At 42.7% G+C, this 268,787-nt stretch overlaps 2 protein-coding genes and 1 long non-coding RNA gene across 8 annotated transcripts in view; 1 reads left to right on the top strand and 2 right to left on the bottom strand.

Annotated features, from left to right (window-relative positions):
* Positions 1 to 28,194: 28,194 nt before the first annotated feature.
* Positions 28,195 to 157,272, bottom strand: HMGA2 (high mobility group AT-hook 2). Of its 2 annotated transcripts, XM_083400153.1 has the most exons (6): positions 156,335 to 157,272; positions 153,850 to 153,936; positions 139,718 to 139,768; positions 92,477 to 92,621; positions 45,114 to 45,146; positions 28,195 to 31,552 (listed from the first exon to the last, which is right to left on the bottom strand). In XM_083400153.1, the coding sequence occupies exons 1-6, from the start codon at positions 156,461 to 156,463 to the stop codon at positions 31,542 to 31,544; spliced, it is 456 nt and encodes a 151-aa protein (XP_083256279.1). In that variant the 5' UTR covers positions 156,464 to 157,272; the 3' UTR covers positions 28,195 to 31,541. The 2 variants fall into 2 exon arrangements, with proteins under 2 accessions (XP_083256279.1, XP_083256280.1); XM_083400154.1 differs by lacking the exon at positions 92,477 to 92,621 and having other exon boundaries at positions 156,335 to 157,259.
* Positions 156,566 to 157,940, top strand: LOC310658327. The gene is made up of 2 exons (XR_014502236.1): positions 156,566 to 156,690; positions 157,736 to 157,940. It is a non-coding gene; the product is annotated as an uncharacterized lncRNA (long non-coding RNA).
* A 105,533-nt stretch (positions 157,941 to 263,473) lies between these two features.
* MSRB3 (methionine sulfoxide reductase B3) overlaps positions 263,474 to 268,787 on the bottom strand; it is a 57,093-nt gene continuing 51,779 nt past the window's right edge. For all 5 annotated transcript variants that reach the window (XM_083400107.1, XM_083400105.1, XM_083400109.1 and 2 more), the window contains one exon: positions 263,474 to 266,155. In XM_083400107.1, the coding sequence (XP_083256233.1) occupies positions 265,991 to 266,155 (165 nt within the window). In that variant the 3' untranslated portion in view covers positions 263,474 to 265,990. The remainder of the gene's footprint in view (positions 266,156 to 268,787) is intronic.

Here is a 268,787-nt window from a genome sequence, read left to right as displayed (position 1 = left end):
CTGCAGGAGCATTTTACCAGGTAGCTGTGGCAGATAGGTGATAGTGATTCTAGTGCTGCTGCTGGTGTGATCAGCTGTGATCAGATTGGGTCAACATGGGGGCCAGATCGGGTCAACATGCCCCAAGGGTGACATGCCATAGTGAGAGGCCAGGCAGTCAGGAGCCAACTGCCAATTGTAGACAGATCTGGTGGTGTGTGGGTCACGTTTGCAGCAAACACTGTGAGGGGTCTGCTGTCAACTCTCAGCATCCTTAACAAACCACAGCGTGTTGTGGGTGTGACTTTACACACACACACACACACACACACACAGAGAGAGCTTTCCAATATCAGCGTACAACACAAAATATGCACTTAATACAAATGCTATAAAATGTTATTAGCCATAAACTACTGTCAAGACCTCGTTAAGGATACTAAATGTGCAAATAATGAAACAGCAAGCAAAAAATGGTGTCAGACACAAAATGAATTTTTTTTTTTAAGGGTTTGGGAAACCGTTGTGTTTTTCAAAATGTCAATATTTTGAAATTTATTATATTGATCAAGCAGGTTTTAAAAAGCTGTAAAGTGTTGTTTCTCTGCCCAAGCCATTGTTTTTCAAGAAACCTCCGTGATGGTCAACGCAGGCCTAGCCTCACATTGCTCCTTGCTCTGCCTGCCTCCGTGTCAAAACCCTAAATACTAGCTAGTTTAATATGATTAAGGTTGTGTACAGTTACTTGAAATAAAGCAATTACACCTACACACAAACCCAACTGCATTTCGTTTTGAATTCATGGAATCCACATCCTGTGTATATTTTAGTTGGGGGTTCAATGTTATTTCTTCACCTTTTATTTATCGCGAGTTGTCCACTGGGTTTTAATGAAGAGTGGAAATTGAGCCCTCAGGTGGTTTCTGTGGTAAAAGCTTGTACTTTTTCTTTTTAAAAAGAGGGGGAAATACTTTGTTTCCTTTGGCATTATCGTAGATGAAGTTAATGGTGGGTGGAGGCTCCCAGGGAAGGAAATGTGTCGGGATTAAATAAAAAAAAAAAAGCAGTTGTGGTGGGACTACCACCCTGTAGAGCTGAACAATAGTCTCAATGTTTAGGCTCTGGTTCTGGGAAATCATGTGTTGCTGAAGATGGGTGCAGTTTTCACAACAGTAAAAGAATCCTGCCCATGTGGAAAAAAATGGAATAATACCTCATTTGCTATTGCTACGTGATTCAAATTTGCAAAATGGTAGCCATAATAGTCTTCTGTAGCAAAAACAACAAAGGGTTCTGTGATACTCCAGATGCTATTGAACTTCTCATCATCCTTGAACATTGACCATGCTGGCTAGGAATCCAACAATATCAAGATTGGCCAGCCCATTGGTTGTCAACCTGTGCGCCATGACACCTTGGGGAGACTTGAGGAATGTTCAGGGGAGCTGAACATTCCCTCTCTCTTTCTCTCAGGGGAGCTGGCAGCTTTAGCTTGCAGCCCAATATCTTCCTGCATATGCCTCTCTCTCCCTGGTGGTCGCCCTGAAAAGGGGCAGGGTGGAATGGGGATGGGGCAGAGTAGGATGGGGTGGGGGCATTCCTACTTCACTCATTCTGTAACAGAACCCCAGTGTAAGTGGCTCCCATAAGGGAGCGACAGAAAGAATATGATTTGTCAAGGGAGCCATGGACTCAAAAAGGTTGAAGATCATTGGGGCTAACCCACCTTCCTGGGGTTTACTGAAACAAGCCGGTTTCAAATGCTGATTTATGAAGCTGGCTCATTTCAATAAGTAGTAAGGTAAAGGTAAAGGTACCCCTGCCCGTACGGGCCAGTCTTGACAGACTCTAGGGTTGTGCGCCCATCTCACTCAAAGAGGCCAAGGGCCAGCGCTGTCTGAAGACATTTCCGGGTCACGTGGCCAGCGTGACATCGCTGCTCTGGCGAGCCAGAGCCGCACATGGAAACGCTGTTTACCTTCCCGCTAGTAAGCGGTCCCTATTTATCTACTTGCTCCCGGGGGTGCTTTCGAACTGCTAGGTTGGCAGGCGCTGGGACCGAACAACGGGAGCGCACCCCGCTGCGGGGATTCGAACCGCCGACCTTTCGATCGGCAAGCCCTAGGCGCTGAGGCTTTTACCCACAGCGCCACCCGCATCCCATGGACTCAAAAAGCCATGGACTCAAAAAGCCATGGACTCAAAAAGGTTGAAGATCATTGGGGCTAACCCACCTTCCTGGGGTTTACTGAAACAAGCCAGTTTCAAATGCTGATTTATGAAGCTGGCTCATTTCAATAAGTAGTAGTTAAGACTAAATCAGTTTAGGGTCCAAGTCTAACGAGGGTGGCACTGTGCGTTAAACCACAGAGCCTAGGATTTGCCAATCAGAAAGTTGGCGGTTCGAATCCCTGTGACGGGGTGAGCTCCTGTTGCTCGGTCCCTGCTCCTGCCAACCTAGCAGTTTGAAAGCACGTCAAAGTGCAAGTAGATAAATAGGTACCGCTCCGGCGGGAAGGTAAACGGTGTTTCCGTGTGCTGCTCTGGTTCGCCAGAAGCAGCTTAGTCATGCTGGCCACATGACCCGGAAGCTGTACGCTGGCTCCCTCGGCCAATAAAGCGAGATGAGCGCCGCAACCCCAGAGTCGGCCATGACTGGACCTAATGGTCAGGGGTCCCTTTACCTTTACCTAATGCTAAAATGTGGTTAATTGAAAATGAAAGAAAACACTTTCAATCTCTTCCTCACACAGCCGAGTGCGTAAGATGCAAGGTTAGGTTAGTCTTGCTTGCAGCTGCAACGACGATAACTGAACAACTCACAAAAGCAACTCAATTGTATATATTAAAAACAGAAAGTGGGGGGGGGGATTTGGGACAAATAGCCTATCTTGTTCTTTCTGTTGATATATTATTTAATTTGCTGATGTATATTTTCCATATCAATTCTAGCAGCTACTTGCTCACAGCACTGCACCATAAAATCTAAAAACCATCCTAATAACAAGTCATAATAAAAAACTAGTACAGCAGCAAATAAACTTAAGCCAGTATGCTCCACAGTCTCCGTAAGATCTAACTGCAGCAAATCTAACCCCAAAAAGCACACACCCCTCAAATCTAACCACAGTAATTGAGAGAATGTAGGGCAAAACCTCAGTAAGTGGTGTAGTAATTGGTAATGATAGAGTTATACATTGTCTCCAGTTATTTTGGGTTGGAGCTATGAGTCCACCCTTTAGCTTGTTCTCATGGTTACTTTCATTTTCATATCTAGTTGTGTGTTAACCGGTTCACCAGCTTCTTCTGGAACAGCCTACAAACACCCTGCCTTATCGATACATATAATAAAAATGTTTCATTTTCATCATGCTGCAGTTCATTTGGCCACAGATAGATGGCGATGTGAACTACAGTGTGATGACAGACTGGGCTTTCAGAGCTGGCGGGCCATAGCAGCATCAGCATACGAGGGCATGGAGGAAGGAACTAGAGGTGGGCAGGTAGGTAGGCAGCCCAAGCAAGCTGTGGAGGTTTGGTGAGGTCTACTAGGAGGAGACTTGCTCGGTCCCAGCTCCTGCCAACCTAGGAAGCTGTATGCCGGCTCCCTCGGCCAATAAAGCGAGACGAGCACCGCAACCCCAGAGTCGGTCACGACTGGACCTAATGGTCAGGGGTCCTTTTACCTTTACCTTTTACTAGGAGGTAGTGGTTTGAGCAAGCTCTAGGGAGAGGGAGTGGGTGGCTTTGGAGGGGGTGCAAAGTGAACAGAGATGCAGCGCCTAGTATTAAATAAGAATGTCACAAGTAGAAAGGTACATACTTGAAGAGTCTTAGATAATAAGGGCCATAGATATTGTATATCCCCCAGGCTGCCCATGAAGAGGGAGATTTGTGGACAGAGAAGGAGATCCATCCTCACAAGCCTTTCTAGTGTATGTGTGGAAATCTCTTGTGCTGTTCCTTTGTCTGTGCCCTTGATATCAGCAAAAAAGGAGTTTTACAGTACTGGAGAAGGAAAAGGAAAAATTTGGAGCCACCATAGCCAAAGACCTCCTATTCTCATGATACCCATTGCAACAATGAGTACAACAGCCCCTAGAGCTGAAATAATAATTCCCCCCCCCCAACTGGGTCTAAAAGGAAGGGAAATACATTGAAGAACAAAGGCTGATGGAATAGGTAAAATGTTCCCCCTACTTTTTACCCAGCTGGCATAGGGCTTTGGAATTAGTTACTAGCTCCGCCATCTTGAATTCTCCTTCTCCTGCCCAGGTGCCTTAAACAGGGCCTAGAAGCAAACCAGGCACCAATACAAGTGAGGTACCTGAACAAAACCCCAAGTAATTATTTCATTCACTTTTCGAGTTTCAGTCCCTGCTATATTCTTTTTATCCCTCCCTCGAATTACAGGATCTGCGTGGAGACTCTTGTACATTGGCCATTGGCACTGGTTCTCCAGATACTGCCTCAGATAACGCAGGAAGGGTAGCTGGCATCATGGCCTCTCGCAGCTGGAGGAAGTAGTAGCAAGGAAGATCTAAAGGCCAAGGCCAACGGTAGAAATGATGGGAACCACAGAAAGAGCAACGATGGCACTGGATTAGTCCAAAGGCATCTCCACACTTGAGAATCCTTACTGCACTGTTTTCTATTCCAGTTCTGGGCCCAACATAAAACACTGGCAATGCCTTTAAAGCCCTAATTGGCTGAGGACCAGGGTACTTGAAAGACTGTTCTCCAATATGAATGTGCTCACATTTTAAGAGATGGTGGAGGGAATCTCTCTCCCATTTCACTGACATGAACTGCCATTGGGAGGGGGGCATTTGCAGTAACTGTGTCCAGGCTCTGGAACTCACTGTCCAGGGAGATTTTTTGATTTGATTGCTACTACTACCGCAGCTACTACTATGCTATAAGATCCACTGTCCTGTAATATCACATATGAGCTTTAGCTACTGATGAAGCCCAGGATGGCGAAACAAGGCTAATATTCCAGAAATCCTTGCCTTAGACTCTGTGAAAGGATTTTGTGGAACTGTAACAACCTTTCATGTGGATGGTTTCGACTTTATGAACAGACAGGTGGAATAGACACCATTACATGGATGGACCTTATGCATGAACTGACTAAAGAATGATCTGATTCCCTGGGTCTTCTGATTTGTTCGTTTGTTGAACTTTATGAGTTACTTCTGTTGAAATTTACAATTTGATACAATGAATAGTATGCCTTATTTATCTAAGAACACAGCCGGTTATGTCTCATGTGTTCATTTAGTTTTTAGCCAGCTGGGTTTTTTAAATTAAAAAAAAGACCTGTTTTTGTGATTTTACAAAAAAAATAAAATTGTTAATGATGCGCCTACTTCTTATTAGCAACCTTCAACACATCATACCAAAAGGCGGGATATAAATTAACAAACGAATACACAAGAAAGTAAATATTTGCTACACAGTCGCAGGTGAAGTGATAATGATCCTCAATTTACAGCAGCCGCAAGCTCACTCATGAAGTGCTAATTAACCTCTGTCCATCTCACTGAGGGTGGAAATAGAAGATGCTAAACTGACGCTGCTTTGAAATGTATCACTGGGGGGTGTGGTGTGTGTGTCTGCAAAACACTGGGCAGGTTCACACAAACCCTCTGGCTCATTGAATGAACGTGTTAGAGGGTTCTAGGCAGGGTTTTTTTCCAGCCGGATCTTGCCAGAGCTCAGTGACAGTCCCTCTCAGGTGGTCACCATTGCCATTCTAAGAGAACGAGGGAGGTGTTCATGGTGAGTTCTGGCTCCTTTTTCGCCTAGAAGAAAAGCACTGGTCATTGGGTTGTGTGGGCTAGCTCTGCCCCAACAATGCTCTTTGCAGTGGCTAACCCCACCACCCAGTGGCGTAGCATGGGTTGTCAGCACCCGGGGCAAGGCAAGTAATTTGCGCCCCCCCCCCCGCTGCACTGTCCCTCCCCCAGATAGTCCCTCGCTCACTCTCCGCACCGCACCGCACGCCTGGCACCCTCCCCTCCACAGTGGGCGGCGACCCGGCGGCTCGGATCGGATTCGCACAGCCAGCACTGTAGTGAGAGAGAGTGAGTGAGCCAGGTAGGGGCAGAGAGCTGTGAGTGCGAGCGGCTCCCCCCCAGATGTTGCGCCCGGTGCGGCCGGCCCCCCCTGCACCCCCCACGCTACGCCACTGCCACCACCACCACCTCAGCCATTTGCCGCAGAAATGCTCCCCTCTGCTCTGTATTTGTTCTGTGTGTGGGAAAGGCTACTCACACATTTACTGGTGTGTCTTGGGCATGTTAGAGGTCTTTGCCATCCTAGTTCAATGCATGAACAGTGGGGACGCATTTCGACCTCGCACAGCTGTGGCGGGGTGTCGCTGTGATGCTCACCATCAGGAGCCAGCCAGTGTGGTCCTTCCTGTCATCTTTCAGTGTGTACCTATTAGCTCCAAAAACAGAACTACAGATTGTAGAGTTTGAAAGGGATCCGAGGGTGATCTAGTCCAACCCCCTGTAGCACATGAGTCCTACCCACAGCCACCCCTGGGTGGGCTGGAACCACCAACCTTCTGGTTAATAATCTCTCCACTGCTTCTCCAGAGCTTGGAGCAGTTTGGTGCAAACTGCAAGGCCAGAAACTAAACACGACCACTTATTTAAGCACCATTAGGGCATTTTAAAGCAGGCACTGTATGTTGAGCGGTCCAGTTTGGCATTGTTTTTGTCCAATCCAGCCGCCGGCTTCTTACTGCCATGCCAAATTGACTGGTTTTGTCTTGGTTCGTTGTTGGCTGTATATATTGCATCTAATTCCCTGGTATGCCACCAGTTCAACGACATGTTGAAATCGAAGCACCATACTACTTTTGAAACGTTGGATATCTGTGATCAGATCTCCCCTCCCCACTGTTCTCCCCCAAGCAGCCATGGAAAGGAGCAAAATGGACTGGAACCATGGCACTGTGGAAATGGGGGAATACCCATATATTTTCTCTAACAAAACAAACAGGGCTTTTTCAGGGCGGGGGCAGGATTTACACCAGAAAAATGGTGCACAACATCATGGTTACAATTCCTTCCTTCCCCCACCCACAGCTACATTTAAAAATAAGTTAAAGTGCCGCACCATTCCCCCACCCCCCATCTCTGCCTTGTTTCAACCAGTCTGTCTGCATACGTTTTGCTACAGCTCTTTATCAATAGAGCTATTCCAGTGTATCTGTCACATATTTGATATTACACCATTGTAGCTTCTGCATAACCCTAAAGCCCCTTCGCTGGCGTAGCCCCAGTAGAGGATTGTTCCCAGTGTGTGTTTCCCCATCCCTACCCTCTCTTGAGATTCAGTGTATGTTTTCCTTGAGATTAAAGCTATCTAGAAATCCATTATTTCATATTAGAAATAATAATAATAATTTGACAGGTTTTCTCTGGGTGATCTTAACCCACGCTCATTTGGAAGGCTCTGGGCGAGATTGCAGACCGTATGAATCTGTGAATATTATTTTTGGAATCAAATCACAGAGAATATGAAGCAATTAAGTTAGCGAACATTTGTGCAGCAGCATCATTAGAGCTAATGAGTTCATTACAGAGGATAGGGAGACTTTATCAGGCAGCAGTACAAGTCTGCATCTTGTTCAACTTGCTCATCCGTGAAGATACAAGTGTGCTACAAGCTGCAGGCATGTGTCTGCTCCATGAGCCCTTACTTCAAAGATAACAGATGGTGTTGGTGGGGCTTTATATAAATATCTTGGTCTAATATCACTATTAATTAGTCTGTATTTACATTATATCCTCAGTAATAAGTCACCGATGGAACTAAAGACAGTAAAGGATTGAGCTGGCTGGTGGCTCCTTCCAGATTGTCTGGCGAGTGGGTTTCAATCACATACCACAAATGTAAGGTTGTGCAATTAAAGGGGATTTGGAGCTCTTGCAGAACAAGCCGGCTTCTCTCAAAAAGCAGACTTACATTGCTATAAGGGAAGTGACATTGCAAAGTGTGGGTTAACAATTGCTTGGCATGCATAAGATGGCACCGTAAGAGTTAGAAACAGTCCATTTTGTTGTTGTTGTGGACCACAAGTAGGGTTGCAGAGTCAAAATGTCTTCAGATAAACAGTCAAATTGGAGCAGTCTTGGATATAATTTGCTAAAGCAGCTCCCAAAGCACCTCTGTATCATTAACTGGCAGGAAGATAGGGATGAGGAAGAGGATGCCTGCGAGGGGGACTGGGACACCAGGGCAAACAGGGGATGGGGAAGGAAGTACTCACAATGCAATGGAGGATGACGATGGGGGAACCAGAGCAGCAGGGCCCATCACCAGAGCCAGAGGGGCCTCTGTCTCCACGAGCATGGTGAGCTCTGAGGCATAGGGAGCAGTGGGAGGAAAGCTCTAGGAGACTGGGTCAGGCCAGGTGGGGCTCGCTAGCTCTGGGAGGAGGTGTGTGATTCCTCAGCTGGAGTAGACTCAGAACAGGTGAGGGTCATATGCCTCGTCAAGCCCAGATGCTGCAATCAGCAGGCAAAGTACAAAAGGGAAGCAGAGATGAGGTGCTGTGTCTGCTCAACGGCCGATATTGAGGGACCTTGACTTGGATAGGCCTCGATCTCTACAGGACTGTGCATCAGGTTTGACTCTGGACTGTAACCTGACTGCTAGTCTTTGGACTTGGGTACTTGGATTGACCCTGAACTGCATTTCCTGGCCTTTGGACTTTGCTTGTGTGGACTGATCTTCAGACCTTGAACTGTGGACTTGGGGTACTGACTTGCTGCCAGGTAAGCCAGGGGTTCAGGACTTTCGGCAAGCTTGGGTTTATCCTGGCTGCTGTTAACTGCTGAGCCCAGGTGGCTCATGCCTTTACTGCAGCTGCCGTTTCTGAACTGCCAGCGCTGTAAATATTCAAGGCTGCCAACATGTTTGCTTTCCAATGGGCTGCTAACATATATACATCTGCAGTTTTGGATGCTCCAATGTAGCAGTGACAGCAAGGTTAATAAACAAGGAGTGCCGTCCTCAGCAAGGTTTGGGTGTGGAGGAAGGATAAAGTGTTGGAGCCAGCAAGCTCCTTGCTTACCTGAGTACAGTGGTACCTCGGGTTACATACGCTTCAGGTTACATATGCTTCAGGTTACATACTCTGCTAACCCAGAAATAGTACCTCGGGTTAAGAACTTTGCTTCAGGATGAGAACAGAAATCATGCTCCGGCGGCGCGGCAGCAGCAGGAGGCCCCATTAGCTAAAGTGGTGCTTCAGGTTAAGAATAGTTTCAGGTTAAGAACAGACCTCCAGAACGAATTAAGTACTTAACCCGAGGTACCGCTGTATCTGCAACCTCATTCTCCATCCTCTGCGCATGACCTGACCTACCACCTTTCATGTAGTTATTTGGTAGATGATTATGATGATTTATATCATAATATTTAATGTTTCTCTAGCAGCTGCTTAATAAAAATAACTGTACATGACATTATGCAAACAGAGGGATCAAGCAGTAACCCACTACAACCAAGAACTACATATGGTTGGTTTTAAAGTGTCGCAAAGACCTGAAGTAAGAATTCAAAAGGGGAAACTACATGGGAATATTAGGGTTGTCAAGTGGTTAGTTTCTACAAATACATGAATCAGGGCTGTGATTATTCAAAGGTGAAAGACATAAAGAGTGGCATTCACCTAAGCTTTACTCAGGGTAGACTCATTGAAATTAATGGGCCTTTACTGATTTATTTCAACTATTTATACATCGCTTCTCATTAGAGAAAAGCACAGCTTACTCATGCTCATGAATTTCAGAGGGTCTGCTCTGGTAAAACTTAGGAGAATGCTGCTTATTATTACTATTATTCCATTTCATATGTTTCAGAGTTGAAGATTGTGCTGAAAATAGATTCCAGATTGGAGTTGACAACTTGTGGGGCTGAGCCCCCAAAGCCATGCAGATATAGGAGCATAATCTAAATATATGTTTTGATGAAAGCCACGCTTTTTAAGAAAGGGAAAGGAAAGCCTGACACGGTAGCAACAAGATGGCACAAAATCAATAATTGGCTTACTAAATGCTTGTCGTATTTTCCCATGAACTCTAGAAATAACTTTGAAAGCTTAAAATGTAGCAGACGCAGGAGCTTTTAATATGCTGAAAAATGCACCGTACCTAAAGCCCTTCCAAAATATCAGACTTAGATGTGATTGTATTGAGAGCTGCGAGTTATTTTAAAGCTTGAATAAGATTGTTATGTTTTTTCTTGTGGAAATTATTTGGCTAATTCCAACCATTAATTAGCAGCCCCTGGACTGAGGTATATTCCAGACACAGAGATGTTATTGGTATGAACTGAAAGCTGGGTGTGTTGCTCCATAAGAGATCAAAACAAATCTTGTCTGCTCCAACAGCATTATACCCTTCTGTGACTTGATGGAGGTTATGGTTTTTCGCTTGCAGAAGAAAAATTTAATTCACGATGTTGCCAGATGTTGTCCCCTAATTCCTCAGCCTCACTGCCTGCCCACAGAGTAGGTGGTCTCTTGAGGTAAAGCTAAGTATGTGTACACAGAGCTGTGAATATGCTTAGTTAAATAGTTTCAGAAATATTAAAATTACAGGAGTTTGTGGGGGCAGGGAGGTGAATAGTTGCTGGCTTTCATACGCTTAATGATCTTTTTGAGGTTCTCTGACTTAGATCCACCAAGATGCTTTCAGTTGCAGGATTAGAGAATCGGGGGTGGGGAGTGGGGGGGGGGGTAATGCTAGCAAAGTTTTCCTAGCTGCTGATTCTAAATCCTTATATTCAAAATTAGAAAGGAAACAGTAGTCCAACTCTTATGATTTCAGCCACACAGCTTCAACATATCAATACATTCCTGAGGGCAGGAGAGTTTATCAGATGTCTTTATTTGCTGTTCTTCATCAATGCACCACCTGGCACCTGTGAGGAGCATTTCCAAATGACTGTGATGGCCAATCATTCATACTTCACAGGCGTCGGAAGATAAAACCTCACAGTATGCTATAATTTATTTGCTTGGGTGTTGTTCTGTATTGTTTGATGTGCAAAATAGGGAGTGAAACTTGTGTGGATCTGGCCTAATCCTGCTGCTCTTGAGATGACCCAGTGTAAGAGAATGCTGTCCAAAACGTTGTACAAAAAAATTTGCAATTTTCTCTCTGGTGAATTACAGGATGGCATTTTGACCCTCTGTCTGTTGAATAGAGTTTTTTCCTACCAAATGCACAAAATGGCTTCAACTTTACAAAATGTGGCACTGGCAGGATCTCTTATCTTTTGAAATCTATTTTAAAACCAATTGAGGTAGATGTGGAATAGACTCAATACTACAAATGGGGCTGGGTGTGTGTGTGTGTGTGTGTGTGTGTTTGTGTGTGTACACATTATTCCCTATACTACATATTTTCCTGCTCTAAACTGTGTACCTCCCAAGCTATTCCTATCCCAAGTTCTACATTAGCCTCCCTCCCCCATCAGTTGGGGAAAATGGTGGAGCAGTGGCGTAGCATGGGGGGTGCAGGGGGGGCCGGCCGCACCGGGCACAACATCTGGGGGTTAGGGTTAGGGGGCGCAAATCCACAGGTTAGGGGGCGCAAATCCACAGGTTAAGGGGCGCAAATTACTTGCCTTGCCCCGGGTGCTGACAACCCACGCTACGCCACTGTGGTGGAGAGGGCAGGACCAATCCTGATCTAATTCACTGGCTACCCACCCTCAACATGGCTGCTTTTAAAATAAAATGAGAGATGGGAACATCTTTTTTTTTTGTTTGGCCAACTTATTGCAGTTGTGTCTTCAGACCTCCATTATCAGTTAAAGTGGCCAGCTAATACAGTTGTCCCTAAATTTCATGGCAGAAGCATCTTATTACTAGGCCACAGGCCTGCCACTTTGCAGTAAGTATTGCTGAATTTTCTTCTGGATTCCCATTTTCCTTTTGATTCTGATTGCTTTCGGTAAAGACACGCCCCCCCCCCCCCCGATTTTGTCATTAGCAAGTATGGTTTGGCGTTCAGTCCAGCATCATTCTGGACAGAAAGATAATCTCCAAGGATGTGTTCTATAGAACTCGGTTTATAAATAACCCCTTTGTGGCTTAATAGTTCACCTTTCAACACAGCCCTTTGTATTCCCCCCCCCCTCTCAAAAAAGCCTATTCCTTGTTCATTTAATAATTTTGGAACTAATCCCCATCTTTTCCAGATTAGCTAATAATCTCCCATGTAGCACTGTGCCAAATGCTGTAGTGAAATTTAAGCAGACCGGAGTATCACATTTCTATTGTCGCTAAATCAGTTAATTTATGAAAGGAAACTGGCATGATGTGCCTTTAATGAACAGATGTCGTTTCCCTTCTAGTTTTCCGTCCCCCTCCCCCCCCCCCCCAGTTTCTTTCTATATGTGTCTTTAAATCTCTCCTACAAGAATTGCGTGCCATGGCTTCAGATTCATGAGTGTTTGGAATCGCATTGAACTCCTTTTTTACCAAGAAAGATAAACGATGGGCATTGTTTTTCAGCCTACGTGTACAATTTGCACACTATCTGAGCAATAATGGCAATTTTAAAGGACTATCTTAATTAAAAATTAATTGGTTTTTGGTTCCAAGGGTAATGTAGAGGCTTAAGCCTGAATTGTCAGCAGATTCTTATGGTGTGCTTGTGTTACAGAAATCCTATCTGTCACAGTAGTCAGCCTAAGCATGTGACTGTCTTGAGTTCAGTGACACATTCTGTTAAAGACTATATCGAATGCAAACTGGGAGGCACTCCCTTGGACATTTCTACAAACAACAGACCCAGTTATCTTAATCTGGCTGTACATGTGCACACCTAGGTTTGAGCTCTAAATGACATGGTGGCAGGCATGGAAGTGGGAAAAACACTACGCATTGCGCATGAAGTCAGTCAGTCATCTAGGGCTGTCGTATGTCTGGGATTCAGATAATGGAAACAGTGCCTGGTCGGGAATTGTTTAAATGTCTGGGAAAATCCAGACATATGGCAACCCATGTCGGGAGTGTAGATTTTGGCAAATTTCCTTAAAAATGACCCAAAAACATTGGGGTTTTTTAAAAAAATAAAACCCTAAGTGATTTTATTTTATTTTAAGAACTTTTTTGGCTGAGTTTTCAAGCTTGTTAAATTCCACAACTGTTGTACCATTACTTCATTAAGGTTCAAGGTAGAAACACCAGATAAAAATGTAAAAGTTGTTAAATGAAAACCCCCAAAAGCCACTGTTAAAAATCATGTCAACCAGAAAGACTTGAAAGGCTGTATTGCTTTGCTTTCCTTTGGGCCACAACAGTGGAGTCGAGAAGAGGATCTTCTCAACTGGAAAGCCCAGGACCCCCATACACACTGCCTAAACTTGTACCCCCGGGGAAAGTTACTTCAGTGCTCCAATGAAACAGTTTAACTTCACCTCTGAAGGCACACTCCATTGTCTCTCAGGACAGATGGATGACAGCATAACAACGGTACGCCTTAACCTATTCTGATATCAGTTGAATTTCTTTAAAAGTTTCCCTTATATTCAGCTAGACCCTCATCAGCATAAGAAGTCCCATTGACTGAAAGTATGTTTCTTAAATGCTTGGGTGGGAAATTTTCTGTGCAGAATAAATCCTGTATTACCCCCCCCCCCACACACACATCTTCACTTCGTGTGCAACCACATAGCTCAGGAAAGAATGTTTACTCTCATCAGCACCAAGTGCAAAAGGTTTTGTTTAAGACCTCCACTGTTAATTTGTGTGTGTGTGAACAAAGCAATAAAAGTCTTGCAAGACTGACCTGAGCATTGTTTTGCATCTCAGGAAGAAATGTGAAATGCCTATGGAATTTTCACCTCCCCCCCCTTCTTTTTCTCTAGACATAACCCCAAAGAGTGCGACCATGTAGAATCTTAATCGCCTAGAACAATATCTGTGGGCTCTTTTTAATTGTGGCACACTGTTTCCCCCCTCCTCCTTTCTCATGTTTATAATTTTCATGAGCCTTACGTTTTATTAACCTCTTTAGACTCATAATTTTCAACCCCAGGACAACAACTGGCCAGCACAGGAAAGATTAAAAGCAAAAGCCAGAACGCAGTAGCATTTAATTCCAGGAGAATTCTGGCAGAGCAGCTAGTTATGTGCTGTTTTATTTCTTAATTATATTGCATGCTCCACCATTAAAGTAGGCAACACTGATCTACATTCAAGGAGGCAATTGCTTATAAATCCCAGAGAAATGATTAATCATTATGAAATTATGATGACAATCAAGTATCTTTTAAGGAATCCAGTCACTGCAAGCCTGCAAGCAAATGATGGTGTTCAGTCAGAGATGTTTGAATCTTATACTTCATTTCTCCCCTTTAATTTCCTCCTCAAGCCATATTTTTGTACTGATAAGTTGTAGATTCAATACAGGTGACTATTGCATAATATATTCTGGCCTAGTTCACAAATCACACTAAGCCAAACCATGGCTTAATGCAAATGTGTGTGCCTACAGATTGCTGGAGAGGAAATCACAGCCATTTTGCTTCTCCCTGGTTATTCTGCTGCTGTGTCCTGCTGACCTAAACTATGGTTTGGCTCAGTGTGATAACCCAAGGTGAGGAAAGCTCAAGCATTACCTCTCTGTCTGCAGTTTTGTGCACCTATACCTTTGCCTTCTTTCTGATTTCTGAAGGAAATCAGTCCTGAGTCCTCACTGGAAGGACAGATCATGAAGCTGAGGCTCCAATACTTTGGCCACCTCATGAGAAGACTCCCTGGAAAAGACCCTGATGTTGGGAAAGATTGAGGGCACAAGGAGAAGGGGACTACAGAGGACGAGATGACAGTGTTCTCGAAGCTACCAGCATGAGTTTGACCAAACTGCGGGAGGCAGTGGAAGACAGGAGTGCCTGGCGTGTTCTGGTCTATGGGGTCACGAAGAGTCGGGCACGACTAAATGACTAAACAACAACAACCACCACCTTTGCCTTCTCCATAACTGCGGGTTAGATATAGGCTTACACTGTGTGCACATTATGGTTTACTCATGCTCCCCCCCCCCCAATATTTTATTCAAGTTGGCACCCCTGATTGTTGTTATCACTGAATAGCATATTATTTGCCTCGTATCACTCCTGTGTTAACACAAGAAGAGTGACGACACAACACAACAGATATTCCCCTCTGCGTCTGGAAAGGTCATAGAATGGGGTAAATGCAGAAGCACATCATGTGTGTGTGTGTGTGGTTTAAATCAAAAGGAAGGTTCACCACATATAAACCATGAGGAAAAGATCACTGTGGCACTTTTGACACGATAAACATGGTGGTTCTAGCAAGGTGGGAACCAGGTCTGTGTTATCTGAGATTACTGTACACGTTGCTGTGCTTAGAATTGCTTCTTAAAATTATGAACTCTGGGTGCTCACTTTCCATCTGAGATCATAGAGCACAGAGCAATTAACACAATGAAATATTTATAGAAGCCAACTGCAGCTTTCCTTTATATATAGCACTGTACAGTTCATTCCTGTTTCCTAGACATAACCCTTTGGATCCAGTTTCACATTTGATAATGCTTTTGCAGGAAAGGTCTCATCGTCAGCTGGGACCCCTTGTCAAGTTCACAGGAGAGAGGTGGCACGTGCACTGTCAAAAGAGGATGTCTTGCATCCTGTTATTATAACAGCACTCACCAACTTCACCAAACGGAAGGCCGAGAAGCTATTAGGAACTCTTTCTTAGTAGAGTTCTAATCACATGGAACTCAATCCACTGGGATGCTCTCATGCGCAAGCCAAGTTGCCGTCAATGAGAACTTGCAGCAATGGCTTGCTTCTGCAGGGTGAAATTCCCCAGTCGATTGTGCCTTTTACAGTATCTGTATAAATCACTATATATGGATGCAAATAGCACTGAATACAGAGTTCTGAATGCACTGATGACGCTCCTGATTTTCCTTGGGCTTTGGGTTGTGGCCACCACTGGTCTACAATGGAGATGTATTATTTTGCAAGTATCCGTACGTTCAGAATTGGATAAAAATTAAAATACATACAAATAGAGACCTGTTTTTAAAAAGGAATCTCCACAGAAGCTATTGTGTAGAAGATGGCTCTGGTTCAGTAATCTTTTCTGGACGCAGAGTGTGGTCATGGAACTTCTCTCCTGAGAAGAGATTCTCCATTAATATAAATGAGGCACAGCGTTACAGAGGGGCCAGAAGGGGCTTCGGCCCCCCCTCTATTGATTGCAATGCCCCCCATTGGACTACTGCTTTTTGAAGGCTGTGGAATGGGGACATGAATAATAGTGGTAAAAAATGGGAATACTCGTGGGCTGGGTCTTGGGGGTTCATTGTTGTTGTTTAGTCGTTTAGTCGTGTCCGACTCTTCGTGACCCCATGGACCAGAGCACGCCAGGCCCTTCTGTCTTCCACTGCCTCCCACAGTTTAGTCAAACTCATGCTGGTAGCTTCGATAACACTATCCAACTATCTCTGTCATCCCCTTCTCCTTGTGCCCTCCATCTTTCCCAACATCAGGGTCTTTTCCAGGGAGTCTTCTCTTCTCATGAGGTGGCCAAAGTTGGGGATTCATTAAGAGTCTCCTATTTTTCTCCTTATAATTTGAACACTACTGTGGAAGAGAACACCTCAGCACACAGCAGATTGCCAGCATGGCTTGGATCATAGATTCTTCGTGGAATTTGGATCAAGACAGGCATCGATCGGGCAGGGTTATTCACTCTCAATCTGCATTGAATTCAAGCATGCTTATCCATGCTTAATAATAATTCTTTCACAGAGGCCCGCTCAGTTTACAGCCTGATCCCGCGCATGTTCACTTGGATGAAGGCCCCACTGACTGCAGTGGACTGGATTTAAATCTGTAATTACATTTCATTCACAAATTCATTTGGTGCTGGTTTTAATCCTAGAAGAAATTTAATGTAAAAAGGCACTTCTCATCCCACCCACCTCCCAAAAAAGGTATACCTGGATAATACACAACAGGAAATGTAATACAGGAGCCTAAGCAAAATATAAACAAAATGTATTGTAGAAACCATTTTAAAAATGTAAGTTATGCTCTGAGATAGGAAAGATAAGCATGAGATATAGATGTTCTTTATCCTGCCTGTCTCCTTAAAGATTTGCCATTTTTTATCCGAATGTAGGAAGGAATGGCCAAAAGCAGAGGTTTGTGGAATAAGAAGGTCAGAGAAAAATAATATCGTCTGAGACTACACAGCTGATTTTTCTTTCTCTCCAAGCCCCTTCCTCCCCCTTCAGTTTGGCTGCCAGCACTGATATTTACAGCTTTAACACATATGGCATTTCTTCGGCATGAGGTTATTTACGTTGTTGACATTATGATAAAACTGCCCATTGAAACTTCTCTCTGACATAATAGACAAAATGTTACGTTTCAGCCTATCGCTCCGGCATAGAAACATTGGAGGCTTTTTGCTTTTGAATGTAATCAAGACAACATGTTTGGGACTGGTTTGTCCTTAGAAAGCAAAGTAGAAGCAGATGAAGTGTATTTATAGACTCATCAGCCAATGAATGGATGAAAGGGGAAAAGAAATTAATGGGAAAATGTCAGCAGGATGGAGGAGGGAAGAACTGTGAAGTTCATGTCCAGACCAACTATTTGGAATTAATTCCAAAGACACCAGAGTTCTCTTGATTTACAGTAGGGGGGAAAGTGGCACTTTATATGCAATTAATTTGAAAAACAAAAGAGAAAAAGACCAAGCCCAGCTTAGTATGGATTTTTAAATTAGACTTGAATTTTCATGTAGGAAAGGGAGGTGGTGGCAATTCAGTCTGGCTGGTTAAACATATGTGGCTTTGATCTGGAGATTTAACAAAAGGGCATTTTTGTTGGTTCGCAACAAAATAGACTATAGTTTCTTTTCACAGTATTATATCAGTGAAAGTAGGGTTGATATTAATTTAGTCTCCTGTCAACTTGGCTTCTGCAGAGTATTTTTCTAATTCTTTAAAGCAGGCCCAAACTGATTTCACACATGCCACTAAAGCACTTTTGAGTCTCTCCTCTGCAGTTGGTCTGCATGTGTGAAAGACAGAAATGCAGTTTCAAAGGTGCGTGCTTGTATCGGGTTTTGAAATCAATTAAGCCCATGCTAGAAGGTGGGCTTACAATTACATCTCAACCTTCCTGCAGTTTTTTTGTGCCACCTGGGAACAGATGTGCTTTGTCTGAAATGCAGTTACAGTTTTCCATCCACTATTTTCTCCCCCATAGTATTGAACATATTGGGAATTACTTTTTCACATTTTAAGCTCCCCTCCACAACTAGAAGTGTTGGTTTGGTCACTTTTAACAGACCCTAGCATGACTCCTTTGCCCCATAATTTCTACCTGTTTCCATGATGATGGGCAAGCATCTTCCCCATGAATATTTGCATCACAATCCTCCTCTTAGGATTCCAGTGACACCGACAAGTTTAGGAGAAGGTTTCTCAGTTTGTTTTATTTCTTTTAAAAAAGGTATCCTATGCACCAGCAATGGTCTTTTTAGATCTGTCCTTTTGAAGAAGAAATAAACATGGTGGAAAGATGATTATGATTATGATGATGGCAGGCTTACGCATGGAATTAGAACAGTTTTAAACATTTTTATACAGTTGTAGACAACTGTATACAACAAAAAATAAGACTATATGTATTGAGAAAAAATTGGGGAAACAATACACAGGGTGAACAATATGGAAATAAAACAAAACGGGAGTATGAGGGAAGTCCAGGGGAGGAGGGTCAAAATATGAAAAATTGCTAAATATATATTGTTAGAAGAAGTATACATGGAAAAATCAATAATTTTTTTTTTAAAAAAACAAAACTTTTTTTAATGCTCTGACAATTTGCCTGTATAGCTCAATATTGTCTATTCTGGCAATAATTCTCTATGGTCTCAAGCACAGAAGCCTTTAACAGATGGCTTTTAGGTGGTTGTAAATGCATTTTTATTTACTCAGTGGCTGGAGGAGATGTTTTGTTGCTCTCATGGTATTTGTGGTATAATTTTGGTTTATTGTTTTGCGGTTAGAATTTTTTAAAAGATTGTTTTCTTTTATTATACATTATATATATATATATTGTTGTACTGTGCTCTGGGATTGATTCAAATAAAGGCAGGTTATAAAAGCCCGAAATAAATAAGTAAAAATCTCACTGCTTCTAATTGGAGATGACTGGGATTGAACCAGCAACCTTCTGTGGACAAAGATTGCACTTTGCTACTGAGTTGTTGAGACCCTTCTCAGTATAGTATGCTGGCAGCAAACAACAGGAGTTTGTAATCATATTCTCCAACTTTGTTTGTTATGGGTTTTGAGAGGCATCTGGCTAGCTGCTGTTGGATTCAGGCCACTGGGTTATATGGAACTTTGGTCTGAGCCAGCAAGGCAATCCATTTTTATTATTTTTGGAGTTGTCAAATCACATTCAGTTTATAACAACAAATACAAAAATGCATTAAAATTCAACAGAGGAAAAGAACATAAAACAAGATGAGGGATTATAAAGAGTGGCAGTAATAAGAAAGGAGATAGAGAATATAGTAGAACAAGTTGGTGCATAGCAAGGAGGCTATTCTTTGGATTTACTTCTGAGAGTGTGTGTGTTGGATTGCAGCGCATCATGCAGATACACTACGAAATTATGTCAAACCTGTGAAAGGGAACCAAATGTCCAGTTAAGTGTCTTTTGATCACCCTCTTGTAATTATTGTTGTTGTTATTATTACCCGCCATCTTGTATTTAGATTTTCATGTGTTGCTGGCAGAAATTAACACCCAACTCCCTTCTACCTAAGACTGGGTCTTAGGCGCTCCTTTTCACCATCAACCCCAGCTAGCAGGGCTGTTTGTTAGCGCTGATGGGCATTGTAGTCCAAAACATCTAGAAAGTAACTTGTGGGGGAAAGCTGCTCTAGGTTTTGGTTGTAAAGGTAAAGGGACTCCTGACCATTAGGTCCAGTCGTGGCCGACTCTGGGGTTGCGGCGCTCATCTCGCTTTATTGGCCGAGGGAGCCGGCGTACAACTTCCGGGTCATGGGGCCAGCATGACTAAGCCGCTTCTGGCAAACCAGAGCAGCGCACGGAAACACCGTTTACCTTCCTGCCAGAGCGGTACTTCTTTATCTACTTGCACTTTGAGGTGCTTTCGAACTGCTAGGCTGGCAGGAGCAGGGACCGAGCAACGGGAGCTCACCCCATCGCGGGGATTCATACTGCTGACCTTCTGATTGGCAAGTCCTAGGCTCTGTGGTTTAACCCACAGGGCCACCAATGCCCCTAGGTTTTGGTTGTAGGCAGTGCTATTTTCCTATAAAAAGAGGTGCTGGAACTCACCATGAGTTCTCTTAGAATGGCACCGGAGAGGTGCTGGAACTGAGCAATTGTATCATTTCTTCGCCAAGAGTCTCCCCATCAGTCCTGTCATACAGTTATTTCCTGGCTAAAATTAGGGTTGCCATATTTTGAAGAGAAAGAAAGTTGTCACATTTGCTGACTTCTGCTTTTAACTGTGGATTGCTGTGACAACTCTAATTTTAAATACCCCTACTATATGTAGGCTATAGAAGCTGTGATGTTTTGCTAGTAGCAATGTTATTTACTTTCAACAATAATAATAATAAGTGGACATATGGCAACCCTAGGGCCCAAAATAATATTTGACAGTTGGCGTCCATCTGCCTTGAGAGTCAATGGAAGAGTATGCTATTGGAAAATTAACAGCATCTGCTGTGGCTGTAGAAATGAATATAGGTTTGATAGTATAGTTTCACATTTCGTCAAGTTTCCCATGCAAGGAGCTGGTGTATCCTTTACAGGGGAAAACCCTGGTGATGCTAGGACAAATTTCTTAGGAACCTCACTAAATCAGCTTTAAGTTGCAAAGATACTGTAGACTGATAGCTTCTCTTCCCTCCATGTTTCTAATCTGTTGCGGGGTGCAATTAAAAATATAGATGTCAGTTCAGAGGCCACTAGAATTGGCAGGTCAGGAGCATCCTAGGTCCCATGATTTCAGGGTCCAAAGCTGAGACCTAAGGATGGTTCCTTGTGATGTCATGAGCAGGCCCTGGAGATGGAGGTTAATTGGAAGGGAGGAGCAGAAGGGGGCAGACTCCCCATGGCACGTTTGTGTTGTAACTTGTAGTCAGATCCTGCAGGGATGAAGCTTGCAAGATGCATGCACAGTCTTCTTAAAAAATAAATTAAAAGCAGCCACTCACTTGAAGATTCAGGCCCTTCACCTGCCCACTGGAAGGGCTCAGGCAAACCTGACTTCAGGGCAGACTGAGAGGTCTGGAAATCCCATAGGCAACTACCTAGTTTCTGTGTAAGGTCATGGTGATGCTTCTCTTTTAATGCTACCAGTTGCAACATGCAGTGGTACCTCAGGTTAAGTACTTAATTCGTTCTGGAGGTCCGTACTTAACCTGAAACTGTTCTTAACCTGAAGCACCACTTTAGCTAATGGGGCCTCCCGCTGCTGCCGCGTCGCCAGAGCACGATTTCTGTTCTCATCCTGAAGGAAAGTTCTTAACCTGAAGCACTATTTCTGGGTTAGCGGAGTATGTAACCTGAAGTGTATGTAACCTGAAGGGTATGTAACCTGAGGTACCACTATATACTCAGACACCTTTTTTATACTAATTCTGGAAAAGAAAATGAGGTTTTATTCTTAATTAGCTGTCGCTTTTGTGGAGGAGCCATATGGATCCTAGCAAGAGAAATTGCTAGACCAACATGAGGTGTAAAGAGGTCAGGCCTTTGGTAATTGTGGGCTCCTTTTCTGGTAAATTGGAGGGAAGTGGCAGAGCTTGACCTGGATTGGAAATGGGCAGCCCTTTTCTGAGGCGAGCTCTGTAGCAGTGGTCTGGGAGTAAGCCCGAAATTGTCACAGGGCTTTTGCTCTGGGAGATTTAAGAATGGACGCTAAGTGCCCTGAAACAAGATGGAGAAACATGTGAGGTGAAAGTGGGTCCAGAGAATTTCTATGGCAAAGTCCAGTAAGGAATAAGAACTTTTAGCATGTGGTAGTCAGAAGAACAGTCACCATATCTGAACTTTCTGAAGGTTGAGTGGAAATCCCCTCTCACAAAAAAGGCTTTATGAAAAGTGAGCCTTCATGCGAAATGACTAACGTTCACCTCAGTCGCTTGGAAACTTCTGGCAGCAGCAGTGGCCTTACGCATACTGAGGCGAGACAGACAGTTGGGCAAATTATTTTTTAAAAATGCTCTACATAAGCACAGAGGGCTCAAGAGAGATCACAAACACATGACTTTGTGTCTTAGGCTAGATTCAAACCATGATCCCCCTGGTGCACAATGGATACTTTATCACCTCAGCAACCCCACATTTTTAATGGCATAAATTTAATAAAATGTCTTCAGGATTTATAGCCAATTTGCTACTTAACAAGGGTGCACAGTATTAGAAGGATATATTGCATTGTTTACATAAAGGTTTTCATCTCATTTTCAGCAACCATTTAAATAGAAATGTTTAGTTTTCAGTAAATGCTACCATTATGTTCCATTGTATTCTCCTTCTGCACAAAAGCAAAGGTCATGAGTAGAATAATGAGTGTTTGAGGTTTCTAGGATTGCTTTGATGTAAATTCTATTTGCCACTGGTATTCTCCATTTACCACACATATCCCCTGAGAACAGCTTGCCTGCATAACGTATGAATTTGTTGTAAATAATAATACTTGGATTACATCATCTCCAAAATATCAGGGTAAAAAGAACAATATCGCTTCCCCCACCCCATGTGAAATTTCCAGTTTGGTGGCATTTTTGGTTCATAATAAATTCCAGACAGCCTTTCATGGTATATCTAAAGTCTGCTGTAAAGTGATCCTATGGGCTATAAAGACTGCTGGAATTTTGTCACTGACTGCAAGGGGAAGCTTTTAAAACATTTAACTTTTTCTTTGTTGAAATAGTACACTGTTTTGAAACTAGCTTTATGAAAATGTATTTAAAGGCACAGATGTCTTTATATGCTAGAAAGTTAATTTAGATGCCAGCTGTATGAATGACTTTTCCCAATCAAACTCTGTTTCTTTTTCTAGCTCAGCAACAAAAGCTATTTGTAGATCAGGTTTATCTTACACTATTATTATTATTATTTATTATTACTATTATTCTACATGAGTGTGCAGGGCATAGGGGAAATTATTTGTGTGACATAGTATGCACATCTGTTTGAGTGACGAAAGCACTTCATATATCTGGGCATCCTTGCCACAGTGTGTATATATATATATATATATATATACCTCCGGATGCTGCACCCCCCTGCAATCCCTACACAGATCTGGCTGGCACAGGCCACAAAACCACAGCTCGCCCCTATACACGAAGCCAAGCCAGAGCACAACCAAGTGCAGTACAGCCATCTTCTCAGAAAAACTCTTCACAAAGTTCAAGAGTTCAAGACACGAAGGCTTTAGCAACTAATCCACACCTAATGACCCACCTAAGTGGGATTCAGGAAATCACTCAAGAAATCACTCAAGATATCCCTCAAGTAATTAAGGAACAAAAGAAGAAAAGGCACACTAGCCTGGGAACCTCCTCTCTGCCCAGAACATTGGAGGCTATACACCACACCTCCTCAACAGTATTTATAGGAACTCAAACACTGAGATCCTGCTCTGTTCCAGTAACAAGAAGCCGAAAGCACCAGCCTGAAGATGACGAGTGAGACCTCGTCGAAACGTCGCCTAGACACCCCAACTTTTACACGGGAAGACACCCGAGGACACCAAAACCTGCATATATATATATATATATATATATATTTACATATTTATAATCTGCACTTTCATGGAAATTATATCAAGATGGTATGCAATATAAAAAGCCACACCATTAAAATAATCAATAAATACTGCAGACCCTCCAAGCGTCTCTATTTTCCAAGAATAGTACCGAATTCACAGAAGCCGTCCCTGTTTTTTATTTTATCCTCAGAATGTCCCGCTTATCCTTAGGACGCCCCTATTTTCAGCAGAGAAATGTTGGAAGGTATGGAATTATGTACCACTGAGCCAAAGAGGTAAGTAACTGTACAACCTTTAGAAGATATTGGGAAGTTTTTAAAAAAATGTTTTATTATGTTTTTATATATGTTGGAATCCTCCCAGAGCGGCTGGGGAAACCCAGTCAGATGGGTGGGATATAATAATAATGATGATGATGATGAAATAGGACATCCCTATTTTCATTGGGAACATGTTGGAGGGTATGAAACTGTTTGGTTAAAAAGAGAAGGTTCTGATTGCCTACCCAACCCCTAAAATTTCCAAAAGTCATCTGAAATAAGCGCTGGATAGTTCTTGCTCAACCTCATCTGGCAGAGTTCCACAGGGCAGGACCTGCCACTCTAAAGACTTGGTCCCTGGTGGAGGCCAACTAAACCTTAGGGACATGTGGAATTACCAGAAGTTCCCCATCAGATGACCCTTAAGGTACTTGGGGGCCCAGTTTGTGTAGAGCTTCATGAATCAACAGAAGTACCTATTAGCAAATTGGCAACCACATGTAAAATGTGTGACTGTATTTAATATGCAGCAGTTTTCCATTGTGAAACAAGGGAATGCATTTGGGGATCACAGTGCCTGACTCCATTACATAATAAAGGTGAATCTGAGAAATTCAGGGTATATATTTCATTTCCTTTTATTGAGAGCCTATCATCATGAAGCATCAAAGCAAAAGTATTAAGAAGCTTCATATTATCACTGGGATGAACTGTGTATTTAAGACAGTGGGTGGAATTCAGCATTGCTCTATTACAAAATGTTCCATCTACGCAAGCATATTAGATTGCCAGATGGAACAATTGCGCAGGACTTCCGCCGATGGGGTTCATTAGGTGAATCCTGCCCTTTATTACTTTGTTGATTTGGCATCTTCTGTTTCACTTGCTAGCAAAACAACTTCCCTGTGTTGTTGCATCAGATCAAGTGAATAAACAATAAATAATGTTATTAGCAATTAAAGCAAACATGATCCTGTGGTGTCTACAGTTTGCAACACTAAAGAGCTGAACTATCTAGCAGTGTCTCCGTAGGGCTTTTGTCTCTCAAGTTACAAAGGATCTTGGTCAAACTATTTACCAGCCCTTCCCAAGTTTTTCTTTAATTAAGCACCATGGCGATGTCTTTCAAAGTGCTATGCTTTATTTTAGCAAACTCATATACTGAAAACCTCCTCTTAATTACTAATAACATTTAGGAAACCTTCTTGAAGAGGAAGCTCTTCTGAACAAAGGCACATTTGGGAGATAGGATTTCAAAGCGGGAGAAAGATAGCTTTTAGAAAGATTCAAAACTGAGACACGCATTGTAACGTATATGGGTCTGAGAAGATTATGTGTCTTCTCAGCAATATAATAAGATGAAAGTTTTAGTTTATTGTACTCAATAAACTATCTTTCCTAAATTAAAATTGTATTTAAGTTATCTGGAGATGGAGAATGTGATGGTTTGTTTCTCCTTATTTGTGACCATGGATATTGTTTGCTCCTAATTAAAATCAATACAATGTTTACATTGATCTAAAAGTTGGTGCTTCCCCTTTCAAGTGTAAGAGACATGGCAATCTTTGTACTATCATCTTTGTGCCATTGTCATTTTCAAGATTTATTTTGTGTTCTGTGGGATTGTTCCAGACTAATTGAGCGGAAGAATCATTTCTATGTCACTTTAATGTTTTTGTTAGCAGGTGATTCTAAGTGATCAAAATGTCAGAACCAAAAGATAAATTGCAATGCATTACTTTGAATACTCCAGTGTGAGGGCATTGTATCTGCTTACTGCCTTGAAGCTGATCTTTAAAAGACTTTCACAGTAACCAGTCAATTAGCTACTTTTATGTTGGACATTTTCCACATATTTCCAAGGTCTATTAAGAAGTCTGCTATCAAGTAAGCCTTTGAAAATTATTTATTCTTTTATGACTGCAAAGTATGGAAACATGATACTTTTAATGGAAAACTATAAATGCTTAAAGCATCTATGAAAGGGCTTTATGTTGGGCTTGTTATGTCACAAGCTATGCGCACTTATGATCCCACTGAATGGAAACTTCACTGATAAAGTCTGAATGATGAGGTCAGGATTTATAATGTGGATCTTGCAGTATCTACGCTTCTGTCAGATACTATGGGTTGAGATATCCGGGAACATTTGCTTCTTCAAAATCTGTTTTCCGTCACCTCATTGCCCCTTTGGCTAATGAGAATATATCACAAGAATATATGCTTTCATTCCAATGAAAGACTGAAGAATCTCTGGGGCTACCTGATATATATTTGATTATGGCGCATTTTGTCAGATTTGTTCATTTTTAATTCCAACAACTAAATGAGCCTTTTGTTGGACCCATCTCTAACAAAACAAAAAAAGACTTGTCACTTTAGCCTCTTTGCTGTCCCTTTATGTATGCAGTAACAAAATGATTTGTGCGTTTGGCAATGCCGTTGATGGCCTTTGTTTATTCAAGACAAGACACTGTCAGGATTGCACATCCCTGAGGAGTATATAGAACCTTGAGCATATCCATAATTTAGAGCTTTGAGGATTGAAAGAGTAAAATTGATGTATGCAGATCCCCCTCCTTTTTTTCTTTTTTAGCATGAGGAAAATGGAGTGTTCAAGGTCAGTTTTTCCAGGTCAAGGATAATTACTAAAATGACTGGAAACAACTCTGAAGTTGTTAATGGAAAGCAGATAGAAAGAATATTGTGAATGCTTCCTGTGTTCCATAGAAAATGAAAAATTACTATATGTCTTTCTTAAACATATTTCCTTTGGAACACAAGAGATGCACCATATAACTTTATGTGTCTGCTAAGGAAAAATATTGGCTTCATATCAACTACTTTGTGTTACACCTATTTTCTAAGGGGAAAAAAATTTCTGGCTTCAGTTAAGCCCACCCAACTCAGTAGTTGCTTGAGGACCTTATTTTTAACACACCCTAAAACGAAACATATTTACTTGGAAGTAAAGTCCAGTGATTTCAATGAAATGTTAATCTGTGCTGGAGGTTGCCGGCTCACTGCAGTCTTTATGCAATAAATATAAATGGAGCTTTCTCTTAAAACATTTAATGTTTCATTTATGTATGAAAGGTTACTATAAGAATACTGGATTTATAGGGCGGGGGCCCCAACAAAGAGATGAAGAGTGCAAACGAAATAATCCCAGCTCACATTTGCCCTTTTATTGTGGAATTTTCCAGGTATCTTTCACTTTAGTTTTTTTCATTCATTGCAGGGTCTTGTGCCGTTATGTGTCCATGTAAACAAATAATGTGCTGTTACTAGGTTTGATCCTACAGAACCAACTTGAAACATTTTCCCTCTAACTTCCTCCCCTGCTCGTCTTTGAGGGAAAACAGGGGGGGGGGGGGTTGAAGGGAAGGCACACATTTTATGCACAAATGACTGTGCTTGTGGGATGGTGCATGTGTTTGCTTGTGTAAAATAAAAGGAAAGTGAGCTTCCAAACACCAAACACTTCCCACGCGATTACACCCAATTAGAGATGTGTGCTACCTAATAGTGTAATAGGGAAATATTATACAGTACATGTGCCTTAGGAAAAGTGTTCTTAAATAAGTGAGATAAGAGCGCGGTACTCCATATAATGTGGATCCTATGTGGCAATTCCATTTGCAAAGAATTCCAATAAAGTAATGCCTTGAGAATGAGAGTAGATTCAGTGCAATTTATCCACCATCTCCTTCAAAAACACGCTTCAACATGTAGCTACCATGATACAATGAAATGCATGGCGGCAGGGGCAATCTAGACCATGGTCTGATCTGTGGAGATATCAAAACTCTTGTTTGTTTGTGCGTGCTGGGTCAAAGCAGCTGTACATCCAAAGTTGCTGGAGATGTAAATAAATATACAGAAGTGTGTTATACTTTTTAAAGCTCACCATAGTATGGCTGGGAATATTTTGATATGAATCTTTCATGTATGACCCATGTTGCTTGAACAAAGATAACTGGCATGCATTCTTTTATCTTTTTTTTACAAACTTGGTTCACGGGGACCAAACTTTATTGCTTATTTCATGGATCTGTGACAAAACGCTAGGAATCAAACAACATGGGGATTACAGCGGCTATTATGTTTATTGTGCTGAACAGACGGTGATAATCCATTAAAAGAACATGTTCAACAAGCAAGCAATTCAAAGTACAGTCGTAGTCAGAAACTCTATATGAATAACAAAGCGAAGAGTTAGGAGACAGGCAAGGAAAAAGTAAACTGTAGTTATACATCTTGATACTTTTCTTCTGCAAGCACATCCCTCTTGCAGAAACGGCAGAAAGGTTAATGTCCAGTCTTATTTAGCTGTGACCAATGACAGCAAAGAACAGTCCTATAAAATTTATCTCCCACAAAAATAAACTATATATATATAAATTTTTATGATGATCTTTCTGTTTCAGTGGTCACAAGCAGTTTTTTTTTTCAGTCTGAAAAATGAGGTATTGAAGACCCTGAGAGGTAGTAATGTATTTTGATTGTTCTACAATATTACAGAAAATACAATATTTAATTTCATCAGAGCTGTAAAGTCCCTTGGAGTTGGATATCTGACCCACATATACTGATAGCATTTGTTTCGTCTCATGCTGTTACACCAATCCAGATGCCCCAGAACAGGGAATATACCACGCTGCCAAGGGCTACCTAATTCCCTTCAACGAGTCTCTCAAATGCATTTCTCCACGGGATTTCCCGTTTTTGTGTTCAGAACACTCTCTAAAACTGAAGAGAAATTCTCCCCTCCTGAATGGTATATGCGTGCACCTTGGACACTTACAAGAGTTTTGGAGTGTGGCCTGTGTGCATCTGAAAACTCCATGACAGAGGTAATATATAGCATGTTATCAAGTCCTGCCCCAGTGTCCCTATTAATTAGGTAATTTCTTCAAACAGTAACCCACTGTGCCTCATGGGGTGCTGCTCCAGAGCACCTTGCAATCTTTTTGGAAAAGGCGAAGGGCTTTTCAGGGGGCTAAAATGCCTCCATGCACAGTCACTGTGCTTTTGATCCCGGGCAACAGCTTGAATAGACATGACTAGGGCCCATAAGGCAGTTTGGTAACGCAAGGATGCCAATTCCACCCCTACCCTGCCGCTAATTCCATTCTTGGTGACCCACAGCAAGAAGTACTCTTGTTCCTTAGTGAGGCGCTTGTGTCTTAATGTTCTCTATGGTGAGGCAGCCAGGAAGTAGTTTTCCTTAGTTGCATTTGGCTAAGTACTTGAGTCATACTGAAGAAAGCCTTCCTGAGAAACTACCCCTGGCCCAAAAGTAAAACCATGTTAACAAGCAGACATATCGGCTGTGTGAGAGACGTAGAAAGGGATAAGGCGAAAGAGAAAGAAGTATTAAACAAACTCTACATAAGAAGCATTTAAAATAAATCTGGTTGACACATTATTTTTTTTAAAATCACATTTGTGAAAAATACATGGAAAATACTTGAAAAGTATTCGCATACAATCTACTAGTTTTTTAAAACACACGCACATATTCGTGATTGCATTATGCAAAAAGCTGAGCTTGTTGCCTCCCACCTACAAAGATTCAAGTTTCTTTGAAGGGTTGTTTTTAATAGGAAAGTAATTAATGCATTCATTTCCCACAAAGTTCATTTACAAAAAAATAGTTTTGATCAGGGATTTGTTGCAGTCCTAAATGTTTCAATCTTCCCAAAAACTAATGCTGAAAGAAACAACAAGTTCATTCCATTTATAGTCTGGAGGTAGGTCTTTGTCAATCAACTAGTCCATTTCCTTAAAAAAAATTATTTGAGGTACAAACTTGGACAGTAATATTTAAACATTGCGGTTAATTATTATTTTTTTCCTGTCATGTAGTGTTATCGAAGAAAATTATCCTTACAAACCTTATGAGCAATTCGGTACAAAAATATATTCAAGTTAATGGTACATTACATAGAAATTTAGCAGAGTAAAGGCATAAAAAGGGGGAAAATTACATGGTTATGCTGAAAAACACTAAAAGTATTGTCTCCTTGGCTGAAATTAGGTGACAAAAGTAGAAATAAGGGGGAAATGCAGAAATTAATGTTTACCTACCCAATAATAATAATCTGCATTGCATGATTATAGCAGCAAATGTTTATATGACTGTTGAGTTAATGGTACGTATCAGAGGTAGTATTGAAAAGTGGGGTAATATTGCATTTGTGGCTAAAAAGTGCTGCTTTGAGTGAAAAAGGTGGAGACATGTAACTGGGTTAAAGCTGCCCAGCAAACCATCCTATGTCAAGGTATATTGCTGAAAAGTAATAACAAGCTCACTTGAGGTACACGGTGTTGGCTCTTGCATTGAGATGTGTGATTTAAGAACAGAGATCCATTTGTTTAGAGACAATAGAATGGGACCGACAGTAGTGAGTTAAGTCAAACGAAGAATTTGACTCTTTGCCCTCGGTTCCAGTTTATGACCATGATTCAGAACAATTCTGAGGTATTGTTTTAAATTCAAATTTTAGCTGTTAAATGTCTGCTGTGAGAGAGGGTCTGCTGTCAACCGCCTGTAAGCAACAGAGGCTTCCCAGAAAGCATAGTCTACCTGAAGAGACGTCAATGTGTTCCCACAGAGGTGTGCTGTTGAGTTCTGTTTAGTACTATTTCTGCAGATATATGTGTATTAGTGAATATACAATGTATCTTTGTCGGGGGGGGGGTTTCCCTTTCGCAAAGTAAAAGTACCTTTTTTCTTGTGGCTTTCTTTCCTGAATATCAGCTGAATTAAGTGAAAAAAATATCAGCCATCAATGTATCTTGAAATACCAGTAATGTTAAAAAAAAAAAAAAAAATCAATCAAGCACAAATCTAGAACAAGGCTATAAAAAAGAGTAGTATCTAATCCTTATCTTTGGTGTTCTAAACAGGGAAATTACTAAGCTAGGGGAGTGGGTTGTCAGAGGTGTTGTAAGGACTGGTGTCAGACACCAAGGCCTTCTTATTTGAATGCCCATTATAATTAATATTTTACAAAAGTCTTATTTATATGCAGTGCAGTGAATGACTTAAAACCCGGTTCAGAGATTTACTGACCCATTCACCCTTTCTTAGCAGCTCAAACAAACTATTAGTAGGTTAAAGCAAAATAAAAGAGAAAACAGTAATTAAATGTTGCATCATTAATCTGTGTCCCCCTGTGTTACAGCAGTTTCACTAAAACCGGGGCAGTGAAGGGATTACAACAAAGGTGATTAATAAGTCCTTTTTAAGGTTATGTGATTTTCCCCCCTCCCCGTCCCCCCTCAGGCCAAAGTGGAAAGGTTGTGGCAACAGAAGCAAGTGGTCACGGCAGTGTCTTCTCCCTTCAAAAGACCCAACTGCTGATGAGGTAGAAATTGCAATGTGTGGTCTTCTAATCATCTTCTGCAGATTCTTGTGAGGATGTCTCTTCAGTCTGTTCCTGAAATGTGCAACCAAAATGGCGAATTAGTGATGCTTCTAGGTTCAAAACTAGTCAACAGAGTCCATTTACATGGGGGCATTCTCAGCAGGAGACCCATTGGTGGAATTCAATTCCAAACAAGGTGCAAATGGCTTAATCTCTGCAGGTCTTCAAACAGGCACCAAATATCTACTAATTCCAAGTTTCTTTCCATTCTAGAATATATATCATGGGTAGGCAAACTAAGGCCCGGGGGCCGGATGCAGCCCAATCGCCTTCTCAGTCCGGCCCGCAGACGGTCCGGGAATCAGCGTGTTTTTACATGAGTAGAATGTGTCCTTTTATTTAAAATGCATCTCTGGGTTATTTGTGGGGCATAGGAATTTGTTCATTCCCTGCCCCCCAAAAATATAGTCCGGCCCCCCACAAGGTCTGAGGGACAGTGGACTGCCCCCCTGCTGAAAAAGTTTGCTGACCCCTGATATATATCATAGTTCTGTTGTCTGAATTGATGCTGAATGGGATTCAATTATTTGACCTGATTTTAATATTATATTGGGTTGAGTGCTGTTCTTATTGTTCTTTCGTTGCTGTGGTGTACTACAAATGTCCTTACAGTTATTTGTGCTCGCATTTTAGATGTTTTGATGGTGTACATTGTATTTTTATATGTCGGAAGCCACCTTGTGATGGTTTGGGGCTAAAAAGGACCCTAAAAGTACCTTTCAGTGAATAAATATACACTGTTTATAAAACAACAGCCACATTCCATGCGAAACTATTGGTATACCCTGTAGAGATTTTTTTTTTTTAATTGTGGCAAATACTACAAGTAATACTGCAACTGTGGGAATCACACCAAAGTGTGCCAGGGAGACATACCTTTGTATGGTACTTTGTCTGTGATTGGAGGCATTGAATGTGCCTTTAAACAACTGCATGGAGGAAAACAGATGGCAAGAAATGCAAACTATTCCAGCTTTCAGATGGGGGAGAAGGCAAGCGCTTCTTCTAAAGGCTGTGAATCTAATGTGAATGGTTCTTTTGTTATCCGTCCTGTCTCCAGGACTTTTTAGTGCACAACCGTACTTTATAGTTGCTTATCTCATTTATCCACCCAGCCAACAATCCTGAGAAGCAGGTTAGGCTTCGAAATGGAAACCTGAGCAAGGCCACCCAACACGCTTTACAGCTGAGTGCGGAATTGAACTTTGGCCTCCCACATCCTAACCTATCACACTATACACTATACCACAATAGTCCCACTCAGCCATTATTGAGATTTTGTTAAACCAAGTGCCACTATGGCACTCCATCTGAAGCCTAAAATGAGTGTTAAAGACAACAGTGTTTTGAAAGTCAATGTCTAAAATCTGCGTTAACCACACACAACAAAAACCCGACACAGCTTCATTTTGCTTTCTTTCTCTTTCTCTCTCAGCAGCCCTCGGAGTCCTCCCCTTCCCTTTGGTCTTAAAATATGTAGGGGCCATCTCCTGACCCTGCTGTACTTCGCCATCCTTTTTACACTCCTTATTCAATTAATGTGCAGCAGTACCTTTCAGGATATGGGTGGTAAACTGGAGACAATAAACATTGCTGATAAAAGGGGGCCTGTGAGCGAGAAGTTGATTTTTATCAAATGCTGCACATCATCTTGTGAGACAGCATGTGAAAAAGATCTAGGGCGAATAGGTAAACATTTACCCGTACAGCAAACTGAGACCTTTTAAGAATGACCAGCTTATAACAGTCTTCATACTTTAATAGATTTGATTTTCCACATGGCTTCATTTTGTCTGGGTGGCTAACTGACACAATTTATAACTCTCTTCCTTTCCCAGGCCACTGCCGCACACCATTCAGCAAAGCATGCCTTACAGCTTGTCTGCATTATGTGACCAAACTTCCATTCATTAGTGTTTGAAACACTTCAGCTGTGAAGGGGATCCTAAATGCTACCATGTGTGACACTACTGCACAAGAGCAGCATGCAGGGGGAAAGAAACAACGCGAGGCTTTAATCATAGGCCACTGCTTACTGCAATCCTTTTTTCCCCTCCCTCTCTCTCAAAAGGTTTCAAACATCCAACCCCAAAAAAGGCTTGAAAAAGCTGTAAATCCAGGGAATAAACACAAGTACAAATGAATGGATGACAGCTTAAAAAATATAACCATAGCAGCATCAAGCCATGAGATTTCACACTGGTTTTGTTTAGTCTGCTCTGGGTTATGTGGGAAATGGGGAAAGCATGAAGGGGGGGGGGGGGAAAGAGCCCCCCCCTAAAACTGTGGGCCTCAAATATTTAAGCCAGTAGGTTTATACCTCTTGACTAGGAAACAGGCCATGACCCTGAGATAGTCTCTGGAGAACGAAGCACAAAGAAAGATGTAGCGTGATCAAAGCCACGGGCAGACGAAAGCCAAGTTTCGGCTAACCCCTGACCTTATCTTTTCAATTACAGTGGAACCTCGGGTTGCGAACGTGATCTGTGCGGGAGGCATGTTCGCAACCCGCAGCGCCGCGTCTGCACGATTCAGAGCTTCTGTGCAAAGTGTGATTTAGCGCTTCTACACGTGCACAAATGCCAAAACCCGGAAGTAACCCATTCTGGTACTTCCTGGTTTGGCGCGGCGCGCAACCCGAAAACACATAAGCTGAAGTGTCTGTAACCTGAGGCACCACTGTAATAGTTAAATCACAAAAAGGCAGTAACACATCACACAAATTCAGTTCCAGTTATCACAATCCAGCCACTGCACAACCATACGTAAGCTGCTGCTGCTGCTGAGGTAAACTTTACACAGCCCCTGCTAGTAATTATTTACTGTCAAAACTCCTTTCCCAACCTGTGCAGAATGGTGGAGACACGTTACAAATATTTCCTTGTCACGTTTTCTCTCTCTCGCATCAACCCTGTTTTATAGTTCAGGCTGAAAGACAATGACTTGTCCAAAATGGCGAGAGAGAGTGTGCCCCTTGTTTGGCCTTGCCCATAATCCCACCTAACACTATTCATATCTTAAAGCAAGTTACTATGATGCATCCCTTGTAGTCTTCACAAAGGAAGTTGCCAGGCAGCTCTATTGTATGATTCCGCCCCTGCTTTAGCAGCTGAGGTGTTTACAGTGGTTTCTGGCATTGTAAATAAAAATTGGCATCCTTTGCTTGCCAAATGACAGAGGGAAGTCACCCAGGTATGGCTCATTTGCTATTAAACACCTCTAAATAAAGGAAACATACGAAACAGACATTTATCTGCCATTCTAAGGAGGCTTGAGGGGTCCCAGTTGTGGTTGTTGCTGGCCCTTACTGCACCTTGTGTGCAGTACGTAAAATGCTGCAATGGATGGCAGGGATCTGCTGTGCCATTTCTGGGAGTAAGATCACAGTGTTGTCTGTCGTCTATCCTAGTTTGAGCACTGGGAATTTCAGGCTTCATCCTCTGATCTGTTGTGACAGTGCTAAAAGTCACTGGGCCATTAAAAGACTCGGTGACTCCATTCATCTAAACAGTGGTTTTTTTTGTGATGATACTCACTGGTACGGAGTACCATCGCCATCCTTTTTTTGCTGCTCATGGCAGCCATTTTGTCCCTACCCCCATGACACTTGTAACAAGATATGAGCAGTGTTAGAAACTGAGATATGAAAGCTAGGAGCTAAAAGGGCACCTTCAACCTAGGTTATGGATGCAAGAACTAGGCACACTTTTTTATAACAAGAATACATAGCTGAAGATGAATGAACTGCGCCTAAAATATGTTCATTTTTCACATGGTCTAGTCCTTTCCCTGCCCACCCCCCTTCTCCAGTCTTCAGAGAGTAGCTGGAAGTGAGGAAAGCAGAAAAAGGTCCTCCTCTCCTTTCACTCTGCAGTTTTAATCTGAAATTTTAGGCTCGGTACTGTGCCCAGAGCTCAGAAACTGCTCACACTAATGAAGTTCCCCATCGCAAAATGCACCTAGAATAATGGGAGTTTCGAACACTGGATGAGAGTACTGGCACCTCATTACTGGTGCTGCATCTAAGCAAAAGACCTCTGTGTTGCACAAGCATGAAAAGATATGTGAAACAGCCAGGTGGGAAACGTCAATAATTCACAGCTCATTGAGATCATAACTGTAGCTGCTTTTCCACAAAGATCCTAGAAACTGTTTTGCTGTAAACGATGACCCTAGATTTTATTTGATGCTACAGAATGTGTACAATTTCAAATCCAGCATGGGCAATCCATGTGTGGAAACTGGCATCTGCAGATAACTCTTCTGCCTTGGGTCCTACGTGCTCCAAGAGGTGCTGTGTATCTGGGAATAATTTATCTGTATTCCTCAGCAAAGCAGTGTGATTGTAGGTGGGTATGAAAATATTTACATGGTGCCTCTTCAAACAGGAGACATGATCCACTTACTTCAGTGACAAGCATCTGCCTACTGCAACATCAATAGCAACATAAAAGGCAAATAAATTTCATACCGATACCTCTGACTCCCAGGGTTTTCTGAACTATACAAAGATTTGCTTAGAAAACATTCTCAGTGGCTGTTTCATCCACTGAAATGGACCTGTCATCATGGCCAGATTATAGTGATGCCGTTGAAGCAACTGCACCTGAGCCCATGCCAGATGTATCCAAAATTAATGGACTTTAGTTAGTCATGGCCATTAATTTCAATGTTTTACTTTGTGTAGAACTAGTACTGGATACAATCCCCAGACTGAGCTTTCTTTACAAACAAAACAAAACAAACCCTAGTCCTCCTAGAAGGAAAGCTGCTAAGCAAAATGAGCAGGCAGTGTTTCAGTGATTCTGTGGGATGAGCCAGCCAGGCTGCACCCACATTTCCATGATTTTAACCAATGATTGAAGTCAGAGCTGTGACTGACAAGTGAGTTGCTTGGATACCAGGATATAGGAATCCCTGGGTTCCTAAGAGCTGCTGTTTCCCCCTCCCCTTTCATGCACTTTTATTTCCTGTTTCTCTCCATTTTTCTAGTCTTTAGAATCTCTGTAGTTTGCCCCTCTTGTTTCTTGGACAGCAAAGTCCAATTTGTTTACATATAGGTTAATCTGAGATCAGATGCTACTACATAATATGTACTTCTACCCAGAAGTACATATTTTATGTTTAATAGGGCTTACTCCAAGGTAAGCGGGTACAGTCTTACAGCCTTGGATATCTTTTAAGAGGCAGAAAGATTCATGGTCAGGGACTCAGCGTCAATGCAAATCAAGCAGAACTTACTTAAATATAGTTGGCCCACTATGTTTAAAAGTTATTTTATAAATGAGTGGTATAAAATACAACAATATTGGTAAGACAAATTCTTATTAATAAAATAAAAATTATTCTACAACATTAAAAATGTAAAGGAATTTATTCTACAACATCCTGTTAGTTATTTCAATGGTTTTGCTGTTGAGGCAGAAAGTGGGAGCAGTTATTTTTTTGAGGCGGGGGAATAGTGATTGACTCTATGCTTTTCCATACTCTTTTACGTGTAAAAACATTTTTTTTAAAAAAAAATAATCAGGAGTTTCCCAGGACAAGTGGCTATAGACCTAAGATAACTCATCTTTGGAATACATTCCCTGTGCAAACTATCTGGGAGTTAGCTGTACTAATTGAGGGGGTGCACAGAAAAAATGTGGTTCAGGAACTAAAATCTGATGCCTGTGGCACAAGAACAAAGTCCCTTTTTGCAGCTACTTTATACTTCCTCCAGTATCTTCACAGGTGGGCTATGCTGGGAATAGGTGACTGGCCTAAAGCAGGAAGTGAACAGAAACATTTCTAGGTAGAAATGTGCCAGAGACCCTAAAGGGATACTGCCTGTTGCCAGATGGACCAGAGGCTTAACTTGGTAGGAAGCAGATTCTTCTGTTCCTCTAAACAGGATATATGTCTTCCTGGCTAGAGGGAACTAGGAATGGGCAGTACAGTGGTACCTCAGGTTAAGTACTTAATTCGTTCCGGAGGTCCGTTCTTAACCTGAAACTGTTCTTAACCTGAAGCACCACTTTAGCTAATGAGGCCTCCTGCTGGCGCCGCACCGCCGGAGCACAATTTCTGTTCTCATCCTATGTACAATCCTATATACAATTCAACAAGAGTAAGAATGTTGAACTTCCAAGTACAGTGGTACCTCAGTTTACGAACAGTCCTATCATAAAACTATTCATTTTATGAACTCTGCAAAATAGGAAGTAGTGTTCCGATTTGCAAACTCTACCTCGTTCTATGAACGAAATCCGAAAGGTGGAAGGGCACCGGCGGTGGGAGGCCTCATTAGGGAAAGTGCGCCTCGGTTTAAGAATGGATTTGCTTTAAGAACGGACTTCAGGAACGGATTAAGTTTGTAAACCGAGGTACCGCTGTACACATGGCTACGATCAACTCTGCTGCGTTGCGTATGCGAGAGAGCAAAGAGACATGTATACCAGCCAAAACATTAGCTGTAGGCCTCTCGTCAAATGTGAAAACAGCAGCTTTGAAGTTACACGAAAGAGATTGAAAGTCGAAAGCCAAGAGCTGTGCACACCTCATTAAGACCTAGCTATGTGGGAAGGCCAAGCTGCTGCTTCCTGGTCAAGCGTGCTTACCCTTTGGAAAGGGGGCTTCAGGAAGGTAAGATAAAAGAGCCTTTCAAAGTGGAAGTGCATAGTGACATTTTTATGAGCGCCAGTCAAGGAGGGTTCCAAGCACTGAACAGCTCACAGCCATATACATCGCAGCCCACTTCACAAAGAAAAATGAAGTCCCAGCTATACAAGGGGTTTAACAAGCACATTCTTCAGTGGGCGCAATGTCTGAATTGGATACAGAGAGAGAGAGAGAGAGAGAGAGAGAGAGAGAGAGAGAGCGCAAATTTTCCTGGTTTTCCCTTGACCTCCCCTTTGATTACATGAACGAAGAGTTCAGCAAGTACGACTATAAATTCCTTGAGGAATGCTCAGAATTTTTTTTATCAGAGAAATAGGACTGGGGCTTGTGATATAGCTCAAAAGGGTTCAAATAAGGCACAGCTGATGGCAACGTCTGAGACGGCACATATCCTACAGAAAGCCTCACTAAGCAGGGTGCGCTGTATGTCACTACATGGTTTAAGTGAGCTTCAGTCAGTGTTTGCCTGATTATTTTCTTTGTCTACTGCTTGACTTTGCCGGAATTATTACTGTGGATTTTTGCTTTCATGATGTGACTTAATTGCACATTATTTCGATGGAAAGACAGGGATTTATTGTATCACAAGAACAACCTAGTTTCCTTGTAAGATTAAATAACAATTGGTCTAAAACACAGAAAATGTCTCTGGCCTGATCTTTGTAGAGGGCACAGTTGTGGCCCTACGCTAAGGAGAGTCAGCTGAACTGTATTCCGCCTTTATAATGAGAAATGGTAGCAGTAGGTTTTAAGGGATATAGATTGAAAATGGCTCCACTCATTGACCTGAAACTTAAGTGTAAGAGAGGGAGTGTAGGAGAGGAAGTTGTGAGGAGAGCGCATGTCAATTTAGTGTAGAAAGAATAAGCTATGGCTTTCTTTGAATAAGTTAAATATTTGATGAGAGACTCTGGCATATTGACAGGTATTGTGAGTTTTTCTGCCTTAGGCTTTGTTGGGGTGGTTTTTCTGGAAAGATTCCTCTTGTGTGTTTGGGGGAACAGGTTGTTTGTCTTAGGTCAGGGGTAATATTTAGTATGTGCTTTTTCACATGCATTGCTTAAAATATTTGTGGTGTTGTTGTTGAGATGCATTTTCCAAGCAATGTAAGTAAATATATGCTTATCCAGTTATTGCTAGGCAACAGTTTCTGGCTAATCATGGCTACTGATTATAGACCAGGCTTCCTCAACCTTGGCCCTCCAGATGTTTTGAGGCTACAATTCCCATCATCCCTGATCACTGGTCCTGCTAGCTAGGGATCATGGGAGTTGTAGGCCAAAAACATCTGGAGGGCCGAGGCTGAGGAAGCCTGGTATAGACACTTGCTGCTGTTAGGCAAGATTCCCACAGACCAGGCCTCAGCCTTGAAGAATTTAAGTAGGCCAGGAGATTAGCTATGAAATGAGAAAGGGAAAGGAATTATAGGAGATGAGTAAAAAGAGTTAATAAGTATGTGTGAGTTTGTATCTCTGAAGTCCACAGCAGTTGGGGTACTGACAGGTGGCTTTAGAGCCTTCAGAAAAAGGGGAGGAGATTTAGGGGGCAACTGTATGGCTATGTGTGCTTTATCTTGCAATATCACCATTATAAAAACCTTTGTTTTTGAAACCCCCTTTCACATAATTGGTCAAATGACAGATTTACACGCATATTGTTTTTATGCTTCAGAAGTGATAAAAATAAAGTATGTCCTTTTTTTTTTTAAAAAAAAGGTTCACTTTGATAATCTTCATGATGCGTCCCTAAAAATAACTATTTCCTTTGTATTATTTTACAATATAATCACCCATATGACACTCTGGCCAAGGATACAGCTGTTGCAAACTGCTTGCAAATTAGGAAACTGGCTTGTTTTTCCTCTATTACTTATTTAGCAATTTAAGCAAAAAAGTACAACAGATTTTACTAGAAATACCAATTTTGTGTTGTTGTTAAATTTATATATCCTTTAATCCTCAAACAAGCCTATCAAACGGCAGTAGCTGAAAGGGCACAATAAACATTCTGTCTTTAAACATAGCATACCTAACTTTTCTGCAAGATATGTTTAAACTTAACTGGTGGCTTGCATGTAGATCTGGTAACCTTTTCTAAAACAAGTTCACTGCAGGAGTTCTCTCTGTAGTTATAAATCATTTCACAGCTATCATGTGGACATACACATATCTTATGATTTAAGAGTCCGCATCAATACGGAGAGAATATCATTTCACAGTGTAACCTGCTCTTGCATTCTCCAGCTGCAAAATGGAAAATCCTCTGGGTTCTTTAACTGTCTGAAGATACCGTTGAATTTTACATAGTGTCTTCATGGCTCTAAGCTAGAAAGCATCTGTCCCTAAAGTAAGATTTAGTGAATGGATTTGCCCTGCAGTGTGTTTGAAAGCTGGAAGATAATGACATTTATAGAACTACAGTAAAAAGGCGGAGGAGACACTACCTTAGACTCTTCTGTGTTTTGCACAATATTCTAAAGAAAACTGGTGGTATTATTCAAGATGAAAATAGAGATAGGGGCTTAATTTTCTTAAAACAATAATAACTAAATAACTAAACGGGACATCTTTGAAAACACACAGATCTAGAAGTTCAAACCAGTATACAACAAAATGTCCCATACACAAAAGCATACCTTTCAACTTCTGACAAAATAAAGTATTTCACATGCATGATCATTAATAAATAAAAATAATACAACTGGAAACTGCAACAGTGTGTTACTGTGTGTGCATTGGGAAGGCAGGGTGGGGGCAACACAGAGCTCACACAATGATCTTTGGTATCAGAATTGGAACGCTCAAAGCAGGTAACCTCTTGTTGCAGAGGGCACGAAACACTACAACTGGATTTTTGGGTGCTGCATTGTAGGGGAGAGTTACAGAGTGGTCTGTATTGGAGTTGTGTTTAGAATAAGGTTATCAGACGTCCCCGTTTCCCAGGGACAGTCCCTGGATTTACAAATCAATCCCCTGACAAAATCCACTGAATTTGACTGAAGCTGAAAAGTGTCCCCGGATTCATTGGAAAAAATAGTTTAGAAGTCTGGTGTTGTAAGCAAAAATTATTCCAAACCACTGCTGGTATAAACTGAGTAGGGGGTGTGATTCTGTGGTTTGCCTCAGGTGCCAAAATGCTTTGGTCTGGCCCTGCTCTGAACACTCCTCAAGTGCTTTTGCCCGGCTGAAATGTATCCCAGAACTGTGATGATCCCTCGTGTTTATAGTGTGCGCACAAACAGAAACCTAGGATTTTTGCATGGCTTGAATGTAGCCTATTATTGTCTATACAAAGGTGAGATACATCCCTTCCTCTGCCCGCTCTTTGCCTTTGGTTCCACCCAGCAATGGCATGCAGCCCTCTGAGAGCGCCTCACAAGGGAACATGCCTCTGGGACTGAAAAATGTTTCTCACGTCTGGCCTAGAGTAACCAAGGCTGCTGGTCCAAACTACAACTAAACACTTTGGTACTACAAGGCTTGGGCTTAATATTTCCAAATCCCATTGTGGGGAGATTTCTACCTTAATCCAGAAAGCTGTCTGGAAAAACCATCTGCAAGGCTATTTTGAAGGAAACAGATGGAAAAGGAAGCGATTCCTCTGAATGTAGTATAAGATTTACATTATCCTCCATGAACTTCCATGTAGTCCCTATGTTTATATTTTATCATTATTTCCTTAGACAGCTCAGATTAGGAAGCCTGCATGAGCTCATGTTCTTGTTAATTTTGAGCCTGAACTATTTGTTTTTATAGATGATTTCGGTCATGTAAAATAAAAGGGAGTAGTAAGGAATAGAGGCATGAGACTGAACTGTGGCAGGAATCTCATCCTTCTTAGGCTGTACAGCCTTCTCAGGCATATTCCAGCTTCCCAAATAAAAGGGCTGCTAGTTCTTCTGAGGCTCAAAGTACATATTGAGAAAGACAGATAATAGATATCCCAAGCTTCCCCCTTCAAGCTGATCTCCTTTGCGGAATTATTGTCCAATTTTCTATGCATTTCCAAAATATATTTATAATACAAGCTTGGGTGTCCACCTTTCAGTTTACTCTCTCCCATAAAAGGAGAGAAAATGAAACAGGAAGAACATGTTGGAAATGTTAGAAGAAGGCTGCTTGTGGCAGGAACATGGCCTGCTCCCTTCTCTCTGCTTCCTTGCCTTGAGATTTAATACTTTCACCTGGGAACAGGTTAAGACCGCAGCCCTATGCTTCTTTACTTGGGACTAAGTCCTACTGGACCTCGTGGGACTCACTTCTAAGGAGGAAAGAATAGGTTTCAGGCCAATTTTAGGTTAGACCGTGAGACACGGTAACCCTGTCAAAGGCCAAATCAATATTTCTACGCTAGTCGCTATACTCAAATGAGCAAAGATATTTTTCACCCGCCAACTAGAACTGCTAGAGGGGAATTGCTGGTAACAAAACTACTCTATCATTGCTGAAAAAATGATCCCAAACCATAAATTAGGTTATCTCCATTATTTCTAAAGTAATAAGGTTTTCTAAAAAAAAAAAAAAAAATCAAAAATCAGCAGCTTGGTTTTAGGAGATGTGACAAGTTGAAGTCTGTGAGCTATTGCAAAGAATGTTTTGTTTGGGAGTGTGGGTGGAAAGAAGCACTTGCAATCAGCAGACCACCAGGATCCCAGTTAAAGATGCTGGAACCCACCCAGACCCTACTGATAGCTTGAACTGGAGGAGGAGCGGGCTCATATAGTAGTAATCTATAAAGCTGCCCGGCAAACACAGTGCGAGACAGATTCTTAGATTCCTAAGGGAGCCTCCCCTTCCAGGTGCTACAGAAGTCTTTTCCTGTGGTTTGAAGATGTTGGCAGGACCCAGTGAGCAGCTGACCAGCAGGATACATCACCATCTTTATAGATTATAAAGCTTGGAGATCTCCTAGACTTCGGGCCTCCAAGCACCTCACCATCCCTGAATCAAGCAATGGCTGTTGATATTTCTAGTTTTCTTGTCTATCATGTGTACAGTGGTACCTCGGGTTAGGTACTTAATTCGTTCTGGAGGCCCGTACTTAACCTGAAACTGTTCTTAACCTGAAGCACCACTTTAGCTAATGGGGCCTCCTGCTGCCGCCGGAGGACGATTTCTGTTCTCATCCTGAAGCAAAGTTCTTAACCTGAAGCACTATTTCTGGGTTAGTGGAGTTTGTAACCTGAAGCGTAAGTAACCTGAGGTACCACTGTGATTCCTTCTAATCCTGATAAGCACCTGTAATGCTGTACTGGAGACCAACATCTACAAAGTGCTCCCCCTCCTACCCACTTACATCTCCCCTGGCACCCCCCCCCAAGGAGTCGTCTCCCCCCCCCCTTCAGACTTTGGTTTCTCCTTCCCTAGCTGTGGGCTGACTCCCTCTCAGATTCCCTGGCTGTGTTCCTTTGTCTCAAAGAGAAAGGGAGAGATGAGACTCCTGCTAAGGCAGTAGGACCCTGGGAGCCAAAGGCATCTGCTCCCCCCAGCCTCTTCTCTCTGGTCTCAGCCCCCAGCCGAATGTCACCCTCTTTTCTCTCCATCTTCACATGTCACAGCCGGTCACTCCACTCCTGAGCCAGCCATGCCTCAGGACTCAAGAAAACACTGCCATTTTTTAGTAACACCTGAAGAGAGCTTCCCCATCCTTTCACGGATCCTGAAACTGCTCCTGATCCTCAGTGTCTCCTCTATTATACTCACTAAGGATGTTATGCTCATATTATACAAAAGTCTACCGCAGTTTTCCATGGTGTAATAACTACCATGTTCCGGCTCTGTGTTTGGAGTCTGTAAAATGGTTTAGAGCTCCCATTTCATCCATAAATATTCATTGAAAAGGTGAGAAAACAACCCTTTTAAGCAAGACAACGTGACAAAGTGGGGTTAATGGCTGTTTAATCGGCCAATTCTGCATTGCTAGAAGGCATTGTCTGTGGGTCTACCTTTGAAAATGGTCTAGAAAGTTCGGTCAGGCCAAAATAGCCTGGCCAGATTGTCAACTGGGACTGGCTAAAAGGAACATATTATGCCAGTGCTCTGTAATCTACAATGATAGCTAGTCTCTTTCTAGGCCCTAAGCATCTTCCCATATATACCTACCCAGATCTTAAGGTCATCTTCTGAGGCCCTTCTGCAATTGCCCCTGCTGAAGGTGGTGGCTACTAGAGAGAGGGACTTTTCAGCAGTTTGCCACTTTAAATATTATTTTAGACTTTCAGTTTTAAAAATTTGTTGTTGTTTATCAGGGGTCAGCAACCTTTTTCAGCAGGGGGCCGGTCCACTGTCCCTCTGACCTCATGGGGGGCAGGCGAAATAATATATGTATGAACGAATTCCTACGACCCACAAATAACCCAGAGATGCATTTTAAATAAAAGCACACATTCTACTCTTGTAAAAACACCAGGGAGGCCCCACAAATAACACAGAGATGCATTTTAAATAAAGGGACACATTCTACTCATGTAAAAACACGCTGATTCCCAGACCGTCTGCAGGCCGGATTTAGAAGGTGATTGGGCCGGATCCGGCCCCTGGGCATTAGTTTGCCTACCCCTTTAGATCATTAAACTGCTGTTGGGTTTATTCCATGGCTGTTATAATTTGCTTTAGCTTCATTCTTTTATAATTATTATTGCGTTTTGTAGTTTTTAACTTCTGTTTTGTCACCATTTGGCTATAAAGAAATGTTAGTAAAAAAAAAAAAGTTTAACATGCCCCTGATGAAATAAGATTCTTGTTTGTGATGTTGTCCTTGTTTAATTGGCATAAAATCATCTTGTTTATTTACCCTCAAGTATTTCTGCTCATTACATGTCAATGTCAGATTAGCATTACAGATGTATGGAGCTATATGAATTTAGCACACAGCAAATAATACACACACACACACACACACACACCCTACTTACCCGAGCTGGCTTCTTCTGGGTCACCTGTTGTGGCTGCAAAGAAAGAGTAAAGAAATATATTATTTAGATGGCTTATGACAAAGGAAAGTCTCCCCTTTCTCATACAGTTGTACCTTGGAACCTGAACGTCCTAGAACTTGGGACGTTTTGGCTCCCGAACACTGCAAACCCGGAAGTGATTGTTCTGGTTTGCGAATGTTCTTTTGGAACCTGAACGTCTGATGGGGCTTCTGATTGGCTCCAGGAGCTTCCTGAAGCCAATCAGAAGCCGCAATTTGGTTTTCGAAAGTTTTAGAAGTCAAATGGACTTCCGGAACGGATTCCATTCGACTTCCAAGGTATGACTGTACTGTGTAACAAAGCCTTCCTCAATGTGGAAACCATCAGGCTGTGTTTGAACAGTAGTCCAAAACATCTGGAGAATACCAGGTAGGTGAAGGCCAATGTAACATACAGCGGAAAAACCTCAATTTTTAGTATTATGTGTGATATGATGTGTATCCTTTTTGATTAGAATTATATGCTTATAAATTTCCAGTCTGGGCATTGGGAACAGGTTAACTTTTACAGTACAACAATACAGCTGGGAAAGACAAGAGATTGTTTGCACATTTTCTACAATTATTCTAATTTAGCTGCACATACTTTGTATAACATTCCCATGGCATGCATCAAAATAATGTAAACAAAAACTACAGTTGGGGGACATTTGCAGAATTCTATTAGTCTTCATGGAATTCCAGTAAATATAGGTAAAGAGATAACAGTCCTGTACAAAGTCCATTCCCCATAACTGCTTTTGAGGCCATCCAGATTTGTGTACATCATTTTTGTTCAAAGTATCCCTGTATTGTAGAGTTCGAAGGGACCACAAGAGTCATCTAGTCCAACCCCCTGCAATGCAGGAATCTTTTGTCCAACGTGGGGCTCAAACCCACAACGTTGAAACTGAATCTCGTGCTCTACCAATTGAGCTATCCCAGCTGCCAACTGACATTTTTCTGCATTGGTCTGTGTATCTGAAACTTAGGTAGGGAGAGAGTTTTTTCTTTTTCTAATGCATTCATGGAGATTTTTCTTCTCATTATACCAAGCAGAGGACTAAAATACAAGGGTGGTTTGAATAAGAAGTGTCTGGTTTCAATCCTTTTGGAGCATGCAGAGATTCCTTAAAAGAATAAACTCACAGCTTACTGTATTAAGGATACATCATGCAAGGAGTCAAATCTCTGCAGACAATAAGTCTATATCCTCTGAAGTAGATCATAGAGACCATGGGAGACCAACGTAGGGCCAGGTTTGCAAAATCACCCATGGCTCAACTTTCTAGACATGTTACCAATTTATTTATTTTTTAATCATTTTTTAAAAGTTTCCATTTTATATAAATATAGCACACACCAGTTTTTGAATTATATTCCACTCTCATGAGCCCTCGACTCCCATCCCTCCCGGCCTATGATTACCTTAAATTATATCTTTTTTAAAATTGCATTTCAATTTTCCCTCTTTACTCTCTATTCAATTCCAATAATCACTAAATTATATTAATTGTAAATCCATGCTTTCTATAAACTATCAGGTTTTAAATCAGTCCTGTCAGTGCTGTTAAATGTTTAAAATTATCCCTCAAATACTCTATAAACTTATTCCAGTCTTTTTGAAACGTTTGATCCTGCTGGTTTTGGATTTTCCCAGTCAATTTCGCCAACTCAGCATATTCCACCATCTTTGTCTGCCAGTCCAGGATCGTTGGTACGTTATCATAACATTTTAGCTCCCCGCTTTTGAGTTCCCCATCACACTTGAGTTCAAATGAATATGTGGTCAGCCTGGAGTGTTTCCCAGCGCTGTTGAAAATCCAGCCTGTTTCTTAAAGCATAAAGCACGTGACTTTTCAAAGTCAAATGCAGCCCAAATGCTATGTATGGCACCCCCGTAAACCTTTGGTTTTGTTGCTTGTGGCCACAAAACATGGTTGTAGAACATCCGGCAGGTAGGTTGCATTTAGCCTGGTGGGTCACAAGGTGTACACATATATCCTGGCTTTAAAAGCTAACCTGCCACCTGCCTGTCTTGACCATTAGCATCTATCCTTACATCTCCTTTCATTCCTCAATGCTAAATTCCTTAAAATATGAAATGCTTGCTGAAGACCACCTGAAAATCACACCCTTTGCAGATCTGTGTGATCTGGCTGTGCCTACTCAGCTGTGAGGTAAAGAAGTTCAGAAAGGCACTTTCTTTTTAATTACTTCACAGCTTCACAGAATAAATCCTGCCCATTTTGACAGAATGCTGCCCCCACTTCTGATCTGGCAAGCCAACTCCTTCTCCTCTTTCAATTCCCTCCTCAAGCTCACATTTCCCCCAGCAAATTATTTCCTGCAGCATACGCCTCACCTGTCCCACGCCGTCTGTTACCACTTAAATGGACTCATCCTTTCTAGTTTATAAGGTAAAAATGGAAAGGGAAAGGACCCTTAGATGGTTAAGTCCAGTCAAAGGCGACTATGGGGTTGCAGCGCTCCTCTTGCTTCAGGCTGAGGGAGATGGCATTTGTCCACAGACAGCTTTCTGGGTCATGTGGCCAGCATGACTAAACTGCTTCTGGCACAATGGAACACTGTGACAGAAACCAGAGTGCATGGAATGCCCTTTACCTTCCCACCACAGTGGTATCTATTTATCTACTTGCACTGGCGTGCTTTCAAACTGCTAGGTTGGCAGGAGCTGGGACAGAGCCACAGGAGCTCACCCCGGCGCAGGGATTCAAACTGCCCACCTTCTGATCAGCAAGCCCAAGAGGCTCAATGGTTTAGACCACAGCGCCACCCACATCCCATTAATTTATAAGAAACCCTACTGAAGGACCATAGTTCAGTGGTAGAGCATCTGCATACTGAAGGTCCTAGGTTAGATCTCCAGCATTTCCAGGTAGGTCTAGGAGAAACCCTGGAGAGCCACCACTAGTCTGTGTGAACACTATTGAGCTAGATGGACCAATGATCTGACTCAAAGGTAGCTGCCTAAGTTCTTCTGTATTCTGTCCAGTAGTAAACCTGCTGGTATTAAGCAAGTGTACTGTCACAAGGCAGGAAAGCGGTGCCACTGGACCACTGGGATAATTATTCAGAACAGGTGTGGGGAACCTTTGACCCGCCAGATATTACTAAACTACAACTCCCATCAGCCCTGGCAAGTATGAGCTATCACCCATGTTACTGGTAGCTGCCTGGGAACCACATGTATACTGTCTTGATTTCCATGACAGACTAAAGGCGGGACAGAAATGTGAGAAAATTAAAAATAGAAGCAAGGTTCATAAGGGTCATAGCCAATGTTAATCCTGCTCAGAGTAGAACCACTGAAATTAATGTGACAATGATTTCAATGGGCCTACTCTGAGTAGTGCTTAGTTGGATCCTGTCAAGCTGCACATATTCCTGCTTTCTAGGCAGTTATGTGCAGGGAATATCCACAGAGTGAGCGCCTTTCCAAGATTACAGTGCCTGCGTGTAGTGCAAGTTGATATTTTTTTAAAAAACCACCTCTCTGTGGGGTCCATAATATTTGAATAGGCCCTCAGTAGAAACTTTGGGAAATGCTGAATTAGAACATGGCAATAAACACATGGAACAAGCATCCACTGCCATCATGGAAGGAGACACTCCAGAACTGAAGAATAAATTCCAGCCCTGCCAAAGGAGAATTCTTAAACAGAGAACTCATTCATTCACAGCCATTCTCCAATTTGCCTTAGCAATTACTGCAGGATCAAAGCCACACAACACCAACTAAATGATACAACCTTATATACCACGGGTTAGATCTCCCATTGTTATATATCAACAATTATTAATTTTCTTCAGTTGAATAATGTCTTCCCTGTTTTAAGCCTTAAATGGCTTCATTTTGAGTCACACAGTTTTTCCACGCGAAAGCTAGGAAACACATAAGTAATCTAGAGATTGTATCCCCCCCCCCCCCCCGGCCCAAACTTTTGGTGGAAATCTGAAAAGAAGTGAGTTTTCTAGCAGCATGTCTCTTTTTCAGAAACGAAATGGTTTGAGGAAGACTTAAAAATCTGCCCCCCTCTCCGATGCAAAGAAAAAAGATTGAACTAGTTTGTAGAAGTACAATCAATCTATCCAGGATCACAAATCCACACTTTTTAAATTACAAGCCATAATCTAGCAGGCAAAGACGTTATCAGCCTTTAGACAGCAAAAGTCCTGAATGAGTAACATTCCTATAAACTTTGGTCTGCATCCAATCAGTCAAAGTACAATGTTTTCCTTTTGCTGTTTTCATGAATGGCTGCAGTATTGTGCCTCGGTTCAGTCAAGACTCCTCTTCTACAGCCATTCATAAAAATAAAAACAAACCAAAACAAACACGCACAAAAACTTTCTGGGTCCAGCCTGGAGCCACTGGGTGCCAGAGGCTGAGAAAACATACTGGCAGCTCCAACTCCAAACAGCATTGAAGTATTCAGGGATCTGCTTGGTGGTCTGTAAAGTATGAAGTGCTGTGTGGAAGGGCAGCTGGTAGAATTACTGTGACACATACTAGGCAGTCAGCCAGAGTTGGCCTGGTTTCAGACATTGTCTTTCCTCTCATTGAAGTGTCAGGACCTAATTCATGGAAAATTTGGTGAATTGGCAGCTGTTTCAGAGGATTTCATTGAGTTGCAGTGTGCAGGAGTCACATGAATGCAGGGTACTCAGCCAAGAAATAGGGGGATTTCTGAGCAGTAGAAACCAGTCAGCCTGCAAGAATGTCCGTGGATTTGATGTGGTTTTGGAGTAAACATGTGTACAGGTGTAATCAGCAGGGGAGGGGAAAGAGGTGGAAGGAGTGCTAATGGCTGAGATTATTAAAGAGAGCAAGGCCTTTTGAAATGCACAGTCTTCTGGCAACAACATTCCAGCCCGAAGGGTGCAAAGGTCTGGTCAGCTCAAAGTTTGCAGTAGATACATGTGTAAGGCGGATCGCTACAACGTAACTGAATCCTGAAAAAAAGGCTGCTACTTAAGGCTGAAACAAACAAATTGAACAAACAAGCTGGATAACAAAATGCATATTTTTTTTTGGTATTTGCATTATTGTATTTGCTGAATAGATAGCCTTGCATTTTGAGCTAGCCAGGGCTAAAGGACAATCCATAGTTGACAACAGCCCAGTTAGCTTGCATTTTTAATGGACGTACAAACAATACAGAAATTTAGCATTTGTGCTCCGCTACTTAAGAGGGAAGGGATGCGGGTGGCGCTGTGGGTTAAACCACAGAGCCTAAGGCTTGCCGATCAGAAGGTTGGCGGTTTGAATCCCCGCGACGGGGTGAGCTCCCCTTGCTCGGTCCCTGCTCCTGCCAACCTAGCAGTTTGAAAGCACGGCAAAGTGCAAGTAGATAAATAGGTACCACTCTGGCGGGGAAGGTAAACGGCGTTTCGTGTGCTGCTCTGGTTCGCCAGAAGCGGCTTAGTCATGCTGACCACATGACCCGGAAGCTGTACGCCAGCTCCCTCGGCCAATAAAGCGAAATGAGCGCCGCAACCCCAGAGTCGGCCACGACTGGACCTAATGGTATCTTTTATTTAAGAGGGAAGGCTAAATCACTTCCCTGTATTCCAGGACATGCCAGTGCAACCTGCATGAGAGACTTGGGTTCGTCCACACTTTGCTCATCCCACAGCTAGTAAGCACAGATCTGAGAGGTTTCCTGTTTGCCCTGCTGGACAGCCTGCTCTTTACTGCTGAATCGGAGCAAACATCAATCCAGTGGCTTTCACCGGGGGAAAGTGGCAGGACAAGCGGAAGTATAGACAAGCCCTCAAATAGGCATGACAGAGAAGAAATAAGGTAGAAGATCTGGATGCTGGGAGGTAAGACACACTTTTTGAGAGAGGAGGGAAAGACTGAGGGACCTTCCAGAGGATCGCTTTATTGAGCACTCGTCCTGATTTGCTTGCACAAAGCTTACACTGAATTTAGATTCTATCTGGCCTTTCTTGAGCATTCATTCCAATTTGTTTTCAAAGTTATACAACAGGGAGCATTCTTCCTGATTTGTTTGGAGGGTGTTGAGCCATCTTTCTGTTAGCCATTCATCCACCCCACTCTTTTCAAATCATTTCTGCATCACTTTCCAAAATGAATAAATAAATGAATCTGTTTCTTTTTCTGAAGTGGACCTGTGCTAGGAGCAGAGCCTTTTAATCTACTTTAAATGTGCAAACCTGAATTTCCGGTTTGTGCTTGAATCCTTCTGTAAAATAGTGACAGTCTGGAAGACCTCTGACTATGGAGGTGGCCCCTGGAGTTTGCCTTGTGACTAATCATCTTTTCATGCCAACTTCTTTTGGGGAGTTATCAAATGTTGGAGAAAGCAAACCTTTCTCCAGATATTGGACTGTTCACAAACTCCATATGAAACATTGTGTTTTTATTCTGTAAACTGCCCTGTGATCCACAGATGGAGGGCAGTAGTTATATTTAATAAATAATAAATAGCAACCCTTTTGCAAACTGCTGAAAGCTTTTCAGATACAGTTGTCTTCATGACCAACCTGTAAAGCTGACCCATTATTATCACCATATTAGGAATAAATGTAAGTGTCAAAAAGCAGCTTGCTGTGGAAGAACCTCTTGCCTCCAAAATCTTCAGTAGTGAGTTATTACTTTCGTCCCACCAGGCATTTTTACACTGGAGCCTCTTTCAATCTCCGTAATGACTTGGGTGGAGCTATCCTCACAAGTGCACACTGTTAAGGATAATGATTTAATTTCCTGAAATGGGAGTATTTACTTATGTTGAATTACTGTGTACTTTTAACATGGCTTCCCCCTCACTCTGGCAGCTCTCATGTGATTGGCTGCCTGTGAGACACGAGAAAGGTATTCCATTATGTTGTGACTGTTATTCCAGTAACTGTTGTTTTTAACTGCTCTCTGTGTGTGAGGGAGAATGGCTGTTGAGAGAGGCTTCTAAGTATACTGCTGAGGACAGTGCTGTGTCAGTGCGATCTGTCTGAAGCAAAACAGACAGAGGAAGATTCCCCAAATGCTAATAGGGAGAAACCTGTGCAGGTGCTCTCTGTAAGGAACAAAGAGAATACTGCTGAGGTGAAAATAAAAACTGTAAGGCCTGAGTGAGGTTAAAAAAACAAACAAACAAAAAAACCTCTGGTGCAAGTTGCAACACAGTTTTGCTTTTAAGTCTAAGTAAGAAGACTTCGATTTAGAATTGAAGTGAGAATGTAGTTATGTTTGAATAAGGATGAGGTTATAAATATATTCTTCTCAGTTATGTTTATGAAAATAAAGTTCTTTTGAATATAAAGAGTCTGGACAATGTATAGTCTTTACAAAGAAGCTATCAATCACCTAGAAGAGTTATTTAGCTTCCTAGCTGTAAGCTACTCTGCTACTTTGCATATGATCGAAATCTATTTTATATACAATAACACACACTTGTGGGAAAAATTTTAAAACAACAAACAAACTCCAAACCAAACAGCTATTTTCTTTATACCACTTATGCTCTAAAATTTGGATTTCTAACAGGAATTATACCAGGGTGGAACCAACTGGAAGTTGGAAGTCCCTGAACAGTTTCAGAACTTAAGTGTTCCACTCCATCCATTCCTAATTAAAACCAACTGGAGTTGACAGTGTACCCAGAATCTTTTAAACACAAGTTGACAATGGCTGCACCTCACACTGTACATGAGTAGAAGGAGGTGGGGAAGTGGATGGAGAAAGAAAGAAAGAAAGAAAGAAAGCGCAAGGGAATGTGTGATGTCTCATGCCTCTTGACAATCTTAAAGCTCCATTAATTTTATTTCTGCACCTGACTCAGGGGCCGTTAATAGGACCAGGCTGTTTGTGACGTTTGTGCTAAAGTATTATGTCCCCTCGTCTCTAGAACAAAAGGTCATGATTTCTGCCTTCTTCACCTCATGTTTGCAATTAAGTAGCCACCCTAATGTCTGTGAACACAGAGAGCTATGAGTGGCTGGAATCCATCCCAAAATCAGACCCTTATATTGGTCAAGGAGATTTAACAGTACTCTGTACAGACTCATAAACCTGAACAATAGTAACCTATGAAGAATCCGTGGAATTTCATTAAAAAATAAATAAACACTATTTTCTTTTCGTTCTACTTGGCTCCATTTGAAGAATTTAATACCAATGATACTAGTAGGATAATTCAAATGTTATTTATGGGTTTATTAAACTGACTTCTCTTGACTTTTTCTGGACCTAGTCTTATAGGAAAACCCACACAATCTCAGGGGGTTGCATGGTGGGAGTACAATGTTATTTAGCCAATTGCAATATAAGAAACTTTTTATTTCTAAGGTTATGGGGAACAGAAGTACTCCTCAAATATGGTTTGATGGATTACTCTTTTCCAATTCAAATGTATTCCCACAAAAAGCCCATTCAGGCAGCTGACACTTCCAAGATGTTACAAGCATATTCAACAGGGCAAAGTTCTGCCTACAAAGTTCAGGCTAACAATATAAACATTATATTGAAATAAGGGATCTTTCATTGTACAGTGAGAAGGCCCACCCCAACCACTTACCTGCTACCCACAATTCATTTGCTGTTTGAAGTGGGCATTTAAATATCCCAGTCAGGGCTGGAGTTTGGGTAGCCACTGCCAGAGGTAGAAAACGTTGTGGCAGTGAAAAGGGAAAGGAGAACACAGACTCTCAGCTCTCCACTTGGAGAAGCTCCAGCTGGAGGTACCGAGGATTAAAGCTGAAACTGATCTATGGTCCTTAACCAGTGAAGTGCTCTACCACCAAGCTATTGCCCCTCTCTGAATATTTCACTTGGGCATTTTGAGACGGTGGTAAAACCTCTGCAATTTGCCACTGTTAGTTTCATGACTTCTCTTGTTAAGGAGCTCATTTGCGTAAAGATTGATTCATTACTCAATCTAAATTTCAGCTATCTGATAAATTACTCTTTCTGATTCAAAACATAATTATCTAGGTCTAGGAGGAGACATTGTAATCTCAGCTCAAATCAGAACATACAAAATAGACAGCATAAATTTTTTTTCAATTTATGATTGCTTCCCCATCATATCATATTCCATATTTGCAAATTACTATTAATAATAATAATTTTATTATTAAAATTCCCCAGCCACTCTGGGCAGCTCCCAACAGAACACTAAAAACAGAACAAAACTTCGAGCATTAAAAATTTGGACTTGAATCTATGACTTTAGCATTTAGCAATTTTCACAGAAATTCTAGGATAAACACCCCTCATGTGCTTTGATTATGTGTTTATAGTTAATTTTTTTTTAGTAAGGATGCATTAAAATAAATCTGTCTCCCGATACTTTCCTTATGTAGTCAAAACCACACCACCCATGTATCACGAGAGTTATTGAAGTGATTGACAGACTTAGGGGAGCTTTGAGGTATGCAGAAGGCCAGAAAATTTGGGGGTTATTAAAAACAAAAGGAAAATGGCCCCATAATAACACAGTGGCATAGAATGTTGGTTGATTGGGGTGGGTGGGAATAAAATGGATTGACTGAAACGGGGGGAGGGGTGTATAAAAGAGCCATCACATTAGAAAGGACACTTCCTGGTTCACACTAAGAAGCTATTTTGAAATATCCTCAGGGACAGGAGAGCTGCCTAGACATATCAACAGAGAAATTGAATAATTTAATGAGGCTGGAGTTGGTGTGTCCATCTCAGTCCCTTTCCCTGCCCTCCCCCCCAAAAAACCTCCCCCAGCAAATGGAGAAAAGCAACATAAAAGCAATGAGAAGTGAGCATAGAATGCTGTTGAGTATTGGGAGAAGAAAACTGGCGTTGGGTGGTTGGGTGACTGGAATGCTGAGAACCCTGAACCAAGGCATCACATACTGTCTGCAGTGTTTTGTTGAAGGATCCCGCTTGTTAGAATTCAGGTTGAAGATTCTAGGTTTTAAACCCCGGATCTCCAAGTAAAAATAATCAGGGGACGGTGGGCGGAACATATTTTAAAATAAAAACATTAGCTTTTTCTTCACTGGAGTTGCTAACTGTCCAGACCCATCAGGATAGGAACCAATCCCTAAGAGACTGAGATTACGAAGAATACTCCTTGATAGATGGGTCATTGCATATTTGACTAAATAGCTCATATCAGCACTGTCAGGATGTTGCCCTAGCTGACCTTCTTAATGTCCTATAGGACAATGGAATAGCACCCATATGGTAATAATTTTTGGTTCCTAGCAATCTGAGCTGCACTCGAATTGGGAGACCTGCAGCTAAAAACTGTGGTATCTTGTTACCATCCTTTTTCCTTATTTGCTTAAACTTTCTCATTCTTTTGCTTCAGGCATTCTCTGTCAAAAGGAAGGATGTTCACACAGAAAGGTTGTTCTGTTTCTGGACAACGGTAATTTCACAGACATATTCATGATGAAACAAAAATGAGCAAGATTCATGCAATTAATTTCTTGCCACTAGCTAACATCCACTTCTGCTTCTAGTATTCTCTTACGTTTTGATGCCTATTCTGCCTTACATCAGTGAATCAGAGAGACTGGACTGTAAAATGCTTCCCCCAAAATGAATAAAAATCAAACATGTTAAATTATATTATTCTTGATCATCCATACTACTCTTTTAAAAAGATAAACAAGTCTTTCCTTTTGATAATCTTATAAAAATCAGAATATTATAGGTAATAGGCAGCAATAGGAATATAATGTTCATATTCATTTATGTATTCTGTCATTGCATCCTTAAAATTTATAAACCACTTTCCCACTCATTCTCAAAGCGACCTACAAAACGTACACACACAAACCTTTTTTTAAAAAAAAGAAACTTTTCTTTTTTAAAGTTCAGCTACATCTGCTTGATTTTTCTGCGAAGGATTCTGTAATATTAAAAATGGATGACAGGCACCCTATCAGGTCTCCAAGATGCACAAGTTCAGTACATCTGCTGCTACTGCCATAACTACTATGCTTTATAATCTTTTTTTCTAGCCAGTTCAAATCAAATTCTTCCTAACAGTATCGAACTAAGTCACAATATAAACCCACCAAAATCGACGAGTGTGATTGATTCAAAACCACTGATTTCGGGTGGGCTGCTCTGAGTCTAACTTAGTCAGGTACCACAGTCTCCCTGTTTTTTTCTGAAGAAGAGCCCAGTGAGGAGAAAAACCTTAATTTTCTAATCTCTTAGGAACACAAGAAAGTTGCTTTACACCAGGCCAGACTATTTGTCCATCTGGCACAGAATTGTCTACTCTGCCCCACAGGATGTTTGGCTTCCAAAAGAACATTCGAAAACTGGAACACTCACTTCCAGTTTTCGGTTGTCCGGGAGCCGAAACGTTTCACTCCCAAGGCGTTTGGGAGACAAGGTACGACTGGACTGTAATAAAAACATATAGGCATATTAAAAACATAATCACAATACAAACATCCATCAGGCCCATCTTTGCCTGACGCTGAAAATTGGTAGGGCACGGGCCTCTGCGGAAAGAGCATTCCACAGAAAGGGAGCTACTACAGAAAAGGCCCATTCTTCTCACCACCAGGCTCTGAGCCTCCCTTGAAGGTGGAACTTAGAGAAAGGCCTCAGATGATGATCTCAGGGTTCATATGGGGAAAGGTCTAGAAGTGGCTGTCCAGGATCCCAGGTGCAGAAGGGGATTGAATCTGGAACTCTCGCTTCCCTTTTGACCCCTCCAGTTATTTGGTTGCAAAAGGATGAGAAAAGCTAAGGGCTAAGTACTTAATTCATTCTGGAGGTCTGTTATTAACCTAAAACTGTTCTTAACCTGAAGCACCACTTTAGCTAATGGGGCCTGCTGCTGCCGCCGCGCCGCCAGAGCCCGATTTCTGTTCTTATCCTGAAGCAAAGCTCTTAACCTGAAGCACTATTTCTGGGTTAGCGGAGTGTGTAACCTGTAGCGTATGTAACCTGAAGTGTATGTAACCCGAGGTACCACTGTACTTTGACCACTCCGAGATCGACTCACCATCCAAACTAGTTGCTGACCACTATTTCATATCAAGTGAAGTAACTTTCCTGCAATTGAACCACACAAGCAGACACAAATATATATATCAAACCAGTTCATCTCCAAATGCCCTCTCCACAGATGGATTTGTAGCTGCTTTTGTGACTCTCTGATGGACCGTACACTAAGAGTTTGGCATCCTAATCAACCTGGAGAGAAGTGACCACAGAGTTCTGTTCTTTATAAAATATTTCTAAATGGTTTGGATACTGAAGAAACATGGAGATGACACCACATTGGGATAACCAGCTAATATCTTGGAAAATGGGATAATTTGGATTCGTGGAAATCTTGACAGGGTGGGGAACTGGGCCAAAGCTATTAAAATAAATTCCAACACAGATAAATGCAAAAGTCTGCATTTAGTAGGAAAAATCAGATGCACAAATACAGAATGGTTGACACCTGGCTTGACAGCAGTTTAACAAGAATTAGCAGTGCCATGTTGGAGCTAAATAGGCTGATGCAATTCTAGACTGCATCAACAAAAGTATATGTTAGGATTCAGATTTGAGTTAGTTGCCCTTAATTCCAACTCAAAGCAATATCATGACTAACTTGTTCCACTGATTTCAATGGGACCTCAGTCCATTAGTCCAAATCATAGTCTTGATATATTTCAAATTGTCCATCATAAGCAGCAACAGTATTACTCTATTCCTTTCTGGTCAGATCTCACTTACTCACTTTGTTCACTTTGCCAAGATAATGACAAACCATAATGTGACTGGGGGAAATGACAAGGGTAGTGAGGGGCCTAGAGATCAAGTAAAAGTTGAAGGAACCTGGGAATATTTAGATTGGAGAAAAGACAATAAAAAGGTGTCCAATTCTCCTCCAATTGTTTGTAGGACCTTCTAGAACAGTGTGGCTAAGGAGAGGAAGTGGAAAAAGTTGTCTCTCCACTGCTGATGGGATCCCTTTACTCAATCAAAAGCCTTCAATAAGACAGGTGGTCCATTTATGTTTGCAGAAAGTACATTCTAGATGCAACACAACACCCGCAAGTTGATATACATTGTGGTTCATAAATGGGAAACACAACTGAAAGTTATGCATCTTCCTATTAGTTAAAAAGCTATAACTTTTTCAGTTACAGAGGACCTCACCTTCTTTTACTCTCTTTTGTTTTCATGATATTTAATCAGTATATTTGTTGTGGCTAGATTTAATTAGTTATAAGACGAAACAACATCTGAAAGTTTTTTACTTTGCTGATAGCAACCTTCTTTTCTCGTAGTCGAGGGCATCACCTTTTGCGACCACGTGTTTTAAGTTTGTGTGGGAACAACTGATCTTGTCATCTGTCTACAATATGTTGCATAAGCATTAGCTTGTAGGCTCAACTAATTGGTTTGTATCAGAGTGTTATAAAGTTCCTTCATCTACAGAATGGGGGTGGCAGACATCTGCTCAAGATGCACCAATTATAGCCTCTTTAACAGTGGAGATATGTGTTGCATTTTTAGATGTTATCAGCTTCTACCGTATTCCAAATCAAAACTGTGCTGTTTAACCAAAAAATTGGTCATCGCAATAAAAATGAACTGAGAAAGTTTCCATTCAAAATCCAGAGCGAAATGTTTAAATCCACTTCCAACAGGTTAGCAACAGCTACATCCATATTAAAGAAAGCATATGCCTGTTTTATGAAGGGGCCGGCTCAAGGAGAGCCATATATAAACACATTAGAAGATCTTTACAATTTATTGCATTGGCTTCAACATATTCCCAGTTCTGCACACTTCTTTGTAACCCACTGCAAATCCGGCAACCCCAAATATAACATTTGATTAGCCAATAAATTATCTTTCTTTAGAAGCATCTTATCAATACAGTACTAGACATTCAGGCTAACTGATTCACAATTCTCTTTTCCTGAGGTTCCCTACAGATGCCACAAAGGAACACATTGTGGCAAATCTTTTTCAACTGCCCCGGCTCCACAGATTCAGACATATCATTTCTTTTGAATGTTGTTGGGACATTGGTTTTAAACCCAAAGGCCATGAAAACCTTTCAAGTTAACTACAGTGGTACCATCGGGTTACATACACTTCAGGTTACAGACGCTTCAGGTTACAGACTCCGCTAACCCAGAAATAGTGCTTCAGGTTAAGAACTTTGCTTCAGGATGAGAACAGAAACCGTGCTCCAGCGGCGCGGCAGCAGCAGAAGGCCCCATTAGCTAAAGTGGTGCTTCAGGTTAAGAACAGTTTCAGGTTAAGTATGGACCTCCGGAACAAATTAAGTACTTAACCCGAGGTACCACTGTATTACTGTCCAATCTTGTGCATTTTACTCAGAAATATGCCTCACTGTGTTCAATAAGACTTGCATTCCAATAAGTGCCTTTAAAGGCAGATCTCAAAAGATAAAACTGCAATGCATTAAAATAAGGCTGGCAGGGTGAATACAGCCACATCTAAATTATGGTCCATTATCCTCATGCACATATTTCCCCTTCAACCTGTCTTTAACTAATTTATAAACCTGCCCCAAAGATCAATCCCTTGTGTTTTGAAAGTCAATATCAAAAGTCTACATTTTAGTTTCACAGCAGTGTCCCCAGCTGATCCGGTTGTAACTCAGCACTTGTTCCAGAAAGTAATAACTGCCATGAGAATATTTATCTTGACAGGCATAAAAACAACTACTGTTCCCAAAAGGAGCAAGAGCGCCTGATGGCACACCTAACAAAGCACTAAAACTTTATTTGTATAGATTCCAATTGCTCTTTTTTCCAGAAAGTCCCAGACCCTCTGCCTTATAATGAAACTCCAGGCAATTAAAATTTATGGTTTCGTCTATCAATATACCCTATTACAGTGATGGCCAAACTAGACTCAGAGACAGAGTAGTCTCGGAGTCAGCAACTAAAAGCCCTAGTGCCGAATCCCACCTGCTACTAGTTGCTCGACTAGAGGCAAGAGGTCTATGGAATGAGTGATGGCTGTAGGCAACAGGAGCTGTTTGTACAGTTCCTTTTTTGGGATGGGATCATGGTCCATCCTCCCATGTTCTCACCTCAAAATGAATCCAGGGACTGGATAGGGGCTAAATAATGGCGCAAAAGGTCTCACTTCTGGAAAAGACGTGCTGTTGTTAACACCAGGTTGTCTCTTGAACTTCATTATAGAATGACACCCAACAACTGAGAAATGGGGATGAAAGAACAATGCTAGATCAAAGGGGAATAAGAGGGGCAGAGGTGGAGCTAGCTGCTCTGGCACCTGCAGCAGCGCATGCGCTGTGCACCCGGGGGCGGGGCTAGCTGCGCAGGGGGTGGGGTGGCGATGTCACACACCCCTTCAGGGATGCCACCCGGGGTGGCCCACACTTACCGCACCCTCCTTCACTCCGCCAGTGAAGAGGAGTAAGAGGGATTTGGGCCAGCTGCAGATGAGGAATAAATTGACACCAAATATTTGTTACAAAACTGACATGGAGCCTCATTTTGCTTTAACTGAATTCGTAATAAAGCAGACTGAACTTATTAGTTGTTTTCAATACTGCTCAATAACACATTGCCTACAGAGAGATAACCAAGCAAACTCTGTTCTAATAAGAGAACGAAAGGTGGTGTTTGGTCTGTTTTAGATGGGGTTGCAGACCCCTTGAAGAACCAGGTTCATAATCTGGAGGTGCTATTGTATCTAACCTAAGCAGCCTTAGTAAGACGAAACACCTTTTAGCATTGTAGGCTTGAGCACCAGCTACAACCACTCATGGAGAGAGGCAACGTTATTCATGCTCTGGTTAATATTGCTGCAATGCATTTTACATGAGCTGCCCTTGGAAGAAACTGCCACCCATGCAAAATACAACAGCTAGAAAAATAACTGGGATGGGGCACGGGGAACCTATCACATCAGTTATGACAACAGCACTGACTCTTAGTGGATGTCTAGGGTCAAGTTAAGATGCTGTGTTTAAACTGTGAACCACAGCTCAGTGATGCAGCATTTGTTCTGCTTTGCACCCAAAACTGTTTGCCCCTTCTCACTGGAAGCTATGGGAGTGACACTGTAAAAATCCAAAACAAAATGGAAAAGGGAAACAAGAGGGAAAATGTTTTGGGTATCTGAGTTCCTGTGACATCAAACCTTCCCCGACCCACTGGCAGAATTTCTCTGCCCATTTAAAAACATGCACGGCACATGCACATAGGTAACACTGCATGTAATATTGAAAGCAACCAGTTTTAACCTGACTAGATCTTATATATGTAGTTATTTGGGGGATGCGGGTGGTGCTGTGGGTTAAACCACAGAGCCTAGGACTTGCCGATCAGAAGGTTGGCGGTTCGAATCCCCGTGACGGGGTGAGCTCCCGTTGTTCGGTCCCTGCTCCTGCCAACCTAGCAGTTCGAAAGCACGTCAAAGTGCAAGTAGATAAATAGGTACTGCTCTGGCAGGAAGGTAAACGGCGTTTCCGTGCGCTGCTCTGGTTCGCCAGAAGCGGCTTAGTCATGCTGGCCACATGACCCGGAAGCTGTACACCGGCTCCCTCGGCCAATAAAGCAAGATGAGCGCCGCAACCCCAGAGTCGGCCACGACTGGACCTAATGGTCACGGGTCCCTTTACCTTTACGTAGTTATTTAATTAAAATGATTTGGTGGATGCAGTTCCTATTATTTAGAATATTATGTGCACTCCTGGTGGCCAATTATCATCATTATCATGGCGAGGGGGAAGCATCTGCAGTCTGCTCCTGGGGGGCACAACTACTCCTTCACGAGAATACTGTGCACATGGTACTTCAAAGAGCTTAGGAATGCCTAACTGTTAAACATGCATAATGCAGGTTGGTGTGATGTCATTGCACAGACAATGGAAATCCAAAACCAGATTTAAAAATCTCTTGTGAAAGTGGGCTATCTTGTACTGAACTTCGAACAATTAATTATTTTTATGTGCAACATGCCCGAAAGGGAAGTTAAAAATAGGGGTTGCTTTCAAGTAGACTCTGGATGTAATTTGAACATATGCTGGCTGGGGCACTGTTTAAATAGACGAGTATTTTATGCGCTCACTCATAAGGAATGCAAAGTGACCACTGGGGAAAAGATCAAGTGACTCAGTGACTATTGGGTCCGTTTCATAAATAAATACAATTTTTTTAAAAAGAAGAAAAGAAACTTATGACAGTGAACGATTTCCACAATTGCCATCTGCCCATAATCAAGTGTGTAATTCTGTGCTCACTAAAGGAAATCCAGCTAATGTAAGCATCTTCTCTTTTGAGTCCTGTTCTCATGAAATAGGAATAAGCTTGCATACTTTTTTCAGACATAGAATGTGAACATTAGCACGCAGGGACAAAAGTATACCGTCTTTCCATCAAAGAAAAGTTATTGAAAACACTATGCTTGTGAAGCTGGTTTTAGATCCTAGTCTGTCCATTAAAAACAGACTCAGGACCTTTCAAATTCGCACCCCTTCGAGTTCAAAAGGAAGTTTAGTGCATTTTCAGCTAGCCCTGATGCAAGGGGGAACCTAGGGTTGCCATATGTCCGGAATTTCTTGGACATTGCCAGGATTTGGCCTTTGGAAACAGTGTCAGTGTCCAGACTGGAATCACTTAAATGTCCAGGAAAATCCAGACATAAGGCAACCCATGTCAGAAGTGTAGATTTTGTCGAATTTCCTTAAAAATAGCTCCAAAACTTCTCTCTTTTTTTGAGATCTTGCAAAATAAAATAAAGAAGCTCAACAAATATGACAACCCTAGAGTTGTCTCTGTTTCACAGAACAGCTATATGAGGATCCCTCTTGCTGTTTTTACTCTGAAGAATTAACCTTGACGCTATACCAATTTTCCAAAGTCAGCTCAAAATAAAAGTTTATCTGAAGGTCACAAACAATGTATCAGGAAATGCCACCTGTTATTCAGGGATATCGCAGGAAATTTGTTCTTCCACCTTCTAAAGTGGACTGACAACTAGCATTATTTCATTATCCTAAACATTCCACGATCCTTCATAGCTATAAAAAGAGAAACGGAAAAAGCTGCTGTTAAAGCCTCTCTCTTGTAGAGTTGCAATGGCCATTAAGAGTTAACCATGAGAAAACCAATTGCATTTAGAATACATACATGCTACATATACAGCTTTCAGCATTTGCATCTACAAATCACTCCTGAATCTTCTTCATGAGCAGTCCTTTACTGAAAGCTAGGTTTTTACCACCCAATATTCTTCCATCTTATATAATTGTACAAGGTGAATGTCATAAATAAATACATAGTACTGGATCCCACTACACCCCAAATTTATTGAACCAGGATGCCACAGAAAGAAGTCTAGCCCTCTTCCATGTTCCGTAAGCAGGAAAGGTAAAAGGTAAAGGACCTATGGACGGTTAAGTCCAGTCAAAGGCAACTATGGGGTTGCAGCGCTCATCTCACTTTCAGGCCGAAGGAGCCGGCGTATGTCCACAAACAGCTTTCTGGGTCATGTGGCCAGCATGACTAAACCGCTTCTGGCGCAACGGAACACCGTGACCGAGACCAGAGCGCACGGAAACGCCCTTTACCTTCCTGCCACAGCGGTACCTATTTATCTACTTGCACTGGCGTGCTTTCGAACTGCTAGGTAGGCAGGAGTCAGAACAGAGCAACAGGAGCTCACCCCATTGTGCAGATTTGAACCGCCAACTTTCTGATCAGCAAGCCCAAGAGGCTCAGTGGTTTACACCACAGCGCCACCCGCATCCCTAAGCAGAAAAGTATCTGCAGTAAGCAAGTGGGATCACATGAGTGTTCCAATTAGCATGGAACCATCAACAAAAGTCACCTTTGCTGGTGGAAGGGCCTGGATTTGACAGGTGTTGATTTAACTGTGAATAGTTGTGGGTTGTTGTTTTAAAAGTTTATGACTGATTAAAGCTAATGACTGTGCTGAGAGATGTTCACGAAACACTAGCTCTTCTCGTCTCCCCCCATCACCCCCCCATACACTACAATACAGCTGCTGGATAATTTCAACGTGTTTCGAAGCTGCTGTTCTTCCTTCCACTATGGCTCAGCTAGAAAGATCAATCTGGCTGACACCTTAGAATGCTCGGCCCAGCAGTCAAAAGTTCAAAAGGTAAGGAACACCTCTCACCATGAATAAACAGTGTGACTTGCATTCAAAAATAACCCTTTCAATTGCAATTAGCCTTCGGGAAACTGCCTGGGTTGGCAGCTCTTGTGCTTAGAAGTGACCTGGGTAAGTCAGAGAGTCCATAAAACAGTGTTTTTTTGCCCCACTTTAACGCAGCCTTAAAAGCCCAAAGGAAAAACGAGCAGTGTTTAATATTTCAACATAAAATGTTTGATTTTTAAACATCCGTGTGCTTTTTTATGATTGTTAAATCAATATTAACACAAAATGTAAACTGTTTTATAGTCTCTCTGTAGGACTCCCTGGTCGCTGCTTTCCCAAATGCAGTCCACTTTTGTTCGGGGAGCATCACAGGAAGAAATCAAGAAATTGCCATTAAAATTATGGGTGTGGAATGCATGCAAACATGCATTTTTATCGTAATAATACGCTCCTGCTCGTGTGGCACGGTGTGGGCAGATTGCATGCGTAATCCCAATGGCATACATGATACTAAAAGGGTCTTTTGTATTTCCTGCATTTGTAATATTTATGTAAAGTACATCGTATTTAAAATCTGTTTTCTCCTCTTTCTCCACATACACACACACAGTGGACTAGGACCGTGGAGATCTAAGCTGAACTCCCACTCAGCAGGAAAGCCCACTGAGGGACTTTAGGCCAATCTCAATCTCTTAGCCAAAGTACTTTACAGAGTTGGTGTGACAAGTCTGAAGGGAAGGATTCACATACAATGCCTTGATCTCCTTAGAGAAAAGTCAGGATTTAAATAAGCAAACAGGATGTGTGAGCTTTTTCAAAGGTACTTTAAAGGGTCTGAAATCATTATTCTATGGTGGTCTAAGTGGCGAGAAGGATTCTGACCTGAGATGATAACAACAACAACAACAACAACAACAACAACAACTTTATCATTTAACAACAACAACAACTTTATCATTTATACCCTGCCCATCTAGCTGGGTTTTCCCAGCCACTCTGGGCAGCTTACAACATATCTAAAAACACAATTAAAACTTCAATCCTTAAAAACTTCTCTAAACAGGGCTGCCTTCCGATGTCTTCTAAAAGTTTGTTAGTTGCTTATTTCCATGACATCTGAAGGGAGGGCATTCCACAGGGTGGGTGCCACTACCGAGAAGGCCCTCTGCCTGGTTGCCTGTAACTTCGCTTCTCGCAGTGATGAAACAGTTTGGTTATGTGGCTTTGTGGTTTCTTACAAACCACTCCTAATGACTTTCTCTGGTAATTCTCTAAAAAATCAGGAATCTTCTGAGGATATCAGTTTACAGCCTGTGTCCAAGCACCTAATACTTGGTACAAGAAGTTCCATCCTACTTGGACTTTGGTTTTAATTAGGAAGGACTATGACAGTAGGATTTGACATGACTTCCTTTTCAGGAGATATCTGAATGGCTAGATCCTGGAAGCTACTGCAAAAAAATTGTTAGATGCATGGGCCAGTGTGCGCATCTTCCTGCTGTGCAAGGACAGTTCTTGCTCATCTCCATGTGCCTTTCTATCTCACCCAACACACATTTCCAGGTGTAAACCTGCACCAGATGTACCTAATAGTAAGGATACAGGTGGAGTGTAGGTTGCCCCAACCAGCAGAATAAAGATGTCCATATAGGACAAGATCCAGCTGCAGTGGTGAGAGTCACTGTTAATCTGTAGCATTAAACTGGGAAGTCCTGTAACTATCAGCCTTTTCTTAAGTAGACAGGAAATTCCCATTAAAGAAAACTTGGGAGGCAGTTCATAGTTGTGTCACAGCTGTCCATGCTTTGCAAACCTCCAAAGCATACCTCACAGGTGTTTCACAACAACATGGGTTTGAGTTTGCGTTTAAAGTGCTGGTTTTGGTTTATAAAGACCTAAATGACATGGTTATCAGAACCACTTCCTTCTCCTGTATGGAGTTGTTTAATCATCACCACTGGAGTTCCTAGTCTGAGTGTCCCTGGCTTTCAGAAGTTATATATGTGGCTATCAGGATGCGGCTCTTTTGGCCAGGATCATCCCTAGGGAGGTCCACCTGGTTCCCATATGTCTTTTCTTCAGACACCATGTTAGGACAGTTTTATTTTCCTGGGTAATAACACCGATGGTGCCTAAATTTACTGCACCTAGTTTTCACTGCTGTCTGCCTAGCTTATATCCTATTATCACTGTTGTTTAAAATTGCTTTTTAAATAAATGTCTGTGAGCTCCCTTGAACAAATGGGAAAGATGGGATGTAAATATTTTGAATAATAAAGTAAGCAAGTAAGTGAATCTTCACTTAGGTTCCAAGGCAAATGAAAAATAATGCAACCTTTCGATAGAGTCAACCTTTGTACAAAGAGCCCTTGGTGCACAGTTATTTATAGGCCACTCAGATGGGATTGTTGCTAGAATAGATGTGATATGTCTCATTCAAAAATATGATGCCTATGTGTAAAAGTGATGGTTATCTGCTGGAGTCCTGGATATGACCAAAATATTAGGGTTGTGAATGTTAGGCAACAATACGCAAGTCCATGCTGATTTTTCAGTCCGAATAAATGTGCTCAATATCATACTTTTTTAAACACACATTTTTTCGGGGGGAAGGGGTTTATGAAGTGATATACATTAATGGGAATTACTTCCAAGCAGAGTAAAGATAAAGGTAAAAGATAAAAGACCCCTGCACGATTACGTCCAGTCATAGGCGACTATGGAGTTGCAGTGCTCATCTTGCTTCTAGGCTAAGGGAGCCAATGTTTGTCCACAGACAGCTTTCTAGGTCATGTGGCCAGCATCACGAAACAGCTTCTTGCACAACAGAACACCATGATGGAAGCCAGAGCACAAGGAAACACTGTTTACCTTCCCGTCGCAGCGATACCTACAGTGGTGCCCGCAAGACGAATGCCTCGCAAGACGGAAAACCCGCAAGATGAAAGGGTTTTCCGTTTGCAGAGGCGCTTTGCAGGACGAATTTCCCTATGGGCTTGCTTCGCAAGACGAAAAATGACGAAAAAATTTGAATTTTTTTTTTGCTCCAAAACCCCTTATTTTGAATCGCTAAGCTGCTAAAAGCATTTTAGCAGCAAAACCGCTAATCCCCCACCCCTTAAAAAGCCATTTTTAGCCCTTAAATCGCCAATAGCGCTAATAGCGCTACTCCGTCAATGGGCTTGCTTCGCAAGAAGAAAAAAACGCAAAATGAAAAGACCCGCGGAACGGATTCTTTTCGTCTTGCGAGGCACCACTGTATTTATCTACTTGCACTGGTATGCTTTTGAACTGCTAGGTTGTCAGGAGCTGGGACTGAGCAATGGGCGCTCACCCCGTTGTGAAGATTCGAACCGCCGACGGCGGAGCCCTTTTGCTTCCCATGCCCCAAAGCATGGAGGTGGGCGTGGAGTGCCTGCAGCAGTCAGCTCCTTCTCCTCCTCCTGCGAAGGGAAAGGAGGGTCAAAGCGGCCTCCCACCACAAGAGGAGGTGGAGGAGTAAACATTGAGCCATATGGCCACCACACCTGGCTCTGCCCCAGCCCCTCCTGACGTCGCGACATCATGCATGTGACATTGCCCCCCTCAATCACCTTTGCAAGCTGGCTCCTCTATTTCCAGGTAGGTGAGATTAGGATTGATTGGACAGTATCTGCTCAGAATACCAAACATCCTGCTCTAGCCATCGGTTTCTTGTCTGCCACAAAGCTTTGTTTGAACGGAGTGAGGCGGATCTGAGAGCTTCTACTCTAGGAGCTAAAGACATTCTATGTTCTTCCCTTCCTTCCTCCCATCTAATATCAGGCTATTGCACTTACTTGACAAGGGATACCGTGTCCCTCCCCTCAACCCAGTTCCTCTTTAACTAAAGCTTCACTCTTCAGCCCACATAGCAATTCTGTCTGCTCACATAGATTTCCCTCCCTTTCTTCCTTGGTTGTAGGAGCAGCCAGGGAGGAGGCAGGGGGAGGCGGTATCCTACTAACATTTCCAAGTATATGGTCTGAGTGCTTTAAATGCCATGGAAGATTATTGTCACATGTCCCAACCCACAGCATATCTGTTGACACAGTATCACCTTTCATAAATTGCTAGATATCGTTTCCTCATTGGCATCAGCCTAAACACAGGAATTACTGCCAGCACACAGCCCTTCCACACTTAATGGAATAAATAACCTCTATGTCTTATTTCTAAAGGATTTCTAGTTATTTTGCCTCCATAGCTTCCTCCTTAATATCCACGTACTTTCTGAAGCCAAAACTTTAGCAGTCTTTTTTTTTTTTTTTTTAAGTTGGAAAGGCAGGGTAGAAATTAAATAAAAATTAAGCAAAACAATATGAATAAATACATAAATAATGTTAGCACAGTTTATCTTTAAAGTATTAAAACAAGTGTACATTTGGAAACACTTAATTCTTTTAGAATAATTTTGTGCAGATCAAAATTATTAAGTTGTATAAATTTAATCAAAGTGACTATTGGCAGAGCAGACAGATGGGAATTTCCTCAGGGATCCCATCCAGCTTTTTGGGAACTTAACAATTGCTGAAACCAAGTGAGAGCCATTGATGGAAAGTAGGGTTGTGCAATAAATCGCCATATTGTTGAATCGTGATAAGTGTTTCAACAAGGCAATGTACCAGTGAACATGGAAAATTGACAGCTTCCCTGGAGGTAGCTCAGCTGAATGGACACTTTGCAGATTCTTTGCGGGCATCAGCTCACCTGCTTCGTTTGTTCTCTCACTCCTCCCTCCCTCCACAGCCCTCACACAAACCAGCAAACTATTTAAGCTTAACTCAGGGATAGGCAACCTAAGGCCCGGGGGCCGGATGCGGCCCAATCACCTTCTAAATCGGGCCTGCGGACAGTCCAGGAATCAGCGTGTTTTTACATGAGTAGAATATGTCCTTTTATTTAAAATGCATCTCTGGGTTATTTGTGGGCCATAGGAATTCGTTCATTGTTATTTTTTCAAAATATAGTCCAGCCCACACATGGTCTGAGGGATGGTGGACCGGCCCACGGCTGGAAAAGGTTGCTGACCCCTGGCTTAACTGGTATCTTTCTCACTGTCTTTCCCTGCTTTGTTACCCCTTCCCCTCATCCAGAAATATAGAGAGAGGGTGGTTGTAGCCAATTTACAGGTAACCCCTTGCAAGCACACAAACCAACTCTTTAAGCCTAACCTCCTGCTTTCGCCCCAAAGCTAATTTCACCCCTCAGCTAATTAGGCAGAGCCTGCTAACAATATAGGAGGAACATGCCCCCCCCCCCGCTAGACAAGAGGGGGAAGAATTTTTATTTTCATTTTCTGGTGGTGTTTATGTTGTTGGTTCCCCCTAAATAGTTTCCCTCCATAATTAAAAAGGAAAGCTTAAAAAATTTCTTTAAAGGAGACTAAGTCTTTGCTTGCTTGCCTTCCCTCCCTCTGATAAAAAGGGAGAAATTGGTGGCATGGGGGCTTTTGGGGAGGCCTTCTGTAGGAAGGGAGAAGATTTAGTTGGATGCCTTATGCTGAAATGGGAGGTTGGATACTATGTGAGAATGATGGGGATATTGATATTGATGTTTTATCTGAAAGTCTAGGTTAACGATACTGATCTCAGATTTGCTGTACATTTGCTTACAGCTCCCAAAATGTGGCAGAGCAGTCAAATAGAAGAAGACAGCTTCTCTGTCAATTTCTTAATAGTATGGAAGAGTATGGAATATGTTTTTCGAAACTGACCCACTATAGGAGATTGACTTACGGACAACAGATGAATAAGTTTATTGAAAAACCAACTTCATTTGCAGAGTTGTGGAACAATACTTGACCATGCATTTTCTTTCATCTATTATGTTTCTTGTTGCAGTTTCTTTTTTAATCTTACATTTATGACATAAAATAAACAAACTTCGCTTTAATAAACTTTGAAAGAACATCCACTGAAAACTTTAAAAAGAAATGGAAGGAAGTAACAGGAAGTATGTGGCATTAAATATTTACTGCAAACACAATGTATTATACAGTTTGTTCAATCTGGTTGTGTACTTTTCGAAGTGCTTTATTTATTGTTTATGACTACTTTTGTTATTTTTTGTAACTATGTAAATCTTTTTATGTTGTAAGCTGCCTTGCACATAGTTGTAATTATGGAAAGGTGACATACAAATAAAATGATGTCTTATATATCTTAAATATAATCATTATAAAGGGATTATAACTGGTTCCTTATAGAATATCAGCTTGGGACCAGTTCACATGATGAATCACCTCACCCCATATGTGTCAATTCGACCACTTAGATTTGTGGAACAGGTACTTTTACAAGCATCGCATAATGTTCATTCTTTACTTGGAAGAAATGGATTCTTTCTTGTGGCGGTAACTGCACTTTAGAACTCCCCGCCCATTGATAATTAGGTATGAACTTTCACTATATAATGTTTTTCCCCAGTAGTGATGTAGGGAAGTGAGAGCTGGACCATAAAGAAGGCTGATCGCCAAAGACTTGATGCTTTTGAATTACGATGCTGGAGGAGGCTCTTGAGAGTCCCTGGACTGCAAGAAGATCAAACGCATCCATTCTTAAGAAAATAAGCCCTGAGTGCTCACTGGAAGGACAGATTGTGAAGCTGAGGCTCCAATACTTTGGCCACCTCATGAGAAGAGAAGACTCCCTGGAAAAGACCCTGATGTTGGGAAAGATGGAGGGCACAAGGAGAAGGGGACGGCAGAGGGCGAGATGGTTGGACAGTGTTCTCAAAGCTACAAACGTGAGTCTGACCAAACTGTGGGAGGCAGTGGAAAACAGGAGTGCCTGGCGTGTTCTGGTCCATGGGGTCACGAAGAGTCGGACACGACTAAACGACTAAACAACAACAAATATATTGTTTTCAGCACCAGCTAAAAACATTTTTGTTCCAGAAAGTCTACCAACGCATGCAATTTTAGTGTGTGATTTTAATAAGTATGTGTTTTAAATTACTGGTTTTATTTTACATTTTAATGAATTTTTTTTAATGTTTGTTTTTTTATTGGTGTTGTAATCAATATTTTAGATGGTCTACTGTAAACTGCTTAGAGGTCTTTTATTCCAGTAAGCTCCATTAAAAAAACTGTTAAATAAAAAAAAATCAAATATAATATATCCTTTACCATACAATCTATGCATGTTTGCTCAGCAGTAATTACTCCCTAGGAACTTGGAGAAAATTGCAGCCTTGGGTTATAATCCTATTAAACTCAGAGGGACTAACTTCTGAGTAGACTTGTATAGGATTATGATGATAGTCTCACAAGCATTTTATTGGGATATCCAATATATTGACCATGCAGAAATGAAGGAACACCAAGCAAAAATCAGTGGTCACTTCTAAATGGTGTTCAGCTGACATCTCTATTGATTCCAATATTGGTTCGTCTAGCTCGGTATGGTTTACACTGACTGGTAGAAGCCCTCCGGGGGTTTTGTTAGGTGTCTTTCCCAAGCAGGAGATACCAGGGATTGAATTGGGTGCCTTATGCATGCGAACTTCAGCCCTGAGTTACGGCCTCTGCTCTAACAGGCATTCTCATTACATATGGTGAAGTTAGGGGTCTTCAGCAGGTGTAAGGTTTCACTTTACTTCCTTGTTAATAGAAGGCCTTGGTGATTAAGTAACTGATGGCTAGTGACAATTGAATAAGTGTTCCTTACCTGACCTACAGTATACAGTGGTACCTCGGGTTACATACGCTTCAGATTACATACGCTTCAGGTTACAGACTCCGCTAACCCAGAAATATTACCTCAGGTTAAGAACTTTGCTTCAGGATGAGAACAGAATTTGTGCTCCGGTGGCGCGGCGGCAGCAGGAGGCCCCATTAGCTAAAGTGGTGCTTCAGGTTAAGTACAGTTTCAGGTTAAGAACGGACCTCCGGAACAAATTAAGTACTTAACCTGAGGTACCACTGTAGTTGTATTTAAGGGTTGTCTCCTCTGCTTTTCCTTATGGCTTTCAGATTTCACAATCCCAAGTACTTAACTTAGGTACTTGCAGTTTTTGTGATTTTTAAAATAAATTTTAGTTCTTTCCTCTGTTATTTTAAAATACTTTTAAAATCAAGAAACCCCAGTCCTTACGATCTCTGAAGTTCTATTTGCGCATGTTATGTGATGAGGGTTTGACTGGATATGCATGCTTGTAATCTAAGGCTCAAATGGTATAATTGATATTTAGTGGCTCACATCAGTGTACATGTGTGCAGTAATGGTATTTTAAATTTGATTTCTTTATTTTTGAAGGGAAAAAATATTATGGCAAAATCCGCTCCCTCCCCCATACGCGTAGCAAATATGCATAGAAAATTTCTGCTCTGCACAATACAGCCTTGTTTAAAATTCCCCCCTCACTCCCCCAGTTTCACAGGCAACGCTTACTTATTATGAGACTTTAAAATTTAAAAAGCCAGAGGACTTGACAAATATATATATATATATATATATATATATATATATATATATATATAACCCACAATTTCCCATCAAAAAAAGTTAAAGACTTTTATCAGAAACATTACATATGAATTTGGAAACCAATGCTAACCTCACATTTATCAGTATGAGCTTATCATACTTTTAACACAGCAAGAAAATAATAAACAACTTTCATACACATAAAGCCCGAGAGCAGAGGCTGTCTGATCACTGACATTTGTAAGCCATGCTGGGAGACTTTTTCCAACAGAAGGATAAAAATGCTTTAAATGAAAGAATAAAACCAGCAAATAAATAAAAAATGCTGCAGCAATACACGGAGGGACAAGCAGAACTAGCACCTTCACTCTACAACAAGACAGAAATGAAAGATGGCACAATAACAATCGCACTACGACCACAATCTGTATTATTGTAGCACATTAGGAATCGTTTAAGAAACAAGCAAACTTCCATCCTGCTAAAGCCCTTCGCAGTGTGCTTCCTTTCCTCTCCTTAGCCACAGCTGAACCGTGTCTGCTGCCCTGACCAATGAAGGTCAAACTACAATAGAGTGCAGCTCTATATGGTTTGGGACGCGGGTGGCGCTGTGGGTTAAACCACAGAGCCTAGGACCAGAAGGTCGGCGGTTCGCATCCCCACGACAGGCGAGCTCCCATTGCTCGGTCCCTGCTCCTGCCAACCTAGCAGTTTGAAAGCACGTCAAAGTGCAAGTAGATAAATAGGTAAATCCAGCAGAAAGGTAAATGGTGTTTCCGTGCGCTGCTCTGGTTTGCCAGAAGCGGCTTAGTCATGCTGGCCATATGACCCAGAAGCTGTATGCCGGCTCCCTTGGCCAATAAAGTGAGGTGAGCGCTGCAACCCCAGAGTCGGCCACGACTGGACCTAATGGTCAGGGTGCCTTTACCTTTTACTATATGGTTTGTTTCTGTGCCTCCTTTTCAAGACCACGTATTAGTGAAATTGAGAGAGAGAGGAAGAGAAGAGAGAGAGGAAATTGAGAGAGAGAGGAAATTGAGAGAGAGAGGAAGAGAACTTTCTTGTGCCCAAGTGCCTCACAATCTAAATTAGAACAGGGGGAGGGGCAAGGAAGGATGAAGGAACTGCAAATGGGATTGATGACACGTGAATATCGTCATCAGACTCTGTGCTGGAATTGGCTAGGGATCCTATTCTTAGAGGAGAAGTGGGTGCTGCAGGGAAGGGATTAAAATAAGAAGCACAACACATAATTTCCATGTATATGGCTCCATGTTAAACCCTTAGTATTACCATTTATAAGAAACCTGCTGCAAAACCTCCTCCCAATTCCTTGGAGAGCCACTGCTGATCAGGTAGAAAAGGCTCAACTAGACGGACAAATGGTTTGATTTGATATATACAGTTGCTTCCCGCGCTGAGGGTGGATTGTTCACATAATGCTTGCACCAGTCAGTGAGATTGTCTGGCAGCTGGGAACTATCATAAACTGTGTGGCTCTTTTTAAATCACATGAGAACCCCCACACGAACTGGATACGTGGATCTAACCTGGGAATACCTTTCTTGCAACCTCCTTCTGCGCATTTTCAGCAAAAGTGCCACCAATAGAGAGGTGGCCTCCATCGCTGCTAACATCGAGCCATTTCAAGATTTATAGGTTCAGGCTAACACCTTGCATCTGGAAGCCCCCTGAAGTCAGTACAAATTATAATCTGCTCCATATGGGGGAAATTGCTAAGTACAAAATCAGGCATATCCTATGCAAAGTGAATTTTCCAAATGGACAGTAAGTCCCGAGCACCCTGGAAGTGACAATGCCATGGGCAACTCCATCTAGCAATTTCTATCAAGGAATGCACTTCTCGTTCCTTCCTGCCAAACAGCCCCATTGCCAAGATATGTAAAAAAAGTAATAAATAACCTTATCTTCTCTTAAAATTCTGCCCTCTCTCGTCTTCATTTTATCTACTCCTCTGAGAAATCAATGGGTTAATATACATTACTCAAAAGCACAAACATTTCTCATTTTGGGAATTCTGGCAAGGCCTTTATGCTTAACTTCAGCACAATCCTGACAATAAAAATGAAGAATGAACCATCCTTTAGCATTTTTTTAATGGAAACATTTTCTCATTCTCTAGGTCTAGGGCTGTTCTATAATCCTTGAATTGTTTTAACATGCAGCATTGATGAATCAGATCCAAGGTGGCACGAGGAACTGACATAACTTGCCGTGTCAATCCATAACAGAGACTTCCATTATATAAAAAACGAGAGTCCTGACAGGTACAATTTACTTGTATCCCGTCAATGTAGATTAGGGAGACATTAACCCTTTCCCTGTGGGCTGCCACTACCCATATCTGCAACAGCAATGTTCTTTTGATGTGGAAGCATTCCATGGAAGTCTTGACACCTCAAATGCGATCTGCCACATGTGCAACAAAGCACTGTAAGATGTATGCTTTGTGTCAAACACCTGGTATGTTACACTTTATGGAAATTATTAGGGTGAGGTCACTGACACCAACACCCTTTCTGACATCTTCAAAGCTATAATCACATCACTCTCTAGCACAAAATCTTAACAATTGAATACAGACATGGTCCATATATCAAAAAGTTAAATGTGACTCCTTGAGCTAGAGGGGAGCCCCAGCTGATGAAGCATCAGGGTGAGTTAAACAGCCAAGCGAGGAGAGGGTAAGAAACACCCATTCATTCATTCATTCATTAAATTAAAGCAACAGCTCAGACAAATAAGGTCACTGCATGCTAGGAGCACCGACAACTCAGGAGCTAAACTCTAGCGGTAGAAAGTCAGTAGAAACCTAGTTTTCAGCATTACCCTAGCAGGGAAGCTGTGAGGGGTCACAATAAACTAGACTGGAATGGAGAGAACCAGTAGGGCACAATTAACCCTGGATATAAACTGCATAGCAGCGACAGGGTAGGATGTAGTGGACATGGTGTTGCTCTGGGAGTTGGGCCCAGAAATAACCAAAGGGACAGAGACTCGTCCACAAAATTGTTGCCCCAAGAACAGTACTGGGAACATGCCATCATCACCCTGATCTTGAGATGTAGAATGAAATCAAGGAGGCATCCAGAAGAGGAAATGCTGTAATAATGGCAGCTTTAATTACCCTCAGTTTTACCAGTGTGTCACTGTGATTCATGCATTGGTAACCCCAAAACTCAATTGCCTTCTATGTGGGGCTACACGTGGGCATTCAGCAAGTGTCTGAAACAGGCAGTGGTGTTAAATTCTCGAGAATAATATTTTGGAGAATATTCTCGATTAATGAGAATATTAGAGAATTTTCATTTAAAATAGGAGAATATTCATTTTAATGCACTGGAAATGATATAATTAGTTAATAAAGATGTTTATTCATGGGTAAACTTGTTCAGATGGCAACCAAAAACTGTACAGATACTTTTATTCAATGAGGCAATGCAGTGAATTCACATTCTTTGATTTTTTGCACCATACTTGAAATTGAAAATTCAATATTGAAATGTCAACTGTTTAAATCAAGGCCACCTCACATGCTGTTACACATAACTGTATAGGCCTAGGTACTTTAAGTGTATAAAGCATTAAAGCTACTTTATGAAAAAAAAAAAATCATCACACTGTATGGCCAAGGGTATAGAATTGCTAAGAATAAGGTCACACCAAAATAGAAAAAGGGCTATTACATATAGTTTAAATACATACGAATTCAAATATTCATCAAAATAAATGAAAAGCATTTTAAAAACTAAAAATAAATAAATAAATGTTTTCTGTAGCTCACATTTCATAACTGCCTTTAGTGACTGACACAATGCCCAGTAATGTAACTGGATCAAAAAATAAATAAATCATTATTCATTACTTATGCTGGCAATACCACAGCTTGACTTATTATTTACTAGATTTTTTAAAATGTGTGTTGTAAAACTGGTTCTTGCAGTAGAATTTAGAATTGCATTAGAATTCTCCTCTGGAGAATTTTCTGGCAGAGAATATTCTCGAGAATATTTTCACCTCACATCACTAGAAACAGGAATGTGTGCCTAGAGCACCTCTGCACAAGGAGGAATCTTGATTGGCCCAGGGTCCACCCCCCATCTATGTTGCTTTACACATTCACCAAACATGCAGCCAGCGTGTGTGTCCGTGTGTGGCTACTGAGGCTGTATGCACACTACCGACTTAACATGCAGTGAGGTCCTTCTTTTTTTGCCGTGTTGCAAACTGCATTTGCCGCTTATTGTACAACATCAGCATAGTTTGATGTGCATCTGAGTCACCTGTTGTATGTCCACACCAGTGGGCAAACAAGGCGGGGGTGTTTTTACTCCAGGAGGCGCTTTCAACTCAGACTGAAGCTGGCTTGAGAGAAACCAAATTAAAATTCGCAAGAAACTGCAGGATAAAGGTAAAAGACTCCTGGACGGTTAAGTCCAGTCAAAGGCGACTATGGGGTTGTGGCGCTCATCTCGCTTTCAGACAGCTTTCCAGGTCATGCGGCAAGCATGACTGAACTGCTTTTGGTGCAATGGAACGTGACAGAAACCAGAGTGCATGGAAACGCAGTTTACTTTCCCACCGCAGTGATACCTATTTATCTTGCACTGGTGTGCTTTCGAACTGCTAGGTTGGCAGGAGCTGGGACAGAGCAACAGGAGCTCACCCCGTTGCAGGGATTCGAACTGCCTACCTTCTGATTGGCAAGTCCACGAGGCTCTGTGGTTTAGACCACAGCGCCACCTGCGTCTCATAGGATAGATGTAAATTGTGGTTAACATCATGGGCACAGTTTCCCAAACCAGCAGTGTGAGTGAATTGAATGCAGAGTAAGCAGGAGTGTGTACACAACCTATGTGTCTTGGTGGCAGAAGTAGGGGTAGCCAATGCAGCTGTCCATTGTCCTCATGCATTGAGTGGACACGGGAGGGGGCTGTGTATATACCCTTATATACACTCTTTGCCTCTGTCCTTCCACAAATTTTCATTTCTCCCTCTCAACCCCCGTTTTTTTAAAAAAATTCTAAGCAGCCCAATGTATGTGAATGATAATCTGTTTTCTTAATTTTGTTAAACTCAAAGAGCTGTAGAGCACATTCTGGTTTTCAAAAGTATTTGTTTCTTTTTAGTCGAGAGGCATGCAAAATATGTCAAAACCTGGCCAAAGTGCTATTTTTGTATTCTTCTAACTAAATCGTGGCCAAACCAATTTCCTTTAAATTCTGTGGAGAAGAAAAATGTTCTTGGACTTAAGCTGAGAACTATACACTACATTTTGGTCTGGAGAGAATTTTATGGCTGTGTTATACACTGCTAATAAACAGTGTAAGAATGGAAACATTGACAGGACCTCCACTGAAGGAATACCAGAAAGAAAGGCTGCAGTAATAAATTCAATTAACATCTATTAGAAATTGCAATCTTACCGCATGACGACTGGTATAAATGAGATAAAAGCGAAATCTACTGGTTCTTGTCACAGGTCCAGTAACTTTACCCTCAAATGCAACTCACTGTATGGAAAGCTTTATGATTTCTTTTACATATGTAGAAACTACACATTCCTGGCCATAAACCGATCCCTGTTTTACTAGCTCCAATCCGTCATAAGTATAGTGAACATACTGGTCCTCAACCGATGCCATGGAAACACAACATGCCCACATGCATGTAAACGGCAAGTAGAGTTTGGCTCGGTTATTTGGAAAAATTAAATAGAAATTAGTGATTCCATAAATACCAAATATTTGGAAGCTAACTAAAGTAAAAAACCAAACCCTGGTTTGTTTCCTGCCTGCAGGCCATGCAACACCTTACATCCTTTTAAATTCCACAGGTTATAACATTTATACTGAATTGGGACAGGTCCCAGCACGTCTGCACTGGTGCCAGGCATAACAATTACTTTGATGTGCTCTGTTTTGAAAGTGCTCTATAGGAGCAGGGTTTATAAAAGGGCACTGCTAACAACATTTAGACTGATAATGTGATCCGTGCACATGCTGATTGTTCCTACTTTGAGAAAGTTTTTAGTAGGTTAGGTCATGGTAAAGGAAGAAAAGGGAGGGGGGAAATGAAAGGGATTTGTAACCATCACAGAACACCCACTTGCATTTCCTAGAAACGTAAACAAAAACACACCCTCCCCTGCAAGATGCCCTTCCAAGTCCAGATTTCATAAGGTAGAGGCAGGCTTTGTACTGTAAAAAGGTAATTACGGTGGAATTTCAGCTGTTGCCAGAGAACAAAGAGTACAAGCCTGTAGTCATGAGTCTCAGGTTGTACTAGATAAACCTAGCTATGTAACACAACAGAAGGTAGACTAGAGGAAGGAAACAACAACTTCTTCTTCTTCTTCTTCTTCTTCCAATGTAGCAATGTGTGCACTCAGTAGGGACCCTGAGAGACTTCGTTTGAAAACCAAGGCGCAGCTTCCCATTGGTTGCAATGAAGGAATGGGTTTCCCAAACCCAAAACTGACTGTGAAGGCAGTTTGAAAACTGCACCAAAATCCCTATTTTTCCTTAGCTAAAATGCATAAACTTGAGCCATTGAGCAAATGCCTAACAAGAACACAGCTCTCTCTTTATCAGTTTGTGACGGCAAGGCTGGCCTTGACTCTACCAGTAGAATAGACACAGACGCGTCTGTACCTTATCTTATGTGCTCACCACAAAAGACGCACAGACCCAGTCCGGGACCCAGCCAGAGCATGTTCTTGGAGATGGTGACCTCTGGCTCCAAGATAGGAGTAGGAACAGGAATATCCTTTTATGGTCAGGAGTGCAGGAAGGAAATCCCTTTTATGGTTAAGAGTGCCGGAGCAGGAACATCTGTGATGTCAACCTGCGTGTACAAGCTGACGTGGCTGGGGAAGGGGGAGAGGGTGTCTGGAGGATATATATACTGCATGAAACTTGTCATTTCTTTGGACTTGCTGTGGACTTGATCACGCAAGTGTCTTCTGCTATCCGGAGAGCAGAATAAACTCTTTCTTTGAACCAACCTCGGTGTCATTTGACTTCCTGCCTCCTGTCCCGTAGCAATGCAGACCCAATCGGTGAACTCCAATAAGGCTACAGCAAGAGCTTCTTGCACTCAGCAGAAGCCACGTCACACGTCTGGGTTCTGAAAAACGTTTGAACACGGAAACATTTACTTCCGGGTTTTTGGCATTTGGGAGCTGAAACGTACAATAACGAAGGTGTTCGGGAACCAAGGTTCCACTGTACCTCTTAAGGCAGGAAAGATGGCCATGGGTTAACCCAATGCCCATCGTGCTCCCAATCCTATGCTGAGGGCAGGAAAGAGTTTTCACCGGTTGCTGGTAATACTACAGTGGATACCAGCATTACAGGGCTGTGTAGATTACACAACTTAGTTGCTGTTAATTTGTTTGTTTGATGTATGTTTGCATGCACAGAATACTTTTTATGTAAACCAATTAATAGATTTTCATTATATTAAGCACTACGAAAAAAATATAAAAAAAATAAGTAACTTTCAGGGTCATGCCCTCACAAAGTGTACACCGGGGTAAGGTAAAGGGACCCCTGACCATTAGGTCCTGGGGTTGCGGCGCTCATCTCGCTTTATTGGCCGAGGGAGCCGGCGTACAGCTTCCAGGTCATGTGGCCAGCATGACTAAGCCGCTTCTGACGAACCAGAGCAGTGCATGGAAACACCATTTACCTTCCTGCCAGAGCGGTACCTATTTATCTACTTGCACTTTGACGTGCTTCCGAACTGCTAGGTGGGTAGGAGCAGGGACCGAGCAATGGGAGCTCACCCCGTTGCGGGGATTCGAACCGCCGACCTTCTGGCCACCCGTGTCCCCACACCAGGGGTAGTCAACCTTTTTATATCTACCGCCCACTAACACATCTTTCTTGATGGTAAAATTTCCTTACTGCCCACCAGTGTTCGATGGAAGGAGGATTCAGCTTGTGCCGTAGAACCCCCTACCCCCCACCTGAATCCTGAAACGCCCACTAGTGGGCAGTAGGGACGAGGTTGACAACCCCTGGTGTACACAAATGAAAGATACACAGATGGATGAGACACATCAAATTGGTATATATTACCATAAGATAGCATTTAGTATCAAAGAATGAAATGGCACAATAGAACTATAATTATTGCCCAAATATTTTTTTAAAAAACACTATTAAAAGGCAGCCCTTTCTTCAAATGTGACTTGCAGTTACTGAAGCTAAAAATCAAACAAAAAATATAAATGCACGCATATTCATATTGCATAAGGTACATGTAGTTTCTTCTAATTTAAAAATTACAAGAAATATTTAGTACAATGTTACACAAAAAAATCAAGCTGCAATTATACACCCACTTTACCCCACTGAACTCAATGGGACTTACAGGATTGCATTGAGAGTCAAGTTATTCTAACAGCCAGTGGCACATCTTGCTTCATTGCACATGAACCCAGTTTTAGTTTGAATGCCTTCCATCGGTTTCATGAAGTCGCTTTTAACTTAAATCTCTTCATTTATGAATTTCAAGTTTATGAGGGTATGTTTGCAGACTGCAATATCCCAAGTTGTACCCCTGTGGGTTCAGTAAATATTCCAAGTGTGTGGTCTGTCAGCTTGTTTGCTTTTCTCAAGAGCTGTGACTTGTTTACCTGTGTTCACAGGTGAGGGGGGAAATTGCCACAAGCTTTCATAGGCTTATATAACCATAGTTAGCAGAATGTCTGAACAAGCTTTAGAAAGATCCCAGGCCAGCAAGTCAGAACACACAGCTATGGTAGATAAATGAACCACCGCTGAGGAAGAAATAAACAGGAACTACTGACAACCCTCTTCTGGAGAATGGAAATCCTGCAATCTTTCAGATGGTGGCAATGCTTTATAAAATAAAACCCAGACTCACACTATAAGTCTCTATCTTTTCCATTTTCATAGCTCCAGTTTGCTTCCTTTCTCCATCTCTGTAGGTTCACAGAGTAGATACCTTTCCTGCAGAGAGTAGGCTGCTGAAACTTAAGGCATCTGGGATTGTGTCTAATGTTAGTCCTACTCAGAACCGAACAGACCTATTAAAATTAATAGCCATGGCTAACTTCAGTTCAGTAATTTCAGTGGGTCTACACTATGTAAAACCCTGGATGACTTTCCTCTACATATGGTGTTGGCAGCATGATCCTAAGCAGGTGTACTAAAAAATAAATCCTACAAAAGTTCAACGAAATTAGTATTTTTACGTCTGCAGCTTTGTGGGCCTTGATTATACAGAAGCAAGTACCAAGCATGCAAACACAGTATTGCAACCTTAGGAAGCAGTCTTAAATTTGCAAGGGAGTGAGTTCCATTGACCACAGAAGTCAGGTCAGGTCAGGTCAAACTTTTATTACTTATGGTCAAATGCTTTTGCAAAAATTCATACAAACTCAAAGATACATTCTACAACAGTGGGACTTGCTCCTGAGCAAAACATGCATAGGATTGTGCTGCACATATTTCAGTAAATCATTTGTTCTAGTTTTTTAAAAAAACAAAAGCAAAAACCCAACCCTAAAAGTACCTGACAGATTAGTTTAGCAGAGAACATGCTTCCAAAGCAAAACAAGACAAAAAGAGACACAGCAAAGGTTTTACGTATAGATCAAACTATTCAACATGAACGCTAGACTCCAAGGCACCTTTAACTCAGGTGTAACCCCCAAATGAACTCATGAACATTTAGTTCTGACTTAACATGCGCGGTATTGGGCAGAAAAGGATGCGAACTGCTGGATTTCAGAGGACTTCAAAGTTCTTAGTTTTAAATCTCTTCCGGCCAGCAGAGGGGATCTGAGCACCTTGAAACTGGGTGAGCAAAGGTGGGAGGGCATTCTCTTTTCCCTTCCTGTGCCACCCCAAGTCATCACTTCTATAACCAGTAAGGGGGCTGTTTCAGTTTGACTGCCATTTATTTTAAACTGCTGCTTTTACCATTCTTTGGAGATTCAAGTACAGAGAAAATAAATTGCGCGCGCACACACACACAAATGGAGCCTGTTGCTGGAGACGCTGACCTCCACGGCGACCTCTTGATGATTCCGCTTTGCCTCCAACAGAACACCAGAAGGATTTCACCTTCAATCATTGTTAAATGTGACCTCCTGGCTACTTCCCTACATGGGTTTAGCTGGAGGCTTATGTCTTAAAGTTCAGGCACTATAAAAACTAGGTTATTAGATGCAATCAAGAATTAGATTTCAAAGACCTTTCTTCTGTCATTTGAAATTAACATACTGGACAGCAATTAAGCTGTGATTGGCGTTTTATAGCACCAATCCTTTAAGAAGACTTGAAACTACTTCTTAACAGCATGGTAATCAGAAAAAGATTGTTCTTTAAAGTGAGCACTAAATTTCCAGCAAATTATAAATCAGCTCAATATAATTATAGAAATCTCTTTGACAATGCATTGCAGAAGGAATTGGAAGCAAGGAGATATATTGCTAGTTTAGTGGATGTTTTGTTAAATGAGCTTTGGGGGGGGGGGGACCTAATCAAATTCCGATGTAAAAATATTCAATTATTATTGTTGTTATCATCATCATTTATTATTATTATCATTATTGTTGTTGTTGTCAGTAGGGGGCCACGGTTGGAAAAAGATTGAGAAACACTGATCTAGTCAAACATCCTGTTTTCCACGGAGGTCAAACAGTTGCCTAGGGGAAACCCACAAGTTGGACGTGAATTTACTAACCCTCTCCTGCTGTTGTTTACCAGCAATTGGCATTCAGAGCCACGATGCTTCTGAGCCTAGAAGGAACATATAGCAATCATGACTAGTGACTGTCAATCCTCCTTGAATTTGTCCAGCCATATGGCACTGGGCAAGGATGGATCTTCTCGCAGCATCAAGGGGAAGTAGAGCTTATAAAATGTGATTTAGATTTACACCAGCCGTAATCCAAGTGCAATAACAAAGTGAGTTGTTAGTCACGGGGGGCGGGGGGGGGGGACACAGAGTCATGGTTCGTCAAGGGTAAAGTGGATCAGGCACCTTAATTGCTGTGCACAGTGATTCGGTTAATTCAGCCTCAGCATTTCCCCCCCCCCCCAAACATCCATAGAACATTAATCCACTTGCATTTATTTTAATTAGTATTACTTTGAAGTTGCAGCTGGGATGTTTGATTCATAATACAATCTCTCCCCAATTCTCAGTCAGCTAAGGACAGCTCAGCTCCACATCAAAGGGCCAAAAAACACAGTTTCTCTCACCAGCTTTGGCCCATACCTAAAGACTGCATGTTAGCATGAGAAAATAGTCTTGTATATCCAGCAAAGGTTTTTATGTTATGTTTTGGTTATGCCCAACTGGATTCCTATCAAACAGTAAATAATGTACAGTGGTACCTCAGCTTACATACGCTTCAGGTTACATACGCTTCAGGTTACAGACTCCACTAAGCCAGAAATAGTGCTTCAGGTTAAGAACTTTGCTTCAGGATGAGAACAGAAAACGTGCTCCAGCGGCACGGCAGCAGCAGGAGGCCCCATTAGCTAAAGTGGTGCTTCAGGTTAAGAACACTTTCAGGTTAAGTACGGACCTCCGGAACGAATTAAGTACTTAACCTGAGGTATCACTGTATTCCCTTAGAGAGTACCAGATCAAGAAAGAGGACTTCATCATAAGTTATTAGTAAATTTTTACAAAAGGTCATTTTCATTAGGCAGGCTTAATGAAATGAGGAAAACCTAACAGTCAGCAACCAATTTTGTAAATAGTGTTACCTAGTCAAGTAGTACCAAACCACAGCTGCAGAAATTGTCCCCGACACAATGTTTCAGCACCACAGTCTGACAAAACGTTGGAAAATGAAATCTTGGGTCTGCTATGAAAATCAGTTTGCTTTGCTGCACTCCCACTGTCCTTAGGGGAACCACTTCTGCAGTAAGTGCCAGTCATCGTATAGAAAATGTTCTTCTGGCACAGGAAAAACACCCAGGACACCCAATTACTGCCAGCCAATTAATTCAGCCGTACATTGCAAGTGCATGGAACCTTGTGCTCAAATAAAACAAAGGAGAGTTCTTGAATACAACTAAGAGAGCTCTCCTGATGGTGGCCTACTTCTGCTGCACATTTGGATCCTCCAGAGAGCTCCTTGACATGCTTTACCCCTCTTGTGCTGATGCTCCTGGAGTAGGAAAACTCTCCAAACAACTTGCAGTTCTTTGTTTGGGCAGCAGATTGTTCTGCCTGGTTCTAAAACCGATTCTCTCCTAAAGCTTGAGGCTGCAGACCATCCTTCATTCTCCTCACCATCCTGCATTTGCTGTGATCCACCTTTTACCTGCGGGATGCGGGGTGGCGCTGTGGGTAAAACCTCAGTGCCTAGGACTTGCCGACTGCATGGTCGGCGGTTCGAATCCCTGCGGCGGGGTGCGCTCCCGTCATTCGGTCCCAGAGCCTGCCAACCTAGCAGTTCAAAAGCACCCCCGGGTGCAAGTAGATAAATAGGGACCGCTTACCAGCGGGAAGGTAAACGGAGTTGCGTGTGCTGCACTGGCTCGCCAGATGCAGCTTGTCACGCTGGCCACGTGACCCAGAAGTGTCTCTAGAGTGAGATGAGCGCACAACCCTAGAGTCTGTCAAGACTGGTCCGTACGGGCAGGGGTACCTTTACCTTTTACCTGCAGCTGCATCCATTTGTCCACTTTTGAATTACTTCCACGCTAGATCTTGTACAGACTTCTAATGAGATGTTCCAGCCTGAAGCTGCAGCTACTGACTCTCACAATGAGCCCTTGATGACACCCTGGACTGCACCATTTTTCCAGTTCTCCAGTTACAGTCGTACTTCGTGTTGCATAACCTCCAGGTTATGGAATCTTTGGGTTACGGCTGCAGCAAACCCAGAAGTGGGTTTGCCGCTCGCACGTGCACAGAAGCGCTCTGCGGTGCCACACGCGTGCACAGAAGCAGTCCTCTGGTTACGAAATTTTCGGGATACGGCCAGGGCTCCGGAACGTATCCCATTCGTAACCAGAGGTACCACTGTATTGGCCTCTATCCTGCAACCAGACATAACTGAAAGTGACTGCGCAGAACTCTTATAGGCTGGGGTCAAGGGAACAATGCTCATATTGCACACCTGGCATGGTGTAGAGTCCAGAAGTGCTTTTATAACCTATTTTTCTAATATTCAATAGCACCCGGCCACTAAAAGTACTCTATTCAAGCAACATAAAGTGAAGGAAGCACACAGCTTACAACCACACTTCCACCTGTCCATTCATCTGGTTGGAGTGCCCCATGGCCTCTAGCAAGGAAGACTTCCAGTAGCCTCTGACAGGCTCTCATTTGTGCTGGAGTTTGGAGAAGGAAAGAATCAGTAGGCACTGCTCCTGCTGCTTCTTTCGGTAGCCTCCATGCAAGTGAGACAAGCTCCCACTTCTTCGCACAGCTCTCTGTGCTTGCCAGAGGGCTCTGTAAATTCGTAGTGGAAAATATGGAGGCTACTTGGCTAATAAGAAGACCCATGCAAAGCAATCTAAAAATCTATAAGCAATAAATAAATAAATACCCATATAACCTACAAATACCAAGTAACAGACAGAAACAGAACACCAATGGAGCTCACTTCCCCAGTGCTAATGAACTCAGTGTCAAGGGGGATGTTTATTTTATTATTACTTGGTAGTAATTTAGTAATTTATCTGCCTTGGTTTTTTTTTTTAAGTGGTTGCATTGTGCATATGACTTGTATTTTAACTGTAACCCACTCTGGAATTGCATTTGCAATGAAGTGCATGTAGTAAAGTTTTTAATAATATATATCTGTCTACTGATAATCTCAGCCACCAGGGAAGGCTTTCAAACTACAGTGGTACCCTGGGTTACAAACACTTTGGGTTATAGACTCCGCTAACCCAGAAGTAGTAGCTCAGGTTAAGAACTTCACCTCAGGAAGAGAACAGAAATCGTGCGGCAGTGGCACGGCGGCAGCAGGAGGCCCCATTAGCTGAAGTGGTACCTCAGGTTAAGAACGGTTTCAGGTTAAGAACGGACCTCCGGAACTATTTAAGTTTGTAACGAGAGGTACCACTGTACTGGGGGAAAGGAAAAGGTTCATGTGTAGACATGCCCCTTCTGTCTTGACAAAAATCATTTCACCACCAGGCTGTTGTTAGCCATTTTTTTTTTAAAAAAGGCCCAATGCAATGACAAACAATATGTTTGGTTCAAAATCTTAGGGCCAAGCAATCTTTCCAGAGTCACATAGTGAAGTCGCCTATTGAATGCCCCTGAACTAATTCCACATGCCGCAAACCATTCTGCGGGCAACAGTGTTATCAGACAGATTTGAATATAACCCCCGCCCTGCAAAAACCTCTCTCTCCTCCACAAAAGCTAATGGGGGGGAAAGTAGCACTGTCTGATCTTTGTGGTTTCTGAGATTAAAGTTTACAGAGCAAGACTGAATTTGTTGCTCCTTTGAGAAATTACTTTTCACAACAAATCCTTTGCTGGGACAGTGCAATACTTGTTTGCCAGCTTCTAGGGAGGAAACCTGCAAATGTAGTCTGTCTCTCCCCTCCCAAAACGTTACAAAGAAACTGTATCCAGAGAGAAATGGAGAGGGAGGGAAATAGTAAAGACTGATGGAAACTGTAGTTCATATTATGATATTAAAGGCGAGACATTCCTTAATAACCTTTTTACACACACACACACACTCACTGCCATTGAAATGCTATTTTTAAAATTCCAATCCGGAATCTACCTCCATGCAAAAGTAAACTTTTGAATCAAGACTCCTTATGCATCTTCTTCCCCTGTGGCATAAAATCAACTGGGGAGTGGGGGAAGATGTAGACCTCCCAGTAGGCAGCACATTTATCGTATATTATCTTCTAGAATCTTCTTACACACCAAAATGATGCAACGCAAGCTGCTGAACAGCCCACTGGTTTATCGAGGTAGGGTGAGTGTCCTAGGATCTACGCATACAGCCAGATGAACTTAAAATAAATATATTGATTTAAAAACGAAACAGGGAAACGAGGAAATGTTGAACTCTTCTCAGGAACAGCAATTCTGATTCCTCCGCTTAAGGTTACTGTGTTTTATTTATGGTGAAAAGATCCCATTAATGCTTCAGCCCCATCAAACAGCAGACCAAGTCCATGAATGGCACCTATCAGAGCCCAGGGTAAATCCAATGATTAGAGGAAATTTGCCAAAGGGCCTTTGTAGCTGAGAAAAATGCCTACTCCAGAGAGGAATTTAGAAAATTCCTGGGAGCACAGGCCTTCCTTTGTTGGCAGCCCGGCAGTATTCTGGAGCAAATAAAAGTGCGCACACAAAAAATAAGAACTTAGATGCAATGAACATTTGACGAAAATGTTGTTCAAAGCATTCGTTAAAACATTCCTTATTACATAAAACTGTGCCGACTTTGTTTAGAACCAGCTTAAAAGGGCCTCTCTCAAATTACCAGAGTTTCGTTTGAATGTTTCTTTTGCAGTAACAACTTATTCCCCTTTTTCCTGTTATTTGTCTAAATTAACCAAATAAATAATGTACTAGTCCAGCCATTTAATCGCAGATCACAGGCTGACCACTGTGTGTTATTTTTCTGTATGCCCTGAGAAAATTCTTGGCTAGCTAAACCAGGGGAACTAACAGCATTAAAATATGGGGCTACAACTTTCTAAGCCAGCCAGGTGATATTTTACTATGGGTGGTTTTTCCCAGAAAAAAAATAATTATGTGGGACCCAGTTATACACATAGTGAGGCATGCACAATTGCTGTTAGTTAATTTTATAATGAATGATTTTAGAGTGTTGTTTGTGCTGTACTTTTGTACTGCTTTATTGTTGTTAGCTGCCCTGAGCTCGGCTTCAGCTGGGGAGGGCGGGATATAAATAAAATTTATTATTATTATTATTATTATTATTATTATTATTATTATTCACACAGTGGAAGCTGAATTCCCACCATAGATATTACTAGCGGGGGGGGGGGTATTTTCCACAATTTTTCAACAGTTTATGCTTTTCACTTTTTAGTAAAAACAAACAGCTATATAGTATGCTTCTTAAAATTAGACATAGAAATATACTGAATCATTACATCCAATAAATAATTGGAAAGATGTTTTAAACAACGTATTAATAATACTGATTTTTGAAAATGCAAAGAGTAGTCAAATATTTGACTTAAGGTTGTATTTTAAAAAAGTAAAGGGACCCCTGACCGTTAGGTCCAGTCGTGGCCGACTCTGGGGTTGCGGCACTCATCTCGCTTTACTGGCCAAGGGAGCTGGCGTACAGCTTCCGGGTCATGTGGTCAGCATGACTAAGCCGCTTCTGGCGAACCAGAGCAGCACACGGAAATGCCGTTTACCTTCCTGCCGGAGTGGTACCTATATATCTACTTGCACTTGATGTGCTTTTGAACTGCTAGGTAAGCAGGAGCTGGGACCGAGCAAGGGGAGCTCACCCTGTCGCGGGGATTCGAACCGCTGACCTTCTGATCAGCAAGCCCAAGAGGCTCAGTGGTTTAGACCACAGCGCCAACTGCATTTCTAAGGTTGTATTTAACTACATGCAACTTGTAAACTGGTTTTCATATCCATGTTTTGTTGCTCCATTTGATGAAAAGGTACCACCATCCTGAAGTGAACTAGGATTCCTGATAAACGTGTTAAATTAAAAACTTCCATTAATGGAGTTTTCCATCACACTGTGCATGCAACGAGGGCTTGGCTGGCCCATGATGACAGCCAAGTTCAACAGCTTGTGATTATTATTCACCTCATCAGAAAAACTTTTTATCCTAGAGAAGCGAACCATGCTCCATTTGCACATCTGGTCTCAATGCATTACAAGTTGAAGTGGTGCTACCCAAAAGCACCTCAATTTATTTCATGTTAACAATAATAAAAAACTAAAACCTACGTGAATGCAATACATAATTGTTCATAATTGTAATGCTGAATGCTGCAGGCAATACATTTTGGCTCAATATTTCTCCAATACAATATTCACTATTATCACATTCAAAACCAAACATCCTAATTGAATTTCAAACTGAACAAGTCCCACTAACAACCTTTGCAGAATTTGTCTTCTGCTCTCGCTGTTGCTCTGTTGGTGTGTTGTATTTTAAACTGCTTTTGCCATATATATTTTTTGAAATTATTGTAAGCTGCCTTGGATTGGCTTTTGTTTAGAAAGGCAGGATATAAATTTTAGAATACATAGATCATGTTCACTTGACTCTTCTATCTCATCTTCATTAAATACTTTTAAGATACGGCTCTATAAAGCTGCCCAACAAATATAGTCCCCTGCATCTTCCAAGCTCCTAAGTGTTGTTGCTGTCAAAAGCTCATGGCATGGGGGAAACAGACAGGGTAAGAACTAGGGCAGGGACAAGTGCCCACAATAATTTGCCCTGGGTGGAAGGGGTGGGAGAGAAACAAAATGGTAGCTCTCCAGTCTGCATGTTTCATGTCTCAACTTGGGGAGAGAGCAGTGTCTCCAACTGAAGATCACTCTGCAAACTGGCTCTGTGGACTGACCTACCTCAGTAGCGTAGCGTGGGTTGTCAGCACCCGGGGCAAGGCAAGTAATTTGCGCCCCCTAACCCTAACCCCCAGATGTTGCGCCCGGTGCGGCCGGCCCCCCCCTGCACCCCCCACGCTACGCCACTGACCTACCTCCAACAGCTGTCACTCTTGCATTCCTGTTCCTCTATGCACCAGCATCCTAACCAAAAACATTTTTTTGCAAAGAAGTGTTGCTCAATTAAGAACCTTCCACATACAGGCAAAACACAGTAAGAACATATAATCAGCATTTCACATATAAACATAAGCGGACAAGTGTTGACAGTGCATGCACAGAATAAGAAAGAAAGCACAATCCACAGATCAGTTAAGTAAAAAAAAACACAGCAAATTTGCGCTCAGGTTGATTCTGCACCTTGTGGGCTGTGATTGTTGTTGCTATCAATTAAATAACGTGAATAAGCTGGGCATATATTGAAACTACAAGCCAGAAGCAGACAAGAGTCAGATGACAAAAGACAATAGGCATTTGTATGGGTGCTTTTCTCCCTTCCTATAACACTTCATTGTAATCAGAGGCCTGATTTTCATGTTATGGTTCAATGCCACTCTAAAACGTAACATGAGGAGGGTTTCGAAAAACACTTGATTCCAAACAACAATAACAACAACAACACCCAGACACTGGTGCCTCTGGGTAGCTAAGGGAAAAGTAACGCTGGAAAGACACTGCCAGTCACCAGACAATACTGAGCTAGCTGAACTGTGGACCAGCTTGCTATAAAACAGCTTATGATGTTCCTGGAGTTCCCCCCTAGTGTACTACAGGCTGCAGGTGAGAACGCAATGTTCCCACCATGCAAACTTGTCATCTCCTTTTCACATGCTCGTTTCATATACACAAAGGTGTTTTGGTGGGAGGAAGGAGCATTTAAAAGTACAACACCCACTTTCAACCTGAAATGGTACACAGTCTCTCCCCCCGCCCAAAAAAAGTGTTACTGATTGCTTCTGCCGATTACATAAATTGGCCCTAAGCTTGCTACATGAGACTTAAAATTTTGACATGGGGACGCTTTCAAACAAGCAATCTTGTGTGTGTTCTGAAATAGTACAGCTGCGTGAGGTTACTGCTTTGAAATCTGCGTGTTTCAATCAGTCCTTCGTTAAGCTGCAACAACATGAATTTCTCGTGCTTGATTTGTACATAGCATCAACTTCTCTAGGCCATGCTGATGATGAGCAGACAAAATATTTGCAGGCAATATTATGTTGTGAACCGCCCTGAGATCTACATGTATAGGGTGATATACAAATGTAATAAATGAATAAATTAATTAATTAATGCAAATAAATATTCAGTCTACTAAAAGGGCAAATTCCGGTGTTGTAAACCACTCTGCAGATTTCAGTTTCCAGTGTAAGAATTTGGTCCTATGGTACTTATCTTGCTTACTCAAAACCATTTGCTACCATTTACTTGGTGTGAATAATTAGTTGCAGATTGCATGCATTAATTCAAATATCTTATCTGGTCCTGAAGTCCATGCTATCTGTACCCCAACACATTCAATAATTGTGACTTCCTTCCCCCCCTCGCCACTTCTTATAGTTTCACTGATCTTAAGGGCTTTTCTTTGCAATGTGTCCTTAACTGCAATATGTTTCCTCATAAAACCAGTTATAGACTTTTATTTTATGTTGGCTTTTTTCCTTTCTCTCTCTCTCTCTCTCCAGACTGTTCACTAGGATGAGGAAAGAGCAAAACAACAGCAGCGTAGGGGGAAGTCTGATTTGGCATGTGCGCTCACTTGAAACCCAATAAAACGCTATTTATTTGCAGTGCTTGGTGACTGACGCTCTCACATTTTTCAAAATAATGAAGTTGCAAAGGTGCTGCCTTTTATTGCTCTGCAAATGTTGTTCATTTTACTGTTTGCTTTAAATGCTGCTTTACTGCTCCTGGTGGGCTTGCATCTATAAAGCAGTGTGATGGCAGTGACGGAATACAGAGCCCCCATTAGCATGTAAGTGGCCTGCTTGCGAATGACTCGCTCGCTCTCGTTTCTAGCTTGTCTCCACTTGGCAAAAAGAAAGGCTCAGAAATATTACAAAGCAAAAGTTTGCATCAAATATACGGAAAATATACAAAGAGATGAAGCTCAGGAATAGAGCACATACTTTGCATGCAAAAGGTCCCCGGCATCTCCAGGTAGGGCTGGGAAACACCCCTGTCTGAAACCCGGCAAAGACGCTGCCCGTCAGTGACTGTAGACAATACTGAGCTAGATGGACCAGTGGTCTTGACTCGGTATAAGGCAGCTTCCTATGTAAGAGATAAGAAAGCGGGTATGATGGCAACACCGGGACTCGGCACCTTAAAGCTACACTAAAGTGCTCTAGAAGTACTACTCTAAAAAGGAAGACAAACATGCTGGAAGAATGTACCTCTTATTCTGACCCTACGATTCCCCCCCCCCCCCCGGTCTGGCATTTCGTCTACAAAACGTTAATGTAGAGATCAGCACAATTGCTGTGAATCAGCATGCCCATCCCAGACTCAACAAAAAACCCCTCACAAAACCGTATGTGTCCCTGCTGAAATCCATATTCATTTTGCCACTATCGTTGTCAGGCCGTCATATATTTTATCATATAATAACTGGAGCTAGCACATGTTGCAAAGAAGTGCCCAAACGGTCTAGGCCAGTGTTTCCCAAACTTGGGTCTCCAGGTGTTTTTGTTTTTTTTCAGACTACAATTCCCATCATCCCTGACCACTGGTCTTGCTAGCTAGGGATGATGGGAGTTATAGTTGGAGACCCAAGTTTTGGAAACACTGGTCTAAGCCATGCTTCAAGACTTAAATTCAACCCTCACCCTCCCATTTCACTATATGCTGAACCAAGTGACACCACCCTAACCCATGTTTTTCTGGGAGATGTAGGAAGGCATGATATTTCAGTTCAGGGCCCAGTTCCAGAGCAAGCTTCCCCAACTAGGTGCCATCCAGATACTTTGGTGCACAACTCCCATGAACCCCAGCCAGCATGGCCAGTGGCAAGGGATGATGGGAGCTGTAGTCCAAGAACATTTGCAGGGTTGTTCCAGAGCCACAAAGAAGAGGTTGGAAGTGACATTTTTTCACTGTAGGTATTTGCATAAGGAAGACATTTTATTATTCCTAAAATGAGTGCATAAGCTCTTGAGGAAAAAGGAAATCCATAGAGTCTTCATACAGATATTAAAAATATGTGAATTAGTCCTAAGTGTACAATACCAACGGGTGGAATACAATAAAACAAAGACTCATGTGAAGCAATACAGTGGATGAAGGAAACGAGAGAGAGGGAAGGTGAAGACTGCTCTTCCCTTCTCCCACATCATCTCCCTTCCACCCAGCTCTAAGTAACTGCAGGGGCTATTGCCGCAAATTACCTCAGCCCCAGGAGATCCCAGGGATAGGCAGCCCCATGCCACAGCTATTTTCATAAGCTAGATTCCAGGAGGACCTAGAAGTTGCCATCGCCATTGTTTCAATGACTATATGAAATCCTGGGACATACTAAGTTTTCATCAACAGCAAGTTCTTCTGATATGGACCCTACAAAACAGGTATGGTGGTTACTACAAGAATGCCCGGTCATGGAAGATCCTGAACTGTAGAGGCCACTTGACACCTACGGTTGAGAGTCCTTTGTATCTGCTAGCTCCATGGAAAATGGACCATGGAAAAGGAGCACCACAGAGCAAAAGGAGGTGGGCAGAAGCACAGCAATTTCCTTCTCCCAGCCTAATGGGTGCAACTCAACCTCTTCCTTTCTAAGACACACTAGTGGCTTGGGCATGGGTGCTAATCCAGGGAAACATTGGCAGCTTGAGGATAGCAGCTGCTTTTGGTCCTCTCACTGTTATTTTACAAGGATTAAAAACCCTAATTGCCCCACTACCACCTATGTACGCAGCTGTCTGCATGCTGGAGTATGTATCTAAAATAAAATATAGTTATTACTAGGATGCGAATAAGTCACCATTGCTGTGTATATTAACATTTCACTTGTTGTAGCAAAGCCATAATCAAAAGAATACTTAAGATACAATGGGTTAATCCTGACTGACTGCTGCAATGTACTGCAATGACTTCCTGGAGGCTATACTGGCGCAGAACATCACAGCTCAACATGGTATGGGAAAGGTGAAATTGTAATACATCCAACATTTTGGGTGTCATCCATTTGTACTCTTAATGAAAGTAAACAGCAGCAGAAGGCATCGGTGCCACACACAGTTAAAGCCATGAGCCTACATAAATTACGCAAATCGGAAGTTACACAGAAATCCATGTGAAATAGCATGTACATGTGCATCACTGTGCGAAAGTACAGCCTAAAGTGTTAAATTGTGTAAAGGAATGATATATTGAGAAAACAACATGTTAACTGGAACCCTCTGAAAGGAATGTAAATGGCCACAAATCAGTTTCTTTAATTGCCATCAGCTGCATAAATTGTATGACAGTCTAAAAGATAAGTATCAACTCTGAGAATAGGTCGTCGAAAAAATGCAAACCCGGCAAAATGCATGCACTCGAACATGCTTGGTTTATCACATTTTATTTGATAAGTGCGGCAGATGGCTCACATTTAAGGGTTGTTCATTTTTTAAAGTGAGACAACCAGAGTTGAAAAATAATATGCTTTGCGGCCTGCATTTAAAGGAATTATTATAACAAATCAACATGATTGTTAGCTTGATTATAGTGGCAAGAATCAGGCTTATAAAGGAAGACAGTAGAAAGCTGGAGGCCATTTTTCTACATTTGGTTCTGCTCAAAGATTTCTATGAGTTAATTACAGAGCCCTCTCCCGATGGGCTCCTCAAATACCGCCATGATCATTCCAGCATATGAATCCAGAAAGATCTAAAGTTCTATCAGAGAGAAGATTCATGGCTAATGGATCTTCCGAGCCTATGTAATGACAGTATGCCAGAAGACAAACTCGGAGCAAATTTGTTGGAATTACTTGCTAAGCACCCAACACCAGCCATCTATTTTCTAATTCGCTAAGGGATTTGGAGATAGCGGCACTCATTGCAGTAGCTGGCTGAACTCCAAACAACACACAACATTGCCATTCACAACCAGCAATTTCGAGAATGGCTTTTTAAAAGGAAATTGTGGAACCCTGGGTGCTAAAAGGGCTTTTACAGCTGGCCTCGCTTGTAGTTCTGATGCAGACAGATCCCTCTGTATCTGCTATTTGTATTGGACGATCGGGAGAAGAAAGCTACCGTTTGAGCAAAACCCATCTCTGGATGAGAAGGAACTTGCATGAGAGCCCACAGCTCTGTAGCGAGACCGCATGCCTTGCATGAAGGTGGTTCTGTATATAATGGGTTTGTCGGCAAGCAATTCAGCCTGGTACAAAGTAATTTCCAAAGTCCAATCAATGTACAGATGTGACAGAATTCTCTTCGAGGTATGGGTTCTTTGTGATCCTAGGTACCACTACAAGATTATTTTCTTCCTTTCTTTTTTTCTCTCAGCACACTAATGTGCTCTGGCACAGGGATTGGGGATTTATGTTGTAAACTGAGGTGTAGTGGCTGGGATCACAGGGGGTTGAAGACCTGTTACTACTTGTACAGCAGGATCCCAACGAGATCCCTGCCTCCAATGCCCTGGATCTGCCCAATAAGCATGAAAAGGAGCTTTTTAGCCACTGAGAATAAGTCTTTTCATCGTGTGTGTTGCTTGGAGCCAATGAAAGTGAAAGCAGGTAAGTCAGCCACTGAGAGTTGACTCCTAGGGTCACTCTGGAGAAGCTGTGAGGGAATAACATCAGGGAGGAGTGGTTCTGTGTACATCAATCCTCAACATTTAGGAACAGTGAAAACACAAGGTGCTTCAGTTTCAAGAATGGTGTGCCAACTCTATTATGTACAATGGAACTTAAAGGAAAAAGCAACTTAAGTCACTCCAGCAGAAAATATTGGAACACTCCAAATTCTTTGTGCACATACACAGAAAATAGTAGCTCTAGCTGAAAAGCAACACATGGAGATCTGTACTGATTATTGCAATGCATCCCTAATTATTAGTAAGGTAATGGTAAAGGACCCCTGACAGTTAAGTCCAGTCGCAGACAACTGGGGTTGCAGTGCTCAGCTCGCTTTACAGGCTGAGGGAGCCGGCGTTTGTCCGTAGACAGTTTTTCCAGGTCATGTGGCCAGCATCTGGCGCAACGGAACACTGAAACAAGAGTGGCGCATGAAAATGCGGTTTACCTTCCCGCCAGAAGCGGTACCTATTCATCTACTTGCACTTTTTGGCGTGCTTTTGAATTGCTAGGTTGGCAGGAGCTGGGACCAAGCAATGGTAGCTCACCCCATTGTGGGGATTTGAACCACCGACCTTCTGATCGGCAAGCCTAAGAGGCTCAGTGGTTTAGACCACAGCGCCACCCGCATCTTTTAGTACTCTTGTATAATTATAAGATCATGCTATAATCTTAGAGGGGGCATGACCAGGGCTATCATAAAGAGATGGATTTCTGAATTTGCCACTACACTATTGATTGTTAATCATAAACAGCTCAATCTAAAGCTTTGCTGGGTTCATACATGATGTTTTTCAGTGCAGCACCTGAGACTGTGGAGCTCCAATCGGATGGGAGTTCAGACATACTCCAGAACTTCTGGGTCAGACATAAGTGAACGTGAAGCTGCCGCAGCCTCATGCATACTGGGGAAGAGATTGCAGAGGTAGCCTTGAACACACAAAAAGGGTCCTGCAATATTTCTCAAAGGTTCTCCTGTGCTAACAGCAATTAGAAAGTTCAGCTGTAATTTCACCCTTGTTCAGGCAGGACCTTGTCTCACCTTAAACAGGAAATGGGGACTGAGTTAGCAGAGCCTGAATATAATGGAAGTCTGTAACTGCAGCGTAGGTAGCACAGTCATCAATATAAATCTGTCATAGACATATTCTTGGAGGAAGAGGAACTTCCATATGCTACAGACCCGACAATTTCTGATGCTGATGCAGATTGATGGCACTTGAGAAGGAATAAGCCTTTGAACCAACAGTGCTGCTGATAATGTTCAGGGCTAAGGAAGCTGGCCATTATTAAGAGAACGTGACCCTTTTATAACAGTGCACCAAACCGATACCTCCTTAAAGGAAGTGAAACAGGAAGAGTGATCGTTTTGTACTACTGCTACAAAGGACAAAGGACTGTGCGGTTCAGGAAAGGGCTCATAGACTGAAATATATTCTGCGTATCTCCTTTCCACACTTTTGAATATGGTATTAAGTTAGCAAGAACTGCTCTGCATTTGGAGTGCCCTGCCAGAGGAGGTATCCTAGCACCACCCTTCCTAGTTTATTGCTATCCTCAACAGCAAGGAAAGAAGATGTGCCAAATATATTTCAAGCTATCACTTTCCACCCCCTGAACATGCAGGGCCTTCTCAGTTGAGGCACCCTGACTTTGGAATGCCTTTGTCAGAATGAACTGTTCTTACCCCCCCCCCCCGCGCCCAGCACCAGGAGAATAACATTTCATTTGCCTTTTAGTTCTGTTTTTACTCTTATGATGTGTTTCTAACCAGCATGCTGGAATCTGTGTCTTGTATTTTTTTAAACTGCATTTTAATTTTTGAATGAGACTCTTTCTCCTTGTGTGTACAGGCTACAGACACATGATGACTACACCTAGCAGTGGAGCGTATCAAGTGATTGACATAACTTTTGTCTGCTTTACCTAGAAAATGAGTCTAAAATTTGGCCAACATATATTTATTTTGGCTTCTTCAACACTGATGAACCCCTGTCCGTTTAATGCCTATACACATTTGCAACTGTTGAAGGGGGTGTGACAAATGGAAAACAATCATGCTATATACCAAACTGGTGAACAAGCACCAAGTGAAACGAACATTACTGAAGACCAGTGATTAGACAACTGGCATTGGATTATTAACAAACAAACAAACAAGCAAGCAAGCAAGCAAACACACATTTCCCCATCATCACTGCTACCAGAGCAGTATGAAAATGTCTTATACAGGGCCAGTTAGCCCAGTATTGTAAACTCTGATTGACAGGAGCTCTCCGCTACAGGATGTTTTCCACCTGCTACCTGAGATCCTTTTGGAGGTCAAACCGAGACCTTGCATACGCAAAAAAGGAACTCTGCGTGCTGCTGTCAATGTACATCTTGACATTTAGATAGCGTGAAATCATGTTTTCGTGGCATATTTTTCAGTCAGCTACATATATCTGGCTTCAGATTATGATAGTTTAAAAAATTCTACCACAGTTCTTCAATCTGGTACCTTTCAAGCAAGCTAATATCCTCTTATATAAGTACATTTGAGGTATATGATCCAAAGTTGGGTATAAATTTTGCATACCTGAGCAAACAGCACACAAAAATAAGAATGCAGCAATGGAACCAATAGAACTTTTACAAAACACTTATGTAGTTGAAGTGGTAAAGGAAATGACAGAAACTACAAATTGAAAGAGAAATATAGCCAAATATTCTGGAAGATCCCTGCTGTTTTAGCTTGCAGCGCATTAAGAGCCTTGGATCTATGAATGAAAGTGGTTTGGAGCAAATTAATAAACTGCTCAGTGTCACTATTAATTAATTAACAGCCACCCCCCCCCCCCAAGTAGGACTAACAGAAGGCTTCCTATGTTCTACCACGCACTGATTAACTGAGTGACTCAAAACGTAAAATCACAATTGGGCCTGCTCTCTTTCAGCTGGCAGGCCAAGTTCAATATTTTTCCTGTGAGGCATGCCTGTACTATAAAAAGAATGTGATATTTGAGTGTGTCCCTGCTCTCTCAGTGTTGGCACTAAATCCTTCCCTAGGCCTCTTGCCATATTTCAAGAGTACAGTATGAATCACAGTCATGTGGCTCCCCACGCTGCCAAATATTCGTTTCAGCAGCTACCAAAATGCAAGTTTCTCTCGGGTCTCTGCCAACCGTAACGTCCCTTGGCTAAGACCATGAAGCACACATGTGTCGGTGGGAGGGAAAAGGGGTTTCCCCCCTTCCCGCCGCACCTCTGCCGCCCTTAATCCTCAATGAGGAAATAAGTAGGCAGTTTGTTATAAAAATGTTAATCACGGGGCTGACTAAGTAGGTGGCGTATGAAAACAGAGGTTTTCGGAACAGGGCGAGAAAGCGCGAGGTGGGGAAAAAAATGGGGCAAAGTTCAGAGGGAAAGAAAAGAAATGGAGGGCTCCATAGCCATCCCTGAAGAGCTGAGGTAGAGAGGTGAACCTCTGGCCTGGCAGCTGAATTGCAGCCCTCGAGGGTCTCTCTTGTGTGGGACTCAGGAGAGCACATCTCTTAGCAGCCCAGCTCTGGGTGGGAAATGTCTTTGTACTGTCGTACCTCAGGTTACATACGCTTCAGGTTACAGAATCCGCTAACCCAGGTGCACTCCATTGTCTCTCAAGACAGACAGATGCCAACAGCAATAGCAATAAAAGAGGTGGCATCTCTATGCTGCTCTCTGGAATACAATTCCAAGCTTTGAGGAGGAAGGGTGGAGATGGTTTACAGAAGAGGGAAATATTCAGGTGTGTAAGGAGCATAGCTGTCAACTTACAGATTTGAAAATAAGGGGCCAGCAGCCTCGAAAATAAGGGATCAGCAGCCAAAATAAGGGATTTTCCAAGCACAGGTGTGTTAAACTTCTGAGCCCCTCCAAGCCAAAGGCAGAAAGCCCAGCCAGCAGCCAAATGAAGCCTCAAGCGGTGGTTCCCACAGCGCAGCAACCCGGCAAAGGGGATGCAGCAAGGAAAAACACCGTCACCTCTCCGCTGTGAAGCGCTGAGCAAAGGCGAGTCCTCAGGCAACGTGGCCGATTTGATCGGCACAAGGCATGCAAGCTCCAACCCCCCCCCCCCGTGGAGTAGACTCCTTATTGGGTGAGCAACGCAGTCAAGCAACACAGTTGGAGCCTCCCTCCTCCCTGGCCGGCAGGGAGGGAGGGAGAGGAGCTGCTTCCTTTGAAACCCGGGAAATTTAAAGACATCATAAATAAGGGACAGCAGCGTGGCACAGCACTGGGATAAGGGACTTTCCCGCCAAATAAGGGACGGTTGACAGCTATGGTAAGGAGTGTGTGCACAAGGTAGGGCACAATGTAAGGAAGGGTGTAATTGGACAAAGAGACTATAACTTTTGCCCTACAAAGCATGATCTGTAAATAGAGCTCATATTTCTCAGTGTTGCTGTTTTTTAAAAAAACAAAAGCACCACAATTAACGTTCCTCAGTAATAATAAAGGGATCTCAATCTATGGCAAAAGAAATATGAGAACATGGTGTTTGTTATGGCAGTGTAAACAAGCGTATGTAAGTCAGTTTGGAGAGCACACTGCTACTAACAGAACAGGAAGAAAGATGGAGACAACTGTAAAACTATTTTTAATTCACCATATCCACACTTGGTGAACAATAAATCAGCTCTAGGAGGAATGTTAAGATCAATGCACAACTTATTCTAAAGTTAAGGAAGTCGAGAAATTGCTGTGAATGGTTATCCAGCTCACTTTGCAGGCTGACAAAAAGATTTGGCTGCTTCCTGCAAATTACCTTCCACAGTCCTTTTGAAAAGCTAGGAATATGGAAATTTAATATGCTTACTAACCTTTTCCGGTCATGGTTGCATTCCAGGAAGAGAGAAAGAGGATGCCTATGTTTTGTAACCGCCTAATAGTCTCAAATGCTGAGGAGATAGGTATGGCAAAAATACAGAGGCATATCTGAAATGTCTGATCAAACCAGAAATTTGGACAAATTACTTTTATTTCTATGTAAATAAAAGCATGGCCTTTAGAAAATAATTCTACAAAACCATCTGTCTGTTTGCAAGGAAATGAGCATTAGAAAGAAAACTGCTGGATTAGGAAAGGGGATTTACAAGTTGAGTGAATTGTTTTTTAAGATCCAGATGTATATTGAGGCAAGCCATAAGCATAAGTTCTAAACATGCCCATTTATGCCATGATTCTAAAAAAAAAAAAATAATCACTTTAATCCAACCAGTGTTATGTGCACATGCAAAGGATTTCTGCACACAGATGGTCCCTTCTGAAAGTGCAAAACATTGTTGCTATTTTCATTTGTGCATGTAAAATAATAATTTAGCATGCTAGAGTGCAATTGCACACATGTTTATGGAGATAATGTCTCTGTAAACGGTGTTCTCCAGGAATGAAGCTATGGATACTAAGGGGTGATTTATCTGGTTGTGACAGCTGACAGATGAGTCACCATAGTTGTGAAAATCACAGCTGAGAAGCATCAGTTGCCTCCATAGTTATTGGCTCATACAAGTTATTGTCTGTGAAAATCTCTGGGACTCTTGAAGAATATCACCATGATGAACCCATCTTTAAGTTCCACTGAACTTCAGTGATAGAAAACACAACATCATTAACTTGGAGAGAGAGAAATTGGGCAGGGTGGAGTGGCCGAGGAAATTATTACTCTAATAGTTTCGGGCTGTTTCAAGATGTGTGGTTCTTTAAACTGATCAAAAGAAGAAAGAACAATCAAGTAGAAAGTAATGGATACTTTAATATATAGTTATATTGTCTTAGAAGGGGTCAAAATAGTTAATCCTGTGGGTCCCTTCAGGCCTCTTGACCTGATATTTGAGCTTTATATATAATTATAAAGATGTCCCATATATGAATAATAACATTCTTTATTATAGACTGCTGGTCAAATTTAGTTGCAAGTACTCATACCCATCTCAAAAATAATTTCAAAGGATTAAAGCCTGCTGTTTGGGCCCCATGTTAGGACACTGAGTTTCTCAAACCCCATTTAGCTTCAGAAACCCTTAAATTCTATCTCAATTAGAGTAGTTTCCAAGGATAGCTTTTAAAATCTGGCTCTGGTAGCATTATAAAGAGACTAAGAAAAAGTACAACATACAATATATTAAATTTTACTCTGGCCATAAATACAAAAGCATTGATCAGCCAGAATTAACAGTTATTTTCCATTTAAGTAAGTTGAAGGCGTGATTTGAAATCTCAGTCACGTAAAAGCTTTTTAGCACAAATAGAATGTTAACTCTTGCAAATACTTTTATTGAATATGATCGTTCTTAATAAATGAATACCTTACAGTTCAGCAGGAATTCTGAATAATCTGCAACCAGTTATAGAGTGCAAGGAATAAATTTTGTCTATTATCTTCCTCAACAGGTAAGTTTCTAGATTTGCTGAACTATCTATGGATAAATCATAAAAACAGGTAACAGATTTTTGCACTTCATATTCCACTTGTCAGACCCTGTTTGATCAAGCAAACATTTTTATAGGAAACCTATTTTGTGACATCTGACAAAGCTTTATCCAAATACAGTGGTGCCTCGCAAGACGAAAAGAATCCGTTCTGCGAGTCTTTTCGTCTTGCGGTTTTTTCGTCTTGCGAAGCAAGCCCATTGACGGATTAGTGCTATTAGCGCTATTGGCACTTTAAGGGCTAAAAATGGCTTTTTAAGGCTTAAGGGATTAGCGGTTTTGCTGCTAAAATGCTTTTAGCAGCTTAGCGATTCAGAAAAAGGGGTTTTGGAGCCAAAAAAACCCTCAAAATTTTTCGTCAATTTTCGTCTTGCGAAGCAAGCCCATAGGGAAATTCGTCTTGCGAAGCGCCTCTGCAGACAGAAAACCCTTTCGTCTTGTGGGTTTTCCGTCTTGCGAGGCATTCGTCTTGCGGGGCACCACTGTATATGAACACAACCTTATATATCTGTGCCATAATGGAAGGGAATGGGGGAGGTGCTACTACAGCACTGAGCATAGCAGCTGGAGTTTCTCAAAGGAGGTTCAAGAGAGCTCTAAGAAGCTGAATTTTGGATGACTTCCAAATAATCTCTTCCCCCACCCCATGCTTCACAAATCCCTGCCACAGATTCTTTGGGCCACAGGCTTCATGACAAAGGATTTTAATTTCCGATGAACCCAAATTCCCACCATTACCCAACGGACTCAAAATGGCCCGTGAAGTTTTGGATTTTGTTCCCTTAAGGGCAGCTAAGTGCTCCTGAAAGAAAATCCCCAAATATTTGAAGCTTGTATAACCCATTCAATATGATGCCCAATTATTACCTATTTGCAACTTCAGGGTCTCTTACAGAACAACCATTTTAAGTTTGTTATAGGAAGCAGCCAAATGTGATTTTGTAGTAGTCGTTCCAAATTCTTCACACTTTACATTAATACTGGGATCTTATCATAATAAGTGAATGGCAAGTAAAACTCAAAGTAGCTCAGTTGTGCTACAGTGCTACTCTCTGAAAAGATGAAGCAGAAGCGGCCAGTAAGTCTACTTGACAAACACTATGGGTAGCTAGAATTTTAGCAGTCAACAAGCTACTAATTCCAAACCCAACACAGTTCTGTACCTGTGCACATACTTTTACTATTCTTCCTTGGTTAGACCAAACCTGGAGTCCTGTATCAAGTTCTGGGCAAACTTTAAGGATACTGATAAGCTAGAATGTGTGCAGAGGAGGACAACCAAGATCAGGGGTAGGCAACCTAAGGCCCGGGGGCCAGATCTGGCCCAATCAACTTCTAAATCCAGCCCGCGGACGGTGTGGGAATCAGCGTATTTTTACATGAGTAGAATGTGTGCTTTTATTTAAAATGCATGTCTGGGTTATTTGTGGGGCATAGGAATTTGTTCATATATTTTTTTCAAAATATAGTCCAGCCCACCACATGGTCTGAGGGACGGTGGACCGGCCCACGGTTGAAAAAGGTTGCTGACCCCTAACCAAGATAATGAAGGGTATGGAAACCAAACCTTATGAGGAATGGTTGAGAAAGTGGGGTATGTTTAGCCTGGAGAATAGGGAGACTGAGGGGAGATACAATAGCCATCTTCAAATATCTAAAGGGCTATCACTTGGAAGATGGGGCAAGCCTGTTTTCTCCTCCAGAGGGTAGGACCTGAACCAATGGATTCAAGTTATAAGAAAGGAGATTCTGACTAAACATCAGGAAGAACTTTCTGACAGCAAGACCTGTTTGGCAGTGGAATGGAGTCCCTTGGAAGATGGCAAACTCTCCTTCACTGGAGGTTTCTAAGCAGAGGTTGGATGGCAATCTGTCAGAGATACTTTAGTTGTGATTACAGTGGTACCTCAGGTTACATACGCTTCAGGTTACATATGCTTCAGGTTACAGACTCCGCAAACCCAGAAATAGTGCTTCAGGTTAAGAACTTTGCTTCAGGATGAGAACAGAAATCATGTTCCGGCGGCACAGCAGCAGCAGGAGGCCCCAGTAGCTAAAGTGGTACCTCAGGTTAAGAACAGTTTCAGGTTAAGAACGGACCTCCGGAACAAATTAAGTGCTTAACCCGACGTAACACTGTACTATGTTGCAAGGGTTTGGACAAGAAGACCCTCAGGGTCCCTTCCAACTTTATGATTCTATGAATAGAAAAGGGAAAGCCACTTCTAGAAAACTAATGGTATGCATTGGAATATAGTGCAATGTCAGCACTCATTTCTGTGTTACCTGGTTCTGGGGAAACCCATTTACAACGCGTTTACATGCCAAAAAGGTAAACCAAAAAAAACCCCATGGAATGTTGAGGGAGAGGGATGGCATGTAGGTGAGATGAAGTATTAGATCTATTAAATAAGACGATGAGCCTATTGACATTCATTGCTCGTGGTTGCTGTGTGAATGACATCTATCGCAACATGGCCAGCATAGTGGTCAAGGTGTGATTGTCCAGGCATGTGCAGTGTGAAAGGAATGTTAGAAAATGGGACAGAAGTGTAAGCCTTACACTCAGTTAAGCTAATGCCAAAAACCCCACGTGGGTATGCAGCCTAGGTGTCAGCAAGCACCCTTTCTGAACTCCATTAAAGCTTAAATAACAGATTTGCAACTGCCAACGTCAATTGGTGGCTGCTTGTTTGTGGTGTATTCTACAGCACAGCCTTCTCTGCTGTAGCATCATCTGCCCACCCAAGTATTCAACTCCTCCAAAAGGTATACAGTATAGAAATGCTTGAGCAGCATGTCTATGAAAGGTGAGCCATTGTACTGTCACATACTTCTTATATAAGCAGAATTCAGGAATTTCCCATTGTAAAGCAGAAACGACAACCAGCCTTGTCCTTTTCACCTGTCTTAATAAAACAGTGGAATCAGTCTGAGTTCATGGCTTTTTTCTAAACTTAACAAAAAGATGGTATTGAAGTTCATAATCAGGGCTCTCCTCTCCTCTCGCTCCAGCTCTTTCGGTTTAACAAAGTAACTATTCAAGTCTACAGAAATGTATGCATGCTTTTCCTTTAAAAAAATATATATTTTTAAAAAATATTTAATTAATTCAAGATCATTTTCTGGCTGGTATATAAATGTTCAGCAGAAGAGAGAACCAAAGTACTGCTGTGCTATGATGAGCGTTTGTAGATTTTAAAAATATGAAGGTCGCAATTCCGCCAAAGTGAAGCATACTTAAGACTCAATAGCAAAAGGTGGTTTTGGGTTTTTTTGCATGTTCTTAACCTTGGTGAGTAAAAATCAACTGGTTTTTATTTTATGGAACTGTACTTATTTAAATGGCATTTACTTTCTTTTTTAAAAAAGTGAACCTTTTATTGTTTTGAATTTCAATGATATTGTCACTAAAAAAAGTAACATGATTTCAAATGAGATCTGAACACAACATGATGCATCCAACCAAGTCACACTGGACATGACTAAGTTAAATCTTTTGGTTTTTACTGAGTCTACACTGAATATGACTTTTAAAAAAGGTAAAGGACCTCTGACAGTTAAGTCCAGTCACGAACGACTCTGAGGATGCAGCGCTCATCTTGCTTTACAGGCCGAGGGAGCAGGTGTTTGTCCGCAGACAGTTTTTGCGGGTCATGCGGCCAGCACGACGAAGCCGTTTCTGGTACAACGGAACACCAAACCCAGAGGAGTGCACAGAAATGCTGTTTACCTTCCCACCAGAGCGGTACCTATTTATCTACTTGCACTTTTTGGTGTGCTTTCAAACTGCTAGGTTGGCAGGAGCTGGGACCGAGCAACGGGAGCTCACCCCGTTGCGGGGATTTGAACCACCGACCTTCTGATCGGCAAGCCCAAGAGGCTCAGTGGTTTAGACCACAGCACCACTTGCGTCCCTGAATATGACTTAGTTGGATGCAACTCAAGGTCTACAAATACTTTGAATCAAGCTTTGAATTCTCTTAAGGCATAACTTGCAGAATCATAGAATTTTAGAACTGGAAGAACCAATCCCTTGCTTAATGCAGAATTCACCATGCAGGCTACTAATGACAGTATCCCTGGCAGGTGGCCTTCCATCTAAGGTAGGACACTCAGACTCTAAGAGATAAGGAGAGAAAACCAAAACACAGACCCCTACAAAGTAGGAAGGAAACAAATACAGTGGTACCTCGGGTTACATATGCTTCAGGTTACATACGCTTCAGGTTACAGTCTCCCCTAACCCAGAAACAGTGCTTCAGGTTAAGAATTTCGCTTCAGGATGAGAACAGAAATCGTGCTCCGGCGGTGCGGCAGCAGCAGGAGGCCCCATTAGCTAAAGTGGTGCTTCAGGTTAAGAACAGTTTCAGGTTAAGAACGGACCTCCGGAACGAATTAAGTACTTAACTTGAGGTACGACTGTACATCCTCCCAACTTCCCAAGGTAGAGGGAACACAGGCAATATGTGCGCCATCTGCATATTGCTGACAACATACTCAAAACCTCCAGCAGAGCTACAACCATATCAGTGTTCATTCACAACTTTTGCCATTCACGACATGGCAGGAAGAACACCAGTCTATCCAGTATCTATTAGTCTTTCCTCCTGGAAATATTCTGGGCTTAGGGCAAGGATTCAAAGATCTGTTGAGACTTGAGGTAGTCCAGCTGAATTTTTGACTTATTTTTCTTTGAACAGTCTCCCTCTGTCCCATGCCATGCTATGTTTTAAAACAAAACAAAACAAACCGCTTTCTGAAGTTCCTTTCAGTTTCGAAAGCAGTTTGCCATGCTGCATGGGATGGAAGGGGAATGGAGAATGAGGTAGGAAAACACTAGCCAAGCTCATGGAACTACTTTCAATATTCACCCCCCCCCCCTTCATCCTGGCATAGTCCTTCCTGTTAAGTTATTTGCATACTGCTGCTGCATACGTGTAGAGAATACCAAACCAAAATTCATTAATTTCACAATCGCCTGCCCCCCCCCCCAGCAAACAGATATAATTCTTTAGCACAAAAGGCATGCTGGCTGAATGAACAAGAGTGTCAGACGACGATCCTATATATAGTATAAAGGATCCATTTAGTTGTAAATCCACTACGTTTGTAAGCATTGCGAGCCACAGGTTAGTGGACACATTCGTTCTAGAAATGTATGAATTACAAAAGCTTGATTTAAACCAGTTCCACCCCATAGCTTAAATCACTATTTAAATCGCCTTGATTTAAATCAATTCACCTTGCTCTTAACTCTCTCCTAATAAAATAAATGGGACTTATGAGGTTTACCTTTGGCTAGACTGTACACGTCGGTTCCATTTGTTTTTGGTTGTTGCTGCTCTTTTATATATAGATATAAAACTCAGCTGATTCAATGGGGTTGCTTTGTTTTTGTTGCTGGATCTACTACAAATTCCATTGCAGACACGGGCAGAGCAGCTAGCAGCAACTGCGTAGGGGCTTCCTCTCTCATGGTAGCTCCTGGCTGCTTGAGCATTAACAGGGAAAGTGGCCGCAAGCCAGTTGGCAGGAACAGCAGAAATAGCAGTGCATGATTCTAATACAAGCAGCTAAAAGGCCAGGCGCACACACAATCTCTTCCTTGCCCTTCTTTTGCTCACTGGCGAAGGTTGCTCTTGGCACACGTCAACACGCACCACTTTTCCATGCTTATTTCCGTCTGGTTGGAGCAGATAGATTTAATTGCACCGGAATACAGCGCAGCCCAATCTCTTGGGTCAGTGGCACAGCAAAGCGGCAAAGCAAGGATAAACCTGACAACTGGCTGCAAGTCTTTGCTTCTTGGATGCAATTTCCTGCCAAAGGGGAGTACTCAGGGACTTCCTGTGTGCTCTGCCCAAACTGGTTCACACACGCAGCATGATGAACACATGGGAAAAGGGCATCCAGCTAGAGGGAAGGGAACTGTGTAAACAGAAGTGACTTGGTCAAACCAGATCATTTATGAAAGTGAAGGTTGCTGAGATCACTATGCTTTTCTTTCTAAGTAGGCGCTCCAACTGCGTGTGCATTTCGAAGTATGTGGAACCAGTTATTGAAAAACAATATGAAGTTACTTTCTAAAATGCATTAAGCTGTTGCTAGAATGGCATACTAAGGGACACAGGTGGCGCTGTGGACTTGCCGATCAGAAGGTTCGAATCCCTGCAACGGGGTGATCTCCCGTTGCTCGGTCCCTGCTCCTGCCAACCTAGCAGTTTGAAAGCACATCAAAGTGCAAGTAGATAAATAGGTACCACTCCGGTGGGAAGGTACCGTATTTTTCGTTCTATAGGACGCACATTTTCCCCTCCAAAAATTAAGGGGAAATGTGTGTGCGTCCTATAGAGCGAATGCAGGCTGCACCACTAAGCCCAAAGCCAGAACAGGAAGACGGAGCACTGCGGAGCGCTCCGTCTCGCTGTTCTAGCTTGGGGATGGCTGCGCGCCAGCCTCTCCAGGGCAGCGGGGTGCCTTCACCTTGTTTTAGAGGGGGAGAACAAGAAAAAAATTTTTTCCTGTTCTCCCCCTCCTATGGTCCGGTGCGTCCTATGGTCCGGTGCGTCCAATGGAGCGAAAAATACGGTAAACGGTGTTTCCGTGCGCTGCTCTGGTTCGTCAGAAGCGGCTTAGTCATGCTGGCCACATGACCCGGAAAAACTGCCTGCGGACAAACGCCGGCTCCCTCGGCCAATAAAGCGAGATGAGCGCTGCAACCCCAGAGTCGGTCACGACTGGACCTAATGGTCAGGGGTCTCTTTACCTTTACCTTTTTAGCATGGCATGCTAAAGATGAAGAAGTTAAATTGGCAATGATACAATGGGCAAAAGATATTGGGCACAATATCCAATTTTCATTTTGGGGAAAGTTATGGAGGGAGGAATTTACAGCGTGCTGTGCGTTGAAGGAGAACTATATGAAAACGATGTATTGTTGGTATTTAACACCTACAAAATTAGCAAAGATGTATAGAACTGCTTCAAATGTATACCGGAAGTGTAAGGAGAAGGAAGACATGTTCTACCACATGTGGTGGACGTGCAAGATAACAAAAGCATTCTGGGAAATGATAGATAATGTGTTGGAAAAAAATGTTTAAAATAATGTTTGTGGAAAAACCAGAGGCTTTTTTACTAGGAATTTTAAATGCAGAGATACCAAAGGAGCAGAAACGATTATTTATGTATGCGACGACAGCAGCGCGGATACTACTGGCCCAGAGATGGAAAGAAGATAAAGTCCTAACCAGAGACTGATGGCTGATGGAGATAATAGAGTACACCAAAATTGCGAAAATGACTGGGATAATCAGGAAGAGAGAAACTTCAATAAGGAATGGGGAAAATTTACCTAAGAGAACACTGTAAACAACTAAAAACTTTGGCAGGATTTGAGCAACACTTATAATGTACTAAAAACTAAGGTAAAATTGGATTATTTTTTAAAAATAGAGAAAATATATGCAGTTGAAAAAGATTGAAAATGGAAACCATGGAAGGGGGAGGGAAGTCTAAGGATTCAGGGAATCCTAAATGTTGATGATTATGTCTAATGTTTGAATTTAAATGTGTAGTGTAAAACTGAATTTTAAAAAGATTATAAAAAAAATTAATTCCACATTTTATTCAAAATCCAATTTTTTTAAAAAGTATGTGGAGCCAGAGATGGGGGAAGAGGATAAAATGAACTAGTTTTCAATACAAGTTGGTTCTTTGGTGCATTGTTTTCTTTCCATAGGACACTGCCAGTCAGGAATGCATCCAGTCTTTCCACCAAATGAGGATCAACTAGACTAGAGGATGGGGGCGGGTTTAGAAAATGTTTTTTACTTGTAATGGAAAGACTGTTTCACAATAACTTTAAATATGTATTTTAACCAGTGCTTTTTGGCTGGCCAATGCATTACTAATCCATGAATTCCAAGTTGCTGGGCACGGCATTTGGAGAAGTCTCTTTGAAATCAGATGGTGGCTTTTAAGCAGAGAGTAGAAATCAGGTAGTAAATAGGAAGATGTTGGTCCTCTATGAACTGAAAAGCGCTTTCGGTCTGAGTAGCATATGTAAAGTTAGAGCCAGCTAGACACACAGATCTAAATCCCACTCTGACACAGAATCCCCAACTTCACCCTCCTGAAGTGTGAGTAGTTATTCCCCAGCCCCCTGGAAGTAGCTGGCACCCATCCTAAAAAGGGTGGGTGGGACGTGAAGGAGGCAGAGATAGGCTAGCCAAGGAGCCATTGAAGAGAGCCAGTGTGGTGTAGTGGCTGAGAGTGTCAAACCAGAACCTGAGATATCCAGGTTCAAATCTCTACTCAACCATAAAGCTCACTGGGTGAGCTTGGGCTGGTCACTGCCTCTCAAACTGAACTACCTCACAGGTTGTTGTGGGGGATTAAATTAGAAGGGGGAGAACCATATACACCACCTCGAACTCCTTGGAGAAAAAGGAATATAAAGGCAACAAATAATAATGATGATAATGATGATGATGATGATGATCATCCTTGCTAGGTTTTGAATTGGGTGTCCATTTTGTTTCTATCTCTGGCGCTGTCGTCTAAACCACTGAACCTCTTGGACTTGCCAATTGGAAGGTCGGCGCTTTGAATCCGTATGACGGGGTGAGTTCCTGTGTTTTTAACTTGTTTTTTTTTGCTATTTTTATTGCCTTGAGACTCTTGTGTATGCGATTAATAATAATAAATATAATACAGTAATGGGAAATGAGCCAAATCTGCTCCTCTCTGCTGCTCTAGCCTAGAGGCAAGAAACCAGAATATATCCCCCCTCCCCCCCCCAAAAAAAACAACTGCTGCCATGATTGGCACAAGTGACAGACCTCCAGATAAGACAGTGGACAATTCCCCCATCGAACTCTGATGCTGCCCACCTGGGGCTTAGATTGCTCTGTAAGTCTACCAAAGGTACACAGCACAATCCTCACAGAGCTGTACAATTGCAGGATGTACCAGAAGAGAGAGAAACCACATACATCTCCAGACAAATTAAGGGAGTTCCTTTAAAAGTTATTAAAGGACGAACTCTTTTGAAAGCAAAATCCTACACCCTTCTTGTTGAGCTGATGCCTCAATTGTAAGGCTGTTGCAGAAGCATTCATATCTGACGCACAGGACCTGAAATATTAATAGATGTGGTATTAAGTTCCTCACTAGAGCTTGTAAACTTTTTTTAAAAAATCCTGGTATATTGTCTGTGTGTGTGTGTCCCCTTTTGGTTACGTTTAAGGTCAATAAGGAGTGCTGTTCTGCTTTTGTTTGCTTTTTCTTTTGTTTGCTTTTTTCTACTCAAGTAATACAGACTTTCTGGTGCTTCTCCCTGGGAAATGCCTTTCTCCTTATCGGTACTGACCTTAAGTCAGTGTCAAAGGTTTGTGAATGAGTTTCAGAGTGAGTAAGAGGCACCTCCGATCGTTAGCTGTCTCGCTTTTTTATAACCACTTGAATACTTTTGGTCAACCACTGTAAAACAAACATTCCTTCCCAAATGGTTTTTGTTTTTCTTTTGAGAGCGTAGCACTAGATCACGCTAAATGCTGAAAAACACACCAGCTCTCTCGTGCTGCTGTAAAGGTGCCTTTTTAATTGATTTATATTGATCAGCTTGCTTTGGAGTACCCATGACACCAGATGTAGGTAAGTAGATAAACACACACACACACGGAGGAATGTCTGGAGAGATTAATTTTCTCACCTGCGGGAGGTTTGAGGGTTGATTTTTGAGGGGGAGGGGTTGCCTTTGAGTATTCATTTTAGCCTGTGAATATTCAGTACTTTATTCCATAATCACGACAAGCCTCTTGGCTTGTAGAAATGAAAGCGAGTTTCAGAAGACCAAAATAAAACCCAGTAAATTATCGCTCCTTCGTACAAAGCAGGCCAACTTTCCCACTTGCCAGAAACATCTGGGTGTTGTTGTTTTTTAGTGTGACAACACAAAACAATTTTATTGCCTATGGCCACTTAAAAACTAAGGGGAAAAAACCACCTGAATATAAAATATTGCACATAGCTCGGAAGGATGATTGCAACCAGCTGCTAATGTTTGCGATCACCGTTCATGACTAACACAAAGTAGTGCTAAGGAGGTGTTTGTGGATATTTGGGTTTTGCAAGGATATCTCTGTTTATCTTTCTCATTCCTTCTCTTGAAGGATCTGTCTCCAGCCTGCACAACCCAAGGCCCTAAGTTATACTGTGCTTCTGACAAGCGTCATTAAGCCTTCATCTCAGCTTATTCCTGAGAGTTTAGAGGTTATCAGTGCAGCCATCACACCTGCCCTTGTGACAGCCAGCTGGGAGACCCAGAGGTCTGATTTGGCTCAGGACTTCTCCAGCAGAGTGCAGTGATACGCTGTCAGTTAAGTTTAGTGCTGGAAAGCAAAGCAAGTTTCCATACAAGGAAAGCCGGGGGGGGGGGGGGGGAGGCAAAAGCATCCAGTCTTGCCAATTGTGTAGTTTACAGAATGTAAGAGGAGCTAATCCCCAAAAAACTTTTGCAGGAGAGGATACCCCCTTTGGAATAATGAATGAATGAATGAATGAATGAAAATGCTGCAAATGTGAAAGATGACATGGAAGCTTTTCAACTGCAACCTAAGCATGCTTACTAGGAAGCAGTGTTTATTTCTGGGGGGGACGCAGGGGTATGCATACCCCTAAACATTTTGTGAATCTTTGTACTTTTGTCCATTTACTGAATTTAACACCCCCCCCCCAATTTGAACTATAAAATGGTGATTTTCTTGAGTCAAAATAAGAGCACCCCTAAACTTTTTAAGAAAAAAAGCACTGCTAGGAAGTAATGGGCACTAAGCTCAGTGGAGCTAAGTTCTCTGTTAATTTGCTTAAGATTTTGCTGTTTGCCCAAACATATAAAAGATCACACTAGATCCTTGCATTCTACATTAGTTTAGATACTAGTACCACCACTTTTTGGTTTTATACCTTGTTCCACACAGGATTGGCCTGCTCTTCATCTTCATCATCATCATCATCATTATTATTATTATCATTATTATTACCACCTGCCCAGATTTCATTATTATTATTATTATTATTACTATTATTATTATTATTATTATTATTATTATTATTATTATTATTACCACCTGCCCACCTGGCTAGATTTCCCCAGCCACTCTGGGCAGCTTACAGCACATATAAAGACATAGTAAAATATCAAGCATTAAAAACTTCCAGAAACAGGGCTGCCTTCAGATGTCTTCTAAAAGTTGTGTAGTTCTTTATCCTTGACATCTGAAGGGAGGGTGTTCTACAGGGAGGGCGCCACTGCTGAGAAGGCCCTTCACATACACTAAGGGTGGTATTCAACTACGTTTTGCTCACAGCAGACCCCACTGACATTTATAGACCTAACTTAGCCACATTCACTAATTTCAGTGGGTCTGCTTGACTAGCAAGCTCAGTCAGTAAAGCATGAGACTCTTAATTTCAGGATCATGGGTTTAAGTCCCATGTTACATGCATTGTAAGGGGTTGGATTAGATGACCCTCGTGGTCCCTTCCAACTGTACAAATTCTATGATTCTTTGATTATACTCTGAGCAAAAATTAGTGGAATGCCACCACCCCAAGAGTAGGAAACCATACATTCTCTTATGGGCAGCTTTCCATTGATGGGAGGAGCAAGAGGCAAAAGATGTGACTCTTACCTATGTACAGTAGGCTCTACACCAGTAATGCAAATGTCAGACATTTCTACACACACACACACACACACACACTCAGGCAAGCAAGAAGAACTATCACAGTTCAAAGACACATTCCTGCCAGAAAAAAGTAGCACTCTGGAGGGCATAGAGCCATACCTCCAACTACCCTAAAAATACTGGGATTGTCACAAAAACCCTTAAGCCATCCAGGCTTTTCACGCAGAGTCCCGAATTCCCAAGAGGCTTTCCCTTTAGTACAGGGCTTCAACGGGTTACACCTTTCTTCGTTCTATGCCTCCTGCCCACTTCCCTGCCCCCTATTCAATATGGTGCCACTTCCTGTTTTTATGAAAACAAGATCTGGGCCACTTGAATATCTTTCACCGTTTCCCCGCTCCTCAGTTAAATTTCCCCCTCATTGGATCTTCTTGCTGGGAAAGCTTCAGCTATTGAATTTTTGCTTCTTACGTGCCTGCTTTCACTTCTCACAAAGGAACAGAAATCTTAATGAACACACACGCACACAACAGGTGACGACTCTAGCAGGGAATATCCCTGGAAAAAGGAATGCACCATTTCCTTGAGATCCTCTTGTGCCAATATTGGATTGCTAGCCATCAACATTGTTGAGCCCGTGCCAATTCTTCATGTACCCACCTCAGGTCTGTGGGCAGATGGTGAACAAGCACAGGCCGAAGCCACTACTACATGTAGACAGTGGAGACGTAAGTGCTTCAGGTTCTCCAGGCTAGCAGTAGCTGGACGTGCCCTTCTTTGCTGGCTTCAGGCAAAAGAGTGTGCTTGCCTGAGTGAGAGCTGTGGTATCAGCAACAAACAGGTGACGATAGCATGCTACATATGTACGTAAGCATCCCATGCTTCCCTGGCAGGCAAAGCTGCAGTATCTGTTTAGGGCCACGGAAAGGGTTTTTAAAAATACCCCTCATTAAGATGGCATGAGACTGTGGAAACAAACGTGGTTGTACGATAAGCTCGCTCTCATATATTTATGTTTAATATGGCTGCATGCTTAAGATCACTTCGTGCAGATTAGTTACCGCTGAGCATACTTGAACTGTACTTGACCGTAATCGCAATCAGAGTGCTAAACGGGTGGAATCCCTATCACACTATTTTAATGCATGCTTGTGGGTGAAATTGGGGATCTGATTTACATGAGGGTTTTGCAGCAGGCAAGGGAGCAGCAGTTAGTCCAAATAATGCAAAGTTGCCAAAGGTAGCCTTGGCTAGCTATCTATCTATCTATCTATCTATCTGTCTATCTATCTATCTATCTATCATCTATCATCATGATACAGATACAGTAGGCTGAAATGGCACCGACTTTTTCCTGGCTCATCAGATTTATTATAACAGAACCGGCAAATTTCAAACCTCTGAGAACAATGGCATTTATGATGTTTATGTTAAATTGTCCAAGTGTTTTGATGGGTACATCTGCAGAGCTCTAGGATGTAAGGCACACACGCATAAAGGCAGACCTCATCCTTTTCTGTGACCTTTTGACCCTTGCAATTATTCCTGTTGCTTCCTTTCTGGTATCTTTCTTACCTTTAATGAAGTCAAAAAAAAACGCAAAGCCCTCTTTAAGCCCTGATAAGTCACAATGACAAGTGTTGACTGTTTAACTGCTGCTGCCTTTGCTACGGGCTAAACATAAAACAGCTAGTCTACAGGCCTTATCTGAAATGTTGACTACTTCAAGCCATGAGAACTAATCTGAGAGCAGAGATAAACACTTTCCCAAGGAAGCAGGGAAAGAATACTGAAAGCAAAGCTAGTGTGTATAACCATTGAGGACATGGATAGTTTCCTACCTTTTTGCTACAAACATAAAATGCATCCTAAAAGAGTTACACACGAGATGAGAAATGAGAGGCAGAGATAGTGGTTTGTATAAGATTGCACAGTAATCTGGAAACAAAACAAATATTCCAAGACACAGAATTGTAGAGTTGGAAGGAACCCTGAGGGTCATCTAATCCAACTAAAGAATTCATGAATCTCAGCTTAAAGCATCCATGGCAGTTGGCCATCCAACCTTTGCTTTAAAACCTCCAAAAAAGGAGAGTCCACCATCTCTCGTGGACGTCTGTTCCACTGTTGAACAGCTCCTACCATCAAAACGTTCTTCCTGATGTTTAGTTGGAATTGCCTTTCTTGTAACTTGAATCCATTGATTTGGGTCATAGCCTCTGGAGAAGAAGAAAAGAAGCTTGCTCCATCCTCCATCTGACAGTACTTTAGATATGTGATGACTGCTACCATATCTCCTCTTCTCCAGGCTAAACATACCCAACTCCATTAACCATGGGAGACTTGGTTTCCAGATGCTTGATCATCTTGGTCATCTTCCTCGGCACATTCCAGCTTGTCAGTATCCTTAAACTGTGGCACCCAGAACTGGACACAGTACTCCAGGTGTGGTCTGACCAGAATAGAGTGGTACTATTACTTCCCTTGATCAGAACACTATACTTCTGTTGATGCAGTCTAGAATAGCAGTTGGAGGAGGAGCAAGTTCTACCGAGAAGCGTTTCTGTGCTCACTAGGACTGGTCTCCTGAGCTGCCTTGTTTCTTTGAATAAGAAATTAACTTCACTAAAGTCGTGTGTGATACTGCTAACCTGCTCCTCGCATTCACCCACCAATAAAGTCTTCTGAGACCTGTGCACCAAAGATGACTTGGACCATTCGGATATTATTGCTCTGCATCTACCTGCCCATATTTGCCTGTCCCTGGACCAACACACGCAGGAGATACATAGGCACTGTAGCAATCAAAGCCAAGCTTTGCTGGGAACACCTAAGGGTCGGTGGTCCTCTGCTTACTAAAGAATGCTGACTGAAAGGCTTGGGAAAGTGCAGTCCTGCTGTTCGTGTCAACATTCCACCCCCTCTGCTTTTCCCAAGGTCTCAGGCAGAAAATCCTTTTTTTGTTCTTATCAGTTCAAACAAGAACAATGAATTCCTCAAGCCCACAAGAATGTGACAAGGTGCCAACAAAGCCAACCAGGAAGGTGATGTATGGTCTATAGGCTGCAATAGCTCTAATAAATCACTTCTCAATCCAGTGCTGCAAGGAATGAGTTCAAGCAGCTTACAGCCTGCATTTTCCTTTCCCTGCTACAGATTTCTTTCACCTGCCACCATCCAAAGGAAACCAGGAACAAGAATGCTAGCCTTGCTTTGCTAGTAATAAAGATAATGGCATCTGTGTTGCAGCAGTGCAGTCATGCAGTTTTAATGGAGCTTGAGCAAACCGATTCATTTTCAAATTTCTGTTTTCAGAGATGTTGAAAGACATGTCGCAAAGGGTAACTTGGCAAGCAGAACCATATATTTCAAGAGCAATTTTTAATGCCCCGTTTCCTCAATAACAGATTTTTTGGGCTTCTTTAAAGTTATGTGAATTCTTTAGGCACATTAAGAGGGTCCTGAGATGCTCTGTAGCTGGTCTCTTTCATTTCTGAGAAGGAATACTGGCAGGCTATTAGTCTCATTGTATAGTCTGAAGAGAGAAGGTTAACGAATAATGACCAGGGGCATTCATCCACTACAAAGATCTCAGCAGGTAGGTAATAAGAAGCCTTTATTTCCCAAGAAAATGCAAGTGCTGGGCACAAAGTCACATGACAGGATGGGGTTTTCGGAAGGAATACTAGATTACAATCAGATTTCATTTACTGCAGAAAGAACACAGCAGCTAGGAAAAGGATGCTGGTGGTGTGGAGTTGAATCCCTTACCCTCTCCCATATTTCCTTTGAATGGGTTTTGCTCACTCTCAGGATTTGATGGTTGCAGTATTTAGTGATGGGAAGGGCTTTTTACCAAGTTAGAGAGCCAGTCCCCCAAAGGGGAGCAGATCTTGTGAACACATATAGAGGTTACAGTTCATAAGGGTGGGTAGCCATGTGCACAATGTAGAGTATGGAACTGAACCGCTCTTCCATTTAAATATATTGGTGTTGGCCTCCACTGAATGTGGAAACCTGAGTTTTCCAACTGGGCTCTGTGTCTTTAATGTACACTTGAAAGAGAGCACTCTTTAAATAATAAAAAAGCTGGAAATATTATTATTTAAACTTATAACCCACTCTTCCCTCTAAAAGTTCCCAGGTTGGTAAGTCATTAAAATAAAACACATTAATATACTATAAAGATTTTTTAAAAACAACAGCAACAGCAACCAACATGATTATAAAACGGATTATAAATCCAACAATAAAAATATGGTTCTTCGCATCAGTCATCTCCATAGGCTTGAAGATAAAGATACATATTGATGTCTATAAACAGTCCTCCAGAAGGAGGAAATTCTACATCACAGAAAAGGCCCCTGTTCTGTGCTTTTGCACCACAAACTGCAGGTGCAGATGGAAGTATGGGCACAGACTCTCCTTTGGATGGCCTGGCTTGGCAGGTAGGAGAGACAATCCTTTAAATACATGGGCCCCAACTCAATTAGGGATTTATAGGCCAATGTCAACACCTAAAACTGGGCCCAGTAGCAAACAGGCAACAACAGAAGATGCTTACGGGCCAATAGCATGTGACCAATAGGTGGCTCATAGTGAAATAGAGTGCGTTTAGTGTTCATGTCTGTGCTGTTTGCTTCCAGAAAAAAAAAATCCATTTGCAAATAATATGGAAATGACTGCTAAACTTGTGCTATATGCTACTATAGTTCCAGAACTAGTTTTATATCATGTAAAAGCTAAAATACGCCATGAATATAAAATAATATATATATTAAGGTATTGTTTATCATTTATTTTGTGGGCAACTGCTCAAATCACCCTGACCATGATCCGTTCCCTCTGCATGTGGAAATGGAAACCAGACCATCAAGGGCATTTGAAGAAGTGGGCGAGGCAGGATGATCTCAACCGGTTTATCATTCCTCTTCTCTGATCACTCCACCTTCTCTTGATGTTCAGAAAGAGTACCTATTGCTATGCCCCTCCACTAGATGCATCTAGTAACTCAGGCCTACACATATAACTCTTCCAGCTCTTGGGTCATCTGAAACACCTAGAAGAAGGCCTACCATCAGGCAGTATGGCTGTCAAGAGAGGGCCTCTCTTGGCTTTTCAAACCACTACTTGATTGCTGGGTTTATATCCTCGGTACAAGATAGCCAAAAGAGGTAAGTAACAAAGAATTCCAATGCAGATAGCATTGACTTATTTTGACATAAGGATTTATTTTTAATTACTTGTATTAAAAATCCAGAACATGGGGGTGGGGCAATTCTATTGAAAGAATAGTCTCTCTGCCACAGAAGGCATCTCATCGTTGATGTACAGGCTAAGTTGGGAAGAGCGAATCCACACCATCAGCAATGACAAGACAATTTTTCAAAGCGTGGATGTAAAGTATCTTTAGCAGAAAACATCAGGCCCTGATGCAGGGAAATAGGAAAGATGGCAGGTTGGGAATGTGGGTTTATGAAGGGTGTGAATTAACAAGGTTCCACTTCATGGACCATTTCCTGACTTGAATTCAACGGGCAATTTGACAAAGTAAAAGACCTGCAGAATATGATCCTTTGTAATGTACTGGGTAAACCTAAGCAGCTCTGGAGAAGCTGTTCTGTTTCACTGAGTACATGATGCATTTGCTAAAAACTTCCCTAAATCTATGTTTTGCCCAACAGACCAGAACAACTGAGTAAATAATTTATAAACATATTAATATTGTAACTCCAGAATGGATTTATCGGAATGGGCAAAGCCTCATGTAACAATGAAAGGTGTCAGAGACTGCAGCCAGTCTACGGTTTGTTCAAAGGATAGATAACTAGACCCACTTTTAGTATTACTAATCACAGTAGAAGCAGCAGTAATAGTAACTGCAATTACGGCAACATCTCTATTATAGCAAAAGACTAGAGCAGCAATGGTGGACCCACAGACTGAAGCAATTTGAACTGAAACACACACATCTTTTGACCCATTTTGAGGGAGGAAAGCCTTTCCCACTCTATGCGAGTTAATGCAGAGGGTACTTGCACCATTAGCTTGGATGTGGAGGTGAAGGAAACAGCTGAGGGCGGATCTCACCCTATTACCTCAAGGGTGTTTGGCTGAGGGAAAGTAGTCCATTACCCCACAGACATTTTCAGGGCTCTTCCAGGGCTAGACTGGTCACTGGCTGAAGGGCTCAGGAGTGTAGAAGTGCATCTCACCGCACCTTGTCTGCTGGGACCTTGGGCAGCCATTTTATTGGTGGTTGGTTGGTTGGATGGCAGGCAAAGCTCAGCCTCTGCTTGCATTGGCCGCCCACCATCTTAGTTTCTCCAAAATGCAGCTTCCCAGACTATAGATCTATACAACTGAGCTCATGGTTCTATGCAAGATGTATAGGCTGGAGCACTGCATTTTAGGTAAGATCAGGTGATGGGCAACCACCACGGACTTGGCTTCCATCAAATGCAGCTCTGCAATCCACCAACCACTAAAATGCCATTGGGGAACCAGCAAGGAGACCAATTGGTGGTGGTGTTGCTGTTGCCATGGTAGCAGAAGGGGAGGGATTACTGTGTGGCCATGGATACATGCTGAAGTGCTAGGCCCATCAGTGGCAGTGTGCCAGGGGTTTCACTTGTCAAAGCCAAGTGCCCCTATTTGATTTCTCATGACATCTCTGTTTCAAGCCTTGGCAGTAATATGGGGTTGGATGATTTTATACAAGAGGTTCATAAAAGCAGCTATACCTCAAGGTTTGACCTGGAAATAAATAGGATTATTTTGCTTATACTCAACCATTTTGCCCTTCTATTGCCCAACTTTCTCTCCTGAATTTGCTGCGCATACATTTCCCTCCACTGGCATCTCTATGTAACTGTGCAAACAAGATAGTTCCAGTTATCTTGACTTCTAATTCTCTGGGTGTTTCGGTCACCTCACAAATGGTACAGGTCATTTGAATTAGAGCCTGTCACACAGTCCTTTCAAGCAGGCACAAACACAAATACAGCAATCAGCAGCTTAGGGTGTGCGTGATTTTGACTGGGACGATGACACACACACCCTCCCTGCATTGTCACTCCAAACATATTGGCAGCCCACATCCCCAAGGCTGCATTCTAGAATAAAATGTGGGTGATCAAGCATGGTTTTCCTGGGCAACATATAACTTGTGCAACTTAGAGTAAACTTAAAAGTTAAAAGAGCTTTGAATGTCTGTTATATCTTTGATGTGCTTTCATGGAAAAGTAACAGCTCTGCTTAAGTAGCACCTTATCCTCATAGTCATCGTAATGATGAAAAATGGCCGATTCCATAAGCAATACAGTGGTACCTCAGGTTACATACACTTCAGGTTACAGACTCCGCTAACCCAGAAATAGTAATTCAGGTTAAGAACTTTGCTTCAGGATGAGAACAGAAATCGGGCTCCGGCAGCGCGGCAGCCTAAAGTGGTGCTTCAGGTTAAGAACAGTTTCAGGTTAAGTACGGTCCTCCAGAACGAATTAAGTACTTAACCTGAGGTACCACTGTATAGCTGGCTCTTTGCATGCGAGTAAGTCAAACATGAAAATGGGGGCCCATCTGATACTGATTCCAGTATCACTGATTCCAATATCCTATGAAGCCAAATACATCTCTCTATCAGAGAGAGGGAACATGCCCTCCAGGACATTGGCCATGCTTTGATTGATGGGAAATGCTGCTCCAACAACATCTGGAGAGCTGCAGGCTCCCCACCCATCAGTGTTTCCCAAACTTGGGTCTCCAGGTGCTTTTGGACTACAGTTCCCATCATCCCTAAGCACTGATCCTGCTAGCTAGGGATGGATGCATATAGAAACTTTAGTATAAAAAAAAAACATTTTGAAGAAGCTGAGCATTATATTCATATAGATGATAGATATAGATATGATATAGATATAGAGATTCTAAGAACATATATTCAGGAGTAATCCCTCTAAAATGTTTCTAGAACCTTAAAGGGTGTCATCTCCATTATTAACCTGTATGACGTTTCCATTAGAACTAATTTGCAACTGTTCTGCTCGCTTGATACCAATGGACCGAGAGTGAAGTACCAAGATCAAAAAACATGAAATAGTTCTTTGACTAGAGAATGGAATTTAGCCTATTATTATATTAAATTTCCTTTAATATAATTCAAACCTATCACTACATATGTTATTACTTCAGTGCTATGTTCTGTGTGTGTGTGTGTGTGTGTGTGTGCCAACGCTATGCCAATAAAGCATAACAGAGACTACATCTACCCCCTACAAATTCAGGTACTTCAGAATTATGACTCCCACCTGACCTAAAAATGCAATTCTCAAAGAGGCAAAAGGAATGCTTTGAAGTCTGAATGACAAAAAAAAAAACCCTCAAAAATCTATGGTACATGTAAAGCAGGAGAGAGAAACTTTATCTAATTTGCCTGTTAGCTTTTCTTTGAACAACAAACCAAAAAAATACTGCAACCAGTTCTAAGAGGCAGAAACAAACATATTAAAATGGAAATTTTGGACTTTAGCTCAACAAACAGCTTCTGTCACTGCATTCCAGGAGCAAAGCAAAACATAAAAAAATCATTTACAGCAATGGTACAATGGACAGCTTTGCTTCTGCTCAAGTGTCACAAATGACCAACTTAGAAGCCAACGTTAAACTTTAATCACATCATCCTAATCATCTGGTTTGCACCTTGCTATGAAAGTGAAACATCCTGTTCTTGAACTCGCATCTGAAAGCCGTAAGGAGTGGGTGTGGGAGTCTCTACTGTTTTTCCAGAAAAACAGGAGAGTTCAAATGAATTTTCACTCCTCCTCCCCCAAAAAAACCCCAAATGGAAGCAGCCAAGAAATCCACATGCCCTAACCCTCCAACACTAGGTCTCAGGATTAAGAGTGCAACTCACTGCGCTATTCCTCTGAACCTAAACTAAGTCTCTCTCTTCCCCAGCCCCCATCCTCTTTAATCACCCCTAAGTAGTAGTGGGAGAGACCCATAGAATAGCTTCACAAGCAAAGGTCATCTTAAGCCAGTTAGCCACTGAAAATGAAGCGCCTGTGCTTGTGAAAGCAGGTACACAATGCTGGCTTCTCTGTGTGCTTGGGTGAAACATATGAAGTTCCACTGCTGGCTGTCTCCTGCCTAACAGGGTTCTGAGCATCCAGTCAAGTGCATTCAGGAGTCCTACATCAGGAATTCTGATGGGGCCAAAAAAAAGTTAAATAAGATGGCCCTTGGGGTCCCTTCAGCACTACAGTCTTAGGATTCTATGAAGTTAAGGCTTGTGTACACACACACACACACACACACGGACATACATACATACATACATACCTTTAAAGGCAGCCAACTAAAAGTCATACTCAGAGCAGACCCAATGAAAACAGTGGACTTAATGGGTCTACTCTGAGTAATGGCTAACACCGGATATCACTCGAGTGTGCGTGCGTGCGTGCATATGTCAGGTTTGGGGAATCTTTAAGACCAGGGGTACATTCCCATCTGAACAACCTGTATGTGTGACTGAAGATGGATGGATGGATGGAGACACAGATATTTATAATATAGCAATTACAGTGGCACCTTGGTTTTCGAACTTAATCTGAAAACCAATGCGTGGCTTAATTAGAAAACCAATGCGTGGCTTCCGATTGGTTGCAGGAGCTTCCTGCACTCAATCAGAAGCTGCGTTGGACGTTCTGCTTCCAAAAAACGTTCACAAACCGGAACACTCACTACCTGGTTTGCAGAGTTCAGGAGCCAAAACATCCAAGTACCAAGGTGTTCAACAACCAAGGCACGACTGTGTGTGTGTGTATATTTTCTATGCCTACAGAAGCAGACTTATAGTACTGAAGTCCCCACTTAACCTGTCCTTTTCACTGCTACAGTATGGAACACTAAGATTCATCTAATAAATACATAGGGCCCCATCCTCTGACCTGACCAGGATGCTTGGGGGAGTGTTCTTCAATCCCTCAGCAGTACTCAATGGATTCTCAAAGGGAGCCTTCTTAATTTTGGATTCGCATATTACGCTGTGGGAGCTTTAGCACACATTATAGGTGTCATAGCAGAGCCCTTGTGAATCTAGCGCAGACTGAACTCAAAACTGAATTATAAGGCGAAATCATTTTAACTTATGTTCACGAAAACTAGTTAAACTGCCATGTGCACACACTCACTTCTAAAAAGCGTTCCAGGTGTTGTGAGGGTGGGTCCAGCTGTCTCAGAAGTTGAGGTCTTTCTTCCACTAGGAACCCACACAGCTAGCTATGCATCATTCTCAAATGAAATTTCTTTTATTTTCATTCTATGTATACGTATATATAGCCAATGAAAACAATCTCAAGGACATCAAACGAGCACACACGCAAAAGGCCCTCATTGAAATAACATAAAAGATCTAATATAAATCCATAAAAGCCAGGAAATTCAAAGATAAAGGAAGACTTTCATAGCTGGGAATTCCCCCCCCCCCCAAATATATTAGACTCCAGCATAAATTCACTTCCCCTTCACATGGATGTCATCAAGGCATTCCAGACACAAAAGACTATACTGTACATCCACCCTAGATGGAACACCCTTGAGTTAATGGATTTAAACCAGAGGCAAATGCAGTAGGATGCAATTACCAATTTTTCTAGCTGGCTATGAAATCATGTTTAAAATAATTCTACAACAGCCGCTTTCATCCTTTGCATCTCATTTCCCTTTGGCAGGATTTCCTTGTGTGAGGACATTTTCAAATGACCAATTGCCAATGACCGTGATACCACACAGCAATATCACTCGCCAAATTAAAATTTCACTGGAGAATCAAGTAGAATGTAACGCTCTGAACGTGAGCGCATGTATGCCTACTTTATAAACAATCAGATGTAATCACAATGCCCTCATAAGAACAGCTTTACTGAGCCAGACAGTGGATCATCTAGCCGAGTAATTTTTCCTCGCAACGGTAGCCAGATCCAGATGTTTCAGGAAGTTACAACCTCCTGGGTATTATACAGAATAGTCTAGTGCTATCATTCACCCCCAATCACTGGAGGTTTAAGCTTTTAGGCACTCTCTAGGATTGTACCTCCTCTGATAGAATGGAAATGAAAACTGCATGCCCACTATAGGTCAAATTACCGTATTTTTCGCTCTATAAGACGCACCAGACCATAAGGCGCACCTAGTTTTTGGAGGAGGAAAACAAGAAAAAAAATATTCTGAATCTCAGAAGCCAGAACAGCAAGAGAGATCGCTGGGCAGTGAAAGCAGCAATCCCTCTTGCTGTTCTAGCTTCTGGGATAGCTGCACAGCCTGCATTCGCTCCATAAGACGCACACACATTTCCCCTTACTTTTTAGGAGGGGAAAAGTGAGTCTTATGGAGCAAAAAATATGGTATATAGGGAGACCCCCCCCCCCAATCACTGGAGGTTTAAGCTTTTAGGCACTCTCTAGGATTTTACCTCCTCTGATAGAATGGAAATGAAAACTGCATGCCCACTATAGGTCAAATTACCGTATTTTTCGCTCTATAAGACGCACCAGACCATAAGGCGCACCTAGTTTTTGGAGGAGGAAAACAAGAAAAAAAATATTCTGAATCTCAGAAGCCAGAACAGCAAGAGAGATCGCTGGGCAGTGAAAGCAGCAATCCCTCTTGCTGTTCTAGCTTCTGGGATAGCTGCACAGCCTGCATTCGCTCCATAAGACGCACACACATTTCCCCTTACTTTTTAGGAGGGGAAAAGTGAGTCTTATGGAGCAAAAAATATGGTATATAGGGAGACCCCCCCCCCCCAATCACTGGAGGTTTAAGCTTTTAGGCACTCTCTAGGATTTTACCTCCTCTGATAGAATGGAAATGAAAACTGCTTGCCCACTATAGGTCAAATTATATAGGGAGAAGTGGGGCAGAAAATTTGTAGAGTGCTTAAAAAAATGAAGAAGCTTGTCCGCAACTTTTCCATCAAATGTTCTATTAAGATTAGGTATTGGTATTAAAGGCATGCACTTGGTTCCTTATTAGATGCATTCTGTACAGCTCCTCCCTGTCTATAAAAAGAAGGAGGGAATGCTATTACTGTAAAGCTTGGCTGGCAACTTATGGCTGCCACTTTGAGAATGTGGGGGGGGGGGGTAGCAAATACTCAGCACCTGCTCTCTCCCTGTCATCATCCCTCAGTAGGTAAACTGATAAAACTGGGTTTGTGGTCTATAATGATATATCATGTCCTCTGCTACTCTGCTTCCAAGCAATCAAGTTTGCATAAGGAATTTGCAGGACAGTGGTATGACACTGATGTAATTACTCCATTAATAGGCCATAAATCAGAGATGGAGAAGCTGGGGATTCACTGTTGTTGTTGAACTACAACTCCCATTCATCCCTGACCATTGGTCACATTTTTGAAAATAAGGAAAGTAAGTAAGGTAAAGGTAAAGGGACCCCTGACCATTAGGTCCAGTCGTGACCGACTCTGGGGCTGCGGCGCTCATCTTCCTTTATTGGCCAAGGGAGCCAGCGTACAGCTTCCGGGTCATGTGGCCAGCATGACTAAGCCGCTTCCAGTGAACCAGAGCAACGCACGGAAACGCCATTGACCTTCCCGCCAGAGCGGTACCTATTTATCTACTTGCACTTTGACGTGCTTTCGAACTGCAAGGTTGGCAGGAGCAGGGACCGAGCAACGGGAGCTCACCCCGTCGCGGGGATTCGAACTGCCGACCTTCTGATCCACAAGTCTTAGGCTCTGTGGTTTAACCCACAGAGCCACCCGCGTCCCCAGGGAAGTAAGTAGGTAGATGCATAAACATGATAGCTGACTAATCTTGCATTCCGAAACCCATGCTTATAGTTTATCTATTTTATAAAATATTTGATACAACACTATTTCATTTAAAAAAATCAAAGCAGTTTACAACAATAGTACGTAAAAGCATACAATAAAAATTATATACAAAAGCTAAAATCAAATGCCAATTAAGTACTGTGGAAAGATGTATTCTCAATTGCTTGCATAGCCCTGGCGGAATAGAAGAGTTCTCGGCAGGCATTTCGAAGGTGAAACAAAAGGCGCCTGTTGAATTTCTGTTGGCAGAGCATTCCGCTATATGACACTATTTCTTGTTGTTGTGAAATGAGCCTCGCAAACACTGGGAAGGACCAATGATGCTCCTCCAGATTGAGCTGGGATATAAGGGTTCAGGTGATCCCTGAGATACCGTGGACCTAAGTTGTTCAGGGCTTTGTAAATTAATACAAATGCAAATTAATAACTTTGAAAATTACTGCTTGCTACTGAAAATCATTTGCATAAGGAATATTTTTTTTAAAAAAAAATATATTATTACTTGCAGAACTCAACTGGCCAGCATTGGTACTCTCTATTCTTGAAACAATGCTCTGGAGCTTGGAAGTGGAATCCACCACCGATTTCCCACCCCTATACTCAGACTAAGAAATCAGTCGCTTTGGAACGCTTCTTCCCAAACTTTTGCAAATGTACAGGAAGATCATTTGATTGCCTCCTATGCAGACCAGCCAATGACTTCAGTATGAACTCTGAATGAAGCATGACCAGAATCAGGCCCATTCATTACAGGAAGAGCTCTGTTGAACCCAATTATTGTATAAATGCTTTAAACATTTAGGAATGCATGCTCCCCACAGCTGCTTCTTCTATTCAAGATTTTTAAAGCTTATGAGCTGATGGCAAGCTTTTATTTTCTTTTTCTATTTGTAAAAAAAAAAAGAAAAGGGAAAAAAAGTTCCCTTAACAGACAAATGTAAAAACAGGCCCCCAGGACAGATTTTGTCATCACCGACATGTCACAATACAGTATGAATGAGTTCTAAGCAAGCGCAAAGGAAACCTCAAGGATATGTTAGCACAAAGCAATGTTGTTAAGATCATAAAAGGAAAAATTCCATGTGTTTGTATTAGGACATGAAAAGGGTCCCCAGTTCATCTTGATGAGGCTAATTGATGCGACAGTCAAACTAGATTAAGATAACATATTGGATCAAGTCACCCTTTTTACGGCACACTGGAACTACAGGTTCCAGTCTGCCTTTCAAATGTGTGTAAGCTACTTAAACATAACAGATGCAAACTCCAGGCTGTCTCACTGATCATTTTAGCACAGGTTGCCTCTTATTTCTCAGGGCCCAAAAGCAGCTGCAATAGCAGAGATCTGTGACTGGGTCTCCCATCTCTTTGGCAAAGAGCTGCCATAAGGGCTTGGGCTGGATCCCTGAATTATGATTTACCAGGATCAAGAAGAAATAAGTAACACTGTTACTGCATATATGAATACTCTATAATTATCAGATGCAATCACAACACCAGTAGGGCTGGGCGATATATCAATATACCGTCCAAAACTAGTTTGAAGTCCATATTGTGATATCTGTTTTATAATTCTTGACCTGGCAATATATCATGAAGCATGGCGTGTGTGTGTCAGTACGCTCTATGCAAACATCACAATATGAGGGAAACATTGAAGCCACCCAATGCTTCTCTCGAATCCTGCAGTGCCTATTAATTCTGCCAGCTCAGCTCAGTCCTTGCCTCATGCCGTAGGCAGCAAATCACAAGCGCAGGAAAAAGAATGAAGCCAGTCAATGCCTCCATCCCTATTTCAGACATTGTGATATATTGGTATAATGTGATGTTTAGCTGGTGATATAGCACAATATAGCACAAACTTAGACAGCATCTTAAAAAGCAGAGACATCACCTTGCCAACAAAGGTCCGTATAGATAAAGCTATGGTTTTCCCAGTAGATGTATGGAAGTGAGAGCTGGGCCATAAAGAAGGCTGATCGCCAAAGAATTGATGCTTTTGAATTATGGTGCTGGAGGAGAGTCTTGAGAGTCCCATGGACTGCATGGAGATCAAACCTATCCATTCTTAAGGAAATCAGCCCTGAGTGCTTACTGGAAGGACAGATCCTGAAGCTGAGGCTGCAATACTTGGGCCACCTCATGAGAAGACTCCCTGGAAAAGACCCTGATGTTGGGAAATATGGAGGGCACAAGGAGAAGGGGATGGCAGAGGACAAGATGGTTGGACAGTGTTCTCAAAGCTACCAGCATGAGTTTGACCAAACTGCGGGAGGCAGTGGAAGACAGGAGTGCCTGGCGTGCTCTGGTCCATGGGGTCACAAAGAGTCGGACACGACTAAACGACTAAACAACAACAATAGCACAATGTTAAAAAATCAGGTATTGCCCAGCCCTAAACATCAGCGGATCAGGACCATGGTGCTGTGCGAGGTAACCCATTCCGTCACTGCCATTTCCCCAAAGAAACTGCTCACCCACCAGCTGCTATCAGCCCAGCTATAGAAAAGTTATATGATTTAGAGCAGATAGAGGTTGACTGAATCAAGGAGTGGGATGGAGTGTGCGGGAGGCATAGGCTCTGGCTGGGTTGCTATAAAGGCAGGCTGCTTTCTCTTCATAGTTCTGTGATAGATAGCATACTTTGCATCCAGAAGGTACCAGATTCAGCACCCAAGTATCTTGAGTATCTTGAGTTAGTTTGGTAAAGACTCTTGCCTGCAATCCAACAGTTACTGCCAGTCAAAGTCGTTATAAGGCATGTTCCTACATTCTTTCCCTCGCCGCCATGGTTCAGCAGTTGGGGATGGTCAAGTAAGCCAGTCAGGCAATGGAAAAGTCTTTGTTCTCTCTGGCTCTTTTTGTATTTCCTCTGCCATTTTGCAAAGTGGCTGGCCACTAATAAGAGTGTGGAAAGAGACTCAGGTGGCAGTCCATTGATTTAAGAGTCCTACACCACCATTCAGAGGATCACTGAGACCAGGCCAAACAATCATAGTGATTCCTGCCTTTTATAGTATCGTTCCAGATGAGAGCTGAGAGGGACACCTTTCTGATTCTAGCTGTCACTACGACATGGAACAGTTAGAATAGAAAACACATCTCGGGGATACTGTCTTCCACGACATAAGACAGATAGACAAGACAGTTGCTACACTTCTTGCACTGTCAAAGAAGGCCCCATATGTCTGACAAGAGCCTACAGTGGTACCTCAGGTTAAGTACTTAATTCATTCCAGAGGTCCGTTCTTAACCTAAAACTGTTCTTAACCTGAAGCACCACTTTAGCTAACGGGGCCTCCTGCTGCCAGAGCATGATTTCTGTTCTAATCCTGAAGCAAAGTTCTTAACCTGAGGTAATATTTCTGGGTTAGCGGAGTCTGTAACCTGAATCGTATGTAACCTGAAGTGTATGTAACCCGAGGTACCACTGTACTGCTAAATCTGGAGGAGGAAAACCAACCACCACCCAAGAACAGGCCAAAACATTCCTGGGAACTTGATCGTGAAAACCTGCAAAAAAAGATCCAAACACGTGGGAATTACCTAACACACCGCCCTAAGCTGTTTTATATGTTATGTATTAACTAATTATTAGACCCTATGTACCAGGGTGGCCTACAAATAAAATATCATTAAATCATCATAGCTAGCTTGTAAAAAAAAAGGTGGGGGTATAAATATAATTTCCATGCAGGACATATGGCCTGTATACTATTAAAATTCAGCAGCCATGTTTTGTTAGATTACCAAAGAAATAAGCTGATAAAGTAGTATTTATTGCAGATATGCAACAACTGTTCAATCTCGGCCATACAGTGAACCTGCTCCATAAACATAGCAAATTCTTTTGTTAGGAACACTGGAAATTTCCAGAGGGAAAACAATGGACCATACATACGGTTATGTTCATAACCCCAGTGACTCCCTTTCACATCCAAGAGCATGAACAATGGTACTTCTACTGCTAATTTAAATGTATTCAAAAACTGTATCTCTACTATCAAAAAAACTTATTATCGTTTGTGTAAGGTATCAAGAGCAGACTACAGAGATATTAGCAAAGAGTGTCATTTCTGATCCTTGCAGTCGTTACTTGGCTTTTTCAAAATCTGAGGCCAGCAACAAATAAGTGAAAGGGAATACAGTGTAAGAAATATGAATAAAAACAGGTAGAGTTACCTAGGTCATACATAAAGTACTTTACTGCTGGTTTTTAAAAACCTCCATGTGTCGTAAAATTAGAAACCGTCTCCTGGGAAATATGTTTTTCAGTTGCTATTGCTTAATAAGAGATGCCTGCTTTCATATACAGCATATCCAGCGCTACAAGGAAATAGAAGAGGGAGTTTCATTTTAGGTTTTCGTTTGGAGGAGGAGAATACACACAGTGCACATGCCTTTTATATGGGGCCCTCGGAACTCTATATAATGTGACACCATTAAGAGAGATATGCATATGCTTGCATGCTTCGCAACGAAACTCAGATTCCCCACGGGAGTAAGCGCAAGGGGCTTGGAATCGCTCCCAAAGTATCGCATATAAAAATGGAATCATTATACACTTGTCAAAAGGTATATTTAGCCCGAAAGATAGTAAACGGCTTGCCTGACACCTCACTGAACTAGAAACAGAACCCAGGAATCCTGACTCATAATCCACTTTCCTAAACATAGACCACTCACATTTGGAAACTCTCGAGAGTGTCACAAATGCTGAGCCTACCTCACGAGAGGTATCTTCTCCACCAAGAACTAGATACGTCCATGACAGCGGAAATCAGACACTTGTTTTCAATAAATGGCACTTTACGGTACAATCATCAGCATGCTTACTCAAAGGTATGTCTCTCTGCATTCATTGGGACTTATTCACTAGTAAGCATGCTTGGGGTTGCACTCTTAAAAGGCAAAAAATTAGCATGGTGTATGTCTTTCTGCTCATAATAGATCATAATCGGCTCACCCTTGTGAAAGGTTAATACATGCATACAAATTTCTCATGATTACTGTACACTTGAAGGCAGGTAGCTGAAAGTGTGAATTCACCATTCAGAAGCATCATTTGAGGTGATATGAATGTTATAGCAGTGGTATTAAATCTGTGACATGGGCTACTCATGCATCTAAGTTATCAGTGGATGTTGACATCAAACAATTAATGACTGTCCTTGGTAATTACTGAAAGTGAGAACTGGCCACCAGTTCTGTTCCTAGTCGGGGGGTTTTAAATGGCTTCTGTTTTAATATATAGCATTCTTGTCCCATAGAAAAATACCCAAACACCCAGCACAACTTTATTTTCTACCAGTGTGGCAATGACTTTTATACTTAACAAATGGAACTGAGGGGTCTTTTTTGATATGGAGATTTGCTATTATGATTGCTAGCAAAAATGTACACTGCAGCACAGGTATGGTGGTTGAGACAGCAGCTTGTTCTCCCACTGACAAAATTTAGTGCAAACTTTGGCCCTAGCTCCCAACCAAAACTAGCTGACAGAAGCTCTTACTTGTAAATAAGGAAGATCTTCGTTCAGGCAAGTAATGGTGTGTGCTCAGCAGCACACACAGTGCTCAAGAGCCATGATTCAGGAGTTCAGGAGCAAGGTAAGAGGTTCAGAACTGGACAGAAGCAAGGAAGGTGTCCCAACAAGTTTCCTCACCCCTCCTGCCAAGCTTTTAAAGATGAGCTGCGGTGTGCTCACTCACAAGACTCTTTTGCCAAGCAGGAATGTTGAGCTTGCAAGCACACACCTACCAGGGTCTGCTCCCATCTGCAAAGGCAGCACCTGATTCTAGGAAACAAGGCTGCACCCTCCTGCTCAGTTACTCCTACCTCCTATTCAGCCTTCCCCATCAATTATCAGAGCCCTCCCCAGCCTCCAGAGCCCTCCCCAGCCTCCACTGAGGCTCTTTGGTCTGCAGGAGGGTCATAGGGGAGAGCCAGTATACATGCTTCTCCTTTCAAAGTGGTTGAAGTCATAGCAGAAAGGAGATACCCCCTCCTCTTTCTTACAGTTCACCCCGGCTCCCCAATTTTTTCTCTACCTCCTCTGTGTGGGCCTGACAATCAAAGCCTGATCCGGAGAACACTTCAGGATTCATGACAATTGCTTATCCCTTTTTGTTTACAAAAGTCTATCAAATGCCACGTTCTCTGATGGTGCTGTATAATCATACAGTTGAATGGTCTAGCTTCCATGCTTCAACCATAGCAGCAGAAAGAAGAAAAAACACTACACAGTTGCATGACAGACGTGTAACATGTCATTCAGATATTATTTTCTTTAAAACCTAGCTCATATCACTGACGGGGCCATCACCCAGTGCTCTGAAAATTAAGGAATACTGGGAAAATGAGCCTGCTACAAATGCTACATTTATTGGGGAAATGTCTTAGTAGCACACTGTGGCATAAAAATACAGTTCATGGATGGAGAAAATATGTCAGAAAGTTCACAGGTCCCTTCAATCTCTGCCTATTCCCCCCCCCCTTTTTTTTTGGTATGAATGTTACAAACCTCAGTAAGCTTCTCTTCATCTATGAGCTCCTTTGCAAATGGATATATTTTGATTAGAAGCTGCCTCTGTGCTCATTCCTTGTGGGAAGTTAAAACAGTCACAGCAAGGAGCATGGCCTTTTCACCGATAGCCCTGAGTTAAAAGAACAACATTCTAGAAGGTGACGAGTGTTTGGATTTTAGAAAGAGACATAAAACCTACTTGTTTTCCAAGGCCTTCGGCTGAGAAGTGATCTAACTACCTAATTATGAGCATGTTAGCACTTTTTTGTGTTCCTGCTTGTTTTAAAAGTGCTGTCTTTTTAAATTGAAATTATTATTTAATACAGACATATTTTATTCTCCTCTACCTGGAGTACATGGAGAGATGCAATAAAAATGTATTAATGTCCACATTTTTTAAAAAAGTGTTCCATTATGGCTGCAAAATTAAGCAAATTGAGCTGAAAACACAGCCTGAAGTCAATGAAATTTACAGGTTAATTGCTTCAATTCACAGTTCGTTGTAAAGAGCCGTGGGGCAAAGAGCTTCCGATGTTCACTACTTTAAAAGACTGTACACAGCTTCTAAAGAGATGTTCATCTTTGACTGCAGGCAGAGAGCAGGAATGTCAAAACCTGCTGCACTGACGGCTAGTCGTCATGCATGAATCCACTTCTGCAAGGATCACAGCATTAACAAATCCTGAGAGATGGGAATCCCATTTTTACCTAGCACCATACATATTGACTCACACAACTCATCTTTGGTATGGCAACCTGTGAACAGAAGCCTACTTCAGGCCACAGATCGCTCTGGAGAATCAGAGCCATTGGCTACGATCTGGCACACAGCTACGAATGCTTAAGTCCCACTAAAATCACTGGGCTCAAATCAAGTATCTGTGGAGCCGTATTCCTGTCGGGATATGACAGCCGCCCACTATCTGTAATTTATGAAAACAACTGAATACATTTTTGTTTCAACTAGCTTTCTCAACCAGGTCATTCCGTGTTGTTTGTAAACCTACACCTGGTTGTTCTTGTACTTATTTTAGCTGGTTTAAGGATATATCTGTAAATCACATTGGAACCTATACGTGGAAGGCAATTTACAAATGTATTAATCATCTACGGAGATTGCCTGGATTGTGACCTATATGTCAGGCTTTGGGCAACAGCCTGGATAGCTCGGCTGGTTAGAGCGCGGTGCCGATGAAGGCAATATCGCAGGTTTGATCCCTGTGTGGGACAGCTGCATAGTCCTGCTATTGCAGGGGGTTGGACTAGATTATCCTCAGGGTCCCTTCCAACTCCACAGTTGTGTGTGAAATAATCGTTTGTATATTTGAAACTAAGATACCGATTCCAGATTTTGGTTTGTATTTGGGTCTCCCCATTCAAAGAATGAATGACACTGTGCTCTATGCATATTCCAGTAGTCTTACTTTCACAGAATGCTTTTCAGGAGCGATATTATTTTATTGAAAAGATAAAGTAATTTACTACATGCTTCAGAATGCACTTTATGCCGTTGTTATTATTATGACTACTAGTACTATTCCAAGGTATCATATTGGTCCAATAAATTTAGTTACCATTTCAAAAAAAAACAACCAACGAGAATCACCAGATGTAAAGTATATAAGTTGGAACTGGCAGGAAGACTTGGCTACCACAAGTTCTGCAGAGCTCCGTTAGCTAATATATCTCTGCATGTACACATTGAAGGAAACAGGAGAAATAATACTTTACAGTTTGATGAACAACATATGACACAGAATCCTAGACTCACAAAAAGAAAGGCTTGCAGACTTATACAAAAAAGCAAAACTCGACCACATGTAATTTTGCACCTTCTACCCCACCTCAAATATCATAAAAAAACAAAAATCTCAGTGACCCCTATTATAAATAATAGAGTGGTTTAGAAGGAATGCTAACTGCAAATGCACCGGATTAAATACGAAAATAACTCCAGTGCAATTTAAAGGTTTAAAGGAAATGTGTATGACAAACAGAGGTGGAGTGTAAAGTGAGGTGGGTTGTTAAAATGCAAAGGGCCATATGGCTTTGGGTAACATCCTCCTCCTCCGTTTGTTTGTTTTTTACATCTCTTTATACATGGCCCTCGATACAGAGTTCTGCATGTGTGGTCCATTATATATCTGGAGACCCTTCCATAAAGCATTAACTTCAATGGAGGGAGCTATGCACACCTTTCGCAGGTATGGGTGTGTATCCCTTTAGATGCGTCAGATCTCCCACATCCACAAATAATTACTAGATAAGGGTGGTTAAAAAAAATAAAATCAACAACACTAATTTATCATCTTCTGATAAAAATATATGACCATGAGTTTTAAAACTCATTGATAGATTCAATAATATAACTTAGAGGTGGTTGACTCCTGACCAGGGAACCTGAGCCAGCCGCTAAGCAAATTTTTCATCCTGCCCTATCCCCCAAAAAACATTTTGGCATAAATTGTAAAAGATGGGCAGAAACATGTAAAGCACTCCTCCCAGTCTTGCACCTTGATAGTGAGGCAATTGCCCCCTCCGCTGCTCATGAGGTCATCTGATGAACAGGGAAGGGATATTTGCATCCCCACCAGCAAATGGCAGGGGAGGCAACAGGTATCCCATGGGGCTGTGGGGCTTGGGTAAAGAGTGTTGGCTGGCAACACTCACCTTTGGACGCACTTGTCCCTGGCGAGAAGACCCTGTGGGCTTAGGAAAATTGAACTGTGCCAATCAATACCTTGCTCCCACCATCCAGCAGGATGCAATAAGCTTTTCCTCCAACAGTGAACTTCTTCACGCAAAAATAAATAAATAAAGTGTGGCCCTTTAACAGCTATTTGCAATATACTCTTTCTGTGGAAGCTAGAGATAGAGACTATAAAAAGCATACAGTACGCTTACTCTTCATTTCTTAAAAGATGACATTCATCTAAAGCTACAGAACATGATTAAAGAATCTCTTAAAAGCAGGCCCAATATCAAAGGTTTGCACCCCCCCCCAAAAAAAATATTATGTTTTAAATGAGCAACTTCTGGGGCCCACACACTGGACTTGCCACTGAATGAATTGCCTCCACAATTCCCATCCTAATGTGAAAATTCTTCAATTATGTTTCCATGTGCAAAAAAAAGGGGGGGGGGTTGGTTTTGGACCAGCTAAAGGCTAAATGACATCCTTACTTCTATAAAGCTGCCCTATAGTGATTGACCACTGGCCAAACTACTTCAGTATCATCTACACGGACAGGCAGCTCTTCAGAATTTCAGGCGGGGTCTCTCACAGCCCAATCCAGAGATACCACTCTCCTCTACTCCAAGCAGTTGCATGATGTAAACTTAGCCTTTGAACCTAATGTGTGCCCCTGCACAGGAAACAGGGCTGGCGACTGTCTGCTCTTCAACATCACAACTGGCATCCTACTGCAGTTTTTTGTCCACATTACCCAGCTCATCCCATTCTCTTCACACTGTGGTGGAGGGAGATCAGAGGCCTACTGAGATTGCCCAGGCTCCCGAGCCTAGTAGTGATTTGACTTATATCCTCACTGCCTGGAGAGCAACAATGACTAGTGAAGTGTTGGAAGGAGCAGGAAGATGAAGGGAATGTTTGAAGGTGACCCAGAAACTACAACTAATCCAGAATGCGGCAGCTAGACTGGTGACTGGAAGTGGCTGCCAAGACCATTTAACACCTGTCTTGAAAGACCTACATTGACTCCTAGTACGTTTCCGAGCACAATTCAAAGTGTTGGTGCTGACCTTTAAAGCCCTAAACGGCCACTCCCATCGTTCAGCCTGGACACTGAGGTCCAGCTCCAAGGGTCTTCTGGAAGTTCCCTCACTGCGAGAAGGCAAGTTACAAGGAACCAGGCAGAGGGCCTTCTCGGTAGTGGTGCCTGCCCTGTGGAACGCCCTCCCATCAGATGTCAAGGAAATAAACAACTATGTGACTTTTAGAAGACATCTGGAGGCAGCCCTGTTTATGGAAGTTTTTGATGTTTGATGGTGTTTTTAATATTCTGTTGGGAGCTGCCCAGGGTGGCTGGGGAAACCCAGCCAGATGGGCGGGGTGTAAATACATTTATTATTATTATTATTATTATTATTATTATTAGGTAGAGAGACTGGGCCTGTGTTGGCACCAGAAAGAGCAGCAGCCTGAGCAAAGGAAAGACGAGAGCAGCATATGGTCTTGTTCTCTGCGTGTGTGACAGTGCATGCTTCATGTGTTTGTTCTGTGCATGCCACACCACTGCTGCTTTAAAAGGTGCAAGGGGATATTCTCCAGCTCCTCCTCTTCCATCCATAAGCCTTACCTCAGATGCTGAGCTGGTCTAGCAAAGTGACTTGCATGTGCAATTCCGCTTCCCTCAGGCAGTGGTGGACTTGGGGCTTTCAAATATCAGTGACACCCTCGGTGACACTAAATTCGCTCCCCCTCCCTGCCTCTCGCTGCATTCTATAGCATTGCTTTGGCTCCCCCAGCGATCGCACTGGTTGTGCTACCCTGAAACTGCCTCTGCCTTAGGCCCGCCTTTTCCATCTCTGAAGTGAACCAGAAAGGAGAAAGAATATAAAACACTGAGGGAGTGGGTATAGGTTTCCTGCGATTGGAGCAGGGTGTTTTCCAGAAACTATGGGACATTCATGAAAGAGACAAAGGAGTTTTGTTTATTAACCTGCTTTTTGTATACACTGCGTTTGAATGTTATCCTCTTTCCTAATCACGTTTGGACTCCAGATAAACCCCACTCTTTAACCTTTGTAACTGAATTACTCAACAAACTACCTCAGTGTTCTGTTTCCCCTCCACCTCTCACTTTTAAAAAAAGAAAAAAGGGAAGAGCTGAGGTTCATTCATGCTGATAAGACACAGATATCCCCTCCCAGCAAACAGTAGTAAAATGTGTCTTTGAGCAAACTCCCAGAGTCTAAAGGTAGGAAGCGGAGATAACTCCTCACCTGCCTTTAACTCTCAGCAAGGGTGCTGCAGGTTTTCATGAGTCCCATTCAAGAGGCCTCTAGTGAGCCCCTCTGCCCCCCTATAAATGCACATCGGGGTGGGAACCTGTGGCCCTCCAGATTTTTGTTGGACTGCAAGTACCATCTTCATTGACCAATGGCCATGCTGGTTGAGGACAACAGGAGCTGGAGTCCAGCAACCTCTGGAAGCCCCAAGTTCCCCAATCCAGAATCTGCTCCTCACCAGAAGAAGAAGAAGAGTTTGGATTTGATATCCCACTTTATCACTACCTGAAGGAGGTTCAAAGCGGCTAACATTCTCCTTTCCCTTCCTCCCCCACAACAAACACTCAGTGAGGTGAGTGGGGCTGAGAGACTTCAGAGACTAGCCCAAGGTCACCCAGCAGCTGCATGTGGAGGAGCGGGGACGCGAACCCGGTTCCCCAGATTATGAGTCTACCACTTTTAACCACTACACCACACTGGCTCCAGTGCTGCTATGGGTCGCTTCTCCTCTCCTTCACTGCAGAACTTGCACAGGTCCCATCCCTTTCCATGACTCACTACCATTGCCATGGTGTGGAGGGTTCTGGCCAGGAGGCTCCAAGGACATGGAAGAGCAGTGATGGTGGCAGTGGGGAGAAGGAGTAGTACAGATACCTTGTCAGACACAGACTTTTTGCCCCTAGCCATTACAAGGGGTGGGGATATATATACACCATACAAGGATAATGAGCATATATAGCCTGTGGGGGGAGGTCACTCATCAAGGCAATTATAGGGAGCATGTGTGGCCGCCTTCTGTGCCACTTCTCTCTCCCTCCACTTCTGATGTGCTAACTCCAACCATCTCAGGCCTGGCATTAGCAATCTGTGCCCTCCACCCATTCACGGGCCCTGGAACATGCCTGCCAATGCCAACCTCTGATGATGGGGTCTGGTTCACTGGATTGAGGCAAACTGACCGCAGCCGTTCATTAAACTAAAACGAAATAGCTGCCTTCTTTCTTTCTTTTTAAAGTTACCTTGCTGAATTCTTAAAAGAGGAAAAATTAATTTTATAAAAACTAAAAATGCAATACTTACCCATTTCCTGGGTCGGCCTCTTGGTCGTTTTTCTCCAGTAGCTTCTGCTTTCTGTAAAAAAAAAATCAGAAGATACGTGCTGTAGTTCAAAACTATTTGTAATTACATTATATGATATTGTTAGGCAATTCTGGTGGGTTGGGTTTTTTTAATATATAGTGCATACTTCCCACAACAGCATTCATTTTATTTATCTATTGATTAGATGAGAGGCACAAAGAAAAATCACTTTGTTATCTCACTCTCCCATAGAGAAATGTTGCTCCCATCCTTTCGTAAAACAGACTGAGAACCTCTTTGTTTAAGGAAGGAAACTGCTTCTTTAAAAATGATAGACTATTCACTGTGTTCTCCTTGTGTCTAGACTATTGATAAGAATGTATGGAAAAGCAAATCAACATACTTGACAAAGACTATCCTTTGGACATATCTGTTTAAAGAACTTGCCTTTGTTTTGCAGGCCAAAACAAACTAAAAATGTTAGTAATGGCAGCTAACACAAAAGCCTGGGCCTTGGGGAGTCAGGAAACATAGGATCTGCCCCTGAGTTGAATGCTGACTTCCCAGGGAAATTGGAGTGGACACTCAAAAACACAGAATCCTTATTAATTAAATGATTACATCTTCTATCTGCCGCCTCACCCTTTCGATACATATATCTGGACTGAGCAGTCATTCTAATTGACATCAGAGACCAAGTTAATACAAGCAAGCGTGGCAGTTCTTTTTGACTAATTCTTTAATTTAAAAATGTGTCATCTTACGGGTAAACAGACATTTTATCTCCCCTGCACCTTCACAGATCCTTCGGCAGTTATGTGCATAAACTATTTTCCTAACTGCATGCAAAGCAGCTATAAATTAATATGGCTCGCTAACAACACTCACCTATCCTATGTGTGATTATTCATACGCAAGCCTAACCGACATCACTGGCTGCCTCTTCCAACTGAGTGTGTGCAAGAATTATGTAGCTGAATTTTTATATAGTAAAGGTAAAGGGACCCCTGACCATTAGGTCCAGTCGTGGCCGACTCTGGGGTTGCGGCGCTCATCTCACTTTATTGGCCGAGGGAGCCGGCGTACAGCTTCCGGGTCATGTGGCCAGCATGACTAAGCCGCTTCTAGCGAACCAGAACAGCGCACGGAAACGCCGTTTACCTTCCCGACGGAGCGGTACCTATTTATCTACTTGCACTGGTATGCTTTTGAACTGCTAGGTTGGCAGGAGCAGGGACTGAGCAACGGGAGCTTACCCCGTTGTGGGGATTCGAACCGCCAACCTTCTGATTGGCAAGTCCTAGGCTCTGTGGTTTAACCCACAGCGCCACCCGTGTCCCTATAGTTAAAATACTATATACAGCGGTACCTCGGTTTTCAAGCGCCTCGGAAGCTGAAAGGTTCAGAATCCGAATGCTGAAAACCAGGAAGTAATTGCTTCCGTTTTCGAACGCACCTTAGAAGTCAATTTTTCCCCCTCCATTGACTTTGCTGACCGCCCTTTGAGCCTTGGTTGTCAAACGTTTCAGAAGTCAAACCGTCTTCCGCAACGGATTACATTTGACAACCAAGGTACCACTGTATATACATAGCATGTAATATGTATATAACTTTCCTTACATTAACATAATAGGGCATACAACATTCCTGTAAACCTAATATTAACTTTCCAGTATGAAGTTAATGGGGGAAGGGGCTGAAAGACGGTGAGCAAGACAAGGCTGAGGAGTATTGGCTTGACTAAGTACACCTGAGAAATAAATAGATGAAGGAGAGTGTTATTTTCAGATGTCGTGCTTAGGGTTTTAAAAATCATTACTGCTTAAGATAGTGTACACCTCCTTAAATATGAGCAATCAGGAAAAGAATGGGCAAAGTTGGGTTACAACTTTCAATAGCTTGCATCCATGTTGAAAAAGAAGGTTGAATCTGACTAGCTCATACTCACAGGAGACCAGAGGCACCATCTTGTCCAGAGGATTGAGGACCCCCACGTGTGATGCCCTGCAACATCATGATGTCACACGGGGAACCCTCTGAACATTAAAAAAAATGGGGGACCCACAGTATATTGTCTCCCAGGAGCCAGCAAACTTGCAGGAGACCCATTGAAAACAATTGCTCTCCCGCTGACCATGATATAGTTCAGGGGGACCTCAAACCTGAGGGCCAAATGTAGCTTTCCATGTCTCTCCACATGCCTGCTGTGACTCTCCAGGGCACACACCCTTCTCAACAGACCACACCCCTCACTGGCCCTGCTTCCAAGTGTTTTTTCCTAGCGGGAATGTGTCCCTGAATGCCTCACCACTTAGCAACAACTGTAGTTCAGCAGTATATAAACTGCATAAACAAAATAAAATTAAAATTAGATAAAAATCTGATAATGCCTCTTGCCTGCCTGGATAGGGGATAGAAGAGTGTGTAAGAATTGGCTTAATGTAAAAGAAGATTTACATTTCTTCTAGCCACTTTTGCTACTGGAACGTGTTCCAGGAAGGAATGCTATTCCCCACCCCAGCAGGACTTTAAGAGGTTCCCTAATTAAAAGGTGCCTTCACTGGATACAATCTGGAGCTAATAAATCAAAAAGATGAATTTCAGAATAAAAAATTGGCAAGATTTTTTTGAAGTACAGTGATACCTCGGGTTACATACGCTTCAGGTTACAGACTCCGCTAACCCAGAAATAGTGCTTCAGGTTAAGAACTTTGCTTCAGGATAAGAACAGAAATCGTGCTCCGGTGGCACGGCTGCGGCAGCAGGAGGCCCCATTAGCTAAAGTGGTACTTCAGGTTAAGAACAGTTTCAGGTTAAGAACAGAAATCATGTTCCGGTGGCGCGGCGGCAGCAGGAGGCCCCATTAACTAAAGTGGTACTTCAGGTTAAGAACAGTTTCAGGTTAAGTACAGACCTCCGGAACGAATTAAGTACTTAACCTGAGGTACCACTGTACTTAAGATTTTTCTAAGGTAAAACAGTACATTGAACCGCATTCAACTTAGTAGTTGTGCCAGTGGAAACCAGCACAATGGGATTTCCCCCCACCCCTCCTCCCCCTGCACACCCTCCCCACGTTCTGGGGGGTCAGGAAAACCCCCAAGAACAACATGTAAGAGGGGAAATTGTTCTGTATAGCAAGTATAAATACTTGCGCTGATGGAACAAATGCCTGAGTGCAACGTTGAATTCCACCCATAGGATTTAATCTTGTTTCTCTTTTGGCTTCTGAGTCTTTCTGAGATATTCTGCAGTTACGTTTTCAAGATTTTCTCCAGAACTGGGAGATTTAGAAATTTCCTTTTACTCCCTTTACAGCTGTGATTAACACGGCTTTATCATACATCTCACCATTTTAGGCTTTAAGAAATCCCATCTAATCCCAGGAGTGCCTATGCCCTGTAATTAATAGTGTATGCATGTGTTTTCGTTTTCCCTTCGGGAATCTATCATCTTAATGTATCAGTTTACTTATTGGCAAATCTCTGTACATGACTATGCCATGTAAAGGGAATTCCACCGAAAGCTGGGAAAATACTGCCGTTGGTCCCTGCTACCCTCAAAGCAAATAAACGTAGCCAAATATCTCCACCATATCACCAAGGAGAAACGTGTGAAAATATAAAATTCACACTATTGTAGGGCAAAATTATCACTTCAAACTTGTTAAAAAGGCAACTTCCTCTTTAATCTTTAAAGTGGTGAGTGTAAGGTGAAACTTTCTTGGGATAACGCATTAAAGAAGCCCTGCCTGCCTACGCAAGAGAACTTATCTGTGCTTTGGTTACAATCAAATTCTAGTAGAGATGGTCACAAATACTGCAGCCATCCCTCTAGGGGAACTTGAACTTCCCATCTAATCCCTTAAAAGCATTTTAGTCTGGCAAATAAGTCTTTGGTCAGCTTAAACCAAGAGTCACCAGTGCTCTGGAACCCAGGGGAACATTTGCAAACTAGAGGAACTATGGCGGTCACGATCTGTGTGTGCCACCCATGTACATGCGCCACAATCTGGCGCACACTGCCTCCCCCCCCCCTCCCACAGGGCAATTAGGCTTCTGTTGGTGTTTGTGGAAGCGTCGCAACTGGTGAGGGGAGAGCTAAGCCTCCCTTCTCCACCAAAACGCTCTGCTCTGCTGCAATTAGGCTTGAAAATCCCTTCAACGGGCTACAACAGAAGGCTTCTTTCAAGCTTTATTTCAGTGGGGAAGGAAGTCACCAGGAGTCTGCAGATGCCAGAAAAGTCATCTACAGGCACATGTGTAGCTTGCAACCAATGTCTTAAGCAGATGCATCTTAAAGAAGAATGATCTGATGATTACACCCCTCAGTTTCCAGCAGAAATACAACATCATATGTAGAGGAGTGTATCAGGAGATGCCTCCAATGTATATTTATCATGGCTTGTGCTTCACTCACACTAAACACCGAACCTGATTATCTCCCACACACACTCCTCTCAGAATTCCCTTGCAAGCTATTGTTGATTATTCCCTTGATAAATAAGCAAGTTGGGAAACACTTTTCCTTCAGTAGGGCTGCTTGAACAAATTAATGCGAACTCTGATATGAAGTGACCTGCTGGGCAACTTTTCCAGATTGCAACTTAAGTGATCTACTGGCCTTCAGACTTCTCAAATATTCTGACTCTCTTCTTGGTTAACTGCACTTTTTTCATTGCTTTTTGAATTGCGGAAATGGGATGGAACAGACTTATCAGTGAACATGTGCCAAAGTGACGTAGACCCGAAGTAGACTGATACATCCATTTATGGCCAGCTACTGCTGGCCAAGGGGACGAGCGTGGCGCTGTGGGTAAAAGCCTCAGCGCCTAGGACTTGCCGATTGAAAGGTCGGCGGTTCGAATCCCCGCAGCGGGGTGCGCTCCCGTTGTTCGGTCCCAGCGCCTGCCAACCTAGCAGTTCGAAAGCACTCCCAGGTGCAAGTAGATAAATAGGGACCGCTTACTAGCGGGAAGGTAAACGGCGTTTCCGTGTGCGGCTCTGGCTCGCCAGAGCAGCGATGTCACGCTGGCCACGTGACCCGGAAGTGTCTCCGGACAGCGCTGGCCCCCGGCCTCTTGAGTGAGATGGGCGCACAACCCTAGAGTCTGTCAATACTGGCCTGTACGGGCAGGGGTACCTTTACCTTTACCTTACTGCTGGCCAATGAGCCCCAGCATCCTCAGCGCCACTGTTAAGAGATGGTGGGGAGCTTCTCTCAATTCCCACACAGATGGTCACACCACCCCACCCCACCCAAAATACTAATAGCTGCCCATGCTTGGGTTTCTTACACAGTCATGCCTGCCCCTTGGAGGTATTTAAGGAGTTCTGTTTATGAAAAGTAAGCATATTAGTTGTTTGGGGTGTAGTATGATGCTTTAGAGATCTGTGGATGAAGGGTGATATGCAAATTAAATAAATACATAAATAAATAGGTAAATTCCTGGGAGAGCTAAGGCTTTCAGAGTACTCAAGAAAGAAAGCAAACAAGCAAACAAACTATATGTCCCTCTTAATTAAGGATAAGTTGTGACTAAGTCCCCAATTAGCTGCAAAACCCGACTTTGCATTTGAAAAAAGGGGTTAGAGATTACAATCAGAAATGCAGGCAAGCATGAGTGTCCAAGAAACCCCAGGCTGATACTCTGTTCCTAAAGCTTTCCTGTAGTACATTCATTGCCTCTGAGAGCATTGTAGTAATCTGAACGGAAGTTACCAAAGCACAGATCACTTGTATTACCTAACGTCAAGATAATCACATAATGGCATATCACAAAACAGACGGAACATACAATGGCACTTTCTGAGAAGGGTGATGGTTCACTGCATTTCCCACCCCCACCCCCAAAAAATACAGAGATTGAAAGAGATATTTGGTTATTTACCACCAGCTAATCATTTAATAGATGATACTTTGCTCGTTTTCATGTAATTACATGATTTAAAAGTCAATTATATACATAATGAGGAACTAAATCTTCCTACTTTTCTGCTCAGATAGTCCTAACGGAGATTATGTGCTTTCCTGCCAATGAATATTGTTTCAGTGGAACACATTTTTACGGATCCCCAAAGATGTATTTTTCACATCAGACATTTCTCAGAGAGAGGAAGAAAACACTGAAACATTCCAGGTCTTGCTTTTTTGATATGGAATGATGTGATAAACCAACAGAAAGTAATGATATCCCCACTCTGAAAGGCATGTCACCGAATTCTGTGGATTTGAAAGTAAGTTCCACTGGGTTAAATGCAATTTAGGTAAAGGTAAAGGTAAAGGGACCCCTGACCATTAGGTCCAGTCTTGACCGACTCTGGGGTTGCGGCGTTCATCTCGCTTTATTGGCCAAGGGAGCCGGCGTGAAGCTTCCGGGTCATGTGGCCAGCATGACTAAGCCGCTTCTGGCGAACCAGAGCAGCGCACGAAAATGCCATTTACCTTCCCACCAGAGTGGTACCTATTTATCTACTTGCACTTTGACGTGCTTTTGAACTGCTAGGTTGGCAGGAGCAGGGACCAAGCAATGGGAGCTCACCCCATCAAGGGGATTCGAACCGCCAACCTTCTGATCGGCAAGCCCTAGACTCTGTGGTTTAACCCACAGCGCCACCCGCGTTCCATATAAATGCAATTTATTCCCAAGTAATTATGGGTATGACTGTGGCCAGAAATGCATGTTTAACTGAAACTAAGCCACCTTAAACTAAGTGTGACTTACTCCTAAGTAAAACACTATTGGGATTGTGCAAGAAAGAAAGAAAGAAAAAGAAATACTGAAAGACTCATTCCCAATTATAAATTGTGTTGAAAACAAACTAATAATTATTATTATTTGCCTGCCCTTCACCCTAAGGTCCCAGGGTCAGTTACAACATTAAAACACAATATTAAAATTCCTGCCATGCAGGCCATTGGACCAGATGACCTTTGAGTCAAAAAATATTTTATTTGGAAAGGAGTATTTCTTAAAGATTAAAGCTGTTAAGAGGTCAGAACGCCCAGTCACTTAATGTGGTACAGTCAACATTCCTCACATATAATTTTATTTTACTCAAGAAAGAGATAAAAGAAAAAACCCACTACAGATTTGTATTCTAGAGGAAAAAATAAGTCAGCCAACGTTTATTTTATGTACTTTTTTGGTGTCAATTCATGTTGTGTCTAGAATGTGGGACAATTCCAGACAGAACAGACAATACGACAATACCTCAAAGATAATGAGGAGGGTTATTTTAAACCAGCCATGACTTACAAGGGGTCTTGGGGGTTCTCATGTTACTCTTCTTTTCCTTAGAGGGACAAAAACTTTACACCAGTAATATGAGGATGCTTCTGTAATGGATGACACAAATGAAGCTACTAGGAACATTAACAGAGCTAGGTCTTCCTCAATGGTCCAGATTTTGTTGTGCTCAAATGTTCTAAGGGAAAAGATCCTGCTAAACCTTCTTAGATACACTAATAGCTAAAATTGTGGAAACCTTAAAGTTGTATTTCTGAGGTTTGAGGGCTCATCACATCAGTCTTTTTTAGAATAATACCATAAAAGTATATATCATTAGAAGGATAATTTAATGAAAAACAATAATGCAACAAACTGTGCTGAGTTATCTTTATTCTATCAAAAGTTATAGCCAAATAAACCAAAAAAAGCACAACTACCTTATGTAACAAGGAGTGGATTTCCTTAAAACTGACCAATGGCAAACAGAGTGTAGAGAGCTTACTGGTCACCTAGAAAGCAATGCAGTAGCCCTGACTAAAGGCCAGTCACTGACTATAGAACAGAGAGGGAACCTCCAACCTGTGGCGTCACTTGGGCCAAGCCCACCTGCCATACAGCCAATATCATATACGGACATCAGGTGAAGCTGAATCTGGGCCAGAAATGGATTTGGAGGCAAGGTGCTTTGAAGCACCAACTATCAGCTGATTATCGGGGCTTCAAAGTACAGAGCAGGCCTCTCTGCAAAGACCAACAATCAGCCAATCACAAAGAGAGTCCTGCATAGCCAAGAATCAGCTGCACAGCCAACATCTTATTTGGAATCCATCTTCCAACCGAACTTGAGAGTAGCAGCTCATGAAATCAGAGAGATGGAGCCCTCTCAGTGAAAGTTCAGGGAGCCATAGCACGTCTGAGCAAAGAGTTCCACCATGTTTGCCTCTGTATTCTTGCAGCCTTTAAAGAGGAACTTAAATCCATACCTGCAGCCTACAGAAAACCTCCTCTAGATATTACCAGAAGTGCCAACAGTTCAATTTGGCAAGTTTACTAGCATTAGGCTAGCCACACTTCTTCAGTCGTATTTCCAAAGCCCCTCTCAACATCTAAACTGATTCCTCCACTGCTCCATTTATCATTATCCGGATCAGCTAAAGGGACACAATCCCTCCTGGGCAGCTTTCCAAGGCCACATGCCAATTATGGGCAGGTTCAGAGGCAAATGTGGGCAAAGAAACAAATGTAATTTCCCCTCTTCGTTCACTAGGCTAGTTTCCACATAAACTCACATACCCTTCTCTCCTCTTTATCTATATAAGCAAGAGGCATTATTAGAGTTCAAGGATGCTGCAAAGCAGAATCAGTAGGGAGTGTGGCCTGGGGAAAGCTCTGGGGGCTGGATAAAAGAGGCTTCAAGGGCCACATTCTGCCCCCAGGACTGAGGTTCCATAGTCCTGATCATAAGGTTACGGTCCCCTTGCTAAGTTCTACCATTACTGTGCATTAAGTCATCACAAGTTATGCCCATGATCTTTGGCAATCTATATCTGCTTAACTAATTCAATCTGCTGCCTAATTCTATTCACACCTTGATCAAGTTTAAGGCTACTTGCTTCTGGTTGTGTTGCATCACAGCATGTGACCAAACATGATGAGACATGATTTAAATCAACGTTTAATACATTTTCCTATAAACAGGAGAAAAGGAAATAATGCTTATTAGATACAAGGTTTAAAGGTGTTTTGTTTTGGAAACAAAACAGCAGACTCTGATTTACATCTTTGTAAGCAGTTCATAAAATAATTTGGAAAAAGATCTAGCCTGAGTAACCTCTGAGGTGAGCCTGAGGAAAATGCCTGCTATCATTCAATTACAATCAGGAATAACACCCAAAGTCACATGATCACAGAAGCCATCAGCCACAGCTGACTTGCACTAGGACACATGGTGGATTATAATAACATAGGAACATATATGGGTCAGATCAATTGACCCTGTTCTTGCAGTGGTCAATCAGACAGTATTAGAAACTAGGTGTTACAATCACCAAAACAGAATGTTGCCATTTGGGGACCAGACAGCTCTAAAGTTCTATTTTTCAAAACGATTTTTTGGTTCCTGCAATTCAATCTCATTGTGCAGATAAAATATAACAGATAGAATTCTACAGGGTGTGTTGCTGCTGTGTGAAAGCAGTCAAGAGCCAAGGATCCCCAGGTACGCACCTCCAGATGGTGGAGACGGCAGGTGCCATCCTGCCACCCCGGCATCTTCACTTGGCAGCAAGTGGCCAATAAGGTAAAGGGGACCCCTGACCATTAGGTCCAGTCGTGACCGACTCTGGGGTTGCAGAGCTCATCTCGCTTTACTGGCCGAGGGAGCCGGCGTACAGCTTCCGGGTCATGTGGCCAGCATGACTAAGCCGCTTCTGGCGAACCAGAGCAGGGCACGGAAATGCCGTTTACCTTGCCACCGGAGCGGTACCTATTTATCTACTTGCACTTTGACGTGCTTTTGAACTGCTAGGTTGGCAGGAGCAGGGACTGAGCAACGGGAGCTCACCCCATCGCGGGGATTTGAACCGCCGACCTTCTGATCAGCAAGTCCTAGGCTCTGTGGTTTAACCCACAGTGCCACCTGTGTCCCTAAGTGGCCAATAGCTGTGTTTATCAAGCTCAAGCCCAGAACATGAACAACAAAAAAACCTACATGCAGAGCAGGAACTGTGATATTTATATCCTTTCAGAAATATGTCTACGGGGTGCCTTTATAGAACATAAGCTACCCATTTCCAAATGTTTAGAGAATAGGTTTTCAAGTAATAACGTCAGAATTTGTTTGGGCGGAGGGGCACAGCTCTAAATATATATATGAACATAGTGAATGTACTTCTCATCTTTGGATTTGTTATCTCTCACCATAATTTCTGCATGGATTCAAACTTTACAAATTTTATTAGATTATGAATTCATTTAGTTCTGGATTTTACATGACTGCTTTTACCTGCCTACACTCTTGAGATTTGTTCAGCGGGCATGAAACACACTGCTCAACTGTTCCTGCAGCATTTTGTATGCATTGTCAAGTTCCACACTGCTAATCTCCTAACAAGCTCAATTTGGGGATTTTTAATGCCTTTAGGCCAGTTTTCAAAGTTCAGACACAAGCCTTGCAAGTTTGTGTTTTTTTTAACCAAGCCATGCACCAAGAAATTTTAAATGCACACAGCAATCAACATCCCAGGACAAAGATTTAAAGGTATTTGTTGTTGAAATATAACAAGGCAATCTACCTCCTTATGTGCATTTCTTTTTTAAAAAAATTCCCTGTCAGTTGTGTAATACATTTTTAATTATGATGTGCAAGAGTTTGCAAGAGAACACCTGATCAATTAATCATGAGTGCCTTCTTAGGTCTCCTCTGTGAATTCTAGCCTTGCACGTTTATCTGGCATGTTGTAGGCATAATACATTTCAATTAGCTCCCTTTGAAAAAGAGGCCACCCATTCTTCAACAGAAATTCCAGCCACTTTTCACTGCATATAGAACCATCTTTAAGGGCAAAATGCTCTTCAGCAGTGAACAAGCACTGCTTTGAAAGATGGAAATAAAACCATATGGAAGCTTTTTTAAAAAAATGAACAAGCATGCCTCACAACGATACAAATGATTTCCAAGAGTTGAAATCCTCAAAACTGAAGCTTTTTGCTTTTGTTTAAAGAAGAGATATTTTGCAATAATTCCAAATGCTCTGAAGGATCAGCATGGCATGTCATGCTAGCATCACACAAAAGTGTAAACCTTAACCTTAGACACAAAACCAGGGAATTCTTACAAGTTTAGAAGTTGCAACGCAACCATGCTGTTCATATATGGAGTTTCCCCATTCATTCCAATGCAGGAGGTACACCTGTGTAAACCATCTTCCATAAAAGTGGGTCTGTTCCCTCCATTGGAATGAATGAATGAGGCAACTTGTACATCCAAATGCGAACAGGAACTCTAGAATAGGATTGGTTATACAGTGGTACCTCAGGTTACATACGCTTCAGGTTACATACGCTTCAGGTTACAGACTCCACTAACCCAGAAATAGTGCTTCAGGTTAAGAACTTTGCTTCAGGATGAGAACAGAAATTGTGCTCCGGCGGCGCGGCAGCAGCAGGAGGCCCCATTAGCTAAAGTGGTGCTTCAGGTTCAGAACAGTTTCAGGTTAAAAATGGACCTCCGGAACGAATTAAGTACTTAACCCGAGGTACCACTGTACAGTATATACTTCCTTACATGCAAGCATTCCTACCAAGTTTTGACTTTCTAAAAATAGGTAACAAACCAACTCATATGTGAACATTTAAACTGCATAAACAAAAATATCAGACAGAGATCATTTGTTTTGAGTTCAACCAGCATGCAGGTTTTACTAGGTTTTACTATGATTTTTGCTATGAAAGGTTTACTAAATGTTTATTTACTAAGATGTCCATTTGGAACATCTTACGTAGCCCCAGTTTCAATGAATGGTAGTTGCCCAGCTGCCACATTGCAATATTAGACAACTTCTATTCATTTCCATGGGCACCCAACTGATTATTTATACCCAGCATAAATGAAGCAATGTTGATATGATTCAGTTGAAGAAACTAAAGCCAAGTCAGACTGGTACCTTTAAAATCATCAATTACCGTATTTTAATAGCAATGATCTGACCTTTGACTAAATTTATTGTGAACAATAGTGAGCAGCTTTTGTCTTCACAAACTTAGCAAACTCTGCAGCTCCAAAATTAAACTACTTCAGTCTGTAACTCTGCCTAAAATTCACTTTATATTCCAAAATGTTCCTACAAATGTAGGCTGATTATTATTTCTCCATAGGCTTGCAATCCTAAGCATCCTTTTAAGACCCACTGAAATCAATAGTGTGTGCATTAAAATAAGTTTGGTAGGAAGTTTATTTGTTGTTTAAGCTCTATAAATGTTTAAATGTCCCTTGCTGTAAACACAATTTTAACTGCATATTATAAAGACTATCCCTAACACTTATTTTTGCTTGACCACTTACAATGTAATCTTATATCTACTCAGAAGTAAGCCCAGTGTGTTCAGTGGGACTTGCGCTCCCAAGTAAGTGTGTGTATGATTGCAACCTAAGAGGTTCAAAATGATAGAACTTACTCTGAGTTGTAGATATATATCTCTTTTGGATATATATCTCTAAAGCACAGGTACCTAACCTACAGCCCTTCAGATGTTATTGGACTCCAACTCCCATCATTCCTGGCCACTGGTTATGCTGGCTGGTGCTGATGGGAGCTGGAGTCTAACAACATCTGAAGGACCACAGGTTAACCACCCCTGCTCAAAAACTACATGAGGAACAGCCAACTAAGAATGCTACAGGGAGGCTAGGGTGACAAAACCCTTAACAAAAGGGAATGGACCACTTAGCTGGCTGAATATACATTTTTAAACTTCAGCTGCTAAAGAGAGAAAATGGGAAGAGCAAATTGAGAGAGAGAGAGAAAGAGAGAGAGAGAGAAGGGAAAGGTTTTCTGTAGTGATATCCAAAAGTTAAAATAAAACAGACACAAGACCACAGTCAGTCCCTAAATAAAATTTATCATAACTTGCTGTGGTATTTTATAACCCTGAAAACTATCAAACATAACAGGACTGATTCCCACAAGCACAAACCACCATACTAAAAATTATCTATAATCTGAGGAGCCCACAACAGTCTTCTAAAAGGCATTCTGCCACATAGCTTCTAACAATTACACAGCTAAAGAACATACACCACAGTTGACATCCAGGTTTGGTAAGACTTTGTTTTCAACAATATACAGTGGTACTTTGGGTTAAGAACTTAATTCGTTCCGGAGGTCTGTTCTGGAGGTCCGTTAAGAACCTGAAACTGTTCTTAACCTGAGGTACCACTTTAGCTAATGGGGCCACCCGCTGCCGCAGCTCGATTTCTGTTCTCATCCTGAAGCAAAGTTCTTAACCCGAGGTACTATTTCTGGGTTAGCAGAGTCTGTAACCTGAAGCATCTGTAACCCAAAGTACCACTGAACTTGTAAATTAAGAGTGCTGGTGCTAACTGCTGGGTGACTTGTCTACAGAAACATGACTCCAGTGTTTATTTTCAAAGCTCCATACAACTGTTTCTTAATGTCACTAGTATTCTTCTGCTAAAAAAAATAATATTATTAGCCCAGTATTTGTACATTTGTTAGATTAAAAAGTTCTTTCACTTCCACTGAACCTGAAAGTCTTTTCAAAAACCAACTTTTCAAAAACCACCCCTTCATTACAACTAATCTGTTGGTGTCTCCCATCTCCTGAGAATATTCAAAATGTAATGATGGTTCAAAAAATGGTTTCTATTTTCTTTCAAAAACTTGCCTCCCAAATGAATCCAGCAAAGAACATAAGGCATAAGTTAGCACAGTGCCCTAGAACACGCCCTATAATAATTTCTGATAATTAACACTTTTTCAGAAACGTCCCGATTCTCACCAAGGCATCATTGGTTTTATGCCCATCCACACATTTAATGAAACACTCAGCTGCAGCAGACAGTTTGGATATAACATAGAAGCCTGCAGAATTAGCATTTTTAGTGATAAGACATTCAAAATGTACTTAATTCTCAGCACTCAATTTTTATTTCTTCTACAGCAGCACCCAAGAGTGCAGAACTTAAATATGTTTAAGTAGCAACCAAGGATTGCTAATTTCAGAATGGAAGGAAAACTGACCCGGAATGTACTGGCTCCTCCTACAACACCCCGTCATGAAATATTATTAAAATGGCACAAACTCTGCAGATTAGATGTTCCACAACTGAAATCCTTTGGACATTGACTGATAGGTGGGTGGTAATATGAGCAAACCTCACCTTTTGCGCTGCTTTAGAGGGACTCTTGTTTTTGCTTCCTTTAGGTCTTCCTCTTGGTCTTTTAGGAGATGGCTCTCCCATTGGTTCCTAAACACAGGAAAACATGCTATTGTGGCAAGAATCTCAATAAAGATCTGAAACACAACGCAGGGCACTTAACATGCACAAAACAAACAGTGTCAGTTACTCAATCAGTTTCAATAGTGAAATAAAATAAAAAGAGCAGAAAAACATTAACGTGAGTGCATTTTACTAAAACATTTGTTCATGCCTACTGGAAGTGAATGACAAACTAATGAAAATGTGTGTATGCTCTGACACTCTTTCCATTCTTTATATAAACTTCCCCAACCTTTATAATCAAGGATGACGTTTGCAATTCTAACCATTCATGGCTTTTCACAATCGATTTATAATTACTCATTTGATTTACATTTGCAATCGCATAAGAGGTTTAATTTCGATGTAGATTTCCAATATGAAAGAACTTAAAATACTGAAGTCTGTTTAAATTATAGGTTTTTTAAAAAAAATAAATCTGAAAGTTACAAAGAGAGTTGTGTCTTGTTCTATAGCTTAACGTTATATATTGTGTGGAGCACTGTCCTGGTAAGCCTGGGCTTCAAGGTATACAAAAACACTGATTGTTTTCACTCTGTTCCCCAATGGCTTCTCTGTTTGATAGTAAATAAAATCATCATCTGAATATGATTTCAGTTTTCAGATATTCCAAATATTTATTCAGTGAATCATATGGACTAAAAGAAAATATATATCCATCTCCTCCACATCCACTTCCAAATACTGAACATTTCATTTGGATTACAGGATGCGGTAAGACTAATTAAATTCAGTTTGTTAAAGGAGTCTTGGAATTCTCCCTATTGGTAAACTCTTGGGCTAGAAAGGAAATTTAGTGACACAATATCCTTCCAAAGGAGTCACAACAGAAACAATGCTGAACACTGACTGGGAGGGGGAAAAGAGGGGAGACACATGGGGGGGGCTCTTTCTGTGAAATCCACTGAAACCCTAAACATTCCATTCTCAAATCTCACACACACATACTTTTTGCGAAAACAAAAAAACAGGCTGGGGTAGGTGGGTGAGCTGGGAAGGGGAATGAACGTCGTGATAGCTCAACAAAGGTAACGCAAGAGGAGGGGGCTTGCAATCCTTCCGAAAGGTATTTTATTGCATTTCGCTCGAGAAAGGGGGGTGGGCATAGGAGCGGCTGGGCGTGAGGACTTTGGGGGTGCTCATCCACCCTCGTTCTAAGAGGCGCCCTTTCAGAGGCGTTTCTGGGCTCAGATCGGTTTGATCATCTGATTTGCTCGGAAAGGAAGTGGTTTGACGATAATGAATGAAGTAAACTTTTTTTAAAAAAAAAAGGGGGGGGGGAGAAAAGCCCGCGGAAGTCAAGTTTTAAATGCACTTCGCGTATCCCTATTGCCCGATCGCTATTTCCGAGGATCTCGAAAACACTGCAAGCAGCAGCAGCAGCAGCAACCCCGGCCAGGATGCAGTTTTCTCCATGCCGGCTCCGCAGAGCTACAACTGCAATGCTTAATTGGTTGCATTCGCAGACTTGTGTGCGTGTGTGTAGTAGAGAAAAAAGCCCGGTATCCCCACTGGCCTGTTTACTTAGAGAAGTACAAAGTATTTCTGGCGTTCCCAGCGAGAGCCAGGCGTCTTTCTTATATGCTCGGCGAGCAAAACCCAGCTCGATTGTGGGTTGCAGGAAAGTGCCCGAGGAGATTTGGAGGGGGGGGTCCCCCAAGCCAGAATCACCCCTCCCTTAAAAAAAAAAAGCAAGCCGAGTTTCCCGGTGCGTGGGGTGGAAAGAGATAACGTAGACATGCAGGCGATCAGGGAGGGTCTCCTTTTGTACATATGCACCGAAGGAGTGTGGCGCGTTTTTTAAACCCCCCATAGCCAAGATAAGGAGGACCGGGGACGGCAGTGCCCTCTGGGAGACCAACTATACACACACACACAAAAGACTGAGACGTAGCAAAGGCAGTCGGGGAGCCCAGCCTGCCTGCTGCTTCCCTTGCACACCCGTCCAGTTTAAAAATCTGCTCGGAGCGCTGGTTGGTGGGATCCGAGCTGCTCTGCGCTCCAGAGCCAAATAAACCCTCCCGGGCACACAATAGAGAAAGGCCGAGGGAAGTTTTCGCCTTTTAAAAAGAAACAAGCGCGCGCGCGCGCCCGGAGAGACAGACAGACGGACAATCCAACACACATACGTCCCTCTGTCCTCGCCAAGAGAGACTTTCCCCCCACCCACCCCCCATCCTCTTTCCTGCAGTCAGCAAATGCACCCGCCGCCACAACAACAATAACAGCAGCAGCAGCAACCACCACCATCGCATCTCCAACCACGCGCCGCTTCCTCGCCGCCGGGCACGTGCCCTCCCGGTGTGTCCCCCCCCTCCTCCGCCAACCCGGCTTTGCGCGCGCTCTCCGCGTCCAGGCTACTAACTTGGGGTTGCTTCCTGGGTCTGCCACGACCCCTCTTCGGGGGATCCGAGGTGGCAGGTTGCTCCTGGGAAGCGGCGGCGGCGCTTCCCGAAGTCGAGGGCTGGCCGGCTCCTTCGCCTCGCGCGCTCATCGTGGCTCCTGGCTTGGGCTGCAGCCGCGCTCTCGTCGCCTCCGCGCTCGCTCGCTCGCCCGCCCGCCCGGCCAGGCACCTCGGAAGAAAGCGGCAGGCGCCGAAGGCGAGCTCGCGTGCGCGCTGCCCCCAGCAGCAGCAGCAGCAGCAGCAGAAGCACCACACCGGACGTCCTGGTGCTGCCAAAAGGAGAAAGGGAGGAGGAGGAGGTGGCGACGACGGCGGTGGTAATAATGGTGGTGTTGGGTGTTTGCTGCAGCCTCTTTTTGCAATTTAGCACGGGAGTGGAAAGGCAGGAGGACGCAGCTTTTGGAAGGGGGATTTCCCCCCTTTTTCCCCCTTTTTTGCTTTCGGGGGGCTGGGGGGGGGGAGACGTCTAGGCTGGCTTGCAACGCCGCCACGAGAGAGCAGGAAGGGTGGGCGGTCGGGCGGGACGCGCGCGCTCCTCGTCGTAGGCGAGCGGGGGCTCCGCAGCCCTCCGGTGCGTTTCAGCTCCAGAGGAGACGCATGGCAAAGACGCGGAGAGGACCCAGCGCGCCTTTCGGCTGCCTTGAATCAAGGCACGCCGCGAGAGGAAGAGAGATCGGAGCGGGGGGGGGGGGGGCTTGAAAATAGAGCTATAGTTGGATAAACGCGGAGGGATTGGACGACAAGGGTCTCTCTCTCTCCTCCCCCCACCCCCAAACAACCACCACGATGCTGGAGCTTGGGAGTGAGCTGCCGGCTGGGGATGGGAATAGGAGATTCCTGCCCCCGGTGGCAACTGGGATGAGGGTTGTGAGGTTTCTTAAAAAATAAATAAATGGGGAAATGGGAGGGCGTTGGGGGACGGCGGAGGGAAAGGCCACCATGAGGAAAAAGGGGCGGCAAAGCTACGGGGGGGGGCGGTCGGGGCTGGTTTTGGACCTAAGAAATTACAGTATTAGAAAGATAGCAGCAATGGATGGAAACGCAGCCCCCCTCCCTCCCCTGTAACTCCTCAAGTGGCCGATCAGTTTTGGTGCCCAGCAGGAATGCAGCAACTACAACTGGTACCTGTCAGATGTTGGTACTGGTAGCCATTTTGGGGCCAGGCCACCAAATACTGTTGAAATCCCCTCCCAGCACATACAAGAAGCCTTTTTGGGGTCTGACTGGGCCTCAGAGACCAGTACTTCTCAAATTAACTACTGGGGTTAACAGTTCCTGCTCTGTGCCAGCCACAGTGTGTTTTTGGTTCTTCTCTTCTCCTCTGAAAACCTCCATAACTTAATCAGGGGTTGCTTTTTCTAGGTGGCATTTTTCAAAACGACTCCTAGCGTGACTCAGAAAGCATCACTTTCTGCTATTCAGAGGTACCAAAGAAGTTGACACGGTGGACACTGTCAAGAAAGAAAGAAAAGGTTGCTTCTGAGAATCTTGCTCTACGCACACCAAACTATGGCTGGGTTCACACATAACACTAAGCCAAACAATGGCTTAGCCTGAATGAACAGAGCTGTGGGTACCCAAAGGGAAAAAGTGGCATCCATTTTGCTGTTCCCCCAGCCCTGCTGCCCTACCAAGGTGGTTCTTGGCTTGATGGCCATAGTTTGCTTGGGAGAGATTGGCAGGAATTCAAGGTCCATATGGAATAGCTTAGCCTCTTATACCTGGTTGACCATATTCTGACATAACTTTTTTTTTAATTAATGATCACTTTTATTTGACGGGTGATTTCTGATCCTTTTTTCCCTTCCATTTAAGAAATGAACCGACTGGTCAAAGAACTGGCAAGTTAGGATCAAAACCAGCACACAACATTCATTTACCTCCTCTCTCCATTGGTTTCGTGGCCATTCCTGGATCGTTCTGGTTGCCGTTCACAATGCTATGGTGTCAAAAGCCTCAAATGGCAGAACTGCCCTCAAACTCTAGACCAGCCTTGCCCAACTTGGTGCCCTTAGTGCTGGATTACAGCCATCATGATCCCTGAACATCGGTGATGCTGGGTGAGGCTGATGATGGGAGTTGTAGTCCAACAGCCCCTTGTCTGCCCATGGCATTGTCAATGTCTCAGTTCTATTAGTCTCATCCGCTCATCTCAAACCTTATTCTCCTCATATCTTGCTTCATATAAAAAATAAAATTATTATTATTATCCATATTTCCTCTTAAGTCCATTGCTCATTCTGCACCCTTCCTTTTACCTCTGAGCTTCTTTACCTCCTACAATCTTTTCTCAGTGTAAGTTTTTAAACCTCAGCTGAGCTGACAGCATTCTCGTTCCTCACAGAATTTGCCTGTAAACTGCTTAAGTTTCCTGAACAAACATTCTGAGCTATCCCATAAGCTCAGCCAATCTGTGCTAAAGATCTGCAAGCCACAAACACAATATTGATACTTGGGACTATTATAAGTTATCTGAATACAGAAAACATTCTTCTATGTTATGCATGTGTACACTTGCATGTGCGTGTGTAAATGGGTGGCTCGTTGTTAAGTTCAATTTCCACTGATACATATAAACGCCAAACGCATCGAGACCGAGAGGCCAAATGTAGCTCTTCAGTCTTCTCTATTCAACCTTCCAAAATATTTGGCGATCCAGAGTCTGACACCCAAAAATTAATCCAAGCCACACCTCTCACTGGTCCTCCTGCTCCCAACTCTGTTCACATGCCTCTGTGGCCAGAAGGACAATGATAATTCACCTCACTTGTTTGGAGGGCGGATAGAGAGGGACCACTGCATGGGTGGAATGTAGACTAGTGTCCAAAGGGAGGAGTCATATCCATTGCCTCTGGCCCCACCCATCCCTGTCATGTGGCCCCTGGGAGGATGGACTTGAGGGAATGTGGCCCTTGGGAGGACACTTGGGACTGAGCAGGTTGTAATGGACACCTCAGAAGCAACAGGGTCAACTCAAGATGAAAATGTTGGGGCTTTGGGCAGTGCAAGGGTACAGTGGATAGGAAGATCAGGGGAATGAGAGAGTGGAAAACCTTAAGATGCTGATGATGACCTGTTCCAAAATAGGAAGCAGGAACGCAAGTGTGCTCTCTGACCTGACATCTAACGTAAGGCATGCCAGTGGTCCTTGGAGTGGTCTGGTATGAATTCTTGGGGCGGGGTCAGACTCTGGATCTCCAAAAACAAGATGTCCTCCAGAAGCAACCACAGAAAATGTTATGATGGGGAATGGAAGATAAGCAAAGTTTGACAGCTTCTCCACAGCCTTACATAGTTTCTTATATTATTGTTGGTATTGTTATGACTTGTATGCTACTTTTCAGAATCAGATCCTCCCAAAGCGGCTTAACAGTCAAACAACTTTGTTAATTATTCAAATCAGTTAAAATAACTCAGTAAATAGAAAACAGACAGGCGGCAGATAAGCAACAACAACAGCCCAATGTTCAGCCACTGCAGTCCTATCTTCCCAAGACAGGATCACATGTGATATGTCACAATCAGCTCAGTTTGTCTCAACCAAAAACTGATTGAAAAATGAAGATCTTTACACCTCATCTAAAGGAAGTCAAAGTGGAAGTCTCATGCAAATTTTGAGGGAGAAACTGGGGGGCGGGGCACCATCAAAAAGGTGGCATCTCCCGTATCCACCAATTTTAGCCACTGGTAGTTCCAGGATCAGGGCTTCTGAAACTCATAGGAGTGCAGTCAGTCTTCAAATAACTCAGTCCTAAACTGTTACGACCATAACTAGCCATTGAATGGGGCCTGCAAACAGCTAGCTCGTGCCACTGGTACCATATCAGAGCAATATGCTCCAAAACAGCTGGACAGCTGCAAATTGCACTAACTGAAGCTTCCAAACCATCTCCAAAGGCAGCCTCTCATAAATCATATTGCAGATGTCAAGGTTAGATGTAACCAGGGAATTGATAAATAAGGCCAGAACTACCATACCTGCAGTGGACCAAGGCTGGTGTATCAGTCTGAGCTGATAAAGGGCTCTTACCCATCACGATGACCTGTGCTTTTATAGATAACAAGTCCAGGAGCTAGGATAACAAGTCGGGCAGCAGCAGGACTGCAATCCCATCCAGAACTGGTTGAACATCACCTAAATTAAGTGACTTGCCCACCCAAAGCAACTCCATCTTACCTGGATTAAGTTTCGGCTAGTTCCCAAGCAAGCAACCTGAGTTTCCTGGAATCTTCGCAAATGAGTAAAAAGAAGCGAAATGGGCTTAAAATGAGACTAAGAAGCAGTGTGAAATCCTGGTGAGGAGAGGGACCTCAAAGACAGAGCAGAATGAACACGGGCTTTGGGGAGAAACTCTTAAGGATTATGTTTCCCACCTGGTGGGGTTAGCCACTCGTAGGGATGAATCAGTTTCAGTATCTCATTTTTCCATCCTTAAGTTCCCCACATTTTTGCAGAAATTTGCAATTTACTTTTAACAATCCTTACGAGTATTCATCAGTGTAAATTTCACCAAATCAACATATTTTTGTATACTGTTTTGATTAGTGTTGCAAAACCTGCTTCAAAAATGTATTTTCACAAGCCGTTTCCCCTAATTATTATGTTTTATACATTCTGTAAGCTGCCCAGAGTGGATATTTGTATGCTATTTTCACTAATAACACACATTCCCCAAATAATTAAAGTTTTATAAACATTGTTCGGTACAAGAACATCATTACAAAATTCAGATAAGTATGACTTAAAGAGGAAAGCTGTGTTTTGGTCTCCCATGTTGGTTCAAGAAGTGCAAACCTAGGTAGTTTCTCATTAAATGCACTTCCTGTGATGGACATATCTATTCTTGCGCACATTGGTACTTGAACCACATCGCAAAGTGCAAATTCAGGAGGATAGATGTGTTTTGGTATGCTGGCTCAAGAAGTGCGAACTGAGAAGTTTCTCATTAAAGGGCAAACAAAATCAAATTTCTCTCCTGTCCCTCACTGCTAGCCTACTTCCTTGAGAACTCTGAAAAGTTAATACTTTAATACACTTCTCCTGTGAATCTGGTACACATTAAGCCAGAAGAGCTTGTGGGCAAGATGAGCTACAGGTTTGGGAGCAGTGACCTAGAACATCTCTGGATTTGATGCTATGTTCAAACTAAGATGCATTATAAAATAGAACAGATGTTTTACCCAGACCATCCTCACAGTACTTTCCTCCAGAAACCCTGGTTAGCAAACAAATTTGAGGCTACCACAGAAGTGGAGACACTTCACTACTCCCTCAAATCAGGTTGGTTTTCAATCCTCTTCCATCCCCCTGTTCCGAAATGTTAGTGCCATTTAGAGACGTGTTTCACTATCGCTACACAAAGATGTCGTCACATTGTCACTGGGTAATTTAAAATACAGGCAACCTCCCATTTATGCACATTCAATATGTATGTGACTACACACACACATGCACACAGCGTGCCAAACCCAGAAGTGACCCCAAAAATCACAAAAAGAGGTGGAACGGGGTGTTTGCAGGCTTTTCCAATGGGGTGTCAAATATATGCAATTTCACTGATGCGCACGGTGCCTTGGAATGTAACCCGCACATAAATGGGGAGTTGCCTGTATGCGACTATTTAGATAAGTGGCAAAAGGCATAGAATCACCAATTTAGCAGTGGTGGTTAGCCGTGGAAACAGGAAAAAGGGTGTCATGTCCAATTCACAGAATTTTAAATCTCAAAATGAACTTTGAAATCCTTTAAAAAAACCACAAACCCGAAACGTGGCTTCACTTTTAATTTTAAAAATGCTATATTGACAAATATATTGTCCCCCAAAATATTTATGTTCTACTTTTGTACCAAAATATCAGGAGGCATAGGTTGGGCTGGTTCCAATGTTGGCATGTTCCTGATACCACTTTATTCCATACCAGGCTTTTTGAACTGACAGCATTAATCTATGTAACATAATATGACAGTTGAGTAATTGTTCTTTACCGATTTTGATCTTGTGTTTTCAAAGAGTTTCCTGATTGTTTTGATGTATTTGCTGTGCTGTGACTGACGCTGGGGTAGTTCATGGCAGAGGGTGGGAAATGAACCCAACGAAATAAATAAATTCCGCTAATGGCGATAGCCTGTCTCTATCAGAGGATAGCCTGAACTTTAGGGAAGAAAAGTATTATAGGCATGAGACTTGTTCAGACAATTGTTAAAATGTACATTGTAGTATGACTCATGGGGTGGGTTGATAGAAATTTTACTATTGTTTTTGGTTGTATAAATGATTACTACTTAGCAGTGTTTATTCTGCTTGCTGCTAGGAGATAAAAGCATCCCAACTAGAATTGAGAACTTGCTCGCCGTTACATGCACAGAAGGCCTACTGAAATTCAAGGGGCGTATCTGTTCTTGCCTCTGCACAGGAATGCAACAAAGAAGGAGAGAGAGAAAGAGAGTGTGTGTTTAAATACACCCAGGGTGGAATCTACACACATATAAAAACTGTTCTAAAAATGCTTCTTTAAAAAGCATTTAAAAAAAATAATACATTGAATTTTCCATAAGGCTCACCATCACCATCTAGCGTCACATTGTATATTGCACTGAAAACACACTTAAAACCTTTTATTTGCAGGTAGGTGTAGGTGTAGCTGAGTCCCAGAAGCATTAAGACTTTGGTTTGATGCAAAATTACCTAAAAGCAAGTTCCACTGCAATCAATGGGATTTATTGGGCTCATGGTCGCAGAACATATATTCAACCTAGGTTGACAACATTTGTGGTTCAAAATGTTGCAAATCCCCTAAGAGGATAGTTCTTATTCAGGGATTCAGCCAGACCTTCTAGTGTCATGTAAGGCTACCAAAGAGGGAGCAGGAGGTCTCCTGAAATGATAGTAGAGGGCAGGGTGTGTGGTCTGGGTGCCTTTGGAAAATCTGCATTACAGTATTCTGGTTTATACAAGCCCTAAATTATTGTTGTTCACCAGAAAGGATTAGCAAAACTGCAGGCCTGTGAGTGCAGGGCTGCGGAGACCATTTTGTCCTAACAATGGCTGACCCAACGTTTCTCATTGGTGTGGTATTTCATTTCAAAACTGCTTTTAGTCTGTAAATATTGTAACATCTAGTGATGATGAGCAAACCTACTTGGACTTGATTTGTATTGGGACCAGCAGTTAGGAGTGATATTAGAGGACTTATCATCATCATCATCATCCCCCAAATTGCAATCTAAGTCAGATTAAAAACGATGGGGAGAGGAGAATGGGCTGGAGTTCTGCACATTATGAACATGAGAGATGTGTATAGTGAGTGGGGTGATTACAAGTCTTAGTAACAACACTGGGAGTCCTGTGGCTCTCGCATTTCCTGTTCATATCCAATGGGAGTCTGTGACAATGTTAAGTGAAGATGCTGGAACATTCTGATGCAATTAATAGTTCCTAAACTTCTTCCAAGGAATCCGCGCTTCCTGGGAATCCAAACATACAGAATTCAGGGACCACTCAAGACTGCAAATATATTTATTTCTCTTATATTCACTTAAACGAAATAAATAACTTGCACTCCTGTACAAATAAGTCCGTTGCAAAGCAGATTCACGTATATGACAGTGATTTGGTAGCTGTGACGCTAAAATACTTTCTGGGGATTATATTAAATTGTTTGTCTCCGGACTTCCCCAAAAGGTACAGTTTGTACTATAACAACACATCTTGTCATCTTTGTGATTTGAAAATGATATGTGTTGTATAATATACTTTGAACCGCACAGATGTGCAATAAACACATGTCTTTATTACAGGCTTATGCAGCAAAACATCAATGAGGTGTGGCTCTAGTACAAATTTTGCTTCGGGTTCACTTTGTTCCTTCATCCACCCCTGTTAATTACACAATGAGCATTTGCCCTGCAGAGCTGCTCATTTATTTATGATTATATCATGGCTTCTCACCTAAAAATTTTACAAGGGGGGGGAACCCTCAAAGGGTGCTGAACAGCAGACTAGGTAGAAGTAACTATATTTTTTAAAGAGAAGCTCTCTTCGTCCCCCCTGCCTCAAAGCCTTGCAGGTTGAGACTCCTCCTTCCGGAAATAGCTAGCAGTTGGGAAGCAACCCGGCTGCCTTCCCGTAATCAGTGGTGCCAAAGACTATGGAAACTGGCTTTGATGGGCAAATGAATGCAGCAAATATGTGTGGCCAATGGTCTTACCTAGTCATATTTTCAGAAAAAAGATGGTATCCATTCCTTCCACATGTTAGCAAAGACCTTTCAGCCAGACTTCTTACTGAAAGCCATTAATCATTTTGGACAGGTGTACTTAACCTTGTGGTGATTTTTGTCTTTTGAGGGAGACCCGATACATGATTTGAATGGTCTCTGCTGATGTTTAAGAACACATGTCTACCCTGCTGCAAAGCGTATATGTTGCTGTTGGGGTAAACACTGAAAAATCAATACAAATAGAGCTTTCAAAAAGGATGCTCGTGTCTACCCGGCATCCTGCGAATGATGTGTTACTGTTTATCGCTCACTTTCATTTGCTTGTTTGTTGCTCAGTGGAGGGCACAAAGAGCTGGCTGTCTGAAAACACTCTTGTTTCGTTCTTTGTTTCCTTGTCCTTATAGCCCACCCCTTACTTCCAGTGGAAACCCTAAGTCGTCTTTATTATAAATAAGTATTTCTAGAATAATGCAACAGCATGGCATGATCATATCTACTTGTAAATAAGCATTTTTAAAGTAAAAAAAATCACTTAAAACCATTTCTACGACCACCTGATAAATGTTATGGACCTTAGCAATGAATGCTACTAATTTCCTGGTTGTCAGTCCTTTATTTTACATTTATTTAGCTTTCCCATGAAATGTCCAAGGCGCCTAACAACGTCCAAGACCAATATAACAAACAACAGTGCAACAGCAAAGAGAAAAACAGCACATAAAGTCTAAGAAGTCAATCACTAAAACACACACACACACAAAATCTTCAGAAGCAATTTCTCACAGAACACCTCCAAAATCCAATACCAAGAGGTCCAAAAGTGATTCCTACTGCCCCAAGATGTTCTGAACTGAGAGCTATTAACACCTGCAATAATAGGCCATCAGCAACAGAGGAAAGTGGGCTTTCAAGGAAGAGTTCTAGAGCTAAGGCACATCCACAGAGAAGACCCTCTCCTTAAAGGTAAAGGGACCCCTGACCATCAGGTCCAGTCGTGACCGACTCTGGGATTGGGGCGCTCATCTCGCTTTATTGGCCGAGGGAGCCGGCGTACAGCTTCCGGGTCATGTGGCCAGCATGACTAAGCCGCTTATGGAGAGCCAGAGCAGCACATGGAAACGCCGTTTACCTTCCCGCCGGAGCGGTACCTATTTATCTACTTGCACTTTGATGTGCTTTCGAACTGCTAGGTTGGCAGGAGCAGGGACTGAGCAACGGGAGCTCACCCTGTCATGGGGATTCGAACCGCCGACCTTCTGATCGGCAAGTCCTAGGCTCTGTGGTTTAACCCACAGCGCCACCCACGTCCCTTACCTTAGCCCAAGACAAATGTGCTTCAGATATTGGTAGACCACATAAGAAAGCATCTATTTTCTACTTGCAACTCTCGGGCAACAGACACAGTCTGTCATGAATGGCTTAAGTCTGGAAGCTAAACAACAACTTTATTCTCTATCCTAAACAAGAACAGCACACCAAATGAAGTGCTTGTCTACCCAGATCAGAGGCAGATTTAGGGCAACATGGCCAGTTCCACTGCACTGGGCGCTGCAGGACGTCATAACATAGGGAATTGTGCAAAATGGAAGGCCAGAGTTGGGAGGCACCAAATTTTGGTCTCGTACAGGGTGCCGCTGAAATTTGAAAGACCAAAGTCCGCCCATGCCCAGATACTACTAAGTCTGGTACCACCTAGTGACTAATCTATATGATGACACTATCCACAGCTGGAGGTGAACAAAAGAGTAATTCCTACAGAGTTTTAATCCACAGACGCAATGTCAGTGTTGGGTCTCCTGGTGAACCAAGGAACTTTGCTGGTTCTTCATAGTCTCATATTATGGTCCCATTGGTGTAGAAACACAAGGGCATAAAGTGGGCTTTTTGGGGTACAGTGGTACCTCTGGTTACAAACACCTCGGGTTACAAACATGGGTTACAGACTCTGCTAACCCAGAAGTAGTATCTCGGGTTAAGAACTTTGCCCCAGGATGAGAACAGTGGGAGGCCCCATTAGCTAAAGTGGTACCTCAGGTTAAGAATGGTTTCAGGTTAAGAACAGACCTCCGGGTCGAATTAAGTTCATAACCAGAGGTACCACCACTGTGTTTGGCTTTCCACACACCCTCCAATTAGGGCCTGCCCCACTGCCCCCTCTGGTGCTTACCTCCTATGGATGCAGATCAGGCATCACCAGAGCTTGCTTGTGGAGATTGGCTGGGAGATGAGGTAGACAAGGAACAGCTGGGGAGAGATACAGCTGCTGACACTGAGGCGTCAGAGTCCCTCATAGTTGAGGAGGTAGGGAAGGGGTGGGACAGAGTGGGCCTGTCTGGAATTCCAGCTGTGGTAAAGCCCAACAAATAAAAGGTGCTGAGAAGGCGCTCAAGAGACTGGCAGGCCACCGTGTGAGGCCTCAACCTGTGTGCAGCTGGTGCTTCAGCAGGAAAATGCCGAAGGGTATTCACTAGGGGAAAGTGGTGATCTAATACCCTGTTCCTAATAAACAATGGTATACCGAACTGTTTTGTGGTTGTGGTTATCTGTGTGCAGAAAAAGGGGGACTGGGGCATGGACACAAAACCTTTTGATGTCCATGGAAGGCCAACACTTATTCTTGTAACTTCAGGTAGTTATATTAACGTATTAATCATGCTTCAGCATTCATGAACATGCAAACCACAGCTCAACATCTGGAGTGCTAATACAATGATGAAGTGGTGGAAGGAAGCGACATATATTTCTCTAGACGAGAACTGGCTGCATCTCTCTACAGAGAATAAATATGTACTGGACTATATATTACATGCATGTGTATTTATTTAAAGGTAAAACACATTTCTGCTAAGATTAATTAATAATACATGTACTGTTAATCAAAAATCATTTAGTTCTGTGTTTTCTTTGGAAACAACGATTTTACAAATTATGTGAAATGCCAGCAAATGAGGGCGCATTTCCCTCCTAACTGTATGAATAGCACTTTTCAATTTGTCATTGTGACATTTCCCCCCCTTTGAACTTTAAGTGAGCTAGCGGGGGTTGGGGGTGGCTGTTCTTTTCAGGACATTACCTAAACATTTTTTTAAAAAAAAAACAAACATTTATATTAGAAATTTGGTCACAAAATATATCTGCCTCCCGTGCCACTTTTTTAAAAATACAAATTGTACAGTAATAAATTTGTAGTCTATGTAAGAGGGCATTAGAAAGAAAAATGAAGTTACTTAGTAATTCATATTCAAGGCAACAATGACTGATAATTTATTTAAAAAAATTGTTAAAAAAATGACTGATAAAACTTCAGATAAAATTCAAAAGAGGAACTAGGTTAATCTATTGTATCAAAACTAGTGAGTTGTATCCAATGCTCTGTGAGTGGAACTCTTCTCATGCAACTAGACTTCGCCTCCTACTTCTCCTCACATGTGCTCCCCAAATCTGCTCCAGGGGGTCCCCCAACACCCTGGTGCTGGTTTTGAGGGCACATGGTAGGCTGAATGAGAGAGGGGGGAAATTCTGTCCTTGCACTAGCGAAACAGAAACATCAGATACCACTCAGTGCTTTGGGGGCACCTTAAAGACTAAGTAAATGTATTGTGGCCTGCTTTTGTAAGCAGGGGACGGCTTTCTCAGCTGCATGAAGCGCATTGAGCAAATTCTTACCTACAAATGTTTATCCCCCCCCCCCCCACAACTCCCCATTAATTATGCTGTGAGTTGAAGTACACACATCACCTATTCTCCTCAACATTAATTGTAAATGGGGAGCAGGGAAGAAACCGATCAGGACAACATCATGCCCCACACAACAACAACAACAACAACAACAACAACAACAACAACAACAACAACACACCCATGCATAAAAGCACAAGTGAAAGAGGGTTCTCTCGAAAGGAAGTCATTTTAATCCTGGAATCATTAGGACATTGGCAGATATATGGCACATTTATTTTGCGTTACTTTCCAAAAGCGTAGCTGTATCTTTGATTTTTGCACCTAGGCGCTGTGGGTAAAAGCCTCAGTGCCTAGGGCTTGCCGATCGAAAGGTCGGCGGTTCGAATCCCTGCGGCGGGGTGCGCTCCCGTTGTTCGGTCCCAGCGCCTGCCAACCTAGCAGTTTGAAAGCACCCCCGGGTGCAAGTAGATAAATAGGGACCGCTTACTAGCGGGAAGGTAAACGGCGTTTCCGTGTGCGGCTCTGGCTCGCCAGAGCAGCGATGTCACGCTGGCCACGTGACCCGGAAGTGTCTCCGGACAGCGCTGGCCCCCGGCCTCTTGAGTGAGATAGGCGCACAACCCTAGAGTCTGTCAAGACTGGCCCGTACAGGCAGGGGTACCTTTACCTTTACCTAATATCCCAAAGGTAAACTGTCCTCCTTTGCTTTTGGGTGGATGTGTGCAAAGGCCTTTCGAGGCATCCAGGAAGTCTCTATCCTCCTGACCTCCTGAATTGTATTGCCAGCCTCAAGCACCTGCTACTTTGGGAAAGGCTGCTTTCCCAGTCTTTATAGCATTTATTCTGCAGTCCCTGGGGTCGCAAGCTGAACACAAATTGGCTGCAGCAGAGACCAGAAAATGGGGGCTATTCCTAAGCTAAAGTTGTTTGGGGCTTGGAAGGGGCCTTATTTTTTCTGCTTGTGAGGGAGATGTTGCTTTTCTCTCGAATCCCAGAAAACCATCACCTGGAGGCAAGCATAAAATAAATATCACAGTATCCCTGTGCAACAAATGGGACATAGCCATCCCCCCCTCCTTTTTATAATAAGGCCCTGAGCTGACATTATGTGATATTGCAGGAACCCATTATGAACACACCAAACAATGTACCAAGTATAAAATAAAGCAAGCCTACTTACTTTGGAGGGTCTTTCCTACGAGAAACTCTGCAGAGAATAGTCAAGTTACATTAGGAACTATGGTAACTAAAACACAGCGGGCATATAGGTATTCACTACAGGAAATGTAATATTATAAGTAGTAATAAAAAAAAGTTCGTAAAATGGGATTCTGGCAAAAGCCTAACCACATTTGCATAAAGGTTTCTCCTAGGGTTCCACAGGATCAGAGCAAAGCCTCACAACATGAAGTACCCTTGGGTTTTCCCTAGGAATTTCAAAGACCCAGAGCGTGGCAGGTGGAAAGCGACTGGTTAAAACTGCTCTTCTGTTTCTGACAGTTTCCACTGTTACTCCACAAGGCGCTTTCTATATATTGCTTGCCATATGGTTTTGGTATTAATTTACTCATTTTTATTCTGTTTCGTTTCGTTTCTTTCCACCTTCTCTCGTTCTGTCACAAGAATATTAAACACATTTAAGGCTTCTTGGGGAATTTCCCCCACCTTTGAGAAATTACCTATTGCTATCTTCCACATGCAAGTCCAAGGTTGGACTTTCAAGGCAGCCGAAAATGTCAATGTTTTATTCATTTAAATCATTTCTATACCCCGCTTACATTTCAAAAAAATTGCCATCGTCATCCCTACAGCATCAAAGGCAACATTACTAAATATCCAAATAAAACATTACAAATGGAAATGAAATACAAAATATAATAAAGCTATGCATTTCAGTAATTATTTTTAATCATAGCTATTTGTTTTTAAAAAAGGTAAAGGGACCCCTGAACATTAGGTCCAGTCGCGGCCGACTCTGGGGTTGCGGCGCTCATCTCGCTTTATTGGCTGAGGGAGCCAGCATACAGCTTCCAGGTCATGTGGCCAGCATGACTAAGCCGCTTCTGGCAAACCATAGCAGCGATTTGTTTTACGCTGCTTTAAATTCCTGAAACCCATATAGACTAATCCCACGCCTTGAAGGAAAAGTGGTATCTTTATGAGATGAAGGCCATCTCACATTTAACAGGCCCAGTGTGACTGAATGGCAAGCACAGGGCAATTGTATTTGGGAGGTCTGGATTCAAGACTTTGCCACACAGTCACCAGAAGAGCTTGAAGGAGCGTCTCCTCCCCCATCGTTCTGCCCGGACACTGAGGTCCAGCTCCGAGGGCCTTCTGGCGGTTCCCTCACTGCAAGAGGCCAAGTTACAGGGAACCAGGCAGAGGGCCTTCTCGGTAGTGGCACCCGTCCTGTGGAACGCCCTCCCATCAGAGGTCAAAGCGATAAACAACTACCTGACATTCAGAAGACATCTGAAGGCAGCCCTGTTCAGGGAAGTTTTTAATATGTGACATTTTAGTGTATTTTTCATCTTTGTTGGAAGCCGCCCAGAGTGGCTGGGGAAACCCAGCCAGATGGGCGGGGTACAAATAATAAATTATTATTATTATTATTATTATTATTATTATTATTATTATTATTATTATCATGCCTGCTGGATCAAGCCAGTGGCCCACCTAGTCCAGCATCTTGTTCCCACAGTGGCCAACCAGATACCTTTGGGAAACGTGCAAGCAGGACCTGACCACAAGAGCATACTTCCTTCCTGAGGATCTTAGCAACTAGTATTTAGAATCATTGCTGCCTCCTCCCCTGGAAGCAGAGTGTAGTCATGGGAAATGAGGGCAGGTCACATTGACTTTCAGTTGTATCTGAAGGGTGGACTTGCCTCTTTTAGTGGGGCAGAATCTGCAGTCTCTCCTTTTTGCTTAGTTTTTAGCTTTTTACTTGTATTGCTCTGTTTTTAGCTTTTTGTAATTATTTTTAATCGGTCTTAATGTATACCCCTTTGAGTTACTTGGAAATTCAATGAACAAATATACAAATGTTTGATGTTTTACTGTCTTTTATGTTTTAATTTGTCGGAAGCCACCCCAAGTGGCTGAGCGGCCTGTAAATAATGAATTATGATGATGATGATGATAAATTATTATAAATAATGGTAAGATGGTAAAGGGCACCCCTGACCATTAGGTCCAGTCATGACCGACTCTGGGGTTGTGGCGCTCATCTCACTTTATTGGCCAAGAGAGCCGGCGTACAGCTTCTGGGTCATGTGGCCAGCATGACTAATCCGCTTCCGACGAACCAGAGCAGCGCACGGAAACGCCGTTTACCTTCCTGCCGGAGCGGTACCTATTTATCTACTTGCACTTTGACGTGCTTTCAAACTGCTAGGTTGGCAGGAGCAGGGACCGAGCAACGGGAGCTCATCCCCTCGCGGAGATTCGAACCGCCGACCTTCTGATCGGCAAGTCCTAGGCTCTGTGGTTTAACCCACAGCTCCACCCACGTCCCTCAATGGTAGGATAGTAGACGACAAAAACAGCAATATATTTCACAAGGATGATATAAACATAACAGAGACTGTGAAGCCCTTTGAAAAATCATAGAAGAGTTGGAGGGGCCCATGGGAATCATTTGCCAGACATGGGACTTGAACCCATGGCCCTGAGATTAAGAGTCTCATGCTCTAATACTGAGCTCTAATACGACCAATGTTATATACACATTGGCAATCAAATGCCAATAAACGTTTGGAGGCCAACTCCAGATAATTCCCCCCCCCCATCACATCGGTTCACGTTGCCCCTCCCAGCCCTCTTGTGGAATATGGCTCCAATATGCATTTGCCCATACTGATCTGGCTGGGCCTCTTGTGAGTATATACTCTGGGAATCAAGTGCATTGAACGACCACCTCTGATCTCCAAAATCTAGAGAACTCTCATCTGTTCATGGTATCATGCTACTAAAATGCTGGTGTTCACTCATTTCCCAGGCCAAATACTTCCCCACACTAATGTTTCATTTTGTAAAGGCTTTTCAATGCTGCTCCTTAAGGAATATTCCAATTACCTTCTTTCGTATTCTCACGTTCAAAAGCCTTGAGGCTAACATTCCTTCAGGAGCACCTTGAAAATTGATACTGAAGCTTGGCTGCCGCTTTAGAAACATTTGTGCAGTTCCAATTAAAGGCAGTGCTCTCTTCTATTTTTTTCATTTTATTTTAAGTGCCTTGGTTGCAGAAAGTGTACGAAAGAGTGTTAATTTGTAAATTGGGGTTAGATTGGGATGTTAGAAAGCAAAATATTCCCGAGTATATATGCATGTGAAATTATTATTACAGTGAAGATATTTGATTCCATTTAAATAATGCAATTAAAGCCTTTTGCACACACCCCCCCAAAAAACTTCTGAAGCCCAGACTCTCTTTAATGGTTTATACTCTGGGGAGAATGCATAGGTATGAAGCTTAATAACATATTTTAATAATGTTGTGGATACTGACAAATTGATCGCAGCAGTCAGAGGGGGGAAACAGCTGATGCAACCGGGGGCAGCAGGATCATGTTTTCCTAGACATGGCAAGGGCCACCCAGATTGTCAAAGAAAGTTGATAGCTTTAAAAACTGACCTCTGAGTTTTGGCTTGATCTGACTTCCTTGTTTCCAGCCATACTTGATTATATCTAAAAGGGGAAAATATTTTTTACAAAATTATAGATCAAGGTTTGGCCTCACAGAAGAGTAAATGCACCAATACAGAGTTGTTTATTGCAGTGTAACACAATTACAGTTTGCTACGACTGCATATATCTAAAGCTTTGGGGAAAGTGTTTCTGATTCTCTTTTGCTACATCACCCCCATCCCTCATATATACAGTACACGCAACGCTAAACAGCGGAAGCGTGTTTTCACAGACATGCTTAGGTCCCCACCCAATCAAACTTAAACAGCCATTCCTCCTTATTAAACAACAAGTCTTTGTCCATATAAGAGTCTCTCCGCTATGATCATATATTGAGATATTATTCCATAGTTCTTTTCTTGTTATGAAAAACTGGATGGAATCAGAATGAAACAAAACTAACTTTTTACTCAGTACATGGGGGGGGGGGAACCTAAGTGCTGAAAAAAAGTATAAACATTGTCATCAAATATCAAAAAAGTTTGCTCAATGCTAACTTCTATGTAGGAATGTTTGTTTCAGAAAGGCAAATCTGAATACAGAAATATGTATTGGACAAATTTTGAATTTAAGTGCTCTCAAATGCCCATAAGGGCGCATTAACTTGGAAGTAAACCCCATTGAACTCAACGGAACTAATTTTAGTACTTAGTAGACATATATAGGAATGTACTGATAGTGTGCTTTTGACTTAGATGACAAGCAGATGCTATCTAAAGTAAGTTTTAATCACCTGCTGCTTTTAAGTCATTGTTTTGTTTTGTTTTTAAAAAAGTTTTAATTGTATGGAGATATTTGTTGTGAACCATCTATGGGGCCCTTTTGAGGGCAAAAGGGTCCAGAATCATAGAAATGAAGAGTTGGAAAGGTTCCTGAGAGTCATCTAGTCCAATCCCTACAATGCAGGGATCTCAACTAAACTTCCATCTGCTTAAAAACATCCAACGAAGGAGAACTCACCACCTTCCGGTGGGGGTCTGTTCCACAGTCTAACAGCTCTTTCTCTCAGAAAGTTCTTCTTTAGTTGGAATCTCCATTCCTGTAACTTGAATCCATAGGTTCAGGTCCTAGCCTCTGGAGCAGGAGAAAACAAGCTTGCTCCATCCTCCATGTGGCAGCCCTTAAGATATGAAGATGGCTATCGTATCTCCTCTCAGTTTCCTCTTATGGAGGTTTAAATATGCCCAACTCCCTTAACTGTTGCTGTATACTTTATATAGTAATATACACACACACACACACACACACACACACAAACAAAATAAAAAGTGAATGCAAATTGTGAGAATTTTGAAGTTTTTCTGAAGTGATATCTGCCTCATGGTTTCACATGTATTTGATACCATATTTGTGTTTGATACCACTGAGGTGATATTTGCCTTATGGTATGGACTACAACTGCATGTGGTATTCACAACCAGTTGAAGCCCTATATTCTGTAAAACCTGTCCAGTATTTATTTGAGGACATTTCCTAGGCTTTTGGTCAACATGGAGTGAGCCGGTTGTATTTTCCAGCTGTCGCCTTTGCCTTTTCCTCTGAGATAGATGGTAACCTGTTATTAATACCTGAGGAAACAAAGACAGGCTGGAAAAATACGATGGCATCTATATTGCCGTGTATACACACTGCCCTCAATAGCAACAAATTAAGGAAGAAATCGTAACTGCTACACTCCTTTCGCTTGTGCAGTTTTCTATTCTTCTCTCCTCGTCGTCCCCCCTCCCCCCGTCTAATAGATGAGTGAGCTCTGAGGATCTATCACTGTAAAATAGAGATTCCATTTGAGTATGTCAAATGAGTCAACGGCCTAGCCTTCCCATTGGAGTCATTTATGAACAGCGGGAGCACGTCCAGCAAAAAGCCATTCCTTACAAAGACCTCACAAGTTGACCCATCTTCAGCAGAGAATCTCATAGGGGGGGCTAGCCGGATTGGGTTTTAGAGAAAGGCAGAGCCCTTCTGCAAAGAATGTAATGGTTAGGTGGAACCAGGGAAGAATTTCCCAGATGGAAACCTTATCATACTCTGTTCCCGCATCAGCTACTCCAAAAATTTATCAGCGATGATAGTATAGGAAAAAATGGACTCGTATTAGAGCCTGAAAAATGCATTGTTTCTCCCAGACAGGCATGCAACTTCCTGGCACCAAATCCCAATATGATTCTGGAGAATTACTTTTCCTGCTTGACCCCATGTTTTTGGACTTGGTTAAAAAAAAAAAGGTCTCTCTTGCAGGTATGTTAAAAGGCTCAGTTTATCATGTGGTGACAGCTGATGAATGGCTGAGAAAAGCTAAGTTTCTACTTAGGAAAACAAAGCAAAACACTAGGACGTCTACTAGCACCCCCAATTAAATAAATCCAGAAACCTAGTTAATTAGTCTTACAAGTTTTAGGCAGTTAACCAATGGTTTTCACCTGCATATATTTGCAATAATTTGAGGGGGAAAGGGAATTTGATAAATAATTTCTAAGGGGGGGTGTGACATGTTGTCTTTGTTTTCAGTAGTGAACACACGTCTTACAACACACATCACCTGCACCCTGTCCTGCCTGAAAGATAATGGGAAATGCTTCTGGAACGCCTATATGCCACTAAATATATATATATATATATATATATATATATATAAAATCCAAAGCAATGCACAGAAAAGAAAAAAAACAACGTAAAACCAAAATACAAAAATTAAGAATACTGTGATGGTGCAACAGGGAGCAGAGTGAGAGGAGCAGAGAAGATGAGCACAAGGAGTGCCAGAGGAACAACGTGGTGCTGAGGAGGAGCCTGTCGTTGGGAGATAAATTCATCCAGCCATTGGCTGCTTTTGGAGAGGGGCGGGTATATCTTTATAGTTGCTGCAGGTGGTGGATCACAAATGGTGGGTCAAACCTGGCAGAGGCGACTTTGAAGAGGTGGGACCCAAAGCGGTTAAATCCTTTGGGGTTTGTTGTTGTGTCTTGGAGTCTCAAAGAGGGCAAAGACACACCTCTCAGCTGGGTTCTTAATCAGGTTACTGCGAAGGATTTCAACCAGAACGTCTGGTCAGAGAAGGAGAAAATTATATGGCTGAAAGCCCTGAGTAAGATCTGGGAAGATTGGCCAACTCCGAATTTTGTTCATACTTTTTAAAAGCACGCTTAACCTGATCACTTTTATTTTGAGTAAAAGGACCATCATTTGCAACATGCTCCTGATCTGCTGAAAATCCTGGTTGCTATTTATACACTTCAGGGGAAAACAGCACAAAGAGTCATTCTCAGCAGAAAACTGTTGTGAGACCTGGATCTAGATTGGGAGCATGTTCTTGATGGGAGCATGCTTTGGTTAAGCATACTTTTCCTTGTCTCTTTTCTTTTTGCTTCGTTGTAATTTTGTTCTGACTGCTATGAAGTTTTGCTGGATTCCATCTGATCTCTCCTTACTTTTAAACATCTGCATGAACTTGACTGAATCCGTCCAGAGTGAGGTCATCCATATGCTGATTACATACAGCTTTGCTTCTCTTTTTTAAAAAAAATCAGATTCAGGTGATGAAATTGAGGTGGTGAACCACTTCTTGAGACTGGTAATAAACCAAATGATAGCCAGTAACCTGAATCTCAATCCCGAGAGAGGAGAGCTTCTGTTGGTAGGTAAGATTCATCCTCTTTAGGACATGGTCCCTTCAAAGGACCAAGTTCATTAGTTTTGGGGCACTGTGTGTTCAGCATTGTCAGTGGAGGCCACTGTGACACCTACAACTCTCCTGGTCATAGGTAGTGAACACCCCTTCATTGGAGGTTTTTAAACAGAGGTTGGGTGTCCATCTGTCAAGGGTTCTTCAGCTGCGATTTCTGTACTACAGGGGTTTAGACCTAGATAGCTCAGTTGGTTAGAGTGTGGTGCTGATCATGCCAAGGTTGCAGGTTCGATCCCCGTAAGGGACAACTGCATATTCCTGCATAACAGGGGATTGGACAATTGTAGATTTGACTCTACAATTCTTTGATTCTGTGAACCTTTAAAGTCCCTCCTAACTCTACAGTTCTAGGATTCTATGAGCTACCCTTTTGTTTCTTAAAGAGCAACGCACTGCTAACTTTATTTTGGAGAAAACTTTCCATAGTTCAACATGAACTAGACTCATACTGACTATCCTTACAAAGCTTGGCTTAATCGTTTCACTAAGCAAAGAGTTAGGGATTCGGTCAGTGCCAACCAACCCCTACACCGACTCTTATACAGGGTTCTTCAAGAGTAACTTCTGTGGGGAAAGGGTCTATATATACTGTTATGGTTATCCACAGCAAGAAGAAAATTTGGCAGCCTGTCCAAAAGAAGATTGCAGAATATTAAATGGCAGTGACAGATTTGTATGTATTTGTCGTGTGTTCTGAACTAGGGCCACCTGAGGTTGAGGTGTCCACAAGTATACCTTGTTAACTGAGAATATACCTTTGAAACTTGACTACAGACAATGAATTCCAATGGTTGCATTCTAGTATTGTAGTTTGTTATACTGTTACCATACTTCAGCTACTTGAGAGGAGCCTCAGTTGAATCTGTGGGTGAGGGGAGGGTATAGCAACCCTTTTTTGTTTCTGTTGCATGCCACACAGCAGCAATTGTTCCAAAGCTGTTGTGGACGGGAAGGGGCTCAGTGCAGAGACCCCAGCATCACATCCTTACCCGGATTGTTGCCAAGGTGTTTTGGGGGGGGGGGCGGGTTGAGTTCAGTGCTGAGGCACCATCAGTGCTTTTTTTTCCAGCTGGAATGCATCAGAGCACAGTTGCAGCACCTCTCCTCTGGGCGACATTATGGACTGGCGTTCCCCTGCCCCAATCTTTATGTACTTCCGAGAAGTCCAAAATGAACATTTCAAGTCAAAACGGAAGCTGGCCAGCGTGGGTGAGTCTATGCTTTTTTTTAGATCTATGACTCCACCTAGCTCCTAGCCACTCCTAGTCATGATTGGTCAAGCTATCAGGTGGGGCCAATTCGTATTTCCCTTTCTTCAGCAGTGGGCTTTAAGCTTTCCAGGCAAACCTCTTAAAGGTTTGCGCGATGGCCTTTCTGAGATGCCCTAGCCATCTGCCTGAATCTAAGAGAACGAGGGAGGCAGGGAAGTCATTTAATTCACCTACACCAGAACCAGTGGCTGCCCTGAGTAACCCGGTGGTTTACTGTAACAACTTCAAGGTGAGCTCCAGCACCCAGGGCCATCTTTACCTGGGGGTGCAAGTGGTGCGGGGCACCGGGCGCCAAATTCTGGGGGGCACCAGGAACCCGCCGCTGAAGCCGCCTCAGCTCTTAACTATCTACCTGTTATGAAATAATAAATAATTTTGATCAAGCTAGAAAAACAAAATACATCTATATCTACTGTTTCACTAAAGGACTGTTGACTTTGTGCGCTCATTTGCCAAAGACGCGCTGTGCTAGCGGCAGTGCTTGTCATTCACAATGGCGGCACTTGTCAGACTCAATGACGGCACTCACAACGGTGGCACCAAAGTTAATTTGGGGGCTGAACTAAATTTGGGAGCACTGGGCAGATTGTTGCACCCCGGCAGCGCATATGCTAAAAACTTGGCTGCCAACACCTATTTTTCTTGAAAAAAAAGCACTGGGCATCAATATCATCATCGCCTCCCTTTAAACGATTGTTCCAGAGTTGTGGGGGATTTGGGACAGTGCAGAGGCATAATCACCATCACATTTTTTTCTGGATTGTTTCCATTTCAGAGTCAACATCAGCAGCAGCATCTTTTCTTCCTGCCTGGCCCAGAGCAGGGATTGCTTCCAAGCTGTTTTGAGGGGAGCAGAGCACAGTGCAAAAGCAGAAGCATTATTATTATTATCATCATCATCTCCTCATACACCCCTAATTTCAACGTAGTCACATTTATTTAGGTGAACGAGCAGCCCCTGCATGCACACAGCACCCCGGAGACCATAAATCCGCCACTGTTAAAGGGGCTGGACAAGAGTGGTGAAAGGTCCCTAAATGTGTGTGGCTATATCTGTGTGGCCTTCCTTACTCCTGCGAGTGAAGCCTGGCAGATGAGAAAATGTGGTTTATGAGGTTAGAGGCCTGAGAGGCTCCAGAGTGTGGTTCGAGATGCCTCGTTTATGTGTTTTAAAGGGCGAACAGAACACAATTCTCAGCAACTCACTTTCCTCATCTATAAAATTAAGGGGAAACTATACATGCCTGGCAAAAAAGGCATTATGTGAATCAGTCCCTTCGTACCCATAAAGCAGGAATGGGGGACCTGGAGGCTTCCAGATGTTGGGAGTCCATCTCCCCACATCTGGCCCAGCCTTCATGGCCAGTGGTCAGAGTTGATGAGTGTTAGAATCCAACAAGGTCTGAAGGTTCCCCATGCCTGCTATAAATGGAGCCAAATAACTGTTATCGGAATATTTATTTAGTCATTGTGATGAAGAACCTGGTGTAGAATATCCATATTGCAGTACTGGTGCAGGAGGAGTAATAACTGTGCAAACCAAGTTTTATTTATTGTAATTTGGCATCAAAACTCCATTCTACAGACAAAGACTTTCCAGTATTAAAGAATTAGGTCCACGACACTTGGCCAGAAGAATTACCACGTAATTCGCCCTTTCCATTTAGGGTAAATGAAAATGTACTGTTTTATGTGGCACCCCGTTTCCAGTATTCATTTATTTGACAGCATAAACTGCCCTTCGGCACAAGGTCTCAGAATGGGATACATGCAACACCCTAATACATTTTAGGATTACAATTAGTTTCAGCAAGAGCCCACACTGCAATGTGTTAGAGAGGGGTGAGAGAAAAATATTTACATAATTCATTCACCCTGAAAGACGCAGGTGCTTCTTGAGATGCCAGCAAAAGTCATACAATGAACCCACTTTAGAAGAGAGGGAATTTTAGAGATTTTCCTTGCCAAACCATTGTTTCACAATAACTCAGTACAAACTATTTGATTTTGGAATCCTGTACTACATATTAGACAAGCTACAAGATCATTCCCAATCGAGAGAGAATACAGTGGTACCTTGGGTTAAGCACTTAGTTCGTTCCGGAGGTCTGTTCTTAATCTGAAACTGTTCTTAACCTGAAGCACCACGTTAGCTAATGGGGCCTCCCGCTGCTGCCGCGCTGCCGGAGCACGATTTCCGTTCTCATCCTGAAGTAAAGTTCTTAACCTGAAGCACTATTTCTGGGTTAGCGGAGTCTGTAACCTGAAGCGTATGTAACCTGAAGCGTATGTAACCCGAGGTACCACTGTATAGTATTTTTTTTAAAAAAACCCCACAGTTGTCATCTTATCTCTATAATTTTCCTATAAATATCATACATACCAGTAACCATTCCACATAAACAGGGGCAAAGTATTGTGCTAGGAATATTAGGGGTGAAGCAGAGAACATAGTATTTCCATATTATTGCGTATTTCACATTATTTTTTAAATAGACTGATTAAATTGTCTAAGTACTACAGCACTGTACCTCAATGCTATTCATTGGCTATGATCTGAAAGGCGAAGTAATTGCAAAGATCCTGCTTTCTCTATATTTTAAAACGCATTAGAAAGATAGCTTCCTCTATATTTTAATACACATTTCACACACAGAGCTCTAGGCAACAATACTGGGGGATTTTGTATTTTGTGGCATCATCCCCGAAAAGTAATAGACTGCCTTTAAACAATGTCCAACAAGACATCGGAATTCCACATAAGTGGTTGAAACAGAATTTTAAAAGTGGAATTTGTAGCAACAGATGTGTCCTCTTAGTAAGGATAATCAATCTGTGGTGCATTTTTAGTTCTCCAGCATTCCTCTTAATTATGATGATGATCTTGGAAAAATGTTGGCAGGGTCAGGAGTATTAAAATGTATATAATATGGAAAGCAGGTGACTTGGAATTTTTAACTAAGAGTTGGTCTTCAAGCAAAATGATAATAATCTTTGCGGTAAAAAAAAAAAATCTTTTTCACAAGAACATAGGCAGAGGATCAAAAGTAAGGAGGAGTTTGTGTTAGCTGAGTCAGACGTTAAAAAATAACGGCATTTCTTAAGTGCAAGGATAAAGTGAAGGGCTACAGCTGTCCCACCTTAGTTTAGGGAGAGGGAAAGGTACATTTTACTCCTGAGTGCAGAGAGGCTTCTACAGTTATAAATATATATCTTTTTATCGTTAGATAATAATCTGTTTCATTACGGGTCTAGCTGATAGGCTATGTAAAGAGAAAGGCCATATCTGGGGGGGGGGAGTTGGGAAGATTTCACATCTGGCTCTGTATAGGGAGAGTTCAGATGCCCCATCAAAAAATGCAAGAGGTTGCTTTTTCAATGATGCCACCTGTGGCGATCACACAAGGTCCCTGGACGCTTGACGGTCTATTGATCCTTGTGCCACCACTGTGTTTGCCTTCTTCGCTGCCACCAACCCGTTTCCCTCGGGCACACACGGAGTCCAGACAGTTGTTAACATTAACAAATAATCAAGTTTATTTTTATAAGCAACTTCAACTAACAACTTCAAACTGATTATCCCACTATCTATCTGACTCCACCTAACAGTTCCTCTCACTCTCTCACCACACAACTCTACCAACCCACAGACTTATCCTCCCTCTTCCTTCTCCAACTCCCAACTCTCAACTAACTTCCACACACCTCCAATTCTAACTTTAACTCCACCCCTCGGGTTCCCACTGGCCAATCACATCACACTCATTTAACCCTTTCCTTCTGACCTACCTAGGAGGCAAACGCCACACCACCTTTTAAAACACATACCTTCCGGTCAGAAATGCCCGGTTAAGAATGTGACCTGCTATATATGATGGACTGGTGGCCCGTTTGAACAGCCCCATGGTTGTCACAGCAGCCATGAAGTCCTCAGCTGCACCAGACAAGTCAGGTTTGGAATGAATGTTGAGGTCTAGCCTGGAGTTGAGCCAGTGAATGTTCAGTATGTCTCCCAGATCAACACTGGTACAAATATTCAATGCAGAGACCAACTGGACAGGAAGAAGGAGATGGAATCTCTAGACCACTCCTAAGCCATTCTCCACAAGTCTTTGTTGGTATTGCTCCAACTACCTCACTGGAGAAAGCTGGAAGAAATCAATATCTCCCAGGTCTTGGAACACAAGCTAAGTTGGCATCCACATTCATTTTCAAACCATGGAAGTTTTGTTATGTACCTGAGAATAAGCTGGCAAACCTATTGAGATAATATATGCACACATTTTTTTGGAAATCAACATAGGATTCAATTTTTTATATATGCATTTACCCATTGAAATCAATAGAGTTTTGTTCCTAGTAGACATGCATAGGATTGCATTGTTAAAAGTATGTTTTCTCCTTGTTTCCTCTGGCACTAAAAAAAAAATGTCAAATTATTATTCATCTAAATTTAGATAAAGGTATAAATTATTATTCATGCAAAAGTGGATAAACTTTTCATTTACATCATGAAAGTTATCTAGTTCTGAAAATCTGGGGGTGGGGTCATTTTCTTTAATTACTGTACAGGAAAAGAAAAGAAATAAAAAAGACAATATATTCATTTAGTATTAATTTCTTTTTTCGTTTTCTTTGTGTGGCCAAAGCTCATTTCCCCCACCAGGTGTTCAACAGACTGCCTCAAAAGTCTGTTTCAGTGGGAAAGAGACGCACACATCTCAAGTGCCATGGATTGAAACGGATGAAAATTAATGTGAGAAAATTAACCCTCCTCTGAAAAACTGAACTCAGTTACAAGACGTCATGTTTTATTTCAACGGTTTGCTAGTTGCACTTTCTTTTTGGCATCCAGATAAAATCATAAAACAAAATAATATTAAATATTGTGTTTTATTGGCTGCAATCCTTTACCCATTTTACTCAACGGGACTCACTTTTGAGTATAATATTGTGCTGTCATCTTTTCCATTCAGAAAACAGGGGTAAGGTGAAATTGGGTAGTTTTTGTATTTTCAAACCCCTTAAATATTTCTATTTACTGTAATCCTGGCCAGATCCGTATATGATTTCAACGAAATGTTATTTTTTATTTTTATTGGATTGTAACTTAAGACGAGCAAAATCCAAAATGCTGCTCAAAGATTTCTTTCCTAAGCCTTTTGCCAATGTGACCCTATTTTGAGATTTATGTTTTCCCATGACCCTGGGCAGCTAGAAAGACCAATCTGGCACTGTGGAAAACCCCAATTTTGTGGATTATATTGTTTTTAATGTGTGCACCAATACAGTCCAACACAAGGGGTTGGTGGGCTGCAATCATTCAGCTCTTCACCTGCCCTGATTCCTTTGCCCAGTGGCCTCTATGTGTCCTGAGTATGAATCAAACGCTGATATATGTTTCCACCATAAATGAAACCTGAATTGATTGATTAAATTTCTATACCATAAACAAGGCATGGCCAAACTTGGCCCTCCAGCTGTTTTGGGACTACAACTCCCATCATCCCTAGCTAACAGGACCAGCGGTCAGCGATGATGGGAATTGTAGTCCCCAAAACAGCTGGAGGGCTGAGTTTGGCCATGCCTGCCATAAACTGAATCAATCTTTTTTTAAAAAATAAAATAAAATATGCACACTCTCATTGGTATGGCTGCATCAATAAGCCAGGACTGACACACAGAATTAAGGACATACCAAAAGAGAAAATACAGTGGAGAGACCCGCTAGTTAAAGAGGAAAATGATAAAGTATTGTGCGTGTTAGAGGTAAAAATGAAAGGATATCAATGCACATTTAGATGCATATATTGAGAAGGAAGAGGCAAGGAGGTACAGAGGAACAACAGAGAAAGAATATGTATATAAGCATTGGCACAAATATGGACATACAGCCTATGCTTTCTGAATGGACCATAATAGCAAGCACACGCTTGGTGGTGCCGTGTGTTGTTTAGAACGTGCTTTTTGGAGTGTGCTTTCATTGCTCACGATGTGGCGCTGTGGTCTAAACCACAGAGCCTAGGACTTGCCGATCAGAAGGTCAGCGGTTCGAATCCCTGCGACGGGGTGAGCTCCCGTTGCTCGGTCCCTGCTCCTGCCAACCTAGCAGTTTGAAAGCATGTCAAAGTGCAAGTAGATAAATAGGTACCGCTCTGGCGGGAAGGTAAATGGCATTTCCATGCGCTGCTCTTGTTCGCCAGAAGTGGCTTAGTCATGCTGGCCACATGACCTGGAAAAACTGTCTGCGGACAAACGCCTGCTCCCTCAGCCTATAGAGGAAGATGAGCACGACCCCAGAGTCGTTCGTGACTGGACTTAACTGTCAGGGGTCCTTTACCTTTTAAATTCAATTGTACTACCAAACCAGAGATTAAAAAACACATCTAAACACTGCAGCCGACACACTAACATGTCGTGACACACAATTTGTAAAGCTCTGAGTTAAGGCAGCATAAACCTAACTGTATAAATAAGATGTTGCATAAGATGTAACAACATGCAAGAAAATACAGTACCCTGTTTTATTTTGTGTGTGCACACTAAGGTTTGAAGCATGGGGCATGTGGGAAATCTCAGCAGCTGCTTTCCTGATCAGAAAAAAAATGCAACAATATTTTTCCCCCCTCACTGACATTTTTTGCATCTTCCCATATTGAACATCAGACTGCTTACATAAGAACTGCAATCGTTTCTGCATATCAGCTGGTTGTGTCAACGTCTGCACAGCTCCCATATTTCCAGATCTGTTACTTGGGGGGGGGGTGTTCTTTAGTCCTGGAATTCCAAGGAGCTGGAGGCAAAGGCTGACAACTATACTGGTATTGGGACTCTGCGGCCGTTTCCAGACTGTCTACTATTTTGCAGATGGGATTCAACCGCATACGGGCAAATTCAGGTGACAGTGGATTTGGCATGCTCACACTCTTGCACAACAAAGCCACTCCTCAAGTGCCCCCTCCTTTTTTGCAGTAAGGAAAGAGATGAGGAAAAGCACTGGAAAGTACTCAACGTCGGATAACCTCCCTAAAAAGGAATAATAATAAATGCACAATAAATAGGGAATGCTGTATAAGCTTCCCACGACAACCAGAATGAATGCTCAGTCAATAACAGACGTGATTGTACAACCTCCCCACAAACTCTGTGCAAATAAAGGTAAAGGTACCCCTGCCCGTACGGGCCAGTCTTGGCAGACTCTAGGGTTGTGCGCCCATCTCACTCAAGAGGCCGGGGGCCAGCACTGTCTGGAGACACTTCCGGGTCACGTGGCCAGCGTGACATCGCTGCTCTGGCGAGCCAGAGCCGCACACGGAAATGCTGTTTACCTTCCCGCTAGTAAGCGGTCCCTATTTATCTACTTGCACCCAGGAGTGCTTTCGAACTGCTAGGTTGGCAGGTGCTGGGACCGAACAACGGGAGCACACCCCGCCGCGGGGATTCAAACCGCCGATCTTTCGATCGGCAAGCCCTAGGCGCTGAGGCTTTTACCCACAGCGCCACCCGCGACCCACCTCTGTGCAAATAAATCAGGATAAATGTTTAATAAACAGGTAATATAGAGTCTCCACTTACAGCCTTCATGATACCATGCAGTGAAGGGATAGCTACTCCCTTTCCCTGTAAGAGGAAAGAGACTCAAACAAAGTAGTATTTAGCACCAATAGTTTACAATGCTATTTTGGACAGATGGGAGGTGATAAGTAGCAAGCTTCACATGTCGAACTTCTTGCATGTGGTTCAACTCTTAAGATGCACCTTCCATGGAGGGGTGGCGGCAACACAGCTTAAATTGGGCTTGGAATTATTTCAGTTGTGGCTTTTCCCATGGGACCCTGGGAACTATAACTTAGTGGCAATGCCTGAAATGCAACGGGGAGAGGTTCCTAAATCCCTAGGGATGGACACATTCCCAAGAGTTCCTTGAACTGAAGGGAGATAAGTGTAAGAATAACTCTTTTACCTAGCGGATCAACTATTATTATGCAGGGAATTATTCACAGTACTACAATCTGCTGAGCTTGAAAGTGGCTGAAAGCTTCATACACTTTCACTCTATGTTGTCTATGTTGAGATGCATCTGCCAGTGACAAATCTGTTCCAGTTTTCATTTAGCAAGATTTATATCCTTCCAAATAGTAATAAAAATGAATAAGCAGCTTACTAGGGAAATTAACCAAGCAAACATATTATCCCTTCCACACCGTATGCTAGTGAAAGGACCTACGGGTGTGGTTTGTAATTCAAAACCATGGTTTGCACATCACTTTCAGTGCTCAGAAAAAGACACTCAAATATTGTTGATGCAATTCAGTGTTGTGAGAGTAGGCGGTCACAAATCAATCCAGGACTTCTTCATCCTCTGCTCCCTGCTACAACCCCCGGTCCCCATAAATTGCTCCAGAGGATTGGGGGTACATTGGAACAAATTGGGTGTTTAGAGGAGAAACCAGAACTCCTGCTGTACTCAGAGCTCTTCTTGAGCAAGTGAGCAGATGTAATTCGGTATCAAACTTTATAGATCAAATAAACAAACAAACACATTTACACTTATTTTTCATTTCTCTTCCAAGGAGGTCAAGGAGCTCAGCTTCCCCAGTTTTAGCCCCACAACAACCGTGTGAATTAGGTTCGGTGGAGAGAAAGCGATTGGCTCAGGACCACCCAGTGAACTTCGTGACCAGCTAGGGATTTGAACTTGAAGATCTCTAGTCTTAACCCCTCTGTAACCACTCCATCACGCTGGCTTTTAATAAACAAATGTCTCCCTTCAAACACCCATACCTTGGGTGTATCCCACATGAAGGAACAGACAGCCAAAAGTTCCCCCAGGAAGTGATAAATGAAAACAACATGAGGCAGGTTAAGTGTGTGAAGCTTATAACTTCATGAAATATATTTGTTAAAAGCTCATTTGCTAAGGCAGCTCCATCTTGACTACATATGTACTTGTGAGGCAGCTCAAGAGTACAGGTTAAACCCTCTGAAGTCAGCAGCTTATTGGGGCTTTCATAAATTGACGCAAGTTCTGACAGATCTGGGTGGCAGCATAGAACAGTATTAAGTTATTTTGCTATACTCTAGCATTACAAATGCACAGAATGTGAAGCAGCTTTTTTTAAACAGAAAGTGTTTAGAACTTAAACCACAAGCCTGACACTAATATACTTGTTTTCAAAAGTTCTAGCCTTGCAATAAGCATCACTGAAGTTAAAGGGACTTGTTGTAGCTGCATAATCTGACATGTTCCCGATCTTACAACACAGTCCTTTACATATCTACTCAGCAGTAAGTCACACTGACTTTGGTTAGGCTTTCATCAAGGCAAGTCTGCATAGGGTCGAAGCCAAACAGAACCACCATAACTCTGGCCACTGAGAATTAGAGAGGGATGAAGTGGCAAAACCACCACTCAAGGGAGCCCAGCCACACAAATATTTTATTGATGGGGGCGAATGGATCTCAGTCCTTAGGAGTTGGCTCCTATGAAGGTGTGTGTATTCGGGGGTTGGAAAGAGGCTATTTCCAAAAATTGTGCTTTGCCATCTCCAGGCTGGTACCCCAGGAAAGATCACATCAGGCCTCTTAGGAGCTGGACTCCTTTAGAATGCAAAAGACCTTTGGCTGGCACAGCTCCCCCACCCCAAAACCCCCCCTCAAACTAAATAGCTGTATCAGTTTAAAGCATCAGTTTATAAAGCAGAAGCACAATTAGATGTTAAAAGCTTCTCACTCTTTCTCTCCCCGACCTCCCCAGGGCCGTAAAACTAGGTTGCAGGTACAGGATATAAATTATGCACATAAATGTTAGGTTTATGACGGGACGCTTCCACATTCCATGCAAAAAGCAGGAGGTAGAATGCGCCGCTGACAACTGCAAAATCAGCAGAACCATGGATGCATTCTTAAAAAATACCGACTAAACCTGGGGAGTCAGCGTTCCCTGCGTGGTAGTAGGGAAGGTCACTGCAGCAGCAGCAGCAGCAGCAGCTGCGCGGTGGCCAGCTACGTCCAAAGTTTCTCCTCCCTGGACAGCTGGCCGAAGCGCACAGTTGGCTCTGCGCTTCTGGTCTGTGTGTGGCTTGCAGCCGTTTCCCCTCCCTGCATGTAACGACAGCTCCGCGTCATTGCTGATCGATCTGTGTGTGTAAAGTACTTTGGACAACCTCCAGTTGGCGCCACGCAGCCCCGCGCCTTGGGCATGGCGGTCTGGGCGCGCCTTGCCAAGTGGGCCACGGCGGGGACAACCCCCAGGCCGACGCGGGGGCGCGCGCGCCTCTGTCTCTGTGTGGAGTGCGCGCGCAAGGGGGGTGGGAGGTGGATGTTGCTTCCATGCGCTCCAGAGATCATTGAATTGCAAGGCGCAGCCCTTTCGGAAGCCCCCCCCCCCAAATCCCTGAAGCCCTCCCCCCACCTCGTCTCTTTCCGCCTGCCTGCGATCGTCTGTTCGGAGCCCGTCGGCGAGCCGCTTTCGGCCCCTTCCCTTTTCCTCCTCCTGGAAGGCGAGGGGGCCGGCCGAGCGCTCTGGCGGCTCCCGCCTCGACCCCCAACAGCCTCGCCTGCCTTTGAAGTGCTCGGCTCCTCCACTTGAAGGGAGATCGATTACAGAAGAACAACAGGCACAAAGAACCCGCGGCTTTTACGGGCGGGCCACTTTCCCACGATCAGAGCAGGCCAGCTCTGCAGCAGCCGCAACGGCCGGCCGCGCTACCCCCGCCCCCGCGCGCCCATTCTCACCCTCATTAAGTAAATAAATACACATTAAATTATCACGCCTCCTGCCACCCCTTCACCCTTCAGTGGAATCGGAAAAAAAAAATTCCCTCTGCAGATTTATTTCAAAAATGCTGATCAACTTGGACAAGAGCGGCAACATTGGTACCGTGGTTTTGTCTTTGGGAAGCAGCCAAGTGCAAATAGGATAATATATTTTTTTAAAAAATATTAATATATATATATATATATATATATATAACTATATATTTTTATGTTTTATATAAAATATTTTTATATATAAAAATATGAATATAAAATATTTATATATATAAAAGCGAGGGCATTTTAACGTGCACCGAAAAGCCTCTGAAGCGCCCGGAAGTGGCAAAGTTTAGCTAAGACAAGCCCCGCCCCGCCTCACTCGGGGCTCTGGGTCACATGGGTGTAACATAAACACACTCATTCATTCATTCATTCATTCGCAGCGTACGATCCGGTTAGGGGAGGGCACCCGAGCTGGTGGCAGTTGGCGCTCACAGTACAAGGGCACGTACGTGCGTGTGCGGAGGCCTGGAACAGGACACGCCATCTCCCTTGACGCCCAGAAAATGCATTTTGTGTCCTCGGCGGCGCTGCTGGGGGGGGTGGGGAGAGAAGGAAAGCAGACCTCCGAGCACAAAGACTTACGAAATCCTTTCGCAGCAGGACCCACATCCCGCACACCCGGAACTGCTTTCCCTCCACGAACAGAGTATGAATGAGAGAATGATTGATTGATTGAATGAATGAATGAGGCTCCTTGGCCCATCGTAGCGTGGGTGAGAATTTAAACGGTCCCCCATAACAACCCCGACTTGCTCGAAAACAGGTTTGCCTGGATGCCACCCTTAACGTCGGGATTCTCAGATCTGGACCTGATTTGGAGAACGGAGACTTTAAGTGATTGGTTTTGGGGTCCGAGTTACTAAACTGACCTACACAGCCCAGTCGTTGACGCGTTTATTCAGTCACTGCATTCTGTAAGACCTGCTCACAGGTGAGCGTGTACAGCAGGATCGCTTTCTTGGTATCAGGCGCAACTATCAGTCGCTCCCCACGCGCACTCATTCCCCGCACTCGTGTCAGGGATGCCAACGAATACATTTGGTGTGTGGGTTTGTTTGGGGGTTTTTTTTTGGGGGGGGGGTGTTAAATCCCGCCCCGCTTAATCAAATCACATGATGCGGTGCATGCACACTTCGAATGGCCCTTCAACTGGGGGGGGGGGCTCTCAAATATTTTATGGAGGGGGGGCGAAGACCCCTCGGCCCCTAAGAGTTGGCTCCTATGACTGGTGTTAACTGGATTATATGAACCACACACGGTGCGGGAGGAAGGGTTTGGAGGGGGAACGTTTTAAAAAGTGCCGGAGTGCCGCTCTCTCTGTAAGCTGCTCCCCTGCGCGCAAATCCTCCTTCCCCGCCGTGCTCACTCCCTGCTCAGAAATGCCTTTCCTTAACTAATGCCGACCACCATCTCCCCTGATCTCCGCTTTGCTTGGGCAGCTGAACTCTGGAGCTGCTCCCCTTAGCGGGCTGGGAGGGGTTTTGTTAGGGGAGAACTCATCACGCGCCCAGAAGCGACGCTTCTGGATTTGTCACAGAGGGCCTTCGGTTCATTCATTAAAATAAGACGGAGAGACGCGCCCCCTCCCCGCTCTAGAGAGGGAGCCACGCCCCCTTCCCCGCCCCCTCGCCTCTCCACGGCAGACTGCTTGGCGTCAGAACGGGGAGAGCGAATCGCGTGAAGCCTCTCGGCCGCCTTGGCCGCCAAGCAGCCGGAAGTGTTAGCTATTCACGAAGCCCTAAACTAGAGTGATGCTTTCTCCCTGGCGCTGGCCTGTTTCTTTTGTTTGCACGGGAGGCGGTGGCTCCCGCCTCGCTATTAGTTCGCTGTTCAGTCTAAGCTCTATTACGCACTCTTAATTCTTTATATCCCGCCTTTTGGGGGAGCATATTAACCCCGCTAGGGACGCGGGTGGCTCTGTGTGTTAAACCACAGATCCTAGGACTTGCCAATCAGAAGGTCAGCGGTTTGAATCCTCACGGCCGGGTGAGCTCCCGTTGCTCGGTCCCTGTTCCTGCCCACCTAGCAGTTCAAAAGCACGTCAAAGTGCAAGTAGATAAATAGGTAAAGGTAGGTAAAGGGCATTTCTGTGCGCTGCTCTGGTTCGCCTGAAGCGGCTTAGTCATGCTGGCCACATGACGCTATACGCCGGCTCTCTTGGCCGATAAAGCAAGATGAGCGCTGCAACCCCAGAGTCAACCACGACTGGACCTAATGGTCAGGGGTCCCTTTACCTTTATTAACCCCGCTAGCCTGTCGGTGAGGGGATCCTTAAAGGCAATTTACAAGAATGCAGGGAAAGGAAGAAGAAAATGCTTCAAACTTCAACGGGCATTGTTAATGCAGTATAGGAAATGATCAAAACTCATTGCATTAGTACATCAAAAATGGCAACGTGGAGTTCCTAGGTTCATAGAAATTTAAGAGGTGGAAGAGGTCATTCATTCCAACCCCCCAGTTCAATGCAGGGACTGCAAATGGAAGGAATCACAATACAGTGTTGGCTACAGCATCACTCGGAGACAGAATCATAGATTTGTAAAGTTGGAAGGGGTATTGAAGGGCATCCAGTCCAACCCCCTGCAACATGTGGTTCGAACCCATGGCCCGGAGACCTCCATGGTCTACCAACTGAGCTATTCCAGACTGACATGAAAGTTCCTGGGTGACATGTGCCAGCCATTATCTCTTGGACTTAGTCAAATCTACATTGCAAGGTGGTTGTGAGGAGAAAGAAAGAAAGAAAGAAAGAAAGAAAGAAAGAAAGAAAGAAAGAAAGAGGGAGAACTGTTATGCTATCCTGCACCCCTGGGATACACACAGTGCTGTTTTTCTAGAAAAAGAGGTGCTAGAACTCACCATGAACACCTCCCTTCTTCTCTTAGAATGGCAACGGCATCCACTTGAGAGGTGCCGGAACTGAGTTCCTGCTGGAAAAAAGCCATGGATAAATATAAAAATATATAATGTTTAGAAGTCTTTCTTAAATGTTGAGCAAAAATCTGTTCCATTTCCACCCATTGGTTCTAGTGCTGTCCTGCGTTCTGGTGCACCAGAGAACAAGGCTGCTCCATCTTCCGTGTGACAACACTTTAGAGATGAGAAAACAGCTGTCCTCTCTGTCTTTAGTCTTTCCTTCCACAAGGCACACATACAGCTAAGCATGTTTCTAGTCTGCTGAACAGTGACCAACATACAGGCAATCAGTGGTGCGGGAAACTGTTTCTAGAATGCCCATGTCATTGGTGCTTGCTTTATTTTCATTCATTCATTCATTCATTCATTTATATGCTGCACTTCCAAAGAATCCCAGGGTGGCAAACAACAAACAAGTGATACAAACAATTTTTTAAAAAGCTTAAAAACAATTCCAATACAGGTGCAGACCAGGAAAGATCTCAACTTAAAAATCTTGTTGAGAGAGGTCTTCAGTAGGTGCCGAAAAGACAACAGAGACAGCGCCTCAAATATTTAAGGGGAGGGAATTGCAAGGGAACTTGAATGCTATATTGTATGCCTAAAACAAAGGAATCTTTTGTGTTGTAATGATGTTCTGGAAACTTGCAAAAGGAAGGATATACAAAAAAGAAGATGTGCAGCTAGTCACACAAGGAAAGTCTACTTTGGATCCCAGGATGGTTACAATTATTCCTCCTACTAGTCCCGTCCCCCCAATGATCCAAAAGAGCTTTCCCTATTTGTTTTTTTCCGTCCGTTTAATGCCTCAGGGACAAACAACTTGTGATGTGAAATATGTCATTAAGGAACAGCAGCAGGTTTTGAATGTTCACAGGAAGGACACACACATTTCTAGTGTGGATATTCCCTTCAACATACTGCAAAGTAACAATAGGGAAATAACAAGTATTTTGAAGGGAAAGGGGTATGTTTCAAACTTGCATTGATCCTCCAAAATGGACCCAATGCATGTGCATTTTATACTCACTTGTGTGCAAGTTCAAAATATCTAGGAAGAAACAAACCCAAGACTTCAGTACTAACATTAAGGAATTTCCAACACTTAGAGTATTTGATGTTGAAACAAAATAAAAAAATTCCTTCCAGTAGCACCTTAGAGACCAACTAAGTCTCTAAGGTGCTACTGGAAGGATTTTTTTTTTTATTTTGTTTCGACTACAGCAGACCAACACGGGTACCTCCCTGTAACTAGTATTTGATGTTATAATCTGTCTTCAGGGAGCTTATAGATTGTCCCATTTTATTGTCACAACTGTATGATGTAGCTTTAGGTGAGGGATGTAGACTGTTCCACTAATGGCCTCAGCTTCATTGCTTTGATCACTGAACATATCTGAAAAAACTAGCTTTCGGGTTGTTTCCAGACATAACTCAAAAGTGCTGTGTCTTTGACCTATAACCCCCTAAACTTGGTCTGAGACCAGAGCCTCTGTTGGAGGGCTTTTACCCATCGTGAGATCTTCTGTTGAGAACCTGTTCTATCTGCCTCCCTCTTCAGAGATCACATGGTGGCTACCAGGGACACAGGGCCTTTTCTGTTGTGGTGCCTCATCAGTGAAATGCCCTCCTCAGATGTCTGGCATCCATTATTGTAGCCATCAGATGAAAACTTCCATTTGCGGAAATGGGGGAATAGGTTGTCCTCCAGATGTTATCATTTATTTCATTTATATAACACACTTCATAAAAAAAAACCCCAGAGTGTTTTACACCATAAAATGCTAAAATACTATAATAAACACCAAATTTACACATATAGTTAAAATCCACATAAAACACCTACCTTACCTGGATGATTCTGGGCAGCACTGAAGTTAAGAATGCACAGATGCTCCAGCAGGAGCACTAGATAGGTTTTGCCAGTGCGCCTGTGCATGCCTGACCTTGCCATGTCCTTGCCCCAGCCCAGCATCATCCAGGAAGCAGAAGCAAGTGCCAATCTCAGGAGGCTTCGCCCCATCACAGCCGTCACTAATGTCTGAATGGCTGGAGCTTTACCTTCCTACTGAAGTCATTAGAGGGTTTTAGTTATTATATGACGTTCTATCCATTTACCTCTTCCTATTTTTATCGGAAGGGACGCTGGGGGCGCTGGGGGTTAAACCACAGAGCCTAGGACTTGCCAATCAGAAGGTTGGTGGTTCGAATCCCTGCGACAGGGTGAGCTCCCATTGCTCGGTCCCTGCTCCTGCCAACCTAGCAGTTCGAAAGCACGTCAAAGTGCAAGTAGATAAATAGGTACTGCTCCGGTGGGAAGGTGAACGGTGCTTCCGTGCGCTGCTCTGGTTAGTCATGCCGGCCACATGACCCGGAAGCCGGCTCCCTCAGCCATTAAAGCCAATAAAGCAAGATGAGAGCCGCAACCCCAGAGTCGGCCATGACTGGACCTGGTGGTCAGGGGTCCCTTTACCTTTACCTTTTATTTTTATCTGTGTTTATAGTAGTAATATTTTGTTGGTTTTTATGATACAGTTTTCAGTGCTTTTTTGAGGGGGTGAGCAGTCGTACAGAGTATCATCACCTCTTTTTGTCTGTGTGCTGTCACTCATAGCACTTTTACCAAAAGATGAATACCAGTGCTCATTTATAACCAAAAATAAAAAGAATGGACTTTTTTTGTTATTGTTGTAGATAAATAGTTTTTAATTTTGTTTATATAACCACTTAAGAGATTTTAATACATTTAGGATATTTAGAAATGCTTTTAAACAAAGACATACTTTTATTGCTGCTGTTTTCTGTTTGTATGCGTCAACATTTCCATCTGTATTGTATTCAAATTTGCTTTTTAAAAATTACCGCATTTTTTTTGAAACATTTTTGTAAACCACCTAAACGTCCAAAGGGAAAGTGGGGCAACAAAGATGTTTTAAAATAAAATTGATTAAAAAAAATTCCTGATATGCTGGTGGGTACAAAGTTATGCTGAGCCTCCTGGGAGAGCCTTTTGCCTTACCACATGCGCTGAGGAGGACAGCCTGATAGCTGGGCTTTCTGGCAACTGGAGTGGAGATGGCCTCAGCCATTTAAAAGTGGTCGATTTCCTCCCAGGGAGCCGCAACGGAGGAAACTGGCTCAGGGCATGCGATCTGGTGGCTGAGTAGGGAAGGAGGGGCCTTGTGGGAGTCTGCTCTGCGCCCACCCGCATTGATCAGGCAGAGGAGAGACAGAGGAGGGGAAACAGGAGTGTACAAAATCAACCTTGTTTCTCCCAAGATGAAACACTTCGTTTCTCCTTTACATTGGGGGGGGGGGGGGGAGTTCTGTGACAACTCCAGAGGTCCAGAAGCCACAAAGCTTCTCTTGCAAGAAAAAAAGAGAGAACAAACCACAAGGTTGTTTGTACTAAGCGGAGCCATTAAGTTGTTATTTTCCTTTCTTTTACAGCTTTCTCCACTCTTAAAAGTGCTGAAATCCGTCGGAACATATCTGTTCCCTACAAAACAAGCAGCAGTTTTCAATTTTGAGTTTGGGGCTTGGAGTTATTTTAATAACCCCTTTCCCTCCCTCCAGCCACCATCCTATCCCTGAAAACAGAAAAAAACCTATTTACCAATTATTATCCCTCTACAAACAGTACTTGACTAAAAAACAAACAGCTTTGTTTGCCATCTGTTAATGTGCTAACACATTCTGCTCTGAACCTTGGCGCTTGCTTTCCTGAAAAACAACAAAAAGCACCTCTTCTACTTAAATTTGGAAAAAAGATCTGTTGCTGTTTTTAAAACCTTCCAAGTGAAGGAGTTTGTTCTGTTTTTAGGATTAAGCCAGTGCACCCCCTCCCCCCAAATAAAATTAATTCTGTACATGAAAAGTGTGTTTACCAAGTGTCCTTACTGATTTAATCAAGAGCCGTTCCTTGTATATCACAGCCACAGAATGCATGTAATACTCTGGCTTGTCATGCGAGATTGATAACTTAAAACACCCTTGGGGAGGCCAGTCCTGTTTCCTCATGTAGCTCTCTTGCAGCATAAATAGAGGCTCAGGTCAATGGCTACCATATACATCCTGTTCAATGCAAGGAGGGCAAAGAAGGAGAGCCCTGCTCCGATTACCTCTAAACAACAAAGAGAAATTCCCATGCTGTTGTATCAAGCTGGCGCATACCTGTTCTGGGAAACCTGACATGGGCGAAGACAGCATTATAGGAGCTGTACCTTTGGGCTGCTCCTTATCCTCATCTCATGCTTAAGCAACAGCGATGAGGTGGAGGAAACAGTGGACTCTTTGGACCAGTACTGGGAGCCTTAAAGCTCCGCTTGTGTTCCGATTTGGCTTGGGACCTCGTGGCCCATGCATTTATGGCAGACTCCCATGCTTTCAACGTTTTCAAACTACCCTAAAGATATGTCTCTTTTGACTGGCCTGTGCATGATTGATGTTTCACTATATGGATTATGGTTTGTTATTACTGTGGAAAGTGTTTTAATTGTCTGGTTGATAATTTTTTTTGGCTTTTCTCTTGTGGGGGAATTTGATGGTGTTTTGGTGTTGGTATTTTCTAATTTTAATTGTGCATGCCAGCTAGGATGGATATTGCTCAGAAAGGCGGCCCGGAAATATGATGGATGGATAGATAGATAGATAGATAGATAGACAGACAGACAGACAGATAGAAACTGGCAGATGAAAACAGAGAATTCTTTATACAGAGGAAGGAAAAGAATGATATAAAATAAAGAGGGAAACTAATATAGGAGGCACCAACTCCTTACCACTGCATTGTTACTGAATACATAGAAAATCCCTTAAAATTCACAATGAATTGGGAAGGTGGGTTTTAAAAAAACAAACAAAACTGTAACAGCCAGACACTGCAGTCCACAACCCATTTCCTCCAGAATAATTCTAATCGTATCAGCAAGACTTCAAAGGGCTCGTGGATTGCAGCCCTGAATGGATGGTAGAAAGTGATTTACGCAAACCAATTATGACAGAGGAGTTGAACTAATTTAAGCCTGGCGATTTCAGCAGCAGATATAGTCCAGGTCCACCATCACCAGCTAAAACAGAGGACTGGAATTTAAACTATGGCTGGTAACAGTCAGCTTTCCGAACCTTTTAGTAGCTGCAGCACCAAAATATGACAAGTTCTGCTTCCTGAAATGTCTCCTACACAGCTCTGAAAGGTAAAGGATGCCATATATTATTCCTTATATATGTATTTACTTCTATACTGCCATTTCATAAAATATCATGACGGTCAGCACAGCATTAAAACATCATTAAAGGAGCTGGTTTATATTAATAAAAATAAAATTAAAGAGCTGAAAAGGCCTGCCAGGATAAAAAAGGGTCTTCAAGAGAAAGCCTGAAAGTCAACAGTGAGGGTGCTCACGAAATCTCTGCTGGAGGAGTGTTCCAACAACACTAAATGCCCATTGGGAACAAATAACAGTGCTCCTCCAACTGATCTCTGGATGTGTTCCATTCCTGGGATTTTAAATTAGTTTTAAGAGAAGCCATCAAAACATAGGAAGCTACCATATATTACAGCAAAAACACTGGCTGCCCATTGAACTCTGTGTGGCCTGGCAGTGTCTTTCCAGAATTAGCAGACAGAGGAGTCTTTATCAGACCTGCTTGGACTGATTAACCTGTGACTTCCTATAGGCAAAGCATCTGCTTCATCGCTGATCCATGGCCATCACGTTTGGACTGGGATTGGGGAGGAGATAGTCAGTACAGGCAGAGGTGTGTGGTTAGTGGACTAGGGGGACTAGGCTACTCCCCTAAATATTGCCAGTAAATTAAAGTGTTAAAGTCTGGCGCCTCCTTCCCAAAGCCTGGGAAGCTTCTGCCCGGCTTAGGGAGGGAGGCGCAATGCTCCAACAGAGTCCAACACGTGACCATCACAGCCCATATTCAGGGCTGGTCCGAATGTATAAGCAGTGAACAAGCTCAATGGGTAGCAATATTTAATGCACACAAGCAAACTAGTGATCCAAGTAGAAATATCTTGCTATGCTACTGAGGGTGCTGTGGCATCACTGCAGGCTCTGCTTCCTAATAAATAACATTGGCTGCATACATGCCATTCATTTCAAGCAAATTTAAAACACACCCATTTTATCATATGTGGTGGGAATGTAAAAAAGTAAAGAACTCCTGGGAAATGATATATAATGAGATGAAAAAGATGTTGAAATATACATTTTTTAAAAAAAACCAGAAGCATTTTTACTTTGTATTATAGGTCAGGATATTAATAGGCAAGATGTTAAATTGTTTTTATGTGCAACAACTGTGGTAAGAGTATTGTTAGCCCAGAAATGGAAACAAGAAGAAATTCTGATGAAAGAAAAATGGCAGACTAAATTAATGGACTATGCAGAATTGGACAAAATGACAGGAAGGATTCGAAACCTGTGGGACCAGAGATTTACAGAAGATTGGAAGAAGTATATGAATTATTTGAAGAGCAACTGTAATTAACAAATTACGCTAGTAGGACTACAAGAAGTTTTGTAAGGAGAAATATACTAAGTGTTACAAAGTAGAAAAGATAGAGATATTGGTTATGAGTTTGAAATGTAATAGGGAAGATAAGAAATGCATACTGAGAGATTAGATTGGGAAATTTTCAGACAGGATTGATGGAAGTCAAAAATTTGAATAAGATGTAAAAGTGTGTTTAATTACTGTTGAAAATGATATGTTAAAAAAAAAACTAATAAAAAATTATATTAAAAAAGGAAAACATCCTAAAAAAATAAAACACACCCACACACCCCACCATAATAATCCTGGGTGCTGAGAATTGCAGTTCTGGGAGGGGTAAATTATAATTCCCATGATTTTGGGGGGCGATGGTGCTTTAAATATATGGTGTTTACACAGCCCCTGTCACCTTCTGTGTTTAAGATGCTTATAAATTATTGTTGTAATGTTCGGGGTGAGATCCTACGCACACTTACTGTACAGTATACGGGAGCAGGGAATATGACTAAGGCTACACTCTCTGTTAAATGCCTATGGACCAGTAAGGGATTGCTCATGTCTTAAACTGAGCAAACAAGCAGTGGATCGTAATGCAAGATTACTTAAATTTCTGAAACATTATTATGAACTCCAGGATATAATCGCAATAGGAAAAATACAATATCTGGTCTGACACCATAACTCATACTAAATCTGCTCACTTGCCATTATATGAATCCCATCTGTATTATCCTGAAACCAGAATATATTCCTGAAGCCCCATGAATAATTTTGTCATAAAATGAGCCTTATTTCCTCCCCACTGTACCCTGAAATGTGTGCTTGTGTGTGGTTAAAAAAAAAGCATCTTTCAATAAACGTCCCAAAATGAAGCATATGTTTGTTTCAAATGCTTTCAAATAAAGCTGCCAATTTTTATGAAAAAGGAAATGTTAATCAGTTCTGCATTCAACACAGATAATATAAAAACAACATTATTTACTACATTTTAATGTGGTTTTCATGAATGCATCAACCACACCACAGATAAACATTCAGATAATGTATTTTATATCAACATTGTTGCAGCTCTGCTTAGCAGAGGTTTAGATAATAAAGTGTTTATGACAAACACTGACCTTTAAAATTACCCTAATAAAAAATGAAAACAAAAGATACTGATGCTATCAGAGAACCCGACTTTGGTAGCATACTGTTTCCAGTTACTTGCTTATCAGCATTGTTTAAATTAACTGTGACTGAAATATGCTCTACCCTTTTCCTCAATTAACTTTTCATTCATTCACAAATTCAGTGGGGCTCACCCTGTAATGGGACCCTTCATTCTTCAAAGGGTTTGGTTGACCTGCTGGAGTTTTCAACCAATCAGAGGAACACAAAAAAAGAGCCGAGATTAAACCCTAAGGAATTGCAGTAATCTTTGGGTTTACTTGCAAAAATAACACATTGGTACTTCTATAACATATAGACAGATAGGTTGATGTCTGGCAAACTGCAGGATATCTGGTGCAGCAAAGATTTCTTCGTTTGATTTGCCTCCTTATCCGGAGTGATTTTATTTTTCTAAATCAAGAAGCTAGCATGGTTATGGGACAAAAGAAACTTTCAGAGGGAAACTCAGAGTGCTGTGTCACAGTGTATGTAGGACCAAGAGAAATGGATGGTGAGGTAGCTGCTGTATTGTCTTGTCACACCTATCCAATGTTTGTCTTCTGTACCAGCAACAAGTGCAAACTGGTTGCCTTGCTGGGAGAGATTGTTCAGCAACTTGAGGCCTGCCTATCCACACTTGGGCAAGATGAGGAAATTCTCGCTAGATCAGAATGGACTGTCCTGCAACAGAGATGCAGGTGGGGTGCCCCTAGAGAGGAGGAGACAAACCACTGGAGGAAGGTAACACAGGAAAGCAGGACTGTCAGGAGCCATGCTGTGCTCCTGGAATTGCAAAATCCATTCCAAGCCCTCACCTTGGACACCAATTCAAGAACAGCAGTTGTAGACCTCAGAACTGCAGTAAGGTGGAAGTGGAGGTACAGTGCACAGTACAATGTACAGGACGATTCTTGACAACCAGAGGAGAAAGGAACATGTGATGGTGGCCGGTGACTCCCTTCAGAGGGGGATGGAGGCAGCAGTGTGCAGAGGAATGACTCATAGTTTCAGATGTCTCTACACTAATGCACAGAGTATGGGAAATAAGCAAGAAGAACCTGAGCTATTAATACAAGATGACAAATATGACTTAATAGGCATTACTGAAACCTGGTGGGGTGATACTCATGAACGAAATGTAGAAATTGAGGGGTATAACCTATTTAAAAGAATAGATAAGAAGAAAGGAGCAGTCACATTATATGTAAAGGATGTGTACACTTGTGAAGAGATCCATGACTTGGAGCATGGAAGGCAGATTGAGATTTTATGGGGGAAATTTTTCAAAGAGGGAAACAAAAATAACCTTACTGGGTGTGTCTGGTTGATAATAGCGTTGCAATATATAACAGCTAATAATAAATGTAACTATGAAACTATGAATTTATGCTTTTGAATTATGGTGCTGGAGGAGACTCTTGAGAGTCCCATGGACTGCAAGAAGATCAAACCTATCCATTCTGAAGGAAATCAGCCCTGAGTGCTCACTGGAAGGACAGATCGTGAAGCTGAGGCTCCAATACTTTGGCCACCTCATGAGAAGAGAAGACTCCCTGGAAAAGACCCTGATGTTGGGAAAGATTGAGGGCACAAGGAGAAGGGGACAATAGAGGACGAGATGGCTGGACAATGTTCTCAAAGCTACAAACATGAGTCTGACCAAACTGTGGGAGGCAGTGGAAGACAGGAGGGCCTGGCGTGCTCTGGTCCATGGGGTCACGAAGTGTCGGACATGACTAAATGACTAAACAACAACATGAAGCTGCAGCATTTGTAAGATTTGCTAAACTAGGACATTTTGTGCACACTGAAGATATGCCAGAGTTTTTCTGAGTTCTGACTTTCTATGAGCCAGCCACTTGGAAGGAGGAGAAACCAAACCCTACCTCTATAAAACCAACTACTGGATACTGAGAATAATAATTTATCTTCGTTAAAAAGCTGGGGGGGAGGTGGAATAGGGTGGATGCAAGGATGATGGGAAGTAAAGGGTTGTATGAGTTCATGTATGAAGAGAAGCAGTTCTGGTGAGCACCAGGATGGAAGTCATTCTGAACGTGCTTCCAGACAGTTGCTCTTTTTGGGAGTTTCTGGCATGGGATTCAATCACATCCTGGCAAATTCAGGTTGCGCAAAAAACAAAAACAACAACCAAACCATTTCCCCAAAACACTGGACTTTTTGCTATATAAAAAGTGATGTGGAAGTGTGGAATTTCAGTTGCAATTCCCACAAACAAATCAGAACGCATACTCATCAAATATCCAGTGTTGTCTAATCTCCCAGCAAACAAATAATAGAAAATACATTAAGGAAAGTTTATTATTTTGCAGGCTCAATTCTAATGTGTTGCATTGCAGGACGGATAAGGAGGGAGGGACCACCAGAAATGAAAGTCAGTTCTAAGTATAGCTTTTACATGTGGCCAAGTTAACACTAGCACATGCTAGCTCATCCCTAGAGTGCCTTGAATGAACTAAACTCAGAAATGAAGCAGGAAGCAAGTAAAAGCCTGAAGGGAAGTAATCTGCTTTACCAACAAGTAGTTACTAAAAGAGGATGCTAGGGAAGAATAGGTTGCCTTTCGTCCCCAACTGGTTCAGGGTGGAGTAATGCAAAAATTGTTGCGTTACTCCAACACGGATAACCTCCATAAACCTGAAGATGGCCCCATATCAGGGCTACAATCTTCTGAGTTGCAATTAGGGAACTCTAGGGAAGTTGGCATTGCGTTTCTCGGTCTATTGTAGCCCCTTGCCTCTCTTTCTTGGAAATTCCCTAGGCACTAAAGAACCAGAGATGCAGAATTCTATAATTGGTATTGTTATGTACTGAGTTGAATAGGATCCAAAATGCAGCAGTCTGATTGGTCCTAGAACAATAGGATCCAAAATGCAGCAGTCTGATTGGTCCCAGAACAATAGGATTCAGAATGCAGCAGTCTGATTGGTCCCAGAACAATGCAGCAGCATGATTGGTCTGCAGGAGCCACCCAATCCAGCTCCAGATGGAGGTGAATCCACAACCTGATTGGCCTACAGGAGAATTCCGGAATTAGCCAATCATGTGCAGCCCATTGTGTAAATAATGTATATAAAGCAGATACTTTGAGGTGACTTTCATTCCTCCTCACCACTATGAGCTGAATAAAGAACATGAAATCCACTCTCGACTCTGAGTATATTTCAGGTATAAAGGCAGTTTTATCCCTGGGCTTTTCCCTTTTGCTTTGTGTGGACCACTGCACTGATGGATGCATGTCTGGTGGGGATAAATCAGCTCCTTTTTTCTTTTTCTTTTTTGCTCATGAATTCTCATTAACCGTATTATCAAAATTAGAAGTGTTCAACCGCTTCAGACATGTGCCTGTCTTTGTAAGCAGGGAATACCACACAGATTGAGCCCAGCCTAATTTTGCATGTGCATGTTGGCCCTAACCAAAGCAAGTCCCACTGAGTTCAGAGTGACTTTACTACCCAGTAAGTATGCTTAAGATTGTAGTATTGGGCTGTCTTCCAAATAAGGGCTTTGATCATTGACGGAGAAAATCTGGAAGACTTCCAGATAAATTGTTTAGACTACTTGACTGACTGATGGATAGAAACTCCCCCCACCCCACCCCGTCTCTCACTCACACACCCTGCAATTAGTGCACTAATATTAACAACCAATAATATTTAATAATTGCATTTCCTCTAGACGAAATGCTCAACTTGTTATCTGTGAGAAATGTAACATCGCTCCAAGCAAAATATTTTCAGAAAGAAAGCAAGGGTGGGTGGGTGGGTGGCTAGGGTGCATTTCAGATTTCATGGTGAAGGTTTCCCTCTAGAAGATTCCCTTGATGTGAATTGAATGAGAGCTCTACAGAGCCATAAAGAACAGCAATAATCCATGGTCACAAAAGCAGATGGAAGAAGACATTGTCTATCAGAACTCACTGACATTTAGAGGAAAAGAGAGTGAAAGTTAGGCTATGTACACACTCTTGTATAGCCTGCATCCAGGGTACTTGTCTGTGCTCAGCATCAATCCATTCCTGATGCCAGGTGGATCACGGACCATCCTGATGCCAGCTGACTATATTGGAGGTTGGGTGGCAGACGGTGTTTCTGGCATGTTTTGTCTGTATTTTATTGTTATACTGTATTTTATACTCTTGGGACCTTCCACAGGATCACTTGTGATGAGGCTATAAACCGATAAAACAAATCCCCTGTTCTTATTGATATTTAATCATTTCTGCAATAAAAACAACCATAAATGCCTTTCAGCTATTTCAGCCAATACAAGAGAATAATGGCACCAAATCTACAACAGGTGAATCACAATACTGAGTTATTACACCTTAATGACTATTTTTTTTTAAAAAAAAAACAACCCTTATAAGTTATAATAATTTATTTAAAGGTATAATGCCCTGTTATGACCTGCTTTCTCTCCACCCTCTTTAACACAACGGAGGTCATGGATAAAACTACATGGAACAGCTGCTCAGACCTTGCCCGGCTAGTTTACATTACGCAGGCTTTTCTGGAGAGAGCCATAGTTTAAACAAATGGCTATGTCTATTTTAATCATTTTTGTCCTCCTTTGAAGTGCCCCCCCAAAAAACCATGAGCATCCTCACTTTAAGATTCAAGTTTAGCTTTACAAATTGGTCTGCTCTGTCATGTATCTGCTAAACACAGCTGTTACTATAATGTAAACATAGCTTTAGAAACATGGATGAAGAGTTGCAAGAAAAGTGTTTCATGCGTTCCTATCATATGGTCAGTCAGTACTCGCTTTGCTTATCTATAGCATTACATACCATTACATTGAGGCCAGAGGTAGCCAAGGCAGTGCAGTGCACTCCAGACATTGTGAAACTACAACTTTGGTGAGAAACATGGGTGAAGACTTACAATAAAAGTTCCAAGAGCCCCTAATGTGGTTAGTCAGGGCTCAGAGCTGGTGTAGGAGAGGGTTCAGCTATGAGTTGGATGTCCTACCATTTAAGCTTCACTCTTGCCACAAACTCACTGAGTGGTCTTAGGCATTTTGGCCCCCTTTCTGCAGTATACATTACAATGCAGCAATACAGAACAATGCAATAATATTTGCCTACCTTCCAAGGCAAACAGCACCTTACAAGTGGCGGATAGTTGGTGTTTGCACAATGTTGAGTGTGGGGTCTGGTGGGTGCTGCCGATGAGCTGGTCTGCAGTGCCTACAAAGCACTGTTCATCCCAGCCATGGCTTTACCTGCCTCACACCTGACGCCATATATGCCACACCTGATGTCAGGACAAGGGGGCACAGCTTGGCCAACATGACTTCGCAAGCCTAATGAGAACTGCTGGGCTGAATTGGGCTTGTGGGCCAGAGTTTCCCCAACCACTGTACCATATAATGTACGGTACTTGAAATGCTTTGATCACCTGGGCAAAGGAGTTTATGAATAATGTGAGCATATCTCCCAACTTTTAGTTGCTGGATGGCATGATGGTCATTGATTGAGTGACTATGTATGAGGGCCTTCTCAGTAGTGGCACCCGCCCTGTGGAACACCCTCCCATCAGATGCTGAACAGATTAAACCACTACACAACTTTCCGAAGACTTCTGAAAGCAGCCCTCTTACCAGGAAGTTTTTAATATTTGATGCATTGTTGTGATTTTATTCTGTGGAAGCCACTCAGATTGGCTGTGTCAACCCAGTCAGATGGACAGGGTATAAGTAGTATCATCACCATTTGGTGAGCACTAGGGCAGATTTCCCAATCAGCAGAATTCTGAAAGAAGCAGGCATATCCCTTTCCCCAAAAGTCTTCTAGCAAAACAGTTCCTAGCTTCTTGATTTAATGTGCATGGGATTTATACAACATAACTTAATCGCTGCTGGTGCATTTGTGCAAGGCCTTCTTGCCCAGCCAACAGAGGCACCTGGAGTGCTGTGAATATGTCAAAACCACAATGTTCCCCTGAGCACTTTCCATCCATCTGTGGCTCCAATTCATTGCAAGGTCACCTCACCTTCTTCACTTCCTCTGCTTTTACTAACACCCACACTAGATCCATTAACCTCAGTGGTGCTGTAGATTCCAGAAAGAACTTTGATGCACGGTACTTTCGAATGCCTATATCCCATGAACAGGAAGTAGATTATGATAAAGGGAAGAAGAAGGGGTGGTGGCAGTATTTCATAGACAATAATTTCAGAGTCCCACCAAAAGCTAGTTACTGTCCACTAACAGACCTAGTCTACAGATAAACTCAGTGCCAGATGTGCAAATTTTGCCCTTTTATCGCTATTGTTAACACTCAACTTTGCCAATACAGCAACAATCCATTATTATGGTAGCACAAACTAAGACAAATAGGTAAGTCGCCACCATATCCAGCCCTCTGGAGAATCTAGAATAAAGGTAGAGTTGTACTGAACTGAGTTCTACAAAATTGAGCTCAACTGAGAGCCAGTGTGGTATAGTGGTTAAGAGCAGTGGACTCATAATCTGGTGAACCGGGTTCGATTCCCTGCTCCTCCACATGCAGCTGCTGGGTGACCTTCGGCTAGTCACACTTCTCTGAAGTCTCTCAGCCTCACTCACCTCACAGAGTGTTTGTTGTGGGGGAGGAAGGGAAAGGAGATGGTTAGCCACTTTGAGACTCCTTAGGGTAGTGATAAAGCGGGAAATTAAATCCAAACTCTTCCTACACCAGAGCAGAGAGATACAAAGACATTGAAATGACTGAATTGTATGCAACTGCTTTGGAATACAAATAATATCATCCCTCATCTAGTTGCTCATTGCTGCAAAATTCCCATGAGAACTACTTTAACACGGACATGTCCCAACCCGTGATGAGATCTTCTAAAACCCTTTTACTTTTTAATAGGAGAAAGAGAGGGGGCTTGCAAAAACACATTAAGTTCCCCAATTGAAACCAACGGGGCTCAAAAGTGGTTAACTTTCCCCGGATTGTGCTCTATATGCTTTTTCATCTAAAGCCAAAACACTGAGGCCATTGAAGAGGAAACTCTCCCCCACCTCTTCCATAATGTGTGTCCTCATCCACACAGAAACCAGCGCACATATGAAAATGATTTTATGCATGTGAACTTAAAAGTGAACAGTTTTGTACGGAACAATACATTTCTAACATTTGGAACTGTTTTAAGGCAATACTCTAGATTTCCCACCAGGTTTGATCCTGAATAAAGTACATAATGATTGTGATTTTTTCCCCCTCCCACTAACTTCCATGACCCTTAATATGTGAGTTTTAACATCAGGCTCTTTGATGAAAGGATTCTATTTAATAATTCATCTCCTATTTTCATCCATTATAATTCCTTTTCTCCTGCCCCCTGGAAATGTTGCAATTTTCATATTATGACTGCCCGGCTGGTCTGCTCTTCTCCCCCTGTCTTTTCCTCCCACCCTTTCCATCCACACAATTCATTCAGCAACACTGAACTTCTTGCTATACAAATGACATCCAGAAATTTGCCATATACGGTCAGCTTAATGACTTCTGCAGTTAACTTCAAGTCTGGGCTTTGAACCACAGTCGAAATGCTCAAGGGTCAAGTACAGTTTTCAAATGCATGGTCCAGCTTTATTTTTAAAATGTCTTCTCTCAGAGGGATTTTGCTTGGGGTATAGCTGTAAGTGGTCTCTTTCTCCTCTCTCTCTCTCCCTAGTCAAAATGTGTGGCAGGATTATATTAACGTAACGCAAAAAAAAGAGAGGAATTCCTCATTATTTAAGACAATTCTGCTAATTAGCAAGAAAATGCATTGTGTGAGCACTGGCTACATCTGGCTAAAGGCTAAGCTACTGCTGTTGCTCTTTATCTGCGAAATTCAGAATCCATTAAGCCGATAGCCACTGATCCTCTGAGGAAACCATATCACTCGTGGACCTTCCTGTTTCCTTTTAATTATTCTTAATGTGATCATGGAAGAGGATATCCTAAGGTCAGACATTACAATGTACAGTTGTGAGGTGATGATTAAATGGGAACACAGTGAAAACTTCACTCTTCATTATGTTAATATAGTCCAGCCTGGTCTTTTAGAATTACTTCCAGCAGAAAATAGAAGGTACTTGGAGAAACGCTGAAAAGTAAAGCCCTTTGTTTATGGGTGTGATTTTTAATTCTTCTTTTTTAAAAAAAGGAAAAAAAAGTTCCCTGTGAGTGGATTTAAAGATTGAAAGCATGTTTTAAAAGACAACGGTATTGTCAAGCAGGCTTACTCTTTTGATCTCCAAAGTCTAATGGCTCCTGACTTCAAAGCTCAAAGCACACATGATGGTGGCATACCAGTGCTCAGATCATGGAGGGAAAGGTAGAGAGGCCTGTAATGAAATCCACAAGCCCCACCCCTTGCTTGACCCTCACCAATCTCAGCCCTGCCCATTGGTTCTCAAAAGCCCCAGCCCCAGCTCTGTTACTCCATTTATTTTCTTACAATATATTTCACTACAATCTTTGCAGCACTCTATCTCCACACTCCAGCCCAAGGAGGCAGAATCTGACCCTTCTCTGCATTTCCTGCTGACCGCTGGAGTTGTACTCCCCACAATATTCTCCCACTCATTCGCCTGCTGGAGTTCAAGAATGTGCTCAGCTTGGAGCCAGGACTGTTTTGGATCCGGACACTGCCCCAAATGTAAGTTTTGAAGCAGTTAACAAAGCTGTTCCGATTACCACGAGATATTCCTCAGCTATACTCTAAGGCTGCTGGGACTTTTGCTGTGGCAGACGAAGAGATGGGAGAGAGGTTGGATTCCGTTTGCATTAAAGGAGACCCTTTCAGAAGCGATACGAGAACCGAAACACAGCCATCGTTTGAAATTCTCTGAATTTTGCAGCTCAGTTCTCCAGCCAAGAAAAGTGTACATAAAAATGCACATATCCACGAAATAACACACAAAATGCATCATACAAGAGGAAACTGCCTTGCAAAAATGTATATATTAGGCAAAAATGCATTGTATTGGAAGAAAATTGCATTAAAATGCTGAGGAATTTTCACGAGGATTTAAAAGAGTGGGGGGGGGCAGGTCACAACCTGATGCAAAACTTTGGGGAGCTGGATTTAAGACTGGGAAGATCAGCAACCGAGAGAAACCCAAATTGACAGATTCCCCCACCCCACAGGCAGGAGACGCTGATAAATATATAGAGCAGTTGACTCATATTAGAAGAAGAGGACATGAAATGGATGAATCTCAGCTTGCCCGAGTAAACAAAGCAATGCAGAGCCGGAGACCAGGCTGCCCTCCTCAGGTGGGCACGTTACCACGGAGGGACCAGGTGGAGAGATGGAAGTGGCACTAGGGCCCTTCAGTAAAAGACAAATCATGAACTGCCTCAAGTCTTCTAAAAGAGCAGCTGGGAAATCATGACAAAAGCCTCCCCAACTTCCTGTAATTTGAGCTATGGTCTAGGCCTAGAATATAAATAGGAAGTTCGACTTCTTTTAAAAATTCTTCTCTAGTCAGTTCATCTATATATTTATTTTTAATTCATCCAGACTTTACTGCTTCTTTTATGCATTCCCATCTGAAAAGCCACACACACACACACACGAAAAAGGAAGGCAGGGTGGAGAAAAAGTACAGATTTAATCAACTGGCAGTAAAGCAGGTAGCATTTGTTTTCATTTACCTCAGCCTGAACAAAGCCTATACTGTAAGAGCTTTAGAACTACAGGCTTACAAATGGGCCACCTCTGCTTGTCTGCATTTCCTTCTTTTATAACATTCATCTCTAGGCTTTGGAAATCCTGTTCATCTCTTTCGGGAAGCTCAATATGTTCACCTTACGGATGGGCGAGAATGCTTCCTTAAAGCAGAACTTGGCATGAGGTGGGAAAAATAGGCATCCTTTTTCTCCTCTGAGCATTGTAAGCCCTCGCTCTTTTATTGAACAGGAGAGTAAACAGTCGCATAAAACCTTGCATACTATAAATGGCCAGGGGATAGTTCAGACCTGCTCTTTCACAAGCTAAATTTACATTCAAGCTGTTGGGTTGGGGAGGGGAGTGTCAGCCTTTTTTCCGACATAGTTCAGGCTGAGCACGTGAACCATGAAAGGCTTTTATTAGTATTTTTCATTGAACTTTACTCACCCTTTAGTTTTGCTTTTGATCTGCGATTTTAACACAGGATAAACCAACTTGCTAACAAGGGAAAAGCAAGTTAACAGGCCAGGGGAAAGGGGAGAGGGAAACAACGTTTCTCACACTGTACAAAATCATTAAAAGCACGTAGTTAGCATCCCTTACTGACAAAAAGAGGCAAGGAGGGCATTTTATGGCTGTGCGTACACACGGCACCCTTAAAGCACATTCCAAAGTACATTCTTCCTTCAAAGAATTCTGAGCGCTGTCATTTGTCAAAGCTTTCTGGGATTTGTAATGCTGCGAGGGGTGTTATACTTACAACTGAAATATCCACCCAAATCCAGAATATGCAATGGTAGGTTTGATCTCCTACTTAATCTATTCTAGAGGAGCTCAGATTCACATATGACAAGGTATGTATATCTGAGAATAGTAACTTCTTTCTCAGGGCACCATTTTCCCTGCCCAAGCTACAGCAACTATCCCATGTCTCTGGGAAGGGCACCTGAGCATGTCAGAAACACATTGCACAGCTAGGCTTTTAAAAAAATCAAACCTACATATGTGACAGCACACATTCTGGCAGCTGGCTGTCCATAGGCATGTCTTGGACATGAGATCCTGCGGCGAGGGTCTTCTGGCGGTTCCCTCATTGCGAGAAGTGAGGTTACAGGGAACCAGACAGAGGGCCTTCTCGGTAGTGGCGCCCACCCTGTGGAACACCCTCCCTTCAGATGTGGAGGAAATAAGCAGCTATCCTATCTTTAAAAGACATCTGAAGGCAGCCCTGTTCAGGGAAGTTTTTAATGTTTAACGCTGTACTGTTTTTAACACTTGATTGGGAGCCGCCCAGAGCAGCTGGGGAAACTCAGCCAGATGGGCGGGGTATAAATAATAAATTATTATTATTATAATTATTATTGGAGGTCTCAGGTTGACAAGTTTTAACCAAGAATTCTCATTTCCACCTTCCACCTTCCATTTGCTTACTTGGTATATATTTACAGTGACTCATAACAGAAAAACAGGAGTCGCCGTACGGGCCAGTCTTGACAGACTCTAGGGTTGTGCGCCCATCTCACTCAAAGAGGCCGGGGGTCAGTGCTGTCCGGAGACACTTCCGGGTCACGTGGCCAGCGTGACATCGCTGCTCTGGCGAGCCAGAGCTGCACACGGAAACGCCGTTTACCTTCCTGCTAGTAAGCGGTCCCTATTTATCTACTTGCACCCGGAGGTGCTTTCGAACTGCTAGGTTGGCAGGCGCTGGGACTGAGCAGCGGAAGCGCACCCCGCCGCGGGGATTCGAACCGCCGACCTTCCTATCGGCAAGCCCTAGGCACTGAGGCTTTTACCCACAGCGCCACCCGCGTCCCTAAGAAGATACTTAGAGGGGAGTCAAATGCCTGGGTGATGAAGACATGAATTACAGTTTAGAATACAAGTGTTTCCTGTTTGTAGCAACTATCACTCCATGCCTTAAAGAAGGGGGAAACCACTGGCCCTCCAGATGTTGCTGAACTCCCATCAGCCCCAGCAAACATGGTCGGTGGCCAGGCATGATGGGAGTTGTAATTCAGTAACATCTGAAGGGCCAAAGGTTCCCCACATCTCTCTTAGGAAACAAACTTGTGTATCACATAGCATCCCTCTCAGAAAACCCATTTACACAATTTTGCCTTTTGTCCCAAATAGACATTTTCCACCATTTGCATTTTTGGACTTTCATTCTATGCTGGATTTGTTCATTTTAACAGGGTGAGACAAAGACAATAAGGGATGATGGGCCCAGTCACACATGATGTTGTGGGTAGAGAGAAGGACTATACTTAAGTGTGATTGTAAGGGAGAGCATATATAAATGAATGTCATGAATGTGGCCGGTATATGGATGCCAACGCTTTGTTTACAGTCCTCCTTAAATGATATAAGAGCCTTATTGTTTATTCATATGGTTCCACGTTCAAGCACAGATACCTCCACCTAAAACATCGCTGACCATGCCAGCTGGGGTGGCCTATTACTGGAAGGACTTTGGAATACTGGTATGCCAAAGGTCACTCAAAAGCTTGCATGTTAACTGCGGACTAGTACTCTTTTACTGTAGCCACGAACAGACCTAGCAATAATGGGAAGGCTTGGAAAGTATATACCAGGATTTGGAGAGCTGCAAAAGGACCTCAGAAATCTTATGATGTAGTATCCCCATCTCTGAAGTATGTACCTGGAAGACTTCACACGCACACACAATACGTTGCCAAGTAATGTTGTATGTGATTTCGGATGATTGCCAGCTAAGCTTCCCCGCTTCTAATGATGATATCATCCTTTGCGCCACATCCAACTGTCAAGTTTCAGTCCTGAGCAGCTCAGAGCTTGTTGGTAACGTGGGTGGTCTGATCTAGTCAGGGCCCAAGCTGACAGCTGAGCTTGGCTTTAGGCAGCAACAGACACATCAGGAGGAGAAAGGAAAGTTTAGATTGATTCTGCGGAACATTTTGCTAAATCAGCCATGGAAAAGAGTCAAGGGCAGAGAGTGACTGCTGGTGAAAGTCCTTCGCGGATCTTGACGATAGCTTGCTCAGGATACATTCAAAGAAGTGCAGGTGGAATGGGAAAATATCCCTCAACTAGCAACGGCGAGGAGGAATGCTCTCTTTGCACAGAAAAGGCAAGTGTTATTGTCTGCCTTCTACTATAAGGTTTAGGGTATAATGGAAGGAGTGTCACATTTTCCAGTAGGAATAATCCACTTTCCCCAAAGAGAATAAATGACTCTGTCTCTCTCTGGCCTCATGGCTTGCTCATTCACAAACCCAGATTATTGCCTTGTAAAAACCAAGCGCCCCTTCCACGATCCCTTTAATGGTAGAATAACAAATACTTGTAAGCACAGGGGGGGGGGGGAACCCCCATCTGAGTCCAGTCAAGTTAACTTTCTGAACAACGGGCTTGCTCTTAAGGAAAGATGCATTGATTTGTATTATATTTGATGATCAGTTTTGATTAGCTTTGCAGTACTTTAAAAAACAATGTCTTTAGGGAATGAATAAGACAACCCCCCCCCCAAAAAAAAACCCTAATGAGCTCCGGATTATTTGTTTCATGTGAGCTGCATCAAAGGAAATGTCAGGATATGAAGGAAAAGTAAAGGAGACACACTCCTCCTGCTATGGAAACCATGTGTCCAGGAGAAAGAAACCGAACTGAGAATAGTCAGGTAGTTGCTACGTGGAAGATTCATAAGGGTAAAGGGACCCCTGACCATTAGGTCCAGTCGTGGCCTACTCTGGGGTTGCGGCGCTCATCTCACTTTATTGGCCGAGGGAGCCGGCGTTTGTCCGCAGACAGCTTCCGGGTCATGTGGCCAGCATGACTAAGCTGCTTCTGGCGAACCAGAGCAGAGCACGGAAACGCCGTTTACCTTCCCGCCGGAGCGGTACCTATTTATCTACTTGCACTTTGACGTGCTTTAGAACTGCTAGGTGGGCAGGAGCAGGGACCAAGCAACAGGAGCTCACCCCGTCGCGGGGATTCAAACCGCCGACCTTCTGATCAGCAAGTCCTAGGCTCTGTGTTGCTACGTGGAAGATTCATACACCTCTGATAAAAATGATGCCTGTTTCCAAAGTGGCAGTTATAGAGATTTGAGGATGGAATGCTCAGAAGGCCTTGATTCATTGCAGCTCACCAATGCTGATATACAACTGTCCTCTAGGTTGAGGCTCTGTAATGTTTGTGTGTTTTCCTGCGGTTTCCCACCCTGGTTTACAGATAATTCGTGGCTAGATGTTGCAAGGATGTTCTGAGACATGCTGTTGCACATGTCTCACAGTGTATTTGCAAACTCAACCGCATGGAGCACTGTCGCCTATATCACCTTTCTCACTGCATCTCCATTTATGAATGCCACCCTGTGCTTCCCAGAGGAAGGCAGGACACGAATGCAGTAAACAGATGCATTCTTTCAGGTATCCAGATGTGGGGAATGAACATTCTCCGATTCCAGTGACCTGCCTTCACAAAGCGCCCTTATTCCAAGCAACAAACTGTCAGATCTTGTATCGCTGCGAGGGAAGGAGCTTGTCAAGTGTGCGCTGTCTTGAGGGGCTGACCCAATGGGAGCACTTCATTCTTTATAATCACATATTGTAATTCTAACACACCATGCGTCTGCCAGAAGTGGAGTGGTGAATACAATGAACAGTCAGTCACAGGTAGTAGCGCAGCCATGTGGAGGTCTAAGATGCTTGCTTGTTGTTCAGAACTCGGGGGGAGGGCGGGAACCAGGGATGGGCAATTAATCAAGTAGCACAAATTATTATTAAAAAAAATCCTTTTAAATGCAAGGACTTGGGAAAGCTGCGCATGGGAAACGTCATTTAAAAAGGGGTTTTCCATCGTTTTTATGGGGAAATTACTCTCCTAAAATGATGCCTGCTATACAGTGGTACCTCGGGTTAAGTACTTAATTCGTTCTGGAGGTCCGTTCTTAACCTGAAACTGTTCTTAACCTGAAGCACCACGTTAGCTAATGGGGCCTCCCACTGCTGCCATGTTGCCGCCGTGCGATTTCTGTTCTCATCCTGAAGCAATGTTCTTAACCCGAGGTACTATTTCTGGGTTAGTGGAGTCTGTAACCTGAAGCGTATGTAACCTGAAGTGTATGTAACCCGAGGTACCACTGTATGATAATGTCTGAATTATCAAAAAACCATGTGTACTGTTGCACGCCACCCCAGTCTCCAGCCTTGCCTCAGTTTCCAGGACATTTCTGAGGTCTCCTTGTTTCAGACTGTTCATCTCTTCTTGCATATTTCACCTGTAAGAACCCAGGATATAGCTGCCTGCTGAGGTGGCTGTTCTCGCTCTGCCGCATGGTCATCTTCTTGGCTATCAGCCCCTAAAATATTTAACCCTAGCAGAAGTCTTTCTATCCTGAAGGATTCTGTGTTGCCGCCTCCAACAGCACCCCAGACTCCCTGGTGGGACACCTGCCTTTAATCTAGTTAAGGCGTTGCCGAGCCTCAGAGGATTATATTTGGGTATTGTGGAGTCCTGTTACTCCTTTTTTCAACTGGAAGCCACTGTGCAATTAGAAAGGCTCAAAAGGTTCCAGAGCGGAATGTGTTACTCTGTCCCCTTTCCAATATTTGTTTTGAAAATGTGCCAGGGAAACTTCCGCCGTTAGAGCTCAGTGGAAGTAGAAGCACGTGGGTAACATCCTAAACCCTGGCGCCCAACCAAAGGGCTTTTCCACTGCCAGTGCGATAATAAAGCTCCTGGACTCTGTGTGTGTGTGTGTATGTGGAGAGAGAGAGAGAGAGAGAGAAATGACATTTACCTTGTTCTCAGTAGCAGCTTGATTATTTATCTAAGAATCCTTGTTACAGAAATACCTATGTCACAGAGGCAAAAGAAATTGTTCTGATTTATATAGAAAAGCTGACATTCCAGCATTAAGCAAATGGGGGGCGGGGGGGGGGAATGCATGACATTTGCCATTTTGAAATCACCTCTGGGCAGGATATTCAGCCAGACATTACCACAGCCTAATTAACCTGATAAGAACAGAGGCTACAGTTAAGGTTCAGAAAACAAACCATTCTCCCCTTTTCACCTTCCTGAAGCACCGGAGGGACTGGGGGGGGGGGAGAAATGAGGGGATTGGGATTATTTTATTTTATTCTAATCAGCCTGGTGTCTATTAATGATCTCTGCAGTGTGGCAGGAATAGTGATCTCCCTGTAAATGGGAAAGGAATGAATGGCTAACAGGTTAGAAGCTCCTTGGAATACAGGTGAAACTCGGAAAATTAGAATATTGTGGAAAAGTTCGTTTATTTCAGTAATTCAACTTAAAAGGTGAAACTAATATATGAGATAGACTCATGACATGCAAAGCGAGATATGTTAGAAGCCTTTATTTGTTATAATTGTCATATCATGGCGTACAGCTGATGAAAACCCCAAATTAACAATCTCAGAAAATTAGAATATTAAATGAAATCAGCAAAACAAGGACTGCAAATACAGCAATATTGGACCTCTGAGAAGTAGAAGCATGCATATGTACTTGGTTTGGGCCCCTTTTGCATCAATTACTGCCTCAATGCGGCGTGGCATGGATGCTATCAGCCTGTGGCATGTCTTATTAAGAGTTATCACAGCTAATTTGAAAGACCTTTTTAGATCCTGATAACTCTTTCAGTGGAGCTACGTCTTTTTACTTTGGAGTAAGCCCTGCCCCCTTTTAAAGCATTTTAAACCACTTAATAAAAAAAAAATCTGTGGTATGCAAAAACACAACAAAAATCAATAAAACTTAAATAACTTAAAACTTAAAGGGCCCCTGATAACCATCCACAGATATAGATATAATATTTTATAATAATAATAATAATAATAATAATAATAATAATAATAATAATAAATATTCCTTATACAGTGGTGCTTCAGGTTACAAACACTTTGGGTTACAAACTCTGCTAACCTGGAAGTAGTACCTCAGGTTGAGAACTTTGACCCAGGATGAGAACAGAAATCGCGTGCCGGTGGCAGCGGGAGGCCCCATTAGTGAAAGCACGTCTTAGGTTAAGAACGGTTTTGGGTTAAGAACGGACCTCCAGAACGAATTAAGTTTGTAACCCGAGGTACCACTGTAAAAACAACAACAAATAAAGGAAAGTGACACTGGGCAAGGTAAGAAAAGAATGTATGTAAACGGAAAACCATAGTGATGCAGCCAACAACAATGGAATAATCAATTGCTTCTTTGTTTAGGTTTCAGATATGTCCAGCCGATCAAAGAAGATGATTGACCACTACTGTTACAATGCTTGAAGGCAGAAATTCATGAAGTGACAAAGCTGAGCATTTCAAATCAATCAAATACATTTGAAGGTTGACGAGGGTGTTATTCATGTTCCTGAATATTCGCATAGGTAATCTGGTCAGACCATGCTACCTGTGAATGATTCTCTCAGTGGTTTAGCAGCACTTATGTTTGAACCTCTACTCTTTTCCAGATCTAAATTCCCTTTCCCCAAGCCTACTGCTAGCTCTCCAGGGGGGAAATACAAGTGACTTGTCTAACACCATTGCACCACTCAGATTTGATGTCCTTTGACATATATCTCTTTGAAAAAAGCAGAAGAGCCAGCCATGATCTCTTGAAATCATGCACTGCTTGGCCTTATAGCACACTTGTCTCTCTCCAGATCCTTGGAAACCTGTTTTCAGATTCAATATGCAATATTGAATTTCTTTCTCTTGAAAATAACCAGCATTCATACACAATGCAATCTTTCCTCCTCCTTTTTCTTTGCAAGTTTTTGAGCCAATATGCCCATTGTCCTGCTACTCCATGACTTCAGACCTTAGATATTTTAACCAACAGTGGAGAATTTTGCAAATGCCTTCTGAAAAACTGAGTGCATAATATCCTTCCCTTTACTTTACCGTGGCAGTAATTTCCTGACATAAAAATTCCAACAAATTAGTTAGGCATGATCTCCCTTTCCTGAATTGACGTTAGCTGTCTTTAATCAAGCTCTGCTTTTCCAAGTGTTCCCCATTTGATACCTTAAAAGTGCTTCAGAGGATATTTCTCCCGTAACAACAGTTGAACCGAGAACTTTGCCTTTCTCCTGGAGAGCAGACACAGTTTTCCTCACTGAAGTGCTCACCGTTTGTGTGAAGGGGAATCATGTACTGGGGAGTGAGAGACTTGAAATCACAGCCTGTTGGGCCTGGGCCAGGTGAGCCTCTTAACCCCCACCCCCACCCCACCTTAACTGGCTTCGATTTTGCAAGATTTGTAGACCAAACGCAGGAAAATGCAGTAGTCCCCATCAGGACCTTCTCGTTCTGAATTGCTATTTCAATAGGATGGAGGAGAAATTGAAATTCAGTTTGCATTTAATGCAGACAGACTGGATTCACATTTTCTAAAACTGAAACACAGCCATCCATCGAAATTTGAAATTCTATGAATTTTGCAATACAGTGCTCCAGAGAGAATTGAGATATCTATACTGGGTGCCTATTAGCCACCAAGCCTGTTTTAGGGTTTACCACTTATATGCAAAGCTCTGAATAGCCCTGGAGCAGGTTACTTAAAAAAAAAAAGTCTGCCTCTTCACTGCCCAGTAATTGCACTACAATCAGCTAAGACAGTGGTTCTCAAACATACTTTTAGAATAAAAATGTGCCATTTTATCCACTTTCTCATGAACAGGATCCCACTATGATGTTTCTAGGGTTGCCCTATGGCTGGAATTCCCTGAACATTGCCGGAATATGGCAGTTGAAAACAGTGTCTGGGCAGAAATAGCTGAAATGTCTGGGAAAATCCAGACAAATAGCAACCCATGTCAGAAGTCTAGTTTTTGGCAAATTTGGACAAAACTTTTTAAAAAACTCAATAACTCTTGTGTTCAGATTTTCACTTATTGAAATATGGCATCCCTAAGAAGCACCATTCAGCAAAGCATCCAGCAACATAAATGGAAGTTTCATCTCTGTACATTCATGTTTTCTGATGGTGAGGGTGGGGAAATTAGTGATGAATATCCTATCAATTGCTCCTGGCATAAGCTGTCTTTTGCCCTGATATCATTTTCTGTCCTGAGGGTAGGCAGCCAAAGAAAGAAAAGGTCTGTCCATCACTAACTTCCCTGCTCATCAGTGAGAAATGCAATTAGCTGAACTTGCAAAGAGGAAGTCTTTAATTAAAGGCACAGGAGCCCTTACCACCTCAACAGCATGTAATCTGTCTGCGCTACACATGGTGGGGGAACTGAAGTTTCATATATGTGTAGAGATCTTGTTGGGATTTTTAAAGACAAAGGCGGCTTTTAATCAGTGCTTTTTCTGGGGGGGATGTTGGGGTAAGCATAACCCTAAACATTTTGTGAATCTTTGTGTTTTTGTTCACTTACTGTATTTATTTCCCCCCGATTTGAACTATAAAATGGTGATTTTCTTGAGTCAAAACAAGAGTACCCCTAAACATTTTTTTGGGGGGAGCACTGCTTTTAATGGTTACTGAGATATTATTAAAAAGCTGATATGTTAGAAATGTATTGCTATTGTTACTTTCAGGTATTGCATGTTACGCATATTGTGAGCCACCTTGAACACAATTTTCCTTCCAGAGAAGGATCTCTAAATTAAAATCGAGTCTAATTAGAAAACACATCACCGCAAATCAGACTTGAAATAATTTAGGAGAAAAGCACAGGAAACATTAATATGCAATGGGTTGATGACATTGTCCAGAGAAAAGCGAGTGGACAAATATTGGCAATTCCAGAGCACCGTGTGAGTGTAGAAAGCAATTTGAGAAGCAAAACACCAAGGAGAATCTTAAGCTCTTAAAGGAAAAAAGGGTGAAATGTATGCAAACACCATCATTGCAAAACGACAGCTGTCTGAAAACCTAAGGTAGTATCTGACATGACAATACCAATATGCCTTCAACCATGGTCAGTATTGTAGACTCGCTTCACTTACACGGGACTCTATCGTGCCACCTCCTGTGAAAGAACTATCTGCCATCAGAGGTAATACTAGTAGTTAAAATGCTAATCCACAGCAGCTGGAGAAAGTTGGGTAGGCAGTTGCCAGCTGCAGGAATGCAGACTGGATTAAAATACATGGGGGGCCTTGGGCTAAATTGTACTCTAGGGTTCCCTAACATTTCCTTTCTTTTGCCTGCACTCTTTCTCTCTATCCCACTACAGTTCATTGGGGAAAGGAGTTATTGTAGACTAAAAGGTGACCATTCCTTCCCAATACAGTACAACCACATATTAAGAGTAAGACAGATTTTTGATATCTTGCGTTGTACAAGTATAGTGTGCACGGTTCATTCCCAGTGGGAAACCAAGATTAAAATGAATCCAAATAAACAGGAGATGACTAAATCTTCTAAACTTCAGACTTGGACGCAGCAACAGGGCAAGAGGTTCCTGTGTTGGAGCAAATACAAGGGACTGAGCTGGCTTGGTCCACAGGAACAGGATGATTCAATCTAGATTTGTCATGTCACTTGTCCCTGGAAGCATCTTTGCTGAATTACACTCTACAGCTGAAATGGTACTACAGAATAAATTTGCCTCCACCGGCACAAAGCATAGTCCTTCACAAAATTATTTATGATGCACTCAGCTGACCTTTGTCTCCCTCACAATGCAACCATGCAACTTTAGGGGAAACATAAAAGCGTGGGCTTGCTAAGCCACAAATGCCCTTTGAGAGCAATCAGGTCACTAGATGCCAACTATTCAGCCACAGCACTGGTGGAACAGTCAGTAAAGATCAGTAGGCATTTCCCCCAGATAGTTTTGTCAAACAGAACAAGCAATCCTAACTGAGATACCTCCTTGGTGGTAACTTAGCACCTGAGCCTTCATGAGCAAATAGTTGCACCACAACAGCAATGGCTTCCTGGCACCAGGCCAATTTCAGAGCATCAGTTTCCAGGTCTATGTAAGCATGCAACCCAACACATGTCTTTCCACATGTATCAGTTCTATGCCTTGACAAAAAAGTGGACAAGAGATGACAAAGTCAGTTACCATTGACTTTGGAACACAATCCTTTCAGAAATGGCATTCTGCTATAACTTAGCTACATTGATGTTATATTGCTTTTTTTCTTCTACAGTGGGACCCACTTTGGAAATATCCTATGACAGGAAACTGTCAACCAAGTGCAAGCACAATTACAAACAGTGAAACTCTTATGTGAGGATGCATATTCATTACGTCAACCATCTTGTAAACTGCCATTCCATGTTTTGCTGTTCTCTTTGGTGAATTTATGTGCATGTATCTATAGAAAAAGGACGCGGGCGGCGCTGTGGGTTAAACCACAGAGCCTAGGACTTGGCAATCAGAAGGTCGGCAGTTCAAATCCCCCTGATGGGGTGAGCTCCTGTTGCTGGGTCCCTGCTCCTGCCAACCTAGCAGTTCGAAAGCATGTCAAAGTGCAAGTAGATAAATAGGTACCGCTCTGGCGGGAAGGTAAACGGCGTTTCCATGCACTGCTCTGGTTTGCCAGAAGCAGCTTAGTCATGCTGGCCACATGACCCGGAAGCTGTATGCCGGCTCCCTCAGCCAGTAAAGCGAGATGAGCGCCACAACCCTAGAGTCGGTCACGAGTGGACCTAATGGTCAGGGGTCCCTTTACCTTTACCTATCTATAGAAAGACACACATTTAGAAATCCCTACTATAAATTGAAATGCAATACATCACACCAAAATAGGGAAGATTGTGCAGAAGTAACCTATGTGCCTGCTCAGTCTGGTGCTAAGTGCTGAAGAGCAACTCTTCTCTGTTCTTATGATTATTTTATTTTTAAGCTGGGGAGCCCTTCAAATAGTGGAGGGATGATAGAGGAGGTGCAGAGCTGCTCAGACGGCCAGTACATCCATATAACTCACCCAGATCAGTAAGTCTGGGTGACCTCAATACCACTCCTAGTTTATCAACATCATAAGAGGAGTTCAGGGAGCCCATTGAACCGAAGAGTAGCCAGTAAAGCAACATGATATCCAGCGTATCCCAGGCATCCTATGTCAAGCTTTTTATGTGTGGGTCTCCACCCCCCTCCCCCAAAATCATTGTGGAGACATTTCATACATTATATTCAGAGTAACTTGTAGCTTTTCATCACCACATCTGCTCCTTATCCCTGGTTATAGAAACCGCAGTAGGCAGAATTACTTATTTTCTGACATTTAGCTTTCAGAACACCCCCAAACAAGTCGACTTACTTCCTATTAAAGCTGAAGCTTACTTTAGAGACTAACTTCCAGAAATAATAAAATACTGTCGTGTAACAAACAAACAAAAAGGGTGTGTGTTTTGATGGGCCACTAAATTACACTTTAAGTCCCAACTGTTTTCCTATAGATCTACGCAACGTAAGATCTAGAGACAAGCTTCCTCCTCGCTAGTACATTCTGGGCCCACTTCCTCAGACTGCGCTGCAATTGTTCCTTTTGTCTAAGAGCTGGAATGCTGTTTGTTCCTAAGGCTGAAAATCGCAACAACAAGTTAGTAAAGCTCCACGGTTTCTCTTAATCAAATAACAGCTCTCAGTTATGGCAATATCACTAAGAACGCCTCATTTGTGTTTTGGAAACATTTACTTCCAGATTAAATAAATTTGATTCACTTCACCTATAAAGGTGAACCTAGGTGATTTGCACTTTCTGAAACACTATGTAAAGAATAACTTGGCCATCCCTTGAAATTTTATCTTCTCCGAATTTTGCAACACAACTCTCCAGCCAAGTAACAAGTACAAAGATGCCTATAGCAGGGTAATGGATGCATACAAAGGCATATATTAGAAAAGTAACATACAAAAATGTGTTATACTAGGGGAAATTGCTCTGCAAAAATGTGCATATTTTGATAAATTTTCACTAAAATGCTGGTGAATTTTCAGGAGGACTTTTTTAAAATAATGCAAACTGATGTGGGAATATGGAGAATTGAATGTAAAGGAAAATGCAAAACCAAAACAGACAGATTCTCCCCTCCCTACTTCCAGTATGTGGTCCTCTTTTTCCCTATTCATAGAAATGAATGTATGTATGTTTATGCTTTTAATATTTTCATCAGGTAGCCAAAAGAAAGTTTTGCAGTGACCTGTAACTTCTGCTTGGGCAGAGAAAGCCTGCCATAATGGTCATAACTATCTTTAAGAAAAATACATTTTAGCTTTCTTCAGGGCTAAGGCCCGCTTCATGCCCATATCTTTATACCAATATAATCTCCATATCTGCCAGTGGGGAGGGGAGTGTGCACATTTTGTGTGAAATATATCTCAGGTCTTTATTTTCTCATAAGTCAGGTCAACACTTACATGGGGGCCACTGTGATGTGGCAAATTGTGTAGACTGGAGATCAAGGTCAATGCTACTTCTCAGGTCATGTGGGGTGCTAATTTTGTCACTTTTTGTTTGATTATTTAATAGTATGCCTGGGTGAATTTTTATCAAGACTGCGGCACACAGAGAAGGGAGATTTTATACACATACGCCACTGCAATTTCTGCAAAAAGCACCTGCCCCACACTGCAATCAATGATTTTAAAAAGCACTTGCGCTGGTACCAATGGCAGGTGGAGACTGCAGGAGGGTCTTTTCCATGCCAACACAATTAAGCAAAGACCTCACTCCTGCAGTACCAAGACCCAGCCCACAGTTACTTGGTATGCCATGGTGCTATTTCTCAAAAAAAAGGCTAGCAGAGAAGTACATCGCCTTGCAAATGACTTTCAAGAATTGCAGTGCTTTGCCTGAAAATGACTTTCAATCATGGTTTTCAGCATGCGGTAACCACAGCCGAAAACATTCCCAGGCAGCAAGGATGCCTTCCTTTCTGATTCTCTCTAGGCATGGATAGGCTATAAAAGTGGAGTATAGGTTTAGAGGGGCCAAGACTTGGTTTTCATTGTGCTAGCTGGCCATGGACAGGCTACATTAGATTGCAACTGGACCCCATCATCAACATTTTCTGGACTTCTGGCAATAATAAAAAGAAGTGCTGCTTCTCTGCCTTCACTGGCCTGACTGGGAAAGGAAAGATGGACCTGTTTATACCCAGTTTGCTCTTACTTGTGTAGTAAATGTCATCAATTTCCATGGTCCTGAGCAGGGTTAGCAGCAGTCCTTGTGTTGCACCGGCTATGAATGAATGGAATCCTGAACCGTGAAGAAATTTTTGAACAGCTAAATAATGTATAACTCAATCCAAATGCTGCAACTACTCAATTCAGCATAAGAATTGGGCCTGAAAAAGTGTTACTCACCAAAAGATTGCTTCACAAGCATCCATAGAGGCATGTACACAGTCTCTATCCATTCATGCCCATACAGCAACAAAATAATTTAACTACAGTGGTACCTCGGGTTACATACGCTTCAGGTTACACACTCTGCTAACCCAGAAATAGTGCTTCAGGTTAAGAACAGAAATCGGGCTCCGGTGGCGCGGCAGCAGCAGGAGGCCCCATTAGCTAAAGTGGTGCTTCAGGTTCAGAACAGTTTCAGGTTAAGAACGGACCTCCAGAATGAATTAAGTACTTAACCTGAGGTACCACTGTACATAATTAGCTTTCAGCAGACCAGAACAGAAGGGGAAGACTAGGTTCGCCAATTGGGATGGGTCTACAATTTTGATGGGGACTACTCAGAGTCCCCCTGGTAGAGGCAAAGGGGGACTCCATACTTTCCAACATGCCGCAGAGGGAAATTGGGGCATACATCTTTTGGAGCTGTGCTCTCGCAGGAGCCAGGTGGCTTGCAAAAGAGCATGGACCCCCTCCCCATGGGGTTGTTGGTTCTTTGAGTCGTGCTCTCACAGGAGCCAAAATGGGATATCCTGGGATCCAATCAGAAGCCGGGATCACTTCTGTAATTCCAGGATGTTCTGCTCAAAGTGGGACAGCTGAAGGTATGGGACCCTTTGGCAAATATTATTGAAACAGGGCCTGCAATTCCCATCTGGCCTGGGCCTGGCTTTCAGCAATAGAGAAAAGTATAAAAGTGTTGTCTGCCTCTAGTTAAAAATGCAGCTCTCACAGGCAGCCCACAACACAACCCTAATACTCTGTAGGAAATAGTCTTGTATCTCAGACACTGATAAAAAACCATCATTTTAGAAGCAACCACAGGAACTCCATCTGTTTTAGCTAAAATTACTGTCCAACTGACCCCAGTTTCAACTCTGAAGCTCATTTTAATAAGAAACCTGAAGGAAACTGAGGAAGAGCTTAGATTCATGCCACGACCAGCATTTTCAAACTCTTTATGAAGTCGCACTTAAAAGTGCCTTGTATTCATAATTTCGAATGCTCATCCTTAAGTGATGGGCTCGTCGGCAAAGGAGCAGATCCACTTAATGTTCTCAGCCACAAACATGAGCCTATTGGTGCCTATGAACTAACATGTCAGCCTTTGATTGATGTTTTCCTATTACTCTGCCAGAGTACATTAAGTTAAGCCTTCTTTTCATCTCGGCAAATACTCGGGACTACAGATGGCCCTCATTTGTAATCTTGAGGAACTAGTGCAACAAAGTGATTGCATAGGTGCCTTTACCTATTGGTCAGCTGACAAAGATAAAGAGGCCTTGCCAGGAGAAAGGCTTTAGAAATTCAGTTAAAACCTAATGAAGTAAATTCAGTACGTATATAAATAAGCAAGTTGGAGTGCGGGCTGGTAACAATCCTGAATCAGGAAGCAATCTAAAGTGTGGATTCTGAGCACCATCTCCCATGCATGCGGAGATTAAAACAAAAATTGGAATCACAGATGGTGGAATCCATGTGGAATTGGGTTAAATGAAGGGGCCCGATGTGGAATGAGTTCCAGAGCCACAAGAGGAGGAGAAAAAAAATCAGCCACAAACATCAGCTAGGGAGGGGAGCAAATCTGCCAAAAGACCAGAGACCTAAAGTCAAGAAAACATTATTTAGGCATGCTATTTATTAAAGAATTTGAACTAAAAAAATTAAAATGTACGTGCTAAGGGTGAAAGATGTTATCACTGTCAGGCATTGTCACCAGAAGCTGGAAACAGGCAATTGGATAGAAAACTATCGCAGGGAAAGGGCTAGAGATAGACTTTTTAAAAAGGAAAGGGAAATAAAAGAAAAGTTGGAAATGTATGATAACAGGACTTGTGACATCAATGTGAGTGTCAAGCTTTCGGCAGGTGCTCCTGCAGGGCTATGGCCCTAGCCTGAACTATAGCATACTGTAGGGTTTGAAAGAAAGGATTCCTGACATTTTCTGTTCTTCATGGCTGCAACGTTCTGGAATATGAAACGGGTTTTAAAATCAAATATGCCTTTGTAACAAGGCTATGTGTAGGTGTGCCAGCATTGTGTTGCAGTTAGCATGTCCTTGAATATGTCTAAATTCACAGGGGCCAAAAAGGACTACGAAACACATTATTTAGGAATTGTTGTGTGGAGAGGAAACATTTTTGCTTTCTATTGAGATGGTTTTATATCATTTCTTGAATACGTTTAAAGTAGAATGGAATTGTTACGCCAACTGCTTCATTGTTAAGGTTTACATGCAGGTATCCTAAATGATCCAAGTTAATAAAAGAGAAACATAATGTTTGTTGATCTGCCATTGGATACATCCAAGATCACAGAGGTGGCCATGGTTGACAGCCATGAATTACTGGAACATACATTTTGGATAGTGCCTATAAATGGTGTCATTTTAATGACTAACAAAGGTAAAGGTAAAGGACACATGACAGTTAAGTCCAGTCGCAAATGACTCTGGGGTTGCGGCACTCACCTGGCTTTACTGGCCGAGGGAGCCAGAGTTTGTCCGCAGACAATTTTTCCAGGTCATGTGGCCAGCATGACTAAGCTACTTCTGGTGCCATGGAACGCTGAATCCAGAGCAGTGCATGGAAACACTGTTTAACTTCCCGTCAGAGCGGTACCTATTTATCTACTTGCACTGGTGTGCTTTCGAACTGCTAGGTTGGCAGGAGCTGGGACCGAGCAACGGGAGCTCACCCCGTCACGGGGATTTGAACCACCAACCTTCCGATCAGCAAGCCCAAGAGGCTCAGTGGTTTAGACCACAGCGCCACCCGCGTCCCCATTTTAATGACTAAACTACTCCAAATGGGCTTGGGATGGGCTAGTCATGCATTTCTCAGCTCAGGGGTGGAGCTCCTCAGGCCTGGGGGCCAGATGTAGCTCTAGAGGACTCATTATGTGGCCCTTGTAACCTTCCCCAGGCCACCCTCCTCACTGTTTTTGTTCCTCAAGTACATTTGTTCTACTGGAAGGTCTCTCTGAGCCTTGACCTTGCCTCTTGCCTGCCTGGGTAGAGGATAGAGAGTTGTGGGTGTCAAAACCTCACATTCTTGCATGCCTGGAATGTACCTTTCTGTACAAAGTTTACAAAAAGTCCTGCTGATATTATCCCTCTGGCCTCACCCCCTTTTTTTTTGCAACAATGCAGCATGGGGTGGGTGGGTGGCAGTCTGTGGGTCACGGACACCACCAACCCAGAGCTCCACAGACCTTGCCGCCATCTTGTACCAGTAAATACAGTGTTGCTGGTGAGAGGCTGCCATTGTTGCTCCATCCCATCATGCACCACTGCTGATCCCCCCCCAACAATAACCCTGTGATGCAGGTTAGAGGAAGGGCAGTGACCTGGACACAGTGTGCATATGGTGGAGTTTACATACACGTTGAGAACCAGAGAGAGAAGACAATAAGATAATGTATTTATCAAGAAACGGAGTCTTTTAATAATGTATTGTAGTACAGTGGTACCTTGGGTTACATACGCTTCAGGTGACATACGCTTCAGGTTACATACACTTCAGGTTACAGACTCCGCTAACCCAGAAATAGTACCTCGGGTTAAGAACTTTGCTTCAGGATGAGAACAGAAATCGCACGGCGGTAGCGCAGCAGCAGCAGGAGGCCGCATTAGCTAAAGTTGTGCTTCAGGTTAAGAACAGTTTCAGCTTAAGAACAGACCTCCAGAATGAATTAAGTACATAACCAGAGGTACCACTGTAATAAGTTACAGGATGATGTAAACCCATTTGTGCTACTTGGAGCCTTGTGATATTAATTTATTATGTTTGATTTTGGAATGTTCTAGTTCTAGATATCCCTTTTATTTTATTTGACATCTGTTACTATACCTTGTTATCGATAAATGTAAATCATTTTTTTAAATGATCTGTTATAAAACAATTGTGGGTGGGCCAAGCACAATTTCATTTGGAAATAGACCTGTGAGGTTTACATTTGGAATAACTAACCTTTCCATAAGCATGTGTGTTCGTGTGAGGATTTCTACAGATATACCGTAATTTGTAAATGGGTTTGTTCTTCAAAAGAAAAAAGAAGTCTGGGATCATTCTGGAAGAAAGAGATTACAGAAGGCTAAAATGAATCCAGTCTGTAGCAAGAAGTACCTGATCTACATCACAGAGGCCTTACAATATGAAAGAGTTTTCCAAAGTATGCGCAGTGCAACGGTACATAAGGTGAACACCTGTAAGGCAGCGACATGAAGGTCTGCAAGCCTTTAATACTCTTCTTCCATTTCTTGGGTTACTACTCAGATCTCAGAACTTTGTAGATTCACATGATTCAAAAATATCGGTTGTGACAGAAATGGAGGCAATCGTGCTAAACTCTTAGAAGAGCCTGTCTATAAGGGGGGGGGGGAATCTTTTTCCAAAGATGATTTTACATCAACAGAAAGAAAGCAAAAGCGAATGTAGGGGTCCATAAAGTGAGAGAGAGAAAGGTTCATCAAAACTGTAGGCCCTGACAAATCCCTGTGTTTCCCATTTGAATGGCTAAATCAATAGGAGCACAATGTCCAATCCAGTGTTTTAGGCACTTCTAGTTATGTTAGCCTTGCACAAATGATTCAGGAAAGGAAGGGATATAGAGGAATGTTATGCTGGATCAAGCTCCCCACTCATAGCTGTCAAGTGTCCCTTATTTGAAGGGACAGTCCCTTATTCCAGCACCATGCCCCGCTGCTGTCCCTTATTGATGGATGTCCCTTAAATGATGTTCCTTAAATTTCAAAGGAAGCAGCTCCTCTCCCTCCCTCCCTGCCGGCCAGGGAGGAGGGAGGCTCCAACTGTGTTGCTTGGCTGTGTTGCTCACCCAATAAGAAGTCTAAGAACAACTGGGGGGTGGAGCTTGCATGCCTTGTGTGTGGCTAGCTAATGCAAGCTGAGGGGGTTTTTGAATGCTGGATGCCATTTTGTTGCATGTGCTGCTGCAAACTTTGCAATGCAAAGCCAGGCCGGGGAGCCATCTTAAGTTGAGGCTGCATAGGCCTTGTGGTGCATGTGATTCAGATTCTATTCAGTTGAACCTCTGGTTACAAAGTTGGTTGGACAGTGTTCTTGAAGCTACCCAGAATGAGTTTAACCAGACTGCAGGAGGACAGGAAGACTGGAGTGCCTGGAACAGATGAGGCTGCAGGCCCCTTATTTTGGCTGCCGGTCCCTTATTTTCAAGGCTGCCGGTCCCTTATTTTCAAATCTGTAAGTTGACAGCTATATCCCCACCACACTCAAAAAGCAGCGCCGCTCATCAGTATTGACGGGCCAGTGTAGTTTCCCTTTGATTAGTTGCCTCCTATGGATGTGTTGGTGGCGCTGTGGGTTAAACCACAGAGCCTAGGACTTGCCGATCAGAAGGTCTAAGTCATCTGGGGCCAGAAGGCTTTAGGGAACAACTTCTCCCATATAAATCCTTTGTACAATAAGATCATATGATGGGGCCCTAGTCAGAATTCATCAGAAGTTTGGGCCTGGTGTATACATACATGCGGGACGCGGGTGGTGCTGTGGGCTAAACCGCAGAGCCTAGGACTTGCCGATCAGAAGGTCAGCAGTTCGAATCCCCGTGACATGGTGAGCTCTCGTTTCTCAGTCCCTGCTCCTGCCAACCTAGCAGTTCGAAAGCACATAAAAGTGCAAGTAGGTACCGCTCCGGCGGGAAGGTAAACGGCGTTTCTGTGCGCTGCTCTGGTTCGCCAGAAGTGGCTTAGTCATGCTGGCCACATGACCCGGAAGCTGTACACCGGCTCCCTCGGCCAATAAAGCGAGATGAGCGCAGCAACCTCAGAGTTGGCCACGACAGGACCTAATGGTCAGGGGTCCCTTTACCCTTTACCTATGGATGTGTTTCCACTGCTTTTTATTTCTGTTGTTGTTTTTCATTTATAAAGGGTGTAAAATACTATAAACTGTGGAACGATCCCTGCCTGTAGGTTCACAATCTTATAGACAGTGGCATAGCATGGAGTGGGGAGCACAGGGGCTGTTGCCCCGGACGCAAAACTATTAGGAGTTCAAAATTTAAACACCTGGTAGTGCCCCAGTACAGCTGCGAGCTTCAGTCATTGGGCTTTGCTGAAAATGGCTTCTCCATGCAAATCAGGAATTGACCTCTCCAAACAACGGAACGACTCTACTTTTCTTATCTCTGCAGCTGCGATCTCTTGGGTGACGTGGACACCATTAGGCAGTTGAATATGCATGCATTTCCCTCCCACTCCCACCCTCTGCTTGGCCCCAGGCACTGGCAACCTGCGCTATGCCACTTCTTATAGATACAACACAAAAGGAAAATGGAATGGTGTTCATATTTGTGCAACTTAGGCTGCAATCTTATACATACTTACTGGGGAGTAAGCATGATCGAATTCAGTGGGATCAGTTTCTAGGTGAACCTGATTAGGATTGTGCCGCATTGTGTAGCCTATGGCTGTGAATAGATTGTGCTGCATTGCATCTAAGCCCCAAAGACAATTTTCCTATTTTTTTCTCTCTCGTTCTCTCTCTTTATCTGTCCTGTGCTTTAGTCTTAGTCATCCTAGATTGGGATGTCAGATCTTCATCTCGCACACTTGCCTGTTCTTCCCTGCTGACTCCACCTGGGTGAACTCTCTTTTTTGTAGAGCTAAGCCAAAGGCTCAGGTGTTGTCCCTCAGTCACCTGCAGGCACATATGGACAGCAGATCCTCTCTCCCGTACTAGGATTACTTCCTCACAACTGATGTTGAGTTCATTCCTTGACAATGTCCTAGAGGAACAGAGCTATCAAGGGCTTACAGGCAGATGCTTCATTACCTTGTATCTCGGAATACCTTTCTCTCTGTTATGTTAACAGGGAAAGTAAAAGCTTTTCTTCAATTGCTGACTCTCCCAGAATCTTGCCGTTGACGCAGTCCTGAACATTTGTTCCACTGAGAATAAGACATTATTTATTGTCTAGATACCCAGTAATACAGCAGGTATCATCAGCCGAGTGTGAGAGATATGTTCCAGGTACAGCAATTTTGCATCAGCTAATAATGCTAGCTGTTTGAGACTGCTTGTTGGGCAGGTTCACACTAGAAGTCCACGGTGCAGTTCTCTCACCATGTATCCCCACTCTCACCATTCTCCTGCAAGAAAGCAGCATATCCATGATGGTTTAGCTTTCTGCACTCAGGGAGATGTTGACACAGAGACAATTTCAAGCAACCTCTTTCCTTATCTTAATCCCCCAAGTGCAAGAAAAGAACAGTCCTTTCTGTACTGTATCAATAATTTGGCAATTGAATTGGCTCTCATGTGCTATTAGATCCACAAAAACTGTGGATTGTGTGTTTATTTTTCTTCCCAGTAAACATTTCTCCAGCAGTCTGCCGCAGAGCTGGCAGTAGACTCTGTGAGGCCCTTGGCACAATGCTCCCAGCACCTCCTCAGTCACTGTAGTGGCTACGCAACTCCCTCCACAAGGGTTCGGTAGTGGATAGGTGAGGGTTCAGTTCCGACCTGTGGTGGCCACCCACCATCTCAAGTCACCCAAAATGCAAAGGCCCAGCCCATAGATATATGAAATGTATAGTTATATAAATCAATAAATTTCATAATGCCACGAGGCAGGGGGCATTACGTTTTAGGTAACTAACAATGGGCAGTCACTGCAGATGGGAGTTGAACTTGGTTCCATTCAAATGCAGCACTGCTACTCACAGATGAAAAACACCTGGAGCGTAGTGGGGAGGGTGGAAAATGGTGGTGCGGCTGGGCTGGGCTGGTGGGGGGCCTTTCTATGCCCCTGGGGCCCTCGCCGGTACTCAACCTGCCCAGCTACACTCACATTCAACCCTTCGCCACATTGAAAGTATGGTAAGTGCAGCAAAATCCCTGCACCCGACTCATGACAATTTCACTAAAAATTCCTCTCAACTTTGAGGATTTTCAAATGCAATTTCCTTTTTTGTTAATTGGTGTAGAGCGGTAAAAAGGAGGGGGTTCGGTACACTAAGTCCACAACTTATGCACAAGTAGCTTGCGCACTTTCAGCTTTTCACCCTTGGCAAAAAATATTAATATTAAAAGGGAGCAGGAGAACAGACTTTGGCAATCCCATCCACCATTGGACCCAGTGTGTTTTGACTATACACAATTGGGCTTTAGACGTGATCACTGGAACTTAACCCCTGCATAAGTTGTGACTTACAGTTCAGCACTCATTCTGAACAGAGTTATTAGGTAGCCTATTGCAAATAGGCTCTAAAAAAACACTTTTCTGAACTCAGAGGTCTACTTTTTAGGTCTAATTTCCTGGACTGGTGCTTGTTCTGCCTATCCGAACACCCTCTGCAGGCTGAACTATCCCCCCCCCCCCCCCATCATCTGACATCCTAAAACTTATTTATCCTATTTCTGCCTAAGGCCAGCTGCCGTGAAGAGAACATTACCACAACACAAAGAACAGAACACAAATCTGTCACCAGGCTTACAAAATGGCTCCAGACCAACAGAACTCAGGCAAACCTGCTGCTACTAACTGCTGGATCTAAGTGCGCTGCTACTCCCCTGTGTGGTCAACCTTTGAACTACAGCAGACAGCACCTCGGTTATGTATCGTCAGGCCCTGGCCCACCAAGGCTGGTCAGTGGATCCTCCTGGACAGGAAGGTCTATAGGAAGACTTCCTGTTTGAGACTTCCTGTGGGGCAGGAAGGGCTTCCTAGATGTTCCAACAGTCTTAGTTATTGTTCACACAAGATCCTGCCTCCAGTTATGGCTTGATGTTTGGTCCTGACACCCAGCTTCTTGACCTCACTTCCTGGTTTGCCCCATGGTTCTGACTAAGGCTTCATCTGCACTAACCATTTAAACAGCCATGGCTTCCCCAGAGAATCCTGGGAACTTTGTTAAAAGTGCCTGAAGTTCTTAGGAGACCCCTATTCTCCTCAAGGAGCTTCTCAGAGTAGTTCAACAACCAGCCCTTCTTCCCAAGGAACTCTGGGAACTGTGGCTTATGTGAAGCTACAGCAGGGGTCTCCTAACAATACTCAGCCACTTTAACTACAGTTCCCAGAATTCTTTGGGTGAAGCCAGTAAAGTTTTGCCTTTTTAACTAGGTTATATACCAGGCTTGGGAAACCTCAGGCAACGGGGGCAAGACTCTACCTGGTCATCAAGTGTCTACTCACATCATACCTCTCCCTAAGCCATGCCCCTGTTTTGCACCCTCCCTGGCTGGAATGTGTCGCTGAACTCTTGTTAATGCTTTTTGCTTGCCTGGATGCAGAAGAGAGAAGACTGTGTAGGAATTAAAACTAAAATTTGTACCTATTTCTTCTCCTACTTTTGCTTCTGCTCCTGCACATCACTGACATGTGGCCCCTGTAAAAGGTTGCCCAGAACTTTCTATATGTAACATCAAGCCCTGGCTGCTGGGACTAGTCCAGAGATGTACCTAGAGCTCTCTGTCCAGCCAAGTGCATACATAAGCCTACTTTCACACACACAGACACATATAGGGACAAATATGCGAAAGCATATGTTAACTACTAAATGCAGGCTATGGTGATTACATGCACACAGAAAGAATGCTGTAGAGTCCAGTGATAAAAATCAAGATTATTTCAAAGTGCCTGCTGGTAACAGTTACGTTATGTGATGAAGACCTAATTCCTGCTTCAATTGTTTCCTTTTTTCATTCAGTCATCAGAACATTTTTTCACCACTTCTAAGAGGAAACAAGTGGTCAGAAGATGGGAGACCTTCGGTGGCCTCCCGTATCTCTCCTTTTCAGACATCGGGCAACAAAGCAGGCTGTTTGTTTTCTGCTAATCCATCAAACTTGGCAAACAAAGTGTGACAAGCTTTATCTGAGCACCACCATTAGGATAAGGGGCAGCTGGTTTTAGTGCTAGATTTCTATCCACCAGCATTTCAAAGATGACACCCTACTCGGTCGATTTGAAATCTCCCTGTTCTCACACTAGAAGCCATTGCCTGAGAATTCTGGTTAGACATAGTCAAAGAGGTTTCTATGCTGACTGTATTCACTTGCTTCGAAACCATCTGCCTTCAAGGCAAGGAGGCTCTTGGCACTTGGGAAGTCCCATCCATCTAATGCCACCTGAACCAGGACAGGGCCCAGATCTGCTTGTGATGGCTGCAGTGCTGGTGGCCACCTGCTACCACCAGGCCTCTGAACACACTTCAGCAATGGAGCTTCTGAATGAGAGCTGTGATTGGCTCCCACCTATGGTGGCTGCCCACCATCTTAAGTTACCCAAAATGCATTGCCCTGGCTCACAGATCTATGAAGTCAAGAAATTTGTTCTCAAAGCCATTTGTCAAAAAAGTGAGAAAGGCTTACAAAGTCACTGACTGGCACTTCAGGAACTGTTCAGAGCACGAAAGAAAGCCATCCACCTTCATGACAGTTCCCCCCCATCTCACCACAGCCCGAAAGTCATATGGGAGCTTAGGATTGGTTTGTTCACCAGAATTCACATTGGCAAGCTGCATGGTTGGCTGTAGTCTTCTATTTACACATACAGCACACAGATCACAGAAAATCCACAAAAGGCTAAAGGTATGATAATTGCTACAGTCATGTATTTCCTTCCAGTAAGGACATCGGCCTATGATTCATGTATGGAAAGAATTATAGCCATAAAATAAGTTCAGATGATATCCTTCCATGGACAACTGCCAGTTGCTTAAATAAAATTACAAGCTTTTGAATCATACATAATACATTCTTTATGAGGCATAGGTGGCCAGACTAAAATTAAAAGTACTGATTTTGAGTTCTTAAGACTAGCTCTCGTGTTTCAGTGCTCAGATAGGAGACTGTTGGGAATTTGCAAGGTGGGGTCCAGAATCAGTGTAAGCTGCTCACCACATGCACGGATTAGCATAGTTGTATGGACAGGCCACTGATGGTGCCATGCAGAGATTTCCCTAATCTTGACTCCCCCAAGATTATGGCCCCCACATGGAACTATTGAATTCCCTCCCCACCAACTTTGTTATCTGGATTTAGATAATTTCCCCCATGCACTGTGCAATTTTTAGAGAGAGAGATGCTGAGCCTTAAATTATTCATTTGATCTAGAAGCAACCCCCTTAAATCCAGGTGTGGGAAACTTTTGGCCTTCCAGATGTTGCAGAATTGACACCATTGCCATCGCTCAGGACAAGCACTGCGGGGGGAAACAGGGACATTCCAGGATCTAATCAGAAGCTGAGGTGGCTTTCATAATTCCAGGACTGTCCTTGGAAAATCAAGACACTATGAGGGTATGTGGTCATAATGCTAGCACTTCTGTTTTCTAACATTCCTTTCACACAGAGATACCTGTTCTGCTATGGTTTACTGACCGATATGCCAACATGTTGCACTAAATTTCATTCATACCAGTGGCCATGGTGTGACACATCAATGAATGGGCAGGTTAGAAATGCAGAAGGCACCCTCTCAGGTAACCAGGTCCCAAGTTGTTTAAGGGACTTAACAGTCAAAAAAAATTAAATCTTACACTTAACTCAGTAGCAAATTGGTAGCCAGAGCAGCAAATTCAAGAGAGAGGTCACATGACATGCATGCAATATTATAATGCTGCTGTATCCAACCTAGCCTCATGCTGAGAAATTTATATTTCTCTAAATTCTTTGGCAGGGCCTGCTAGCAAACACCAAGAAAGTGGTTCCCTCATTACACTGCTTTAGTCAATCATTAAGAGAGTTCAGTGAGAACAGCCCTACCATTAGGCAAGGGAACAGGCTGTTTAAAGCAGTGCTGGGGCCCCAGGAGTGAGAGTTTGGTTTCTGTAAGTGGAATGGGGGAGCCATCTTGTCCTTCACCCTCAGCCAGCAAAATGTCTTGGGCCAGAACTTGAGTGTGGGAAGGGTTTACCTATTTATTTTAAGGGGAGAAAGGGGCTTGGCATCTGACATTTTGTCACCTTATTTATTCAGCATCTGCAACCACCTTCCCAAGATTACACATTGTTGTTTGCACACAGAGTAGAAACACACAGATATGGCTTCTTGTTCCATTTCCAAACTGTCATCCAGCATATTTGGCCACTGCCAGTTGGCCATGTGGTAAGTATCTCGGGCCCCCCCCCCCCTTCCTTTTGTAGAGAAGCCCAGCTGGGTTAGCACACTGTGCCAAGATGCAGAATACCGTATCCTAGAGTGATGACAACAACAGTTTAAAAACACAAGGACCTTTGAAGGCCTTGTCATTGAAATAAAAAGGCAAAAGCCTGGGCTGTGAGCCCATGGAAATTGATGCCAGGCTGTATAGTCAGCCAAAACCTTCCTTGTAACTGGAGGCACTTATAGCCTAATTGGTCTGCGGAGCTGACAGCTGTCACTTGAGCAGAATTTGAAATCTGGCCTGTGCCCTGCTGAAGGAATGGGCTTGGAACGCTTTCACTGCGTTCCATTTCAGTTTGGGTGGCCCCATCGATTGCTCTTCTCAAATGAGGCTATAGGAATTAGCCAACACTTCTCAGGTTCTTAAAGACAACTTGATTATACTGCCCTGTGCTATCCAGGTTTTTGCAAACTGGAGCAATGTTTCTGTTGGGTCAGTAGTGATCTCATTACATAGACATGCAATACGGTGTAAGAAAAGGCATGGACAGGGAGGGCCTCTTTCTTTTTTTAAACTGCAGACAGGAATGATGCATTGAGCAAAGATACCACACAGGTAGAAGTGGGAATGAATATTTGCTGCGGCATTTGGGTCAGCCCTGGCTAGTCAGGTGGCCTTCAGCTGTAAATAGTACAGATTAGCCACACCCGGGACTCCAAAGTTCATAAAAATTAAGTGCCCCTTGTCAAAGGCTTGCGAGCACTGTCAAGGTGAGTGGAACTCTGTTTACGTCAATAATTACAAGCACCAGCACTACCTTCCCTTTCCCTAAGGCCCAGGCATTCACTTTGGGGCATGGAAAAAATTTTGCCCATGCACTTGGGCAAAAAAAATGAGAGGCACAAATACAAGATGGGTGACACCTGGCTTGAGAGCAGTACATGTGAAAAGGATCTAGGAGTCTTGGTTGACCACAAACTTGACATGAGCCAACAGTGTGACGCGGCAGCTAAAAAAGCCAATGCAATTCTGGGCTGCATCAATAGGAGTATAGCATCTAGATCAAGGGAAGTAATAGTGCCACTGTATTCTGCTCTGGTCAGACCTCACCTGGAGTACTGTGTCCAGTTCTGGGCACCACAGTTCAAGAAGGACACTGACAAACTGGAACGTGTCCAGAGGAGGGCAACCAAAATGGTCAAAGGCCTGGAAACGATGCCTTATGAGGAACGGCTAAGAGAGCTGGGCATGTGTAGCCTGGAGAAGAGGAGGTTAAGGGGTGATATGATAGCCATGTTCAAATATATAAAAGGATGTCACATAGAGGAGGGAGAAAGGTTGTTTTCTGCTGCTCCAGAGAAGCGGACACGGAGCAATGGATCCAAACTACAAGAAAGAAGATTCCACCTAAACATTAGGAAGAACTTCCTGACAGCAAGAGCTGTTCGACAGGGGAATTTGCTGCCAAGGAGTGTGGTGGAGTCTCCTTCTTTGGAGGTATTTAAGCAGAGGCTTGACAACCATATGTCAGGAGTGCTCTGATGGTGTTTCCTGCTTGGCAGGGGGTTGGACTCGATGGCCCTTGTGGTCTCTTCCAACTCTATGATTCTATGATTCTAAAAGAAACAAATTGTGGCGGCAGGTGCTCCCAGTCCAGTCCATGGCTTGAGAAGATGTTCCACCAGTAAATGAGGCAGCATGCCTCTATTTCCCAGTTGCCGGGAATCACTAGTGGGGAGAAAGGGCTGTTGCACTCAGGTCTTCCCTGTGGGGGCTTGGCATAGAGTCTGACAGGCCTCCATGAGAACGAGATGCTGGACTAGATGGGCCATTGGCCCAATAAAGCAGGGCTGTTTTTGTGTTTTCAGTTGCTGGGACGAAGGTGGCATGCTAAGAGAGCCATTGAAACCTGTGTGAGCCTTCAGTTGGGCATTTGCAAAAAAACACAAGCTTTTCAAAGCATCAAAAACATAGACCCTTAAAAGTGCTATCTTCTTTGAGTCGAATACAGTGGTACCTCGGGTTACATACGCTTCAGGTTACATACGCTTCAGGTTACAAACTCCGCTAACCCAGAAATAGTGCTTCAGGTTAAGAACTTTGCTTCAGGATGAGAACAGAAATTGTGCTCCGGCGGCGCGGCAGCAGCAGGAGGCCCCATTAGCTAAAGTGGAGCTTCAGGTTAAGAACAGTTCCAGGTTAAATACAGACCTCCAGAAGAAATTAAGTACTTAACCCGAGGTACCACGGTATTGGGTGAGTTACTCATCCTACTGAAAGCCCAAAGAGTCATGTGGCATCTGAAGAAAACAACAACATACTAACCAATTTATTACAGTATAAACATTTGTGGGCCAGGGCCCACTTTGTCAGGTAGGAAATTCACAAGGGACCCTCTAGCATTCTATATCCTGTGATCCGCTCTATATAATGCTATTTATTATATTGTTTAGTTGGTTCATGCAAAAGCCTCCAGGCGAAATAGAATAAAACATAAACAAATAAAAATATACAACTACACACATAAAGCAAGATAAGCCGCATGGAGAACAATTTAGGCCCTGGCACAACTTATTAAAAACAAAGAACAGAGCACCATACAAGCAAAACTAATCACCATAAAAATTAAACAGGGATTGAAATAACTGATGTAAAAATGAAAGAGACATTAAAATACAGTAATAAAGGATTGGTTTCCAAAAGCTTTTAATTTTGTCAGAGTTCCAGAATGGGAAATCACCAACAAAGATTATTATCGTGATTACTTAGGTCTCAGCTATACAGCTGCAAATAAAATGCTTTAAGTCTGTTTTAAGTTCAATATATCATGTGACGCTAGATGGTGGTGGTGAACCTTATGGAAAATTCAATGTATTTTTAAAAACACTTTTTTAAAAAAAAGCATTTTCAGAACGTTTTTAATATGTGTGTAGATTCCACCATAGTTAACTTTAGTTTATAAAGTATTGGGTACTATTGATAATCCATTTTCAAGACACTGGGTTCGATCCAAAGGGTCTCTCCTTCCTCCAATGAGAAACAAACCATTCTCTTTACAATTTCAAGCTATAAGATATTTCAGCATCCATTGCTAAATCCAAGACAGTGTGTTGTTGTTGGGGTTTTATTTTTGTTTTTAAATAACTTGTGGTCTGTCGCCTAACAGGAGAGCAAAATTACAGACAAATCCTAAATAGTATGATGATTCTGGATTATAGAAAATGTTTGTCCTCAGCAAGATTACATGACGGTAGGTCGGATTTCAGTGGATCTACTCTGAAGCAATTGGTTAGTGTGGGTTGTGGCTTTAGAAAGGAGTCATAGCAGAGACAACTTAGCTGAATTTCTTGAATAATGGAAAGAGTAGAATTTAGAGTCAAATATATGACAGAACAAAACTGTGGATTACTCAGAGTATATGGAGGGCGGGGTACAGCCAAGGTCTTTTAATGCTTCCTTTAAATTGAATTTAAGGTCAATGAACTTTAGTGACTTCTATTATTCTCTTTTTAACAATTTGCCCTATAACAACACTATGAGCCTTAACTTGTCTCTATTCTCATGGAATCCTTCTATAATTAACAACAGCACTCTATCAAGAAAGCACTTGTTTAGCATGTCAACACTCCCCCCCCCCCTTAAAATGATTCACTCAGCTGGCTTTCCTTATAAAAGATGCTTTCTGATTCTGTAATCCCTGAGGTATGTGTTTCATCTCCCAGTATGGAACTGGTGTGGACACATGACTAAAAAAAATAAAATCCTTGATCTTCTTTTATAATACCCCCTTTCCAACAATAAAAGTTTTGAGTGCCCATCTACTGAGGTTTACGAGTAACTCCTCCACAGATAAGATATGTAATGCTTCTTTCTCAAAGCAAGACAAACACAAGACACGGGAATTAAAAATCACAATAATTCCTGCCAACTCTTCTAAACAAGTGCCAAATGATTATTACTTTTTAGGCGTTCATTGTAATAAAGTGACTCACAGTACATTCTTTGGGTGTTTCGATCTATCTCGTATAATCTCTCAGGCTCCACCACTGATCCAACTTCTTGGCTTTTATCTGCCATATATGATGGGAAGCAGTGATAGGCATGTGTGGAGACTCATGTATGTCCTGTCCATAGGCTTTGCAGAGAAAAGCCATGAGAAATAAAGAAGTGAATGAACAGAACCTTGTTTCTTTGGCTTGTACCCAAACACATTCCTGGGCAAAGATGGAGAACAGTGTACTAGGGTCAGGTGTGAGGAACTTTTGGCCCGCCAGATGTTATTGAATGGCAACGCCCATCATCCTTGGCCGTAGGCTGTGCTTGCCGGGACTGATGGAAACTGTGGTTGAGCAATATCTGCAGGGCCAAAGGTTACCACCTGACCAACACTGTTCTCCATCTTTGCCCAGGATTATGTTTAGACAGTGCTGTTTTTCCATAAAAAGAGGTGCTGGAACGGAGTTCTGGCTGGGGGGGGGGGAAGCCCTGTTTTGGGGTACTTTTAGACCTGGGACTTAATCATCTTGCAGGGAAGGGCCCCCTCTAGATCACAATTTGTATTACTTTAGATTGTGTTAAGACAACTGAACTTACAGGATGGTCTGCCTGTTCCATTGGTGAGGTCTTGCCTTGAACCGACTGGAAAGGGTCTAACATTCAGTTCCATCTGATGGTTGAAGGACCAGGTATTAATATGATGTATCAATTGAATGTAAAATATGACATTAGGTACCGTATTTTTTGCACCATAGCACTCACTTTTTTCCTCCTAGAAAGTAAGGGGAAATGTCTGTGCGTGTAATGGAGCGAATGCCTATGGGTGGCGGGGGGATCTGTTGCAGTCGTGAGCAGAGGATCCATGGTTCCCCTTCCTTTCCTCCTCCGTGGCTCGCTTTGAAACAGCAAAGCGGGAGAAGAGCCGCTGAGTGGGGAGGAAAGAGGGACAGAGAGCCTGCTTGCTTTAAAGGAGCAAAGCGGGAGAGGAGAGGAGCCGCTTACACGAGTGTAAGCAGCTCCTGTCCGGTTGGTTCCTTTAAAGCAGGCAGGCTCTCTGTCCCTCTCTCCTCCCCACTCAGCTCCCTAAATAGCAGCAAAGTTTTTCAGCTCGCTAAGCTGGGGATGAGCAGGGAGGAGGGAGAAAAGCAGAGCCTGCTTGCTTTAAAGGAGCAAAGTGGGAGAGGAGAGGAGCCTTCTCCCCTTAAACCCCTCTTCTGCATTATTAGCAGCATCCTTCTCCACCCACCCCACGCGTGCTTCTTCCCCCCTTAAACCCCTCTTCTGCATTATTAGCAGCATCCTTCTCCACCCACCCCACGCGTGCTTCTTGTCCCTTGAGTGCTTTTCCTTCCCTCCCCACTTAAAACGTGGTTACAAAGCACGGATCCACATGGATCCTCAGGATTTTTGCACTGGGTCACCCCAAATTCACCATCAGATCACATAGCATGTCCATGGCTACATCTTGCACCAAAAAAACCACGCACCCACTGTTGCCTGGGGCCGCAGTGGTGCAAAAATGTGGTTACAAAGCATGGATCCACATGGATCCTCAGGATTTTTGCATTGGGCTACTCCAAACTCACTGTCAGATCACATGTCTGTGGCCACAGCATGAACCACAAAAATCATACATCCACTGTTTCGTTTAGAATTTTTTTTTTCTTGTTTTCCTCCTCTAAAACCTACGCGCGTGTTATGGTCTGGTGCGTGTTATAGAGCGAAAAATACGGGTAATTATATAAAGCGGATGCCAAATTAAGAATTAAATCAGTGGAATGTAAAACATAATTTTCTTTCTTTCTTAGCAGAATGAGCAGGCACACAGATCACACTCTTTCTACTTACGATGAGATATATTTTATTTCATAGTAAATTATAGTTGTTATGTCTATACATATAAATTAGCATAGGTGCATTTTATGCAAATCACTACCCTCTCTTGCGTTCTTTTGCAGTGATACATTTCCTCCCTTTTCGGGGGTTGTATGTAAGTGGCCACACCCCGGTTGTTCAGCTTTAAAGATTAGAAATTGTCAGTTATTCTGGATCTTGCAAAAAGCTCCGCCTTGCAGCTGCAGTTTTTCATTTCCCCATTTCCAGTTGCCATCATTTCCCAGATTATCCGTGTGGTCCACATGCTCCAAAACAAACACAGCTCAATGCCCTGGCTACTACTAACATTTTCTTGAGGGGGAAAATGTGAGGTTTTTCAAAACCCGGCTCTAGTTACTGCCACCAAGCTGTTAGCTGGGGACAACTGCATATTAGAAGATTGAGTAATGTGGAATTCTCTCAGCTCACTGCTGGTCCACTGCTGGCTTCTGCCATGCCTTCCATGAGGTAGGCTGCTTTGAACGTGGAATAATCTCTGAATCTATGTAAGTTTGCAGCAAAAGGAAAGTTAAAGTGTTGGGCATTGTTTTAGCTGGTGAGGATTTATTTCCTGCAACTTTCACTTTCTATCGTTTGGGTTGCCAGTTCTCTCATTTGCTTCCTATTTCTAACTACTTCTTGCCTTTTTTGTAAGACAGCAATGTGAGTTCAGCCGCTTGAATGAGAAGTCAGCAAGAAAGTGTAATCAACAGCACTGGGTAAACATAGCTGCAAATAGCAAGAGAAAAGGAAGGGGTGGGGTAAAACTGGGATTATATTATCTATTAAATTTCAATACCACCCTTCATCCAAGAATCACAGGGCAATTTGCAACGTAAAAACACAAGGTGCTCCACAGAGATGGTCTAGGACCCATTGCAGTTGGGTATCTATGCTGGGGCAAACACTAGGATCCTATTGGATAAGGATCCACTGGGATCCTTACTGACCCTGGATCTAGTTGTGGTGAAGTGCTGTAGGCTCAGTCTGGAATCAGTTCAGTAATTACAAGCTTTATCAGTGGGTGTTGAATAGGACCAAGCTCTTTCTCAGTTCTGAATGTTGGTGTGTGCATGCTGGTGGTGCCATACACATGCTCTTTAATTTCTTGCATCCCAGGAATTGTAGTTCCCAGAACCAATCACAGTTGACAGCACAACCTCTCAAACGAAATACACTCAGGAACAAAAGATTCTGCAGAGGACTACCTGAAAACCTTTCAGATCAGCTGAAATTACCATGATACCAACCCATTACTAGTGACGCTTACGTAACAAAGCCCTATTAAAACGCAGGAAAGTCGGATACTCAAATGTTTTGTTTTAATATAGAATTCAGGTGTTGCTTTCCCCCAGATCACTCTAACTGTTCGCCAACACTTAAATGCACATTAATAAACCCTTACAGTTACAATTTTTATTCCACAAACATGCACAGGTGCAAATACCATGTAAATACATAATTTATAGGAAAAAATGTCCTATACGCAGTGCTTCTTTTCAGGGAGTACTCAAGGACACGCAGTTCCAGCACCTCTTTTTTTGTTGTTGTTGAAAAGTGTGGCACTTACTGTAACAACTTCATCATGAGTACTGGCACTTATTTTTCTAGGGAAAAAAAGCACTGCCTATAAGTGTAGCATATGCCCAAGCAAACCAGTAGGGTGATAGAGGACCCTGGCTATGACAGAAGCTTAGTATACTGGGAGGTGGGGGAAGGAGGGCAATAATGAAGCTAACCTGAATCTGCACAAATTCCTCAGTAAATAGGTTGGTGGTAACATGGATCTTCTTTTAGTAGCCCCGGCTGGGTGGAAAAATGTGGCATTATCTAGTGAGCTGAAACCCAGTCTCAGCATTCCGGAATTCCCATCTTCCCCATACCTGCAACTGAGAAATGTTGCTTGCAACTAAGAAGGAATCTCCCGGGAGGACCTCTGAACTTAAAACAAATGCTGTTTAATTTGCCACTCATTAGGGGTGTATCTGGATTGATTTATTGAGCACTTATGACCTGGCTTCTTTTGAGAAGCATTCCTTCATGATTAAATAGGGAGAGGATTTGAGAAAACAGAGCACAGGCAGACTTTGAAAAAAGCTTCCTATCATGTAACAAAAAAAAAGGAAAGAGCAAATGGTCTGCAAAAAGCTTTCCTTTGGCTCAGAATGCACATTTTCTGACCAGACTTCAGGTGGCTTTGGTAATGGATACGATCACAGCAATTCATGAGCTGTACACATTGTGATTCTATTACCTCTTCCAGGTTTGGTGTATTTGAGAAACGTGCAACCACATGAAATCAAAGAGATCTGCTGCTTCTAAGGAAAACATCCTGGTTTTTGCCGGATAGTAAAAGCCAATATATGTGCCCCTAAGGGATCAGTTCCTACTTGCAACCTGGTCTACAATGATCAGGAAATAAGAAAATTAAAACAAAGAACAGCCCACTACCACTGTAAATATTTCGCAGACAATATGTTGTTATGGTAACCTCATTTTCGCCACAGAAGAACATATACTTAAGTGCTCAGGCTTCCGTAGCACTGGACTGGCCGTGCAGGGAACGGGATAAGGAACTGCTCAACAGTACAAAGTTGTGATGACATAACAATGGCCAGAGAGGACCTGCGATGGAGATGGGGCATGTGGATGTCCCTGCAGTGCTGTGAAAAGTGTTTTTGTACATCACTGGCAAGAGCCAGAAAGATGGTGGGAAGAAGACTAATACGTCCGCAGCAACACACCGTCTTTGCAACTGCAGGAAAACCTGCCCATCTGTGGACCTGCTCTGGAGCTGTCTCTGACATAGTCTTTCCTGCTCACTACAGTGAATGGATTTAAAGCAATCACATGGGAATGAGTCTTCCACTTAACTTTCCCAAGAGCTGAACCGGTGACCAAGATCCATTGGAAATCTAGACTCTTGTTCATAGATTAAACTGGGAAACAATTCTGACAACTCCTTCCCTAAATCGAGCCTGCAGAAAGTTAAGTATCTCAGAATGCACAGCAACTCCAGAGTAAGCTCTTTGGTTTGTTCTTCTTCATGTCTGTTTGTACAGCTAATGGTTGAGATGAACCAACTATTCTTCTACAGTGATTTCCCCCCCCCTCCCCAGCGCAAGAGAAAGAGACGTACCCTTACAAACTTTATAGCAGGACAGGGATGGGGATTTGATTCAGTTCACCTTTAAAGCCAACTCTATCAAATGTTCACTTTACAAAACAATGAAAGAAGCAAGACACAGCCACCCTTAGAAATTCATACTTCTCTGAATTTTGCAATGCAGTTCTCCAACCAACCAATATTTACAGAAACGCATATAGTATGGGGGAATGTGCACAAAAATGAATAAATTAGTGGAAATAAAACTTGCAGATTCATTATGGTAGAAGAAATTGCATTACTTCAGGAGAAAAATGTGTACATTAGTCAAAACTGCATACAAAAATGTGTTGAGGAGAAATTTGCATGAAAATGCTGTAGAATTTTCATGAAAACTTTTTTAAAAAATCATCATGATTGCCAGTTGCTCCAGGAATGGGGAGAAGTGGATTAAAATTGGGGAAATGAGAAATGAAGAAAACTGAACTGGCAGCCCCCCCCCCCAGTAGGGAAAAACAACCCATACCATGCGACCACCACGTTTCAGTGTAAGGCTGTAATCCTACAACAGCAACACTGTGGGGACTGCAAATGGCAGCTGGACCCAAAAACTTGGCGCTGGTTGGAGCACTGCTGCTCACTTGCAGGGCTCACCAATGCAAGGGAACCACCAGAGATAGGGCCCTCAACTTTGGAGTTGGCCCTGGTCTGCTTCATGCCTTGTGGCCCACCAAGATTATAGCAGCTAACTCCCACCTGCTTCAGAACTGCCTTTGTTGGCAGAGCCAGGCAGGCAGGAAAAACAGGAGCCATTGATTCAGGTTAGGATGACCAGAAGCATAGATTCTGACAGAGCTCTGGCATTTCTCAGCATCTCCCTTCATCAGAAGTTTTACCTGACAAACTTTCCTCCTGCAAGCACACCAGGAGTTGATAGAAGAAGCCCAGCTCTCCTTTTTCCAATGGCTCGCCCCAAATAAAATCCAACTGCAGTCCCAATCATCGGAAGATAAGATCAGTGCCTTACTATTGTGGGGAAATTGGCTCGGCAGCTCAGGTACACAGCCGATCTCATATTTGTCACATGTGCCCAGCAGAGGTGTCTGTGCAGTCCAGGGGCCATTCAAGTGACGGCTGACCAGGTTATGAACAGCACAAAGGCTAGTTTCTGCCAAATCTGGCTTCTGATTGTGCACAAATCAGAAGGCTGTGTGAAATATGTAAAAAAGAGCACTTTGAAGTGGCTGATGTTAAAAGTATAGCGCATTTGGTAGAGAGCCCTGAATATTAGGCTCCTACAAGAACACGTCCCAACTGCTGCATGTTTATCTCTAGATGGTTTTTTAATGCTTCAACTGTTGTTGTTGAGGTTTGTTTTTAAGGCGACGGTGATTTTTTATGTTTTGTAACTTTTCACAATAATAAAAAGGTGTGGTTGAGCCTAGCTACATGGATTTCTGTGCAAATTCTCTGTAAACTCCCGGGAATCAAGATAGTCCTTTCTGTCTTGTCACTCCTGGACATTTGATTCATACAAAGGCAGTTTAGGCTGAAGGAGCCACAAGGCCAAGGCCTCCCACTGAGCTTTCTGGTGGAACTGGGTCCATAGACAGAAATTCTGTAGTGAGGGAGCCATAACGGTGTCAGGTCAATGCAAAACATTTATCCTGGTATCAAGATAGTTGCACTGAACATTAATAAAATAACAAAAACAAACAAACCACCACACTTCCACATCTGTAAGTCCCTGTGATGGGATACAGGGAAACACTTTTCTCCACATTTGTGGTATTTTGCTGCAATAAAATCCACATTCCAGGACAGAAACCTCATTTCCTGAGTGTTGTGAACTGAGCCTTTTTCAGAGTCTACAATACAGTACCAGAAGTAGGGGTTTAAGAAGGAAGCTAAATCAGCCATGTCTCCGTTCCACTGCAGTTCAGTTTCTGCCAAATTTTAATTTTTTTTGTATCTCTGTCCTCCATTTTAATGCAGGTTGCATAACTTACATTCATTTCAGTGTAAAGGAAACGTTAAAACAATGTATGGCACAACCACCCAACAGTGAATACCCATCATATCTGTTTGTATGTTTGTCTATGGTCAAGAACAGAAACCAAAGTGCAGCAATTTCTTCCTCCTTTTCCATTTTTGCCAGAATTTTCTGGCATCCCTAGCCAGAAGCTACCTGGCACAATGCAAATGCATTTCAAAGTCCTGTAGCTTAACACCGTGAGACTACATTTTAAATAAAGCAAGTGAAATTGCCTTGTCAATCCCCCCCCCCCTTCTCTTCTCTTTTCGCCTTTCAGCCTTATATAATTCCCAGGCAGCACCCTCCCAGCAGGAGCCATGACAAAGAAATTAAGCTGTTTCTGCTGATTGAGTGATTCTCTCAGGTGGGGAGGCCACCTCCTTCCATCGCCCTCGCTCCAGAAGTGGAAAGATTACAATCTCAAGCGACACACTTGCTGTGCTAACTGCAGGGTATTTTTTCCTCCCTCTTTTTTAACCCCACAGGCATTTGGTTTCCTTCCTCTTTTCCTTTTCTTCATGAAATGATTGTAGAGGGTTGTCTGGAGCTAGAGTTTTTTCTCTACTTGTTTCTTTCTACGAGTTCTGTGGGTATTTCAACACCGCTCCCTGTTGTGTGGTGTTTGTTTATCTTGGCTCCAGCTTTCCCTGTAAGGCACTACCTAGCCTCTCTTGTGTGGGTTACCAGTCATTGGGTTAGAGAACAGATCCCATACAAGGAGCTGATAGTTATGCCAATCAGAAAGAAACCCAAACATAAGGGCTGGAATCCAAAGGGAAGGTGCAAATTAACCAAAGGTACCCACTCTGCTTAGTTTGTACATACAACAAGGTACCATACAGTGAAGGCTAATGCCCTTGTGAAGCGGAGAAAATAGAAACTGTGGGGCACATCTTATTGCATTGTCCCTTCTACTTTGATATCCACCACCATTTTATTAATCCAGTTTATATACCAGGAAGATCTGAAGTGTTTTATACCAGCTATCTTTCGGCTGACCAGTTTCCCGAGATTCCGGCCAAGGTAGCTGGTTTTTGTGTGGCAGCAATAATAACAACAACAATAATTTATTATTTATACCCTGCCCATCTGGCTGGGTTTCCCCAGCCACTCTGGACGACTCCCAACAGATTGAAAACACGATAAAACATCAAACATTGAAAACGTCCCTAAACAGAGCTGCCTTCAGATGTCTTCTAAAAGTCAGATAGTTATTTATGTCCTTGACATCTGGTGGGAGTGTGTTACACAGGGCAGACGCCACTACCAAGAAGGCCTTATTGTCTTAATTTTAAAAACTATTAACAACTTACCTTGGGTTGTTTTTTTTACCATTTTAATATAATCATTTTATATTTCTAATTTAAAAATTTTTTTTACATTGTTTTAAACTCTATATTTAATTGTATACTTAATGTATTTCATTGTGTTTTATGTATTCTATTTCCTTCTTATCTTGTCTACTAGTTATTCTCTCTCACTCACACACACACACACACACACATGTAATATTGCTTTTAGGAGCCAGTTCCCAATATTTTTTTTTTACCCTGAATCCTTGGTGTTCTGCAGCCTGCAGGCCAAATAACATTCCACGGTGCAGGAAAACCGTGTTCCAATCTCCCATGTAAAAGCAGCAACAGTTGTGCTTGGGCAGGGGGAGGGTTATCTGATTTCAGCAGAAGTGTGCTAACCCATTTCTAGCAATAGTAATCAATGCTTACAAATCCTGATAGCTATGTTATACCTCCACTGGCATGCTTTGGAATACCATTTCCTGGAAAATGGAGGAGGAGAGAGTGATGCCGTGCTCAAGACCTTGTTTGCTGGCTTCCCATAGGCATCTGGTTAGCTACAGTGAGAGCAGGAAACTAAACTGGATGGGGCCATTGGCTTGATCCAGCAGAACAACTCTTCTTACCAACTATTTCCCTATATCCCCAAAGCTGCTCTAAGGTCCACAGTAGGAAAAAAACACACTACCTGGATTATTCCTGCATTCCCACCCACCCCCTGCTGTGGGACTAACAGCAGCTTGCAGAAGAGGAGACAATTTAGATCAAGAGAATGGAAGAGTTAAACACCGTAACTATATTCTGAGGCCTTGGCAGGTGCTTCCAGACTGTAGCTGTTTTCAAAAGAGATTCAATCACATCCAGGCAATTTTGGCTTGCCCAGTTAAAAGTGATTTGGAGCTCTTGAGCAACAAACTCACCCCTCCCCCTCCAATATTGGATCTCCCTTGCAATAAGGAAAAGTGATGGGGAAGCAATTGCAAACAAATTATTACTCAGTTCTGGGCTGGCACATACATTATATCACAGCATTTTTATGATGTAGAATTCTGAACCAGCTAAGCTCCTACCACCCTTTCTAAAGCTGCTCGCTCCCTTTTACTAGCTTCCTCTCAACTTTCACATCCAATTTAAGGGCACTTTTTCATTTCTGTCCTACAACCCTAGTCAAGCCACACATTTGCAGCAAGATGCCGAAAGAGCCAAGTCTGCTGTTTACACTTCAGTCTTCACCACATCAACACTTTAATCTCAGTGGAAGTGACTTTAATTCTATTATAACCCTTGACACAGGTTCACACCTGCTTACTGGGCTGTTAAAAAGTCTGCATCTGGCAAACACGGTGAAGGATTGGGAAAAGCACACTGAGCGACTTCATTTCACAATTCAAGACATTTCAGTGAAACAAGTTAAGGAGGTTATCATGGCTTTATTCTGCACGCATTGTTATTTCTCCCTATGCTATATACAGTGGTACCTCGGGTTAAGTACTTAATTCGTTCCGGAGGTCCGTTCTTAACCTGAAACTGTTCTTAACCTGAAGCACCACTTTAGCTAATGGGGCCTCCTCCTGCCGCCGCGCCGCCGGAGCGCGATTTCTGTTCTCATCCTGAAGCAAAGTTCTTAACCTGAAGCACTATTTCTGGGTTAGCGGAGTCTGTAACCTGAAGCGTATGTAACCTGAAGCGTATGTAACCTGAAGCGTATGTAACCTGAGGTACCACTGTATTTAAATACTTGATTCAGGATCTACTCCCATTTTAAAAAGGTCCTGCAGAGTCGGCAGAATTTGAGGTCAAGAGAATGATGAGGGAATATTCAGAGTGGGTGGTTAAGGGGTATTAGAAACACAGGTTAATGATCATGGAGCTATGTTCCATATGTAAAACTTCCTCCTTCACTTTCAATGACATTTTCTTTCATAGATACAGTGGTACCTCGGGTTACAAACACTTCAGGTTACAGACTCCGCTAACCCAGAAGTAGTACCTGGGGTTAAGAACTTTACCTCAGGATGAGAACAGAAATTGCGTGGCAGCAGCATGGCAGCAGCAGCAGCGGGAGGCCCCATTAGCTAAAGTGGTACCTCAGGTTAAGAACAGTTTCAGGTTAAGAAAGGACCTCCAGAACAAATTAAGTTCATAACCAGAGGTACCACTGTATATAACCTGGAATTTTACGTTTTGGGTAAATGAAGGTGACAGGTGACCACCAGTACCAAGGATGAAACCCTAGCTTCGTTCCCATTCACAAGCAGCACTCTGGCCTGGCAAAATGGCTGTCTAGAGTCCTAGCAAGGCCATTGAGGGGCCTTTCTGAGCCTCTGGGACCCATGACCAGTGCTTGAACTGGCCAACTGTTGGCATTGGGCCTGCCAGTGATGGAAATCTATCATCATGACCAATTCCTCTCTTGATTTGCCTCTGTCCCTGTCCCACAGAATGTATATGCAGTTACCTCACAGCAAAGCTAACAGGATTTGCCTAGAAAGATATCGGCTATGATGTGAACCAGGCTCCCCATCTTGCAGTCTGAAGAAACACTGCATCTCCTGAGGCCTTCAAAGGATTTTGAGAGGAGAGTCTTAACTTGCAAATGTTTTTGTCTTCATGCGGAAAGGCAATTGACGCGGTCGTAAATGGAGAAGACAGGCAATGAATGGTGTGAGAGGAATGCAAAGATAGGCTGTGTGTGTGTGTGCCCCATAGGTGTAAAGGCATATCTCCCAGTGTTTTGCTTATGACTGTACACTGAACTTTAAATACACTTTGATGGAAGACAGGGCCCTTTCATTCTGCGGGCGACTGTTTGGGAGCTACAGTATACAAAGCAAGAACATAATGCTGTTAGCTTTAAGCTGTGATATACTGGTAGCAAAGACACTTGATAGCTTCCCAGCCCCCCCAACCCCCCCCCCCCGTTAAATTAAGCCACCCACTGTGAATGCCTTTGCAGAAAGAACGGGGGGGGGGGGGGGAGAATCCTCCAGTGCTCTTCTCACTACATTCCTTTTGTTAATTGTAAAACCTGTCTGGTTATGACAGTGCTCTTCTGGAAACTTTCCATCCAGGCCGCTCCTCCCTAGGAACAGGAGAAGCACAGCTCTCTCCTCATGTGTGTTTTCCTTGTGGCAGCCTTTGAAGTCCCCACTACCACCACAAACAGGAAGGAAAAACAAACCAGCCAATTCAAGTGTGGACGCAGAATGGCGCCAACATGGCAGATGATGTTGTCCACAGTGATGATCACTTGAACCCCATGGAGCTACTCGTGCTAAAACCAATAAACAAAACCACCTCAGAAAACTTTCAGCCTCCTGCTCCTTTCTCATTGGTTCTTTCCTCCACCTGTTCTGCTTTATTAGCCTCAATTTTCCCGAGGACCCATTGATACATATTTCTCAGATCCAGGGAAGTGCCAAGATTTGGCCGCCATGTATGTCATCTTTGCTTTCAAATTCTGCACGCAGGAATGCAAGCCGATTTGGGTGAAAATATGTCAGAGCTCAGAATCTGGTTATGTGGAGTAGAACTCTGTGTGTGTGACTTGATACTATTATAGAAACCCTCTGCGGAATCTCTGGCAATTCCAATTAAGCATACTCATGAACTAGGGCTCGGAAATATGTTTGCATGGGCCATTCAGGTTTGGCAGTCCTGGACTAGACGGAACATTTATTTGCCTCCATATAAGGCAGCCCCTTCTCCCCAGTTGCAGGGCAGTCTGTCAGATGAGAGAGAAACCCCTTTCCTCCTCTTGCAATGTACTGCATGCTTGATTGCTTGAATCAGTTCAAATATCTGCCGGCTGGAATAAAGCTATTCATTGATAAAAACAGTTAAAAACACTGCCCCAAGTGACTTGGTCCTTTGATTCTCCAGCACAAGCCAGCCATTGCTGAGGAAACATCAAGCCCAGATTCCAGAAGTGTAAAGTAAATACAATGCTGGCATGGTCAGGTATGAACATGACATTTGGTGATTTATATCCCTTGCTCAGAACACTCTACACAAGTGTGTACTAGTGTTCATTGTTCCATGCTCCGAGCTATGCTTGAGGCTGGCCTCTGCAGAAAGAATTTGATTGAAAGCAGCCTAGTCAAAAAAGAAAAAAAAAGGGGGGGGGACCGCTCTGCCATAAAGCTAATGTTTAATGTAGACTATGACCATGCAGGAACCGTTCCTGCTTCACTTAGCAGGATCCTAAGCCGCATCATAAAAAAAGAAACCTATTGATCATCTTTGAAAGAGCAAGGGCTAAGACTTGTGTTGTCTTCCTTTTAGCTGGTCCCTTGCAAGAGAAGAAAATGAGGTCACAGGAGTCAGCTGCCAAACATGCACATTTTATTGTGTGTGTGTGTGTGTGTGTGTACATCTTAAGGCCACCCTTTCCAAACTCTCTGGTAGGGCGGAATCTCAAAGTTGAACCTACATGAAATCTGAGGACTAAATGTAAAGCTCTTGAATGTGTAATGCTTGCCCTGGCCTCACTTTTTATTAGGTGAAACTTTGGAAGCGCAGCCGGGGGTTTTGGATGGCAGAGCTTGTTTCGAGTAATGCTGCTGCTGCTGCAATGTGAAAATAGCAGAATTGGTGATGAAAACAAAGAGGCTCTGACAACCTGGAACGGCCTTTGCCAACGTGGTGCCCTCCAGATTTTGGAAAGCTGTAACTCCTATCATCCACAGCCGGCACAGGCCATTTCAGTCCTAAACTTCTAAAGATCTCCAGGCAGTGCTGGACTACCCAATAAGCAGACTAAGTGCATGTTTAGGGCACCAGCAAAGCAGGGGCACACACACCCCTACTCAAGAGAGACTTTTAAAAAAGAAGAATTTGGCATTTGATAATGTAAAAAAAAAAAGAGGAAATCATCATGGGAAACACCAGAACTTCTGTCCTCCAGGTAGACCTGGTGACCTAGAATATTCCAAAACTTCTGATGGACCCTCCAAAATCTGCAGCCTTTTTGCTGACTCGCTATTCACTTTCTTTACTTCAAACTCCTTGAAAGATCGGGAGACACATCACTAAGACTCGTATTACCAGACAATTCCAAGCACCTTTAGCAAACTACATAGAGCTGCATTTTGTGACTTTCTGTCTGGCCGTCAGGAGGCCACACTGCCTATTTTAAAGCAGATTCAAACCACACCCCCACAAAATCCTGGGAATTGTTTACAATTCTCAGCAATTTTAACAATCTGCAATTGTAATGATTCTTTAGGAAGGAATACAGGCTTCAAATCAGCTTTCAAATGTACTGTGTGTACCGAGCCCTGGTTTGCTTTGGTTTTAAGGTTATAGAAGCTTTGAAGTGCTTTTGCTGCAAAATGAGAGATATAGATGTTTTGATTAAATAACTACTAATGCATTAGCCTACCCCAAGCCATCACAAAATGATAGGGTTAGAATTCTAAAACAAAATTTAAAAACTCAGCTGTGCATGATCCATTCATCCATCCCCAAACCTTTTCCTGTAACTAGCCAGAAAGGGTGGGAAACATCTCAGAAATCTGCGCCTCCAGCAGCTCCCAGCTGCTGCTGTAGGATACATATGGGACTCACACTGCACACAGTTTACTCCATTTAATTGTCTAGGAGGAGAGTTGTATGAATGGCAACCTTTGAGTAAAAACAAAAAAAAAACACCATTCCTGACTTATGGCAATCGCTGAAGTCTGCACTTGGCATAACATGAACATAGCATGAAATGATTTGTACATTGCCACCACGATGGAATCAAATAACATTAAGGATTAAAATAGTTCTGCACAATAACTGCAATCCCAGTTATGTAAATTCTCCTGTCACTTTTGTCTTCATACTGCAGTTCCAGCAATTTTATGTCAATAAAACATAGACCTGTTGTTGGTGGGTTTTTTTAAAAAATTATGATTTAAATGGCCAATTGACAAACTGTTCACCACTCAAACCCTCCTGCTATTAAACAATCCTTGGTTTGAATTGCACTCTTTAAAGACTCAACCAGAATGAAATAATGGCATAAAATGCTGGTACGAAGTTCCAAGAGAAGCAAAGAGAGAAAAGAAAAGAAAAAAAGGTTCTAATATATACCAGTTCTTGCCAAGTGGCATTTCAAAGTTTGAAACAAAGGGTTCTGTATTCACATTGTTCACTTCACCAAATAACAGCAAGCTATAAAACACCGATATAGTCATATTCCATCAAGCAATTTGTTGCAAGTGCAAAATCATGCACTCAGATTCATGCCCATACAACCACCCCTAATGTCATGAACTGGCAGAGCACAGAGGAAGGGGAAGAGGATTCTGGAGAGGGGTGTAGCAACAAGCTGAAGATGGGGAAGGGGAGGTTGGGGACTTAGGAGGTACTCACAGGACATCAGAAGACATCAAAGGGGCAGCTGATAGTTCACAGGAGCCAGGGGAAGGCGCCAGGACCAGATGTGCCCACATCTTCCCAAACATGGTGGGCTCTGAGGTGTCAGGAAGAGCAGGAAGTGCTGGGCAGGAGACTGAGGCAGCCCAGCTCACTGCTGGACCAGGTGGAGATCACTGGACTCATTAGGTCTGGGAGGAGGTTGTGGTCACTCAGCTTGATTAGGCTCAAGGCAAATGAGGATCACCTGCTTCATCAAGTCTCCACAACATGGCTGCTCAGCTGAAGCCAACTCAGGTGTAGCAATCAAGATTGTGAAGGAGAAAAAGGAAGCAAGGCAGAAACTCTGTGTCTGCTCAACTTTCTCTATTGATGGACCATGGATTGGCTGCTTCAGGGATTCCACTGGGCTGGGACTTTGGGACTGATCCTGGGTGTTTCAACCCTGGATCTTCTGCAGAGGCAGGAACCTGACCTTGCAGATTGACTTCGGACATTGCTCTTTGCATTGGACCTGGAGTGGTATCTGGCTGTTTGGACTGTCCGACTACTCTCTAGTGTTGCCCAGGACTTATCTTTGGGTACGCCAGGCTCAGGACACTTAACCAAAGGACCATTGTGATCAACTTAAATAGGCCACATTTGCATTCTTCTGTACACATATTCAGGAGTTCCGTGTTTGCAGCAGCAGCTTCACAGAGCATTTTTGCCTTCCCCTATCTATGGCTCCTTCCCTCATTGCTCCCATTAACGCACTGCATATATATATATATATATATATATATATATATATATATATATATATTCTCAATTAATTTAGCCTTAGAGAGTTCCTGAACAACTCTGGCAGTGAACTTAAAGACCCACCAACATTTGTGTGGTGGGGAAAGAAGGTTGGAGCATGAAGTTTCCATTTACCTTTCAGCTTCTCAGATCTGGATTTATGCTATGTAGGGAATTTCACACTAAGACAAATGAGCAAATAGCATCTTGCTGGGATTAGATAATTAGAGTAACAGCCACTTCCATTTAGAAACCCAGCAATGTCAAGGAAAAATAATTGTGGCCTAAGCCAGATCCACCTTAAAATATCATTTTCTAGATCCAGATGTTAACTGGCTGGCATATTATGGTCTTAATTAAAAGTTTGAAGTATTGTGGAAACATGTTGACCTTCAAAACCCTTAATGGCTTCAGCCCTGTATACTTGAAGGACCATCTCCACCCCCACCATTTAGCCCAGACACTGAGGTTCAGCTCTGTGGGCTTTCTGGCTGTTCCCTCATTGCAAGAAGTGAAGTTACAGGGAACCAGGCAGAGGGCTTTCTCAGTAGTCATGCCCACTCTTTACAACAGCCTTTACCAAAGCTGCCATGGGGTTTGAAGATGCTCGAACTCAGGACGAAAGGGAGAAACGTGTTAAGAGGAAGGCACGCTTGGCAAACCCTCCCCATGTTCAACTCCCGCCCGGAAACCTGGATCCAGAACTGGCCTCCACAGTCACTTATGGACTCACTGTTAAAACAGTGTTTATGGTAGACCATCTTACTGGGCCACAAGTGATTGCCAAAGAAGAAGAAGAAACCCACCCTATGGAACGCCATTCCATTAGATGTGAATGAAATAAACAATTCTCTGACTTCTAGAAGATATCTGAAGTCAGCCCTGTATAGGGAAATTTAAAATGTGTGATGTTCTGTTGTGTTGCTGTTGTTCTTTTATGCTGGAAGCCGCCCAGAGTGGCTGGACAGGGAACAGAAAATCATCATAACAACAACAACAACAGCAACAACACCGAATAAACATGTGGAGAATTGTGCCACACAATTATTAGGTTTAGATGATCTCTGATATTTCTTAAAATAAGACCTAATTTGTAAACACTGAGGAAAATGGGCTTAATTTCTTTCAAATAACTTCAGTAAAGGATAATGTGCTGATATTTTAAATAATTTTTAGATCATATACTTGTTCAGATTAATTTTTGTCTACATATCATATAATTTCTACCCCATTTTGCAGATCTTTTACAAATGGATTTGTGTGCCTGAAGTCCATATAAAGCAAGAGGTTTTTAATGTACTCACACAACCAAGGACTCTGTGGCACATTCAAAAGAGCAGTAAATTAAGATTACAGCCTCTTTTTAAGGACGTTATTTTTCCAGAAATGTTTATTTAAAATTTAAACTGTTATTTCTTCTTGGGGGTTTTTTAAGACCTGTTGGAAGGGTGTTAAGGAAAAAAAGAGCACTGTGGTTCAAAAATCAGCATTCATGATTAAACAGCAGATATATTTCATGAAAATTGCATAGGTTTTTAACACAAGATTATGAATGAGTCCTAATGTATAAATTATATTAGATTGAATTTCAGAAAGTATTTAAAGTATGTCTATGCAACCTTGGGAGGTCTTTTCAATAACAGTGGTTATGAAGGACAGACTATTTTTTTTATGAAAACATTGGTCCGGGCTTCTTGAAAAATGTTGTACATCTTTGCGGCTGACATTTTAGTTCTTTGGAATTAGCTTTGAAAACAGCCAAAAATGAAATATTTCACAGTACAATTCTTCATGCATATCTTTAAATAAAGCTGGCAATTTCCCTCAGAGGTTCTGAAGTAATAATACTATCTTGAGCTGAAAAACATTTTGCAGCTTGGAGGCAATATAAAAGCCTAAGTTATCCTATTCCTCAAAAAGTGTGTTCTTACCTCATGTCTAGCCTTTTAAGGCAGCGATTCCCTCAGCTGATTCTAGGGGATCTCAATGTATTACCTTGTAAACAATCCCAGATTTGGTCTTTTACAAGCCTCTTGTAGTTGGCTCCTTACTCTACTGACCCTGATAAAAACAAGCTGTTTGATTCCTGAGCAGAGTGCAGTAACGTTCAGAGTTTTCTCTGCGTAATGGTAAACATATTGCGATTATATATTACAAAGGGAAGCATGGTGCATTTTGGAAAGAAATGTCTAGGTCTTACCTTTAAAATTGTGTTTCTGACATAACCGGCAGCAAATGGGTTGGATCCGGATCAATGAGACTTAAAGCCACGGCTAACTTTTCGCATTGATTTCAGTAGGAACTAAGTGCAATTAATTTAGGCTGTGTGCACACGCCAGCCCTTTAAAGCTCATTTGAAGCATATTCATTCCCTCAAGGTATTGTGGGCGCTGTAGTTTGTTAAGAGTTGCTGGGAATCGCAACTCTGTGAGGGGAAAACTTCAGTGCCCAGAATTCTTTGAGGGAAAGAATGTGTTCCAAACATGATTTAAAGGCATAGGGCCAGATTCAAGGAGGAAGTCCCGCTAACAGAAGCCCATGCAAGGACTTCCACTAACTCAGTGGAGCTTTTTGGCATTGTCCAGGATGACAGATCATCCTTGGCCGCCTTCCCTATAAAGAACAATGTGAAAAGGGGCTGTGTTTCGCCCCTACTCTCTTTGGTGTATTTTTCTCCCTGTTGCTTTCCCAAGCCTTCAGCTTGACTGAAAACAATCACAATACTTGGAGAGAGATGCCTTCATCTACCCTACCTGCAACAAAACATGTCTCTACGGCCGCAGCAGGCGCTGTAACTCTCTGCGCGTCCCTGCTCCTTTTCACTTGGCATTGGCAGCAGCGGGGGTGGAGTGAGAGAACCCCCAGAACAGCATGAAAGGAAGGGGGGGGGTCATTTCATCTGGCAAGCTGGAATGCTTTCACATTTCAATAATGAGAATGTTTCTGACTTTACCGTTCTATGAGATTCGTGTGTTCTATGAGAAGAAGGTTGTATGTGCATGTGTTATGAGATTTTATTTCTTTTTAAAGTGAAGAATTATACAGGCAGAAGATGACTTCAAAGACTTAAAAACAATGGGTTATATCCAACAAAGTCATTACGTTCATGCAAAGACTTTCAGTTATGCAATGAGATTTCCTCCCCTTCTCTCCTCTCTGTCTCCCCACCCCTGTTCTGGGGAGTCCCTCTACCCTCTGGAATAGATTTGTGGTGCATGAGGGTCCTGCAGGGAGAAGAAGAGGAAGTCCCGTTGTGTGGGCAAAAGGCCCTTGCACAGACAGGATGACTTTGTTGAATGCAGCCCAATCACCTAGTCATTTTGAATACATGCTTCATGGCAGAAAGAGGACTCCTGCAAAGTGAGCAGGAAATGTCATTGCAGACCTCTTTGAAACATGCCCATTATCAGTCTGAAAACGCTTTTAGGATAGTGAGAACAAATCAACCATCTATGTCTGTAAACAAAGATCTGGTAGGTAAAGGTAAAGGACCTGTGTACCCCTGGACTATAGGGTGCGGCGCTCATCTTGCTTTTCAGGCTGAGGGAGCCAGCATTTGTCTACAGACAGCTTTCCAGGTCATGTGGCCAGCATGACTAAACCACTTCTGGCACAACAGGACACAGTGATGAGTGCCAGATTGCATTGAAACACTGTTTCCTTCCTGCTGCAATAGTACCTATTTATCTACTTGCACTGGCATGCTTTCAAACTGCTAGGTTGGCAAGAGTTGGGACTGAGCAACAGGAGCTAATCCCAGCGCGGGGATTCAAATTGCAGACCTTCAGATTAGCAAGCCCAAGAGGCTCAGTGGTTTAGACCACAGCGCCACCCAACAATGCATCCATCCACCCATCAAATCATGCTTTTAGAATTCCACTTTCCAGTTACACTGTGGCCTCTTCAGCAGGGGTTGGAAACCCTTTTACTTAGGAGAGCTGCGTGCCCTCAGGGACGATTTGTTGTGTCAGCATTGGTGCAAGGCAATACCTGCTCTCTCTCTCTCTCTCTCTCTCTCTCTCTCTCTCTCTCTCTTTGCCACTCCTCTCGGTAGTGGCGCCCCCCTTCATATGTCAAGGAGATAAAGAATTACACAACTTTTATAAGACATCTGAAGGAACCCCTGTATTAGGAGCTTTTTAACACTTGATGTTTTTATTTTTTATTTAGATATGCTCTAAGCATATCTAAATGGTGACACTGTGGGTTAAACCCCAGAGCCTAGGGCTTGCCGATCAGAAGGTCAACGGTTCGAATCCCCGCAACAGGGTGAGCTCCTGTTGCTTGGTCCCTGCTCCTGCCAACCTAGCAGTTCGAAAGCACATCAAAGTGCAAGTAGATAAATAGGTACTGCTCCGGCAGGAAGGTAAACGGCGTTTCCGTGCGCTGCTCTGGTTCACCAGAAGTGGCTTAGTCATGCTGGCCACATGACCCAGAAGCTGTACGCTGGCTCCTTTAGCCAATAAAGCGAGATGAGCGCCGCAACCCCAGTCGGCCACGACTGGACCTAATGGTCAGGGGTTCCTTTACCTTTACCTATGCTCTAAGCCAGCCAGGATGGCTGAGGAAACTTGGCCAGATGGGCAGGGTATAATAATAATAATAATAATAATAATAATAATAATAATAATAGTTGTTGTTGTGGTGGCAGTGGTTGTTGTTGTTGTAGCACACTTCCAGGAGCAGAACAGGTCACTCTTGCCAGAGGTCTGAATTTTTTGTAGAAAGCTTGCCCCACTCCTTCCATTGCTCCATCTGGGATCTTCCCAGCCATGTGAAATGAGGTCAAGGACCATTGAGATGCAGTTACCCAGCCCAGCACAGCAATGCTTTGAGGGAGTAGGTGAACGAAGGTCTTTATCCCTTAGCAACGAAACCAGTCGCAGAGCAATAGCAACCACAGAAAAAGCTGAAAACCAGGTGCGAGCTGCCTGATTGCTGCAAACAAGCGCACCCTGAGAAACGGGCAACCTTTCCCACATGGAAAGCTGGTCAACTGTACTCATCCAGACTGCGATACATTTCTCCTGGAAACAAACGACCTGACCTAAAGAATAAAGGAAACATAAAACCCAACCACAAGCTTTTAAAAAAGCAATGCCTAGATTCCCTACAGGCAAGAGGTACAGCTGCATCTTACCACAAAAAGGGTGGTGATGCTGGGAGTTTAGCAACCAGTATGTATCCATCACAAAAGATAATAAGGAACAGTGGTGTTCTCTGGAACAAGCATATGTTAAATGACTATAAAAGCTCGTTCCTATAAAGTTCCATCACACGGAGGCGGGTTAGACGGCACACCATATGCATTCAAAGGACAATGGGATTATGCCTGAGAGCAATGACACCCCCCTTTCCTGAGACGGGCCACGTTGCTCCGTTGGCTAGCCATGCATCCTGCCCAATGGTCACACCTTCCACCATTTGCATGTTTAGCATGCTTGAAAAGAGGTACTACTGGGAGGAAAAACAATGTTCTCTTCCCACTCACCACTGCAAAAGTACTTTCTGGAGGAAGACATCTGGATCCACAGCAAAAAGAATCAGCAACTGAGCTTGTGCTTTGATCAGCTGGAAAGGCCCTAAATATTTTTTACATAAAAAAGCAAACAAAATAGGGAAAACAGGTCTAAATTGTTATTATCTCATACAGTGCAATTCTAGACATTTCTACTTAGAAGCAAGCCACACTGAGTTAATAGGACTTATGCCCCGATATGTATGTGTAGGATTGCAGCCATGGTGACTCCTATTTTTATGGCATATAGTGATTGCAATGATATATTACTTCTTTCTGGTGTTTTATCACTAGGGGAAACTCACCAGCCTTTTATGCTCAACCTAACTTTCAGTAATTGACCGTGGTTGTAAAATGCCTCCAACAGGCAAATACACACTGTTGCTCCACATCACTCTCATGGACTGAAAATGCCAATTATTTTTCACATTCTATGTACGTCATTCGGTAGTTGGAATTGCTCCCTATCTTGCCCTGAGTATCAGTTGGGAGGGACAAAACTGCCCTTTGGCCAGGTCACTGTTTGGTTTAGGACATCCTGTTTGTTTGGATGCAGTGATCTGACGACGCCCACCATGCCTGCCGTCATTTTAAAATGTAAACAGGGTCTGGCATCTTGTGACCTTATGGCCAGGAGAGCCTCACCTGAGGAACGTAAACAAGGCTGTTTTGAAAGGGGGCTTTTAAGCTTTAATCTCTCTCCCAGGAACAAAGGAATTTCGGCGTTCTTTAGGGAAAGCAATTTATAGTAGACCTTCCTGCTTGTAACAATATGAATCAATAAACTAAGGTTACCAGATTTTTTTCAATCAATCCGGGAACACTTTAATGAATTAATTACTACACGTTCGGGACGTTGATGCTGCAGCAATGGCGGTGGCAGAGGGGCGGCCCCCGCCTTGACCTCAACCGCCACATTTCCCATTCCTCTGAGGCTTCTATCTTCTTTCATCATGAGCCCCTGAGTTGTTGGTTCTTTGGTGGTGGTGGGTCAGGCATGGAAGGCGGAGGAGGGCCGAGAAGCGGCGGCAAGGCAAGGCTCGGGCAGTGCGATGCCTCCCTTCCCATCGGAGCAGCCCCAATCCCATTCCTACTTGTGTGCAAGCAGGAGGGAGCAGGGATCCCTCAGCTGGGAAGCGAGGCTTCACACTGCCTTTCGGAGCAGCCCCATCCCAACTCCTACTTGCGTGAAAGCCAGAGGGGCAGGGATCCCTCAGTTGGGAAGGGAGGCTTCCCGTTGCCTAACTGAGAGATCTCTGCCCCCTCCTGTGAAGCCTCCCTTCCCAGCTGAGAGATCCCTCACGCAAGTAGGAGTTGGGAGGCTGCTCCAATAGGCAGCATGAAGCCTCCCTTCACAGCTTAGTTTCCGGGGTCAGGGAAGGTGGAGGCAGCCCAGAAGCTGCATCTTAGAGCCCCTGCACCACCATCATATGGGGACTTCCGAGGCGCTCCTGAAGCCAGCCAGAGCCAACTGCTCCGGTCTGCTGCGACGCCCACTGCCGCGTTTCCCGGGGACATTCCGGGGATGGAATTTGTCCGGGGACTTATTCACGAATCTGGGGACGGTCCCCGGGAAATGGGGCCGTCTGGTAACCCTACAATAAACTCCACTTTATCACGTCTACAATTCCAGTGAAGTGGGGGGCAGGGGCATTGTCCGAAGGCCTGTTTTGGGGTTTTAAATCCATGATAAAAAGTATCCTCTTTGGGAAAAATAGGCAGAAGAGATTTTATTTTATAGGATAAAGCTTGCTGCTTCTGAAAACTAGTCAGGTAACAACCAAGGTTTCAGGCTGTTGAAAGAGGTGATCAACCTCAAACACATCTCCCTTAAAATCCCGGTGCAGAATTATTGGATTGTGCATACAAAAATTTACATGGTTGCTTCCCACAAATATAGCAAGTGCATACTCTATGGGTGGAATCATCCATCATAGTGCTGTCTCTCATTCTGCCAGTACAAGGATTTCTCCTTGTATAATGGAAGCCCCCCCCCCCATATCCTTATCATTTGTTCTAGGGGTTCCACCAACCCCGTGGAACAGATTTGGGTAGGTTGCAGGGCATGTTGGGGGCAGGGAGAAGAGGGGGGTCCCATTTTGCAAATGGAAATCAGTGTGCTGACACGGGACACAATAGTTGAATACTCCTTTTGGGGTTGTATCCAATGGTAGTTCCACTAGGAGCAGATCCTTTGAAAATAATGGACATTACTAACCTAGATCTATGAATTTCAGTGGGTATACTCTGGGTATAACATAGTTGGATACAACTCTATCTGCTGTGCATAGTTGCAGAGTTTCTCATAATATGAAAATGCAATTATGTTCTTTTTAAACAGCATGTATGAAGCACAAAGGGTTGTATAAAGATTCTTTGTCCATAGAGGCAAGCATGCTCCAGTATCTCCTGTGCAAGAACTGTTACTAAGAAGTTGTACCACAATACAAAAGCGAGACTGCCTCCTGGCATTCCCATCATCGGTTGCACCCACTGCCCCTAGATAGTCCTCCTAATATTTGACAATTAACAACTTAATGGATGCACCAGCAGTTCTCGGGGAATGTCAACATGACGGCTGAGTTGAGACCACCACAAAAGCTCCCTTTTCACCCAATTTTTGTGTTGCTGATTTCTCAAACTGAGCTTATCTGCAAACAATAGGACATTCCAAATCTGTTTCCCTAGACACCAATCCGCAAGAAAACATCTCCAGCCAAATTATTCAGCTGTAGTTTAGAACTTCTTTGGCAAGACTTCCTTTGAATGAGCAATGTGCTATCTTTATGGAACAGACCCAAAGAACACAATAACATACACAAAAAGCTAAGATCTTTTTCTTTCTGTCTTTTTGCTAAGGTGGAGGCTGAGTACTTCTGTCAGTGCTCCCTCCCCTAAGTTATATCTGAATCCTTGAAAGTATTTTCCCAGGGTCATAACCACATGCAGGGAACTTGGGTGTGCTTTATCGCTTTGCTCCACCTATTCATCTTCGAAAGGATGCTGAAGCTCAAATGTTGATGTGTCACCGCTACTAACAGGTGAGGAAAGGGGCCTGGGCACAATGCAGCTGCAGGCACAATATCATAACCATTAAAAACAGAGGCATTTATTTATAAATTAACTTTATTATATACCCAGCGTACAAGAAATATATTAAAAGATACCCTTCGTTGAAAAATCCAACACTATTGTCTCAAAAGCAAACCATAATTCTGAGGGAAAGTTTGATTTTTTTTCAAAACGAATAAAATACTTTCATTTTTCTCTTTTCCCCCAAGTATCTTTTGATATTTATATATTAAGCTCTGCAAATCTCTATATAATATAGATTGGATGCTATAAAATACAGTTCTCTGTTCTTATATAATTTGCATTCAGTAGTTGCACGCACCCATACAATACAAAGAATGGGCTCCCTGCTTATTTATTGTGCTCACCTTCTGAGATCCTCTGCCAAGGACATAAACAAGATGACCTGCATTTGAGTTCTGCAATACCAGTCATACTTATATCCCCTACTAGCATTAATAGTGAAAAATGTTGCCCAGTGTTCCGTACAGAGAAAGAACAATGGCTTTCTTCTGCTAACAGTGTTCCACTCTTACAGATCACATACACCTAGCCATATTGATTCAGTTCATTGCATTCCATATCCTGCAAATATAAATCTACCGATGGACAGCTGGCATTATTGCTCATTGAAGTTTTAGTAATATATTTCTTTAATGCAAGACAGAAATATGCTGAAACTCGATAACCCTTAACTACAGCAGAGATCTGAAAAGCAAAATGCATGTAGGCTCCACATTTTTACAAATGTTGCATATTAGAGATTTATGGCAGAAAATGTGATAGGAGAAAACTCACTTCTCCTCTAGCAAAGGCAAAGAATAAGAACAGCCCTTTGGGAGAGGGAAATAAGCAAAAGAATGACATGAAGCATAGAAAGTTCTCTGCCATTGTAAAGGAAGGACTGCACAAACTTGAAAGTACATAATTGCATACATGAACAGTGAGGCTAACAGGAGTAATTGTTCTCTTATGCATATGGTTGCATTCTGAAGTTCTACATCTGCCTATTCTTCAATTATATTAGCAAACAAGTTTTCTCTCTCGCTTTTGAGCTATAAGGCTATAAAGGTATTAATTTCAACCTATTGTACAGGGCTTCGGTGTTAGATATGTCAGGTAGTATGTTTGCTATTGATATTGAAATGGAATATTCTACAACAAAATTATCTTAAACAGTACAGTACTTGTATCGAGTTTAGAAAATGCAGCTATTCTCTGCTTCAACCATATATATATATGCACACACACTACCTATAGACAGTTTTCTTGCAGTGTAAAAAAGGAAGTTTCAGCACAAAGTAGATGGTCATATCCTTAGAAGGCTTAAAATGTCTGATCTCACTAAAGGCCTTGGGACAAGTTTCCATTTAAAACTCTTCAATCTTCGTGGACATGTCTACTTCTTGCTGCATTTCTTAATGTTTTGGTTGTCGGCTTTGTGCATTTCCTGTACACACATGTGCTCAGAAAATAAGACTGAGCACACATACAAGCTGGAAAATAGTAAGGTTGTTCTTCAAGCAGCACACTGCTGTAAATTTGCACATGAGTAGGCACAGCCACTTGGTGCTTATAATTGCACATTGAAACTGCTTGAAAGAAAGGGAACTGCATCCCTTCTAATGCCTGTCCAAACATTGTAAGGGGGAATTGTAGGGAAGTTTGTACCTCTTCAATGAGGTATTCACTTTCCCAGGACAAAACCTGAAAGCGGAGCAGTAATTAGCAACATTACTGCATGCTCCAAGGCGCGACTCACAAAACAACTAGTTCATGCTACACTGTGAATCCTCTTTGGCTCGTTGATGTTTTGTTTTTGCAGGACCCTCATTAGGGGCATAGTAAAACAAGTGACCTACTATTCGCTTTCACCCACTTCTGGCTGATAGACCAGGCCTGTAAAAGTGCTGGTTGCTACTGGTTGAAACAAACAGGTTTCCATCCACATTCATTTAAATACTCATCGCAACTTGAAGGAGTAAGACTCAGGGGCAAAGGCCTGCTATCCACTCCAGCTGGCCCTATCACAGCAAAAGGATGGGCTAGATATGACCCACCGCTCTTTAACTAACACACACTTCCATAATGGAGGCTGGGTGATGTGTCAAATGGAAAGATGGTCGAGTACACATGTCATGTAAATCAGAACAAAATCACTGAAGTAATGAGATATTAGGAGACTGCTATATATACAGTACAGTTCTGCAATGAATGAACTACAGCCTGCTCCCTCAGAAAGGAGGAGGGATTTTATTCAAACCTATTTTAACAAAGCACTAAGTGGAGATTAATAACCCATAGTGCTAAATACCCTTTTGTTATGAGGTTCCCCACTGCATGTAAGTTGACAATTATTTAAGTGTTATTATATAACAAAAATACATTGGCACACACAAGGCCTCGTTTTGATACACAAAAAAACTGATAGTGCAGAATATCCCTAAAAGGTTTTGTGGTTTTCTTTTTAACATATAAGGTAGAAGGCAATTTAGAATAACATTCTTTAAGAGTCATCTAGGAAAATAAGCTTTGTGAGAAACTATCTTCCTCCTACAGCTCTGTCTTGTCTGGTTGGGCAGAAGTTGCGCTCATGCTTCCTTCTCCAGCATGGTTCTTGTCTGCAGACTCAAAAGACAATGAAGCTGAATTTATGCAGTATCGTTTGCCAGATGGACGAGGCCCATCATCAAAAATATGTCCAAGGTGAGCACCACACTGAAATGGAAGAGCATAATTTGTATTCATTAGTAAGTATCAATAAGTATAATGAAAACACTTTTAAAAACAACAACCTGTAATAGTATATGGGCTTCGCTTTGAGAGTCACAGATACGGGCTTCATTTTGAAGTTTAAATTTAATCAGGAGGTAAAGCATTGCAAAATTTAATCAGGAGGTAAAGCATTGCAAATGTGTTTAATGATTTGAATTCTTCATAATAAAATTATTTAAACGTTTTTTTAAAAAAAGACTGGCAACTGAAATAAAAGTGGGTGCAAGAGTGAGCCCACAAGGCCAGAAAGGAGCAAGTTTGCACGGGCTTAATCTTTTCCTTGTAGCAAAAACTTTCTAACAGCTTTTGAAGTCAGCTCAGGTCATGGAAGAAGAATCCAAAGAATGATGTACACATGCTAGGCAAAAAGAATTTGTCTAATCAAACATGTAACTTTCAGGTTACAAATACTTGTTAATGCTTCTGTGACTCATGTTGGGGGGAAACACCTTGTCCATCTGTAAGCAAATTCTTAGAAGAGAGTTCCCAGGTGTTGTTATCCGAGTCATTTTCCCTCCAGGGCCTTTGAACTCCAGTAACAAGACACTGTGAAGCAAACTTAAAATACTGAAGATACCACAGGGCAAACAAGTGATCAATCAGGAATAAAGAAACAAAGCAAGAATCACAACAGAAGGGAATTTCTGGAATGGCAGACAAATACACATGTATGAAGTGTGGTTTCAGTCTACTACCTCTACATTTTCTTGCAGAAAGTTACCCGGTAATGGCCGTAATTTTCTTCTGATACTCCAATGTGAAAGAAGTTAAGCAGCTATTGGATGCCTGACCAATTTCCCTCTTTAAAAAAAACACACGTTTTTCCAAATAACTCTTTGCCTCAGCCTGCTTCAACTTGATCAGCTTGATCAACCCGGAAATGCGATGCCTCATAGTATTGGTCAATCTTATATCAATTGCATTTGTAGCCTGCACATAAAATAATTTTCACACTGGAGTTCTGCTGAAGGCTCAGTTCATACTTGCTAAAATCTCGTATGCAAAGAGAGGTCTTGTAGTCACAGCTGCATGAAGACCATGCAGCTTCCCAGGGGTGATCATGGAACACAGGACACTACACTACACTACAAACACACACACACACACACCAATGCACCACTATGTTCAAGAGAAGCTGTGAGGGTGGGGCAGTGGGCTCTCCAAACAGCTGCAACTTTAGGTCGGCACCACGGTGGTGGTTAATTTATGTAAAATGGGCTGCAGGGTGCTATTCAACTAAGTTTTACTCAGAGCAGACCCACTGCTATTAATGGAGTTAAGTTAGCCATGTTCTGTCATTTCAATAGGTCTACCTTGAGTAAACCTTAGTTGACTACCATCCTGAGAGTTTGAAAAAATTTCAGCCTTTACCATAAGCAGGAAAATAGAGAGATTGCAAACTGATAGGAGCGATAATTGTGTCACCGCTCAACTCATACAACCGTAGTGGCACGCTGTAGACATGGGCTGAGTGGATCTGGAACTGCGGAGAATTCGGCACATGTATTTGTGTGAATATCTCAATGAGTGTGTAGTGTGCAAGTTGTCCCATACTTACTGTGCCATATGAGCTGAACACTGGTTTGGTAAGACAAGCATATGACTACTGTGCCATATTCTGAATTCAGTTCTCAAACCATGTTGTCTACTGTACATGCCGGTTTGGACATGGAAATTAGCTGTCTGCCAACTGAGAACGTATTTCACCTCTCAGAGTTTCTGACTATACACACAATAATCCCATTACTATGAGATAAAGTAAGATCTGTGCAGACGGTTGCCAGTGATTTAGTCACAGCACATCAATGTGCAACCCATTTTTTTGTGATTAAACAGTGTTATTGGCTTCTACAGGTACAATGTAATAGCTGCAGAGGTCTCCAAGGGAAATAGCCCTTGAATAGGAAAGGAAGGAAGAATGTGCAACCAATTTCACATTACTCCCTAAGTGCACCTGCAATTAACATTTTCTTGTCACAAATATTTGACTTTTCTCATATTTCCACAGTGATGTATTTCTAACAAAACCGTGAAAGCTGTTTCACAGACAATATTTAGGATGCTTTTGTTTTATAGGGAGGCAATTTTCTTCCAAAGCACTTATTTGTATCCTAAATCAATGACATTCCAAAGGAAGATGTTCACACAGGAGCAAAACAGGTGTTAGAATGTTTATGGGAAGTGTACTTAATTTTTTCATCTGCTGGTTTCTGCCCCCCACCCCTAAAAGGGGGAAAAATAAAATAAAAGGATTTTGCTCTCCGCTTTAACCAAGTAAAATCCCAATGCAATTCGGATTTGTAATAAAACAATAGCATTTTGCAGCTGGATGTATGATTCATATTGTTAGACTCATGGAGATGGGAATAAATGACTGAATAATGGATGCATTGTATGGTGTGGTAATGACTATGGGGAGGACACAAGCCACATATACTGGTATACTGGTATGCTGCTTTTATTCACCGGTTGTTGTTTTAATACTGTATTTTATTTATTTACTTATTTGTTGCATTTCAACCCCCCCTCCTCCATTAAAAAAAAAAAAAGTTCTCTGGGTGGCTTACAATAAAAG

The sequence above is a fragment of the Podarcis tiliguerta genome (genome assembly GCF_965153285.1).
Source record: "Podarcis tiliguerta genome assembly, chromosome: 10".
In the NCBI taxonomy this organism is placed as follows: domain Eukaryota; kingdom Metazoa; phylum Chordata; class Lepidosauria; order Squamata; family Lacertidae; genus Podarcis; species Podarcis tiliguerta.
The sequence above is the reverse complement of the archived record's forward strand: the minus strand, read 5'-3'. Positions and strand labels throughout refer to the sequence as shown.

Coding starts and splice junctions, on each gene's coding strand:
- HMGA2 (XM_083400153.1), bottom strand. CDS start 156,463: ATGAGCGCGCGAGGCGAAGGAGCCGGCCAGCCCTCGACTTCGGGAAGC. Junction 153,937..156,334: donor GACCCAGGAAGCAACCCCAA/GTTAGTAGCCTG, acceptor TCCTGTGTTTAG/GAACCAATGGGAGAGCCATC. Junction 139,769..153,849: donor CCTCTAAAGCAGCGCAAAAG/GTGAGGTTTGCT, acceptor TTTTTTTTACAG/AAAGCAGAAGCTACTGGAGA.